The sequence below is a fragment of the Podarcis liolepis genome, assembly GCF_965112155.1.
Source record: "Podarcis liolepis genome assembly, chromosome: 4".
In the NCBI taxonomy this organism is placed as follows: domain Eukaryota; kingdom Metazoa; phylum Chordata; class Lepidosauria; order Squamata; family Lacertidae; genus Podarcis; species Podarcis liolepis.
The window spans coordinates 84612602-84900959 of NC_139558.1; the positions used below are offsets into that span (position 1 = coordinate 84612602).

The 288358-nt window shown below is 43.9% G+C and overlaps 7 protein-coding genes, 1 long non-coding RNA gene and 1 pseudogene across 20 annotated transcripts; 6 read left to right on the plus strand and 3 right to left on the minus strand.

Annotated features, from left to right (window-relative positions):
• Positions 1-28073: 28073 nt before the first annotated feature.
• On the plus strand, positions 28074-30914 carry SLN (sarcolipin). The gene is made up of 2 exons (XM_083500095.1): positions 28074-28256; positions 30304-30914. The coding sequence occupies exon 2, from the start codon at positions 30401-30403 to the stop codon at positions 30494-30496; it is 96 nt and encodes a 31-aa protein (XP_083356221.1). The 5' UTR covers positions 28074-28256; positions 30304-30400; the 3' UTR covers positions 30497-30914.
• A 3174-nt stretch (positions 30915-34088) lies between these two features.
• LOC310705502 lies at positions 34089-105487 on the minus strand. Its single transcript, XR_014525350.1, has 2 exons — positions 105023-105487; positions 34089-34747 (listed from the first exon to the last, which is right to left on the minus strand). It is a non-coding gene; the product is annotated as an uncharacterized lncRNA (long non-coding RNA).
• ELMOD1 (ELMO domain containing 1) lies at positions 38503-86054 on the minus strand. Of its 8 annotated transcripts, none has more exons than XM_083499904.1 (13): positions 85816-86054; positions 70739-70842; positions 62347-62398; positions 60389-60534; positions 59948-59976; positions 58417-58514; positions 56699-56828; positions 53561-53694; positions 51786-51854; positions 51498-51521; positions 46003-46053; positions 44718-44851; positions 38503-40210 (listed from the first exon to the last, which is right to left on the minus strand). In XM_083499904.1, exons 4-13 carry the CDS (start codon positions 60531-60533, stop codon positions 40038-40040), a joined length of 987 nt encoding a protein of 328 aa, XP_083356030.1. In that variant the 5' UTR covers position 60534; positions 62347-62398; positions 70739-70842; positions 85816-86054; the 3' UTR covers positions 38503-40037. The 8 variants fall into 8 exon arrangements, with proteins under 8 accessions (XP_083356030.1, XP_083356029.1, XP_083356032.1 ...); XM_083499903.1 differs by having other exon boundaries at positions 62347-62479; positions 85816-86016; XM_083499906.1 differs by lacking the exon at positions 51498-51521 and having other exon boundaries at positions 62347-62479; positions 85816-86023.
• ALKBH8 (alkB homolog 8, tRNA methyltransferase) lies at positions 85518-146850 on the plus strand. 5 transcript variants are annotated; one of them, XM_083499609.1, is made up of 12 exons: positions 85518-85577; positions 101598-101755; positions 103115-103355; positions 107005-107136; positions 110049-110144; positions 112647-112751; positions 113231-113301; positions 131857-131963; positions 133602-133753; positions 136764-137020; positions 144124-144273; positions 146173-146850. In XM_083499609.1, exons 1-12 carry the CDS (start codon positions 85562-85564, stop codon positions 146704-146706), a joined length of 2019 nt encoding a protein of 672 aa, XP_083355735.1. In that variant the 5' UTR covers positions 85518-85561; the 3' UTR covers positions 146707-146850. The 5 variants fall into 5 exon arrangements, with proteins under 5 accessions (XP_083355735.1, XP_083355734.1, XP_083355736.1 ...); XM_083499608.1 differs by lacking the exon at positions 85518-85577 and adding an exon at positions 86078-86157; XM_083499610.1 differs by lacking the exon at positions 85518-85577 and adding an exon at positions 98178-98228.
• Positions 146851-164727: 17877 nt separating this feature from the next.
• Positions 164728-236778, plus strand: CWF19L2 (CWF19 like cell cycle control factor 2). Its single transcript, XM_083499376.1, has 18 exons — positions 164728-164970; positions 174186-174296; positions 175779-175895; positions 179038-179151; positions 183429-183548; positions 184998-185082; positions 188301-188416; positions 189613-190415; positions 194877-194973; positions 195337-195429; positions 211084-211206; positions 211976-212113; positions 217005-217217; positions 221375-221491; positions 227305-227460; positions 229404-229484; positions 234265-234366; positions 234990-236778. Exons 1-18 carry the CDS (start codon positions 164887-164889, stop codon positions 235128-235130), a joined length of 2811 nt encoding a protein of 936 aa, XP_083355502.1. The 5' UTR covers positions 164728-164886; the 3' UTR covers positions 235131-236778.
• A 19155-nt stretch (positions 236779-255933) lies between these two features.
• LOC310705398 (vitelline membrane outer layer protein 1-like) lies at positions 255934-260227 on the plus strand (the record flags this gene model as incomplete). Its single annotated transcript, XM_083500098.1, has 3 exons — positions 255934-256104; positions 257851-257954; positions 259139-260227. 3 exons carry the CDS (start codon positions 255934-255936, stop codon positions 259431-259433), a joined length of 570 nt encoding a protein of 189 aa, XP_083356224.1. The 3' UTR covers positions 259434-260227.
• A 3891-nt stretch (positions 260228-264118) lies between these two features.
• Positions 264119-266701, minus strand: LOC310705506 (vitelline membrane outer layer protein 1-like; the record flags this gene model as incomplete). The annotated part of the gene is given in 4 exon segments (XM_083500112.1): positions 264119-264478; positions 265449-265543; positions 266491-266685; positions 266687-266701. Coding segments are annotated over 4 exon segments (600 nt in total). The 3' UTR covers positions 264119-264183.
• A 3929-nt stretch (positions 266702-270630) lies between these two features.
• On the plus strand, positions 270631-273996 carry LOC310705366 (vitelline membrane outer layer protein 1-like). The gene is made up of 3 exons (XM_083500061.1): positions 270631-270804; positions 272715-272818; positions 273546-273996. Exons 1-3 carry the CDS (start codon positions 270634-270636, stop codon positions 273838-273840), a joined length of 570 nt encoding a protein of 189 aa, XP_083356187.1. The 5' UTR covers positions 270631-270633; the 3' UTR covers positions 273841-273996.
• Positions 273997-282919: 8923 nt separating this feature from the next.
• On the plus strand, positions 282920-285964 carry LOC310705358 (vitelline membrane outer layer protein 1-like; annotated as a pseudogene). Its single transcript, XR_014530084.1, has 3 exons — positions 282920-283145; positions 284735-284829; positions 285632-285964. The product of XR_014530084.1 is annotated as a vitelline membrane outer layer protein 1-like (transcript).
• The last annotated feature ends 2394 nt before the right edge of the window (positions 285965-288358 follow it).

The following is a 288358-nucleotide window of genomic DNA, read 5'->3' on the forward strand; positions in this document are numbered from 1 at the left end:
TCCTGCTTCCAATATTGTTTGGGCCTGCAAAAGCTTTGGTCGTGCTTCAACTCCAGTTCACATCCTGGTTCATATCCAATTGGTGCTTGTCCCATAAGCCTCTTGGTGAAATCCTGTCACACTGGATACCACAAACGTTCTTGTTTATCTTTCGCCCATTTTTTGTTACACTGTAGTGCAAGAGTGACTCTCCACATGGCAGTAACACAGTAAAGCATACTTACCTGGGAGTAAGCACCATTGTTTTTGTTTTTTTTTAATAATTTTTTTATTGCTTTTTTTCCAAGGTCAAAATACATCGTCAATAAGACAACAAAAGCGGTTTTACAGGAAAAAGAAGAAATTATAAAAGAAAATTCACTTTTTCAGATCTATTTTCATAATCAACTGGACTTCCCCACGTCCTCCATCCCCTGCTTTCTTTACAATGAAAATAAACAGCAAATTGAAACCTTATTTTATGTGTTTTTGTACTTTCATTTAGTTATATAGTCTGTAATTTATACTTTTCAAAGTCATAACTTAATTTCCATCATTTACAAATCTCAATACCGAAGCATGTTTTTCCCGAAAACTTAGCAAATTCTCAACATTCATATAACTTATAGTATTTTTGTAAATAGTCCTTAAATTTTTTCCAATCCTCTTCCACTGCCTCTTCTCCCAGATCTCGGATTCTGCCGGTCATTTCGGCTAATTCCATGTAGTCCATCAGCTGCGAATGCCATTCTTCCAGTGTGGGTAACTCCTGTGCCTTCCAGTATTTAGCTATAAGGATTCTTGCTGCTGTAGTTGCATATAAAAAGAAAGTTCTATCTTTTTTTGGCACTCTCTGGCCTACAATGCCCAAGAGGAAGGCCTCTGGTTTCTTATGAAAGGTGTACTTAAACACCTTTTTCAACTCATTATAAATCATTTCCCAGAAAGCCTTCACCCTCGGGCATGTCCACCAGAGGTGAAAGAATGTTCCGTCAGCCTCCCTACATTTCCAACATTTATTGTCAGACAGATGATATATCTTTGCAAGTTTGACTGGGGTCATGTACCACCTGTATACCATTTTCATAATGTTTTCTTTTAAGGCACTACATGCCGTGAATTTCATACCGGTGGTCCATAACCTTTCCCAGTCTTCAGACATAATGTTGTACCCAATGTCTTGTGCCCATTTTATCATAGCTGATTTTACTGTCTCATCTTGAGTATTCCATTTAAGCAACAAGTTATACATCCTTGAAAGCACTTTCGTCTTGGGTTCAAGTAGTTCTGTCTCTAATTTTGATTTTTCCACCTGGAAACCAATTTTTTTATCCTTTTTAAAGATCTCTGAAATTTGGGCATAGTGAAACCAATCTCGCACCTTTCCTTTCAGTTTCTCGAAACTCTGCAACCTCCAGGTATCACCAACTCTTTCTATTATCTCGCAGTATTTTACCCAGCCACTCTCCATGTTACGTAGTTTTATGGCCTTAGCCTCCGTCGGTGATAACCACCTCGGGGTCTTACTTTCGAGTAAATCCTTATATTTAGTCCAGACAATAAATAGAGCTTTCCTGACAATATGGTTCTTAAATAATTTATGAAACTTTATCTTGTCGTACCACAGGTATGCATGCCACCCAAAAGCATTGTTAAACCCTTCCAGATCTAGGACATCAGTGTTTTCTAACAAGAACCAATCCTTCATCCAGCAGAAGGATGCAGCTTCATAATACAATCTTAAGTCCGGCAGGGCAAACCCCCCTCTTTCCTTTGCATCTGTTAATATTTTAAATTTTATTCGGGGCTTTTTGCCCTGCCAGACAAACTTCGCAATGTCCCTCTGCCACTTTCCAAAACATTCCACTCTGTCCACGATCTGAAGGGTTTGAAACAGAAACAACATTCTTGGCAATACATTCATCTTGACTGCTGCAATTCTTCCCAACAAGGAAAGTTTCAATCTTGACCAAATTTCTAAGTCCTTTTTAATTTCCGACCAACATTTTTCATAATTATCTGGGGAGTAAGCACCATTGGACCAAGTGGGACTTGTTTCTAAGTAAATGTGCACAGGACTGCGCTGCCTAGTATTTAAAAATCCACTGTAATAATGGAGTTCACTAAGGTTCTTAAATTAACCAGTCTTGGCAGGCCATCTTCTCAGATAAAATCATGGGACGGAAGTACCGCAGATGCATTGTGTCAACATAAACATGCCACAGACCTGTGACTGTCCTGGCTGACAATTCTGCTTTACCTAACAATGACAAATCATTCTAGAGCTAGTAAGATGATATTTTTATGGTGTCGGCTAATGCTTCACTTACACTCTGTTTTTCTTCTGACCTTCACAAATAAAAAGAAAAATTACAAGTCTATGCTCCCTGAAGTCCAGTGCCATTCTTTGTAAAGAAGGCCCCTTGTCCCTGCAGAGGTGTGCATACTTTCCTCCCGTGGTGTGATCCCCAGCTGGGGTGTATGGGATGTTAGGGGAGTAGTAGTACCTCTGGTGGGGGACGCATTGTACTCTTGGGTAGTTTGTCCCCCTTTGGTTCCAGAAGCTGTTGACATGCGACAGTGGCGTAGCGTGGGTTGTCAGCACCCGGGGCAAGGCAAGTAATTTGCGCCCCCTAACCTGTGGATTTTCGCCCCCTAACCCGTGGATTTGCGCCCCCTAACCCTAACCCCCAGATGTTGCGCCTGGTGCGGCCGGCCCCCCTGCACCCCCCACGCTACGCCACTGACATGCGATAGTAGCCACATACTGGGAACAGCATTGACTGGCTGCCTAAACAGGTGAGGGTAGCTGATGGGGCCCAAACCCTTGGTGAATTAGGGACTTCCCCTGCAAGTGAAGACAAGTTCTGGCAAATTGAGCAGATGAGACCAATAGTGGGTCCAACAGCCAAGAAGGTGGTTTCTGCACATGCTATAGAGGGAAGTGAGGGGCAGATGGGGCTCGTCCACCTGGGAAGGTAGCCCATCTAGGAGAAGGAAAACTCTGACCCTAAACCTCCATTGCCTTGTGGGTTATCTTTGAGAGAAGAAAAGGCGAAGAAGCAACAAATCACACTAATCTGAACTGGTTGGGCGACACCTTGTACGCTGCCTCCTGGCAACTGCTGCAGCCAAGCTGGGACCAAGCGTATTGCGTTGCTCTCCTTTGGACCACATCAGTGAAGCCAAGGAGGACGTCTTGTCATCTGGGCAGCCCAGAACCTCCATACACACTGCCCAGGCTTGTCCCCAACCCCCAGGGTGGTCACTTTGGTGCTGCTAACACAGCGGTTTGACTTCACGCCTGGAGGCACACTCCATTCTCTCTATCTCGACAAATGGATGCCAACAAGATCCCATCCTGCTAGGGTGCAAGTGTGGCTCTTTTCCATTTGATCACAGTCCTTTCCCCAAGCAAGATGCCCACTGGGTGGGGAAGACCCACATTACTTCCAAAACAATAGGAGGGACAGCACCAGATTCCAAAAGGGACGGGAAGGGGCAGCCGAGTAAGTGGGCTTTAAGCAAGGAACTACAGGACCCTTATAAATATTCAACAGGTTTAGTGGTGGGTGAAACTAAATGCCACTGCTAAGAAACCTGATGTTAAGAGGAGTCCCAGAACTCCTAAATTAAGGAATTCTTAAGCCTGGTAGCGCAGTTGGCTCTGGCTGGCTTCAGGAGCTGCTCGCTGCCGTGGTGCCCGCCATTTTTCCTCCCCAGAAGTCCCCATATGATGTGTTGCACACAAGACACATCATATGGGGACTTCCAGTCAGGAAAAATGGCGGGCACCACAGCAGCGGGCAGCGGGCAGCGGGCAGCGAGCAGCTCCTGAAGCCAGCCAGAGCCAATTGCACTACCAGGCTGGCTCTGGGATGCTGAGGCTGCTGCTGCCACATTTCCAAGGGACAGATTTGCAAATCTGGGGACATTCCGGGGAACAAGGGACATCTGGTAACCCTAAGTTACATGACATCTGACAGACAGGCATAAGGAGCAGGGTCTTCCCTGCTCAGAATATTACAATATAATTGACTTGACAAAATTCCCTGGGGAGGAAATTTTCTAATGTGGGTGCCACTTGCAAGAAGGCACTATGTGCTGTGTGGAGAAGTACTTTATATTTTCGGTTCCGAATCTTCCAACATTCAGTTTCCTTGGAAGTAACATTCCCTAGTAATCAGCATCATTCTAAACCAAAATAATTGTGTCTTCTGCTATGCACTTCTCTGCACTTCAAAAGAGCTAGCATCTACTCTTTCCCATCTCTCCTGCCTCCAGTAGATGATTTAAAATTCAAATCTTATCCTTCAAAGTATCTGCGGCCTCTCTTAGATTTATATCATGTGTAAATAAAAGGCCATCAAAATAAGTGAATGCTGATAAACCCGATAGGCCCTGAGGGATGGGGTCCTTGGCAGTTTCTTGGCAAGCCTTTTAGATTAATCCGATTTATGTTTTCCAGCTCAGAGATGGGTTTATTAAACAGGGTGCCTTGTCTCGCTCTAACGCAAAGCTGCACATATTAAAATATGAATTTCTCGTATGTGGCTGGAATGAATTTAAAAGATTGCATCTCTCTGTGTTTGCATTGCTCCTGGAATTTGAAGAAGGAAACAAGTTAATGGCTATTTTAATGCTGACCTTTACTCATATTACACATGTTAGTTCTACGTGGCATGAAGTTCAGGACAAACGCCTCCATTCTCATCAGGCGTGCGGCAGAGTTCGCAATGTTCTCTTCTGCCTGGCAAATATACAAACACAATCAATTCAAAGCACTTGACAAAGTTATTATGGTAACCCTACATTGCTGATCTACAATCAGTCAGAAATACATTTGTTTTGTATTTAAAAATACTAAGAATCTAAACTAGGCATTCTACAATATTATCAGAATATCAGTCATTTTATTCAATCATTTCCAGTGTGGCTGAAATGCCTTTTTTATATAAAAAAGTAACAGATGCTAGGAACAAATGTCAAAGGATCACTACTGGGTCTCTCCTTGCAAGTTTCCCAACGATTCTGGATGGTCACTTTTGGAAATGGGCATAAGTGTGAGTCACCAAAGTGAATCTTACAAGGTTGCCACCAGCTGAGGTGGCTCACTCTCTCCGTCTTCCCCCTCTCCTCCTCCTCCTCCTCCTATGTAACCCCACAGCTCTACCCCATCATCCTTTTTCTCATCGTCCGCCCGTCCGCCCCCGCCTCCTACTCCCTGTCTGTTGACTTGGCACATGCGTTCATCTCACTATATTACCTCCACACCAGTGAGCGTCACATGGCTCTTGTAGATTTGAGAGCAAAAGGCCCAATTCACCTGAGAGGTCTTTTTAAAAAATCTTCTCCCCCCTCCCCCGAGTTATTTTTAAAGTTATATATTTATCTTTTAAGTAGGGTTAAAGTACCTATTTATTTAAGTGTGGTTAAGTGTAATTATGCCTATGAAATGAAAACAAAAAAAAGTAACACGTGTGTAGATTTGAAGTGTTTAATCACTAAAACAACCATGTTGCTGGAAATGGCAGTGACTGAAAAGGTGGCAATGCTTTTCTTTTTAATATAATAAATTATTAGTGCGATTACACCTTTTCATCTAAGCACTAATGCGATATACATACAGTGCTTTTTTATCTAAAGAAATGTTTAGGGGTACTCTCATTTTCCTACTCATATTGAAATACTGCCCTTCAATGAGAAGAAGAAGAAGATTTTGGATTTGATATTCCACTTTATCACTACCCGAAGGAGTTTCAAAGCAGCTAACATTTTCCTTTCCCTTCCTCCCCCACAACAAACACTCTGTGAGGTGAGTGGGGCTGAGAGACTTCAGAGAAGTGTGACTGGCCCAAGGTCACCCAGCAGCTGCATGTGGAGGAGCGGAGACGTGAACCCGGTTCCCCAGATTACGAGTCTACTGCTCTTAACCACTACACCACACTGGCTCTCAATGAGGCCAAACTTAGATTCACAAAATGTTTAGGGGTATGTGTACCCCTGCGTCCCCCCAGAAAAAAACAGTGTGTGTGTGTGTGTGTGTGTGTGTGTGTGTGTGTGTGTAAATGTAATGTAATGTAATGGTGTAATGTAAAAAAAGCCAGAAAAGTTTTTCTCACTAAACAAAATACTGATTTAAAGATAAATGGGGTGATAAAGGGATACCTACCAAAAGCTTGTAGTGAAGCTATGTACAGTAATGATAGGCTTACTTTACTGGCTTGAGACACCACTGTGCATGTTGAAACCACCCTTCCTAGGAAGATGGGAGAGGAGCATTGAGAACGTTCTACACCTGTAGAGATTGCACCATCCTTTCAAATAAAGCCACCTTTTCTGCTATCTGAGAAAAGATGGAAGAAGTATCTGTAAAATTCAGCAAGACATTGGCTTTATTATGCCTTGGCGTGCATGCCCCGTGACAAAAATGAGTGAACCAAGTGTAGTATTTCAACTCTATGCTTCTAGTTTTGCAGCGCTCCAAGCAAGCCTGCCTTATCTGTGTGTGCGTGTTTGAGAAAGCTGCTGTGCTACAAACAATTAAATATATAGATAGAGTCTTCTGCCCGATTAACCAAGGGCACCTTTTAAAATTTATCAAATTACTCTCGCAGCTCTGCTAAAAATATAGCTACACACACAAGCCCACTGCAAAGAAAGCTGAACTGTCAGCGCTGCTGTGCAGCTGTATTCTGTTGACAGTGGACAGGGCTGCAGTATGACAGTACTTTCAACACAGAGAATCTCTAGACCCTGCCAGATTCCCTCTGTCTTAAAGGGGCTTCCTGAAGCCATGTTGAGGCATATGATCAAGGCCTGTATTTTAAAATGAGCTTAAAAATATATTTGCAAATGTTTGTATGTTTCATGCCAGGCAGAAAAGCAGCTGGCTAAGTACTCTGGCAGTTGTTTATCTTCCTGCTCTCCTGGACAAGGGCCCCACTGATTTATAGCAGTAACAGGAGACAAGTTTCTCAAAGTTGTAAAAGGGAATTACAGGCTGGGAGCAAAGGTTATACTGACCCTACATATTACAGAATACAATCAAGCTGCAAAAACACTAATTAAGAGTTGGTAAATAGTAAGATCTCTGTTTAGATAGAATTTAATACCATGAGCCATCTGTTTTAGCCATTTGTTTTGGAATGCAGGGGCAGCAGGGGCAAAAGGTGATCTGGTAATTAAGGTGCCTTTTCGAGGCAAATGTAAGATATATGGCTACTTGTCTGCCATTTATGGATAGAAGGAAATATAGCTCTTTGTCTCCCATAAAAGGTAATAGGAAATGGGTGTATCTTTTATGATTGGTTCTAGCAAAGAGCCAATAGGAATTTCCACCAGGCTGATTGGACAGAGGCAGCCAAAGGAGGAGCAAGGGGGCTGGGCTGAGGAAATATAAGTGCTGGCCATCAGGGCTGGAGTGGGCAGAGCTTTGGTAACCATATACCACTGTGTCTCTCATTTATTTGTCTGACAAATAAATTATTATTTTAATTTCTCTATTGCTGCGTTGAATATTTCATTCCAGCTAAGCGTTAACCACAAGCAGGGTGCTACAATGTGAACATTATTTCTAAATTAGGAAGACCTGACAAAGAGGATATGGACATTAGCGAGTCATGAACAGCTGTGTCACGTGCTGAGAATATATAGCACGTTAAATTCCAGTGAAGCAAAGAAGTAAAAATGACTAGTTTAAGGTTTAAAAGTAAAATGTGGAATGAGTTCCAAGTCTTTGTGAGCTGATGCTGTATGTTTTGATCTTTCGTTGTTAAGGCTGCAGTCCTGCAAAGTAGTAGGCCTGCAACTTATGAGTGATTTACTTACATGGTCGCAGTTTTGGGTAGGATGGTGGGATATTGTATAAATGAATGGAAAGCCAGAGGGGGTGAGGAACAGTCAGAAAGGGCTGCCTGAGATCTGGTGTGATCTTCCCAGAGCCTGGTAAGGTAAATATAAGCACATGGAAGTGGTTTGGAGGGGGGTGTCTTCCTTATTTTGCATTATTTTGCCTTTGTGCACAGACCTCCCCAGATCATAGCCCCTGCATATGTTGCGAGCCCACTGGACACAGCTACCTGGGAGTAGGCTCCCCTGAACAAGTACTGGAAGATGGGCTTCCAAACGTTTGGGAAACTTTCAGTTTTAGACCTACCCTTCCCCTCTCCACATCTTTGCTGCGTTGCTTATATGTGAACCAAGAGCAGCCATTATCCGCAGTCAAGAGCTTTGGAAGACGATAAACAAACCAGAAACTATAAACAAACCACATGAATATTTAACTGTGCTGCGCTTCAATTATTTACGACCCTGCTTAAGGGCATCCTTTTCAACGCAACGTAAGACTTAACAAGAAATCCCAGGATGTTTTCTTCATATGGACTGGTACTGGGGACAGTTTTTACTTATCAAAGATCGCCCACAACATTTCACTTCCCAAACAACTGCTGTCAATAATTCTTGAAATGTCATGAGCTACACAATGGGAAGGCAAACTAAGGCCCAGGGGCCGGATCTGGCCGAATTGCCTTCTAAATCCGGCCCACAGACGGTCCGGGAATCAGCATGTTTTTACATGAGTAGAATGTGTCTTTTTATTTAAAATGCATCTCTGGGTTATTTGTGGGGTCTGCCTGGTGTTTGTACATGAGTAGAATATGTGCTTTTATTTAAAATGCATCTCTGGGTTATTTGTGGGGCATAGGAATTCGTCCCCCCAATATAGTCCGGCCCCCCACAAGGTCTGAGGGACAGTGGCACGGCCCCCTTCTGAAAAAGTTTGCTGACCCCTGCTATACCATAATTTTACTTGATGCCTGCTCAAATTTTCCTTCTGCAAACTTCCAAAAGCTAGTTTAGGATTGAAGCTTGATATCAGGCAATTCCCACACACCCCCAGCAGCAGCACCCTCCCATCTCACATTGTTTAGGAGGCATGGACGGCCCTACCATTAGGTAGGTGGTGGTGGTCATGGATGGGCAGCGAGGTGCTGGAGGACAGAGCTGCATGTGCCACATGACCAACCCAGCACCCCATATGCTAGCCTGTTACCCTCAGGTGCAGTGAAGGACGGGTGCTGAGGTAAGTTTCAAATGCCTGAATCAAGAGCTCCCCAGCCTTGTTGGGATGAGACTTGTCTTGGCAACTCCTGACCCAGGAGAAGGAGGAAGAAACAGAGGAGGACATTGGATGGTGGGAAGCCAAGTGGGAGGAGGGAGGAAATCTCCCCTTTCCACTTTGACTTTAGTCACTTTGGAAGGGGGAGCAATGATGCCAGTTCCACCCTCTGACCTTCCTGCAGAATGAAAAATCTCAGCAAAGGCAGGGATACACCTAGCTCAACAGTAGCCAAAATTATACTCAAGAAACTTCATTATTTAGAAGGCTTTTGACCTTCTGGGGCCTCCATTGTCAGAACTAAGTTGGAACGTCTTGACTCTAAGTGACAAAAGCTGCAAAATAAGACAACGAACTGTAGACGAGCTGCACGCCAATGAAAATTGCAACCAGTTTACTTTGTTCTTTAAAAATGGTTTTGAAGGGCAATCTTTCCTGCTTTGATGCCTCAAAGAATGACTGCTGTAACTGGAGTATAAAGACAGAAGACATGTTTTGATTGCACATGGCTGGGGTTTATTGCTCCGAGTTAATCGCTTTATTAACATCAAGTCAATACTGGCAGAATCATCTGTGGAGATCAAGCAGATCATCTTAAGCTCACGGACTTTATTTAATCCTATCCAGCAGGTGCTGCATGAGAGTCTAGTTAAATTTTGCCTAATCTGTGGACTCCAGGCTAAACCAAACTACTTGCATAGTTGCTTTCTTGCTCAGGCTGGGAAATAGATGGGTTTGCTGTGCAAGTCTCTCAGTGTAATACATGTCATTAGCTTAAATATCAGATTTGAGAACCAACTTTTGCAAATGGCTAAAAGAAAAACACCCTGCAGGTGTGAAAACAGGTTTTAGAAGTACTGTATGTTATGAAGCTGCCCAGAGTGGCTGGGGAAACCCAGTTAGTTGGGTGGGGTATAAGAAATAAATAATAATAATAATAATAATAATAATAATAATAATAATAATAATATAATTTATTTGTACCCCACCCATCTGGCTGGGTTTCCCCAGCCACTCTGGGTGGCTTCCACAGAGACCAAAAAATACACTAAAATGTCACACATTAAAAACTTCCCTGAACAGGTTGCCTTAAGATGTCTTCTGTATGTCAGGTAGCTGTTTATCTCTTTGACATCTGATGGGAGGACTTTCCACAGGGAGGGCGCCACTACCAAGAAGGCCCTCTGCCTGGTTCCCTGTAGCTTTGCTTCTCGCAATGAGGGAACCGGCAGAAGGCCCTCGGCACTGGACCTCAGCGTCCGGGCAGAACGTTGGGAGTGGAGACGCTCCTTCAGGTATAGTAGGAGTAGTAGTATGTAGTAGTAGTATGATTGCCAATTTCTTTTCCCCTGGACTGTTCCTCTGCTCTTAATACTGTGTGTGTGTGTGTGTGTGTGTGTGTGTGTGTGTGTGTGTGTACCTCTGACCTATGCGCTTAAGGGTTTAAGAAGTGCCTCAAATATGCTCCTAGTTATGCATTGGCAAGAGAAAGCAGACTTTGATTAAGTTGATGGTCGGTTGAGCTGCAGCCTCCTGGATTGACTGTGCTAGTGAGTTCTCAGGGGCTTCAGAGAACCACGACACGCAGAAACACAATGAAGCTTTCCCTGTCATAGAAGTAAGTGATGGCAAAAGCGTTGCCTCCTGAATTTACACTACTAACCCAGGCATATTGAAAGCTTCTCCCAGAACTCAGCCTAAAAAGGCATCTTCTTGCTTTATGGTTGGGGAAATCTCGGTGGGTTATTCTCTTCTCATGGGTGCTATTTCATAGAATCATAGAATCATAGAATCATAGAGTTGGAAGAGACCACAAGGGCCATCGAGTCCAACCCCCTGCCAAGCAGGAAACACCATCAGAGCACTCCTGACATATGGTTGTCAAGCCTCTGCTTAAAGACCTCCAAAGTAGGAGACTCCACCACACTCCTTGGCAGCAAATTCCACTGTCGAACAGCTCTCACTGTCAGGAAGTTCTTCCTAATGTTTAGGTGGAATCTTCTTTCTTGTAGTTTGGATCCATTGCTCCTTGTCCGCTTCTCCGGAGCAGCAGAAAACAACCTTTCTCCCTCCTCCCTGTGACATCCTTTTATATATTTGAACATGGCTATCATATCACCCCTTAACCTCCTCTTCTCCAGGCTAAACATGCCCAGCTCCCTTAGCCGTTCCTCATAAGGCATCGTTTCCAGGCCTTTGACCATTTTGGTTGCCCTCCTCTGGACACGTTCCAGTTTGTCAGTGTCCTTCTTCAATTGTGGTGCTCAGAGAGCAGGCATTGCATCTGCCAAACTTATTCCTGCCACACAGCTCTGAAAAACAATAAGGAGCCCTAAAGATTTACAAGAAGCTAAGGTTAGCAAGTCTTAAAGGTACAGCCTAAATTTTTTGGCTTGGGAATTTGCATGCTCTGGACGGGGACAGGGAGAGGCTATAAAGAAAACATGACAAATTAAAGTTTGCCCGATTCTCTGACAAGTTATGGCAGGGATGGCTGCCTTGTGGTCTGCTGGCTACTTCTGGTCCCCCAATAGATTTTTTTGTGACCTCAAAAACCCCACTCATTTGTCTTTTTAAGAAAAACATTGGAAAGGAACTTTTTAAGGGACATTTTGGAACTCACTTTGAAGGGCACACATTTTAAAGGTATAACAGCCTTTATTTCCACATACTGTCACATACTATTTTGTGGAAATGTAGTCACATATTTTGTGACTTTCAACCTCTGCTGAGATTCTCTCAGCAAAGAGTACTTAGCATCCAGGAATTCTCATATATATATAATCTCCAGGTATTATTTATTTATTTATTTAAAAAAATGGTGAAACCAACTTTTACACTTCAGCCAATCTGACACACACACATGACCCCAGACAGTTGCCTATGGGTCAATGTGACCCTCAGCCTGAAAAAGGTTACCCCCCCCCCCCCAGTTCCACGTTACAACAGTTTGGGAATTGGCCTGTCTTATTCAGCTGCTAAAACTCTCCTAGAACTCAGTTATCAGCTATGTAAGGTAACTTTGCCAAAAAAAAGAGGAAACCTGTCACCATCAAGAGAGTAAAGGAGGACAGAGATCTGCATACAATCTGCCTAGAAATAATGGCTGTAATTTAAACAGAAACCAAGGACATCTCACCATAGTGAGGAATAGTGTGACCAGGTAGGTGATCTGAGTGCCTCACCCAATCTGATGTCCAGGTTTTCAGTGTTGATGGGCAACCTCAAGACCCCAGCTCCCCGTTATTATGGTTTAAACAAGTCTAACCCAACAGACCTTTGGATAGAAAACACCTCCAACTAGAGCTTCAACTAGAATAGGGTTTCTCAAACTTGGCCCTCCAGCTGTTGTTGGACTACAACTCCCATCATCCCTAGCTAGCAGGACCAGGGGTCAGGGATGATGGGGATTGTAGTCCCAAAACAGGTGGAGACCCAAGTTTGGGACACCCTGAACTAGAAGATTGCCCTCTGTAAAGTCAGACTCATGGCCACCAGACTCATGGCAAAAGCAAACCTGGCCTGGATGTGATGTAGCCCTTCTGTCCCTCTGTGATTGACCTCTGTGGCATGGGCTGGTGGCATCCCCAGGCTCTTGTTGATGAATGTAGCAATGCTTAGCAGAGCCTGCTTTTTACTCCTTGCTGAAAGGCAGAACAAGGCTGCCGAGTGTCACAAGACAACACTTGATCATTTGAAGCCAAAGAACCAAAATAATCCTAAAGGTGATATGTATGTCAGGGGAAGCAGCCATGGAAAACATGGACTCCTTCTCATGTTACCATTGCAAGATAGGAGCATCTGCCAGGTGGCTGCACTTGCCTGTGCACTGCCAGAAGTGTGCGTACAATGCCCTGTACGCAGGAGAACTGCGACATACATCCAGTGGAGCTGTGTGCACGCTTAGCAGAGATATGCAGGAAGCGAGGCTGTGTAGGCATGTGGCATCACGAAATTTATTAATCTGCAGCAAATCAAAACAACAAAACATGGCTGGTGTGAACAGTGTCTCACACACGTCTTCTCTGGCCGAGAGCACAGAACAAAGAGCAGGAAAACAAAAGCACAAAGAATGGAAGTTCTCTTGTCTGAGTTTCTGTTCCCCAACTCCAGCAGTATGGAATGTAAATAAGGATCACATGATCCAGCAATGAGAGAATGAATTACTGACAAGAAGTCCCAGGCCTTGTGGGAGAAGCCTACCCAGAAGCTCCTTCCCATCCCAGAAGGACTGGCACTGGTGTGGGGGAAACGCCATAGCACAGGACTTTCTCCTTTGGCTGGGTCTTCTGATGTGATCCAAAGTAGTGCAGGGAGAAGGGACGCGGGTGGCGCTGTGGGTTAAACCACAGAGCCTAGGACTTGCCAATCAGAAGGTCAGCAGTTCGAATCCCCGCGACGGGGTGAGCTCCCGTTGCTCGGTCCCTGCTCCTGCCCACCTAGCAGTTCGAAAGCATGTCAGAGTGCAAGTAGATAAATAGGTACCACTCCAGCAGGAAGGTAAACGGCGTTTCCATGCGCTGTTCTGGTTTGCCAGAAGCGGCTTAGTCCTGCTGGCCACATGACCCGGAAGCTGTACGCAGGCTCCCTCGGCCAATAAAGCGAGATGAGCGCTGCCACCCCAGAGTCGGCCATGACTGGACCTAATGGTCAGGGGTCCCTGTACCTTTACCTTTAGTGCAGGGAGAAGCCGTGATGCAGCAGCTTTCATGCACAAACATGCGATGGGGTATTGTGATATAGCCATTCCACCTGCGAGAACTGTTAAGCACAGTGATTTAATTTACTGGGAATGCTTAAATGCATTATTGTGGCAGACACAATTGTGCTGGCAATGGATATTGGTCATAATATCGAGACAGAGGTGTGGGAACGATTGTGTAATAATGATATAAAGTTTACAGCCTGTTACAACCTGAGGGAAAATTATATGAAAATGATGTATAGATGGTATTTGACACCTAATAGTTGCGATCCTATGATGCTACTTGTGTGAACGATGCGTTTGAATGGCTGGAGTCAACCTGTGTGGTTCTTTAGCATTGGATCAGCACCTGGTCTAATGGTGGATGGAAAAGAGCCGCACGGTTAACCTTGCCCACGCAGCGGCGCAGTTCCCATGCGGCATGCAGCTGCTTGGGAATTGCACCGGGCGGGAAAGCGGCTCCCACACTGGGGCTTTTGTCAGTCTGTTTCTAGACAGCAGATACCACTTTTAATTAATTATTTTTCCGTGCCAAGATCTGAAACCCAAAACAGGAGAAAGGGAGATTCACTCACAGATCCCTGTAAATAGCACCACTGTTTCCCTCCACCTTGGAAAGTGCATGGGATTTTGCTCTCTTAAACTGTTGGAAATCCTGGAACATGGCAAGAAGCCTGGAATGCTCTATTCTTAGAGCGAGAAAATATAAGTAGGTCAAGTTAAAATAGTTCCTGTAAACATTGCCTCTCTGTTCAGAATCGTCTCTGTTCTGTCTTAAGACCAAAGTGCCTCTTATCATTCTTTCCTTCCCAGATTTGGTTTTTTGTCACTTTCTAAACCCCTGTCGGATTTGTGCTGATGATGCAAAGTACAAGTAACACTGCAGATCCATACAAGGAAACCGCAATGGCCACTGCTCAGTGTCTTCAGGAGGGGATATGTGATGAAATGGGAACAGTTGGCTATTTCTTTAACTTCCCAGTTCTTTTCTGGAGAGTTGCAGATTTCTCAAACTTATGAAAACCTCAGCAAGATACCACCATCTCAGTTATCTGAACCAATAACTGGTTTGAGGATGGCTGTATATGCCCGTAGAAAAGAGCAGAAAATGTTTGTGGATGTAGCATCAACGAGCCAAGAGACTGGATCCAGACTAAGTTAGCTGAAGTTGGGTAAATCAACAGGGTAAGTCAGTCATTGCTTAAGTCCTATTGATTTCAAGGTGTACCAAGTCAAACTAATTTAGGTTGCAGTCCTAATCCCACTCACCTGGGAGTTAGGCCCATTGAATTTAACAGTACTTACAGTGTTTCTGAGTAGACATGGCTAGGATGGTGCTGCTGACCTGGATCCAACCCATGCCCTTTTTGTGATGCTGGGGAAACAATTGTCAGCAAGCTGATTTATCCAGCAGGACTAACAGAAACTCTGGTGGTGAGGGCATTTAGATCAGAAAACGGGTTTCTGACAGCCCCCGGCGCTACTGCTCTGACCCAATTAGCTCTCACATCCCTAGGGCTGCTTTTAAGTGATAATAAATATATCACGAGATACAGCCACAGCTCTGCCACTTAACATATGGCTTGGCCCTTATTTGCCTTCTATTCCTAAATTAGAAAGCCCCCAACACTTTAGCCTTTGTTCCAGCAAAAAGTTACTTGGATCCCTTCATCATGTTGGTTGTCCTTTCTTACACTATGCCCAGCTATACTGACACTGGCTCAGGATTAATTTCTCCCTATGTCACTATTGGAAGAGTAGTAGATCGTTATGGGTCTGCAATCAACGCAGCACAAACATTATGTCTCTGCAAGCAACACAAAAAATTCCAGCACTGCAAATAAAGAAGATTGATGCTTTTGATCAGTTCTTCTGTTACTATCACAGCTCAGAGTGTCAGCCAGAGGCACCAACTTCCGGGAAAGATAGTGGGGGCCCGACACAAAGTTCTGACACCACAAGCACAATGCTGCACGTTGTTTTGATGTCACATGTGTGATGTTGCGAGGAGCCAGGGGCAGAGACAAATGCAGTGGCAGCACAGGCTTAGCAGTTGGCAGCCGCCATCTTCCACCTCCCCCTGGGAAGACGGGGAAAGCCACCCTTGGCTCGTGGCAGCAGCAGCAGGAGGAGGATGAGGAGGAGCCACCAACCACAGAGTCATGCCACGCTTGACTCCAGTATCGTCCTCGTCCTGCGCCACCGACTGTGGGCTGCTTCCCTGTCCCTCCTCCATGTGGCAGAAGAAAGAGGAGCTGCTGGCCACTGAAGTTGTGCTGTGCCTGGTCTGCATGCAGCCTCCTCCACCCTCTGAATATTGGGGGAACCCCAAAGTGACTTGGCGCCTATATGGAGTCGGCTCCAGTTTTGCCGGGGGGGGGGTAGGCACTTGGGCTTGAGTGCACCTCCTCACAGAGGCGTAGGAAGGTCAGGTGGTAGCCAGTGAGGAAAATTTATTGCCACCCTCCCACACACATTGATTTTTTTATTTTTATTTTTGCCTGCAAAAATAGTTTTACGTTATTTCATATTTTCTTACAAAGGAATGTGGATTCTGGGCTTCTGATAACAATTAGGCGACTGTGGACAGATTCATAAATCCACAGGATGGATTGTGTTTTGGCTTGTGTCATTTTATTTATATTTATTGTTTGTTTATTTAATAAAATTTATTTTAAAAAAACCTGCAAAGTGGTTTACCAAAACAAAAAAACAAAGCACCACAGCAGTAAAATCAAGAAAAATTAACAATCCTACTTTAAAACACACAAAAGCTAAAATATTAAGATAAAAATTACTTCGACTTCCTAAGCATCTAGGTATGCTTGGCTAAAGAAGAATGCTTTTAGCAGGTGCCTGAAAGAGTCTAGCAAAGTGTAGGTGCTGTCACAGTAAATGCAGTACAGATATTATGTGGAACCTGTAGTAGTGCTTGAAACTACTAAAGGGGAGGTTTTATTTACTGTGATTTCACCATGCTCTGTACTATCCGAAAAGGAAAACATTTATTTAAAAAACAGGACTGTACAGCAGCAATCTAGTCTCACCATGATCAGTGGGACTTATTGTCATGGTGTGGTTTATGGGCGGTTGAGGTCCTGGTGGAGGACGTCGGGACCTGAAATTTCATATACAATGGTACCTCGGGTTACATACGCTTCAGGTTACAGACTCCGCTAACCCAGAAATAGTGCTTCAGGTTAAGAACTTTGCTTCAGGATGAGAACAGAAATCGTGCTCCGGCGGCGCGGCAGCAGCAGGAGGCCCCATTAGCTAAAGTGGTGCTTCAGGTTAAGAACAGTTTCAGGTTAAGTACAGACCTCCGGAACTAATTAAGTACTTAAACCGAGGTACCACTGTATAGCTATATAATCCCTAGTGTAGTAAGATAAGACCTTTGGAGCAGGCTTTTTTAAAAAAAAGTTTTTTATGAACCGCCCTAGTAGGGCAGTAATTGTTCCCTGTTAATTTTTCACCCCCCTCCATGATGGCAACTGGGGTGGCCTGCTCCCGCCCCCCTTCCTACGCCCCTGCCTCCTCACAGCCATCACCTCAGCTGATTTGTTTGCTCTCTTCTTCTGGTCCCAGTCCACACAAGCGCCCCCACCAGTGATTGTCCAAGGACAAATGGCGCTCCATCTGCTCAAGCTTGTCATTAAATAACTGCGTTGTTGGAGAGGGCAAGTGAACAGCCAGAGCAGCTGGGCCAGGAAGCTCTGCACATCAACGGTGGGACACCTGCAGGGGTGCGAGGCTTGGCAGAGGCCTGGCAGTGCCAACTCCTGACGCCAGTCTTGTCAGCTTTCCTAGAGATTCTGCTGCCTTATCGTCAGGGTATCGCTTCTTTTTCCCTCCCTCCCTCTGTATACACTGGACATTTAAGCACATTTCCCACCTCAGAGCATCCTGGAAACTGCAGTTTGTTAAGGGTTCTGGGAGATGTAACTCTGTGAGGAGCAAACTACAGTTCCCATGATCCTTTGGGGGCAAAGCGTGCTTTGAATGTCTGCTGCATACACAGCCCAACTCGCTCCATGACTTTTATTTTCCACTATGGTGGGGACAGCTGCTTTGGGAAGGTGGACTTTCATCTGCTTGATGCTGCTTGAGGGGAAACATCCCTCAGGTAGAAGCTGCATGAATGCTGAGATGAAGGGAATTTATTGTGTCGCCATTTGGGGCTTGCTTCTTACAGCATTGATGTCATATTAGAACAGCTGCAAACACTAATTCTGGCCTAGACAGGGACTTTGGTTCTGATGCAACAAGGCTATTCTTGTGTTATTTTGATACTGAACGAGGGGCACTCAAGCTTGTGTCTGGACTTTCCGTCTAAGCAAGGGCAAGGCATCTATGATTTTGTTACATTTTATGTACTTAACATAAAGCCTGAGGAAGAGTTCTGAACAATTTGTAAGAGTGTTCACTTACATTGTACCTATGGTAGTCACTCTGATGGGAGCTGAGATATGAGATTGATCATATGAACTGTTGATTACACAAAGGCGTGGGTGGCTGGGGTTTGCTATGTCTACACTTTAACGGCAAATAGGGGTATTTGCCCACTTGCTACAAGCCCACTGTTATTATTTTTTATTCATTTCTATACCACAAACTCCTTAAGAACATATATATGTGGTGTACAAGATCCCAGTTAAAACAACCACCACATGAATGAAAATCAGAGCAAACTAGATTAAAGGACCAGAAGTGCAGAATGAGTCACCTGACAAAAAGGTTGTTAAAACAGGGAATTGTTTTCATAGGAAGCATTTTGGAAATAGCCAAGTCTTAATTGGGTGCCTAAAACTCATTACAGCTGGTGCTAGCTGGATTTCATTAGGTAGTGTTCCATAGAACTCAAAATGAAGTCCTATTCATGCATTCTCTGAACACGTGCAAACATAACATCGGCTGGCCAACATTCCCATCCCAAACTGCTTGACTCCCCAGCCTTCCTGCACTGGGTGGGAAGATCTGAAGGAGGGTTCAAAGCACGTTCAGATGAATACTAGACCACGTCACTTTTGCACATAGAAAGGTTTCCTTTTGGAGTGTGAAAAAGCAGTACTGTAATTGCTCACCATTGGAGGAGCCCTGTGGCTTTCAGTGTAACTGAGTTCCCCCTGTGTGGAAAGAGGCAAGCCCAGCAAAGCCATTCATGCTGCGATGCAATTATATTTTTGAACCAGACACCTGGAATCAACTCTCTAGCACTTACACATGGATTAAATGGCTCTGCTGTCCCATTGTCAAGTTCGTGTTCAGTATCCTTGCATTGGGGGGGAGAGTCTGCTTTGGTTGCATTGACAGGTTTGCCACTAAAACAGCCAGAGAGAGTTACGGTAAGTTCCACTCCAGAAATACTCAACTTCTGAATAGCAGTTTATTTTCAGAACCAAGGGCAGCACCTACTAATTTACGCCTAATAATAATAATAATAATAATAATAATAATAATAATTTATTATTTCTACCCCGCCCATCTGGCTAGGTTTCCCCAAAATTAATCTAGGCAAGAGTTCCAAAAGCAACAGCAGCAAAGCCAAATTCTGCATACCTAAAGGGACTTGGGACTTGAGTTCTGAAAATAGCAGCTTTTCCATGCCACATGGAAACAAGTTTTCGAAAATGAACTTGCAATTTGTGATATGGCACAGGGGTCTGCTGTTCAAAAGGGGAAGAAGAGCATTTTAAAAACCCTCAAAAACCACAGATCATGCATGAATTCAGTGGATGTATGTAGCAGCTGCTTGCATTCTGCCCCTAGTTTTTTGGGTACAAAACATTAAGTTAAGGAGAGCATCCATAATAGCAAGAAACACAAGTTGCTGCAAAGAGGAAGGTCACTGTAGCAAGCTCTAGTGAAGTGAGGGGCATTTTACCTGTTCTCTAATGTTAACCGAAATGTGCTGGGGGTCTCCTGATAAATGTATAGTTTGGCCCTTACATACCTTATGTGGAAGAAATCAGCAGCAGCAGCAGTATCTATTACATTTATACCACCACTTTTATCTTCCAAAGAGCTCAAGGATTCTCCTCCTCCCCATCTCATCCTCACAACATCCCTGTGAGGTAGGTTAGGCTTCAAGATGGTGACTGACCCAAGGGGTCACCCAGGGAGCTTCATGGCTCAGGGAGGATTCGAACCCTGGTCTCCCAGGTCGTAGCCCAACACTCTAACCATTGCACCCCACAGGCTCTCATGGCATTGGTGAATGAGTGGAAGCCATTCAACCGAGTGACTCGAACAGAAAAATACGATAATGCAGAGAAGAAAGGGCTGGGGAACTGTCACCCAGAGCTGTGCTCTGAATCTTAGTTCCTTCTCTGCAATAAGGAGGTTCAGTTTGCCTCCTTTTACCCTCTGACTTTGCTGCTGTCACTATTTCCAGTGTGGCCTGCAGTTGCCTAGCAACCGGGGTATGCTTGACTATATGGCTCCTGTATACAAGAAAGTATGCCATCTGCTCACAGGCCTCTCGTTTCAACTGCGGCAACACGATCCGATGATCGACGCGCAGTAGTGGAGAAGTGAGAAACACAGCTGCGACATTTGGCAGAGATGCTCTTGGCATCTCCCTGTCCTGTGCCCAACAGTGAATCAGATTAGGAAAATGTCCACTGTAGATTAAAGATATGTATACACTGTGTAATGCAAGATCACTGTCCCGTTAGCATCGTCAAGATGCTGGTCTGAAACTGCAAGCTCCCTTGTCTTGGAGGACAAAGATGGCAGCTTCGTGCGTCTATCCCAAACGCCAACAATTCTGTGAGGGGGGGAATGTGGGGCTCAGACAGCATAACAGCAGTCAAGGAGACAAAAAAAGAAAGAAAGAAGAAAGCGGAAAGTTATTACAAATTAAAATGCTCTGGAAAATAAACAGGCCAATATCCTGAACAGCTCTCTTTACTTAACACTGTGTGCAGGCTTGCCAGAGGGGGTAGATATTAGGGTGAGGCTTGGGGTTCAATCCTGCTCCTCTTCTCAGGTGAAAGCTTGTTGTATGTGAAGTATGCATTGCGTGGCAAAGTCCCGAACCCCCCCCCCCGAGGTTGAATAAAGACACTTGACAACAGTATTTTAGGTTAATGGGCTAAAAAAAGCCACAACTTTATTGGTTACAGATTGTGAGCGGTATTGGCTTTGGCATTGGACCTAACTGACAATATCTGACTCCCGCCTGTCTGCGCGGAGTCCAGGAAGGGTTAACCACCAGTAGGGGGAGTCCTGCTGATGCACATCAACTAGGTGCTCCCCCGGGGCCACAGATAGGGGTCGTGCCTTAACCCCCCTAGCCTCCCCAGGCTTCGGACTGGGCCATGCCCCCGGAGTCCTCTAACGGAATACCCTTCAATGTATGGGGGAGGTGATGGCGCTACCTCTCCTCTCTTCTCCAGCAATATTCCAATGCATAACCACCAAACCTGTAGGGTAGGGTCAGGGATATAATCCTGTTCCTCTTCTTACTTGTTAAGTAACATATGAAGGGAGGTTGCATGTAAAGCCCCAATGCGTTCGCAGCTAAGGATTTCCAGGCTCACAGCTCATCTTCTCATCTGCTCTGGATTTCGCTTAATTCTCACATTTCACTTCTGGCACAGGCTCATGAAGTGGCTTGCACAATAATTTGTGAAGATAAGCTTCTAGAAATTACATCTGTGCTGCACTGCCTCTGTAATAATTAGGGTCTCGCCTGCAGGCTTCCCCACCCCCCACCCTTTTCTCCCACATACAGGAAGCAATACTTCTTTTTAAGATGGCATCTGCTTGTAATAATAAAAATAAGAAGTTTTTCAAAAATTAAAAATACCCAATGAATCAGGGGACCTCTTAGCCAACCACATTGTTTGCAATTAATTGATCCAACCAATATACAGTGGTACCTCGGGTTACAGATGCTTCAGGTTACAGGCGCTTCAGGTTACAGACTCCGCTAACCCAGAAATATTACCTCCGGTTAAGAACTTTGCTTCAGGATGAGAACAGAAATCGTGCAGCGGTGGCAGCGGGAGGCCCCATTAGCTAAAGTGGTACCTCAGGTTAAGAACAGTTTCAGATAACAATAGACCTCCAGAATGAATTAAGTACTTAACCCAAGGTACCACTGTATTGACTAAATGTTGCAGCCTTAGGAACAATCAACACATTCAGGGTAGCAGGCAAAATATAAGCCAGTTTGGGGAATCTTCCTGTGGGGCTTACCAGGAACAAGTACTTATAGTTGGACTTTATTTTTTATCAAATGAATGACAGTAAGAGTATTTACACGGTGGGGCCAATGACCTATAGGGATGGAAGGCTCTTCTACACTGGAGGCCTTCAGACAGGAGCTGCACAGCCACCTTTGGGAATACTCTGGTGGCAGATACCTTGCATCAGGCACGACTAGATGCTTCAGGTAGGTCTACATGGCCCAAATCTGCTACCTCCTTGGCAGCCCCCCAATGCCGCCTCTACAGTGGCCTCTTGGTGAATAGGAGGTGCTGGTGGTCTCCTTCCACCCTTGTAGATCTTTATTCTCTCATTGTTCCTGTAGATTTTTACTCACTCCTTCTTCGCTGGTGGGGGGCATAACATTTTGAGATTCACCTCAGGTGCCAAAATGTCTTGTGCCACTTTAAGAGTTTGTAGAAAATGGAAGGTCTCCAACAGGTGCCAGAACATCAGGAGAGATGGTGCCTGTCTGATGTGTAAAGGGAGGGAGTTTCAAAGTGAAGATGTCCCCATACTAAATGCCTGAATCCTATTTCATATGGAACAGACCTCCTGATAAGACGGTATCTGTATAAGACCCTCTCTTGCAGACCCTCTGTTGCAGTTCTCGATCTGGAATATAAAGGGTGAGACAATCTATTCTGGAATAAATCAGCCCCATATAACTTGCATGCTGATTTATCCCAGAATAGATTGTCTCACCCCTTTATATTCCACATTGAGAATTCTATAGTTAAGACCATAGAGTAAGCTGTCCTGCCAGGCTTTCCTCACTTTGGAAGGAAGGGTTGCCAAACTCTCTCTTCCACCATGGAATCCTACCTCTCAAAGGAGCTGGTTCAAAGGAACCAGAATGTTAAAAGAGTTCAATTGAACCAAATAAAAACATATTTTTTAAAAAAATCAAAAGCAATAAAATGCCTCCCAAAAGCACATAGAACATCTAAAAACATTTTTAAAAAAACAATCACATACCCTCACAGTTCTTAATTTTACAGTTGCCATGGTCAGTATATTTCAGTCATCGAATGGCTGGGTAAACAGGAATGTCAGCACCAGAAGCTAGTTGTGCAGAGGGGTGATTGGCTAGCACTTGTGTCATCACAGGTCGACTTCTAGTCCCTCATCACCCCCTGCAACGTTTGAAAATTCATGCCTTAAAATATATATGCAACAACATGTGAATGTTAAATTCAATATATGTACATTGGGTGCTTTATAATTTCTTTTAAAAAAATGAACAGGCCACTTAGCGCAAGAGGGGTGGGAGTGGTGCAAGACTGAGAACTGAGTCACAATTTGAATTGCTGGCATATGTCCCTGTCAATTACACTGCAAATATCTTAATAAATTATGAAGGAGGGAGGGTGCTGACTCACCCAATGGGAGAAAAGTTCATGGCTACTCCTAAAACCAGCTGATGTTTCTGTTGACTAAGATGTCTGTTAATATTAGGCCTTTGCTTCCTCCAGTGTTTAACCTTGTAAATGCTATCCATGAGCTTGATTTCCCTCAAGGCAGCTGAGTCAGCTCCTTCTCCCCAAGGATCAAGCAGTGTGCATGCCTTTCCCATTCCTGTTAAATAGGAAGCGGTCTGCTGAAGTGTGCCAGAAAATACCACAGAGGTTGCACCTCACAGGCGAATCACTTCACTGATGTTGCTACTAGGCCTGGGGAGAAATCCAGCTTAAAACGCAGACCTGCCTAAGTCACGGTCCCTGAAACAATATTCAAACTGAAACACAGCTCTTTGAAATTTGCACTTCTCCAAATTTTGCAGTTCACATCTCCAAAAGAAAAATGTGTACACAAAATGCATGCATTAGGGGAAAGTGTGCATAGAAGTCAGTGTGTAAGTGAAAATAACATACAAAAATGCATACAGTGGCACCTCGGGTTAAGTACTTAATTCGTTCCAGGGGTCCGTTCTTAACCTGAACCTGTTCTTAACCTGAAGCACCACTTTAGCTAATGGGGCCTCCTGTTGCCGCTGCGCCGCTGGAGCACGATTTCTGTTCTCATCCTGAAGCAAAGTTCTTAACCTGAAGCACTATTTCTGGGTTAGCGGAGTCTGTAACCTGAAGTGTATGTAACCTGAAGCATATGTAACCCGAGGTACCACTGTCTTGGGAAAGATGTGTATATGCTCCCAAGTTGTGGAATTTCCTCCCCAACAGAGGTGCTTCTGAATTCTTCGCTATTATGCAGCTTTTGATGAATGCTGAAGACACTTCTTTTCCCTGGCCTTTGACATCTGAGATGTGTGTTTTCAGGGCAGACCCTATTCCTGTGATTGCAATCTGTTGTAACTGTTTTTTTAAATGCTGAATGGCTGTAACCTGCCATGGGACTTGTTTGTGAAGGGTGGATAATAAATTTAATGATGATGGTGGTGGTGGTGATGATATATTAGGCAAAATTGCCACCTTGTGCTCCTTTGGGAGAAAGGACAGGATATAATTTTTCATCATCGATATCAGTAGTGCACACTAAAATACCGATGAATTTTTGTGATGGCTTTCTTTTTCTCTTTCTCTTTAAAACGTAAACTGATACAGAAATGTAGAGAACTGAAATAAAGATCTGAGAGTTGAACTATTGTGAGAAACCAAAACAGACAGATTTGTTTGTCCTTCGTTGCTATCTGGAATATGCATGTGTTCACTTTTGCCTCAAGAAATTTAACTGCTGGAGTCATCTTTGCTCTTATCCTAAAGCTCTTCCAACTATGCATCACCAAAGAAGATAACAAAAGTGGAACAATAGAATCTTAGAATTGGAAGGGATGCTGAGGATCATCTAGTCTGGGGTGGTCCAACGTCCAACCCAAGGTGGGGTTTGCTGAAGGAGGTGCAAGTCTCTGACAGGGTCCTAGAGTCTTCATGCCTCCTTTCCAAATCCTAGTTGGTTCTTTCCCAACTTTGAAGAAGGAGTTACTCCCTTCTCTTGGAGCATTTCTGACCATGGGAGTATTTCTGACCCAGCAGTTCCTTAAGCTTTTTGAAATCAGCCATCTTGGATTGAGTCTCCTCTGCGGAACAGCATTATGAGAAATTGCAGTCCTGTTATGTAAAGTTATATGGGGAGGACTACATGCTGCTTGGTGCATTACTGAAGAGGAATTTGTCACGAACACGGGGACGTTAAATATAGACCAGGGCCTCACGTCTGAATATGTAAGGGATGAAGAAGGAACTTGGGACGGGCATTTTTTTTTTTAAAAGGTTAAAGGATATGGATTTGTTTAGAAATGGGAAGCAAAGATCCACAAAGAGTAGAATAATGTAGGATCAGACCAAAGGCCCCTCTAGTTCAGTATCTAGTTCTCACAGTGGCCAATCAGATGCCCAGGGCAAATATACAGGTAGGACATGAGTACAACAGCCTTCTCCTGTTTGTGCTTCCCAACACCTAATACTCAGAGATGTACCGCCTCTGACACTGGGGGTTGTAGTATCTAGCCATCATGGCTAGGAGCCAGTGATAGCCTTATCTGAGAGAAGTATATAAGGTGGAATCAAAGAAAGCAGATGCAGGCACCAGTGATGGGCTGTTGCACCTGCCCAACATGAAGGCTGCCATTTTATGTTGGAGACTCGGCAAAACTCACTTCTATGCAGACATGCATGGGGTATGTTGGAGGAATCTGAACGTGGTCATTGCATTTCAAATGGACTGAGATCAAAGCCTACTTTGTTGACTTCCTCAATCACCTTCTTGTTTAATCGACTGGCCTCCTCTCTCCATAGCATGCCTGCACCCTCTGCTATTTCAATTCCCCTCAGCTCCCTCTCATGACCCCCAACTCCTTCCCTGAACATGGCTCTTCCTCTCCAGGCTGAGAAAGCCTCTTGAGCTGTGTGTACACATGACCAGCTCTAGCGCACTCCCACCGCTGGTGTTTGAAGCCAAGTACACAAGACGCCAGCCACAATCCATCAGTATCCTGCAGCTGCTTGAGAAATACACCTGATGATGCACTTTCTCTCGAACCAGCTTCCATCCGATTTGAAAACTAAAAGCTGCACTTAAGCTGAGGTGTGCTTATTTCAGACAACCGTTGCCCTCTCTCTGGTCTGTACAGCGGTGTGACTCAAAATGCTGCGTAGGGGAGAGGTGGGAAACAACCACACCAGGTTTCAAGCTGATGATGTGTGTGTATGTGCATAGCCTTGGGTCGTCCCCCCCCAGACAGATGGAGGCAAAGGAAGAGTGAATTGTCCCTTGACACAATGTGGGGCTTTCAGTTTGCGATTAGAAATCTGAATGTGCTGCCTTTTAGGATCTCCTTGCTGCCTTTATGTCGCATGACGACTCCTCAGCTACATCAGGCTGACATGCTAGGCTGACAGGTCATACTGCCTAAGGATTTTTCAATTGCCCTATCTCGGTCACACTTTGGCTCATTTAACCAATGCATCCAGTGGTAGATAGGTAGCCGTGTTGGTCTGCCATCTGAAGAAGTGTGCATGCACACGAAAGCTCATACCAAGAACTAACTTAGTTGGTCTTTAAGGTGCTACTGGAAGGAATTTTTTTATTTTAACCAATGCATGACATTCTTTATGGATAGCTTAGATGGTTTGAGTGTGGTGCTGGTAACACCAAGGTTGCAGGTTCCATCCCTGTATGAGACAGCTGCATATTCCTGTATTGCTGGGAGTTGGATGAAATGATTGTCGGAGTCACTTCCAATTATAAAATTCTATGATTCCGTGACCCGGCATTTATGTACATGTTGGTGTCCCAACTGGTCCTGTGCTAGGCGTTCTTCTCTATGCTTCAAGGTGAAGTTAAGTATGGAAGCACCTTCCGTTTTAAGAAGTGAAAAAACATTTCCCACATTTAATGCAAACCGGGTTTTCTCACTGAAATAAAATAAAATGGGCTAACATAAGCTCCAGGCATTTCACCCCAGTATGGCTCCCCTTTATCACATACACAGCCCAACAAGACAATGACTTAAATCCACCAACAGGATGATTCAAATCAGTATGGCTAACCCAAAACACCCACCCACCCCACTCACACATGAAAACAAAGACTACCCCAGCCATCCACAAATGAACAACCACACCCTAGGCCAACCCCAACCTCTCTCACCACCAAAGGAACACAAGTGAACAGCAGAAAACCTGCACAAGCAACGCTGACACCAAACCCTACATATATTAAGTAAAATAGAAACATCGCAACCCGACCCCACCCTCACCCATCTTTCCCCTCCACCCCTTTCCCCACTTTCTTCCTAATGTCTCAACAAATGAAACTGATTTGTAAAAATGTTACATGGAAAAAATACAAGAGAGAGACATTGCACATACTTTTGTAAATCAAGAAAATCTTTAATAAAAATACATTTTTTTAAAAAAAAGCTCCAGGCATTAGAGACCAGTCCTCTTGGTCTCTTCAAAACATTAGGCACCAACAACACTATAAAAACATATAAAGAAATAAACTAACTAGCTAGCAAGCAAGCATGCAGTTAGGGGGAGAGCATCAAAACACTATTAACTAATACACTAAATAATACACATAGCAATCAAGATACACATGTTCAGAATACTTTAAATCTGAACTCCTTTCTCTGCATTTGACATCAGTACTTTGTTACTTAAGACTTGGCACACAAGAGTTATTTTGCTCCCACTGTTCTATCTTTGGTTAAACGTATAGGAACACGATAAGTCAAAGAGGCTGCTATAATCAGGATTTAAGACAGCAACAGGTGGCCGCGCTTATCGAGTAAACTAAGGAGAATCTGGAATCCACTCAAAAGGCTGAGTAAAGTCTTGCCTTGATCAAGAAGAACACAGAACATTCCTGGCAATTGTGGTCCCCTCTCTCTTTGTAGATGATCCTTTGGCTTTGAAGCAGAATTGCCTTTTAAAAAAATCTATAAGTTCCCTCCTCTGTTAAGTATTCCTGGGCATTCTTACAATCAACCGCAGGAAAGAATCCAAAGGTAATATGTAAATCAATACATACCCCTCCTCTCTCACTCCATGCATAAATAGCCTGAGCAAAATTCCGCTCATCAGCCCAACCTCTCTTAAATATGCAGCTGGCGACGTCATTGTTTTTGTTGCCAATTCCCTTGCTGGTCTCCTTCCTCTGGCTACTTTAGTCCCAGCTGAGGAACTGGGAATCCAGACTGCACTGGGAGATGAAGAGAAGCTGAGGAAGCCCTGGGTACCACAGGCTGAAGCTCTCTGCTCCATCAATCCCCTTCAGGTAGACTAAGAGATGTTCTGTTTTATATGCATAGATCTTCCTTCTATCTTCAAAGGTGATAGAAAACTTAAACACCCAAAGTTTGAGAACAGTCTGACATTTAAAGCATCTTGTGTTTATGCTGAAAATGTCTCATTAGTCCTTCCTGGTTCTAACTGTGTGTAACATTGAAGTTTCCCTAGTTTTTATTTATTTATAAAAAATATTATATTATATAATGCTTGCTGGTTGCAATCATTAACATTTATTTTGTCAGGGTACACCTGTTCCTTTTCTATGGGCGGGACAACGATTTTACTGCACCAACAGCTTTAGATTATTTGTCTCATTTATTCTCTTTCTACACTTGTGAGACAAATTGCTATTATCCCCAGGAACTGAGACCAATGAGAAATGAATTGATCAGAGCCGCTTATTAGGACTGAACCCAATAGTCATGGCAGATTTGACCTAAGGGCTGTTAGAACTGAAGGCAATTTAGCATTTGCAATATCATTTACGAAGATAGGCAAAGTCAAGTATGGTTTCAAATTGGACAGGGCGGCACATGCTGAGATTCTTACATTCCTCAGGTTCCTTCCAACTCTACAATTCTACAATTCTTTGATTTGATGATTCTATGCTGATCTGACATTGCACAAGGCTGTTTCAACATAATGGTTGAGAAATAAGCTGTGGGCTGCAAGTCTGAACTAAATCTCAGCTCAGCGGTGAACCACAGCTTTAAGCCACTATTTCTCAGCCGGAGCTTTTCATCTGCAAAACAGAGGAAACAGCATGATGACATACCTTACAGGGGTGTTTGTAAGAATTACTGAGAAAATCTACATGAAGCACTCTTAAAAATGCACTATTTAAATGTTTATTATTGTTAATGTATTTTAAAGATAATACTATGAGGTTTTATGAAACTCAGCCAGATGGGCAGGGTATAAATTATTAATAGGAGTTTATAATGCCAACACTACCAAAGTAATGTTTGATGGTATTATTGCTTTCAGTTTTCAATTCTATACACACACGGTTGGTATTAAGTCCGCTTCTACTCAGTGGAATTAAGGATGTAATCAGTGGGACTTACTTTTGAATAAAAAAATCATAGGATTGCACCATTACGTTCACTAATTAAGGCACAGGATTGATGGTAAATTTCTTTATCCATGACTTACCTAGAGAACTTGAAAAATTAAATAAAAGACATGAAGACCCAGACTAGCTGCAGTTAACTAAATGGAAATCTTTGCTGCTTATAATTTCTTTTTTGGAAACTGGTAGTGCAGCCTCTTAAGCAAAATTCAGCATTTTGTAACTACGTACAGAAGAAGAATAGTACTTTTCAAAGATGTATGGACCAAAGCATTGCCAAAGATGTAGAAAAGCTAATGGGAACTGTGGTTTGTACCAGTCATTGTGAAGACTTATGCTCTTAGAAGACAACTAACCTCCATGCGGGTTAGTCGCTTTGCTAAGAAAAATGACAGAGAGATGAAAAAGAATGGGCAACCAGATGTTCCCATCACCCCTGACCACTGGCCCTGCTAGCTGGAGAGGATGAGAACTGGAGCCTAGTAAAATCTGACCACCCCCAGCTATCCCATTCCCTCAAAGGAATTAAATCATGGTTTTTCTTTTTAAAATAATACATATTAAGATTTTAATCATTACATTCCCCTTCAAGTGTGGTTGCCAATGTCATTCCCCTTTACAAAACCATAAATAAAGGTATTGTTATTTATCATTATTAAGAAAAAGGATCGCAAATCCAAATGAGATCCTCAGGATTCCAGTGTGTGGGTGTGCGTGTGTGCGCTTGTGTATATATATATATTTGGCGACATGGAGAATAGAGACCGTTTCACAGCAGAAATTGAAGAAGGCGCTAAGCTGTTAGAGATACCTCCTGCTATTTTATTTTTTTTATATCTCTTACTCGCTCTAAAGGTTAGCAGTTGAAATAACATTTACTTACAGTGGTATAAATAGTGTTGGAGCAGCTTTCCGATTTCCACACGTCTTGTTTTGTTGGGCTTTTCTCCTTGTTCTTTAGGAGAGGACAAGGTTGATCTCAAGGACAACGCGAAACGAAAGGTGGCCCTTGGCGTTTCCCCCCACGGCCTCAGATCTCCCCTCGTCTCTTCGTAGCCATGGAACGGTCCACACAAGAGCTCTTCCTCAACTTCATGATTGTACTGATCACGGTTCTCCTCATGTGGCTTCTGGTGAAGTCATACCAAGACTGAAAGACTCCCTCCTACCCCTTGGGAGTGAGTGAGGGATCTACGTTCAGAAAAAGAATGCAAATTCTACTATATAGGAGCAGTCCTATGCTTGCTCTTTGTCTGTGTGTCAATTTTTTTAAAAAAGAAAACAATACTCTAAAATACCTCTTGCCTATATCTGCCCACAAATTCAAATTGACCTAGGATGATGCAAATATGTAAGCTAGCTACAAAGCAATGAAAGCACTGAAGTATCCTTGTCCTTCACAATCAACACATGGAGCCATTATGGTGACTACGAGCACCTTTCAAGTCTATGTCTGTCTGTTTTCTGACTCCCTCTTGTTTGTGTAGTCAGATTTACATACCTGAAATGTGACCACGTAGCTTCATTCATCCTCTGTTGCTGTCATTTGAATAAAGAACTAAGTAGGATGCATTTTTTTCCCTTCTCATTAATTTTCTTCAAAAGATAAATATGTTGGCTCATAAGGGCAGGGTGGTGGTGGATTCAAAGCCACATTAGGGCAATACCTTTATTAGGTCCACCAAATTGTCACAAAATAGCATGCAAGGTGCCACTCTGAAGAAGACCCTGCTCCTACGCTTTGTAGATGCTCTGTGGAATTTGGGAAATGGAAGCTAGAGAAGGGCCCTTCCTGAAGACACCAGAAGTACACTAGGAGAGAGAACTTTTCTTGAGATACACCAGTCCCAGGTCACGTCAGTCTAAATATATATATTTAATGAAACAATAACAGCGCAATTCTATAGCTGTCGGCCCCATTAAGTTCAATGGCAGATGAGTGGGTATATAATTATGGGGGGAAACTGTAGCTTAGTGATAGAGCATCTGTCTTGTACACAAAAGGTCATAGTTTCAATCTCTGGTTTCTCCAGGTAAAGCTGGGGGAAGCTTCTGCCTGAAACTCTGAAGAGTCACTGCAAGTTGGTGTAGACATTACAATGATCCACAGATGGACCAATGGTCTGACTCAGCATAAGGCAGCTTATTATGTTCCTCCTAAGCTCTCCTATGTTCTTATGATTGCAACCTGAGCTAGCCAACAATAGCCCTCTCTGCAATGACATCCTGTAATTGGAATGGCACTTGGTTTATAACAACCCTTCTCTTATTCCGTACTGAATACCTTTTCAGATAGCTATTTGGAAAGGGCTTTAAGTTCAAGGGTTGAGGCTGAGTGATTGAGCCCATGCTTAACATGGGAAAGGTCCTAGGGTCAATCACCAGCATCTCCTAGTAGGGTTGGGAGAGACCCCCACTGCAACCCTGGAGAGCCACTGCCTATCATAGAATCGTAGAGTTCGAAGGGATCCTAAGGGTCATCTACTGGTCTAACCTCTTGCAATGCAGGAATTTCAGCTAGAGTATACATAACCTTTGCTTAAAAACCTCCCATGAAGGAGAACCCACCACCTCTGTTCCACTGTCAAACAGTTCTGTCAGAAAGTTCTTCCTGGTGTTTGGTCGGGATCTCATTTCTTGTAGTTTGAATGGCCAATGGTAGAAGGCAGCTTCTTATGCACGCCTCATCCATAATCTCTTCTCATCTGAAGCATTAAGATTTAAGACAGGCTTCCTCAATCTTACAACCTCCAGAAGTTGTTTAGCTACAGCTCTCATCAGCTCCAGCCAACATGGCAAAAGGTCAGGATTGATGAAAAGGGCAGCCCGGCAGCAAATGGAGGGCACCTTGTTGGATACCCTCACCTTATTGGCCCTGCATCTTTCTTGGATTACTGTGGAAATGCAAGGCCACAGTTTGGAACCACCTCTGCAGCCCTTCCAGATACTACCCCTTCTCTTCAGTAGAGAAGGCACAGTGTTAGTCTTTACTTCACTTGCATGCTCCCAAGCGTCTCATGTTGCCCTACCAGTGTTGGAAGGAGCAGAGTTGTGAGGTAACCTAAGAACCCTGTCCCAGAAGAGAACTTGGCCTGTGCTAAGTGAGAGGTCATAACCTTGGCACTGGACTCGCCTATCAGGAGAAGCTGCCCACACTTTCACTAATTCTCACAATTCGGTTGCGTGCCATCAGTGGCCTCTGAATCATGCAGCCGCCTCCCGAGAATGGCTAATCATCTGTTTCCATAGGCCGTGAATCCCCTGCAGTTTAATTTGGAAGAGTCTTGTAGTTCACATGCCGTGCCTCTGTCTCACATCAGTGTGCGTGTGTGTCTTCATCTGATATTATGAAGCCTTCCCCTGGCATTAAAATGTTTCCAAGGAACTGCTTGGGAGCCTCCACAGCTATTCCCTTCACAGAGCGACAGTTTCCAGAGGGGTTTAGCAATCAATCCCTCCTCCCAGAGAAATCTGGGAGTTGTTGCTCTGCGAGGGGAATAAGGGTCTCCTAACAACTCTCAGTAAGGGATGCGGGTGGCACTGTGGGTTAAACCACAGAGCCTAGGACTTGCTGATCAGAAGGTTGGCGGTTCGAATCCCCACGACAGGGTGAGCTCCCGTTGCTCGGTCCCTGTTCCTGCCAACCTAGCTGTTCGAAAGCACGTCAAAGTGCAAGTAGATAAATAGGTACCGCTCCGGGGGGAAGGTAAACGGCGTTTCCGTGTGCTGCTCTGGTTCGGCAGAAGCGGCTTAGTCATGTGGCCACATGACCCAGAAGCTGTACGCTGGTTCCCTCGGCCAATAAAGCGAGATGAGCGCCGCAACCCCAGAGTCGGTCACGACTGGACCTAATGGTCCCTTTACCTTTACCTTAACAACTCTCAGCACCCTTCACAAATTACAGCTCCCAGAATGCTTTGTGGGAAGCCATGGCTGTTAATAGTGCTTTAAATATATGATGCAGATGTGGCCTTAATTGACTGACATTCCCTCAGGCCTTATCTATATCACACACCTCCATCATGACGGGCCTTTTAGCAACCAAGTTAGATTTCTTTTCAGGACCAAGAATGAAATAACATTCACAAAGGGCATGTCATCAACAACAGCAACAACAGCATGCCAATCTACATTCCTTAGGACAACAAAGGCAGCATTAAAAGAACCATGGAGATCAAGGGGAAATAGGTCTGTATAGCTTTGTTTGGTGATGCCCCAAAGGCCACAGAATTTTTCTAAAATGCTAAATAAGGAAAAGGTCAGAAGGACCTTTATAAAGCCTTAGTTCTCGCCCAGATGTAGCACCAAATAGGAGTTGAAGTCTGATAAATGTTGACACTTTCAGAATGTCGCCCTCAAAAGCTCACTAAATCATTCCTCACTTCTACAGCCGAGATGGGTCGTCTTCTTTGCCCAGGGCTTATTTTCAGTTTAGCTTGTAGGAATGGGGGCAGAAGTCAGGGGCAGAGGCGTAGCGTGGGTTGTCAGCACCCGGGGCAAGGCAAGTAATTTGCGCCCCCTAACCCGTGGATTTTAGCACTCGAGTGTTGAGTGCCCCCCCAGATGTTGCGCCTGGTGCGGCCGGCCCCCCCTGCACCCCCCACGCTACGCCACTGGGCAGGGGTGGAATTGTATGCTTTCCAAAGTCATTTAGCACAGTTGTACTAGCTAGTCAGCTCTTATCCTTGTTACCGGAAAAATCCGAGGGCTCCCTTGGACAAAAACAAAGACACCAACAAGGATAACTTGGAGCAAAACAGCAGCCTGTAGGCTTGGCCTTTATTGAACTGTTGCAACAGGGTGTTCCCCTCACTTGCAGGAGAGAGGAAAGACAAAGAAAAATGGTGTGCAAGGTCTTATAAAGACTTTTGAAATTCCCATCCTGTAGGTCAAGCCCACCCCCAGAAACATCATGCATACATTACAGAAAGGAGGGGTTGAGGGAGGAGTTGTGGTGGTAACCTGAGTGTCCTGTCACCTGGCTGGTTCCCTTCTCCCCCTCCCCATGAGTCATTTTCAGAAGACAAAAGGTAGTCGCAGTTTCCTGCCCCCTGAGGGAAGATCTGATCATTGCCCTTTGTTCCAGTCCATGCTGAATCCACTCCCATATGGAAGTTCTTTGTGATCTTGATTGTCTTCTGTCTAGGACCATCAGGGTTGGCATAGCAACTGGGCAGGGCTCCTGTGGATGTGCTGGGATGTTCAAGGGATTATGGCTGGCCTGTATCAAACCTTCCCCATTTTGTAGTCCTTCTTTCATGGAGTAAAATAAAAGTGGAACAGTGCAAATCCGATGTATGGTTGATTTTCTATGAATTTATAACAGAAGCGTAGCGTATGTAGTGTGTGAGTGTGAGTGTGTGTGAAGTTTGTACAAACTGAATGATTGGGGGGGTGGTTTCCTGCTACATCCTGAAGCTTAAATATTCAAGCTTTTTTTTTTTAATCTTTAGAACTTCCAAGCTACAAATATTTTGCATGGCGGGGGTATGCTTATTCAAAAGGCATTCATTTTCACTGGGCTGACGTAGAAGCACAGGAATCTGCCTATACTAAGATGAACCACTAGTCCATTTACCTCAGTACTCTAAATGGCAGTGGCTCTCCAAGATTTTCTGACAAGAGTCTTTCCTAGTTCTTCAGAGATTGAACCCGAGACCCACATGCAAAGCAGATGCTGTACCACTGAGCTGCATTTCGCTGTGGCAGTTGCAAAGACGTGTACTTCTTGTATGGGAAGAAAAGGAACAGGTCACACATGAATACACATTTCAAAGTTTGTGCTTCAGTTCTCATAGTTTCAGAAAGTGTGGATTTGATAGATTCACCTTTAAATGTAAACCAAATGAAATTTCTCCCTCATCCTTACAGGTCACATTTATATGCTCCTCTAAGAAGCTCAGGGCAGCATACATGTTTTTCTCTTCAACTTTTTCCTCACAAACTTGTGAGGAAATAAGAACTGTGGTCCATAGTCATCCAGTTCTGCTCACAAGGCATTGAATGGTAAAACAATACTTTTGTCTACATCTACACTGACTTTGAGTATTAATATCCATCATCCCACTTCAGCCAAAGTCTCTTTCATGCCCTCTTTTGGAAAAACCCCCACAGCTTTTCAGAGTGGAACATAATCACTACACCCATCGGTTGAAAAGTTGTATATAATATTCATTCCCTGGGATCAAATTTACAGAGCATCCCATTTTCCATTCTCTCATGCCTGTTGGTCCTGCCTATTTTAAAAGAACTTGAAACGGGGAGCTCAAAAACAGCCTGAAAGTTCAGGCATGTCAAGAGGACTCATGATTGACCCAGATAGCCAGGATCTTTCACACTTCCTTAAAAGGACTTTTACTCAAGTCTACCAAGCTATTGCCTCAGGCTACATACTCTTCAAGTGTTTTCCCACAGCAGATCCATTGAGGCCTGTGCATTCTGCCTGTCAGCCTTAGTAAAGGGGCGTTCTTTTAGTTGTTGGTTTTTTGCAAAGAGCTGTCAAACACATTAGCATCCTTGGCTCGACAATGGCCTGCTTTAACACCAATTCAAATATTACAGAATCTCAGAGCAAGTGGCACCTTGATGCTTGAGATGACCTTACGGTTCAAGCTGAATTATGGAAACAGCCAGCATTTTTGAAATTGGACAAAGCTGCAGGAGGATTGAGCGGGGAAAGTGTAAGAGAATAAAATTATATTCACTAGGTTGGTGCACAGGTCTCCTGATTTGCCCCACCTGCTTTAGGATTAGGGTTAAGAATTTTTGAAACCTTATTTTCAACATAAGCTTGAGAGCAGAGGAGGGGAAGGAGGCAATGCAGGTCCTTTTACCAACCCCCCAAACCAAAGAGGCAGGCTTGATCCTGCAGAGTGCTGATTCTTCGTATCTTCTCTGCACATAAGGAAGCAATTTGTGAAGCACAAAGCACACAGCTTTGAAACTTCTGCTTACCAGTTGGTAAGCAGCAGGATTCGATCCTGTGTGGTGCTGGGAAAGGAAGAGGTCTGGCAGGAAGGGCAGGTTAGGCAGTAAAAGCTTCTACCCACAGCCTGTCTTCTCTCGCAGCAATGCACTTGTTGAGCGCATCCTCCCTTTTCCGTTTCTCCTTCTTCCCCCTCTCATGCTTTTCTCCTTCCTAAAGATTTTTGCCTGGCATCAAAGAGACATGTATAGTTATATAGAACTTCCCTGGTGTGCACACTCCATGGGCAGGATGCCAGAAACAAAATGGCCTCTCTCTCGTCATCATTTGCCTCACAGCAGAATGTGCGGGCAGACAAGCCTGGTCCTACCTTTAGCCAAAGTGGGTTGTCTGCCTCAGATCGTGGATGCTAAGGGATAGGGCGTGGAAGGCAGAGTGGTGGGCCTTCTTCACAGTCTGCCCTCACCCCTTAAATTAGGACACTGCCTTCAAGCATGGTGGGTGCTGTCTCATCACTGACGTTGTGGTAAGACTCAAAATGGCAGCCCAGGTCAGCTTGTATACATGGAATGGTGGAAGGGCCACCAACTTATCCTTTACCTCAGGTAGCAAAATGCCTTAAGCCAGCCCTGAGGGCATGGACAGATGGGGCTTTGATGAGGATGATGAGCGTATGTTTGGTTCCTCAAACCACATGTAGGTAACTAAAGGCTGCGTTCAGCCCATGAACAGATGGAAATTCCCAGTCCTAAATGATAGTGGTACAGCATGTCAGCTGGGATAGCCATTAGGGCATGAGACTCAATCTCATGGCTGTGGGTTTGAGCCCCACATTGTACAAAAGTTTCCTGCATTGCAGGAGGTTGGAATAACGATCCTAGCGGTCCCTTCCAACCTTACAATTCTATGCTGCAGCAAAGTCTACGATTCTACGTTGCAGCATGGCAATGTAGAATTATTGTAACAGTGGACTACAACAGTATTCTATTGTTGGAATAACACTGCATTTTGCAGACCTTCTGTGAAATCTAAGCTGTCACATACCTGTTGGGAGAAGGGTGAAAGGAAAATGAATAATTCATTGACGTCGGGACTGTTTCCAACAAAACAGTGTCTGTTTTTAAATAATTCATGCTATTTTATTAGGCACAAGTGGCAAAGAGATAGTCAAAAGCCTCAGCAAGCATTACGAATAATAGCCCCTGGGCCTCATTAGTACAAATTCCCACTGAACATTCTGACCCAAATCTAGTTCCAAATTACATTTTGGGATGGTTAGTCAGAAGGCAGCTTGTTAAAAAAAAGTGGGAGGGGGAACTGGGGCAGTTTACACACATTTGATGTTGCAGCTGCAATGCTTCTGCTAGTGAACAGAAAAAGCCAAACAGCTATGCGAGGCACTGACGTCCCTTCTCCCTGAAAAACTTAAACCAAGCATTGTCAACACATTTTCGAGCTTGGCATTTTACACGATTCTGTGGCAAATGGTGTTTATTGCAATAGGGAGCATCAGTCGACCCAGACACTCAGATGTGCACCTTTATAATCACAGGTGCTTTCAACCTCACTATTTGTCACGTTCCCACCCTACTTTTAGGTGGATAGCGAAAACCTGGAAAGAGTGAGAATCCAGAGACTTTACAAAAGCTCTTGAGCAAAGCCAATTAAAGTAGTTACCCAAGATGTGATGGGTGGTTCAATCCGAGATGCTACCTCACTATTAGGGGAAATATACCTATTGCTGGACGCGGATGGCGCTGTGGGTTAAACCACAGAGCCTAGGACTTGCTGAACAGAAGGTTGGCGGTTCGAATCCCTGCAACGGGGTGAGTTCCCATTGCTCAGTCCCTGCTCCTGCCAACCTATCAGTTTGAAAGCACGTCAAAGTGCAAGTAGATAAATAGGTACCACTCTGGCAGGAAGGTAAACGGCATTTCCATGCGCTGCTCTGGATTGCCAGAAGCGGCTTAGTCATGCTGGCCACATGACCTGGAAGCTGTACGCCGGCTCCCTTGGCCAATAGAGTGAGATGAGCGTCACAACCCCAGAGTCGGTCACGACTGGACCTAATGGTCAGGGGTCCCTTTACCTTTATACCTATTGCTTCTTCAGAGAAAGCATAGCTGAATTACTGTGCTTCATCCTGCCCCCCACCCCCACCTTTCATGAATGCACCTGGGCAATAAAAACGTATAACTGAAGTACTTGAAGAATAAACCACATACACAAGACAGCTTCCTGTTTGGAGTGACGCAATTTATTCATATAATCCACAAATAATTAGGCAAACCTCAAATTTAATCTTGCTAGGCAAGCAACTTCACAAACTACCCGGAATACTAAACTTCAGAAGGTAAAAAGCTACCATGGGTATGAAGTGCCATGGTAAATACGATTTGATACAGGCTACACATGGTGTCAGAGGTGCTGGTCACAATCCGACAGGGAATGCTCCTCTGCAGGCCCCGCTCCCCACCCAAACCAAATGTGCGCATGAGCACTATTGTATACATATGTACATTAACTAACCATTCCAACAGGGTTGACATGAGAATGTTCCGTAGAGAAAGTGCATGTTTGCTTTTTTTTAAAAAAAGCCGCATTGTCCAATGCTTAACTGCCAGTTACTTTGTTTTCTTCGATGCCTCTTTGTTAATTTATTCCTCTTGGCCTAAAATTCAATACTTCAAAAATGAAGAAAATATAGATTTGTGTGTGTGTGTTTTTGGTCCCCCCTAAAGCAATCAAGCACACACATGATCAATTTGTGTCACATTCTGCCACCTAGAAATGCATGTTATTAGCTCTGCGTTTTCAAAGCAGTGCTATTTCAATTTGGCCATGATAACAGGAGTAGGCTGAACTGTAGGCTAATGCAAACTTGTGAGAAAACAAACCCTCCTTGGATACTCATATAATAACTGGTGTATTTATTTATTTTTTGGTCTTTGCTATCACAATGTGGTCAGTGTTCTCAAACTTGCTCAACACACAGTTTCCCAGAATTCATCCCATGTCCTACGTATGCCAACTGTATCTCCACATTTTAATCATAAACTTTATTTTTAAAAAACTGCATGAAATATGCATGGTTGCTTGGAGAGAGAGAGAAAAAGTATTCGCCTTCAATGTACTATGTTGGCATGAGGTGCAAGTCACATACACTGCCTTCTAAATATTGTACAAAAACAGGACACAATTCAGCTGAAATTCAGTGCTTTTCAGCCTCACTGATTTCACTGGGAATGGGACCGTTAAAAGTACTCCCCTTTAGCTGTATCATAATGTGTGTTTTTTTAATTAAAAAACCAAAAAACATTCTTAGCTATCATAGAACAAAAGCAGTCCACAAATACAAATTTTCAACTCAAATATTCCACATATACAAAACACCCCCAACAGCTAGAGAAATGCCGTTCCTTAATTAAATGCTGAATTATGGGGTGGCACAAGGAGAGTGGTGGGGAAAGTCTAAAAAAACCAGGGGGGAAAACCAAACTTCTTCATACAGGACATCAATTCATAATGTCTTAACACTGCAAAATGCCGCAATATGAGCTCTCATAACTTTATTACAAAACCACCCCCCTCAGAAGCAGTATGAGGAGCTGGCTGGAAAAAGAGAGAGCGCGCGAGAGAGATGAATACTGCACCAAGAAGCATGCATACCATCGCTATGGTCATTCAATACATTAGCGATTTATCTCTAGGATGGTGGCATAACACAAGAATGAGGCAGTGTTTTCAAAAAAGCAAACCAAGTTTCACGGCTACAGGTTGATCAGGCTTTCTGAGGCAGCGAAGTGAGGGCAGAGGGCCATATTCGGATTCTGGAGCTGTTTGAGAATGCGCTTGTGGAACTTCTCTCGCACGCGGTTGAACTCCATGATGTCCAGGGGGTCCTCCTCAATCCAGAATTTATGGAATTCGTGCATCAGATAGCCTGAGAGAGCAAAGGATACCCGAGTCAAATGGTTAGAAATCAGAGCAAACCCAGCCTCCCTTCTCCTAGCTTCTCCTACCACAGGCCTCACTCCTCTCCTCTTGGTTTCACAGCCCCATTCATCTCACAGGGTCCCCATTCATTTTCTGCCCACTATCAGTTGATACTATCTGCCTTTGAAGCCTTCTTCAGTCCCAATTTCTAGGCCAGCCTATGGTTGGTCCTCTCCTGTCTTCCTTAACTTTTGGCACCTGCTTCCTTATTTATTTCATAAAAATTTATAAGCCGCTCGAGCGCAGTTTACAAAGTGCGAGCGGTTTACAAAAAAGCTGAAAACTATAAAAATTATTGCTAATAAAAATTAACAATAATTTAAGACATTTAGAAACTTAAATAACATTGCTCGGCGAGGGGCGCACAAAGCACAATTCAGCTCCATCATCCCTTACAGCTTGGCTAAAATACCTCCAGCGAAAGAAGAGCATATCTCCTCTCAAGGCTGGTCTCTTCTACCTTCCACCAGATCCCAATGTTTAGTCAAAATACACTTCCTTGCGATTTTCAGAATAAATTCCCAAGTATAGAGCTTGCAATCAAAAGCTGTCCTCAAACAGTGCCCTCTCAAATAGCACAAGAGACGCTTAAAAGAAAACCCAATTGGCAAAATCCACAGCAGTATCCTAAACTGCTTTTCTTGCAATCCCCACCGTGCTTTTTGAAGATGTGGAGTTTAAAATACAGTGTGGAAGAGCATCTTTTCAAAAAGTGGGACAAAACCTGGGGGTGCAGCCTCTTATTTTACTTCTACATCGGCTACCATTCTCCATATAACTAAAATGTCCGAAGGATGAATTGGGGGGGAGGGAAATACAATTAATCTGCCAATACATTTTCCAGTGGATCCGGAACATGATATTCCAAACTGCAAACAAACATCCAGGTATAGGCAAGAAGGAAACTGATGTTTCCGGAAATTGGTGAATATATTTCTGACTCTCGTAAAGCTTGTGCGTATTCCATTTTGGAGTTGTGCACCAGCCTTGCATATCAATTAGTTTCAGATAAATAGGGAAGAGCAGTCTACATTGCCTGGAGTGTCAGAAATGCTGCTTCTGTACAGAGGAGGGTGGCTGAGTTCCACACGATCAGGCACAATAAAAGCCAAGGGGAAACGGGCAAGTGCAAAGACAGCCTGAATTTGACCTAATAATTGCAAGGCCAAATGAGTCCAGCTATCATTGCCACACAAACAAGAGCTCGCTGCAATTCTGACACGTTGCCTGGGGAAGTCTTTTTTTAAAAAAAATGTAAAATCTGTGGCTTATCTCCTCAGCTGAACTCAGCGAGTGGAAACTGAGGAACAAGTACACAGCAGTGTTCAAGTAATGTAGGAACACCGTGAATAAATTAATGGATAAAGGACCCCTGGATGGTTAAGTCCAGTCAAAGGTGACTAAGGGGTTGCAGCGCTCATCTTGCTTTCAGGCCGAGGGAGCCGGCGTTTGTCCGCAGACAGCTTTCCAGGTCATGTGGCCAGCATGACTAAGCCGCTTCTGGTGCAACGGAACATTGTGACGGAAGCCAGAGCGCACAGAAATTCCGTTTACTTTCCTGCCACAGTGGTACCTATTTATCTACTTGCACTGGTGTGCTTCTGAACTGCTATGCTGCCAGGAGATGGGACAGAGCCACGGGAGCTCAACCTGTCACAGGAATCCGAACCTCCGACCTTCTGATCGGCAAGCCCAAGAGGCTCAGTTTAGACCACAGAGCCACCTGTGTTTGGTTGGCAAAGTGGGTATTTTATTGCTTGTTTTTAAAAAAACATTCCCCACTTTCCCTCTTGACTAAGAAGTTGCGGAAAGCAGCTTACAGATATAAAATAAAAAATAAACACAAAAATCCAACCGTTGCAAAACAAATCACGCAATTGGAAACAGCAGCATATCACACAACGGGCAGCACTAATAATCAGTATACATTAAGCAGCAACAGAACTGCTGTATTGAGCAATGGCCTCAATAAGACTATTTCCTGGCTTAAAGTTCCTGCTCATTCACAACCTCAAGAGATTGCCTGGGGTATCTTTTAACCCTAACAATGAACTTGCCTTCTGAAGAATTTAGAGAATGACTGGGAGGATATATCACACATATGGCTACGAAGTGCTTTGTCGTGCTAGGATATAATTTTTGAGAACACCCTAAAAAATAATGTTGGATCCCTCTGTGCTGCTTGCCCCTTCTGAGCCCAGGTGCTCTGCAACTAATAAGGGTCATGTCACTGCAAGAAGGAGCAGGGAACAGAATAGGGGAACATACAGTGTATGAAGACTCAAATCAAACAGCATTTATTGGCTGTGCAAATAGAGCAGCACCACCTCGTGGGTGAGATGTGTCACTGGCCAGTCAAAACTCAAGTGTTCCAATGCCACAAACGAGTTTTGAATTCTCTAAGGTTCAGAAATGATTCGTTCTGATAAGAAACAAACAGAAAACTTGTCCGCCGGTGTGCATACACACCATTTCTTCACTATTGGTGCTGATCTCCATGTTAGAGGAAGCTGTGATGAACGGAAATTGCTTCATTGCCCCAGTTGAAATGGTGCTCAGCAATCTGGGAGGGGGGAATTGGGGGAGAGGGGGCTTCCAAGGTTCAATAGTGCCGAAAGAGCACCTCTCTCTACTTCTGGTGGGGACACCTGGGGGGCGGGGGAAAGTCTGGTGCTCCTTTCACCGCTGGCTGCTGTTGCCAAAACACAAGCTGCAAGTCCTCACTTGGCTCAGCACGAGAATCACAGTGAAGGAAGGGCGTATGGGATGGAGCAGCTGTGATGGCTGTAGTAGGCAATGCGTTTTTTCTATAAAAAACTGTTTAGGGGGACTCTCGTTTTCCTACTCATATTGAGTAGGAATATTAAGATTCACAAAAAGTTTAAGGGGTATTGCGTACCCCTGCGTCCCCCCAGAAAAAAAGCACCGGTTGTAGGGGTGCAACTTTTTTCTTTTTCATGCAGCATGATTTATTTATTTATTTGCTTTTATACCCATACTGTAGCACCTGGGAAATTTAGGTCTGCTGTAATTAAAGTGGATTAAAGCACTCCGCTGCCCCAACACAACAAATCCACTTTAATAAAGAAGTAACATTTCTGCAGTTGGGAGGAAAATGTATTGAAAAGTAGGGAATGAACAAGATGTATAAACACAGGACAGGGAAAACACAATGAATGCTCGTTTTCATATAACCGCCCCACAAATAATTCAGAGCAAATGCTCAATGAAGACTGGATATAATCTAACCTCCATGTAAGCTATATGCAAGCAAATCAAGACAAATGCTCAATAAATAAATAGGTCCTCTGAAGGACACTACATTTTATAAACATTAATTAGACAATGCAGACATTATTTTGGATTCATTAATTTCCCCCCTTTATCTTAAATATGCCTTCATGCCTTTATATTGTAGTGTTCTTGAAAAATAACAAATGTGTTCATTAAACTTTGAAATAAATAAGAAAGAGTTTTCTATGGTGCCTTTGGATGTTTCCATCCTGCTTCTTTAATAAATAATTTTTAATCTGGGGCTGCATTTTAAGTTGAACACAGGCTCCTTTAATCTCTACCGGGGAGGGTTCTGCAAAATCCATGTTGCTCTTCAGGGACTGGGGCCCCCAGACAGTTCTCTCTCTGTCTCAAAGTCACATAGAGATTCATAGTGGAAGAGAGTCCTTGGGATTGGGGATTATGCCGGCATTCAAGTAGGGAAAATATACTGTAATTGTTAAAAGTGAATTTCTGTTTACTTATTATTTGCTGATATTTTGAGAGTTAGTTTTATTGTCCATTATATTCTGATGGATTATTGAATATTACTTAATTTGATATAAGCCATTTATTTTAATGTTATGTTTTTACTGTGACTTTTTTGTATTGGACCAGATTGTTATAAGGTGTACAATCTTTGTTGTATATTTTGTTTTTTCCTTCAGCTTACAAAACGCCTTGTGTACAGTAATAATAATAATAATAGGAAGAAGAAGAAGAAGTTAAATTTGCATACCACCCTTTATCCACAGATCTCAAGCATGGTAATATAGAAAGGCGGTATACAAACGAGAAAAATGAAATGAAATAACTTCAAAAGGAAAACAAATCAATAAGACAAGATAAATGACAGTATCAGGAAGGAAGAGAAACAGATTATGACACGGTACAGTAATTTTGTTGAAAGGAATTTTGTTTCCAATTACTTTGTGGTTGTTAGGACACAGTCAAAGCTTGCAACGGAAACATGGAAAAAGTTTCTTTGGTTTGAGATTACCAGTTGTCCTACAAAATGGATCATTCCCCAAACAAATGTCATTCTTATTGTAAGGACATAATCTAACCAAAGGAACGCCAGCGATGCTTTGTATAATTGATCACATGAAGCAATTAAGGAAGGCCGCTACCAACACAACAAACACAATTATTCTCTCTCTCTCTCTTACACACACACTTACAGAACGTCTGTTGGAAATGGGATAACGTTGGAGCCTCTGGAGCAACATTGTAAAAGTGTGTTTTCAGAGCACCGCTCACAAGCAGGTTGTACGCAAGGTCTGTGATATTAATGCCAACAATAGCAAAAGAGTAGCTGCAAGAAAAACAGGGCGAAGATTAAAAGATTTGGCGGTAACCAAACAGTCACATCCAGGAAAATGGCGGCACGGAAATACCAACTACAGGCGGTCCTGACTGACAGTCCCCAACACACGAAGTTGCCTTACACAGAGTCACCTAGTTCAGTAATATCTACACTAGTGGTAGATATTAGAAGGCTGATGGATTGATTGATGGACTGATGTACCACCCTTTGGGGGGAGGGTCACAGGGCAGTTTACAGCATAAACACACAAAAATACGCAACATAATTAACAAAAAAAACCCTCCCCAATGATCCCAATTTGGACTGCGAGGCTGCTCCTCACAAACCACACCCACCTGCCCTATGCCTGATGCTATAGGCTGGCCTACCAGCCAGATCTAGTTCCCCCACCCATAGAGCCTGCAGTGGTTTCAGGAATAGGTTCTTCTCAGCCCTGAGGATGTTGGGGGTTTGACCAGGGACCTTCTGCCCACAAAGCTCTATGGTCCTTTGAACTTTCCAGATGTTTGGGCTCAAAGTCTTCTTGAGGAGAGACGGAGCAAAGTGATTCACCACCAGTGTGCTGCTGCTGTTTTAGGGATTCTCCTAACGCCCTCTCCCAAACCAATTTCAGGGGGGGGCTTGAAGGAGGAGAGGAGGGGGAAGCCCTGCTACACAAGTGGAAGCTCTTCTGCAGAGCTTCCCTTGACAGGGTTCGTTAGGTGAATCCCAGCCATTAAGCTTAACCAAGAGTTGCTTGACTGTAATACCCCCAATCCCTTATTCCTCCACTTCAATGATAAGCATGGGGTGAGGAATGTGTGGCCCTCTAGATGTTGCTCATCGTCAGGGATGGTGGGAGATGCTTTACAGAAATATCTGGAGGGCCACAGGTTGTCCATCCCTGTAGTTAAGAATAACTGATGCCAGCGAGCATGAAGGTTGGGCATATGGAAAGGGGGGGGGGAGGTCAAATAAGAACTTCAGAACAGCCTGCTGGAACAGGCCAATGGTCCATCAAGTCCAGCATCTCACCAGGGCCAACCAAATGCCTCTGGGAAGCACATGAATGAAATGAAAGTACCGTAAGTAAAACAAAATAATCAACATGGTAACAACAGCATAATCATGATTTTTTGACCTTGGAATTACATACTTACCCAATGGCCTTATCAAACTTTTTCTTCTCCCATTCAGCCTTGCTGAATTTGCTGAAAAATAAAAAACGGAAGTTGCTGTTCAAATCAGAAATGGTTTTCTCTCTCTGCATGGCAATCGTGAAAAGGTCTATCAACTTGGTATCATAGATTTTTGTATTCTTTTAAGCTCCACAAGATGTAAACTTCTATAGCCAATCTGACCTGCTTGCCTTGTGCCCCAATCCCATGCTCACCAGTGCAGTCTAAAAGAGCTCTATGCCTTGGATATTCCCTGTCTGGTGGTGGACACGAATCAGAGGTCACCTACTATGCTTCACTGCTAAGGTGTTTTTAATGTTAGGGATGTATGTGAGCTGGCCCTCAGTAGGCTCAGTTTAAACCATTCAACACATCTGTGATATGCAGAGGCATCGCTGCATTCCTGAACTGCCCCCAAAGGTCCATTCCTCTTCCAAGAGGGCAGTCAGTGATCAAAGTTTCATAACAAAGTTTTCTCTCACGTTCTTAAGTTACAGTGGTGCCTCGCAAGACGAAAAGAATCCGTTCTGTGATTCTCTTCGTTTAGCGTTTTTTTTCGTCTTGCGAAGCAAGCCCATTGGAGGATTAGCGCTATTAGCGGCTTTTAGCTGCTTATCTGCTGATCGGATCAGCTGATAAGCGGCTTAGAAAAAGGGGGGGGGGAGAAAAAAACCCCAGCAGGAACTCGCAAGGCATTGTCGTCTTGCGAAGCAAGCCCATAGGAGATTCATTTTGCGAAGCACCTCCAAAACGGAAAACTCTTTCGTCTAGCGAGTTTTCCGTCTTGCGAGGCATTCGTCTTGCGGGGCACCAATGTACGTTATTACACTATTGCACATTTCAACGCTCATCATGTTTTCAGTGATATTTAAAGCTACTACTACTACTACTACTACTACTACTATTATTATTATTATTATTATTATTATTATTATTATTATATTTAAATAGCTGATGAAGGTTTTGAAAATCCACATGACAAGACTCAGGACGTATAAGACCTAGGATGATGGTTGCACACCCAACCCAAGTGCGTTGTCTGAATGTCACCCAATGCCTTTCTGCACAATGAGAAAGTGTGTGTCTAGCTGGCTTTTTATTCTGCTCTAGTAGTTTATTTTTTAAGGTGGTGCTGGTGTGGAAGGAAAAACTTGGTAAGTTATAAAGCGAGGTGACCTGATGTATTTCAGATGCTTCTAGTTGATGCAAGACATGTTGGAAATTTCAGCCTCTCAGACTTCCAAATTCAGGGTGGTACATTAAGCTAGTTTCCCCACGCCAACATTTGGGGAAATGATCAAAAATGGTTATATTTATGTTTTTGGGGAGAGCAATGATCTACAGAGGCTTCTTCTAAATTTTGTTGCCGGCTTTAACAGAGATTTTGTTAGCCTCATTTCCCCCCCCCCCTTTTAACTTAAAACCAGGATGAAAGCAAACACACATTTTTAAACATACATGTTGGCTTCCACAGACTTGAGTACATCACACAAGAGATAGCATACAGGAAAAGTCAATAGGGTTCAGCACACCACACAGTTGCAAAAGCGTGTATTTAATATCCAAAATGATGGTTGAAATAACACACACTGTGTAAATATAAAATGTAACTGTATTTGGTATTTCCCACAAGACCTTCAGAGCGGCTTAAGATGGGGCTAACTCATTTCATCCTCGCAATTTTGTGGGGTTGGGGAGAATCTCCACACTCCCTCTCAGTTTGTGTCTGAATGGGGCAGAAACATGGCTGCCCCTGCCACATCTATCTGGGTACCTGTTGGTTTCTGCTTAGTGGTTTTTCAAATTGCTTATATTATTCTCATTGTATTTCAACTGTATTCTAAGCAGGGATTTGCCACTGAATCTAGTGGGCCCTCTGCACACTCGGACCTTATCAAACTATTTCTGGAAGGTTTGTTTTAATCCCTTCTACTAACTTACAAATATGTTTCTGCATCCCTGGGGAGTCTGCTGAGTAACCAGAAACTAATAAACTAATACTAAACCTTGGGTTACAAACACCTCAGGTTACAGACTCCGCTAACCCGGAAGTAGTACCTCGGGGTAAGAACTTTACCTCAGGATGAGAACAGAAATTGCGCACCGGCGGTGTAGCAGCAGCAGGAGGAGGCCCCATTAGCTAAAGTGGTACCTCCGATTAAGAACGGTTTCAGTTTAAGAACGGACCTCCGGAGCAAATTAAGTTGATAACCAGAGGTACCACTGTACCTGTTTCACTTGCCCACCCAGTGAGCTTTATGGCAGAGCAGGATTTGAACCCAAGCCCAATACTCTATGAGCAACAACAGACTGATTCCGCCTCCTGCTCTTCATCAAGAGTGTGATCAGTTCATCAAAAGGCACTACACATACTACTTCTTAATACAGGTTGTCTCCTAGAAAGTCTAAGGTCAGGCATAATATTTTAATTAAATACATGCATAGATATGGTTTATAAGTGTAAATATGATATACCTGGCACACTTGCAAAGGCTAGATAGGGCATTACCATCATTTTGGCTAATACACTGCCTTGGAGTTTTCCTCTTTCTTTGGTGCTTTTGCTATTACAGCTGCTACAGCAGGGGCTGTGTATATTTTTTTCAGACACACTAGAAAGCACCAAACAGTACAAAACACACCTGACAGCAATAATTAAAGCCCCACCCCACCCCAAAGCACGAATCCCACTTCACAGATTAATAAAATATCGACACATTATATTTTTCATTACCACCAACAATATCTCAACAGCAACAAAAAGGCACTCTAGAAGATACGCGTCTCTAAAATTATTTCTGGGTCTGGTAGATGCATTTTATTGGAAAACTGCATGCACAGACATGCACACAAAGAACGACGGGGGATTTGCTGCACCACAACTTTGCCACACAGAAAATGGAATATGGTTTTATCTAACAGTGCAGAAACACAGTAATACACGCAGTCCTGAATTCTAAATCTATTTTGTCATCAAAGCCTATGCCTTTAGCCACCATTTCCTCCCCCCCCCCCCTGCTGAATTTATTTATTTAGTTTAATCCAGGTTTGGACTTCTGTGTGATTTTTGAGGCTTGCCTTTCTACTTTGGCCTATTTGAAGAACTAAGAAGTGAAAAAGAGGGTTGCATTCTTCAAGGAAAAACATATACAACCCTCACTTCTCTCTTTCCTTCTCCTCCCCCAGATTATATAAAACGAATGAATCTTCAAGGAAACGGTGTTTAAACTAGACTGGAAGAAATGGCACTTAAAAAGAAAAGAAAAAAAGAGCACATTGCAAACACCAATAGCTTGTGGTGTATTTGTTGTTGCTTGGCATTACTAGGTGAAAATTCTAAAAATAAAGATGCTTCTGTACTGACTCAGCTTCATGGAGTGCAGTGTTGTCTTAAGCATCTGTTAATAGAGGTAATCTATTAATCTTCCACACAGCGACAGACAGTATGGCATAATGGTCAGAGCGCTGCACTTTGGGCACCTGGATCAGTGTCATTTATCTTATCGAATAACCCCTGGGGGGGGGGAGGGAATACCCTGTGTCATAAATTCTCCTGCTGCTATCAGACATGTCTAGAAGCTGCAGTGTAGAAATTATCACTGCACTGAAAAATATCACATCTGGAACTGCCCTCAGCCACTGTCTGTTTGAAGGCATAAGCCCTTCAGGAGGCTGTCGACATTCTCTCCAGCTCTCCAGAATATTCTAACTGGTTCTATGCCATCTGCCTATTCTTGTGACCTTGGTACGAACATAGTGCTGCTCAAACGTTTCGGTGGTACTCTTGGAACAAAGACAATGTGCACTTCTTCTGGCTGGGTGTGTGGCTGATGAAATTGCACATGAGGGATTCACGTATAATTACTGTGCCCTTGGATTCCCTATTCCACAGAAAATAACAGAGGCGCTATCTGGCATTAGATAATATAACAATTTTCTGTACTTTTTCCTGGTGCTTGCTGCTGGTTTTTAAGCAACTTTTTTTTCCCTTTCAAATTTAAGATAGCAACATTTGGTTTTGTTGCTTTAAGACAGACTACTCAATTACACTGAAAACAGTAACATAAAAAGAACCTTGCAGAATCAGGCCAGACTGATGTAGTTCAGTTCTGTATTTCCAAAAGCGACCAACTAGACGCTTTTGGGAAGCTCAGAAGCAAGGCATAGTAGTGATATATACAGAGAGACCCTCCACACATCCTTTTTACTGTGCATTCTTGATTATTTATGCTCATGCTAGCTATACGCAACTCAACTTTCAATACTGTTTGACCTGCAAAGATTACAGGGTGGGCAACCTGCTCTGTTTCCAATCAGTGCATAAAACCTTTTATGTCATAGTATTTCCAGGGTTGTTGCTTTGTCCTGCTTCTGTTGTGCTATAGTGCGCAGGACAGCAATAATGCTGTAACGTTTGGAAAGCACTGCAGAACAACTGATAAAGCAGAACTGTGTGTGGATGACTCAGTATAAATACACCACTAATGTGTTATTATTGTATCAGTGACACGCTATAGAATGCACACACCTCAGCCTACTGCATGGCCCTTATAGTCCTTTCTCGCTATTGTTCACCAGCAACTGGAAAAGAAAGGCCAACCTGAAGGTTCTATTGGGCCACTGTGACTACTAGTAGCTCTTGCTAGCTTTATCCTCCATGATGTTACCTTACCCTATTTTGAAACCATCTAAGCACGTGGCCATTGCAGCACGAGATTCAATTATGCTTTGATCATGTGTTCTCCCTTTTTCATAGTAAGGTCAGCCGGTCGGAAAGGTACTTTGAAGTGTCCCATGTGTGAAAAATATATCACGGTCCTATAAGGAGGAGGCCAACCTATTGGTTGCTAGTAGAGATGGAGGTGGTCCAGGAGGTCAACTGGTTCAACCCTCTGCCTGATGCAGGAATTCCACAGATACATCCTTAAGAGGTGGCTGTCCTTGCCTCTGCTTCAAGACCCCCAGGAAGGAAAAGTCCACCACCCTTCTGCCTCATTGGTCCAGTTGTCATATTGCTCTTAATGTCCAAAGGTTTCACCCAGTGCTCAGACGAGATCTACTCTCCTGTAACCTAATCCTGATACATCTAGTCCAGGCATAGGCAAACTCTGGCCCTCCAGATGTTTGGGACTACAGTTCCCATAATCCCCAGCTAACAGGACCAGTGGTCAGGGATGATGGGAATTGTAGTCCCAAACATCTGGAGGGCTGGAGTTTGCCTATGCCTGACCTAGTCTTCGGGTGGAAAGCAGAGAGAAAGTCTTTGCCCTTTCTCACTTTGCCTTGTCTTCCCACTAAGACATTATTATATTCTGGAATCAATGGGGCCTTTTTTCTACATCAGCATGCTCTGGCTAGGGCTGATGGAAGCCTGAAACATCTGGAGGGCACCAGGCTGGCAAAGGCTGTCCTAGAATATATATTTTTCTGCTTTAAGTTTTGAAAGGATTATAAAAGGCAAAAGGAAAAAAAAATACCTGAGCTCCTCTTTAGTGACTTCCCTTCATTGTGAAAGATGGGGGCGAAAGGGAAAGGAAAAATAAATAGCTTAAAAATCAATATAAACTTGGATTAAATTTTATGTATTTAACAGTAAAATCAGACTGTAGAACACATGGAAATGAGGCATTTTATCTCTCTAATCTTAAGTAACAGTTCGAGAAACACAGACAATCTTTTATGTTAACAGTAAAAGAGATGCTGAATTATTACAAATAGGATTTATTCATTCGAGCTGGCTGCTATTTCCAGCTTCAAAATGTTACCTGTATTTTGGTTGAAGGGAGTCAGAGAGGATTTGCTGAGCTGCAGCAGCATCACATTCAGCAAAATATCTGGAGGAGAAAAACACATTTCGGAGTTTTACAACATCGCTCCAAACATCTATGGGTACATTTCCTCAAACTATACGCAGATACAGTGGTGCCTCGCAAGACGAAATTAATTCGTTCCGCGAGTTTTTTCGTTTAGCGAATTTTTCATCTTGCGAAGCACGGTGTCGGAAAAGTTTTGGAAAAGCTTCAAAAATCGCCAAAAACCTCAAAAAAGGCTACCACACTGCGTTCTATGAGTTGCTCCTCAAAGTCAAGTCGCAACTGTATTAATGGTGTTAAGAAAAAGGAAACAAACTTGCAAAAAACGCAAGATGTTTTCGTCTTGCGAAGAAAGCCCATAGGGAAATTCGTCTTGCGAAGCAGCTCAAAAACCGCAAAACCCTTTCGTCTAGCGAGTTTTTCGTCTTGCAAGGCATTCATCTTGCAGGGCACCACTGTACCTGGTTTGTACATTTAAAATGTACCGTATGAACCAGGTTTGGCAAACATGTTTTTTTGGGGGGTGAGCTTTTCAACTGACTCTTAACTTCTATCTTTTAAGTCATCATATTGTACATCTTACTTTAAACATGTTTCAGATATTCCTGATATTTTATATCATTTATGTTTTACAACTCACTTTCAGGTCTTTTGCATGGTATGAAATTCTACCTGTACAAATGTTGGTTTTGTTCTGTGTGGGTCCATGACCAATAATAAAGAATATGTAATCTGTACACTTAAGCAAGACAGCCAGTCTTCTTTCCGTGGCTGTGAAGCTGCCATGTGCTGCTACACTCTTTATCTTACATACTGCAGTGTGTGCAATAGACTCCTATTAAAAATGATCTAAATAAATGCATTCACGCATGCTAGGGACAAAGAAAAGCTCCATCAGTGAGCGCATTTGTTTGAGAAATTATGGGGTGGGTTGGGGTGTCACAGATCAATGGCAAAATTAACCAGCTGTGCGAGAGAGAGAGAAAACGAGAGTGATGAGAGACGGAAATTGAATTGCTTTCTTAAAAACTGGATGCCTTAATGAATATTGTTTTTAAATATACAGGATTGGGGGAACCTCTGGAACAGATTCTGAGATGGGTGAGGAGAAAGGTAAAGGGACCCCTGACTGTTAGGTCCAGTCGCAGATGACTCTGGGGTTGTGGCGCTCATCTCGCTTTATTGGCCGAGGGAGCCGGCGTACAGCTTCCGGGTCATGTGGCCAGCATGACTAAGCCGCTTCTGGAGAACCAGAGCAGCGCACGGAAATGCCGTTTACCTTCCTGCTGGAGCGGTACTTATTTATCTACTTGCACTTTGATGTGCTTTCGAACTGCTAGGTTGGCAGGAGCAGGGACCGAGCAACGGAAGCTCACCCAGTAGCGGGGATTCGAACTGCCGACCTTCTGATCGGCAAGCCCTAGGTTCTGTGATTTAGACCACAGTGCCACCCATGAGGAGAAGGAAAGCCCAATTGCTGGGCATGCAGAATGTCTGCTCATGAAGCACTGGATATAACTGGGATGTGGAGAATGTGAAATAAATTGTTCCTAGAAAAGAAAAAGAAATTACTTCTCATCAAGAGGGATGAAAAATTGCAGCAACTGTGGTAGGAACCTACAAGCTATCTAGAATGACAATTGCCTTAATAAAGCCTGAAACATATAAGCAGGAGGATAATTTATACCTTTAGGTTCAACCTTTAAGAGAAACAGAAATATACTTACAATAAGTTATACAGCCCCAGGAGGCCCATTCCTCTGAAATCTGTTTTAGGATCATCGCCTTGGAAACCAATTTCACACCACTGCTTGGAAATCCGGGCTTCCAATGGGAAATCAGGTTTCAAGCATTTCCATAGCTACAGGAGGGGGAGGGGGAGGGGAAAATCACAGGTATGTTACAACTCAGACCTTCAATGGATTGACATTTCTGAAACTAGTGGTTCTCCATGGGATTTTGCCTTCATTGTTATGCACAGCATTCGGAAGAGCCTGGAGCAAATACAGATTGAGGAAGAAGTATTCCTTAGACCAGTGTTTCCCAAACGTTTTTGGGCAACGGCACACCTGTTAGCCGGAAAAAAATCTCGCGGCACACCACCATTAAAGCCCCGCCCCGTGACGTCAGCGCGCAGCGTCACGCCGGGAGGGACGCACAAAAGCGAAAGTTTTTTCCCTCCCCCTTGCCGGGGTGGGAGGAGGCAGCAGAGCGAGGGCAGCTGAGGCGGCGGCGGCTGTTGTGGTGGTGGCGGTGATAGCGGGCGGAGGAGGGGGCGGCGGCGGGAGTTGCTGCTGCTGTTGTTGCTGCTGCTGCCCGGACATGCCGGCCTCCTCCTCCTCCGCTGTCTCGCGATCCTCCCTTTTGCGCGCGCTGCCCCGCCGCTCGGCACCACCACCGCGGAGCCGCCCCCGGCTCGACGCGGATCCTCGCCGCCGCCGCCGCCTCTCACCGCCCGACTCGCCCGCCTTCCTCCCACGGCACACCAGCCGATGTCTCACGGCACACTAGTGTGCCGCGGAACACCGGTTGGGAAACACTGCCTTAGACATAGCAGACATTTGAAATACTGCCTCCTGGAAAACCCCCCCCCCCCTTTTGGCCTAATGTAGAAATGGTGTAAAAACATTGACAAGGGCTCACTGGGCATATTCACTGCCTCTGCATAAATTGGGGGCGGGGACCCTCAAGTTTATTTGGTTGCAAATCTCAGTGCAGTTTCAAAGCACTAAGGCGATTAGCCTTCTTGATTCTCCAAGGCTTGAGAGATCCCCCCCCCTTAAGCCAATTTCACAAGGGCACAAACAAACAAGAAAATAAAAGTGACATATACAAGGAGAGCAGATTCAGGGCCCCTCAGCTTCACAGCCCTACTCCCAAGTAAAAATTCATACTGCCCTAAGAGATGCACAGCAAGAAATGAAGGGGTATTACCTTAGTAATACCCCTTAGTAATACCCCTTAGTAATACCCCTTAGTAATACCTTAGTAATATTTAGTATTAGTAATATTAGTAATATTCAAACCTTGTTCTTTACTATTATTCTTTACTATGGGCTGTGCCCCTGCTTGTGTTGCTTGTCACCTCCGTCTACCTACTACTGTCCCCCACTAACTGCCCCCCTTACCACCTCTGGCCAAACACTCTCTGCTGACAGGACACCCAAACCCCAATACTTTCCCCTCTCCTTTGGCCCACCGCTGTGGCTTTTCACTCCTGTCATTCCCTCATTCTGAGGAAAAGAAAAATTAACACCTTCATCCTCCAACACTCCTCTTCCCTATGGCTGTTTTAAAAGTAAACAGTGTCAGAAAACCTGATCGCAGGTCTCAAACAGACTGCATCATTTTACCCAAACATCCCCTATAGGAGATGTAGGGAACCTGGGACAAGGGAACCAAATCCGGCCCTCCGAAGTCTGTCTCCAGGCCGCATCCTCATTGGCCCTGCTTCACACCCACTATGTTTTTGCATGGGTGGAAAGTGTCCTTGATAAGGCCTTTGCTTGTCTGGATAGAGCATAGAAGAGTTTGGATTTGATATCCCGCTTTATCACTACCCGAAGGAGTCTCAAAGCGGCTAACATTCTCCTTTCCCTTCCCCCCCCCCACAACAAATACTCTGTGAAGTGAGTGGGGCTGAGAGACTTCAGAGACTAGCCCAAGGTCACCCAGCAGCTGCATGTGGAGGAGCGGGGAAGCGAACCCGGTTCCCCAGATTACGAGACTACCGCTCTTAACCACTACACCACACTGGCTCCCTCTGGTGTGAGGGGTGTGCCAAATGTGTCAAGGTAAAATATTATATTTGTTGCTCTGCCCTGTTTTGCCTTCCCAACACTGGCATGTGGGCTCATCAGGAGAAGCCTTGTTGGTGACGCCACCCCTGGAGGCTGCACAGATGGCAGGGCCATCTTGGTGGTAGCTCCCCATTTATGAAACACCTGCCTTGGGTGAGGTGCATCTGTATCATGGACTGGTTGGATGCAGAGGAGGGGGGAGGAGGAAACAACTGGGGAACCCCCAAGGGAAGAAGGCTCAGGGCCAGGGGATTGGTGGTGGTGTGATGGTAAGTGGTCAGAGGGAGGAGACCAGGAGGAGATATCAGAAGCTGAAGAGGTAATAGGGCTTAGTGAGTAGGGGGAGTCTGTGGCAGAGAGAAGTGCAGAATCAGAAGCAGGAGAGAGGTAAACACAGAAATGAGCCGATATTCTGAACAGGAGAATCTTTATTCTGAGTTAGCTTCTCCAGAACATTTTTGTCTCGGAACCTACGTAAGGGCATGTGTCCCCTGGCAGATTAATTCAGAGGGAATGTGGCCCTTGACAAAAGAAAAGGTTACCCACGCTTAGCCTAAAAGGTAAAGGGACCCCTGACCATTAGGTCTAGTCATGACCGACTCTGGGGTTGCGGCGTTCATCTCGCTTTGCTGGCTGAGGGAGCCGGCGTACAGCTTCTGGGTCACGTGGCCAGGATGATTAAGCCGCTTCTGGCAAACCAGAGCAGCGCACGGAAACGCCGTTTACCTTCCCACCAGAGCGGTACCTATTTATCTACTTGCACTTTGACGTGCTTTCGAACTGCTAGGTTGGCAGGAGCAGGGACCGAGCAACAGGAGCTCACCCCATCACGGGGATTCGAACTGCCAACCTTCTGATTGGCAAGTCCTAGGCTCTGTGGTTTAACCCACAGCGCCATCCGCGTCCCTCTATGCTTAGCCTAGATCATGCTAATAAATAAATTGGAGGTAACAAGCTGTTCTCAGTACAGACAATTGTGCGGTCAAGCCTTTTGCGGAGACTGGTTTCAGTTAACAGTCTCTCGGAATGTAAAGAGCTCTTTGGAAGTGCACCTCCACGGCTTACCTTCAGAAGCATTTCTTCATGCTGGGGATCCTCAGAATCATAGGGCTCTCTACGCAGTTTTTCCACCTCTGCAATCAAATTCCTGTACCCTACAATCTGTAGGAGGCAGGCCTGCAGAGAGACCCCTAGCCTAGAGTGAAAAGATGACAAACGGTAAGAACACTACGCTCAGTAATTTAGCTTTGCATGATTGACATTACCTCAGCGTGGAGCTACACTTTTATCCTTTCCGCCATTCATGAATGCGAAAAGGCATGCTCACTGAGGCAACGGAACAGCAACTCTGAACCTATGTTGCGCTGCCTGCACTGATAGCCGAGAAGCTTTGCCACAGGTGATGCCCAGGGCAGGGAGAAAAGCGAAAGAGACTAATGACATTGCTTCCCCCAAGGTCACATCATTTTCAAAGCTCCCTTTGACAACTATGCTCTTTGCTGCTCTCCCATAAGCCTTCACTTCCAGCAGACCTGATTTGCTCTCTGCCAAGTGGCAATGGAAAACCTGGTGTGGATTTTTGTGTGTGGAAGGGGGACATGCTGCCCCACAGTTGTGGCTCAGGTCTACATGGGGGAAAAAACCCACACCATATGGTCTAGAAGCATGGATCCTTAATTCTGGGGAAGATGAACAGTAATAGTTTAATGATGAGGAAAATGCTTCTGAGCATGTGCAGAGCTCACTTTTCTTCAAATAATCTAGGAGCCAGGCCTGGTATTGGAAACAGATACCAATCATCTTTATAATAAGTGAAGCCCTGAGTAGGGCACTATTTTGGGGTGGGTGGGTCTGGGTTGAGATTGTAAATACAAAAAATACGCATGTTTACCATCCCTGTGCACATGAAGAAATGACACAGGCAACATAAAGGTGGCTGGTGAGAACGTAGGCTGAAGGAGAACTTCACACACAACCTAGGAACAGGAGTAGTTCTGTAGCAAGGTAAAAAGGTAAAGGACCCCTCGACGGTTAAGTCCAGTCAAAGCAACTATGGGGTTGCGGTGCTCATCTTGCTTTCAGGCCGAGGGAGTCGGTGTTTGTCCACAGACAGTTTTCTGGGTCATGTGGCCAGCATGACTAAACCGCTACTGGCGCACGGAGGACCGTGATGAGTGCCAGAGTGCATGGAAATATCATTTACCTTCCTGCCACAGCGGTACCTATTTATCTACTTGCACTGGCATGCTTTCAAACTGTTAGGTTGGCAGGAGCTGGGACAGAGCAACAGGAGCTCACCTGGTTGTGGGGATTCGAACCACTGACCTTCTGATCAGCAAGCCCAAGAACTTCAGTGGTTTAGACCACAGCATCACATCATGGATATATGCTGGAAACTTGGGATGATGTGGGTCAGGTAACTAAAGCATGGTCAGAAATCTGGGTGTCGGTGTCTGTGTTTGGCCTGTGTGTATATATACTGGCTCATTTCCACGATTACAAGCCATGGTTCAAGAAGTTGCAATGTCTTGATTAATAATGTGGTTGTTACAGGTGGTGCTTTGCCTCCAGATCTAGTTGTACCATAGACATGAAAGGGCTGAACAGACAGAAAATGAAACCAGACCAAGTCACCTGTGATCATCAGCGGGCACAACTAAAGAATCAAAGCAGACAATACTGTGAACTTATGTGGGAAGACAGACCCCCAAAGAGATGAAGCACACAATAATTTAAGCACACAAAATAACTTTTGCCATCCCACTCCATTCACACGAACTTACTGCGGGTTTACATCTGGATTAATCCTCTTCAGTTCCATGATGGCATCTATAGTTTTTTCAATAGCATCTGGATGAACACTGACTGAATTCTGGAGCAACTGGAAAAAATGTTTTTTAAGGCACATTGGTCACTGCCACAGGAAGTGAAGCACTACAGGAACAACAGAATGCAACTTTGTGAGAAGTATCCCAGCCAATGTGGTGCCCTTCAGCAGTGGTGATGCCACAGATCTAGGCTTCTTTTTATGCATGCGCCATACTGAACATGGTCAACTGTATCAATATGCACACCTCATCCCTCCACCACCAAGTCTACTTTTCCGCAAACTGCATTGAGGTTTGTTTGTTTTTGCAATGGAGGGGTGTATAAATCTCATGAAATAAACCAAGTTAACAAGTAAATTGGCACCAGCTCAATCAGTGCCTTGGACAAGTCACGGTTCCTCTGTCTTTCCTTCCATCTGCTAAATGAGGTAAGTAGAGAGTTGTAGAGGAAAGTCAATCTTTCCATTTCTGTTTCCTTCCAATTCTTATTTCTGCAGTCTTAAGTAGGTTTACTCGTGTTTGTAAATTTTTTACAAAATGAAAGTCTGTTTGGAAATTGGCATGCAATATTGCATACATCTCTCTCCCAATACAAGAACCATTGCATTCCCACAATTTTCCCATGAAAGAATGCATTTTTGTAGATTGCTTTAACTACTCAAAGCATTTTTGGGCCTGCACTGCAAATTTGGAGAAGTATGAGTTTTGAAGGACAGTTGTGTTTGATTCAAATATTGGTTCGGGAAACGCAAATTTTATATGTCTGCATTAAAATACGAAAGATACAAAATTGTCTCCTGGCCTGAGCAGTGTCCTAACTCAAAAGGGTGTTGGGAGGAAAAATGTGGAAAGTTGCAAAATGCCTGGCATCTTAGAAACTGAGGTACAAAACTTAGCAATATTCCTTGATGGTCTTGAAATCTGCGTAGATTATTCTGTATGATATCTCGCTAACATATGCTTGGATAAAGACTGACTAATGTTCTCCTGAATTTTATACCACTTTTCAGCGTACAAAACATTCTGCCAATTACTCGCTCAATTACGCTCACAGACAGTGCTTTGAATAGGGCTTAGCAAGACCCAACAATCAGTTGGCGGTCGAGTGTTGTTTAGTCGCTTTCAGAGTGCTGTGCATGATAAGAGTTCTTAAAGGGGCTTCTCAAGACCTGACAACCAGCTGACTTTGGGTCTTGTTGAGCACTCTGCAGCCCACATGAAAGCCAAGCAGGTTGCCAGAGGAGGGAACAATACAAATATCAGCTCCTCCTCCCACAGCCTGCTTACTTGCCTAGATGGAATTCAATGCACTCACCTGCAAGGTACTCCTAGCTGCCTCTGGCAACCAGGCAAGTAGTTAAATGCAAGGCTGCATGAATGGCCTAATGTGGCCTCATATGTTGGCAAGGAGGTTTTCTTGCTTGTAAGCCTGTGTAAGCTGCTAATACAATCGGCCAAACATGGAGACTAAAACACATTTACTTACCTTGTTTTTTGAACTTCTCAGTGACGATTCTGTCAAGAAAACATTTTTAAAACTTTAACTTCTATTAGACTTTTTGCATCTTCAACAACACAGCCAACAATGAAAATACTATCACAAACCTTTGTAATTCTCTCCTTCCCAACTTTCCTCTTTTCTTATGCAGTTATAAAAATGTGTAGCCAAATCCCCACAAACAGTGAAGAAGCTTCTCATACTGATACCAACGAAAAGGCAAGCTATATTGGTTCAGTAACGTAAAATGCGTTTGCAATTGACTGGGTATGTTGACATTCTGCTCGAGGCTACAGTTTAAAATGCAAGTTGAGACCTAAGCTAATTTTAAAGCTATATACTGCAGTGTAATCTCTCTCTCTCATACACACAGCAATTATGGCACAGAACAACATTAACTACCAGAGCAATGCTTTCAAAACCACTTACCGATTTTCATAGTTCTGCCAGCGCCAGGCTTTGTGCTGTAGCAGATCCTTTGCAACTCGCAGCGTCCCGTCAGTTTCCTCGCCACGAATTTCAGGCAGCGCCATAAGCATTTGCAATAGAAGTACAGGCAAACCTGGACAAGCATTCTGTCAAAAGAATCCTTAGAGTGAGAACTCAAGGAAAGCTCCTGAGGGTGAAGCAAAGTCCCCCTGAAAGAGTTCCATTATTCAAAGTTATCTTTAAGAAGATTTCTAACACACACCATACTACTGGGGCCTACTGTCAGGAGTAAGAATGTTCAAAAACAAAATAATTAAGGTTCCGTTTAGTAAATGAGAGCCTGGCAGCCATTCTCGGACAAAAGGCATGCTGCTGCAGTTGTACATCTAGGGTGATTCACACCCCACTGCTATAAGAAATTGGGGTGGGGGCAGGAGGAGGAACTACAGTTTATAGTTAGAAAATGGTTCAATGGGCCGATTTGAAATTTGGCACTGCATGAGAGGTAAGTTTGAGGGTGATCAATCCTGAACTTAGGGTCGAAAGGATAAGAAATGACTTATTCTAAACAACTGTTTGATGAGAGACTTCTGCAGATGGACAGGAAGTGTGTGTTTGGGGTGGCTTTTGCCGGAAACATTTCTCCAACAGGAACACCTGGAACGTGCTTTCCTCTAACAAAGCGTAAACGTTTCGCAGCTTTTATTAAAAAGCCGTTGCCGAGGCTAATGATAGTCAGCGGGATTTCATAAGAGCGTGGCCCGCACATGCTCAGTATAAACCTGTTCTGAGAGAAGGTTAAGTGGAGGGAGTGGAATGTTGAGAAATGAGAATGGATGATGAGAGACGGACTGCGCTGGAAAATGGCAAGAATGTGTGAGGTTCTGAAAAGGACTAGTCTATGTGAAAAGGGCTGAAGGGCAGGAATGCTAAGTTGGTTTGGATGCAAGTTCATTAGAGCTTCTAATCAAGAGCTTCAGTCTGTAGGGTCTGGAATGAATTTTGGCCTCTTAGGTTGGCAGAAGAAAATGGTGCCCCTCAGGGAATGTCAAGGACCTTGTCCAAACTGCACACTTGATGTAGTTTCAGCTGAAGCCAAGAGAGCCACCAAACAGGAACTGTTCTTAAACCAACAAGTAACAGCATAGTACACAATACACACAACCACCCTATGTCGATTCTACTCCCGATGGCCTACAACTTGGCTGACACAGCACCCAGTCCTGCCTGCAGATGGTGGTGTGTCATAGATACCAGCACAATGAAGATTGCACTAATCAGAGGTACACTGGACATCTGGTCCAGGGCTGGGTAACCTCTGGCCTGCAGTCCATATATGGCCCGTCAAGACTTCCCATTCGGCACCAGGCATGGGGCAGGTAGAGATGTGGCTGCTTCTCCTGTAGATAGCAGGACTGAACCACCGGCACATGAGCTGATGTGTGAGTTCAATCCTGCTTGGTTCAGTTGCCTGACAGAGTTCCTCATATGGAACTCTCTCATGCACCCGAACCCTAAAAGGAGCAGGTCTGAACCCCTGCTTTGTTGCTTTGAACTGAGCCATGGTGTAGCATATTCAAACTCAGGTTCATGGTCTGTCTTGCTTCACACAAACCACGAGCTGTAGCCAAAGTCTGTTCTGTGGCTTAACACTCATAGTTTGTCAAGAGGAGATAAACCACGGGCCCAGGTTCAGATAATATGCTAAGCCAACCCATGGCAGAGCAGAAGTGGAGAAGAAGAACAGCGGCCCAGATGACATCTCTGGGAGCCTGCATTGTCCGATCAGCTTATCTTAAGTACCAACATCAGTCAAAGTGGAGCCAGTAAGATATATCACATTGTTTCTGCAGCACAAAAAAAGCTATTACAGAACACAGCTCACAGTGGATACTACTTAGAAAGCACTATATTATAGCCAGATATCTAAAGTAAGATAATATTCATTTGGTGGGTACCTTTAAATGACACACTACTCGTCCATCTTAAACTTATGACATTGGAGATCTTCTTTAGGAACAAGAATGGAGAGTTAAAAGTATGGAATCTTTTGTTTTGTTTTACAAAAAATAATTCTTGCTTGTAGAAATCCTGCAATGAAAGCACACTATTCATGAAATGGATTACACTTTAAGATGAGCTGACTTTCCTAATTCCACTAAGATCACAAATTAATGCCTTTTTAAAAAGAAAATAAAAGAAGAAGAAGCGTTTTAACATGGCATGGCGTTTTCAGAAAGAGAACTTAATATTTTTAAGAAATTAGAAAGTGGGTCAGCCCTTGACCCAGCACTTTCCCTCTTCAGCACAAACTCAGCTTGGCTGCAGGAGTTGCTGGAAGGAGGTGTACAAGACACCATCCAACCATCTTAGGGACTCCACTTAGGGACCATTTCTGTAGGGTTTTAACGATAGGCTTTTCTTTCCCCCACGATATCCCATAAGGCAGCAGAGATTTAGGATCAGAGTTTTCTTTCTCCTAGATGAGCTACTTTCCCAGGCTGATGAGCCCCATCTGCCCCTCAGTTCCCTCTACAGCATGTGCACAAACCGCCTTCTTTACCATTGGACCCACTATTGATCTTAAGCTGCCAGAGCCTGCCTTTGCATGCAGGGGAAGTCCTTAACTCACATTTGAGACCCACATGCTACCCGCACCAAGTTTGGCCAGCCAGTTGAAGCTGTTCCTGGGGTGTGGCTGCTGTCACATGCTGACAGCTTCTAGGACAGGCATAGGCAAACTCCAGCCCTCCAGATGTTTGGGACTACAATTCCCATCATCCCTGACCACTGGGCCTGTTAGCTAGGGATGATGGGAACTGTAGTCCCAAACATCTGGAGGACTGGAGTTTGTCTATGCCTGTTCTAGGAGCCACAGGTGAGAGCTGAGGGCAGGGTGGGGACCAAAGGTGGACAAACAACCCCGGAAGGATGTGTCCCCTACCAGAGGTACTACCCCTCCGCTAACACTCCCGTACACCCCTTTCACACAAATCGGTAGTATAGCTTCTTCTTGCCCCAAGAGAGTGAGCCACTACTCCTCCAAGCGATGGCAGCTGTGTGAGCAAAGTCCACAGTTAGTTGGGTCCCTTGCTGCTGGCTCTCGCACAGATTTGGGCTGTCAAAATATAGAGGTGAAGGAATGGCTCACAACATATAATATGCCTTGACACAACTCTTTCATCCACCCAAAGACATTATGAACACAGCTCTAGGAAAGCCAAGCTTTAGGCTTAAACAGGACGTGACAGAGAAGGCAATCATTTTCGCTGCTAAGGACTGGTGTAATAAAGTTTGCTGAACCGCACACATTCATTATGACACTCCGATTAGCTTCATTTATGCTTCAGATAGAAAGCAGGAGCTTCCCTGCTTTCAGAAACCTCTTATAAATTTCAGAGTAAATGAATATGCAGATATGACCAGATCCAATGGCTTTTACAGGCTTTATATAAGATTGTCAGTGAAGGAGTCTGCTAAAAACCTGCACTGGGTATTATGAAGAACGGGCTACCTTTCTCAAATGACCTCCTTCTGCATGTTTCTTTGTTTCCCTCAATATTGTACTAAGTAGTAGCCAGATTCTCAGATACAGAGATGAGTGATTTTTCTGTTTATCCATCTGTTTAGATATGGAAAGGCACTATGGCAACCGGAGTTCATAGCAGAGCAAAGTCGTTCAAAAACATTACATACTCTGCGGATTGTCCTCATGATGCAGCTGCCTCAATGATTTCTCTAGATGTGAGCAGACTACATATGAGAGCTGCTACATACATCAAGAGATCAGCCGGCACCAAAAAAACTGCTTGGCAACGTGCAACACAGGTTTTCAGAAATGCCACAACCAACAGTCACAGCAGATTCTAAGAGAAGAAACCTGTTTTGGGCACTCTGAAATCATGTATGTTAACAAAAGCCACAGGATGACTAACAGAACAACCTGCACGCCAAGTCCATTCCCACAATCCTTCTGTCTAAGAAAAAACACATTCAAATGAGCATATCTGAGTATGCCAGATTCATGTGTGAGGCTGTATATGTGGGTAGAAGGCAGGAATGCAAACCTGGACCCACCTGCGGACATACCTTTGTGAAAGGAAAGGCCCCATCAGCTGAGGTAAACATTACTAGAAAAAGAGGCTTGCTTGACTTTTCTCTTTATAGAGCAGCGGTGAGGAACTTCTGTCCCTCCAAATGTTGCTGAACTACAACGCCCATCATCCATGCCCATTGGCAATACTTGCTGGGGTTGGTGAGAGTTGTACTTCAGCGACATCTGGAGGCTCAAAGACTTCCTTCCCATACCTGCTTTACCTGAACATCACTGACTGGCTTGTCTCTCAGCCTCTCTCACTTTCCTACTTTATTGGCCTTGGGCCCAGCATACTTGAAGGAGCCTCTCCACCCCCACCATTCTGCCCGGACACTGAGGTTACAGGGAACCAAGGAGAGGGCCTTCTCAGTACAGTGGTACCTCAGGTTACATACACTTCAGGTTACATACACTTCAGGCTACAGACTCCGCTAACCCAGAAATAGTGCTTCAGGTTAAGAACTTTGCTTCAGGATGAAAACAGAAATCGTGCTCTGGCAGCGCGGCAGCAGCAGGAGGCCCCATTAGCTAAAGTGGTGCTTCAGGTTAAGAACAGTTTCAGGTTAAGAACGGACCTCCGGAACAAATTAAGTACTTGACCCGAGGTACCACTGTAGTGGCGCTCACCCTCCCATCAGATATCAAGGAAATACGTAGACAACTACCTGACTTTTAGAAGACATCTGAAGGCAGCCCTGTTCAGGGAAGTTTTTAATCTTTTATTGTGTTTTTAATATCCTGTTGGAAGCTGCCCAGAGTGGCTGGGGAGGCCTGGCCAGATGGGCGGGGTATAAGTAATAAATATACATATAAATATAAATATAATAATAATAATAATAATAATAATAATAATAATAATAATAAAAATAAAAATAAATAAATCTCTTCCTCTTTATCTGTATTTCCTTACCTCATGTTTTCCTATCTTAGTGTCCTGAGACAAGGAGGAGGATAAAAATGTGTTTGGCAAACAAAATTGAAGGTGGCTGCCTTATTTCCACCATAGAGCAAGACTCCATGATCCTATAGCAGAGGAGGGAAGAAAAGGGATGCTGAAGCTTCTCACTCTGCTGAGAAGCCAGACTCCTCCTTCCATCAACTGGTCACAGCCATTCCACCAGATTGGAGGAAGAGATCCATACCACCAAGAGACCAGCAATTTTTGGCATCTCCTCCCCTCAAATTGCTTCCACCTCAAGCTGGCCATTGGAAGAACGTGTAACTAAGAGCTGCTTCATAGTTCTACTTGTCCCGGGTGCTCTAGTTTTCCCTTGCTCCTTTCCCATGGAAAACCCGCTCTTTAGTTCTAAACCAGAGCAAATGTCAATCTGGGGAAAACCTGAATGGCTGTTTGCTCCGACTCAGCTCTGAAGAGTGGAGACAAAGTGTGGAAAAGCCCTAAGACTTGGCTTATTCTCATTTTTCCTCCCAATCCATTTTACTTTTGTGTGGTGTCTTTTTAAGCTAGTAAGCCTATGGGCACAGACTGCCTTAAAAAAAAAGTGATCTGTAAGTTACTCTGGGAGCCTTTTTTTAGCTGAACAGCAAAGAAGGAAATGTTGAAATGAATAATGAATAAAAGAAGCCTCCAGAGTCCCTCTTGCAGGCTGTAGTAAAATACAACAGAGGGAGGGGAATGGAGATAGCAGAAGCTAGTCAAGCCTAGATCTGCGGCAGAGTCCTAACTAGACCTCTGCATGAACCAGGAAGGCCAGTGAAAGCACTGTTGCCAGGACAACAACCAAGGCCAGTCGGACAACAGCAGCAGCCAGGAACTCCAACTCCAAGATGGCTTTATCCCATGGCTCTGTCTATCATGCAGAGATGGAGACTATCCTCATCTTCTTTCCAAGAGCAAGGAAAATAAAGTCTAAAAACAGCAGCAAAACACACACCAAATAGTGGTTGTGTAACTAGTTCTGCATGATCAGCCATATGGAGTTCTGGGTCATCACTCGTTCAGAACAGATTTATTGGAAGGAAGCTATACCTGAATATACAGTGGTACCTCGGAAGTCGAAAAGAATCCATTCCGGAAGTCTGCTCGACTTTCAAAACATTCGAAAACCAACACACAGCTTTTGATTGGCTGCAGGAAACTCCTGCAGCCAGTCGGAAGCCGCAGAAGCCCCGTTGGACATTTGGGTTCCAAAGAATGTTCACAAACTGGAGCACTCACTTCCGGGTTTGCAAAACGTTCGACTCGCAAGGTGTTCAGGATCCAAGGTACGACTGTAGTCATAATAAGTTCTTCTGTCTCTCTCACACACAGTTGGTGGGGATGGAGTAGAGCCAGCACATAACTCAGTTGGCCTAAAAGCGTGTACTAATTTCCCATAGGCTACTTGGCCAGGTTCACAGTTCTTGGATTAATTTGGTTCAGGACACCTTAATCCACATATCCCCACATGATCATGGAGGTCTTCAGGGGAGTCAGGGGTCCTCTGTGGCTTGGTGCCTGGTTCATATCCACCAGGAGCAGTGTGTTCAGTATTGTGGGCCTAATTCTATGGAACTCCCTCCGGGCTGAAATCAGAATAGCTCCCTCTCTGCTGAACTTCCAGTGCCTGGTGAAGTCATTAAAAATAAATAAATCAGCAGCCCTTTTAATTAAGTTTTCTGATCTCGCAGTTATTTTTAACTGTTTTCACTTTCCACTGTTTTTATCTTTATTGCATCTTCTTAACCTCACCCTGCACTGTTTAGAGACTTGAGATGCTAAACAGTATATAAACTGTTTAACTAAACAAATAAGGCACAGATACATACACAGAGTGAGAACTATAAATTACCTCAGTCTGTTCTTTTAAAAAATGTCGCTGATAAAATCCTGTTCTGTCATACTTGTTTCCAAGAGTTGCCCCCATAGCGCAAATGCTGTTACACACAATATTTTATGTTCCTTTTAAAAAAAGTTACCAATTATGGGTTTTATTTATGGCTTTTAGTTGTAATCCTCTCTGAATGCTTCTGGGCCAAAAAGTAGGGCAAATATACTTTTTGCATACACATAAACAGTCAGGCAACAACCACAAACAATTTTGGCTGAAGTCAGTGCAACTCACCTTTCCCATTACCTGTGTGAAGGATTTAACCCCATTTAAATGCAATCTGCTTGTTTATGTATTATCACTCATTAACCACACAACATGTGCTGATTGGTTTACCAGTTACCGGGATGTCTGTGCTATCAACATTTTATCAACGACTTTTCATGTCATAACCATCACCACCTTTGCTTTTCTGCATCCCTTTTCCTACTAACCTCACAGTTTACAATGTCATCTCCCTGCCTCTCAAACCAAGAAACTGCAACTCAGTTGCAACCTCATGCATCTGCTGAAGTGGACTGTAATCCATGGAAGCTTGTGCCAAAATCAATTTGTGTGTCTTTAATGTGCCAAATGACCCTTTGATGTTTTTATACTCTGCTGCCATCCCCAAATTCTCTTTACTTTGGTCTACCCAAGTAAAGAGGTCATATCCACACTTGGAAACTCACAAAGCTACAACCCCCAGCATCCTTAACCAACTACGGTTCCTAGGATTCTTTGGGGGAAACGATGTACTTTAAATGTATGGTGTGGATGAGACTGTAATCAAGAACATGTGCAGTCAGACCCTCTTCTCATCATGGAAGTGGAGCTGGCTAGGCCTGGAGCCGGGTTTCTCCCCTCCAGTTCCTGCAGCCAGCGAGGCCTGGCCTAATAATAATAATAATAATAATAATAATAATAATAATAATAATTACTTATACCCCACCCACCTGGCTCCCAACAGAATATTAAAAGCATGATAAAACATCAAACATTAAAAACTTTCCTAAACAGCGCTGCCTTCAGATATCTTCTAAAAGCCAGATAGTTGTTTATTTCCTTGACATCTAACGGGAGGGCGTTCCACAGGGCAGGCGCCACTACCAAGAAGGCCCTCAGCCTGATTCCCTGTAACCTTACTTCTCGCAGTGAGGGAACTGCCAGAAGGCCCTTGGACCTGGACTTCGGCGTCTGGGTTGAACGATGGGGGTGGAAACACTCCTTTAGGTAATAAGACTACGGTATAGTGTAAACAAAACTTTTATATGCACTGGGAAACAAACAAACAAGAAGCGGGACTTGCTGTATTGTGATATTCATTTGATTGAGATGGTCTGGTGCCGAACCAGCAATATCTCCTATGTATGCCTGCGTAACAGTTTATAACTCAGGCAGATGAACAGCCAAGCAGCACCATGGAGAGCGCCTGGGAGACTGGTCCATAGAGATCTACAAGCTGCTGCATGCCGTACTGAGATTTAGCTTAGGAACTCCTCAGATCTTTCTATACGGCTCGAAACCAACTGCTTACTGTTTCAAATTAGCTCCTAAAAATACTGATAACTAAAAAACCCCGCCATTACCCTGGTCAAAGACAAAAACTGTGCACAAGGTGTTATCAAACAAACATTCAAAAATTATATAAGAACTGCTAGAGCGTGATCAGACGCCTGCTTAGGAAGAACAAAGGAGGCTGTCTCATGCAGAATCAGACCACTGATCCATGTACATCAGGATTATTTACACCAGCAAAGTGGGCAACTCTCTCAGTCTGCTATTAACGTAGGCGCTTAATTCTTGCAGAACAAAGCTTATGAAGGGTACTATCTGGAGGAGGTCCACAAATGATGACTTGGCTTACCCGCCAGCCATTATCTGTGGTTGCCACCGCCAACTGCAAGTGCCAAGAGACTTGGGACTGGGAGAGAGGAAGATCTGCTCTCATCCCTATTGCAGCTTGGAGAAGATAAGCAATGACTAGCGTCTCCTGCTATTTCTTTTCTTCAAGGAGTGGTGCAAAGCAGGTCTCACCCTGTGTACTTCTCGGTACCCTGCTTGCAAGGTGGCCAGGGAGACCTGCTTCCGGACAGCTGGGTGAATGGACACCTGTCAACATGTTTCCATCAAACATCCAGAGAAACCTTCCTTTCAGAGTTTTTCTGTTTTCTGTAGTGCTTTTAAAGGAATGGGCAGAAATATGTCCCCAATTGCCTTTTAAATGTGTGAAAGTTCAGTGCCATTATTTTCCCAGCTGCTGCATCAACACCACTTTCAAAACCTGGTTGGGGCTTCCTTCTAGAGCTAGCCACAGGCAATCAGTGATAATCTAATTTATTAATTTATAAAATGGTTCATAGATCTTTTTATGTTTTTATTTAAAGATTTTTCATGAGCAACAGAAGTACTTTCAGCATGCCTGTTTTCAAATCGTAGAGTACTTCATACTGTTCAGGTTCATACATTTTAATTTAATAAAAAATCTCTAAGAGGTTTATACGAAAACAACAATGCAACAGCATTCAAGAAAGTTTCCTAAAAAATAGATAAAAACAAAACACAAGTGCAAAAAAACCCACAACCCACCTCAGAGCAGTACGAAACAAAACAAAAATTAAAAATTAAGAGTCAAGAGTTCGGGGAAGCTTGGATATGCACACAAATTTTAAAGAGGCATATAGAAGTCATTATTCTCTTCAACTCACAAATTACCCAAGGGAGGCCATTTCAGATGGTGGGTGCTATAACCAAGAAGGCCTGTTTTTGCATTGTCAGCAAGTGACAATCTGCTGGCCATGGAATAACCAGTAGACACCCATCCCTCAGAAGCTCTTAAAGACCATCTTGCTCTGTAACGGGGGAGGTGGTCGTTATGATGTCATGTTGCATAGCCAATTGAATTTGGCTACATGATGGTATCACCAATGGTAAACAAAACCAGTTTAGAATGAGAGCAATACTTCCTGGGCTGTTCACATCCATCCTGTCTGTCATGAATCACAAACTGCATGAGATGATGTCTCCAAGGTCAAACAAAAAACTATCCAGGGCAATGTTTTTTCAACGGCTGCACGTTTTCATCCCAATTAGCAACAGTCCCTAAAACACATACACAAAATGGCACCCTCTCCATTTGACACGTAAATTTAGCACTTCAGAGACTTGTGGCTTCTGTTCTGAGCTTTCATGCTCCCAGTCCTTAAGGCTGCCAATCAGGTTTGAAAGGCTGAACAACCAATGCCTACTGAGGGCAGTTAATGAAGGTGCTAGGCAGGACATCCGGTGAAATTGGTGTGTCAGTACCCTGCACAGACAATGAGACCATTTATACTTTCAACCGATCACAAGATGGGAGCTATTCTCGACGCAGAAATATTACCTTGGCTCTATAATAGACAGAGTAAGATAATTACTATGCAAGCAAAAATATAGGAGTGTTACCTCAGAAAGTGCTTCATTTTGGTGTTTTTGTTCTTCAGTTCTTTCACTTTCGGGAACTATCCTCAGCTGATCAGAAGCAATGTTTTCTCCAGAAGTTAAATATGCTGCAAAAGCAAGTTGAACACATTTGGTGAAAGAGAAGTAAACAGGGCGCAAGTATAGTTATAGAAGTAAATAGGGCGCAAGTAAAAGAACTGGCAGATGTGATCTCAGAACCACTGGCAGTCATCTTTGAGAATTCCTGGAGAACAGGCGAAGTCCCGGCAGACTGGAGGAGGGCAAATGTTGTCCCTATTTTCAAAAAGGGGGAAAGAGAGGACCCAAATAATTATCTCCCAGTCAGTCTGACATCAATACCAGGGAAGATTCTGGAGCAGATCATTAAGCAAACAGTCTGTGAGCACCTAGAAAGGAATGCTGTGATCACCAATAGTCAGCATGGATTTCTGAAAAATAAGTCATGTCAGACTAACCTGATCTCGTTTTTTGACAGAATTACAAGCCTGGTAGATGAAGGGAACGCAGTGGATGTAGCCTACCTTGATTTCAGCAAGGCATTTGACAAGGTGCCCCATGATATTCTTGTAAAGCAGCTGGTAAAATGCGGTCTTGACTATGCTACCACTCAGTGAATTTGTAACTGGCTGACTGACCGAACCCAAAGGGTGCTCATCAATGGTTCCTCTTCATCCTGGAGAAGAGTGACTAGTGGGGTGCCACAGGGTTCTGTCTTGGGCCCGGTCTTATTCAACATCTTTATCAACGACTTGGATGATGGACTCAAGGGCATCCTGATCAAATTTGCAGATGACACCAAACTGGGAGGGGTGGCTAACACCCCAGAGGACAGGATCACACTTCAAAACGACCTTGACAGATTAGAGAACTGGGCCAAAACAAACAAGATGAACTTTAACAGGGAGAAATGTAAAGTATTGCACTTGGGCAAAAAAAATGAGAGGCACAAATACAAGATGGGTGACACCTGGCTTGAGAGTAGTACATGTGAAAAGGATCTAGGAGTCTTGGTTGACCACAAACTTGACATGAGCCAACAGTGTGACGCGGCAGCTAAAAAAGCCAATGCAATTCTGGGCTGCATCAATAGGAGTATAGCATCTAGACAAGGGAAGTAATAGTGCCACTGTATTCTGCTCTGGTCAGACCTCACCTGGAGTACTGTGTCCAGTTCTGGGCACCACAGTTCAAGAAGGACACTGACAAACTGGAACGTGTCCAGAGGAGGGCAACCAAAATGGTCAAAGGCCTGGAAACGATGCCTTATGAGGAACGGCTAAGGGAGCTGGGCATGTTTAGCCTGGAGAAGAGGAGGTTAAGGGGTGATATTATAGCCATGTTCAAATATATAAAAGGATGTCACATAGAGGAGGGAGAAAGGTTGTTTTCTGCTGCTCCAGAGAAGCGGACACGGAGCAATGGATCCAAACTACAAGAAAGAAGATTCCACCTAAACATTAGGAAGAACTTCCTGACAGTAAGAGCTGTTCGACAGTGGAATTTGCTGCCAAGGAGTGTGGTGGAGTCTCCTTCTTTGGAGGTCTTTAAGCAGAGGCTTGACAACCATATGTCAGGAGTGCTCTGATGGTGTTTCCTGCTTGGCAGGGGGTTGGACTCGATGGCCCTTGTGGTCTATTCCAACTCTATGATTCTATTCTAGTTGGGTGGTCTTTACAAATGTCTTTAACGTGTGTGTGTGGTGGGATATAATCAAAGCCAAAAGATGCATCTAAGCACTTGAGGTCAGATTCAGCATTTGCAGAGTAGAATGGGTGACCCTCAACACATTCATGTTAAATGAATCCCTTTCTCGTTCAGGAGAAGGTAAAAACAAACTGTAAAATGGCTTTGTTTTCCTGAGTGTTACAGTTTAAATGAGAAAAAGTTGGCTAGTTCTTGTGACACTGCTACACAGATCCGATCCAAGCAAGCAAATATACACCTATTTTTAAAAGTTGTTTTTTTAAAAAAATTACAATGGGTCAACTAAGCATTGAATTACATATTGCTTCAAATAAAATAAAATAAAGTACCGGTAAGTAGGCAGCCAGGTGAAAGGTGACAAAATGTTTGCTTGCTGCCGCCACTGAATTAACCTGTTGTTCGTTTTATCTATTTAAAGTTTATTGTGGGTGCTTCAGACAAACTCATTTACTGAGCATTCATCCTGATCTGTTCGTAAGGAGGTTAGACAATGGCCACACCCGTACCCTACATTTAAAGCAGTATTTTACTAAACAGTCATGGCTTCCCTCAAAGAATCCTGTGAACTACAGCAGTGTTTCCCAACCGGTGTTCCGCGGCACACTAGTGTGCCGTGAGACACCGGCTGGTGTGCCGTGGGAGGGAGGCGTGCGAGTCGGGCGGCGAGAGGCGGGGCGGCGGCGAGGATCCGCGTCGAGCCGGGGGCGGCTCCGCGGTGCTGGTGCCGAGCGGCGGGGCAGCGCGCGCAAAAGGGAGGCGCGCGAGACAGCGGAGGAGGAGGAGGCCGGCATGTCCGGGCAGCAGCAGCAGCAGCAGCAGCAGCAGCAGCAGCAGCAACTCCCGGCGACGGCTCCTCCTCCGCCCGCTATCGCCGCCACCACCACAACAGCCGCTGCCGCCGTCCCTCAATCCCTCGCTCTGCTGCCTCCTCCCACCCCGGCAAGGGGAAGGGAAAAAACTTTAACTTTTGTGCGTCCCTCCCGGCGTGACGCTGCGCGCTGACGTCACGGGGCGGGGCTTTAATGGTGGTGTGCCGCGAGATTTTTTCCCGGTAAACAGGTGTGCCGTTGCCCAAAAACGTTTGGGAAACACTGAACTACAGTTTGTTAAGGGCGCTAATATTAGGAGATGCCTAGTCCCCTCACAGAGTTAAAATTCCCAGAGTTCTCAAGGAAGCGGGCTGACTGCTAAACCAGCCTGGGAATTGTAGCCTTGTGAGGGGACTATCTTTGATAGCGTGCATGTAACTAACGTCTGTAAATAATTCAGAGATACTTGAATAAAAGGTGCAACTTTTATCCAAAACTATACCATCATTATGAGGTTCTGATTTGAGATTATCTGGGTCCCTACTATGGAGTTCCTGAGGGCAGGACTTGTAGTGCACATCTTGTAAGTCAGAGAACTTCTGTTATAAGGAAGCCTGCTAATGAGGGAAAGGTGAATCTGTTCGTGTCGTGAAATAAATGACATTGAACAGCTTCACCATTTCCTCTCTGTAATGGAGCAAGAAGTCTCCTTCAGGCTTTCTTGATGTTATAATTTTTGTTGCTAGCAGAAAACCGTTGCACAAGAGATTGTCCAATCTGTGGTGCAACGGAATTGCACCAGTTTATCCATTCTGCCACACGATGCGCCGCTGGTGCAAAACATTTCATCACAACAGAACAAAGTATACCGTTAAATGACTTGTGACTTAGCACTACTTTGGATGCAACCCAAAGTGTGCGACTTACATGCAAAGACTATCTGAGTAACATCCTGGTGAACATTGTCAGTGATTTAAGAGCAATAGGGGTTTCACCTTCTTTGTTACACCCCACAGTTGTGGAACTCCCTGCTGCTATTTGGAAGAAGTTTTTTGGAAGAAGTTTTTGGAAGTTTTTCTTCACGACTGCTTTCAGAGAGGGCGTGTACATATGTTACAGTGGCATAGGCACTAAACCAAATAACTAGAAATCCAAACAGAACTTCAAATCGATGCATTGCAAATCTTCGTTAGAAAAAAGAAGCAGGTAGACTTTCCTCCCAGACACAGTTTTCATTTAGGGGAACAGAAAGTTTTTGTGCTGGGCTAAACCCCCAGATCCAATGGGGCTCCATTTCCTGGCCTAACTCCAAAAGCACTTGTGATGGATTGATTTGGGGCTCTTCCAAACCAGCAGAATCAAGAAGTTCTGCCTCTCCCTAACTGTGAAGCAGCTGGGAATAGCATGAATGTGGTTCCAACCAAATCCAGTAAAGTGGTACCTTGGGTTAAGTACTTAATTCATTCCGGAGGTCTGTTCTTAACCTGAAACTGTTCTTAACCTGAAGCACCACTTTAGCTAGTGGGGCCTCTTGCTGATACCGCGCCTCTGGAGCACGATTTCTGTTCTCATCCTGAAGCAAAGTTCTTATCCCGAGGTACTATTTCTGGGTTAGTGGAATCTGTAACCTGAAGCGTATGTAAGCTGAAGCGTATATAACCCGAGGTACCACTGTATTTTTAGCACAGGCGGACATTTCATCATGCTACTGCAAAGGCGTTTTGGAGCCATCAGGAAAGTATTAAAATTTCAGTTCACCTGTTGGAGAGGGACGCCTGGGTTCACTGTTATGTGACCACATCATGGTATGACACTCAATCACTAAGGATTCTGCACATGAAAAGACTGTAAAAGGGCAGACATGCACCCATGTCTACTGACCCTCCTTCCCAACATTTTGAGCACACTTGGGATAAAAACATGGCCAATTGTACCATACAACCCAGAGAGGCAGTGAGGTTTTTGTTTTCGTTTGAATGCAATCCTTTTATCCTGCCTACTGATCTCTCCCCTTTCTTCTTCTTTCAGAAAGATCTGTGAATAAATTATAATGTCACCTGCTAAAAGGGAAAGCACTCTAAAGCAACTTTCCTGTTGGATATCATGTGAGTGCTCGCTGCAAAACTACGCGAGCCCCAGCCGGCAAAAGCCTCTTTCATCAAGATTGCTTCTGACTGCCTGGTTCCTGCTGCTGTCCCTGAATTTAGCTGCAATTACTACTGACAGCAGTGGCACCTGCTTGAGGACAACGAGGAGGAGAAGAGAAAGAATGGCTAACAGCAAACTGATTTCATTAATGCCTCGGCAGGCAAGCTTGGCTTCTAACACTCCCTGAAGATGCCTTTGATGTTCCTTATGTTGTACCAAGACGGGAGGTGGGGAGAGGAGTAGAAAAGCAAAAAAGGAAAGGTAAAAACAAGAGGGAAAGCTGCCTGCCCCTCTTCCCTAATTTGACAGCGACCTTAAGTTGAAAACAACCATGCACATCAGTGCTCACTTTTTCTCTCTTGGGACACGCAGTCTAATTAACAGCTGCTTCCATAGATTTACTCAGCATCTGCAGACATTCCTGATTGAGCCAGCCATCCAATTCTTTAAGTGCCCGGAATGTGATTTGCAGTTACTTGGCAGGGTGAAAGGTTAAATAGGTTTGGCCTTTGGTCTGAAGCAGCCTTCCCCAACCTGATGCCCTCCAGAGGCTGCTGTGTTATCTCATCCTGCATGGCCAATTGTTAAGAGTCAGGGGGTGAGATTCAATTTAGTTTGCCAAATGGATCAAATTCGCAATTTCTGGAACGATACGAGAACCAAAACAAGGCAATGCTCCGAAATTCACAGCCGTTCGAAACTTGCTGTGCGTTTCTCCAACCAAAGAACTGAAAAGTCAACAGGTGCAAAATGCCATCACCTTGACGCTTGTAGGGGTGAGGCAGTAGGAACAGCTTACCCAAATATCAAACCAGTTGCCCTGGTTGCTGGTGCATTTTCAGGGGCCCAATTTATAGTACTTATGTCTTTACCTTTACATCCTTAAATTGGGGTGGGGAATGCTTGGCCCGAATTTGGTCCACCAGCCTCCCCATTTGGCCTGCAAGACTGTTCCAGTCCAGCCATGCCCACCTGCCCCAGATCCCAGCATCATATATGACATCAGGTGAGGGGCAGGTAAAGCTGGGGGTGTGGATGAAAGGGGCTTTGCAGGAACCACCAGCAAAGGCACATTCCTCAGGACCAACTCTTAGGATGAACACACATGACCAGGAGCCAGACAGAAGCTGTTTCAAAAGCTTGTTATGCTGCATGGACTGGTGGCTTCACCTGTGGCCTAGTCTAGCATTACCATCCTGACCATGGGTAGGCAAACTAAGGTAAAAACCTTCTAAATCTGGCCCATGGACAGTCCGGAAATCAGCCTGTTTTTACATGAGTAGAATGTGTGCTTTTATTTAAAATGCATCTCTGGGTTATTTTTGGGACATAGGAATTCATTCATCCCCCCCCCCAAAAAAAAATACAGTCCGGCCCCCCACAAGGTCTGAGGGACAGTGGACTGGCCCCCTGCTGAAAAAGTTTGTTGACCCCTGATTCTGACACTTCTAGATTATGTTTAAGACAAGGAAAAGCAGCTCTGGAAGGTGAGAATTAAAAGTGGCAGTGGAAGGTATGTTTAAGTGTTTTACCTCATGTGTTGGAGACCTCCAGGTGCTGCTAACCTAAAACTCCCATCATCCCAGATCATCAGCCATGTTTGTTAAGGCTGATGGGAGTTGCAGTTCAGAAAAACCTGGGGGACCAAAGGTGTCCTGACTCTTTATTTTACCTCAGCATAAGAATGTAAGAAGAGCCTGCTGGATCAGGCCAATGACCCATCTAGTCTGGCATTCTGTTCTCACAGTGGCTGACCAGCAGGATTCGAACACAAGAGCACTCTCCCCCCTCCTGTGGTTTCCAGCAACTTAGTATTCCAAACATCACTTTTCCAGTGATGCCCCTCAAAGCTCCTTAAGTGCCTCCCCCCACCCAAAATAGTTTCAAAATGGCACCTGATGTCAGAGAAGGAGAGATGAAGGCATTGGGTTTATTGTGTGGCTGGAAGCCGAGGAGGTGACTCTGGCAGAAATCAGGATGAAGATGGATGTGGCAGGCAGTGGGTTAAGGCACCATTCACTGGCAGCACACCGTAGGTCCAGATGTATTTTTAAAATACAAAATGTGCCTCCAATGTACACTCACACAACCGCTTCAGAGATGGACCCTGCCTCTGTTGCATCATGGTAGGACAATTCAACCTCTGCCAAAGCACAAGGAGGAAGCTAAAAGAGGTCCTTTTGGCGCAATCAAGAAAAGAGCAGATCCTTCATCCTGGCAAGATGCTTAACTAGGAGGGGGCGTGTTTTTTAAAAAATGCAAGGTTAAAAAATATGCTAAAGAGGGGGAGATCTAGAGGAAGATAAAAGATGAAAACAGAGAAAAAAAACAGCAAGGAAAGGTAAGGTGTAAATTGAGTCATTCCGCTTCCTGATGTGCATTTTCAAGAGTGTTTGTCAACAGAAGTAATGGGATTTTATTTTATTGCTGCTTATTTTAAAAAATTAATTTGCAGCTGAATTCCTTGGCTTTATTTGCAATTAAATCAACAGAATTCAGAGCCAACAAACAGAGACATCTGTCTTCCTGTTTTCTGATCAAAGAGATGTCAGAAGAAAATTAATAGCAGCTCCTGGAATGAGTTGTAGGCATTATTGACCTGATCACATTTTATTCTGCCCGTTCCTAAGAGACAAGAAAAGCCCTGCTTGGGCCTCCTGGGTTGAACAAAACAGGAGCAAGTGATGAGCTGTGGCAAGGAGTCACCAACCCTCTTCCTCATAAAGTCCATGTATACAAATGTTTGTACCGTGATGCCTTTACACATATACAGGTAGATCTCCTCAGACACAGGGGTTGAGTTCCCGGCTATCGCATGTAGAAGCAAAATCATACAAGGCCAGAACGGCCACACACAACCATCTTCACCTGTCCGAAGCTGGTGCAGAGTGGTCCCTGCCCCCGCCACACAAGGAGGTGGTCTTTTTAAGCCCCCCCCCCATGAGAGATGTCAGATGGCCCTTCCGGGGTTTGTTTTTTCCTGCTCTCCCACCCCTTTGTATTTATTTTCTGAGTTTTCAGACACAATATTTTCCCAGCCCAACTTGGAGTGGCCAGGACTTGAACTCAAGATTTCCAGCTCTATCACTGAGCCACAGTTCTCCCCGACCTCAATATTATTTATTAACTGCCTTCCACACATGTCTCAAGGTACAAAATCAAGCAAAACAGCTAAAACACGGTTTAAACCAATACGAAAAAAATGTAATTTAAAAACAATATGAAGCGAACACACATGACAGAGAGACCTATTCATCCAATGACTGCCATTACAGTATCTAGTTTGTTACAGAGCAGAGGGGCATGAAAGATTAAGCTCAAAGGCCTTATCAAACCCTTTCCGAAATTTCAGTGCAGCTCACAGCACTTCTTCCACACGAATGACTGAACTATCTTCAGGGCTAGCTGTAATTATTTTCTCAGTGTCAATATCCTTCCAATTACTTGATAAACCAGAAACAATACAAAGCAGAATGAATTGCTGTGCAAGTGAAAAAAATAGATAAATAAGCACACCCCCCCCGGCCCTTTAAAACTCGTGGACAACTTGTGGGCGAGAAATTTGGCCATCCCAGTTGATTCGAGTTTGGCACCCGTACTACCTATTCCCCTCACAGAGCCATAATTCACACAATTTCATGAAAGGGATTGGCTGTTAGCGCCCTCTGCAAACCATAGCTCTCTGAGGGGAATAGGAGTCTCCCAATATCTGTCAGCACTCTCAACGAACTGTAGTTCCCAGGACCCTTTCACCATGGTTTTTTAAAGAGACATGGTGCTACTTTTAATGTAGATCCAGACTTCATAAGGTAAAGGTAAATGGACCCCCGACCATTAGGTCCATTCGCAGATGACTCTAGGTCTGCGGCGCTCATCTCACTTTATTGGCCAAGGGAGCCAGCATACAGCTTCCGGGTCATGTGGCCAGCATGACTAAGCCGCTTCTGGTGAACCAGAGCAGCACACGGAAACGCCGTTTACCTTCCCGCCAGAGTGGCACCTATTTATCTACTTGCACTTTGACGTGCTTTCGAACTGCTAGGTGGGCAGGAGCAGGGACTGAGCAACGGGAGCTCACCCCGTTGCGGGGATTCGAACCACCGACCTTCTGATCGGCGAGCCCTAGGCTCTGTGGTTTAACCCACATCGCCACCCGCTGTGCATGTATCATGCTGTGTATTAAAGAGCATTCCAAGGGCCCCCAAAGCACAGCACCAAGCCAGAGATGAGACCCTTCCCCAAGTTCTCCATCAGCACTCAGGGAAGGAACAAGGCTAACGAGGGAAACTTTTAATGGTTAATAGATTATTGTATTTTAATATTCTGCTGGAAGCCGCCCAGAGTGGCTGGGGAAACCCAGCCAGATAGGCGGGGTATAAATAATAAATGGTTATTATTATTATTATAACGACAACAAATAGTGGCTACCCAAAACCTGTGAACTTCTCATGGAAGTTCTTCCTATACAGCTGTTAAATGGCAACGCTCCTCAACACATACTCCAAAAAGAAGAGGAAATGGCAGAAGCAGCAGAGTCCAAGAAAACCCTCCTTCAGTGCTTGTGTTGATGTTCTGCAAAATCTGGCGCGCGGTGTCCAGGCTACAGTAAGTTGGTAAAGTGAGCCACAATGATGGTATCTCAACTCAAGGGGTGACGTCTCTCGTCCATTGCTGAGCTCCTTTGGCAGAAAGCACTAATTATTTAGCAGCGTCTGTTTCACTACAGACTGCTGGCGTCCGAAAGACAGCCAGTGGAAAACTTACAAAGCTTTTATTTTGTCATGGTGTTTATACCACACCTTTCCTCCAAGATGCTCAAGGAGGCATAGATGTTTTTCCCTTCTCACAATGACCCTGAGAGGTAGGTGAGGCAGAGCTGAGAGAGAGCACGCAGATTGAGGGTGGAATTTGAACCCTGGTCTCCCACATCCCGGCCCAGCCATCTACCCTTACAATGACTCTTCTGTTACGACAGCTAATTTTTAAGAAACCAGAGTGAGTGCTGTGGGCTTTGCAGATAAGGAGCTAGCACTGGGATACGGAACAGGTAGCACCACAAATCACTGGGAATACAGGAACAGGGATGGCACAGCTTTTGGCTGGTCTTTGTATCTGGCCAAAATTTGCAACCACCACTAACGCCGCCTCAGGGAAGGCTCTGGGCCTTGCCTCTGATGTTGGCCTGAATTTCAGAGGCAATCAGAAGCAGCCAGCCTACAAAGACTCACACTGAACATGTCTCACTTCAATCTGGGGCAGGCGCATTCCAGAATGAAATAAATATTACCCTTGACATTTGGGGATTCCTCTAACAAAGACACACAATTTATTTGTATCTATGTTACAGGCCCACTTTTCCCTCCAGGGAGTTCTAGACAGTATGTACAGAGTGGGCCGCAGGTGGCCCTCTATTTAATTTTGTGAAAGGGGGGGTGGGGAGATGCCGGGTGTGTAAAAAAAGAGATGGAGAGAGAAAAGGAGGTGGCAACAAGACGGAAAAAGGGGGATAGTCTCCACTCATTCTGGGCTCCATCAGTTATCTGGTCCTGGGCAGATTCTGCCTGATGGAATGTGGCCCTTCACCAAAACAGCACGTCCACCTCTGGCACCTCTGGTTTGCCCCATTTTATTTTCACAACCCTTTGATGTAGGTTAGGCTGAGAGATAGCAACTGGCACTGCAACCCAAACCCTCGCTGGGTAGCAGTGCATCTTAAGGGAGTGGCAGAACCACTGCTTCCTCCACAGTGCAGCCACACATGACAGGTAAAAGGTAAAGGACCCCTGGACGGTTAAGTCCAGTCAAAGTCGACTATGGAGTTGCGCCGCTCATCTCGCTTTCAGGCCAAGGGAGCCAGCGTTTGTCCACAGACAGCTTTCTGGGTCATGTGGTCAGAATGACTAACCCACTTCTGGTGCAACGGAACACCGTGACGAAAACCAGAGTGCACAGAAACACTGTTTACCTTCCCGCCGCAGCGGTACTTATTTATCTACTTGCGCTGGTATGCTTTCAAACTGCTAGGTTGGCAGGAGCTGGGACAGAGCAACAGGAGCTCACCCCGTCGCGGGGATTAGAACTGCCGACCTTCTGATCAGCAAGCCCAAGAGGCTCAGTGGTTTAGACCACAGCGCCACCTGCATCCAACCACAGCGCAAGGGTGGGAGTAGGCAAACCGCTGTGCCAGCCTGGCACAGTGATAGGGCCCAATGCTGTGACATGATGGTAGCAGGGCCAGCGCCCCCAACTTGACTCAATCCCTCCCAAGAATGCCTTCTCCTCCCAGGCCTTGCTGCAAGCTACTGCTGGCAGGAATGCTGCAAGCAGCAACTGCACTCACCTGCACCTTTGGCAGGTGGAATGACGAGCTGTGCCAGTGGAGGCCCAGCAGGGCTGGGCAGAGGGACACCTCTGCCCGATCTAAACCTACCACCAGAGGAACAACCGCAGCTTAATCCAGGGTCTGCTAGTGATCTTGATGGTTGAGTGGGGGTTTGAATCTGGATTTCGCCACTATGCCACACTTGCTCTTAAATCACTTCCGATATCCCCTTTATATCACCTGAGGGAGGTGGACCCTGTTCTGGCGAAACAAATCTCTGGAACTCCAGTTCGGGGCTGAGCTTCCCTCCCACTGCTTCCCCCCGGAAAATCATTCCCCACCGCCAATCCATCACCAACCTTTTGACAAGAGACCCAGATTCCACCACCAAAAATGCAGTTCCGGCCTCAAATCTACAGGCTTACTTGAGCACTTGGCAAGCTAAGTGTGCTGCAGGGTCTATATATTATATACACAGCAAGCAAAGCTACTTGCTATGCTCACTAACAACTCATGGCTCTGCAAATAGCAGGAACGACGCCAAGAAGCAGATTTTAGATTACCTGTTTTAAGACATCAGCTACCATCTGGAGCTATGTGTATATTCACACTCCCACTGCTGGGACTATCACCAGCAATATGTGTGTGTGTGTGTGTGTGTAAAAATGAAAAGGAAAGTATAATCAGCCTATGTAGCACCACCTTGGCGTTTTGTAACAGGAATGTGGCTTAGCTGCCTAGTTCTATTAGATCTGCCAGCCCCAATAGGTTAGGATCCCCAGGCAAAGGTAACATAGAAAATATATTTTGTCATTCAACAGACACTACAGCTCAGAGGAATACTTTAGTTGGGTGCATCATTATTTAATGCATCTTTTATCCTATAGAGCCTGATGACTGCCTAAGCTAAATTAAACACACATTAAAGTGTCAAAATCCTTTGATGACATTCTAGATTGTGTGGCTAGCAATCTAGCCCATCAACGCAACCCTCACAGCATGCTTCCAGAATATTTTCTGCAAAAGGGTACGTTTGCAGTTATTACCATCAAGTGGGCAACCAAACAAATGCAGGTTTTTGAAAGACGATTACAAACAAACACAAAAGGTTTACAACCAATCTGGATGCAGAGTTTTATAGAAACGAAGTAAAATAGGAAACCACAGGTCAAAGAAGTTGCAGAATGTGTTTCGATTTAAAAACGTGCAAAGTTGTATTTTCAGCACCATGTAAGTATACAAAGCTATAACATGAGGGGAAAAACACCATGTAGTTTGGAGATTTAAGCTGATCACAGCTTCAGAAATTTACTCTCGAAATATTAAAAGGTTATCAGGCTAGGAGATTTCATCTTCCTGTAGTGTTGCTTACACGACATGAGTTATTTATCACTGCGTAGTAGAATGAGAAGGAGGCAGGAGACGCTGCTCATATATTTATTGCAAGCAGCAGATTTTTGCTTCTGATGGAATCAGGCCATAGCTAAGTGACACTGCAGCCACTCTGAATATATTTTCCATTTAGCTGTATCATAAACTAACAAAAGACAAGTGAAATGTCCCGTGCATGCAAATCTATTTGGGGGAGGGGAAGAAGGACTGTGCACACACACACACACATACACGCAACAAGCAAAGCAAAGTCTTTGAGGCCATAAACTTATATGATTCAATAATTTTGCAAATACCAATTACAAAAACAAGCAGCAAACAGGGTTATATTTAAGCGTGCAGGTGAATTTTTTCAACCCCCTTTTATAAAAGAAAGTCTCCCTTTGTTGTGAGAAATGGAGATGGGTGACCTACAATAAAAAAGGATCCAGCAACTATCATGGTGTCAGTCTTTGTAGGTTCCCCCATCTTCACTAACCTATTTTAAAGGGACAATACAGGCTGGCAGGACTGTTATCTAGAGCTGCAACAAGCTTTGGCACCCTAATGATTCCCCACTGCAAAACCTAATTCCTAACAGGTTGGAGGCGCTGCCTGTGAAAACAGAAATTTCTGTATCCTGCTCATACAGGTCCCCTTCTCCCTCTCAGGACCAAAACCTCTTCCTAGATCACCTCATATCGTATGTTGCTATAATCCAAATTAGAAGCAATCAGGTGTTGCTTCCTCCTTGCAGTAGCTTTTGTTACCTGCTTCCCACCATATTGGCTGCTCCACTTGTGCTGAGAGCTTGTCAAGCCATCAGCACGACACACAAACACACACTGCAGAGCAAGGCACCTGGGATACCAGCCCAGATCCTAATTTTTGTTTTTCAACCCTTTGCTGAGCAAATGTGGTGGGCTTTATTTACCTCATTGTTCAATTACTGCCTTGGGAGCAAGGATGCTACACAGCATCTCTGTGGTCCTGAGTCAAAGATATCCCTGACCACGCAAACCAAAGGAATCACTGAGTGATCTACGAACTACTGTAAAACTACAGGTTTCCATACCAACTTAAGCCACATTAACTTTAGGGATGGAGGGGTCTCAGATCCAGGCCGCAATCCTGCGCACACTTGCAGGGAAGTAAGTCACATGAGCAAAGGGGGACTTGCTTCTGAGTAGACATGCCCAGGACTGGGCTGCAGTATCAGGCAACCTTATGAAGGAGGAGGCTGCACTGGACATAGCGGGACTTACTTCCGAGAAAGTGTGTGGATGAGATTGGGGGCTGCACCACCACTTACTTCCAAGGAGACCTCTTCTGAAGTCACTTTTAAGCTGAGACCACACACCATTCCCAAGTTAGATTTTGCTCAAGAGACTATACCTGTGGGTGGGGGCTGAGCAGGAAAGTGGAGGGGGGGGGAAGGGAAAAACATAAATCCTCTGGAGCCAGCCATGAATTATTGGGGGTCTCCCCTGCTGAAGCTAAAACCAGCCACCATTCCTGCACCACTTGAAATTGTCCTCCCTTACTGCTTTGCTATTTTGCTGCTCTTTGGTGTTCTGCAGTTTTTTTAAAGATAGGCAGGTTAAAACTCCTACCTCTCCCCCCCGCCCCATTATTTCATTCGGGTTTTAAGGCGATTTTTAAAATCATACTGTTAATTGTTCAGCAAGTCACTTGGAGGCCCATTGGAACCAAGCGGCAAAGGCCCCCAAAGCGATGCTACACAACCCTACATCCAAGCAAGGCCCACGGATCTCAAGCGGGCTTACTCGCATGTAAGCTTGCATAGGACTGTAGCCTGAGGCCGAATGAATGGGCTGAGGTGAATCCAAGCCACACCAAAGGCACGCTCTTGCACGCGCCAACTCAGAAGGCAAAAAAGGCGTTTTAATTCCACCCCCAGCAAAGAAGACATTGCACAGCACCTCTTTAATGCCCTGTTAACCGGCCAATGATAAAATAAAAGCATGCAAAGAAAGCAAACCCCCCTCCCCCCCACTAATGCTTACCTTCTTCGCCCGCCCACCCTCAACTGAAAGGAAACGCCAGGAGTATTTTGCAGCTTGCCAGAAAGTAACACCCAAAGCGCCTCGCCGGCAAATGAACCAGGAACCATCAATGAAAACAGACCCCACCACCAGCCCGGATGCCAGAAGCCACGATCAATAGCCGCGACTCGGCCACGCCAACTGCTCCCTCCTCTCCGCCCATCTGCTCGGCTCGGCTGGTGCAGATGGCGGACCTGGGTGCAGGGCGAGCGCGGCGCCCCGGGAGCTCGCGCCGCTCGCCATGATTAATTGATTGCTGGTCGCTAGGCGACCCCGCGCCGGGCTCGAGGCTTTTGCAAGGAGCAGCACCACCAGCAGCCGCCGCTGCCCCCGCCAACCCCAAAGCAAAGGATGCAGGGGTCAAATCGCGCCGCCCAGGCAACGCATGCATGCATGCAAGGGTATCTATGCAGCACTGGGAGCAATGCAAAAAAATAAATAAATGCAAGCAAGCGTATTTATGCAGCACTGGGAGCAATGCAAAAAATTTGCAAGGGGTTGCAGTGGGCGAGGAAGCGGGATGGCGGCGAGGCTCTAGATTTTGCAGAGAGTTGCACTGAGGAACGGAGGTGGGGTGCTGTGGTTAGGAAAGCCTGCCCTGCCCTGCCCTGCCCACCCCTGGCTGGCTGGCTGGCTTACCTCCTCGCCGCGGGCTTTCTCACAGTCCCATCGCGCCGCCAGGCAAGCTGGCGAAGCTTCCCTCCCTGGAGCAAGCTGCGGCGGAGCTCCGGCAATGTGGGTCGCCGGAGGGATCAAAGGAGAAGGGAGCGCGCAAGAGGCAGAGCCGCCGCCGCCGCCGCCGAGCCCCGGGAAGGTGAGGCGCAGCAGCCTCGGCGAGCTTGAATGGAGGGAAAGGGACACTGCGCTCGTGGCGCATCCTACTGGCGAGGACTGCGAAGTGCGAGGCGAGGGGGCCGTGGGGGGAGATGCGCGCTGCCGCCCGTCGTGCCAGGGTCAGGCCCCGCTCTATTGAGGCCTGTTGTTCGCCCCCCCCCCACTTATAGGTGACTACTAAGGCACTTTAAAACACATACCCCCCAAAGGACGTAAAATATGCATGTGCTGAGTTATATATATAGATGTGAATTTAGAAATAATCACTACTTCTTAAAAAATTGCAATGCATCTCACAGATCCTCCCATAGCTGTCAACTTTCAGATTTGAAAATAAGGGATCAGCAGCCTCGAAAATAAGGGATCAGCAGCCTCACCTGTCCCAGGGACAGTCTACGGGATATCTAACAATCCGGGATAGCAGCGGGAAGCAGCGGGAAACGGTGCTGGAATAAGGGAATTTCCCACAAAAAAAGGGAAGGTTGACAGCTATGGATCCTCCAAGTGTCCCTATTTTCCAGGGAGGTCCCTGATTTATAGAAGCCATCCCGGTTTCTGATTTGATCCAGGAATGTCCCACTTTTCCTTAGGATGTCCCTATTTTCATCAGTGAAATGTTGGAGGGTATGGAGTTATCCGAGCCGCCTGAAGGCAATCATGTACAGTGGTACCTTGGTTCTCAAAATTAATCCGTTTCGGAAGTCCGTTCCAAAACCAAAGCGTTCCAAAACCGAGGTGCGCTTTCCCATAGAAAGTAATGCAAAATGGATTAATCTGTTCCAGACTTTTAAGCACAACCCCTAAAACAGCAATTTAACAAGAATTTTACTATCTAACGAGACCATTGATCCATAAAATGAAAGCAATAAACAATGTAGTGCAGTCACGCAATCAATCAATCAGTAGCTGAACTGGGTTCCACACAGTCACAAAAAAGAAAGAAAAAGAGCCACAAAAACGCAAAATAAATAGAAAAAACAGACAGATCTCAGCGTAATACTCAAAACAGAAGCGTGGCACTCAAATAAGAAGCATAACACTCAAAACGGAGCATGTTCGCCTTCCGAAAAAAGTTCGCAAACCGGAACACTTACTTCTGGGTTTGCAGTGTTTCGGTTCCAAGTTGTTTGAGTGCCAAGGCATTTGAGAATCAAGGTACCACTGTATAGGGAAGTTTTAAAAAAATGTTTAATGTTTTATTATGTTTTTATATACGTTGGAAGCTGCCCAGAGTGGCTGAGGCAACCCGGTCAGATGTGTGGCGTATAAGTAGTAAAATTATAATTATGGAATGTGACATCCTTGTTTTGATCGGACAAATGCTGGAGGGTATGATCTCACCATATTAAGGGATTCTGTGCTGTGGCCTGTATTCCTGCTTATTCGGCTGACTAGGGGTTGATCAGCAACTTCAAAGCTCCTGCCCTTTATTATTTTATGGTCCTTTATCTTTAAACTGGACTTGGACCAGACAGCCACTCAAATAGAGGAGTGCCCTCTGTGAAGTAGGACACACAGACCCCTTGCAATTTGTGCAATGGTTAATTCCTTTTTCTTTTTTTGCTTGGTGTGTAATTCCTGCCTATTTCCTACTGAGGTGGTCAACCTGTATTTGACCTGGCATAGTTGGATGTTCCTCATACCTCCCCCCCCCCCAAAAAAATCCCTGCACGTGGACAGGTAGTTTGTCAGGGTGCTAGCCTAGCCTTCTTCCTGACTTGCTAGTTTTCTATGCACAGGGAATTTTTACCAAGTTGCTAGTACAGTACAGAGGAGCATTGTTTGTTCTCTTCCACACACAACCCCCCTCATTAGTCTGAAGTAGTGCAAGTCCTGGGGAGACCTAGGCCTTGATGATTGGCAGCTGAATGTCAACCCCTGCGCCTAATGAAATGCCTTTGGGTTTGAAGTGATGTGAGGAGATGCAACAGTTCTCACTACCATGTGTGTATCTGTGATAGCCCATATACAAATCATCACACAGGGCTGCTGTGAGGCTGACTTCAGATTTCCCCAACAGCCGGGAGATTCTCCCAACTCCAACAGCCTTTGTGGCCAAGAAGATAACTAGAGCTTAAGCCTCAAAATTTGTTCTCACCCTTGGGATAGTGGAGGCGATTCATCCAGTTATATGCAGAGTGTTTTTTTCCCCATGGTTCACCACAAAGGAAATAAAAACAGAACATTAGGGATCCTCTGACGGGGGCACTTCTGATGATTCCCCCATGCGTCTGTGGCTCTTTCAGCTTTGGCTAGAGCCTTTAAAGCCTGTTGTGGAAGGGGAGATTGTTGGGTTGTCTTTGCTTTTGCTTTTATTATGCATTTTCTGTTTTTTATACAGTGGTGCCCCGCAAGACGAATGCCTCGCAAGACGAAAAACCCGCTAGACGAAAGGGTTTTCCGTTTTTCGATGCGCTTCGCAAGACGAATTTCCCTATGGGCTTGCTTCGCAAAATGAAAAAGTCTTGCGAGTCTTGCGATTTCCCCCCCTTCCCCCCTTTTTCTAAGCCGCTAAGCCGCTAATAGCCTTTTAGCCGCTAAGCCGCTAAGCCTTTAATAGCCGCTAAACCGCTAATAGTGCTAAGCCGCTAATAGGGTTGCTTCGCAAGACGAAAAAACCGCTAGACGAAGAGACTCGCGGAACGGACTAATTTCGTCTTGCGAGGCACCACTGTATTGTGATTTTATGCTGTGAACTGCCTTGAGATCTATAGGGCAGAATAATAATAATAATAATAATAATAATAATAATAATAATAATAATAATAATATGGACCTAGCCCTGTGGGACTCCCTGCCAGTAGAAGTTTGGCAGGAATCATCCCCACTTTCTTTGACATGCTTTCTGAAAACTGTGTTATTCAGGCATTCCTTTGCCATGTGAATCTCTTTTTACCAACCAGCATTTACTAGTGCTTTTATTGATGTTGAGATGTTGGTTTTTTATGTTCCACCATTTCATGAAGCTGCAGCCTATACATATTTAAACAAATAAACCATCCTTGGGAAAGACGCCTCAGCTCCATGGCGGGCAGAGCAACTTCCAAGCTGCTTCCCAGCCTCACTCCATGGCCTCAAGAGGACATCCATGGGACCTGTTCCCTGCCAACTGTCAGAAAGGGAAGACCTGCCTCCGAGTTCCGAGATGATGCTCCACACCACTGCTTTATCTCTGAGGACCCTGGTGAGAGCTTTTGCTGAGAAGTGGGAGGCTAAAGGGCAACCCTGGGCCTGGGGAATACAGTGGTACCTTGGTTCTCAAACACCTTGGTACTCAAACAACTTGGAACCCAAACACTGCAAACCCGGAAGTAAGTGTTCTGGTTTGCAAACTTTCTTCAGAAGCCAAACGTGCTCCGTTTTGAGTGTTACGCTTCTGATTTGAGTGTTATGCTTCCAATTTGGGTGCCACACTTCCTTTTTGAGTGTTATGCTGAGGTCTGTCTGTTTTTGCTATTTATTTTGCGTTTTTGTTTTTGCGGCTCTTTTTGTTTTTGTTCTTGCGACTGTGTGGAACCCAGTTCAGCTACTGATTGATTGTGTGACTGCAGTACCGTATTTTTCGCCCCATAGGACGCACTTTTTCCCCTCCAAAAATGAAGGGGAAATCTGGGTGCGTCCTATGGGGCGAATGCAGGCTTTCGCTGAAGCCTGGAGAGCGAGAGGGGTCGGTGCACACCGACCCCTCTCGCTCTCCAGGCTTCAGGAAGCTCTGCGCAACCCTCGAGAGACCGGCTCCGAGGGTTGCGCAGAGCTGCCTGCAGTCCCCGGCTTAGTGCCCCGCTCCAGATGGCGGCGCAGAGCTGCCTGCAGTCCCGGGACAGTAGGCAGATCTGCGCCGCCATCCGGAGCAGGGCGCTAAGTCCCGCCCCGCTCCAGACGGCGGGGCAGAGCTGCCTGCCATCCGGGGACTGCAGACAGATCTGCGCCGCCATCCGGAGCGGGGTGCTAAGTCCCGCCCCGTTCCAGATGGCGGCGCAGAGCTGCCTGCCGTCCCGGGATCAGCGCACTTCTCCCCATCGCCAGCCCCACAAGTTCGGGGGACAGCGGGGAGGCAGAGCGTGCCTTCCCACTGTTCCCCGACCTGGTTCTTCCAGCCCCGCACCTGGGGGGGAAATAAATTTTTTTTTCTTTATTTCGCCCCCAAAAAACTAGGTGCGTCCTATGGGCCGGAGCATCCTGTGGGGCGCAAAATACGGTATATTATTTATTGCTTTCATTTTATAGATCAATGCTCTCGTTAGATAGTAAGGTAAAGGTAAAGGTAAAGGTAAAGGAACCCTGACAGTTAAGTCCAGTCGCAGACGACTCTGGGGTTGCGGCGCTCATCTTGCTTTACAGGCAGAGGGAGCCGGCCTTTGTCCGCAGACAGTTTTTCTGGATCATGTGGCCAGCATGACTGAGCCACTTCTGGTGAAAGCAGCGCAGCGCACGGAAACACCGTTTAAATTGCTGTTTTAGGGGTTGTTTTTAAAAGTCTGGAACAGATTAATCCATTTTGCATTACTTTCTATGGGAAAGCGTGCCTTGGTTTTGGAACGCTTTGGTTTTGGAACGGACTTCTGGAATGGATTAAGGTACCATTGTACCAAGGATTTTGGTAGAAAGTGCCTAGGCAGTATACGGGCACCAGTGGGCAGAATGAGGCCTCAGGTGGCAGGTGAAGTGGGCTGTGAGGAGCAGTCCCCCGGTCATTCCGCCTGAGCCTTGCAGATGTTTCCTTCTGCCGAATGACAGAGCTTTGTGTGGCGCAGCAGTGTGGGCCCCCTAAGCTAGCCTGCTTCCTCAGCAGCGGATGACGCTGGCCTGTCACCGGTGCCAAAGTAATAAAATAATGCACAAGTTATAAAAACAAAACTGAAATATACTTGGAGTCGAGAGTGGATTTCATGCTCTTTATTAAGCTTATAGTGGTGAGGAGGAATAGAAGTTCCCCCAGAATGTCTGCTTTATATACATTATTTACACAATGGGCCCCATGTGATTGGCTAATTCCAAGATTCTCCTGTAGGCCAATCAGGTCGCGGATTCATTTCCACCTGGAGCTGGATTGGGGGGCTCCTGTGGACCAATCAGACTGCTGCATTCTGGAGCCTATTGTTCTAGGACCAATCAGGCTGCTGCATTTTGGATCCTATTCAACTCAGTAGGATCCAAACTGCAGCAGTCTGATTGGTCCTAGAACAATAGGATCCAAAACGCAGCAGTCTGATTGGTCCTAGAACAATAGGATTCAGAATGCAGCAGTCTGATTGGTCCTAGAACAATGCAGCAGTATGATTGGTTGGCAGGAACCACCCAATCATTCTCCAGATAGAAGCGAATCCACAACCTGATTGGCTTACAGTAGAATTCCGGAATTAGCCAATCATGTGCAGCCCATTGTGTAAATAATGTATATAATACTTTGAGGGGACATTCATTCATTCCTCCTCACCACTATGAGCTGAATAAAGAGCATGAAATCACTTTGCGACTCTGAGTATATTTCAATAACAAAAACCATGAAACAGAAACAGTTCCTTAGAGAAAACAATGAAAAACAATCCATATTTGAAAATATAAAAACAAAGCCATGCATGTAAACGGTTAAAACTAGTTCTGGTACAGATAAATGGGATAAATATCTCCGCTTAAAAGGCTTGTCGAAAGTGGAAAAGACAACAGAGACAGCACCTGCCTAGTAGGAGGAAAAGCCAGAGGATAGGTGCCACCTCTCTCAAGTCCCGATTCCTTTGCAAGCTGGCAGCATCATGTGTCCTCACAGCAGGTCAAGGTGCTGCTGCTTCCCATACATTTAAAAACATTTCCAGTTTTTTAATTTCTCTTGAAAGTAAGTAATGAGGAAGGCTGACACACCTCACGACGGAGGGCATTCCACAAATTGAAACCACCACCGAGAAGGCCCTGTTACAGGTCGTTGCAAATGTCCCCAGTGGATCAGGGAGTCTTTCTTAACCAACTGCCTTACTTCGCTGAATGCTGTGGCTCCAATTTACCCAATGCAAGGATTACCCTTTATTCAGTCTGGAAAGTTCCCCACTAGCATTTGCCTTCTGAATCAACAAGGTGTGTGGCTTTTTTTCTACAGCGTTGAAGTGGGGATGTCCTGGTCCTTTTAAGAGCTCCAAGAATGCAAACCTTGCTCAGTTTTGCCAGGCTCGTGCCAAGGAAGAATTCAAGGATGAGACAACCAGGTTACCACCCCAGTGGAGTGAGTAATCCAGGATAAGTTACATTCTTAAGCTTACAAGGAGGGCCTTGAATCCTTTACTGGACTGAAGCCAGTAATCCTGCGACCCTGACTCTCCTTAAACCAATGCGAGCTACACCATAGACATAAGCATCAATTCGGATTTCGGCGTGTTCGGTACATCACAGGACCGTTACAAGAGTCACACAACAAGCCAGTATAGACAGCAAAATATGCACCTCTCCCCACACCCCCTCCTGCCTTCCTGCTCATTCTGGGCATCTTTCTGAATGTCTGTTCTGATAGAACCACTGCTTATGTGTAAGCTCCTGCTCACAGCCTCCTTGACAAGGGATGGGATTGTGCCCTAAAGAGAGAGAAAATGCCAAAAAGATAGCTTCTTTAGCACAGCTAGCATGAGAATAACCAGCGAAAGTTGCACAGCCTTCCAGCTGCCCACCGAATCCTAATTGTTTGTGACAGAACTGGGTTTTTTCTCAGGTTAATGTCACAATTTTCCTTAGGGGTGGAAGAGTATTCTGTGATATTAACTTAAACCAGAGAAGTTTTGCAAAATATTGGCCTCGTCTCTCCCCGCTGAAAGGAGAGACTATTTTCGTAACTGCAAAAAGCTTTTAAGTTATTCTTTTCTTTTAACCTGTAGGATCATTCTCTTTGAAGAACTGGCAACAATTTGCAGACTTTGATGTGCCAGCAAAAGGGTTTTTGAAAAATAATTTTGACATATAAATGCAGTATGTTTACATCCCAACTCAACGTGAATAGGACTGAGCTGCACATGTACTGATTCTGCCTAAAGATAAAAGCTTATCCAGCCAAAGAGGAATATTGGACTAGGAAACAAAAAGCCACTGAAAATTTCAAAAAAGCATTTCTGTTCTACCATAGCCAGCCTTAGGCTAACAGCCAGATACTTATTTTTATTTGGGCTGGCCTTTTAACCACCTTCTTCAATTCTAGCATGACAATGCAAAGTCATACAACGGGTTCTTGGTTATGGGGCCAAACAGCAATTTAGTAAGCCATGCCAAACTGGAATAATGTGTGTTCACCATCTCCACACTATTTATAATTGTATAAATGTCTACCATGTGGGTCATTGGTTGTCTGCGGGCCCAGCAGGGGTCCTAATTTGGCCCATGAGACTGTTCTATAAGGGAACCTGACACCTGATTCCATAACTTCTAAGCTTTATTAGGTGAGAGATTTGGGGCTCATCTGTACTGTCATTTAATATACCTCCATTAATTATCCCTTGCTCTATGACAGGGGTCAGCAAACTTTTTCAGCAGGGGGCCGGTCCACTGTCCCTCAGACCTTGTGGGGTGCTGGACTATATTTTGAAGAAGAAGAAAAAGAACGAATTCCTATGCCCCACAAATAACCCAGAGATGCATTTTAAATAAAAGCACACATTCTACTCATGCAAAAAACACACTGATTCCCGGACTGTCCGCGGGCTGGATTTAGAAGGCAATTGGGTGGATCTGGCCCCCGGGCCTTAGTTTGCCTACCCATACTCTATGACATTCTCCTCTAAATCACTGTCTTCCCACACTTTCCCTTCCCTCCATAGGCGCCAACTCCTAGGGGCCCAGGTCCCTTTGCCCCCCACAAGCCCCCCATAAAATATCTGAGGAGGCCAGGGGCCCCCAAAGTTGATTGCCATTGCTGCCTCCCCTCCTTTTTTTCCACATTTGGCCTTCATTTCCCATCGAGCCCTGTAAAAGAACTTGTAAAAGGGTTGCTGGATGCAAGAGAGCTGGGATCGGGGGGGGGGAACCTCATTTCTTACAGCCCTTGCAATTGGAGACAGACAGGAAGAGAAAATGAAACTGTGCGCTCCATGGGACAGATTCATGGAGCTCTGCTAGGACAAAAGAGGAAGCAGCTCCCTGGTTGCTTGTCATTTTTAAAAATTAAATTCAAGACATGCTTTAAGAGCCAAGGGAGGAGGACATTGTCAAGAGCTTTGCCATTTACTTTCAAACTTCTTTTCTGCCATCCCTCCTATGTCCTTTTCCCCCTACCTCCAATATCACTGTCCTTGTCCGCACCCCCCCCCCCATATTTTATTCAAGTTGGTATCTCTGCTTCCCTCAATCTGGATTTCCACATACCCTCTCCTTTCTCAGAGTATCCCTGGTATAAGAAAATCTGGATCAATGGAGGGGAAATTGTGGGAAGGCAGTAATTTGGAGAAGCTTACCATCCACATTAAAAGACAGAATGAATGAGCCCTTTCTTAAAATCTTGCACTTGCACCACCTTGAAAGTTGAAATGTAGGAAGAGCAAATATAGATAAGCATGGACTTTCAGAACCAGCAGTTTTATCAGGACTGGAGATAATAGTGATTTTAATATTGCTTTTGTCATACATTCTGTCCCATTGACATCTCAAGTCAAAGATGGTTGAAGCAATACTGAAACAAAATGAAGGATCCATTTCAAAATCTGGTTGTGGCATTACACAACCAAATTTCTAGCTCTCATGGCTACGGACTGAAATCTGAGGAGTTCTGAGAAATCAGAAAGGGCAACAAGCACCTGAACAATTAGTTATTAATATAAGGTAAATGCAATGCCAAATGTTTTTAATACAATTTGGCTTTCTCCTTGCAAAACGGGGGATGTTTTTATATAGAAAATCTAGCCCTCCCTGCAGGCGTTAGATAATACCAGTCACAATATGAAAACCTGACTGAAATGCTCAGATGTAAAATCGACCTGACACACAGTGCAAGGCTTCTCTGGGTAACTTTCTAAAGAGGGATAGCTCAAGCCTCAGCGGAGTTACAATAGAGAATTGGTCTTCCCTGCCTGGAAGCGGGACTCTGATTTGAATTTAGGTCAATGTGTATTTTGTCAGATCTCTTTCCTGCCATGCACTTAAATGTGGCTACGAAACATTCTGCTGCCGTCCCATTATTTACATACAATAGGGAACAATCCGGCCCAACGTAATGGCAGAGTCCCAGTGATTTCAGTGAGGGAGAACAGAACATATGCTTAACTTAGCTCAGGTGTTGCCAACTTCCCCGCCCCACAGGCCAATTTGCACACTGGAGAAACTGTCATGTTATAATTCCTGCTCCATGATTGCAGTCATGGGATTGTTGTCTTTCACATGACGGTGTATGTTTTGACTCCACAGAGTGGGAAGTGACGGAGACAGGATGTTTGTGTTACTGTGTTCTGTGAAGTGGGACTATTGTCCTTTGTTCTTTTCCTCTTTGCTCTCTGATGCTAGAGAGAGAGGGAGCCATGTTGCAGTGCCCCGTGTGTGTTTATATGTAAATAAAGTAATTAGCCAAAATGTTGCTGAGGTCTGTCATGCAAAGCTGTGAAGACTCTGCAGCTCTCTAAGTGTGCCGGTGTCGGTTGGCATCAGTTGCTGTGATGTTTGGGCAGAAGAAAGCTTTTGAAGCCCCTGAACAATTGACCAGGAGGGAGAGAACATGCCAGTCGGGCATGTGTCTCTGCCAGGGTCCTACTCGAGTGTAAGCTGAACTCCTGACACAACACACGCACATGCGCGCGCGTACACACACACACACACACAGAGTACACACCACAACCGATCCATTAGCTACAACAGAATGTCTCTTTCAAGCCAAATTTCAGTGGGGGGAGGGGACCCTGTAGGTGCCAGGAAAGGGCCTCTATAGGTACAGATGTGGTCACAGATGCTGGGCTGGCAACCCCTGGCCTCAGAATTATTTGCGGAGCAGCAAGCAGAAAAAAGATGGAGAGAATCTCCAATAAGCCAGTGGGCAAGCAGACGTGCTCTTGGAGTTGTGTCTTGAATCCACAGGGACTGTTTTGAGACAGGGGAGAAAGAGTGGAGAACAAAAGAGAAATTGAAGGGCTCCACCAAAAGGCAATATATGGTTTGAATCTGAGAGCAGCTGCCAATTAACTTTGACTGAGAACCCACCTGAAACCCCAGAAAAATGATGGTGATGATAATCAGGGTTTTTCCCCAGCCAGAACTTGGTTCTGGCACGTCTTATAATGCCATTGCCATTATAAGAGAACAAGAGAGGCACTCGTAGTGATTTCTGGCACCTCTATTTCTAGAAAAATACCACTGATAATAAATAAATGAGAAAATAAATCAGATTTTTTTTTTGTTGGGGGGGGGGGCGGGAATCGTATGTTTATTGTATTGGCCAGGATGCGACGTGATCTCGTTTATATTTTTACTTTTTTCTTATATTATTTTTTAAAAAAAGCATTTACAAAAGAATTACTCGTTAAGGTTTTGCTTTAAAGCAGGAATATAGGAAGTTGCCTTATGCCAAGTCAGACTGTTGGTTCATCTAGCTCAGGGTTTCCCAAACTTGGGCCTCCACTTCTTTTTGGACTACAACTCCCATCATCCTTAGCTAGCAAGACCAGTGGATGATGGGGATTGTAGTCTAAAAACAGAAAAGGAAGAAAAAGTGGTATATACAGTGGTACCTCAGGTTACAGACGCTTCAGGTTACAGACGCTTCAGGTTACAGACTCAGCTAACCCAGAAATAGTACCTCGGGTTAAGAACTTTACTTCAGGATGAAAACAGAAATTGCGTGGCGGCGGCAGCGGGAGGCCCCATTAGCTAAAGTGGTACCTCAGCTTAAGAACAGTTTTGGCTTAAGAACGGACCTCCAGAACGAATTAAGTTCTTAACCCCGGTACCGCTGTAAATGTAATAATAATAAAATGAAGCATGGCCTCCAATAGTTCACAACGATGATAGGAACATGCTCGACGATAGGAACATGCTCGTCACATGAAGGGGAACCAGGGGAGAGGGAAGTACCACTTGCAAACTGCAGAAACAAAAGAGGCGACTCTCAGAAGGGGCTTGGTGATAATGACATGCTCTCTCAAGCAGCCTCCATCCACGACATCAACCAGGTCTCATGTTTGGGCCCTGAAATCTCAGGGTCTGGGGTGCTCCTGGCAACCCTAGTTTAGCATGGCAGCACCTACCCCTTTGGAACTCCCTGCATATTGAGATCAAGGCACCTTTACTGTACTCTTTTCGCACCTGCTAAAAGCATTCCTGTTTATAGACAATCCTTTAGCCAGATGCTTAGAAAGTTGAGGTAATTTTAATCTGCTTTAGTATTTTAACTTTTGCATGTTTTAAAGCAGGGCTGTATTTTTTAATTATTATTTTTTTGTAAATCGCTTTGAGGTTTTTCTTACAATCAAGTGGCCAATACATTTTATGAAATAATGAAACACTTATGGGGGTTTTTTATTGGTATGAGCTTAGGTATCTGAAGAAGTGTGCATGTACACGAAAGCTCATACCAATAACAAACTTAGTTGGTGCTACTGGAAGGATTTTTTTTATTTTGTTTTGACTACAGCAGACCAACACGGCTACCTACCTGTAACTAGACTTCTGGGGGTGATCATGAGGAAAGCTTGCACTCCAGAATTCACCACTACAAAACTGCATGTATACATGTCTGTTTAAGTAATTGCTCATCCATTCCCATTACCCTTTTGCTGATTTAAAAATAAAATGCAAGAGTTATCTTCTAAGTTTAATGTTGAAGCCAGTTGCACATTTTTGCCTGGAGGAAAGCATCATTGAACTCAGTGGAACTTATTACACATTAAGCCTATAACGAAATTGCAGTCCCCCCCCCATTTTTTTAAAGCCACACATATTGGCTGCAAACACTTAGAAACTTAAAATGCAGAGAAGGGTGCGGAATAATGCTGCATGATTTCCACCAAAACCTAACCTTCCTTCCCCTCCATCACGCTCAGGGCTCTGAAAAACAAAGCAGTGTTAGCTTTACTTAATCTTTATCCCATCGAGACACAACGTAGTTTGGAGAAATGAAAAAAGAACTCTGCAACGTGACACCGCATGCGTGTAATGAAGGGGTTAAAAGAAAGCCGGGAGTTTGCAAGGCATGACGGGAGTTGTAGGCGAAGAGCTTCATGGGAATTGTAGTTGGGCTGTTTCCTTCAGCATGGCTGCCCTCCTGTAAGGTAAGCCAGTTTCTTTTCTCTGATTTGCTCTGCTTTGCAGAAAGGCAAATGGCAACATCTTTTAACCAGGCTGCAAATTCGAACCCAAGACAGGACGGATTCCTCTCCTGATTTCAGACTTGCGTGGCGTCTCCTGCTCCCGAGACACTGAATCAGCACTTTATTAACAGGATGTGGTCATACTAACTCAGTTTTGGAAAGAGTGTTGTAAGGATCGTAGCCTAAAATTCCTGTCCAGACATAACAGCTGCTGTTTGCAGTGCACTCCTTTTTTTGAGGCTTTGGGGGTGGGGGTGGTGGAGCAAAGGCAGCAAAAATAGACACCACAGTCGTGGCTTTGATCCCGTGTAAAATGAAGTTGAGATTCCTGCACTGCAATGGGGTTGTAGTAGATGACCCTTCCAGCTCTCCAATTCTGTAATTCCATAATTCTATGAAAACAACAGCAACCTTGAGCATGTTTATTTATCCATCAGTACCGCTTCCATGAAGGGATGCGGGTGGCGCTGTGGGTTAAACCGCAGAGCCTAGGACTTGCCGATCAGAAGGTTGGCGGTTTGAATCCCTGCGATGGGGTGAGCTCCCGTTGCTCGGTCCCTGCTCCTGCGAACCTAGCAGTTTGAAAGCACGTCAAAGTGCAAGTAGATAAATAGGTACCGCTCTGGCGGGAAGATAAACGGTGTTTCCGTGCGCTGCTCTGGTTCGCCAGAAGCAGCTTAGCCATGCTGGCCACATGACCCGGAAGCTGTACGCCGGCTCCCTCGGCCAGTAAAGCAAGATGAGTGCCGCAACCCCAGAGTCGGTCACGACTGGACCTAATGGTCAGGGTCCCTTTACCTTTATCTTACTGCTTCTATGCTACGTTTAGCCACGTGTGAGAGCAGTTGGAGTAATTCTGTTCAAAGATCGAGAGAAGCAAAGGGCCTCCCATTTCATGCCAACTCACTCAAAGTAACTTCCATTGAGCTGAATGGGGCTTATTACTGAGTCAGTGGTTTGTGTCATTTCAATGGGTTGCTTCATTTGTGGTCAGATCCTATGCTTTATAGAATGGTCTGCTGAATTCAAGGAACTCGACCTTGTTAATGATGATAATTTTTTTTGTTTTTTTTTAATATCCCGCTCTTCTACTTAAATGCACACACAGTAGCATACAACAAAACCAGAAATACGGCCCTAAAAATTCTCTCTCTCTCTCTGCAATAAAAATGTCTCTATGTGCATTTAGGGACCTGCAGGTAGGGAGACAGCTGTTTTCCTTGTGTTCTCTTGCATGCTTTCTATACACATCTGGCTGGCCACTATGAGAACTGAATCTGATCCAGCAAGACTCTTACTATGGTCTTATATTTTTAAATTTCTAAAAGCAATAGCTATACGAGTGTGAGAGATGTGAGCATATATATCAAGAAGACTTGGAAGCACAGTTTTCTGTATGCCTTCCCAGAAGTAAGCTCCATTGAGTTCAGAGGAACTTACTCCCAAGTAAGTGTGTGCAGGGTTGCAGTATTGTTCTCAAGTAAGTGTGCAAAGGATTGCAGCCCTAGGGTGACCAGGTGGGCGTAAGAACAGGTCTTATGTGCTTTCAACATCTAGGTAGAAGAAAAAATTGCTGCAGATACAGCTTCTCGTGCAGATTTAAGAAAAGTTGCATCAGTTGAAGTTCCCACTTCTGTACAATTTCTCTTTGCATCTGGTTGTGCTAACCACGCTCATTGACCAAGGAGCTGTTCTTATACTGAATCCAACAACTGATCCAGGAGATAATGACTGTCTACTGTGTCAAATGCTTTTCCATGCTGGCATCTTCCTCAGCTTGGGGGATCTTTATGGGTACCAGTGAACATGCCACAGGTTCATACTAGGACCTTTCAGATTTGTTTATGTTTATTTATAAAATAAATTTCTGTCCAGCTTTTCCTTTCCACAATAGGGGTACCCAAATGGCTTACTAGATGCAGGACACGTCTTCTGCCACTGAGTCAGTAGAGGCCACTTCTAAAGCCCTGTTTTTGTTTATTTAAAAACCTGCTTTAGAACAGCTTGCTATAATAGCTTAAAGGTAAAGGGACCCCTGACTGTTAGGTCCAGTCGCGGACGACTCTGGGGTTGCGGCGCTCATCTCACTTTATTAACCGAGGGAGCTGGTGTACAGCTTCCGGGTCATGTGGCCAGCATGACTAAGCTGCTTTTGGCGAACCAGAGCAGCGCATGGGAAATGCCTTTTACCTTCCCGCCGGAGCGGTACCTATTTATCTACTTGCACTTCGTGCTTTCAAACTGCTAGGCTGGCAGGAGCAGGGACCGAGCAACGGGAGCTCACCCCATCATTGGGATTCAAACCACCAACCTTCTGATCAGCAAGCCCTAGGCTCTGTGGTTTAACCCACAGGTTGCTGCTAAATGCTCTGCTACTTTACCTCTTTGCTTTGTTTTAATGGCAACTCCAGGGCATTTGCTAGCTAATACCAACCTTTTCAGAAGGCCTCAAGTTTTTCACTTGCGTTAAGATTACAGCAAAGTCAATTTTTTACTCCTGTGATTCTGTAAGCTAGGAATGACCAGAAATAAAAGGAGAATAACGTTCAAGAGCGTGGGGAATTATAAATGGGCAGAGTGCACCATCTACTGGTGCAAAGGAGACTCTCTCTTTTGTCAGTACAGTGAGAAATAGTCCCAAAGGGGCTGAATCAGCTTGTTCCATCTCTAATTGTGGAGCTCAACCCAAATTTTTTTTGCTGAGGAAAGAAATTGTGTTCACTGGAAATTACTTCCCAGTAAGTATTTGCAGGAGGGCAGTCAGTGTTGGACTGTGTTGCAGTTTCAGCAGCCTTATTTTGGTTTTAGGTGCTGTGTTTATATCCTGCTCCCACAACCAGAGGGCTCCTACAGTGGATTGCAAATAAGCTACAACAATAAAACAGAAAAGCAAACAAACATAAAGGGCTCAGGGGAAATCTCATGGTGCTCATCTCTAACTTCATGAGACATATGAGAATAATATCAGCCAATTTCACAGGGTTGTTATAAGGATTAGGGAGCAGTCCTATGCGCAAGAAGCTGGTGTAAAGTCACACCAGATCAAAACCCTGGTCAGCAGTGGGGCTGCTGTTCTGCCTAACCCTGGCAGAGGGAAAACAAGCCATTAAAACTGGGTTCTATGCAGGGTTGCCAGGTCACGTGACCGAGCTGAATGCTCCCACCATGCCCCTGGGATGAGCAAGTTACACTGGTTTGTATCTTCAGACTGAGGATTTAATGCCATATTGGGTGTTCTATAAAGAGCTTTATAGGTCAAAACCAGGATTTGTTGCTGACTGTTTTTGTTCCGTTCAAGGGATTTAAAACCTGGTCCTTTCTTTCCCCCAGATGGCATCTTCTCCGTTGACCTTTTCATCATGGAAACAGACGGCATCGGTCAACAGAGACTCAGTAAAGCAGAGAAAAAGCTGCGGCAAAAACAGATGAAGGCCAGGCATACCCTGCTAAGGCACGAGGGGATTGAGTGCGTGTCGTACCCCACCAAGGTGATTTGGGAGTTGAAGTTGCTCCTAGTTGAATGTGAATTGTGTTTTAAGTAGGTTTACTAAGAGATCGGTCCCACTGATCTTAATGGGGCTCATTGGCCAGGCTTGCTGTGGCTAATGGGATTTGGAGTTCAGCAACCTCTGGAGGGCAGCAGGTTGGAGATGGGGAAGGCTGGTGTGGAACAGATCACATGGCAGAAATCCAAGCTGTTGGTGAAATGGACAACTACCCATCCTGGATTAATATGTCTTGAGTAGATTTTCCATAAATGAAAGCTGCTATCAATAATTATATATGGTGCAAAATTCAGTGGCCAGGTTGCTCACCAGAACAAGATGGTTTGAGCATATAATGCCAATTGTGACCCAACCCAACTGCACTGGCTGCTAATTATTTTCTGGGCCCAATTCAAAGTGCTGGTGTTGACCTATAAAGCCTTACACAGCTCAGGATCTCAGTACCTTAAGGACCGCCTCTTCCCATACGAACTGACCCAGACCCTGTGCTTGTCATCTGAGGCCCATCTCTATGTCCCCCCGCCTTGAGAGGTTTGGAGGGTGGCAAAACAAGAGGGGGCCTTTTCTGTGGTGGCTCCCTGTCTGTGGAATGCTCTCTCCAGTGAGGCTCGCCTAGCACTATCATTAAATGTATTTAGGCGCCAGGTGAAAACATTCCTTTTTAGCCAGGTTTTTGACCATTAAATAATCTATGGCCTGTTAAAGGTGTGTGCATGTGTGTGGATGACTGTTATTATGATAGTTTTTATGGCTATGCTGTCTATTACCATGCTTTCTTTTATGTTTTTATTATTATGCACTGTAAAATATATTTTTTATGTTGTCCACCGCCCTGAGATCTTTTTATAAAGGGCAGTACAGTGGTACCTCAGGTTACATACACTTCAGGTTACATACGCTTCAGGTTACAGTCTCCGCTAACCCAGAAATAGTGCTTCAGGTTAAGAACTTTGCTTCAGGATGAGAACAGAAATTGGGCTCCGGTGGCGCGGCAGCAGGAGGAGGCCCCATTAGCTAAAGTGGTGCTTCAGGTTAAGAACAGTTTCAGGTTAAGTACGGACCTCTGGAATGAATTAAGTACTTAACCTGAGGTACCACTGTATATGAATCAAAATCATAACAAAAAAAAAAATCTAGCTATTTCAAATCTAAACATTTCATTTTGTTTTTCAAACAGAGCAATTCTGGGATAAGAGCCTAATTTCCTCTTTTATTTCTCCTATGTGTTTATGGAATGTTGCTTTCAGATGAATAAATTAGTGTTGATTACTCATGTCTGTGTCTCACTTGTCCTCCCCCCCCCCCCTTCCACCGCCCTCCTCTTTATCTCCCGATAATTAGAGCCTGGTGGTTGCCAACGGAGGTCTGGGTAATGGTGTAAGCAGATGCCAACTGCTCGGCGTGGTGCAGGATTGTGGGCTGGTGAAAGCTCTCCTAATGCCTCCCGGTAAACCATATTCATTTGTGAAATACGGAAGGACAGAAGACTCCAAAAAAGCCTATGACTCCCTCAACGGGAAGGAGATAACGGTGGAGGACTCTGGCCAAACTGTCGTTCTCTATTTCAACTTTGTGGGAAAAGGTATTGCTGCTGTATTTAGCTAATAATAATAATAATAATAATAATAATAATAATAATAATAATAATAATAATAATTTATTATTTATACCCCGCCCATCTGGCTCAGTTTCCCCAGCCACTCTGGGCGGCTCCCAATCGAGTGTTAAAAACAACGCAGTGTTAAATATTAAAAACTTCCCTAAACAGGGCTGCCTTCAGGTGTCTTTTAAAAATAGGATAGCTGCTTATTTCCTTGACATTTGATGGGAGGGCATTCCACAGGGTGGGTGCCGCTACCGAGAAGGCCCTCTGCCTGGTTCCCTGTAACCTCATTTCTCGCAATGAGGGAACCGCCAGAAGGCCCTCGGAACTGGACCTCAGTGTCTGGCCTGAACGATGGGGGTGGAGACACTCCTTCAGGTATACAGGATGGATAGATGATAGATAGATAGGTAGATAGATAAATAAATGCAGGTTTAATAAATAAATAGAGCCAGCCCACCCACCTAGGGCTTCCACCATTAAATGCATCATACTTCCAGTGGAGGCTGCTCCATTAGGGCAAATGGGGCACAGCCCCATAAACCTCAGACTGCCCTCAGCCAGCTGTCCCCCCCCATCTTTGCCTGCCTTCTTAAGCACAACCACTCTAAGAAGTTGATCTGCCTGTCTGTTTCCTCCTCTTTGGTCTCAGTGTTGCTCTTGTAGAGCTCAGGAGGGAGGAGAATGGCACTGCCTGTCTGGCACCATTTTCTGCTGGTCTTCCCACCTTCTTCCCCACCTGTCATCATTGCATACCTCTGTAAACCCTGGGGTTCATCCGCGCTGGCTGATGCCTCCCTCTTGTGCGTGGGTGGTGCTGTTTTGGCTGCATAAGCGATGGTATTGAAAGCCCAAACATCAGAAATCGAGGGAATGCTATCTTATTTTAAGATCAGCTTTTAGGAATATAGCAATGCCACAGGTGAAATGTGTGCAGGTACTTATTATTTCTGGATTATTATTTGAGTTACTGATCAACATTAAAGGTGAAGGTAAAGGGACCCTTGACCATTAGGTCCAGTTGTGACCGACTCTGGGGTTGCGGCGCTCATCTCGCTTTATTGGCCGAGGGAGCCAGCGTACAGCTTCCAGGTCATGTGGCCAGCATGACTAAGCCGCTTCTGAGCATGACTAAGCCGCTTCAGAGCAGCGCACGGAAACGCTGTTTACCTTCCTGCCTATTTATCTACTTGCACTTTGACGTGCTTTCGAACTGCTAGGTTGGCGGGAGCAGGGACCGAGCAACGGGAGCTCACCCCATCATGGGGATTCGAACCGCCGAACTTCTGAATATATTCTTTTGATTGTTTCCATAATCTTGTGGGCTTGCATTCTTTTTGCACGGCTGACAATCTGTGGCAGGCAGATAGGGGAAAGGGGGCTTACTGGAAGGGTCAGGTGCACTGCTTAGGGGGTTTGGGGCCATAGGCTGCATGCATTTAAAGCACCCCCAAAGAATATGAGGAAGTGTAGTTTGTTAAGGATGCTGGGAGCGGTAAACTACACTTCTCTGGTTTCTATGGGGAGCAAAATGTGCTCTAAACATATCTTCTTCTTCTTTGGCGATCACTTGTAAGATTGTCTTCCATAAACATTGTTTTAACAGTAAGTCCATAGGTGACTGTGGAGGCCAATTCTGGATCCACATGTCCTTCCACAGTGGGGACATTGGTTTCCGGGCGGGAGTTGATCATGGTGAGGATTTGCCAAGCGTCCCTTCCTCTTAGCGCGTTTCTCCCTTTCGTCTTGAGTTTGAGCGTCTTCAAAACCCATGATACCTTTGGTAAAGGCTCTTCTTCAAATGGAGCGCTCGCACACTAGTGTTTCCCAGTTGTTGGTGTTTATACTACTTTTTTAAAAAAAGATTTGCCTTGAGAGAGCCTTTGAACTTTTTTTGTTGACCACCGGCATTACGATTGCCATTTTTAAGTTCGGAATAGAGTACAGTGGTACCTTGGAAGTTGAACAGAATCCGTTCCAGAATTCTGTTCGACTTCCAAAACATTCGGAAACCAAAGTGCGGCTTCTGATTGGCTGCAGAAAGTTCCTGCAGCCAATCAGAAGCCCCGTTGGACATAAGGCTTCCAAAAATAGTTCACAAACTGAAACACTCAGTTTGCAGTGTTCGGGAGCCAAAACGTTTGAGAACTAAGCTGTTTGAAAACAAAGGTTTGACTGTAGTTGCTTTGGAAGATGATAATCAGGCATCCACACAACAATGACCAGTCCAGCGAAGTTGATTTTGAATAATCATTGCTTCGACACTGGTGATCTTTGCTTCTTCCAGTACACTGGCATTAGTTTGCCTGTCTTCCCAGGTGATGTAGGAAATTTTTCAGAGACACTGTTGATGGAATTTTTTGAGGAGTTGGAGATGGCATTTATAAACATACGGTGTATATGCAACCCTAGTCCAAGATCCAAAGGAAGTAAATTTTGTGACTTTGAGCAACTGACCCTGTTCCCGTAGCGTTAAATGGCTTTTGAAACTCCCTTCAGCTGGGGAGGGGGCTGCTAAAAATGTCTAACTCGCTTCCACGCACCTTTGGGCTCAAAGATTTGTCATTCTTTTGATCCTGGACGTAGCATTTAGACATGTCTTCTTTCCCCGCTCTGTATTCATCGCCTGTTGGCCACAAACAAACTCTCAATCCTCATGAGAAGTCCTGGGAAGAGACAATCGAAGGCAGCTGACATCTCACCTGGAACAGCCGGGGGAAATGGTGACCTTTTCCTTTGACAAAGCAGTCAGGCGTTTGAATCTGAAAAGCAGCCGGGTTCTCTGGTCCTAAACAGAAGGGGGTTTGCGTGGCACAGTGTGTGGGGGACCAAGCCTGTGGCGCATGACTAGAAGGATTACGGTCTCCGATTAAGCTTGCTTTTGGCTTTATCGCTTAATTCACTAATGCGCTTTCCATAAGAGGTTTTCCAAGATCTTTCTAGTCAGGCAGGGGCTTGAGATGAGTAGGTTTCCCCCTACATCTACTTCTTACAGCACCTTTCTGTCAATATATTATATGCAATTCTTAACCATAGTTTGTTATTACAAGAAGAAGCCTAGTCTTTCTTCTGGGCTTGTGCAGCCCCTCTCACTGTTCCTGCTGCAAGGATGAGATTGGAAGCTTTACCCTTGACCTTATAGAGGACACACCGGTTAGCATATTATTCAGACCCTAAACTGTGGTTAATCATAACTGTGTTTGGTGAAAGTAAGCCAGCTTTATAAACTGTGGTTTGAAGTTGCCCTGTTTCCACTTACCAAAATTAAGATTAACCACAGTTGTCTGAGTGAGGATAATAAGGCAAGCTTCAGTTAACTAAAAATGGAAGTAAAGGCTTAGAAACTACACCTGCTGGCTGCTTCAGAGGGGAATGAGGCAGCATGGAGGGGTAGGAGTGGGTAGCTAGGCTCTTTCTGGTAATATAAACAACGGTTTAGTGTTGCTTCCAGCCAAGCCCTAGATTTAACTGCTTGGTCATTTTTGATGTTGCTACCTGCCTAGAGAGCATTTAAAAATTGGCAAATTTGAACATCTAGATAATTAGAGAACTTGTTTGTTCGAGAACTGTATGTTTATGCAGCTTGAAAGAACAGCATGGGGAGTTCTTCAATTTTTTATACTCCTAGTTCCTTGGGAGAACATGACACCTACAGCCTTGCCTCCTGGCCTGAAGATAATTGAGGAGTTGGTTTTGCCTGAGGAAGAAAAGGAACTTTTAGAAAGCATTGATTGGGCAGAGGATGAAGTCACCTCAACTGGTAAGTAATGCTTCATAAGAATGGCTGTTATTTTGGATGACTGCCAATCACATATTTGCTCATTCTTTGAGGGGATTTTGTTGTTGTTATGGTAACGGGTTCAGCTCCCCAATTTTGGGGAATGAGGCCAGGGATTTGGAGCAAGAGAAGTAACTTTCCTCAGAGCTAGTCCCAGGTACTCCGCTTATGCCAGAAACACTGGTGCAAATGGGGCCTGTTGTGGCAGGACTTTCCTGGCCTGAGGAAATGCTGTTTCCCACATGAGATTCAGCCTCGGAAGTCCTAGTGGATCCACAGGTTCCTCCTGTCCCCATTGGAGCTAAGATCGTGAAAGTAGGCTTGGCCCTTTTAAATGAGGAGGCTCCTCATGCTAAAGGCAGAAGTACGGTAGTTACTCAGATAAAGCAGGTCCTCTTTGAGGCTGGCTGGTGATGAGCCAACATTTGAGGTTCTGCTATAATGGCAGTTCCAGCCTGAGTGCTGCATAGAGCTATCTTTCAGCATTTGGAGTGAAAGCACTCTGCAGAAGTAGAAAATAATAAAGCTTTGTTTCTTTCTGCTGGTTCCCTCACTGCGCGAAGCAAAGTTACAGGGAACTAAGCAGAGGGCCTTCTTGGTAGTGGCACCCTCCTTGTGGAACGCCCTCCCTTCAGATGTCAAGGAGATAAAGAACTACACAACTTTTAGAAGATATCTGAAGGCAGCCCTGTATCGGGAAGTTTTTAATGTTTGATGTTTATTATGTTTTTATATATGCTGTAAGCTGCCCAGATGGGTGGGGTATAAATAAAATAATAATAATCAATTAATGGAAATACTGTCTTGATAGGAAAGATTCTAATTCTATCCAACCAAGGTAAAGGTGTTTTGAGCAATGCTTGTTCTTAATCCATGGAATTTTGACAGTTGTAGGTTTCCATCTTGCTAACTTTTTAGTTGACAGGTTGGGAATCCTCATCATTCCTAGGCATGATGGCCGGTTATCAGATATAATGGGGATATAGTCGAACAGCATCAGAGTGTCAAATGCTTCCTTTTCCTGCTGTCATGGTTTTGGACTGAACAGTGCTGAAATTTGGGCTGGACAATGAATTATTTGCCTAAATACTTGCAAGTGCTGTGAGACAGGAACTGTGAAAATAAAGATGATTAATTGTTTTAAGGATTTGCATTTCCGTTCCAAGAAAATTCTGCTTGAGGTGTTTTACAGCAAAAGATAAATGTGCATATTCATCTTATCTGTGTAAGCTTCCTTAGTTATGGGTGGGTAACTTGAGTTTCCGTGGTGCAAAATCTGGAATCATTTTGGCAAAGCATTTCAACCTCTGTGGTTTTGATCAGTTTAGTTGTTTGCTCATGGTACTGGTTTATAACAGGCACCCTTGCCATCATCTACATAGACAACAGTGACTTAAGAGCTGGTTTGGAGGTTTAACTGCAGTACAATAGACAGCAGATGTGAAGTTCACTGGTGCCACCTGCAACCTTTTTATAAAGCAATGTGCAAATCTCTGGCACACACCTGAGACCAGACACACAGGCTTGAGGATTCATGAATTTGACCAAGTGACTCATTCTGTGCAGTGGAAGCAAATCTTTCACCTGTTGTTTGTGTATTCATTGCGGCAATTGCAGCATCCAAGTTGTCTTGAAGGCTATTTATTTCCAATGCCTCTTTATGTTATTTAACCATAGTAAGAACAAAAACCGTAGTAAGAACAAAAAAGCTTTTTGTGGGAAAGAATATATATATATATATATATATATATATATATATGTATGTATGTATATGTGTATATATGTGTGTATATACATACACACACACACACACACACACACACACACACACACACATATGTATGTGTATATTTATAAATGTGTGTGTGTGTGTCTGTATCTCTCTCTCTCTCTCTCTCTCTCTCTGTGTGTGTGTGTGTGTGTGTGTGTATATATATATATATATATATGCAGGTTTTGGTGTCTTCGGGTGTCTTCCCGTGTAAGAGTTGGGGTGTCTAGGCGACGTTTCGACGAGGTCTCACTCGTCATCTTCAGGCTGGTGCTTTCGGCTTCTTGTTACTGGAACAGAGCTCTGTTCCAGTAACAAGAAGCCGAAAGCACCAGCCTGAAGATGACGAGTGAGACCTCGTCGAAACGTCGCCTAGACACCCCAACTCTTACACGGGAAGACACCCGAAGACACCAAAACCTGCATTCCTGTACCCGTGAAAATCTACGAAAGCATATATATATATATATATATATATATATATATATATATATATTATATAATGTTTTGTTTAGATTGTTGTAAGATGTGTGATTCCTGTTGTATATTTTGTTGCTTGTAAACTGCCTAGAAAGGCAGTGTGCAAATTAAAAGTGAAATGAAATGAAAATGACTCTAGTTGAAAAACAGGATTACTCAATAAAGTATAGCACTTCAGCTTACATAGCCCTCTGGTTATGTAAACTTCATGTTACGAAAGCAGCAAACCCGGAAGTATAAGACTGGGTTTCTCCACACACGCATGCACAGAACAGTGATCCTCAGGCTGCAAAAACCTTGGGATCCGGCCGGACCTCCGGAATGGATCCCGTTTGCAACCGGAGGTACCACTCTACTTCACAAGCATTATCTAGCAATCTGTACAACAACCCTATAAAGTAGGCTATTATTATTATCCCCTGATCTTGAAGGTGGGAGGGACTGAGGCTGAGAGAAAATGTGGATCATCAGAAACCACAGAGTGAGTTGAGGGCACAGGGAACCTTCAAACTCAGAACTTCCTGAATTCTGGCTTGGTCCTTAAGCCACTATGCAACAGCAGCTCAAAATATATATTGTGGTTTTTTAATTTTTTCTCCCCTTCCAAACATGGTTCTGTTTTTCTTCCTTTCCATTTTCGCAGCTCAGAAGTCTCTGAAACACAGGAGGGTAAAACATTTTGGATACGAGTTTCGATATGATAACAACAATGTTGATAGAGACAGACCGTTACCTGGAGGTGAGCATCCCGATGGAATGCCTGTTATGTGTGTCTTCCGTTGAATAATCAATACAGTTTTCTTCACTGATTAGTAGTGGTTGCAATTCTATATATGCTTACTGGGGGGTAACTGTTGTTGAAATCTGTGAAACTTGCTTCCAAGTATACAATAGAAATGGGCTTGCAGCGCAAGGCTTCCATTCACCTAGGTTGTAATCTTAAACATGCGGTTGACTCCCAGGTAAGTGGGTCTTAAAGGACTTTGGCCTAGATATGTGTTTGAATCAATTTCCTTTTAACGTGTTTAGGGAAGAGTCCAGAAAATGCTTGACAACGAGTAGCTTTGAAAATCTGACATGCATATGAGATGCACAAAACCTGAAGAAGGTAGCAGGAGTCTTGGAAGACCAAAATATTTTGGAAGATCCAACATTATAGATAGTGTGGGAGTGTGGAGTATATGGGATGTTAGGGGAGGGGTAGTACCTCTGGTGCCGGGGATACATTGTGCTCCTTCTGGGGTAGTTTGTCCACCTTTGGTCTCCACCCCATTCTCACCTGTGGCTCCTAGAAGCTGTCAGCATGCGACAGCAGCCACACCCTGGGAATGGCTTTGACTGGCTGAGGGTAGCTGATGTGTCTCAAATCCTCAGTGAGTTAGGGACTTCCCCTGCATGCGAAGACAGGATTGAGCGGATGAGACCAATGGTGGGTCCAGGGGTCAAGAAAGCGGTTTCTGCATGTGCTGTAGAGGGAAGTGAGGGGCTGATGGGGCTGATCAACCTGGGAAGGTAGCCCATCTAGGAAAGAGAAAACTCTGATCCTAAACCTCCACTGCCTTGCGATATATCTTCAGGAGAAGAAAGGGCTAAGGAGTAAAACCTACACTATCCAGAGTGGAGTGAGAGCTGGCCCATAAAGAAGGCTGATCGCCGAAGAATTGATGCTTTTGAATTATGGTGCTGGAGGAGACTCTTGAGAGTCTCATGAACTGCAAGAAGATCAAACCTCTCCATTCTTAAGGAAATCAGCCCTGAGTGCTCACTAGAAGGACAGATTGTGAAGCTGAGGCTCCAATACTTTGGCCACCTCATGAGAAGAGAAGACTCCCTGGAAAAGACCCTGATATTGGGAAAGATGGAGGGCACAAGGAGAAGGGGATGACAGAGGACGAGATGGTTGGATAGTGTTCTCGAAGCTACCAGCATGAGTTTGACCAAACTGCGGGAGGCAGTGGAAGACAGGAGTGCCTGGCGTGTTCTGGTCCATGGGGTCATGAAGAGTCGAACACGACTAAACAACAACAACATCCAGAGTGGAATCCCTAAGGCAGTTGGATGGCACCTTTCATGCCTCCATCTGGCAACTCCTGCAGCCAAGCTGGTGCCAAACGTATTGCTCTGATTTTCTTTGGACCACAACAGTGAGGCTGAGAGCGGGGTCTTGTCGTATGGGCAGCCCAAGACCTCCATGCACACTGCCCACGCTTGCGCCCCAGAGAGGTCACTTCGGTGCTGCTAATGCAGTAGTGTAACTTCACCCTCAGAGGCGCATTCCATTCCCTCTTGAGGCAGACGGATGCGAACAACTGCGGGAGGATGGAGTTGTAAGCGACTCCTAAGCACTTTCCCCTCACATTCTATTAGGAGACGAAAATTTTGCTCACAGCAAGAAGTAGCCGTGCGAAGCCTGATCGTTTGCACATTAAGACAGTATACATTACAGTTCGCTTCATCCCTTTCCCTGCGCATCAGAATTAGCTCACTCCAAGCGAGAGGCACAGTAGGATAATCTCAAATTCATTAATTTGGCAAATAAATTCAAAGTTGCCTTCTCCAACGGGCACGCCAGTAAGCAAACTCGTGCTGTGATCCAGGGAACACCGCCCCCCCTCCCACCCCAACTCACGCTTATAAAGATGCCGAGACCATTTAGTTGCAATTAGCCTGTTTCTAATTGCTTTATGCTGCTAGCGCATTTAAGAAACATGAAAACAGTCCCTGTGAAAATCCCAAGCTGCTTCCTTCTACAATAGCATCGAGTGTAATGTTTTCAGCTATGGAGCAGAAATGTGCAAGGTGAATAGCCATGGCTACATTTGTTTGATTATTACATTTATACCCTACTTTTCCTCCCAGGAGCTCAAAGCCACAGGCTTGTCATTCTCCCTCCTCCTCTTAACAGCACAACAGCCCTGTGAGGTAGAATTAGGCTGACAAATCGTGAGAGGCTTAAGGTCACTCAATGAGCTTCATAGTTGTGCAGATTTAAACCTCTGTAGTCCTTGTCCAACGTTCTAGCTACAACGGCATAATGGCAAAAACCCCCAACACAACCCCATATAAATGTAACTGACATGTTTTCCTTTTTGTGGTGTATTCTGTATGAAGAATTTAAGAGTTGAAACTTCGCAGCTTTCCTAATTGTATGCTTTATTTGTTTTCTGATGTGGGAATGTTTTGTTGTGGATGAGGGAAAAGAGAGAACACCTTCTGCTTTCATATTTTCTCACCGCCTCAGGTCTCCCAGATATCTGTAACAAGCTTCTTGCAAAATGGTTGAAGATGGGGCACATTAAGGAGAAACCTGATCAACTGACTATAAACCAGTATGAACCTGGACAGGGTATGTACACGTGTTGCACTAACATCTTTAACCTGACACAAACACCCCTTAATCAAAATGCCTTGGCAAATGCAGGAGTATTATTGGACATATGGGAGGTGTCAGTTCCTTGGGTATATGGGGCAAGCCCTCCAAGGTCTCCAGTTGATACCCAGTTGAAACTGAAGACCTCTTGTTAGGAACATTGAAAGCTGTCTTATATTATCAAGTCCATTGGTTCATTTGGTTGGGCATCGTTGACAAAGTTGATTGGTAACAGCTTTTCAGAGTTTTAGGTAGGAGTCTTTTCCCAGCCCTTCTTAAAGATGGGGGAAGAAATTGATCTTTGTGTGTGTTTTGTTTAGGCAAACCTATCTAGACATGTTACTGTTAGTGCAAATAAAAATATATACAGTGGTACCTCGGGTTACTGATGGTGAGGAAAAGTTGAAAAATAGATTCTCACATGTACTGAACCACAGCTTTGTTTTATGTTGCAGGAATCCCTCCTCACATAGATACGCATTCTGCTTTTGAGGATGAAATCATAGCTCTAAGTTTAGGAGCTGAGGTAATTTGTATATCTTTTTCTGAGTTTTTTGAGTAGAGGCAAGTTGGGTTCCTCCCAGCCATTAGGGAGAATGAGGGGACTGCCTCCCGCAGCAGATGCCGAGGGACGGGGAGATGAAAAAAGTATGTGTTTACTGTAGTTTTGCACCACATCTGAACTGAGCCCAGTATGCAGTCTCCTTTGACAATACTGCCAACCTTCCTTGTAGTGCACTCATGCCTCAACTTGCTTGGGGTGAGGAACTAAGCTCTGTGCCCTATCCAAATTTTCAGTGTTGCTTTCCGGACAACAAAAGTATTTCTATGCTCTGAACGCTTGTAATTTTGTGTTATGGGGGGAAAAACCCTCCTGGTCTTAAAAATAAGGACTGAGACAGACTTGGCCATCTCTTTTCTTCACCCTGAAGCTATTTAGCTACACCTGTTGAATTTTTAAAAAATATGAGATGAGGATTTCTTAGAGGTAGCTGTGCCGCTGGTGGAATTCTTGCAGGGAGCTTTGCCTGAAAATCCTTTGTGAATAAAAAATAATAACATTTAATCCCTCTGTTTCATAGGTTATTTTTGAGATGTACTGGCCTTGAAGTACTTTTGTCTGTCTTGGTCCGTCCTGATCCAGGAACTAATGGATGCTTCTTATCTTCCATTGTCAGTTATGAAAGCTGACATTGGTGTACAGAAGCCTTTTCTTAAGAAGAGACAACAAAAGCAGAGGCGGGGGGTTGAGCAGGAAGGACACCTGTGCGTTTTCGAGATTGTGTTGTTCATATGCTGCAGCTAAGCTTTTTAAAGCAGAGTGCTCTAAATGAAGTGGGTCTGTCGGCTGATTGCGTTTTGCTGAAACCTTTAACAGGGGGTTCAAAACATGGGAAGCAGCGATTCTTCGTTCATCTAGCCCATTTATTATCTACACTGATCCTGTCGGCACTCTACAATACATTTTAAACAGTCACGGATTCTATCAAAAGAATCCTGGGATGTGTAGTTTGTTAAGGGTGCTGAGAGTTGTTGGGAGGCTAATAATAATAATAATAATAATTTATTATTTGTACCCTGCCCATCTGGCTGGGTTTCCCCAGCCACTCTGGGCGGCTTCCAACAAAGATTAAAAATACATTAAAATGTCACACATTAAAAACTTCCCTAAACAGGGCTGCCTTCAGATGTCTTCTAAATGTCAGGTAGTTGTTTATCTCTTTGACATCTGATGGGAGGGTGTTCCACAGGGTGGGCGCCACTACCGAGAAGGCCCTCTGCCTGGTTCACTGTAGCTTTGCTTCTCGCAATGAGGGAACCTAGAGCCTTCACTGAGCTAGAATTTCCAGAATTCTCAGGGAAGAGGGATTGATTGTTAAAACTCACTCAGCATTGTAGCTCCTAACAACTTTCAAGACCCTCAATAAACTGAAGTTCCCAGGGTTCTTTGGGGGGTAGCCATGACTCCTTAAAGGGTTATGATACAGCTTTAGAGGTATATTACAGATGAGGCCTAGGTTCTCAGGCAGAGGCCTTTGCCATCACCTGACCCTTTTAACTGAAGATGCCAGGGATTAAGCCTGATGCACAAGCACAGTTTGAGACTGCTTGGGAAACATCCGGGAGAGGATGAGCATTAGAGAGGGTGGAAGGCAGAGGCCTTTAGTCCTGGCAAGTGTTCCATAGGGCCAAGGCCTGCTGGGAACTGTTGCTGAGTTGCATGCTGTTTCCTTGAATACAGAGTCAACTTCACTGACACCCGAGCCCTGTGTCTTTCATGTTGACCCATGTCTGACTCCAAGCCCTGACAGGAGTGTTTCCTGCCTGAAACCCCAGAGAGTGGCTTCCAGTCAGTGTAGACAATGCCAGTGGTCAGACTTTCTATGTTCCTATAACCAGACTTATTTCACAGCAGTTTTGATCACTTAAGAAAGGCAAAAGTTGGGAGTTGGGCTCTGTAAACAGGGCTTGATGGGGGTGGTCTGCTTCTTCTGCCCAGTTCACATAGCAAGAATTTGGGGAAGTGGCAGAGACACATGCCAGCTGCTAAACTGAGGACGGCAGGACGGGTCTTCGTTTCACTGCTGAGATACCCTTGTAAGTTCCACCCAAACGCAGCCATGTGTCCGGCAGAATTCATGGTTGGTTGTTTTTTTTTAAAGAGAGAGCCAGCATCCACATTCTTTGCCTTGAAAAGTAACTGTGAGAGATGAATCTCGTCAACAAAATGCCCTAAAGCTCCTTCTCCGTCCAGGTCTTTCATGCCATTTTGTAACAGAATATTAATACCCTGCTTTGGTGAAGGCAGCTGCAACAGCCCAGTCATTGCCTGATGGATCAGTTGCTGCTGTGGCAGCCTTTGCCTCTGGCAACATCCTTGTTCCTGGTGATTCTGTAATATGTTTTGTACATTGGTGCATTCATTGTAAAACATCCGGCATAGAGTGTTGTGTGGTTGTAAAAGTCTTTACAGATTAAAAAGCTGTGTAACTGGTGATTAGTAGCAGCCAGAGTAGTGAGCTAGTGAGGGTTGTGTGTGTTTACATCTTGGTCTCCTAGGTGCCAGAGGTGGAGTGGGTGCTGGCTTGGCATCAGATTTGCTCCAGCCACCTTCCCTGAAGAAGGAGGTCCCTGTGCGATGGGGCAGGGGCCAGAGGAGGATCTGAGGCGGAGGGGCATGCTTGGAAGGGAGGTTATGGGAGGCAGTCCTGAGAGTTTGCCTGAGCCTCCTTTGGAGGGTAGAATCCCACCCCCCTAAACTGCTGCAGTCCTCCTGGGATCAGACATTGCTAAGAGTTTATAATCTGTAACCTCTAACATGGTGGGTCCTCCAGGTCTAACTCTCTGAGCTCCTTCTCCTCCGAGTCTGACCACTCACATGACATTTCAGTGGGAACTCATGACAATCGCCTTCATTTGGGGTTCCCTTACTTCCTGTTTCCATAATAGGAGTCCTGTGTATATCAAAATTACACCAAGTTGCTGATACCACTCCCTTGTACATGGGTGGTTCCAGGGAGCGGGTGGCGCTGTGGTCTAAACTACTGATCCTCTTGGACTTGCTGATCAGGTCAGCAGTTTGAATCTGTGCAACGGGGTGAGCTCCCGTTGCTCGGTCCCAGCTCCTAACAACCTAGCAGTTTGAAAGCATACCAGTGCAAGTAGATAAATAGGTAGCCAGTGTGGTGTAGTGTAGTGGTTAAGAGCGATAGACTCACAATCTGGGGAACCGGGTTCGAGTCTCCACTCCTCCACCTGCAGCTGCTGGGTGACCTTGGGCCAGTCACACTTCTTTGAAGTCTCTCAGCCCCACTCACCTCACAGAGTGTTTGTTGTGGGGAGGAAGGGAAAGGAGAATGTCAGCCGCTTTGAGACTCCTTCGGGTAGTGATAAAGCGGGATATCAAATCCAAACTCCTCCTCCTACTGCTGCGGCGGAAAGGTAAATGGCGTTTCCATGCACTCTGGTTTCTGTCACGGTGTCCCATTGCGCCAGAAGTGGTTTCGTCATGACCCAGGAAGCTGTCTACGGACAAAAGCCAGCACCCTTGGCCTGAAAGCAAGATGAGCGTTGCACCCCATAGTCACCTTTGACTGGACTTAACCGTCCAGGGGTCCTTTACCTTTTTTATTTTTATTTTTACATGGGTGGTTCTGTTTTGGCTGCATAAGCAACAAACCTAAATATTTGAAGAAGAGGAAATGAGATAACAGTAATTATTATTAATCGGAACGTCACCGAACAATTGGATACATCCTTTGATTCACATTGTGATGTGCACATCCTCATCTGAAATTATGTGTGACTGTAAGTCAACTGTAAGCAGATACTCTGTAGGAAACCATCTTAGCCCATCCTTTAAAATGTATTTGCTCTGCTTGAAAAATAATAATCCTAGGCCTTCTTCATTTTGCAAGTAATTTATTACCCTTTTTTATATCCTTCTGTTGCATCTTGCATTGAATTTGCACTCATAATTAAGAAAATCACATAATAAAAACTGGGGAATGGATTGTACTTCCCAAAAGGTTAAAAAACACACCATGTACATAATGTCTAAAATTCCACTTGATTTTTCTGCAGTTCAGGTTTTTAACCAGACCTCCAACCATGAAGGCAAATGAGCACTTTGAAAGTTTATTGCAGTTTATTGCATTACTGTGAAGTGGAGAAGTGCAATTATTCTCCTGTCGCAGACAGAAAACACAGTGGCTAAACAGCTTTCGAGAACTCTGTAGAAAGGTAGGGTATTATAGCTAGGGTTGTGTGGGTGGTGATTATGATACAACCAGAAAACATAATAAAAAGGGAGAATGCAGCATTAAGAAAAACCCGCTTTAAACCAGTGGACTTAAAGCTTCCTTTCTCAAAGAAAACCTTTGCACATTGATTTATCTGCTGAGGAATCTGTCTGCCTGTGGGTGTTTTGTGTAAGAACCTTCCTGGGGCTTGTCCAAGGGGTGTAGAGTTCAGGGGGCTACTTACACATCACACACACACGAAATGCACCAGCAAAAACAGGTCAAAATATATGGCAAATATTAGCATATAATTTGCATATGCAACTTTATGTGTTTAGATGCGAGTTCAGAAATAATTTCTAGAGTTTAAATAGAAATGCAGCACATTTCATCATAGTGGGAAAGATAACCTGTGGTCTGATGCTCGATGGGAAATTCCAAGACCTCTGTTTTCCTTTGTTATGGTTCTTTATCCCTGTACTGGACTGGGACCAGGCAACCCTTTAGATAAGAGAACTGTCCTCTGTAAAGAAGGATACATGGCCACTCTGGGCACAGTCCGTTTAAATGGGGTGCTGGCCATGCCTGTTCAGGTTGATCACTGCTCTGTGATCAACCAGACTATGCTGGCTCTAGGATTTTGGGAACCCTCAGCCAAGATACACTCGGTCTATCCCCTTACCTGAGACAGGTGTGGCATTTCTCTCAGGCTGCCTTCGACGTTCTTGGTGCTCCATGAAAAGGAACAATGGTGGAACTATTTGGTCAGGGGGGCATTTTTCAGTCTTGGGTAATGACTAAAATAGTGGGATTTCTGGTCACAGAATACAGGGATCTCTTAAGTTCCAAATTCAGATTCCTACCTAGAAATACTCAAATGATTGTAGCTATTCCTACATGGAGCTAACACAATAAGTTGGTCATGATAAATACAATTGTAATCCTCATTTTCTTTCTGCACATCAGAGACTTGGGATTCCCCTGCTCCCAGGACGCTATAGTAATTTCTTTGCCTAGGATAGCTCAGTTGGTAGAGCATGAGACTCTTAATTTCAGGGTTGTGGGCTTGAGCCCCACATTGGGCATTGCCAGGGGTTAGGCTAGATGGCCTTTGTAGTTCCTTCCAACTCTACATTTCTATGATTCTACTGTCAAATTGTTCTGTCTTAAAGGTAAAGGTAAAGGGACCCCTGACCATTAGGTCCAGTCATGGCCGACTCTGGGGTTGCGGCACTCATCTTGCTTTATTGGCCGAGGGAGCCGGCGTACAGCTTCCGGGTCATGTGGCCAGCATGACTAAGCCGCTTCTGGCAAACCAGAGCAGCGCACGGAAACGCCGTTTACCTTCCCACCAGAGCGGTACCTATTTATCTACTTGCACTTTGACGTGCTTTCGAACTGCTAGGTTGGCAGGAGCAGGGACCGAGCAACGGGAGCTCACCCCATCACGGGGATTTGAACCGCTGACCTTCTGTTCGGCAAGTCCTAGACTCTGTGGTTTAACTCACAGCGCCACCCGCGCCCCTTGTTCTGTCTTACTGTCAGTTAAATAAGCAGTAGCCTCCTGATTTATGTGTTCCTGATAAAACAAATGCTTGTGTTGCAGCTCACTAGCAATTGCGTACATGCTGCTTCCCCCAAGGAAATAACCTATTTGCTTGGAAAATGCAAAGAGGCAGACCTGCAAAATGGCCTTTTCTTAAGCTGCCTGGTTAGGTGTGACTGTTGTATTCATGGCTTCCGGATGGTGTCTCTAGAGATGCACAAACTGCCTGCATGTCTGCTTTGTTGCGGGAGCATTGCTTCAACTCAGGCTCAGCTTCTGTCAAGCTCTAAACAGATTTCAGTGACGTGAGCCTACGGAAAGAGTCGGGGTCCCATTTTGCAAACTGCCAAAGTAGATGTGACAGATGAAGCTACGTTTTGTAGAGCTAAGCATCCTTAGGGACGGGGCTCTAATTTTTTGTTTGTAAAAAGGTGTTTTCGAGAGGAATTGAACCCTGATCCCTCCTTGCCTCCACTCCGTACCATCACAGGTACTCCCGCCCCCAAACCCTTCTTGCAACCAAGCAAAATCCCCTTCCCAGACAGGATCCCCCTAGATAAGTATCTGCCTTGTATTCACAGCCACTAGATCACTTAGGAGCATGGGAAGCTGTCTCACAGCAAACCAAACTGTTTGTCTGTCTAGCCTAGTTTTGTCTGTTCTTGCAAGAAGTGCCTCTCCAGGGTCCACGGCAGAGAAAGGTCTTTTTCATCCTCTGTTCCCTGCTTGAGACAAAAGCTTCCAACTTTGTGATTTTGTAATTCTGTACCAGTCTATCCCAGGGGGCTTCTCAAGGCTCCTAACAGGGCTTTTCAGCAACTAGTTTCCACTGATGCAAAAGGCTCAGCGAGTGGCGAATGTGGCCTCACAATGAGAGCACACTTCAGCCCAGCATGTGGGTCCCTGTATTCTCTCTCCCCTTTTAAAAAATAAAAATTAAACAGGCTGTTCTGTTAAGACACTTGCCCTAGTTTATTTCTTTTGTCTCTGGCTTCTTTATATTCCCACATTTCTCTCAAAGACTCATCCCGCAAATCTTGCATCCTGCTGTTGGTTCTTCCATATATATATATATACCGTATATATTTATATATGTATGTATATGTATGTATGTATTGCAAGGCTCCTGGAAAGGTATGGTTTCAGCTTTCATTCTGATCCCGCAAATCTTGCATCCTGCTGTTGGTTCTTCCATATATATATATATATACCGTATATATTTATATATGTATGTATATGTATGTATGTATTGCAAGGCTCCTGGAAAGGTATGGTTTCAGCTTTCATTCTGATTCTTCAAAAGGAACCCCACGCTGTAAAATTCCTCAGCTCATCAGCCTCACACACAAAAACATACCTGCCTTCATCTTCCTATGGCGATGCTTGTTTCTAAGTGAGCTTCTCTTTTAAAGCCAGAGTTAAAACTACAGGCAGCCAGTGAGAAGGGTGCACAGACTAGAATCTGTGTAATGAAAGAGTCGGGTATCTTCACTCAAAGAGACAAAAATATAATGTGCCTATTTATATATTTCATAAAATGTTGATTGTAAACCCCCCCTCAAAGAACCATAATTTTTAAAGCAGTTACTTTTGAAGGGCTCTGTTTTGATGGATACCTGCATGTTCAATGAGACACAGATACTTGTTCTTTGTAGGAAGCATACAAAGAACCAACTCATAGGGGCTGAGGTCTCTTTGTCCTCCCATAAAATATTTGAGGGGGCCACCCCCGCCCCCCGTTAATGGACTTTGTCATTCAAATGATGTGAGGGTCATGTGACCGATTATGCAGGGTGGGGCTTATCTGTCCCCCCCCCAATATTTTATTCAAGTTGGCACTCTGGTAGAAGGATCCTCATTGGGTGTTTTGTACTATAATTTAAAAAATATCCTGAAAATTGCAGAGTGAGTTAAGCGCTCTCTCTTTTTTAATGCAAAGTTGCAGAATTACATTTCTGTTGACTTTGCCACATCATTTTTCATTTTTTGCCGCAGGGTAATCGCAGCCACAGCAAAATCCAGAAAATGCTACTTCTGCTTAAATTGTGTCTCCATGGGGGAATCACTGTCCATCTTTCAGACACCTTCAATTGTCCATTTACTGCAAGGCGAGAATGATTGGGAGCAGTATGCTTCTGAATTCCAGCTGCTGGAAACGTCAGGAGGAGAGAGTGTTGCTGCAAATTTAAGGTCTTGCTTGCGTGTTCCTCCCCGTAGGCATCTAGTTGGTTACTGTGATAACAGGATGCCAGGATGGGCTGATGCAGCAGGGCCCTTATGTTCTTACTGTCTGTTATCAGGCTCAGCCCTTCTGTACTTCACTAATCAATACAAGTACTTGTCAGATTGTAGTGAAATCCTATACACTTCCACCAGAAGTAAACCCCATTGAAGTCAGTGAATCAGATGGATGTCTCCTTCCCAAGGTACATAACCAGAGCAACTATTTCCAGATTAATTGGTCAGCGTTTTCTCGACTTTCTGTCTTGTTTTTGTCGTGTATCTCCTTTTTTAATCTCATCATTACTACAAGACAGTGGATCGTGCTGTGGAATTGCTTTAGCACAGCAGTGGCTAATCTGTTGCCCTCCTGGTGTTGTGGGACTCCCAACTCCCAACATCCCAAACTGCCCTGGCCATAATAATCAGGGATGTTGGGAGTTGTGGTCCACCAACACCTGATGTCATTCACTGGCATTCACAATGCAGAGGAGTGGTGGGAGGCATCAAACTGGGGATGGAATGACAATGAATGGTCCGATGAAGAAGAGGGAGCAGACTGGGAGGAAGGAGGTGTTGGAAGCTGAAGAGGTGACAGGGTTTAGTGAGCAGGGAGAGTCTATGGCAGAGAGAAGCCCAGAAGCAGAGGCAGAAGAGGAGAGGGAACAGGAGACAGTGATGAGTCAGGCTGCTGAAGAATCCAGGGAGTCTCCCCCTCCTCCTGCAACCAGCCCCTGTCTCCCCTGTTATTCCAGAACACACAGAGAAATTACGAGGGTGGAGCAGGGCAAAGACAAAGAGGCAAGATGAAGGAGCCTCAGATTGCCTGGGAAGGAACTGGGAGAGGAGCCTTAGGCAGCAGTGGGAAGGCAAGGTCCCTCAGTCCTTGCAACTGCCTCATTGGGGCAAGACCTACTGAGAAAAGTTGTTGTGATCACAAGGCCTGCGCTGTTTTGTTTCTTTGAATAAAGAGCTAAGTCCACTGACACCAGGTGTTTTACCGCTGACCTATGCCTGTCACCTGGAGGGCCAAAGGTTAGCCACCACTGTTTTGACAGAGAGCTTTTTGTAATATTAGGCGGTGAGATAACAATCTTCTTATTAAATACCGCCCACTATGTGTAATGCACATATGCTGCAAGGATCTTGGAGCAAGCTCCATCCTCCGGAGAAGGCCGGGAGTGAGGAGGAAGGGGAAATCCCACAGATATTGAGGAGCGTGCTCTTGTGCTCAAGTCCTGCTTTCAAGTTTCACACAGGAACCTGGTTGGCCATTGTGAGACTAGGATGCTGGACGGAATGGGCCATTGGCCTTATCCAATGGCTCTTCTTATGTTCTTATTTATATTGAGATAATTTTCCTCACACACATTAATACTCTGCCTCCCCTTCCCCCTGTTTTGCCATTGCCTCTGTTGGAGCAGGTTTACAAAAAGACTCCAGGCTCTTTTTGACCAAGGCCTCTACTGAGGTAGGAGAATGCAGGTCTCAGTTGCTAGGCAACCACTGTTGTTTCTAGAGGATAGGAGGGTGGCAGAAGTTGCCTGGCAACCGCCATGCAGTTTTTCTCCCTTTCATCCTAGGCTTGTGTCTTAGTGCTCCATTTTGTGCCTTCAGGGCTGGGACTGAGGGGCAGTTTCCTAGGTTACCTGGCCTCTAAATTGAACAGTTGGGCTGTTGGCATGCTTCTGCCCATCCATCCGTCCCCATTTGCCTTTCCTTTATTATATTATATTTGACATTTTAAGCCTGTGTTATCCTCATCCCTATTCTTACTGTTCCCTTTTTGCTACATTCTTATTATGAATTATAAAGGGTTTCAGTATCTGTTATCCTTAATTATGCAGGTCAGCATTTATATCTCTTTCTCCCTCCCTTAATTCCTCAAGGAGTTGCAAGCGCACTAGGACTTAAACCCCCCAACCCACTCAATAATAGTTTTAATTTCTGCAAGAGCTCTACCAGTGGTGGCTACTTAGAACAACAACAAACAAACAAACTTTCAGAGCTATTTTTGGAAGATCAGAGCATGAAATGAACCTGGCTGCAACTGATGCCTGTCAGAATTGAGCAGCAGCTGAGCTGAACTGTGGAGCATTAGAAAGTAGCTGTTGCATTTCAGCAGTATTCAGCTCAGGGATTGACTAAGAAGGGCTAATTTCATCGAGCCTGTGACGTCATTCCCCCTTTGTTTCGAGAGTCTATTTTAAGGCTGTGGCAAATTTTGTCGGAAAAGTTTTCTGCATACAGATGGAGGCTGTGGAATGATAAAACCAGAAGGAGGCACAATTGGTCTTTTGAGCAGCGAAGCGAACTTAAATTGGCAATCACTAGTTTGGCGGTATTGTCCCTCCGGGATGTAAAATGGACTTGGATAATATCTTCAACACAAAAGCCGTAGCCCCGGGGATTTATACTTCCATTACTATGCCGGGATAAAATGTCCTATATACAGCAGTGTCCTTTTGAGCCCTGAGGGGAGGTTTTAGAACAATATGTCGAATATTTGTATAACTAGCAAAACCACATTTATGAATCTGTATACCAGCGCTATAGTTTGTCAGATGGAAATTCCAGCCAAAGTATATTCTCGTTGCTTTTGCTTTTGATGCGGTGTAATATCTGTTTATATCTGCCCAAGAAAGGAATGTTGAGCCCACAGGGTGACATAGGCACTATCTTACAACGTCTAGGGCATCTCCCCTGTGGGATGTGCAAGTTATTCTTCGGCATGGGCAGTGCTGAGTGCGAATGCTGTTTTGCCAAGCACTAACTACAAGTGTGTACATGTGTACCCACAGAGAGGTGGGGGAGCAAGGTGCACAATTCAAAGCACTGATTTGAATATTTAAACGCCCTTAACAAGCTTGGGTTGGACATGCCTCCAGAGACCTCTTAGTAACACTGCAGCTGCTAAAAAGCAACTGGAGACATCATTTGGATCGTACCACCTGTTGCAACAAACGTGAAGAGCAGCGATAACACAACTGTGAACTTCCTTTCCTTAGAGGTCTGTTAACAATCAAAGAACGAATTCCTTCTGTAGGATGTTCTTCTTTGTAGTGGCAGCTCCAGGAATTTCAAGTGCGGGGCTTGTTAGGAAGTCATTCTGCAAAGAAACAGAAAAAGGTGTTTGTAGCTTTAAAGAAGTTTTCATTAATCGTTAGGAGTGACAATCTAGGTTGATTGGTTACAGCTGGGTATAAAAATACAAAAGGATGTTGCAGGTTGCACTTGCCTGCAGGAGGAAAGAGTACCCACATGCAAAGATGTATGTAAATAGTTTTGCATATAATCGCTTGTGAACCAGCCAAGAAATAAAGTAACTCATGACTATTTTGCACAAGTCTTATAGTCTCTTGTCATCTGCCACCAGGAAGAAACTCTGCTACAAGCTGTTTAAAGCAGTTTTCTAGAGGAGCCACCACACCAGCAGCAAGGCGCAGTACAGTGGTATCTCTGGTTGCGAACGGGATCTGTTCCGGAGGCCCGTTCGCAACATGAAAGGAATGCAACCCGAAGCAGTGCGTCTGCGCATGTGTGGGTTGCGATTCGCCGCTTCTGTGTGTGCCTGTGACGTCATTTTGCGCGTCTGCACATGCGTGAGTGGCGAAACCCAGAAGCAACCCTTTCCAGTACTTCCGGGTCACCGCGGGACGCAACCTGAAAAAACGTAACATGAAGCAAATGTAACGTGAGGTATGACTGTAGAAGTGTGTGGGCAGCAACCTCCAATAGGGCTTGGGCAAGGTGCAGTCTAGGCCGCAGCCTGAATGGGCTTCTTTGCTGTCTCTGCAATCTGTTCACTCGACCAGTCCACCATGCAAATGGAGGGTGTTGCTGCATCTCCTTTCTCTTGTCACTGCTTGCATGTTTAAAGAGGCCTGGTGAGCAAGGGCCAGAGAGAGGCCCTTTCTCATGAATGAGCCTAGCCATATGCTCAATAATGCCTACCATTGATGCCAGCTTTGCTTCAAGGCCCAGGATTGAGCAGGTGTGGCACAGCTTATTAACCTGAGGAGTTCTGTGCGTTGTTTTGACTGCTGCTACCTGTCCCCAACCTGCTGAGGAGGGATACGAAAGGTTTCATCTACCTATTTCAAGTTAAATATATTTCTTTTATTTTGCATATAAAATAAGAATGTATGTCTTTGAGAATGCGGTATTTCATATGTTTCTGCGAATCCCCATTTTTCTTCATTAGGAGTTAAGCACAACTGTAAGAGTGTTGCAATCTCAGAGAGCAGTTTCCCCAAATGGGTTTTTACAAATCCATTTCAAAAGCAAGCCATGCTGCGTTGAAATTAAATCCACATGTTTCCTATACGATAACGTTGACCGAAGTGATGGCTTTCATTAAGTTTGTGGGTCTTCTTGCTAAAGAGTAGTTTTTCTTTAAACATATTCTTGTATTTCAGGCCTGGAGAATCCTCCATGATACTTTCAAACAGGAATTTCAGGGACCCTTATCAGTCTAGGTTTTTCCCCCCAAGCCATGGAAATTCCTGCTTGGAATCATCTTTCCCCTCATGCTACACCCAAATTCCACCCATAAGGAAAGAAGGAAGGAAAAGAGGGAACATAGCAATTGTGACTTTGTGTGGTTGTTTGGGGGCCCTACAATAATAGACGTAAGAAAGTGTTTGCTCTTAGGTGGAAGGAAGCCCTCACTGGGACTTAACTCCAGAGCGTATGTGCTGAGCTGAAAGGGACATAAAAGTGTGTGTGTGTGGGGGGGGGGAATTAAGAAATTGGTCCCCAAATGTATGTTGGGATTAAAGTGAATTCCAGGTCTGAAAAGGTTGAAGTCTGTGATTCTGCATTGACTAGCAATAGCTCTCTGGGCTTTGAACCTGAGCTGCAGCCCCTGTGAGCCTCAGAAGGGAAATGTACCTGGGATGGAGCTGCAGGTATAGCAAGGAGTGGTACCCAAAGGAGGAGGGGGATTAGGTGTGCATATGGTAGATTTGGAGGAGTAGATACCCGCTGCTGGGACAAAGAGAAGCAGAAGGACATAATTGTCATGCTCCGCTCGTAAGCACACTGTTCTGACATTCAGAAGAGAATAGTGGACTAGACAGACCTTGCTCTGGATCCGGCAAGGCAGCCCTTATGTTCTGATTCATCCAGAGGGTCTGATCACGTCAGAGGTGGCGGCACTTGCCTGCATCAGTGCTAAATTTATGGGTTCCGGGCATATTCCAATGTAGTGAAATCCTCTCAAAGAGGCAAACAATACAGAGACTAAACAGCATTAAATGCTTCTTGTTTGTAGAAGGAAGGCGGCTGAGGAAACAGTGGGAGCCTTTTGTAAGAAGCTGAGCGTGGGCAGTTGGTGAAATTTAATAAACCAGGCTATGCTGGGAGCCTGGCTTGAATCCTTGGCTTTGTAATCGCACAAGGTGCCCAAGGCCTGCATTACTTTTCCTGGGGGGGATTAAGTTCTCGCTACACCAGTCAGCGTGAGAGAGATCAAGAGGCAATGAAAACTGTTAAACTCTTGGCCTCAGGAGCCAAAAGTTCCCGGCAGCAAACTTTCAGCAGCAAATACTTTGTGGCTTAGGGCAGGCAGACTCTAATTCCAAATAAGCAAATCGATAGGAAGGAGAAGTAGGGGGGCCTTGTGGCCTGGTGTTATCGGACAAGCAATAAGATGGCAAGTTGTGTATTGAAGACATGTGAGGTCAAGTCATTTGTATGTCATCAGGTGGGATTTGCCTGCCTTCCAAATTGGCTGGCCACCAGCTCCTCATCTGTTTTGAAAATTAGGGCAAGGTCTAAATTTGTTTTTAGAGAACCAAAGAGCATGTAGTGGTAGTTGCATCTGTCATGTTGGACTCGAGTTTGGGCCATAGTTTATCCTCATCCTCCACAAGTTTTACTAATTTCAATGAGCCTGCTTCGAGTAGGACTTAGTTGGATACAACCCAAACACTTTCCCTCTCCTGGTATCTGAAGAAGAAAGACATCAGCACGTCAGCCGATTTAGATCCCGTTTCCTCTTTCTTGCTCTAATCTACACCGGCTACTGACCCATCTCTTGCTTCGCTCCCATCTGATGGGTGGATGATACACCGGTTTCGATTTGAAAGTTCATTCATACTGCTGCAGTTCTTACTGCAGAGAAAGGTAGCCAGGCAACGGTGTCCCATGTCCTGGTTACCTCCGTATTGCATTATTGCAATGCACTGCACATGAGACTTCCCTCGAGGAGGACTTGGAAGCTCTAACAAGTGCAGAATGCAGCAGAATGCAGCAGCAGGCACTAAGTGTGCTCTCACACTTGCTTGTTCACACTTAGTCATGGTTTAGCTTAGTGTAGTGTACAAATCATGCCAGTATAAGACAGCTTTCTGTGTTCAAGAAGTGTAAGAGCAGAGACATCTATCTATCTCTATATCATCTATCTATCTATCTATCTATCTATCTATCTATCTATCTATCTATCTTCTATCGTTGTTGTTGTTGTTTAGTCGTTTAGTTGTGTCCGACTCTTCGTGACCCCATGGACCAGAGCACGCCAGGCACTCCTGTCTTCCACTGCCTCCCGCAGTTTGGTTAAACTCATGCTGGTAGCTTTGAGAACACTGTCCAACCATCTCGATATCCTGTCGTCCCCTTCACCTTGTGCCCTCCGTCTTTCCCAACATCAGGGTCTTTTCCAGGGAGTCTTCTCTTCTCATGAGGTGGCCACGGTATTGGACCCTCAGCTTCCATCTTCTATCTTCAGCATCTATCTATCATAGGAGATGTAATAGATAAGCAGGTTCCATTTCAATAAAGGTTTAAAATAGGTGAGCTGCTGCTCAACCCCCGTGGTAGGAGTTTGCAAGCTGTTGAGTCCCTCAGATCTGCCGAATGAAGAGTTAAGTGTAATCTGGAAGTTGGCCTACAGCTGCAGAATTTGATCCAAATAAAGGTATCACTTTGCAGGGCTTTTGTTCCTCTTTCTTTCTTTCTTTGTTAAAAAAATCACATTGCATCCCTTATTCTCCATGCCAATGTTATAGCTATCATTATCAAACAATGACTCACTTACTATATAGCCTCTTTAACAATGATTTCCCCCTCCTTCTCTCTCTCTCTCTTTTTTGTCTACATGGCCTGCCAAATGCAATTTCACCTCTGTGCAAGCAGCCTTGTGGTACTTTCCTAGCTCTAAGAAATGCCCCTGTCTCTCCCAGCTGCTCTTCTCTTTGAATTCTCTCCCCCCACCCCACCTCCCCTGCTCCCCCCCTTTGCATTATTTTGCCCATGCCTTTAGCAGTGGGAGCAGCCTTCAGAATGCAAGCGCCTGCTCTGAAGTCTATCTAGGCATCTTTGCATGCTCTGCCACGCATTCCCTCGTCACGAACGCTTGCTCCAGCGTCATGTTTACACTGCAGAGTGGTATTCTTAGCTTCATGCGTATCGCTCACGCTTTTGAGGGAAGGGCTGGGTGTGAAGACACGCTATTCCGACCCCTCCCCCCTTTGAAAGAAACATTGGAAAGCATTGTGCGAGATCAAATATCCAGCATTGCCTCCCATAATATAGACACATATAAAAATTTGTATATATAACACGTATTATTGACTGCAGTCCTTAGCGGTGCACAATGGGCAAGCTGGAAATTTGATCTTCATTGGTTTTGCCACCTCCGAGAATAAAGAAAATGGGTAGAAGCGAAAATAGTAATTGGAAATCGCTCCTGTGGAGGAAAGCTGTCATGAGAGGCGGATTGATTTGGCAGTGGCAGAAGTAGCGCTATTGATTGCTAGTCCTTAGTGAATTAAAAAGAAGACCAGGAGCCTTAATGCACCTCCCTCCCTTTCCTTTTGTGCCTGTGGGTGTGGGGGGGACGAGACAAAGAAGTGGCGACTTAGATTGCACTCCTGGGATAAAGACTTACAAAGAGGCAGGGAGATGCTGTCTGGCTCCTTCAGTGAGTGGCCTCGGCAAGGCGGAGTCAGAACAGAAGCCTTCGAGACTGCAAAAGGATTATTATCATAATTATTATTGCTATTATTATTAAAAGTGGGATAGAAATTACTTTCTGGAAGGCTTCTACGATGGCATTTGAGGAGGCGGAACTAGGGCAAAACCCTCTTGCAAAATGTGGATGTATACTTGATACTCTTTATTTTAAATTATTTCATTCCATGACATCTTCATAACACACTTTACAGTACATTTCGAATTACAGCTATTTTCAATTCTATGTGTATGTATCTAAATAGCTTTTCCTTATTCCTCACCCTGTGACTTCCCTCCACCACCTAACAGCTTCTTCTGTTTAACACTCTGTTTCTATTGTGTTGTGAATATTGGTTTTAATTTTCCCCCATAAGCCATCTAGCCATATTTTGCCTTTACAAAGTTTGGTTGATGCATATCAATAAATTTGTTTTGGAACAATGTTTTTCCATGTATTCTTCTACACATATTGCCACTATAATATCCACTGTTGGAGGCAGCAATGCTTCTAAATACCAGTTGCTACTACGCACAGTTCCTACTTGCAGGTTTCCCATAGGCATCTGGTTGGCTGCTGTGAGAAGAAAATGCTGGATTTAGATGGGCCACTGGCCTGATCCAGCAGCTTCCTGTGTACAGTGGTACCTCGGGTTACAGATGCTTCAGGTTACAGACTCCACTAACCCAGAAATAGTACCTTGGGTTAAGAACTTTGCTTCAGGGTGAGAACAGAAATCGCATGGCGGCAGCAGGAGGCCCCATTAGCTAAAGTGGTATCTCAGGTTAAGAATAGTTTCAGGTTAAGAACGGACCTCCAGAACAAATTAAGTACTTAACCCGAGGTACCACTGTATTTTAAACATTCCATGTATAAAATGACCCCCAACTTTAAATTTAAAAAATTTGGGGGGAAATATAGTCTTATACACGGAAAAATACAGTAATTTCATTTTCTATTTTGCTCCATGTGTTGTCCATACAACCTGCAACCCACCAGGTTTTGCACAGCCCCACCAGCCAGATATGGCAGTCCTTTACTAAGTCCTTAAAGTCCCCCCCCCCCCGCCTACCTTGGACTGCAAAACCAGGGTTGATGTCTAGGCCCTGGCAGGCCACCCTAAACGTCAATGAATGGCCAACTAGATGTCTTTGGGAAGCCCACAAGCAGGACACGAGGGCAATAGCTCTGTCATGGTGTACCCCAGCTACTGGTATTCAGAATCATACTGGCTTTGATCCTGGAGGTAGTATGTCATTGTCTTGGCTAATAGCCATGGATAGCCTTGTTCTGTTGTATGAATTTGTCCAAACCTGACAGAAGCACATCAGCAATAGCTCACACGGCTTCAGTTAACTCTTTATTCAAAGAAGCAAGACAGCTCAGGAGGCCAGGCCTAGTGAGCAAAGCAACTCATACCGATAAAACTTGCTCCTATGAGGCAGTTGTGGGGACTGAAGGTCCCTGCCTTCCCACTACTCCCTAAGTCTCCTCCTCCCCGATTCCTTCCCAAGCAATCTGAGGCTCCTTCGTCTTACCAGTCTTTGTTCCACCATCATCATACCTCTTTGGATTCTGGGAAAACGGAGGGGAGGGGAGCTGGTCGCAGCAGAAGTGGGGGACAGCCCGGCCTCCTCATGAGCCTGACACGTTGCTGCCTCTTGGCTCCACTCCTCTCCAGCCTCTGGTTCTGGAGTGCTCTCTGTCACAGAGTCTTCCTGCTCACTAAACCCTGTTGCTTCTTCAGCTTCTGCCAGCCTCCTCCTTCCAGTCTGCTCCCTCTTCTCCCAACTGGTGCCTCCAGCCAGTCCATCACAAAACCCCTTGTAAAATTGTAGGGCAGTAGCTTAGTGGCAGAGCTTTTGCTTTGCAGTCAGAAGGTTCCCAGGTTCAATCTCCAACATCTCCAGGTACACCTTGGAATGTCCCATTCCTGAATACCTGGAGAGCCACTGCCAGTCAGTATAGGCAGTACTGAACTTGGTGGACCAATGGCCTGACTCTGTACAAGGCAGCTTCTGTGTTCCCAAAGACTGTGTGATTCTGAGTGCAAATGCCTACTGTGTCCGTACACACACAATCAAAATGCTGATTTCTGCGGCAAATCTTGCCTGTTGTTGTTGTTGTTGTTGTTGTTGTTGTTGTTTAGTCGTGTCCGACTCTTTGTGACCCCATGGACCAGAGCACACCAGGCACACCTGTCTTCCACTACCTCCCACAGTTTGGTCAAACTCATGCTGGTAGCTTCAAGAACACTGTCCAACCATCTCCTCCTCCGTCGTCCCCTTCTTCTTGTGCCCTCAATCTTTCCCAACATCAGGGTCTTTTCCAGGGAGTCTTTTCTTCTCATGAAGTGGCCAGGTATTGGAGCCTCAACTTCAGGATCTGTCCTTCCAGTGAGCACTCAGGGCTGATTTCCGTAAGAATTGATCGGTTTGATCTTCTTGCAGCCCATGGGACTCTCAAGAGTCTCCTCCAGCACCATAATTCAAAAGCATCAGTTCTTCGGCGATCAGCCTTCTTTATGGTCCAGCTCTCACTTCCATACATCACTACAAATCTTGCCTACTTACAGTTAATTCTCAGAAATAACAGATGATTTCCCCCTCTTTTCCACAGATTGTTATGGATTTCAAACATCCGGATGGACATGCCGCAGCAGTTATGCTGCCTCAGCGTAGCTTGCTGGTAATGTCTGGAGAATCTAGATACCTCTGGACCCATGGGTAGGTGTTGACAGTCACAAGTTAATGATATTACATGCATAAAAGTGGCAGAGCAGACTGGCGGCAGACTTCCCTTCTTGTTTCTTTAGCAGTCACCAGTTAATGATGATAATCCATTTGCCGTTTTTTGTTTATTTACAGCAGGTCTAGGGAGTCTGTGGTCTTCCAAATGATCCTGGACTCCAACTCCCATCCTCCCTGATCATTGGCCATGCTGGCAGGGGCTGATGGGAGTCGGAGTCCAACAACAGCTGGAATACCACAAGTTCTCCACTCATGAGGAATAGAGGTGATAGGCAGGGGTGTGGGCCCTTTGAAGATATGCCCATTTATGTTGGCTTTAGAAACCAGGCTAGATGTTATAGGATAACTAAAAATGGTGAGGTAGTGTGCACGGGTATGTGGTTTTTAGGTCTGCTTTGTTCAAACTCGCAAAGCAATGATTTGATTTGCTGCAGTTTATTCTGCCACGGCTGAACTTGGCTCAGCAGCATAGAAGTCAATAACAGGCTGAGCGCTTGTCTTGCTGGGAGTCAAGTGCTGATGACTTTTCAAGTCAGCAATTCTGAGGGGCTCTCAACTGGTCCCCTGGACAGATATATCGCCTCTCCATGGCAAATTCTGCATTAATGAAGCTTGTTTATCAAGTTGAGGGGGGAAAGGCTGGACATGAGAAAGATTTGGAGTTTTCCCTGAGGAAGCTCAAACAGACTGTACAGAGGGATACTTGGGCAACATAGTTCCCAAGATTCCTTTTCCTGTACCAGACAGATTTATTCATTATGTTACGATCTCACCAATCCTCCCGGGTGCTCGAGAATGGTATTTATGGGTCTTTCCTCCCACTTTCATTCTCTCAGCCACCGTGTGAGGTAGATTAAATAGAGAGGCAGCCTCTTGCCCAAAGAGAACAGCATGGCTGATCAGGGATTTGAACCCAGGCTCCTTTGAGGCACTATCCAGGGCATTGCCCTTGCCCTGAAAGGTCTGCATTGTGGGCAGTTCTTTTGTCAATATCAAGGTCCGTAAATAATGTCAGCAAATGAGGTATGCAGATCCAAGAAGGACCTGCAGCAATATGTTGTAGTGCACAGTAATTCAATTTAGCCCGGCAATGTCATAGTCTCGAACTCTGAAGAGCAGGAGGAACCAGCTGTCTCTGGGGGGCTGTTGTACCCCCAACTGGGCAAGCTTCTGATGCTGGTGTTTCAAGAGCTGGTGGCCCGAAACCTGCAGAGCCTGAGATGGGTCGTCCCCCCAGGTACATAGACGTTTAGACCCTTGTCTCATTATTTCACAGGTTTCCATGAACCATGTCACCTAATATGTTTGTCATGTGTGGTGAGCCAGTGTGGTGTAGTGGTTAAGAGCGGTAGTCTCGTAATCTGGGGAACCGGGTCCGCGTCTCCGCTCCTTCACATGCGGCTGCTGGGTGACCTTGGACCAGTCACACTTCTCTGAAGTCTCTCAGCTCCACTCACCTCACAGTGTGTTTGTTGTGGGGGAGGAAGGGAAAGGAGAATATTAGCCACTTTGAGACTCCTTCGGGTAGTGATAAAGCGGGATATCAAATCCAAACTCTTCTTCTTCCTCATGTTAGATAATAATAATAATCCTAGCTTCTGTTTTGTTTTAAAGCATCACACCTAGGAAGTTTGACATTGTTCAAGCATCTGAAGGACAGAAAATTGGAGCCGTCACTGCTGACATTGGAGATTTAACCTTGAACAAGAGAGGGGAAAGGACATCTTTCACTTTCAGAAAAGTGAGGAGAAGCCCTTGCAATTGCTGTAAGTTCTAGTTATTCAGATGTAAACAATGGAGCTCGTTGGGTCCTACTCCTTTAAGGCTATGGTTCCCCCCACTTAGCCCTCAGCTCTTAAAGGCATGGCTGGATTAACTGCTCCTCATTAAACCTTGTGCCATGTTCATTCTACACTTGTACGGAATCAAATGCTCATGGCAGTTCTGACTCTGTGGAACTCCCTGCCCATTGATACCAGACCAGCACCTTAACCATACTGTTTTTGGCACCTGCTAAACAATTTCTTTTTCTTCAGGCAAGTCTGGCCAGCTATGTAAAGTCAACATATATTTTAATGAGTGATTTACTTTAGAGTGAGTATTTTAACTGCAGATCTTATTTATAATTTTTAAATTATTTGGGGTCAATTTGTTTTCAACTTCTGACTTTTATCAATAATATTAATGTATATTTTATGCAAACCGTTTTTACAGTTAAGCAGCATGTGAATTCTGTAGAAGAAATGCATTTTTAAAAAGCAACCTTCAACATGCCTTGCTTAGGCTACAGCATCTTGGGACGCTTACCAAGTATTGCAGCAGTAGCCACGTGGTACCCTGCAGATATTGCGGACTGCAACTCTGGCCTTCCTCGCCATTGACCATGCTGCTGTCCGGGCTGATGGGTGTTGTAGTACGGCAACATTGGAGGGCACCATATAATCTATCCCTCCTGTATCCCAGGAGGGTCAGGCACTCATCTCTGGGCTCTCCTGGCCTCCGGTTGTGGAACAAGCTGTCTTGGCAATATGGGAGCCCCAAAGGAATAAACTAGGGCTGAGTGGAAGGTCTATGAGAGCTAACATCCTGCAGTAGGGGCACTTCTTCCCTCTACTCTGGATATTCTTTCCAACCATGCCCTAGGGCGTGACCAGTGGTGACCACTACATTCCTACTGGTCCCATCCTCCTCCCCACTCCCAGGACTCTCCTGGGGCTCTTTCAACTTGTCATGGATCACCCAGTGCTGATCCATTTCCTCTGCAAACCTTAATGCTGTCCCTTCCAAAGCCCACCCTCTCTGATTGGATGGGTGGAGCAGCAACAGTAGGTGAGCAGTTAGATTCCTGCCCTTTTGACTGGGTCTGGGCTTTTATTCCTTGGTTGGTCTGCTGCTGCTACACAATATTGATTTCACCCGGAAATAACCTTTTTTCTTTGTTGTCTCCTTTTAAAAACAAACCACTACCCCTTCTTCTCGGCTAGCGACAAATTTGTCTTTGAAAGTGCAGCAGGAGTAAGCAATATTTCCCACCTTTTAGCCTCCAGAAAGCATTCCTGTGGCCAAAGAACACCCTTTAGAACAGGATGAGCACCTTAATCAAAGTAAGGCTTTTGAGTCGAGCATAGCTCTAGTAGTTCAGACAGTTTTGCAAAAACCATCTGATCGATGTGTTCTGAGGAAAAAAAAGATTTTTGATTTGCTTCTTATGGTGTAAACTTTGGGAATTGCTGTTAAGGTTTGTTGCCACATCGGCACAGCTAGGTAGGGTGGTTCTATGTAGTCACCCAATACAAGTTTGGGCTTTTTGTTGCTGGTGCTACACCACACCCTGAAGCATCCTGTCTTCGCTCTTATTTAAACTTGTACGATGCAGTTGTACCATTTATGCATGCAACGTGGTGCAGATATAGCATGGAAACCATGGTTTGCAAATTGAGATCCAGCCTAGGGGCACACTCTCACACTCCTCCCCTGCTCCTCTCCCCAAAGAGAAGTCTTCCTTCCCATCCTATCTCAACATGAAAAGTTTTGAAGAGTTATTTGTACACTGGTGCTAACTACGCAACAGTTTCTTCTAACCATGGTTCTCTTTTGAGCCAGAATTTGGTATTATGGTTTCATTTGAACCATTAACTTCGGTGCAATGTAACTTTAAACCATGGTTAATGTTGACAGTTACGTGCAGACATGCAAAGTGGGTCTTTGTAATCAGGCTTATAGGGTTGCTAATCTTCCCTTCCAGTAGAAGCCCCTTACGCCTTGAGAGATGGCACTCCAAAAGATCCCCAGAATTTTGGAGGGTGCACAGGGGGCTCAAAGTACAAGGGGTAGGATCTGGAAAGCCCCTATGCATGGGTAGAAGACTTCTAGTGTTTTGGATCCTAGCCATAGTGTTTTTCAGATACAGTTCCTAGGTTGTAAACCTAGGTCTAGTAACTACTCTGCCCATACCATACTCTTGTACCCTGATCCTCTTAGAGTATCTCAGTTTAAACTGTTTAAACAGTTTAAACAAAGAGATATACCTTTTAGTTCAGTGTTTCCCAGACTTGAGTCTCCAGCTAGCTAGCAGGACCAGTGGATGATGGGCATTGTAGTCCAAAAAGAGCTGGAGACCCAAGTTTGAGAAACACTGATTTAGTTCATCAAATGTATACAGTGGTGCCCCGCAAGACGAAATTAATTCGTTCCGCAATTTTTGTCATCTAGCGAATTTTTCGTCTTGCGAAGCACGAAATCCCATAGGAATGCATTGAAAATCAATTAATGCGTTCCTATGGTCAAAAAAAGTCCAAACAAAGCCAAATTTGGTACAACAACAGTTCATTAACTGCTCTTTAAAGTCACACATACTGTAAAGAGCAGTTCAAAAATTGAAGGGAAAATAAATTAACTTTATAAACAAAACATGTCTTTGTTTTTAGACAAAGAAAACAAAGTCGCGAGACGTTTTCGTCTTGCGAAGCAAGCCCATAGGGGAAATTCGTCTTGCGAGGCAAATCGAAAACGGAAAAACCTTTCGTCTAGCGAGTTTTTTGTCTTGCGAGGCATTCGTCTTGCGAGGTACCACTGTAGATTACTGTAGATCACTAACTAGGTAATAGATGTGCCATTATAAATTCAATTCAATTCAATTTTAAAACTGAAACCCAGAATGTGCAATTTGGTTTGTGGTTTTCAGAATTCTCTGTTAATCCAAAATGGACCGCTCTGGTTCGGAGCACTGTGTTCTGTTTACGGACAAATAAATCGTTATCCTTTCCTACCCTGTAGCTTATCCTTCTGTGTGTGACAGTCAGCGTAAGGACACGGAGCCCTCCTTCCCGGATAATGAGAGTGAGGCCTCGAAGCTAGAAGAAAAGTATGTCCACGAGGTGTATGAAGGGATTGCCACGCACTTCAGTAGCACAAGACACAGCCCATGGCCGCGAGTCGTTGAATTCCTGAGGACTTTGCCGTGTGGGGCTGTTGTGGCTGATGTCGGCTGTGGCAATGGAAAGTATTTAGGAGTCCGCAAAGACTTACATATGGTAAGGAACTATGTGGTTTCAGTCCTCCTTGCTTTGAAGGGGATAGTTAACCTATCAGAATTGCATCTCCTGTGACATTTTTCCTGCGTGGAAAGCTTTCTCTCCCTTTTTCTTTTTCTTTCTCCTCCTTTCCCTTCCCTCCCAAAAAGGTCCCACAAAGTGACTTACAACACAGTAGTTCAGTTTCGAATACATAGGCTGGAATCAGGGGGAGGAGCCTGTGACTAATGTTTCCAATCCCTCAGATGGCGATTCTGACTTTTATTTGGCTTTGGAAGGTCACCTGAGTTGAGCCAATATTCAAACAGGCCATTCAAAATGATAAAGAGTTCCTAAAGCCCAATAAAGCCGTTGTAACAACTGTGGCATGTGTCAGAACCAGGCCAGGGTTGTGGGTGGCTGAATCTGAAACCTGGAGCATGTGCTTGCCATCACGATGGGATCCTGGCTGTCAGTTCCTGGCACTGGCTGTAATGCACTCGGGTGCAAATTATGGATGTGGAGAGGCAAATTGGCACTCGCTTTTGAGATGAATAAAAATGAACAGTATCCCTTTATCTTTGAGTGAACTCGTTCCTTCCTCCTCCTTTGAATTGCAGGGCTGCTTTCCATGGTGCTGAAACTCCTGGCTTCTCTTTCTTGTCCAGAGTCCACCAGCACAAAGCCAGCAGGGGCAGCTGTAGCATCTTGCCTCCTGGTGGGGACAGAGATATGGATCAGGACACTTATACTGCCTGCTGTTACCACCAGTGTTTCACATCGCTGCTCTCCGTAGAAGCCCATCAAGCCTGTGCAGAAACAATTGTTGTAGCTTCTTAGGCTTGGCCATAGACCTAGACTTCTGCAGTTCTTGGTTCCAGCTGGGGATCCCCCTGAAATTGTGCCCCCAAGTCCCATCTTGGCTTTTCCACTGCCTTGAAGTTTTTCCTCTCCAGTGTGTCCTGAAACTGCTGCATCTGTATTTTGACAACTAAATTTTGCCATTACGAGCCTAACCGGTTTGGTCGACTGTGCCTGGATTCATGCTATATTACCATATAATGATACCTGAGGTTATATGTAATATTCCCAAGAAAAGTCAAGAAAATGTGATACCACAGAGAGCAAAGTTCCATCCCCCCCCACTTTCAGGCAGCGCTTGAAGATTAAAACCCCAGGAGAGCTGCTTCAGCTGTAGAGTACTTTTCACAGTTGCTGTTCAAAGTACAAAGCCAGAGGGGGGAAAAGACAAAGTAGAGCAAGGGTAGGCAATCTGTGGCCTTTCACATTTTGATGGACTTCAACCCCCATAATCCCTGGCCGCTGGTTGAGGTCCCCTGAAGGGCACAGGTTCCCTACCCCTGCTCCCAGAGCAAAGGTGACCAATTTCTGTTGAGAAAAACAGAAATTGGTCACCTTTGCTCTGGGAGCAGGGGTAGGGAACCTGTGCCCTTCAGGGGACCTCAACCAGAGGAACCACATTGCCTTCCAAACCATTGTCAAGTCAATAACAACAACAACAACAACAACAATAATAATAATAATAATATTTGTACCCCGCCACTCTGGGCGGCTTCCAACAAAGATTAAAAATACATCAAAATGTCACACATTAAAAACTTCCCTGAACAGGGCTGCCTTCAGTTGTTTTCTAAATGTCAGGTAGTTGTTTATCTCTTTGACATCTGATGGATGGATTCCACAGGGTATAGCTTTGCTTCTCGCAGTGAGGAAACTGCCAGAAGGCCCTCGGCGCTGGACCTCAGGCAGAATGATGGGGTGGGTGGGGGTGGAGACGCTCCTTCAGGTATACTGGGCCAAGGCCGTTTAGAGCTTTAAAGGTCAACACCAACACTTTGAATTGTGCTTGGAAATGTACTGGGAACCAATGTAGGTCTTTCAAGACCGGTGTTATGTGGTCTCGGCTGCTGCCCCCAGTCACCAGTCTAGCTGCCATATTCTGGATTAATTGCAGTTTCCGGGTCACCTTCAAAGGTAGCCCCACGTAGAGCACATTGCAGTAGTCCAAGTGGGAGATAACTAGAGCATACACCACTCTGGCGAGACAGTCTGTGGTCAGGTAAGAGCTTCATAGCTCTAATAAAAAGGAGCTTAGACATTGCCAAGGAATTACATGCACAGTTCAGAGACGTGAAACATGACATTGTGGAAGAAAGTCCCTCACTTTCATTACTGCACTGGGGGCGAAACGTTAACCCCACACTGATTGAAAGTAGGTAGATTGCCAGGGGCCAATTAAAATTGCTTTGTAGGGCAGATAAGGCCCCATGGGTTGTGAGCTGGCCACCGCTGCTTTAGAGCACAAACCCTACATGCACAAATGTGTTTCTGTGGTCTTCTTTCGGGTGTCCTTAGTTTGGAATATTCCAGGAACTTTAATCAGCTCAGCACATAGTGAAACTATGGAACTTGCTCCCACAGGAAACAGTGATGACCACTAACCTAGATGGCTTTAAAGGACAGATGCATGAAGGGAAGGGTAATCAATGGGCTACTTGCCATTTTGACTGTGTTCTGCCTCCACAGTTAGAGGCAGCAATGCTTCTGAATGCTTCTTGCTGGAAACCACAGGAGTAGAGAGTAGAGAGTCTTGTGCTTGAAGAGGTCTTGTGCTTGAATCCTGCTTTTGGGTTTCTCATAGGTATCTGGTCAGCCACTATCAGAATACAGTTCTGGACTGGACGGGCCGTTGGCCTGATCCATCAGACTCTTCTGAAGTTCAGTCGACATATCTGAAGTCTTCCACTGGCCTACCTCTTATGATGGTGGCATATTTGGCTTCTGCCAGTGTAGCTGATCTTCTACCAAATCCTATGACATCTCAGCTGATAGACCCTAGCCTTAAGATTGCTCCCTATGAGTAATAAAATGTTAACTGGCACACAATTTGAAAGCCACTTTTAGACAGTAAGCAGACCCCAAGCTGACTTGCTCCTGAAGAGGCCAAGAGAAGCTTTATTGTTGCTTAACTTTCTCCTTCTTCGCAGCAATCCGCCATTAAGATTTGTCTCTCCAGCAAGCTCTCTCATTCAGGAACTGGCGTCTGCAATGTAGTTAATATCCCAAATCAACTAATAATTATTTTCAGGCTACAACATTCAGGCATAAACACGCCCACTTATAAAGCAGTAGATTCCTTCTGGTTAAAAATAAATTGCCTGAAGCAGATGCATTATAATTCCAGACAGGGAATTATAATAGGAATTTTTATTTTATCAGTGAGCAGAAAGAAGGGAGATAAACATGCCTGCCAGTTATAACGATGATAATAATAAACATACATCAGGTTGCTCCACTATTATTGCAGCATCCCCGGCAACATCACAATGGCTCACTTCATAATTTTGGTGTGGTTTTAGCTTGGGTCTGAATTGTTTGACAGAGTGTGTGAGAAATAGCCAAAGGAGTATTGAAATTACCAAGAGATTTTTGAGAGAGACTCTTGGGGATTGGAAGTGAGTGATAGATTTGCTACACTGGCCAAAAGGCAAATGTGGATTTGGGATGATGGGAACCTCGCACATCCTTTCAATCAAAGTATTGCTTTATTAGCTAATGAAAAGGGAACATATCTTGCAGGTGAAGGACTCAAAACAGCAGACAGGTGAAAAGAAAGCCAAAAATAAAAATAGGGAGCCCACTGGGTATATGACACAATTCTCCTTTTCGTGGCGGCGAGAGATGGCCTTCTCGTTTTTAGACGCAGCCCCTTCTCTCTGAAAGGTGACGCAGCAGCTCTCTGTGCGGGAAAACAAAACACTACGTGAAAGAAATGTTAAAGGTCTGACTCAGAACAAGTGAAGCAAGGGAATTTCTCTCTCCTTTCTCTGTCTCGCACTGTGGCTGCATGCTGTCATCTTTCTTGCTGTGTTTGTATGAATTTGCCCGAATTTAATTTGCTTCCTCGAGACTCTCATGCTATTAGTTATAGCTGAGATGTTTCTCTAGGGAGCCACATAATTTCATTTGGTGGCTGGATTTCAAAATTAGATGTAGTTCTCTCTCCATCAGCTTTCTGATGAGTCGCATCAATCAGGTTTCAAATGGACTTAAATGATCTAATTCCACCAGGAGGAGTTAGTTATTGTGAGGTAAAACTAAAATGACCACAGTATCCTGTGGTTCTTTTTGTTCCCTGAGCTTGGGGAGATAATCAGCATCTTGTGGATGGCAGGCTCCCTAATAATTATTATATTTTGCATCTTCCTATCTCTGTCGCTAACCTGGTAATAGAAATAAGTGTGGCCACTGCAAAAAATAAGGCTCTGTTCTAGGGTGAAACCATGGCACTTTGGTTTCTTTCCTTCACAGCCTCAAGAAATGTGGACAGGAAGAACAGAACAGCTCCTAAGATTCTTTGGGGAAAGCCATGGGGGACCATGTGTTGAGATTCCTGCATCTCAGGGGGTTGGACTAGATTGGGCCCGTTCAGCTCCCAAGAGACTGTGATCTACTCCCAGTATGAATAAACTGGCAGTGATCAACCCATTGTCATTGAGGATTGACCAGAGTTGTTGAGCTTTTTTGGGGGAGGATTGACCAGAGTTTTTTGGGAGAGACAATAGTTGTTGAGCTTTTGGGGGAGAGGATTGCAGTTTACTTAAGCCCGTGATCAACCAGGATCACCAGGGGATCTACCTATTGATCGTGGTTAGCCGGTTGGACATGTCTGGATCCCTTCCAATTCTATGATTCTATGACTGTTTAAAGTGGTATAATACTGCTTCAGCATCTTAAAAAGTAGAGACATCACCTTGCCAACAAAGGTCCATATAGTAAAAGCTATGGTTTTCCCAGTAGTGATGTATGGAAGTGAGACCATAAAGCAGGCTGATCGCTGAAGAATTGATACTTTTGAATTATGGTGCTGGAGGAGACTCTTGAGAGTCCCATGGACTGCAAGAAGATCAAACCTATCCATTCTGAAGGAAATCAGCCCTGAGTGCTCACTGAGAGATCCTGAAGCTGAGGCCCCAATATTTTGGTCACCTCATGAGAAGAGAAGACTCCCTGGAAAAGTCCCTGATGTTGGGAAAGATGGAGGGCAAAAGGAGAAGGGGATGACAGAGGAGGAGATGGTTGGATAGTGTTCTCGAAGCTACCAGCATGAGTTTGACCAAACTGTGGGAGGCAGTGGAAGACAGAAGTGCCTGGCGTGCTCTGGTCCATGGGGTCACAAAGAGTCGGACATGACTAAACAACAACAAAATACTGCTTCAAATGTATGGTTATGGATGTGCAGCAAAGGCACTCTGCAGATGCTCAGGAGTGTTCATCTTTGTTACTTCACCCGCTGCAAGGCTAAACGTTGGGATTTCAGACGGGATGATGGGCTGAGCCAGATGAAACCTTGGTTCACATAAGCATGGGGGGAAAGAGAGAATGAATTAATTAAAATAATATGAAAGTGCCTCTGATAATCCAGTAAGATCATTACACCTTCTTAGCAACTCGTAATTATCTGTGTCCAGTCATTATGGGCATGCCTGCAGCTCCCATCGTATTATTTATATCAAATGCAAATTTAATCTGAAGCCTGTGTAGCCTTTGCAGTTTCTTCTCTGCATCTCAATTGAGGTAAGCAATGCTCCTGGGTCTTCCCCCCTCTCCCAGTGCAAGATCTAATCTTTTGTTTTGGGCAGTAGTGGATTCGCTTTAATACATAGGACGTTACAAGTAAGCCCGACTTCACAATTATTTGATATAATTTAGATGCAAATTAGGAACCTCATATTCTGCCGGTCGTAGGCTTTCTTCCTCTTGGTTAGCTTAGCTGCAGCTCATTACATTTCATCAGAGTACAGTGTTGCCTCTTTTCAAGGTCACTCCAGTATTGTCTTTTTGATTGAATTCCTGCTTCCCAGTCAATTTATACTGTACATATTTAGGACAGAGTGTGATTGAAATCAGAAGAATTGTGCCTCTTTTTTTAATCGATACAGTCGATGAAGCACTCACTTTCTCCTCTTTTCAGCTGCTTGTTTGTACGTGGAACCCTTTCATAGAATTGTTCAGAGACTTCTAGAGGTGGAAGGGACCCTGAACATCATTTAGTCCAAGCCCTTGCAATGCAGGAATAGGCAGCTGTCCCATACAGGGATCAAACCTGCAGCCTTGGTGTTATCAGCACCGTGCTTTAACCAGCTGAGCTATAAGGCTACTTAAACCTTTGAACCTCATTGGACTCTTAATTGCTTCGGCTTTATTGGCCAAAATGCCTGTTTGAAGTTGAGTGGTGCCTTAAATTTCTTTAATCTTTCTCAAGATTTCAGGGAGGGAGTCCTAGCTCATTGGTAGAGCATCTAGCGTCCATGCAGAAGGTACCAGCTTCAATCCACAGCAACTCCAGTTGGGCCTGGGATGGAATATCCCTGTCTGAAATCCTGGAGAGCAGCTGGCAATCAACACAGACAGTTCTGAGCTAAATAGACTATATAAGGCAGCTTCCTGGTAGAAATGGCTGCTGGTCAAAATTTGCCTTGTTTGCAATGCTTTTTAAATTCTTTTTATTAAATTGGATTTTAAAAAAATAAAAAATAGGTGTTAGCTTCTACCAAAGGCCAACCACATTTTGAGGAAAGGAAACCAAATTATTTTATTCTGGGAGTAAGTAGCACTTAGCTTTTGACACCCTCTGCAAAATCCAAATAATAATGAACTACTTTACTGGGACATTGTGGGACAGAGGAGGCTCAGAAGACAAGACAGCCATCGCAGTGTAGCATTTCAAAGGAGATGGCATTTCTACCACACATGCTGGAGAAATGCAGAGGTGCCATTTGAGCGTGTCACATCTCGACAGTCCTCTTTTATTCCTCCTTTCCTATGCAATTCCTTTTATTCCTCCTTTCCTACGCAATTCCTACGCAAGTATGCAGTTAAAATTTTGAAGAAGTGAGATCCAACCTTGAGATACTCAATTATTTCTTCCGCAGAGGAAAAAAATGTGCCATAAATTCAAAATACTTGCAGGCTTTGTTGGGGGGGGGGAATGCCTGAAGGAAAGTAGATCTCCTGCCTGTAGGTGACTTTTGCAAAATCCGCATGAAACTTTTGTATGTATCTTGTTAAGAGTGCAAAATCCTTCCCATTTTCTCTTGCAGTTTGGCTGTGACCGTAGCATGACTCTTGTTGACATTTGTGGAGAGAAGGGATTTCAAGCCTTCGTGTGCGATGCGCTCAGAGTACCAGTACGAAGCGGCTCATGCGATGCCTGTATCTCCATTGCTGTCATCCACCATTTTTCAACAGTGGTAAGTTAAAACTCTTCCCTATGATTTGTTGCCATATCCTTTACACAGCAGCACTGGATGTCTTATACAGTTGTAACTTGGTTCGTGAACGCCTTGGTACTCGTACATTTTGGCTCTCGAATGCTGAAAACCTGGAAGTGTGTGTTCCGGTTTGCAAATGTTTTTTGGAAACCAAATGTCTGACATGGCTTCTGATTGGGTGCAGGAGGCTCCTGCAGCCAATCGGAAGCTGTGCCTTGGTTTTCAAACGTTTTCGGAAGCCGAATGGACTTCCGGAACGGATTACGTTCGAGAACCAAGGTACGACTGTACTGGGTCAGATTGCTTGTCCATCTAGTCCAGCATTGTTTCTTCCAAAGGACAGCAGCTTCCCAGGGGTCTCGGGCCAAATCCCATCATCCACTTTGGCTTTCAGTGGCTAAGACTGAGCCGATATGAGCTGGTTTCTGTTGCACTTTCATTTCCAATGATGGGTGGGGCTAGGCCATCAGGACACCCATGTTTAACTTCTCAGCAATTAGCTGGCTAAGAGAGCCATCCTAAAGCCAGATGAACCAGGGTGGGCAGGGTTAGGATCCATCCAGTGGGTCTCTGGTTGAGCTGGGAGGTTTCTGGTGCAGCCAGGCTACATTGGCATAACACCCCATTCTTTGCTCAGCCAGAGTACCTTCCCCATCCAGGCTTAGCTAGGGCCCAGCTGGCTGAGTTGAGCCTGCTGGATCTTAAGCCATTGTAAGCCCTAAAAAGGATGTCTGGAGGGGGCGACTCAGGCTGGATCTTAAGTAGGGCTGGGCGATATCTGGTTTTCAACATCACAATATATCACCAGCTAAACATTGTGATATACTGATATATTACAACGTCTGAAATAAGGATGGAACTATGTAGAGGCACTAGGCTGGCTTCAAGGTTTTTTCCACATTGTGATTTTTGCATAGCACACACACACACACACACACACACACACGCCACAATTTGCGATATATTGCCAGGTCAAAAACTATGAAGCCGATATGGACTTCAAACCAGTTTTGGATTGCCCAGCCCTAACTCCTAAGCCTGTTCAGAATGGTCATGTGACCCGGCCACCTAGCATAAATTAAACCAGCAGAAAAGGTGGTGTCACTCAAATACTGTCTTAAGTACTTGTTTTCCCTCTGCCAGGCTTAGGCTGGCTCATTCAGCAGTAGTCCCACTCCTAAGCAGGAATTTGAATCTGGCATACGTCACAGCTGCTTAATTTATGCCAGCTTGCTTTACTCCAGCGTCTTGTGTCTAGGGTTGCTCCTATATGCAACAGACACACGTTTCAGTGTACGAAAAGCTATGGTGCCCAAGGCTTGGTGCTGGATACCCGAAGGGCTACTTCTGCCCATATGAACCTGTGCACACACTCCAGTTCTTAGCAGAGGAGGCCCTGTTCTGTATCCTACCACCATCTGAGATGCCATTGGTAGGTGGAAGGAACAAACCCTTCTTGCATAGAAGAGCCAGGGCCCAGATCATGGATTGTCTTGTTATGAAACATCCAGATTTAGGCACCAATTGTTATCTTTTTTTTCTTACTTGGGCACACCTTACAACAATGTGCTTACATCTGTGACGTTGGTTGCTCCTTTTTCATTTGAGCAAGCAATCATAAAAATGGCAAGCATAAGCAGTCTTTTAAGAGAAAAGCAACAACGTTTAAATGGAGCTTGATAATTGCCGTGGGTATTACAGAGCAGGAAAAAAATTATTTTACCAAATAAACAGATAAAGAGCAGTACAGGTGTTCCTGATTATATAAACCACTAGAGCACATCAGTTTTCCTTTGCTGTACTCGAGGCGTTGCTCTCACTTGCAGTCCTGCTGCTGTTAACCTTCGGACTGACTTGTTCTGCTTTCCCCTTGACCAGGAGAGAAGGCTGGCTGCTCTCTGCGAATTAGTCCGGCTGCTGAGGCCAGGTGGAAGAGCCCTCATTTATGTCTGGGCTATGGAACAGGAATATAAGAACCAGAAGTCTAAATACCTGAAAGAAAAAAGAGCCAGTGGTGGTGTGTCTGAAGAGCTCGGCAGTGACCCAGTAGAGGAAACGGGCGACAGTGACTGCCAAAGTTCAGCGCACCCCAAGAGCAGGTGTTGCAATGCAAACCAGGCCGTTCATGCTAAACTGCCTGTTCATACCAACAGAACATCCTTTGGCTCCCAAGACTTGCTGGTCCCTTGGCACCTGAAAGATGGCATGAAGAAGAAATCCAGGCATGTCCAGGCTCACCGACCTGTGGGATGCTCTGCAGACTCGCAGGAACTTAGTCCCATATTTCACCGTTATTACCATGTCTTCTCCAAAGGAGAACTGGAAGCGCTCTGCAAGAGGCTAGATTGCGTAGAGGTGCAAGAGAGTTACTATGACCAAGGGAACTGGTGTGTAGTTCTTGGAAAGCTGTAACTTATCAACAAAACCTTGCAGGCTGCCAAAGTGGAAAGGGAACGTATTTGACATAAATATTTGGTTGCAAAATGGTATTTGGGCGGCATCTGGCTTTTAGCCGTGGCTTTATGTTTATAAAATAAATATTGTTTTTACAGTGTTGCTGGGATTATTTTACTTACCAGCTCTGGCTTTACCAACCAAGTATATTTCATTTCTCTTGTTAAATTTGGTATTCTGCCTTTCTACACTGAGGGACTCAAGGCAGTTTACACCCCTTAACAAGGACAGCCCCAGCGGCTGCATGAACACACAGTTGAATCAGGACTTGTCACTAAATGCAGCACCTGCAACTTGAGTCAACCAGCGGAGTAAGACAAGATGCCGAATAACAGTAAACGGGCCTAAAGTGAAGGATTGTCTAGGACAGTAAAAATAAAATAAAATAAAGTAAAATGGTGGTTTTGGAACGGCATAAATAAATGAATGGGTGCTCAAGAAATCAGAGGAGGTTGAAGAGAATGGATCGTGAAGTTACATGGAAAGAACAATTAAGAGCATAAGAGCAAATATTTGTCCTGAACGTAAAAGTTTATTATATAAAGTTAAGTAGCGTTGGCAAGTAGAAAACAAACAAACAGAAGAACCCATTAAAAAAGGCAATATAAGCAGAGACTTATAAACTTTAAACTAATCCAGAATCACAAGAGACCATAATGTTCAGCACAGTCATTGGCTCATTTCCCCAGTTTCCTTATGTACAAATGTTCCCCAACTCTTTACAGTGATTTAATTTTCATCTCTGGTTCTCAGCAATGTTCCCATTACCTTCCACAATCTTTGTAAGCCTGACATTTTATTTTTTAGATGGAATGCAATGGATTGAGGGCTGGGTTAAAAGAGGCAGGGCTCCAAGGTTTCTGTAAGGCACCAAGTAGGTCTCGAACCATGATTTCCAGCCCCTGCTCTCCAGCTCCTTACTTCTTGCACCACCCGTCCTCCTGAGGCCAGGCAGAGTAGGCTGTGTGTGCACGCGCCCTCTAAAGGTAAAGGTTAAAGGGACCCCTGACCATTAGGTCCAGTCGTGACTGACTCTGGGGTTGCGGCGCTCATCTCGCTTTATTGGCTTCCGGGTCATGTGGCCAGCATGACTAAGCCGCTTCTGGCGCACCAGAGCAGCACATGGAAATGCCGTTTACCTTCCCGCCGGAGCGGTACCTATTTATCTACTTGCACTTTGATGTGCTTTCGAACTGCTAGGTTGGCAGGAGCTGGGACCGAACAAGGGGAGCTCACCCCGTCGTGGGGATTTGAACCGCCGACCTTCTGATCAGCAAGTCCTAGGCTCTGTGGTTTAACCCACAGCGCCACCCGCGTCCCCGTGCACCCTCTAGGCTGCAGTTTTAGCCCAGATGCTGTCAGCTGATCCTCCCAAGTCCACTTAGACACATCTGTTGCTATAAAGCCAGCTCATCAGCCTAAGCATCTTGACTGTAAAGATGTTGCCGCTTCCTCTTCCCGACAGTTCGCTGAGACTGTGACGAATGCCTGCCTGAGGCCTCACATCCACTTCTGGTCCCTTTAGTGCTGTCATCCTTCCTTGAAACTCAGCCTTTTGCATGTCTCTGTCCTTGACTCTGACCCTTCAGTCTTGGTCTACCTCTTCTGGCATCTGACCTCTAGCTGTTCTACAAACACATCTCTTGTCTCCGATCCCTTTGCTCCTCGCGTCTGCCTGACCTCTACCCCAGCTGCTGGCTTTCTAGTCTTCCTTTACATGGAGCTAACTGGACCCCCAGCTGCAGCCCATCTCAAAAGTAGGTCAACACCTAACAGCTTCTTAGACTACTTGACAAGGCTCATCTGAGGTATGTGTGGTGCTCTTGGGTATCTCTTTGCCATGATTCTCACAGGCTCTTGCCAATTAAAGTGGACGAACAGATGCTTTATTGCTGACATTAACACGGGAATAAACTGCTAAGGTTTGTAAGTGTAGGTGTAAACACATCTGTGTGCCAAAGTAAGAGAAACTGATGTCTTGGAGATGTCCAGCGCTTGGCAGGAAATATGTGATAGCTTGAACTACCTTGAGAATCCTCAGCTCAGCTCTTTGATGCTGTCTCATGTTGGGGTGAGGAGAATATTTTTCTCTCTCTTAACCCTGAGAATGTGTGGGCGGATAGGAATTCTCATTGGCTTTAAGACTGCGCGCTTATAGCCCTGAGGGTAAATCAATAACCAATTACTTTCCTTTGCATTTGCTTTCATTATTGCAAATGCATTTGCAAGGCCCAGCGAGACTGCCAGAATGACATAGCAGACAACTCAACCACAACACAATGCAAATGACAATATAAAGCACACTGCTCAAGCAATGCTGTAGGCACACTGGAGATACTCAGCTGCTACACCAGTGGAATGGCCTGCCTATCCAATATCCACTCTGGGAGGGGAGGGGAAAAACACACAACTGGAAAATCCTCAATCAGTGGGGGAACTTTCACAGAAACACCACCAAAGTCCACCAATCAGGTGCCATGTTGGTGGTGACACCCACATGGTGCCCCCCCAAGCAGCCAACGAAGTTGTATCAATGGATAACACAATCCCAATACATAATATCGTGTGTCATTTTACGGGGTGAAACTTAATTTTTGCAAATTTCTTCAGCGAGCGGTCTTAAGAATACGTTTTTTGGATGCTGTGGAAACTTAAACCAGAAGACGTGATTTCACAGGTCGAAGGATCATAATCTATGTGGGTCTTTTTGGTCGCAGGTGCCGAAACAATGGCTTTATAGGCAGGATGAAAGGGGAAGGGAGAAAGGGTGAAACTGGCGGCGCCAACCATGCCTTTCAGAAATATATGTCTCCTGCTAGAATTCCTATGATGCTTTCCCCCTAATTATCTACAGATTATGCTTGCATGTTTTGTCTCTCTGAGAAAACAGAAATAAATTAGGGCCCTGCTGCTGACACTGCATAGTTTGAATTTCAAATGTAGCCACACAGAATCCTCATTAAGTTTGCCTGTAATGTGGAATTGTGTAGATACACACACACAAATATATATGACTAATAAAATACCTTTCGGCCTTCTCAGCACCTTGAAAGTTTCCACTCTCGTGAGCCACCAAAAATGAAAGAATTCAAGGAGGCATGTGCCGGGGGGCAGGGGTAGAAGGGACACACCCAGTCAGTCAAACAAACAAACAAACAAACAAACAAACAAACACAAATGGCCTAGAATTGTGAGGCATTGCCTTATCTCAGGAAATACTGATTTCACCCACGAGGATGAACAGCCTCAGGACTTGCCATCAGGGGTCAGCTTTATGAGGCATCTGCTAAGGCCCACAGGGCACCCCCACAATCTCCTGCCCCCACTGCTGTTTCTCCTATTGTCACATCTGAGGAATCAGGCGGAAGTGGGGAGCCTCAGTTTTGAGGCCCAAATGCAGCCTCCCAGGTCTTTCCATCAGACCCTTGGGGGTCTCTGCAGGTCAGATGCATCCAATCAACCCTCGTGCCAGTCCTAATTTAGTATTGGGGTTGGTTGTTGTTATTAGATTTATATTGAGATTTATAAAAATATAAGGTAAAACCACAAGTAAACAGGGCTTTTTTTCCGGCTGGAACTTGCCGAAACTCAATTCTGCCACCTCTCAGGTGGGCGCCATTGCCATTCTAAGAGAACATGGGAGGCTTTCATAGCGAGTTACGACTGTAGAGTATTGGTTTTTGACTGGGTGAATATTGTCCTTGAACTCCGATAATGCCACTTGCTTGTCTGCATTGGGGAATAAGAGAGTTGTGTAAGGGTGTGCAGGAACTAAGCAGCTGTGAAAAGGTAAAATTTACCATGATCCCTCTGCCCCTGGCCCCTTTTGGGTCCCTTGCCCAAAAAGGTAAGATGCCCTAGGGATGAAAAGTATTTCCTACCCTGCAATGTCAGTGGACTTATGTTGTGGGGGTTCTCCCAAAGAAAGTGCAGTTGATAACTAAGGAGGAACAAAGGGGAAGAGATAGATCAGTTAGGTACCTCCAGGAAGAAAGCAATGATAAAACAGCAATAAAGCTGCATTGTTTATAATATTTTTTCTGTGGTTTCTCTTCTTTAATTGCATTTTTTTAGCTTTTTGAACAAACTATATGTGTTTTTTAACAGACAAGAAATGAAAATAAAAGTAATGCATGAAATATGTTCCTTGATCATTGCACATCATTTAAGGAGTTCAAACAGAGGATAGTGACTATTGTAATTTATAATATTTACAAAGCTTTGCAATAACAGTTTTTAAAATGCAGACATTGATTTCCATTGGGCAGCTTTCCCCTGATGTGAAGCAAACGATGGGCTAATGTGAATTAACCAAACTGTTTGCTTGATTGTCTTCAGCTTTTCTTAAGCACTCGAAGAGAACCCGAAGAGTTTGGGAGTGGAGGCTGTGAGCTCTTATAAGCTTATTTCACTTGGCTGAAAATGAAACTTCTTCACCCAGATGCTAAACATGTACTGGGAATCTGAGTCATATGCCAGATTCCTCCAAATTTTTAGGTCAGCTTCTCCCAACCTGGTATCCTCCAGAAGTTTTGGACTACAAGTCCCAGCAGCCCCAGCTAGCATAGCCAACACTCAGGGGTGATGGGAGTTGAGACACCTCATTGGAGTAGTCAGGCTCCCCGACTTACTGGCTTAGCTCAGGAGAAACTGGGTTGATGGTCTAAAGTCATGGGTCACCATTCTTGCTTTTAACAGGGACAAAGCTGGCTTTTGATGACCAGGGATAGGGTACAAGATCATTCATACATTGCTGCCAGGTCTGAGTTATTGGGGTGCCCCTTAAAAAGGTAAAGGGACCCCTGACCATTAGGACCAGTCGTGGCTGACTCTGGGATTGCGGCGCTCATCTTGCTTTATTGGCCGAGGGAGCCGGCATACAGCTTCCGGGTCATGTGGCCAGCATGACTAAGTCACTTCTGGCAAACCAGAGCAGCGCACGGAAACGCTGTTTACCTTCCTGCCAGAGTAGATACTATGTATCTACTTGCACTTTGACATGCTTTTGAACTGCTAGGTTGGCAGGAGGAGGGACCGAACAACGGGAGCTCACCCCATCGCGGGGATTCGAACCGCCGACCTTCTGATCAGCAAGCCCTAGGCTCTGTGGTTTAACCCACAGCACCACCTGCGTCCCGGGGTGCCCCTTAATATATCAATAAATGAAATAGATAGAACAATCCCTCTGGATAGCCTTTCCTTTTTTCCCTTGGGAAAGGCCCTACACTGCCCTCTTAGACTGAGTGGTGTGTATAAATTTATGAGAATAAAAAGTTGTCAATGGAGGAGAATGGGAAAATTCACTACCTGGTGGAGAAAGGGGAAGTGGGGAGGATGGGTAGACCTTTGGTGAAGGTCAAAGAGAGAGCTGCACGTTATAAGGTGAGGCACTAGCCAGCAGAAGAGCTGGGAGGCTAGGAGAAGGTGCAAAGTGAGAGAACTGGGTTAATGCAGCCGCTGCAGCCGCTGTGGGTTAATGGCACCAGATAAATGAGCATGACAGTGGGAAGCTGAGACAAATGGCAGCCAATTAAATGGAGTCAGCCCAGTGGAATGGGAACAGAGATGGGAACAATTAAAATAAATGACCATGGTAGATATTAAATATAGCACAGAAGCACAGCCATCACTCTGCATGGCAGCGGGAAACCGAGAGGCTGCTCAAGTAGGTTAGAAGCAGACAGTTGCAAATGTCCATGGAAGTTCTAGCTAGAGGCTGAAAAGGGACATCGGGGGCTGATTCTGAAAACCCTTGCACACCTTTGTGCAAAACCCGGTGTCACTCTGAAAATCAACGATTTAGTTTGGCCCTGCCTGGGAAAGATGCAGAATTGCCCACTAGTTTGTGATGGCAATTGGAACTCTATGGGTAAACTGGGTTTTAGATTACGTACATCACCATTCTCCAAACTAGGGTTGCCCATCAACCATTAAAAAAACCCTCATGCTGTCTGATGTTGTGCTTCAAACAGAAGCTTGATATGCAGAAGAAAGCAGGTGCAACTTAAAAAAAAAAGTTAGATATATAAAGGTAAAGGTAAAGGGACCCCTGACCATTAGGTCCAGTTGTGATCGACTCTGGGGTTGCTGGGCTCATCTTGCTTTACTGGCCGAGGGAGCCAGTGTACAGCTTCCGGGTCATGTGGCCAGCATGACTAAGCCGCTTCTGGCAAACCAGAGCAGTGCACGGAAACGCCGTTTACCTTCCCGCCGGAGCGGTACCTATTTATCTACTTGCACTTTGATGTGCTTTCAAACTGCTAGGTTCGCAGGAGCAGGGACCGAGCAATGGGAGCTCACCCCGTTATGGGGATTCGAACCGCCGACCTTCTGATCGGCAAGCCCTAGGCTCTGTGGTTTAGACCACAACGCCACCCGTGTCCTTACAGAGATATAAGTTACCTTTATTTACGATGTTTTGGCATGAGTAGCGAAAACAAAGCCCTGGCTGTGCACAAGAGAGATTAAGTTGAACGTCGGAAGATTCAGAGGAGACAAAGCCCTTATTTACACAGTGGCAAAGTTAAACTATGTAATTCGCTTTCGCGAGAGGCAGCAATGGCCACCAACTTGGATGGCTGTTAAATTCAGATCAGAAAATTCATGGCAGATGAGGCTACCAATGACTACTAACCACAATGGCTATGTTCTGCCTCCATTGTCAGAAGTTTCTGAATGCTAGTGGCTGGAGACCATAGGAGGGCAAAGGTCGGTTGCTCTCAGGTTCTGCTTGTGGGTATCCAATAGGCACCTGATTGGCCACTGTGAGAACAGGATGCTGGACTAGACGGGCCATTGGCCAGACCCATTGAGCTCTCGTAGGTTCATCTGAGGATGGAGTGACCCCCCCCCCATGTCTTTGCTGAAAGGAGATTTACTTGGGGCTCCTGACTGCAAGACTGTTTTTTGTATTATGCATCAGTAGACTTGGGAGATCTTCAAGATTAGCAGAAGTCTGAAAGATCTTAAGGGGGAAAACTCCTAAGGGTGCATAGGTGTGGCAGGGACAGCGAAAGTGGCTCAATGGCTGATCTGATGTGTCGGTGTATAGGAGCACCCCGCACAGCAGGAATTTATTGGAGATCCCGCTTGTTGCTATCTACATTTACTGTTGTTGGCCTCTGTCTGCCTCGAGAGACAATGGCATGCACCTCTGGGGGTGAAGTCAAACCACTGGAGAATCACAGCTCCTGCTGTGGCTGCAGAGACCAGAAACTTGCAACTGCTGCCTCCCATATTGCTTTTGCTGTGTTAGCAGCACAAAAGTGACCTCCCCAGGGCTCAAGCCTTGGGCAGTGTGCATGGAAGTCCTGGGCTGCCTTGACGACAAGACCTACCCACCCCCCTTTTGGCCTCATTGATCTGGTCCAAAGGAAAGGAAAGCAATACATTTGGCACCAGCTTGGCTACAGGGGTTGCTAGATTAAAGGCACAACAGTAGAAGTCAGCTGAGAAGTAAGGTAAAGGTAAAGGGACCCCTGACCATTAGGTCCAGTTGCGGCCGACTCTGGGTTTGCAGCGCTCATCTCGCTTTACTGGCCGACAAAGCCGGCGTATAGCTTCTGGGTCATGTGGCCAGCATGACTAAGCCGCTTCTGGTGAACCAGAGCAGCGCACGGAAATGCCATTTACCTTCCCGCTGGAGTGGTACCTATTTATCTACTTGTACTTTGATGTGCTTTCAAACTGCTAGGTTGGCAGGAGCAGGGACTGAGCTCACCCCGTTGTGGGGATTCGAACCACCGACCTTCTGATTGGCAAGTCCTAGGCTCTGTGGTTTAACCCACAGCGCCACCCACGTCCCACCAGCTGAGAAGTAGTCAGCCCCATATAACAGCCAGACAAGATAACAGAAGTAAGAAATAAAGCATAAGAACCTAAGAACCACCTGCTGGATCAGCCCAATGGCCCATCTAGTCTGGCATCCTGTTCTCACAGTGGCCTATGGAAAACGCTCAGGCAGAACCCAAAGACAAGAGCACTCTGCCCTCCTGTGATTTCCAGCAACTAGTATTCAGGAGCATTGCTGCCTCTGACTGTGGATCCCATTAAAAGGCTCAGGTTGGCATGAATAAGGCCTAAGCAGTCAAAAATTTAGATAAAGTACTCTGCCAAGCAAACTCTGAAATATGAAGTAAGAAGGGCAACATTTGAATTAGCCGAAATTCAGATAAATGGTGCAGCTTGTTTATGAATTCTGGGATGACCTTTCTAATGTAACAAAAGCAAAATGATAGTGGTGGTTCATTATGACAGTATTGCTTGCAAAGTTCATTGTCACACATGCAGCGAAATGAGGTGGTGGAGAGACACTTCAGGCTGCAGGGGGAAACCACACATCTAATTCTCCTGTATAAGCTAAAGTTTCCTGCAACAAGAGAGCTGGCACACCCTGCTGTACTCATTTTCTTTCTTGTCTCCTCCTCCTCCTCTTTTAATATTATTAACAAAGAGGAGCATTCAGAAAGACAGTTCTAATCACCTGCAGTCTAGAGTGGTACAGTCTTTTTCACAGCCAGGCAGGATTGGTGGGGAGGATCTGTAGAACATCAAGACCCCTATTGGTGGTAGGTTCCAGAGGAATCCAGCCAGCTTCTGTGGGGAGGGGAGGGTCTGTATATTGTCAAACACACCTCCTGGAAATCTTCCAAAACTGAGAAAGTTGCAGAAAGGAGCAGCCAAAATGAACAGAAAGGTTGCAACATTCGTGACATTTTAGTTTAGAAGAAAGGCAAGGTGGGGAAGGGGAAGGGGAAGGGGAAGGGGAAGGGGAAGGGGAAGGGGAAGGGGAAGGGGAAGGGGAAGGGGAAGGGGAAGGGGAAGGGGAAGGGGAAGGGCATGCAATAGAAGGGTGCAAAGCAATGCATGGTTTGGAGAAAATGAACAGAAATACATTTTGCTCCCTCTTTTATAATACTAGAACCTGGGACCATCCAGTGAAGCTGGATATTGGAACATTCAGGACAAAGACAAATACATCTTCACTGCTGGAAACCCCAGGAGGTGAAAGTGTACTGTTGGGTTCAGATCCTGCTTGAGAGCTTCTCACAGGCATCTGGTTGGCCAATTTTAGAACAGGATGCTGGACTAGATGGACCATTGACCTGGTCCGGCAGGATGCTCTTATGCTGTAATCACCTATAAAGAGGGCATTTATCCCCAGTTTTAGGTCAGGTCTATCTTTTCCCTTGCTGGTGTTCTTGCTTGAAAAGCAGTCAGTGGTACAGTGGTACAGTATTGCTTTTGAATGTGTTCTATTGCAAGTTGCTGTGAGATTGTTGTTGTGTTGTTGTTGTTTAGTCGTTTAGTCGTGTCCGACGCTTCGTGACCCCATGGACCAGAGCACGCCAGGCACTTCTGTCCTCCACTGCCTCCCGCAGTTTGGTCAAACTCATGCTGGTAGCTTTGAGAACACTATCCAACCATCTCCTCCTCGATCATGCCCTTCTCCTTGTGCCCTCAATATTTCCCAACATCAGGGTCTTTTCCAGCGAGTCTTCTCTTCTCATGAGGTGGCCAAAGTATTGGAGCCTCATCTTTAGGATCTGTCCTTCCAGTGAGCACTCAGGGCTGCTTTCCTTCAGAATGGATAGGTTTGATATTCTTGCAGTCCATGGGACTCTCAAGAGTCTCCTCCAGCACCATAATTCAAAAGCATCAATTCTTCAGCGATCAGCCTTCTTTATGGTCCAGCTCTCACTTCCATACATCACTACTGGGAAAACCATAGCTTTTACTATATGGACTTTTGTTGGCAAGGTGATATTTCTGCTTTTTAAGATGCTGTCTAGGTTTGTCATTGCTTTTCTCCCAAGAAGCAGGCATCTTTTAATTTTGTGGCTGCTGTCACCATCTGCAGTGATCATGGAGCCTAAGAAAGTAAAATATCTCACTGCCTCCATTTCTTCCCCTTCTATTTGCCAGGATTGTAAAAGAAAAAATAATATGTAGAATCAATCAATCAATCAAATCAATCAACAAACCTTGCAGGGTTGCCCTGGAACCTCTCACCGCTAGGGGAACTGAGGTGAGCAGGTATTGTTGTTAATTGGTGTTGCAATAGGGGGGGCTATTGGGCTTTTTTGTTTTTATTATAGATTTTGTGGTTTTATATCTTGATTTTATTCTGTGAACTGCCCCGAGACCCCCGGGTATAGGGCGGTATGTAAATTTGAATAATAATAATAATAATAATAATAATAATAATAATAATAATAATTCATTCTATTCCTTGCCACTTTGTAGGCCAGTGCTATGTTTCACAACATGCTGTGGGAAAGGACAGGTCGTCCATCACTGCGTTAATTTGATGAGCATACTGATTCACTTATCTGGAATTATCCCATTAGCAAGAGCCTTATGTCATTAACAAGAGCCATAATTTCATTCTGTTGCACAGATAATCAAATTGCACTGTTAATTAATATACAGCTTCTAGGCCTAGTTCTGCATATACAGCTTCTCATTTATTGTACTGTATCTTCTTGTTTAAAAAAGGAAAAACTTTAAACATATTATCGTCGCTAAATCCAAGCAAGGACCCCCCTCCCCAACTGCTGACTTTCACAGGGGTGGGGGGAAGAGCTTCTTGCAAGATCTCAGGTTGACTTAGGTGGCCTCCAAGAACCACTCCAACTCTTATTATTCTATGTGTGGAACTCCATCTGTCATAGCTGGCAGTAGAAGCCAGATCCATAGTTTCATGGTGTAAGACCCTGACCACTCTTGGTCAGAGGAGAGCTCCAAAGACTCCCTAGGTGGACTTGATTGGATCCCTGAAACTCCCCAGTAGGGAGGCTTCAAAATGATGACCCCAATAGAGGCTTCAATGGAGGTAAAGGCCTAGCAGTCGGGAAGAACTCCTTCCCTGGCTCCCAATAATGTAGCTCTGTCCTTGGACCCAGAACCACCTCCTACAGCAGAATGGCTTCCTCCTTTACCTTGCCATGTACAAGCTGCAGAAGGCACTTCAGCACTGTCAGAGTACTCACCTATTGTGCTGGTCCCGTGGGTTAACCGTGAGGCAAGGTCCGAGTCCAGTCCAAGGTCGAGGGTGCAGTATGGAGGCAGTCCATCAAAGCTGAAGCTGGGTCCAAGGCAGGGAGTCGGGTGAGGTCAGGAGCTCCGGCAGAAAGGCAGAACAGGGTGCAAGCAGGAACTGGCTACCAACAATGTTGCTCCCACAACTTGGGACTGGGGCTGGCTGGCTTTTATCTGCCCCGAGGCATAGGGCGGCCCCAGTCCACAGGTGATTCGCCTCTCCTGGCCTGGAGACGAGCACTCCTCCTGCGGGAACTTAGTTCCCTCCACTTCTCTGCCCTGAGTCTCTGCAGCTCAGGAAAGGCTGGACCCAGAGGCAACCTCAGCTTCCTCTGACGGGGCTTGGAGGAGCACCTGCAGGCAATGGGTCCTCCATCACCTCAGGAGCCAGAGCAGACTCAGCTGGTGCCTGCACCTGAGGATCCAGCACAGGTGAGGACCCTTCAGGTTCATGCCCCAGCCCTGGCTCAGCTGGTTCTGGAGGCGGGGAATCCTGTGCAGGCTGGGATTCCTCAGGTTCAGCCTCCGAGTCCGAATCCCAGGCTATAACACCTATAATCCGGCTCTCTCTAGGGAAATAGTGCTTGGAACCCATGTAGCTGAAAGATTGCCTGCTTCCTTATATGTCTGCCCAGGCTTTGAGGTCATTGGGGGATGCCATTCCCACAGTTCTGGAGTTCTCTGAGATGTAGCATGTAGTGACTAGCCAGAGGGCATTCTCAACAGTGGCCCCTCAACTCCTTTCTCAGCTGTGACCAGCACCAGTACTAATAGGGTTCTGATGCCAGATTAAAAACATGGCTGTTCACCCAAGTATTTGGCCTAAGGGGTGTCCCTCACATGGCTTATGTTGTTAGCGCAATGTTTGATTTTGTATGAAGTTGCATTACATTAAATTTTGTTTTGTTTTATTTTTTATGTTGTTTCTTGCTCTGGGATTGTGTGAACAATAAGAGCGGGTTATAATTTACATCCATCAAGGTCTGCAGGACTTCATGAAGTTGGGTCAGCTCCTGACTAGTGCTGGAGCAACATTCCTAGTTACCATCTGATGAATCTACATTCAGCCAAATTCAGAACCTTATTCTACAAGGGAGCTTTCCATGGTCCTGACACTGTGCTTTCTGACTGCACCTTGACTTAGTCTGCATGAATACCATTCCCAGTAGTTCTAGCCTTTACAGGGGACACATTTTACACTCCATGAATTAAAATGTCAGATGATCCTACTTAAATCGGTCCCTGTGCATACAGCAGGGATGACTCCACGGCCCAGAACCTTATCAGAATTGGCCTTGTGGGCCAAATTTGAGAGGTGGGCAGGGCTGCTCACCTGTCAATCACCTGGCAGCTCAATGACACCAGATGATATGATGCTTTGAAGTCCCCAAGTCCTGCACACCAGCTGTCACTAGCCCATTGTAGTAATGCCATCTGATTGATAGGCGAGTATGGTTTGCAAAAAAAAAAAAAAAAAAAAAGTGATTAGAACACTATGAACCCATACTCAGGGTGCATCCTCTGCTGGTATAATTAATGTGTAATGCATCATATTAAGACATTATATTTAATGCTGCATGTGTGGGAACTAGGACATGACACCCATTTAACAGGTAACCCTACACAGGTAAGTTTCTTTTTAGATAGGCTGCTGATCCCAATAAACAAAGGAAGATGGGGTACTCATGTATAGGGTTGCTTTTCAACAAGCAATACAAAAATTAATAGCAATTCCTCATATTCTTGTATCCTCACATAGAAAACTACAAGAACTGAAGTTGGAACTGCATTGCTCAATCTAACACACGTCTGTTCAAAAGTAAGCTCCCTTAAGTTCAATGGGAGTTACTCCCAGGTAAGTGGATCCTTAAGGGATGATTAGAGCAAAACTAAAACCAGTTAAATAAGAGGAAATTCTGCTTGCTGGGTAAATGTTCTAGGGTATATTTTTTTCTGGTGTGAACTTTGTAGATTTCTTTATGGCTAAATATCTATCCTAGCACAGAGATTACGTTAAAAACCTGATACAGGGCTGTTAGCGTTATTCCCTAACAATGACTATCTGAAACCATCTGGTGTGTGAAATTTTAATCCATCTGTTTAAATGTTACAGTGGAGGCATTTACGTATGAGGTCCTGCCCTCTGGATTGTGAAGATGTTGGCCTCGCGCTCTTGTGTGCATAGCAGCGCCTGAGACTCACACACATTTCTCACGATCGGTGACGCATAAAATGAAGCTGTGTGTATTTCAAAAATGTTTTTGCTGCTGAAGGCTTTAAACAATTCAGCCACTTCAATCTATGGTCTCTCCCGCAATAGTGCGTTTCCCTGCAGCTGACCACAAACAACCTAAAAATTACAAAGTTGAAGGACCTGAACTTGCTTTTCTTAAAGCTCCTGGCACAATAGTGTCTGGATGTCAACATGTGAGGTTCCTTGCTCTGGACCCAAAGTTGATTTGTGTGTCTTTTAAAGTTTTGCACAGAAAGGAAAAATTTCACCAGGTGTAGCTTTTGCAATGATAGGATAAGCCATATTAGGCAGGGTTTTTTTCTTTGATTCAACTCTTACTGGTGCAGAAGGTCTGTCTAGCTGGGACCATAATGGGGCACTAATATGTATGTACACAGATCCATTTTTTCCTGTAGACTCTTCTGCACTTTTGTCCACCCACATTAACATTCAATTTTATATCCATCTTGATGTTTTGTGTCTATACTAGGGGATAGGGCTTGGTGGGATGTATTCACATGGTATAATCTTGTCCTGTCCCATCAATTATTACTTCCCCACCTTCCAATTCCTTTTCTGCACACCTTCATTCATTCATTCATTTAAAAATGAGTATCCAGCAATTCTAGAAACCCAAACTCCATTGTGGGGATGTAGGCAGGTATCTGCTTACCTGTGCATGCACACCATAAAAAAATAAATAAAAGTTTTGCCATTGGAATTGTGTAATAACAAACTTCCGCCAAAGCAAATGCCTCAAGCGTGCTTCACAGTGGGCAAAATGGAGGGTTAGGTGCTTATAGGGAGGAAGGAAGGAAGGAAGGATTTTAAGGATAATGGGTTGTGTTCAACATAGCATTAAGCAGATTGTTCCATCGGTGCAAGGATTTTTCCTTGTGCAATGGAATGATCTGCCTCTCTCCTCCCCTGTGCACACCTCCTAAACCTATTCTGGGTTCGCCCCCCGCCCCCAGCCTCAAATGGAAATTTTGTGGCTGGGTTGAGGGTATGCACAAGGGGTAAGGGAAGGAGGAAAATCCCATTGCATTAGTGCCAATCCTTTCACTAGGACAACAATTTAGTTGACTATCACCCAATGGTAATAAAAAAGTGTGCACCACTTCACCTCCTCCTCCTCCTGCTGCTTTGTACATCTTCAACACAAGCACCAACACAGGAAAAAATGGGAAAGAGCCATCCACCAGTTCCGTTCATTTCTTTGGGCTTGCTAGCACAGATTCCCCACACATAGGAACATAGGGAGCTGCCTTATGCAAGTTAGATCATTGGGCCACCCAGCTAAGTATTGTCTACACTGACTGACAGTGGCTCTCTAGGGTTTCAAGCAGGGATCTCTCCCTGCCCTACCTGGAGATGCTGAGAACTGAGCCAGGGGCTTTCTGCATGCAATGCTGTTGCTTTACCATGGAACTAGAGCTCACGTGTCCAGCAATGTGCAAAGCAGGGGAGCTGGGTGGTTTTTGGTTGTTCGTATGATTTCTCAATAGACTAACTCTATTTTTTGTTTTTATTTTGGTCAAGACATAAAATAACCCCAGTTCAATCCAAGGGATCATATTCAAAAGCAAAGAGACTGATCTGAGAAATGGAGCATTCTCAGAAACAAACAGAATGAGATGGAGCCCATTTTTGGTCTTCAGAGCTGCCATTTCCCATATCACCCTGTCCTACCACTTTCTGTCTCATGGGTTATGGCGTTTTTGCTCTCTGAATTATGTCTGGAGTTCAGATTGAGAGCTCATACAGCAACATCCAGGCTTTACCCATTAAATTTCAGCTTTCGTCGTCATTGTCTCAAACAAAGCACAAGCTCCCCGAGCAAAAAGAGGGAGAAGCATTTCCCTCCCGCCTTTGACACCCTGGTGAAACCTTCCATTTTGCAGGAGCTGCTCCCCACAATGCCCCCACTCACAGACACTGAACAATATTTCTTCCTCCTGGCCTTTTATATATATATATTTAAAGAGAATGATTGCCTTTTCTGTGAATAACGTTGCGCATGGCACTGAAGGAGGCATGTGCAATCACTCATTGTGGAAATCGCCAGTGGTTCATGCTGAGAGCACATAAAACTCTCAGCTAAATGGGAAATGGTGACTCACACTGCAAAGGTTAATGCCTCCCTGTTGGAGTTCAGTTATGGGGAGCAATGCCACCGGAGACCATTGTCTTTTATTAACATGGCTGTTCCTCCCAGTAGGAAGGATTATAGAGCAAAGGTGAGCAAAACGTCACCCTCTTGTAAACATGAATCTATACTTAGGCAAGATTTTTAAAGCAGGCAGTTGAAATAATGCCCTCTCCCTCCCCTTTATCTTTTTTATTATTAAAAATGTTTTTCCTATGGTTATTAGAGAGCCTGAGGGAGGACTTGCAGGACATTTTTCCCCTTCAAAAATGACATAAGTAGGATTAACCACCTCACACTTTGACAATGCCCTTTATATTGTTTTAGAAACGCAATAGGTGGGATAAATATTTGAGTGAGAGCAATCCTATTACAAGCCTGGGCCAGCTCCTCTTAAACCTTCATCATGTTGCTGATTATTGAGGCAACTACAGTATTTGTAATTACAAGAGGGCACTGCAACAAAATATGCTTCTGTTTTGGGCTCCTACCAGCCAGCTCTGCAGCCTTCATGTTGTTTTCTTTTCTATTCCCTGCCTCCATTTTGTTTTGTCCCCCACTCCAACAGTTAGCTGGCATTCCATGACACTGAGCATGCTCAGTCCTCATTGGGCTATTTGGGGGCTACCCGCTCCCTTTAGGATTTCCTCCATGTTGGAAATAAAGCATTATCCTGGAAAAAAGTGACAAGTGGGGTGCTACAGGGTTCTGTCCTGGGCCCATTGTTGTTCAAGATCTTTGTAAATGACTTGGATGAAGGAATTGAGGGGATGGTCATCAAATCTGCAGATGACACTGTTATACTGTCCAATTCTGGGCACCACAATTTATGAAGGATATTGACAAGCTGGAATGTATCCAAGCCTTATGAGGAACGACTAAAAGAGCTGGGTATGTTAAGCCTGGAAAAGGAGAGACTGAGGGGAGATATGATAGCCATCTTCAAATATCTGAAGGGCTGTCACAAGGAACATGGAACAAGCTTGTTTTCTCCTCCTCTGGAGGGTAGGACTCAAACCAGTGGCTTCAAGTTAAAAGAAAGGAGATTCCGACTAAAGATCAGGAAGAACTTTCTAGTAATAAGAGCTGTTCCACGTTGGACTGGTCTCCCTCGGGAGGTTGTGGACTCTCCTTCATTGGATGTTTTTAAGCAGAGGTTGAGTAGCCATCTGTCATGTATGATCTATTTGAGATTCCTAGCATTGCAAGACGTTGGACTAGATGACTCTTGAGGTCCCTTCCAACTCTACAATTCAATGATTCCATGATCAATGCTTGCAATAAGTTACCTGAATCAGTGGAGGGCGATAGAAAGAAAACCTGGCCAACTCAGAACCACACCTCTAAGGAACAACTTGGATTTGAAAGTAAAGTATGTGTGGCTGCGATGGAATGGTATATAATTAGCCCTGTTACATTATCTGGGTCTCAGATGCCTAATCCAACTTCTGTGCCCACCCCCTTGTGATTAGGTGTCTAAGAGGAAATCATTTTTAAAATATGCAGTGGGAAGCAACTTCAACGTGTAATGTTACGTGTCTAAGGGTGTTTGAAGAGAAGACAAGTATCACAAGAAAATGTCAAGGGGGAAATCTAGCTTAAATATCTTGAAAGTTAACCTTTAAGGACACACACTGTAGAAACTGCTACCCTTTCAGGGGGCGCTCAAGGGCACACAGTACCGACACCTCTCTTTTGTTGTTGTTAAAAAGTTTGGCACTTACTGCAACAACTTCACGGTGAGTACCGGCACCTATTTTTCTAGAAAAACTTTCAAAATATTTAAGCTAGATTCCACCCCCCCCCGACATTTTCTTGTGAAGCTTGTCTTCTCTTCAAACATCCTTATGTTAACAACAGCCCTGCAAGTTAGGTGAAGAGGGAGTAACAGGTCCAGTATCCCCTAGTGAGCTTCATGGTTTTGAATCTACATCGCCTCAGTCTTGGTCCAACATTGGGTGGGATGTTTTCAATACATTTCACCTCTCCTTGGCTTTATTGTACAGTGGTACCTCGGGTACTTAATTCGTTCAGGAGGTCCGTTCTTAACCTGAAACTGTTCTTAACCTGAAGCACCACTTTAGCTAATGAGGCCTCCTGCTACCGCTGCGCCCCCGGAACACGATTTCTGTTCTCATCCTGAAGCAAAGTTCTTAACCTGAAGCACTATTTCTGGATTAGTGGAGTCTGTAACCTGAAGCGTATGTAACCCGAGGTACCACTGTATTTATGTGAGGTTGGGTTTTTTTGGTTGCAAGTCGCTTTGGGTTTTGCCTTGTGCAAGAAAAAAAAGCGACTAACAAATGTAACAAATAGTAATGAATAAAGAATGCCGCTGAGATGATCTCCCTCTCTTTCTTTTTAAAGAGAAAGGAAAACAGTAACTCCCTAATGAAGCCTTGGGCTGTTTCCTTCATTTGACCAAGGCTGGTGGCGCCTCTCCATCCAGCTGCTGGACGTCATCAGTTCGAACGCTGCCCTTCAGGCAACCAGGAAAAAGGGGTTCCATGGCAACGCCTAGGAACACTGAGCACGCGCGAGGAGCAGGAGGCGGAGACCATTGACGTAACCTTTCGCTCCTCCCTCCGTCCCTCGCAGTTTTTTTTTTACGTCGGTTTTTTACATGCTTGCGCACGCGTACTAGCGCGGGGTGCAGGACCCGGAAAGAGGGGCCGGTTTGCTTTACGGCGGCGCTCGGCGTTTTCCCTTAACAAGCATGGCGTCCGGGTTTGAAAGCGAGAGGACTCTGGCGGCGCGTAAGGAAGAGAGGCGCCGCCACCGCGAGGCGCTGCTACAGCAGGTGACGGACCGGCTCGGCTTGTCAGCCCGTTGCTGGGCCCTGTTCTCACCCAACTTCCGAAGGAACCCTCCTTCTCCTCCTCTCTTTCTCGCTTCCCTCCGCCCCCATTCAAGCGTCGACGGGACGTTTTTCACCCCTTTTTTGTCTTTATTGTGTAAATAACATGAGGTTCTCGCTCCCCCACCCCCCTTTAGCCCTTGTTTTGAATCGCCGCCCCCCCCCCCAGGTAATAGGGCCATTTCCCTATTTCGGAACAGCAGTTCTCTGCAACGGCAGGACATGTTTAAATTCCTCTGTGATTGCAGGAAGTATCCCCGAGAACTCTGGGAAATGTAGTTCTCGGAGTTGGGCTAAGGACCTCTGCGCGGTAGTTCTGAGCACCCTTCCCAAACCGCAGGAATCTTTGGGTGAGGAGGTGGGAGAGGAGCAATTGCAGTTAAAACTAGTGACAAGCCAATGCGGGTTTATCTTTTTGGGGGGCTGTCCTCTTACCTTTAGGACATCTTCATGAGGACGTTTGTCTCCATCTATGAATCCTTAGATTTTTTTAAGTTGAATTCAGGAAGCACCCTTCATCCGAAGACCACAGGGCCGGGATATACGTTTATCGCCTGCGCATTTATCGGCTGAACTTCTGTGGTTTCTGTGTATGCATTTCCACCTAAAGTCATACCTCAGGTTGAAGTAGCTTCGGGATAAGTATTTTCGGGTTGCGCGCTGCGGCGACCCGGAAGTAACGGAGCATGTTACTTCAGGGTTTCGCTGCTCACGCATGCGCAGACGGTCAAAATGACGTCATGCGCATGCGTGGAAGCAGCAAATCACGACCTGCGGACGCAAGTTGCGTTCGGTGCTGCATGCGAACAGGGCTCCGGAACGTACTACTGTACTAGAGGTCAACCGGTCCTAAGAGTTGCTTTGTACATCACAAAGCTTTCCTACACAAAAGTTGTGTGAAAGAAATTGTTTGTAAATCCCCCCCCTCATAATTTTGTCCAGTGTGGTGAATGCATGTGCACCAAATAGATGAATTGTGTGTTAAGGATTGTTAGGAAAGGGATTAAAAACAAAGCCACCGATGTCATAATGCCACCATGCACATCTATGTTGTGACTGAACTTGAAGTGCTGTGTACAGTACTAGTTTCCACACCTTAAAAAGGAAGCTGGAGGGCTGGAAAATGTTTAGAAAAGCACAAGTAATATGAGGATAGTTTTGGTTGATTGTTGGTTGGTTCTGTGGGATTTATCCTTTGGGGGAGATATTCAGTAGAGATTGATCTTGTCATACATTCTGTTTCACATCTATATGAAGCTGTTGGGAGGCGAATCTGGGGGTGATGACATCCAACTTCATTATAATTATTTATATTTATTACTTGCTTTACTCTTAAAAGTGACTCAAAATGACTTACAGCACAGTATTACTGCTAGAACCATTTAAAAGAAGCAAGCCAATGAAAAGGCTTTAAAAAATCTATTCCAATAAAAGAGAGGTCTTATGGAACCTGCCCCATTAAAAGAGGTCACAAGTTCTTGAAACCCTTCAAATAAGGGTGAAAAGCCCAGGTAAAAAGAAAAAGTTTTGCCAGGTGCCTAAAAATTAATCAAAATGGTGCTAGGTGATCCTCCCTGGGTGGAGCACTCCCCATAAGTGGGGAGCTACCACTGAAAAGGACCATTCTTGTGTTTCCAGCTTCTGACCTCTTGTTGATGGGGACCATGGTGATAGGTCTCAGATGATAGTTGCAGATGACCTTTGTGGGGCACAAGCCTGGACTGCCCATATGACAAGTCCCCACCCTTTCGGCCTTGGTGATGTGGTGCAAAGGAAAGCAGAGCAATACATTTGGCTCTAGCTTGACTGCAGGAATTGTTGGAAGGAGGCATACAAGGCGCCATCCAACCATCTTAGGGACTCCACTCTGGAATTGTGTAGGGTTTACTTTCTTAGCTTTTTCTTCTCCTGAAGATGTCCTGAAAGGCAGCAGCTACAGATTTTTCCTCAGGGTTTGCTCCCGAAGTCTTTCTCATGAATCGAGTATAGCCTCAAAGTAGTGGAGTGTATAGGATTACAGTGGTAGAAAAGGCACTCCCAAGTTGAGTTCTCCTTCTCTTCCACAACATATTGGATTATTTACTCCATGTTGTGATAGCACATGTTTTCCCCCATTCCTGCTAGTGGCAGCCCATGGCGTGAAGGGAAATAGAATATCATGATTTGGGATAAGTGATGCTACATGTTAGTGGGAAAACACGGTGCAAGGATGCTGTCTTCAGAAAAGGTCCCCTGACTGCTGTAACCCATAGTTGTGCTCTTAAAAGCAACAGTTTTCTTGGTTTGTTTTTTCTTGTGTAAATGATGGCAGTATGCAAAACACATGATCCAAACAGCTTTGAACAAATGGCCTTCATACCTGATAAATGCAAGGTGGCATGGGGCTGAATACTGAGGAAGTTTGCTAGGGATGTTGCAACATGGCAGATTAAAAAATCCTTTAGTGCAGATTGCCTTTCTGCCTTGGGGAAAGGCTATTTAGAACAGAGTTTCTACCCTGGAGAAGATCAGAATGTGTGAAAGAGAAAGTGACAATGCTTGGTTGTGTTTAGCTCATTGGTTTGGATTGGGGCATCAAAATAGAGACTGGTTTAGTAGAATTGCAGTTACCAGAGTATTTTTTGAAAACAGTTGTGATGCCTGAGGGATGTCATCATGGGTGCATCAGCTGGCGCTGTCAGACATTTTCAGCACCTGTACTAGTATTTCTGAAGGTATCTGATTACTGTGGAAACAAATGCAATGACCAGGTTTAATTTTGAATTGACATTTCATACAAAAACAAAAAAAGCTGTGTATGATCTGCTTTAGCCTGTTAGAAAGGAAATCATGAGATTAATCTAGTACTTGTGTGTATTTTCTTGGAGGTAATCTCCATAGAGCTCAGTCAACCTGACTCTCATGTATTGTGCATAATATTGTAGAATTTAACAAATAATTAAGTTATTAGTATTAAAGATATAAGTAACAAAACAGACTTAAAGCACCTGGGGTTTATTTATTAGAACTGAATTCCAATTATCCAGTAATTAAAAGGTTCATGTTTGACAGTCCAAGTCACTATGTTTTCTCCTTCTGCCTATCCTTTGTAGATTTGCTTATGAATTCTATATATGATCTGTGTTTGAGAAGATGTGATGTATTTGCACTTAATTTTTATTTATATTGTAACTGAACTATGGTGTGAGCAGGCAATGGCTTTGATCTCAAGATCTATTAGTTATTTGTGGCTGAGAGGGATTTGACTTCTGTTTTGGCTTAAACGTTTCCCCCCACCTGCCATGGCCTTACAGGATATACCATTTTTAAAAGCGAGAGGAGTTTTAAAAGCAGTTTGTTTGATATGGTGTGGCATCACAATAACCCTGTAAATCATTGTTTTTAAATGCTACTGGTCCTCTCGGAGCCCTTTGTATCTCAGCCAGTGTTGCAGCAGACAGAAATTGTAGTGCATTTTACTGTTCCTTCAAGTGCATTAGAAATTCTTTTTCTATCCTGCTTGTGAAAAATGTGAGATTTAGCAATGCTTCTGAGAACATTGAAGAGGGCCTCCTGGAAACTATGTCAACTCTCTCAGGAATATAGCTATAATTTTATGAAAAATGCCTCTCACTCCATAGAGATATTGGAGCTTTTGTGCAGGATTTAATAGACCATAATATTCCTTTGCCAAATGGTGGTAAAATGGTGATTTTCACTGAAATTTCACAGAGAAGGGGTTTTGAAAGCATTTTTAAAAGTGTCCTTTTGTCTCCATCTTTGTTACATTTGTTCTGTTTACGCAAGAACTTTCTAGAGTGGCTTCTATATTCATTTGCAGAGGTGAACATAGTCAAATAGTTAACATTTTGTCCTCCAAATAATTGAATATAATGGTGTTCCGTTTTCTGGGTTTTTTTGCTTTTAAAATGTACTAGTTTTTCCACCTGCCTGCACAGTGGGGTTTCTAGAGTCTCTTCTTCCTCCAGGAGAGGAGGACAGTGATTTATGGGCTTTGGCGCTGCCTGCAAGGCAGGGAGGGGGAAAAAGTATGGTCAGAGCCATCAGAGATGGAGATGAGCACACAGGACATGTCGGAGGAAAAGGCTGTTCAGGTGAGTGACAGGCTAGTCAAATCCCTGCCATCCCTCTCACCTCTCTGTCTCCTAGAGCCAAGAGGGGCCTGAAGAGGGAAGAGCAGCGAGGGCTTCCATTTAGGAGAATCATAGAATCATAGAATCATAGAGTTGGAAGAGACCACAAGGGCCATCGAGTCCAACCCCCTGCCAAGCAGGAAACACCATCAGAGCACTCCTGACATATGGTTGTCAAGCCTTTGCTTAAAGACCTCCAAAGAAGGAGACTCCCCCACACTCCTTGGCAGCACTCCTTGGCACTCCTTGGAAGTCTCAGGTTGCTTGTGTGCACCCCGCCAGATGAGAGTGCAGAAGTTGGAGGGGGAGTGTGGTCCCACTGCTGCAGCAACTGCTCTGCAGTTTCCACTCACTATACTGAGAAGACATCTTATTCCCAACCCACCAATTATTACAAAGCAAACTTTGGGTGTACAAAAATGTAGAGGGTGAAATACAACATTGTACTCTTCTCATTGTTCTGTCTGCGCAAGTATTGCAGCTTGCCAGATGGAATGAGTCCTCTCTCTCTCCCTGCTTACGTGCTATTCTAGGGTTTCTCCAAGCCCCCACAAGCCAATTTTGGTGTGTGAGGGGAGGAAAGCCCCATTGCGCAAGTGGAAGTCCTTGCACAGAGCTTCCACTGATGTGGCTGGTTAGGTGAATCTCGCTCATGGCAGCAATGAAGCATAATTTATAGGCAGCCTATTTATCCACTTCCACCTAGGGCAATTTAGTATTAAACAAGTGTTAGCAATTTCACTCCTTCGATGCTGCAGATGAGGTTGTTGTAAATCACATGCCTGTCTGGGACAAGTGTGGGAAACAGAAGACAGTCTTATGTCTTCCTCTGTAATGTACTTTCACTTTTATTTGTTCTGTTTGTTCTCTCGGAGCTGGAGAGAACGGACACTATTATGCTTTTGTCTGTACATAGTGTGTAAATAAACAGTAGATTAGCTCTATGATGTCTCACTCTTCTTGCTGAGGAAGTGCCAGAAGCATCATTCTGATGTATGTTGCTAGAAGCACACTGGAAGAGAAGGGAGATGCCTTTTCCAGAGCTGCGTGTACCGGAGGACCACTCTCTTTCCATCTCTCACCCAGATAGGACTGCACAGAAAGCCCACAATTTACACACATTTAACTTGTGTACATTCAGCTTTACGTGCGTGGTAAAAGATAAAATTAAAAAGGGGGTGGAAAATGGGATGTTCTGAGGAAAATGGCTTTGGCAGTCCCAGCCACCATTGAACCCAGTGTGTTTTGACTATACTGTACACGATTTTGACTTTAGGCGCAATCCTTGGAATGTAACCCCTACGTAAACTGCTGGCTTCCTGTGATCTATACCTGTTCAGTTTCTCATGGAGTGGCATTCAGCATTATTGAAATACATTTTTTTTAAAGCTAGTAGTTGATCTTTTATCAGCATAAGTGACTAGATAGGTACTGAAATATACACTTTCATAGCCAAAGCACGAAATATGGTTGGTTTATGCCAAAGGTTATATAGCTGATCATGGTTCTTGCAATGTGAGGTTGTGTTGTCATGAACTTTGAAGATTATGTTGTGAAAATAGTGAGTCAGGAGCTGGAATTCATTGACACATTCCAAACATGACCTTCTGTTATCTTGGTATGTCCTCTCAGAATGTGTTTAAGAATCTCTAGAGGCCATTCCACTTATGCAACAGCAAACCTAGCTACTAGAAGTTCCTGTTGATACATTTGTGCATTTGTGTGCGCACATCTGTGAGGTGCATTTAAAGCTTTAGACTTCCTATTGTGCCTGGAACAATAGAAGTTAAATGCAGCCAGGCTCATGACATGAGGCAAAATTACTGGAAGGTATAAATTAATCTGTAAGGGCAAAAGGAAAATTGGCAGGTATTTCTGCGGTATTGGACAGCACTAATGAGCTCTGGCTCAGAATGAAAAACTTGCACCGGGTGAGAGTTGAAAAATGTGAAGTAATTAGGCTTGGCTTTTGTACCACAGGAAAGAAACCAGCAACTAGCAGGGGGATTTAATTATAAAATACAGAAGGGAAGAAAGAGATTGATGTCAGTAAGCTTTGTGTGATTGTATTAGGCTAATGGAACAAGAGGTCACTGCCTGATTTTTGTTTCTGCTTTAGTCTGGACGAAAAAAGTTTTCAAGGGGCTAGTTTAAATGAAAGTGTAACAGACCTGGATATGGGAGTGATGGAATACTGTAATTTAGGAATGAAACATGTATAATGCAGCCATAAAAGGTAAAGGGACCCCTGACCATTAGGTCCAGTCGTGACCGACTCTGGGGTTGTGGCGCTCATATTGCTTTATTGGCCGAGGGAGCTGGCGTACAGCTTCCGGGTCATGTGGCCAGCAGGACTAAGCCGCTTCTGGTGAACCAGAGCAGCACACGGAAACGCCGTTTACCTTCCCGCCGGAGCGTTACCTATTTATCTACTTGCACTTTGACGTGCTTTCGAACTGCTAGGTGGGCAGGAGCTGGGACCGAGCAACGGGAGCTCACCCCGTTGCGGGGATTCGAACCGCCGACCTTCTGATCGGCAAGTCCTAGGCTCTGTGGTTTAACCCACAATGCAGCCATAGTGGCCTCCAAATGTTGTTGGACTACTGCTGTCATCCTCCTTGACCATTGACCTTCTCGACTGGGCTGATGGGAGTAGGAGACTAATATCATCTAGAGCAGTGTTTTTCAACCACTGTTCCGTGGCACACTAGTGTGCCGCGAGATGTTGCCTGGTGTGCCATGGGAAAAATTGAAAAATTTGAAAGATTAAAAAAAAAAGTCAAATTTTCGCCCACTAGGCGGGCGCCGGACTGTGTCCACCCTATTTTCCATCCGTCCTGGGTGGGGATCAGATCAGATGGGATCGGATGAGAGCGGACAGATGGTCCGCTCTCATCCGATTCCCCATAGAGAGCAAAGGGGCTCTGACATCTCCCTCTCCGCACACAGTAGTGGTGTGCCTCATGATTTTTTTCATGAAACAAGTGTGCCTTTGCCCAAAAAAGGTTGAAAAACACTGATCTAGAGGACACTAGGTAGACAACATCAACATCCATCAACTACACCCACACTCACTTACGGACTCACTGTTAAGACCGTGTTCATGGAAGACAATCTTACTTGGCTACGAGTGATCGCCAAAGAAGAATAAAGAAGAGTAGGTAGAGAAAGCGCTGTAGTACACAGTTCTGCGATTAACACCTGAACTATGTTTTTGGCCTGGCATTAATTTCAATGAAATATCCCTGAGTGACCAAGCTTGTAATTGGACATCAAAGAGTAGTTCCCACATATCCCCCCCCCCCATCCCGGTTACTTCTAGTAATATAAACCACTTGGTCACACCATTGCTTTTTCCAGCTAATTTAATGAGGCAGGGAGATTTGTAGTACAGTGATGTCGCATCACATACTTTGCATTACTGGATATCTTTTGTGGGGTGGGGAGAGGAGACCGCAGCATAGGGCTGTTTGTTGGAGGAGGAGGAGCTATACATCACCAGTATCATCTAGTCTGGCCTGAAACCTGGTGACCAAATCTTTGCTAGCAAATCCTCCTGAGTCCTGAGGGTGTGTGTATTTGTGATGGGCACAGAGTTACTTGAGGTACAAGATTAGTTGGTGGCTTTAAGGATGGCACCTGATTTGATCAGGATGTCTGGTGTGATTTCCTTGTTGCCATTGTCCCACCACTGCCTTTCCTTACCCTTCTTCAGGAAGTCAGCCTGAAGACGTGAGGACAAAAATTGGGCAGGGCATGCCTCCATCCTCCTTGGGCGTGTCTGCTTCTAACCTTACCTTTCTGCTTTGGGTGAGAAAGTATGGGAGCGCTTCTAAATGCATCCTACTGATCATGCCTAGAAGTCCCTTTCCAACCTTTGTGCTAAAGATGTGAAGGTAGCATACACTGAGATGTTGTAGGTTTAGCCTGCCCTGAGCCCCCAACACACGCCTAGCCCTTGTGCGTTCAGACTGAATCTCTAAAGAGGGCACTTGTATTGCGGCATGTATAACCCCTGTTATCCATTTGGTAAAGGTTTTGTAGATAGCAATAGTGCTGATTTACATTGCTGTACTAGTTAGAAAGACCTAGATCAGCCTACAGCCCTAGTGCAGCACTGCAGGTTGTAATGTTGCACTGGTACAGTGGTACCTCGGTTTACAAACACCTCGGGTTACAAACACTTTGGGTTACAGACTCCGCTAACCTGGAAGTAGTACCTTGGGTTAAGAACTTTGTCCCAGGATGAGAACAGAAATCGTGCGGTGGCGGCACAGTGGCAGCGGGAGGCCCCATTAGCTAAAGTGGTACCTCAGGTTAAGAATGGTTTCAAGTTAAGAACGGACCTCCGGAACGAATTAAGTTCGTAACCAGAGGTACCACTGTACGTATAGTACCCCAGAGGTACTATAGCAGTGTCTGTACTCTATTGTAGGCATTTATTTTTCAGTGCAGTAGCTCACAGGACCAGATAGCGAACTTTTGTGAAAGCTTTTGTAAAATGAGTGAGGAGGTAACGTGGTGGAAGTTAGTGCCATTTTATCATTCCTTGGTTGAGTGAGTGAAGTGATGACCCAATAAATCATTGTGCTTTGGCTGATAAGCCACCAGGTGCTCAGCTTGTTCCACTGCATCCACTCTCTAACACTTTGCTTATGTTGCAAAAAAAGAAAATGGGGAAATTTATACATATTTTGCACTTATGCTCAAACTCTGCTTTTAATATGGGCCCGGAATCTTTAAAGTGTTGCAGGATGACTTAATTATGTTTTTGTTATAATAGACTAGATTGGGAATTCAGTTTTTGCTTGTGTGGTCAGATATAACGTTACTTTTCAGATCTTAGTCCAGCTTTCAGTGAAGAAGCAATGACTGTAATTCTTCTATTTTTAAAAAGCCCTTATCGCTATTCTGATGCACCAGTGGTCTGACAAATTAAAGTAACAAAGTTGCATACTTGCCCAGAATTAGAGTACTGTATTTCACCAAAGTGAAGTTGATTTTTCTCCTTTTCTCTTAATTAAGGCAAAAGTAGATTATGAAAAAGAAGAGCGACGCAAAGAACTGAAGCGACTGCGAGGGGAGGATACATGGATGCTGTCTGATGTGAATGAACGTTTAGAGGAATTGGGAAAGGTGATGTTTGTCACACCAACTAATAAATACTTGTGATTTATGTGTAATGACTATGCTAAAGCAGCATCACATAAAATGATGCTGTTTTTGGCATTGCGGTTGTATTCATTTGTTCTGTAAAAAGGCTTTCACTTGTTCCTGTTGCAAAGGTATGCAGATAGGTAACAATGGTTTAAAGGCAAATATCAAACGTGCTTAACTGTCTGTTTCCTGATAGGTAACCAACTAAAACTAAAATATACCACCTGCTGAAATTCTCAGTGACTTCAGGATGAAAAAGAAAGTTTCACTAGATTTCAAATTAAAACACCAACAGTATAATAATAGTAAAAACAATGGATTAAAAAGTTCTTGGCTAATGCCAAAACAAGCATCACTTACATAAGAGGCTCTCTATTCATTATTGTCTATTATATCTCTGAAGCCAGAGGCATCTGGGGAAGGCCATCTGAAGAAGATATTAAGGACCATGTGATTCATATAGGAGAAGATGGAGGCTTCTTTAAACAGTAGATTAATATTTCAAACAAATCTTCTGCAAGATCCTTTTCTGTGATGGCCCCATCTTTGGGTATTTCCATTTACAGGATGTATGTGACTGTTTTTAACTGTTTTTAAATGGGTTGCTTGTATATACCTGCATGAGCTTTAAGACTGACACCTGAACCCCCAAGATCTCCTGGATTGAAGTTTCCCGCTTCATCGGAACATGTGTACAATTTCTCACAGAAGGCAGCTGTGGACCCTCGTATAGCTTCTCGTTCAACTTTTCCAAACTGTGTTAATCTCTGCTAATCTAATCTGGGATACGATTCAGGAAATCTCATCATAACAGTTTGAAGCTTCTGGAAAAATGGTTGCACAGCACTGGCTACAACTTATATCAACATACAGTGGAACCTTGGTTCTCAAACTTACTCTGTTCCGGAAGTCCGTTCCAAAACCAGAGCGTTCCAAAACCCAAGGCGCGCTTTCCCATAGAAGATAATGCTAAATGGATTAATCCATTCCAGATTTTTAAGAACAACCCCTAAAACAGCAATTTAACATGAATTTTACTATCTAATGAGACCGTTGATCCATAAAATGAAAGCAATAAAGAATGTACTGCAGTCACACAGTCAGTCAATCAGTAGCTGAACTGGGTTCCACACAGTCACAAAAACAAAAAGAGCCGCAGAAATAAAAACGCAAAATAAATAGCAAAAACAGACAGATCTCAGTGTAACACTCAAAACGGAAGTGTGTAACTCAAAACGGAGCACATTCGGCTTCTGAAAAAAGTTCGCAAACCGGAACACTTACTTCCAGGTTTGCAGCGTTCAGGTTCCAAGTTATTTGAGTACCAAGGCGTTTGAGAACCAAGGTACCAGTGTGTATGTTTATTTCACATGTAGATTCATATTGCTGTTTCATAAAATAAGGTGTGCCTTATTCTTTCAAGTCTTGTAGCCTGACGTGTTGATATCGGTGTTTCTTTAGGAACATTCTGTTACCAAAAAGAAGAAAAAGGAGAAGCGTTCAAAAAAACATAAAAAAGAAAAGAAGAGCAAGAAGCATAAAGTTGAAAAAAACAATGATTCATCGGATAGCACCTCTGTAAGTTTTAATAATCGGAGTCACCAGTTGGTCGAAAGCTATTGCCACCAGTATTTGACATTGTCGCTCATAGGACCCTCGTACCTACGGGACCGCCTCTCCTGGTATGTCCCACAGAGAAATTTACGGTCTGCAAATAAAAACACCCTAAAGATCCCAGGCCTCAGAGAGGTTAGGCTGGCCTCAACTAGAGCCAGGGCCTTCTCGGCCGCGGCTCCAATCTGGTGGAACGCTCTGTCACAAGAGACTAGGGCCCTGCAGGACCTGACATCCTTCCGCAGGGCCTGCAAGACAGAGCTGTTCCACCAGGCCTTTTGTCAGGGCGCAGCCTGACCCCCTCCTCTGGCAATCTGCACAAAATTTTGCTTGATGGTTGCCATTAATTTGATTTCAATTTGATTTAATTAATTTTATAATGAATGTTTTAGAATGTTGAACTATTTTGATTGTTGTTAGCCGCCCTGAGCCCAGCTTCGGCTGGGGAGGGCGGGATATAAATAAAATTTATTATTATTATTATTATTATTATTATTATTATTATTATTATTATATATTTTTATGTACTTCTAAAGGACAAATATGTTGTACGTTTAAAGTACTATTGCCAGTACAATACAACATAAATCCCTTTTAAAACAAAGAGTGTCGATTCAGTCTCTGCAGTAACTGGATAGCATCTGAATTAAGGCTGGTAGCATTTTGGTGTCTCCTAAAAATCTTAATCTCTTGGGCCTTTGCTGGGCATTGATACCAATTGGGTGCAATAAGCATATCTGTTTGGGCTTAAAGTTGGCTGCAATTTTTTATTTTGTAAGAAAGTTTTAATGCGATCTTAATGTATTTTTCTACACCAAGAGAGCACTTTCTCTGTTGTCATTATAAATCCTCTCAAACTCAACACCAGTGGCAGATACAATTTGTTCAGCGAATTGACAGAAAGTTGAGTTCACAGCAGTACATCATCAAGTTAGCACTCATTCCTGCTCACATTTGCGGGTGTTTCTGGAAGAAGCAGAAATAAGAGGCAAATTCCTCACTGTGTCTCTCATCACATCTCTGTAGTAGCCTCAGCACAGATGTCAGTTAGCCATTAGATATGTTGTCCTGCCAGGCAGAATGATGATGGTGGTGCTTTTAGTGGGATGCTTGGGGAAGGAAAATATTTTTTCAAATTTATTGCTTCTACCGATGCATTTTCAGTGGCTGTGATCTGTGCCATAGTGCTGCTCAGGGGAAACATCATACAAAATTAAAGCATGTGTTTTGCATGTGCAAGGTTCTAGGTTCAGTTCTTGGTATCTCTAGTTAATGGACCTCAAGTAAGCAGAACACTATTGAAGAACTACTGCCAGTCAGACTCCATTATGCTTGGCTAGTTTCACCACTGGTTTGACTTTGTGTAAGGCAACTCCTTATATCTGATGGCCAGGATGTTTTCTCTTAGTCTGTGAATTTACTTCGACCTGGTCTTATTTCAGTGTTTAGGTTCTTCTCATATAAAATCAGGGGTTGAATCAACAATGCGGTTATATTTGTAGTGTTTTAATTCAGTACTTCTGAATTAAATTTTCAGTGGTTTTTTTTTAAGCCCATTAAATATAAAATGTAACATGAATCAGGAACTATGGAGAGACCTGGTCTTATTAGAGATATTGGATTCCTAGAATCATAGAATCATAGAGTTGGAAGAGACCACAAGGGCCATCGAGTCCAACCCCCTGCCAAGCAGGAAACACCATCAGAGCACTCCTGACATATGGTTGTCAAGCCTCTGCTTAAATACCTCCAAAGAAGGAGACTCCACCACACTCCTTGGCAGCAAATTCCACTGTCGAACAGCTCTTACTGTCAGGAAGTTCTTCCTAATGTTTAGGTGGAATCTTCTTTCTTGTAGTTTGGATCCATTGCTCCGTGTCCGCTTCTCTGGAGCAGCAGAAAACAACTGTCTCATTACATATGCTAATCATCTGCATACTATCCCTTGCTTTTTCCTGTAGGACTAATTTCAGTCGTCAGCAGGTTTACCATACCCATTGAGTCCATCACCAATCTTCTACTACCCTCCTGAGAAAAACCCCACCCCACCCTCCCACTATATATAAGGGTCTGGTGACTTCTGTTTCAGTGTATCTGAAGAAGTGTGCATGCACACAAAAGCTCATACCAAGAACAAACTTAGTTGGTCTCTAAGGTGCTACTGGACATTTTTTTTCATTTCAATGTATTTCGACATTTCAATGTATTTCGACATTTAAAAAAACATCAGTATAAAACTGTAGCATCAAAGATATGCAAAGCACAAAAACATGTTCTTAAAACTCGAAAGGCTGGGAAAATTAAAAGGGCTTCACATGATAGCAAAAAGACTGCAGTGTAGGCACCAGGTGAGTCTCTCTAGGGAGGCTATTCAATAATTGTGCTACCCTTGAAAACATTATTTCCTCCCATCTTGCCTCTTTTGGCAGAGACACAGAGAGGGCCTCAGACGATGGTCTTATGGTCTGCAGGCATAAATGGAAAGACAAGAGTCTTCAAGTGACCTGGCCCCAAACGGTTTGATTAGGTTTCTCTCCTGAATGCCTTCTTAATTCTGCCCCCATCTCATTTAAAAGAAAAGAATTGAAATGCAGTATTAATGTTGCCATTTCTCTCCTCACCCCCATTCTATAGTGCTATAAACCCAGTTTTGTAAGAATCAAATGATACTGGGAAAACCTGCCTCATTTTTAAGAGGTCATTTTAATACAGGGATTATTACATACATCATTATTCTTTGAAGCAGTGGGTCCAAGGTTCAACAGTCTGCAATCTTATTTAGTGTTGTATCAATGGTGATGGCATCCAAGCTAATAAATTGGTCCTGCTTTTCTTTTTGAAAAAAATTGCTTTAATGCATCTCAGCCATTCCTGACTCAGACCCCTTTTATCTGCATGTCTCCTGCTCGGGAATGCATGTAATGCCACCCCAATTCTATTAATTTGAAATTTCTTTCTACTTCCCTTTTTCTTCATGACATAAGGTAGCTCTCTGAAAGTCTGTCACTATTTATTTTTTTTAAACTGGACTGATTTTAAAGGCATAAGACCTTTCAGTCCTCTACAAATTTTCGATTTACACCCCGCCTCCCCAATTTGTCTTTAGGATTCATCAGAGGAATGGGTGGAGGCTTCAGTTTCACAGTCTTCGAACACAGAAAAGGCCTGGAACGTGAGCAAGAAAGAATCAGATGATGCAGGAAGTCCCAAGGCAGTTCAGGTAAGCACCTGTGGTTAACTGTTCTGAAGTATTTAGGATTTCTTTTAAGAGTTAAGGCCGAAACAGGTGGTGGTTTTCTTAACTTTCAGGAAACTTTCAGGAGAGTGGAGAGTTGTTTTGGATTGGAGAGTAGGGATTTTAATGCTTTTCTTCATGGCACTCATCCAGCTTATATTATCCATCCAGCAGCTGCACTCAAGGAATAAGGCAGGGAACCCACATACTTTTCTCTGCAGCTATGAGCAGGTTAGAAAGGTTTAAATCAAGAAAACGTCACGGGAGAGCAGACGGCTCAGTCCCTCCCTTTGGACTACCCCTGAGTTTCTTTCTTTATTAATTAAATTTCTATCCTGCCCTTTCTCTCAAAGCAGCCTATGGTCGGTATAATTAAAAATAAAATACAGACGTGTTTAAAGCATTTACAAACAGTTGCACATTGTCTCAGCTAGCTAGTACAGTGGTGCCTCGCAAGACGAAATTAATCCGTTCCGCGAGTATCTTCGTCTAGCGGTTTTTTCGTCTTGCGAAGCAACCCTATTAGCGGCTTAGCGGATTAGCGCTATTAGCGGCTTAGCGGCTTTTAAAGGCTTAGCGGCTATTAAAGGCTTAGCGGATTAGCGGCTAAAAGGCTATTAGCGGCTTAGCGGCTTAGAAAAAGGGGGGGAAGTGAAAAAAAATCGGAACACTCGCAAGACGTTTTCGTCTTGCAAAGCAAGCCCATAGGGAAAATCGTCTTGCGAAGCAGCTCAAAAACGGAAAACCCTTTCGTCTAGCGGGTTTTCCGTCTTGCGAGGCATTCTTCTTGCGGGGCACCACTGTAATTTCAAGCTAGCCGCCAAATGCCTGGTTAAACAGGAATCATAGAATTGTTGATTGGAAGGGATCCTGAATTAATAATGTAGGGGACAGGTGTACCTTACCAGGGTGGGTGTTCCACAAAGGGGGGGCTGCCATGCAAGTGTAAACTTTTTATTAGCTGAATAATTTTCTGACCAGTTATATAATTATTAGAGTTATTTCTATGCAGTAGAAAAAAATCTTGTAGACCGGCCTAATTGACTCAAATGAATTTACCGTATTTTTCGCCGTACTTTTTCCCCTCCAAAAATGAAGGGGAAATGTGTATGCGTCCTATGGGGCGAATGCAGGCTTTTGCTGAAAGTTCCCACCGGGCGCCGCAGGCTTGCGGATAGCTGCCCTAAGCCCGGGGTGCACAGTGGGCTACAGCGTCGCGCTCCCCGGGCTTCAGATAGCAGCAAGCTCCAGGAGCGATGGCGAGGTTGAGCGGACTCGTTCTGGGGGCTGGGGTCGGGGGAAGCTCGGGCTTCCCCCGCCCCCACCCCGGCAAGCTCTGGGAGCGATGACGAGGTGGAGCGCAACCTCGCCTTCGCTCCCGGACCCCCAGCCCCGAGGCTAAAAACGAAGCCAAGACAGCGAGCGGGATCCATCCCGCTCGCTGTCATGGCTTCTTTGCTCTTTGAGGCTTGGGGGGGGGATAATTTTTTTTCTTTATTGCCCCCCCAATAACTGCGCCCTATGGGCCGGTGCACCCTATAGGGCAAAAAATACGGTAATATTTCTGAAACAAAAATGTGTATCCTGTGCAAGTGTTCTTGTTTATAGATTAATACTGATTGCATGGAAGTTTCATGGACACTATGATAATGCTTTATTTTTAATCTGCAAGCTGCTCTGGGTGCATTTAGGGTGAAGAGGAGGGCAAAAATGCTTCAAATCTACCATATTTGAGCCTGTGTGGGTTTCCTAACTGTTGACTCCTATTCTAGCCCTCCTAATCATACTACGAATTAGGTATTCCATTTTGCTGACGTACCCTTGAGGAATTGAATATGAGATATGTCAAGAAATCAGTGAGACAGGAAGAGAACAGCTGAAAAATTCTGTGTGCTGGTCTAATTTAAAAAAGAATTTGGCTGGTTATAAATCTACTTGAATGCTAATATGTGCTTTCTGGAATTCATATACACACACAAACTTTATTTTTATGAAGTGAACATTCTGTTTTCCTAAACCTGTATTACAGTTTTTTAGGTTGCTTGTTCATCTATTTGTCCACATTATAATAATTAGAACATGTTTTAAAGAAGTCAGTTTATTTATTACTTCATGGCGAGAGGAAAAAGATGTTGGGGAGAAACAAGTGGGCCTTATTCACTTATGCATTGGGATCGTGATAGCACCCGAGGCAGTACAACATTCTGCTCAGGCAGCCATGTGCTTCACCAAAGTTTAGAAAGAGGTGGATCTGTTTTCAAACGCTTTATTTCTGGTTGATTCAACAGAAGTGTGGCAGCATTTCTCCAGTGATTAGGACTGTGAATGCACTGTGGTTAAATGTCCACATGCTGTCTTGGTTTTCTTTCATGTCACATGCCTTTGCATGTGACATGGATTATATGCAATCCTTCATGGATCCAGTCACATGGATCCTTCATGGATCATTGCCTTGTCGTGGTGAAGGGGCTTGAATAACTCAAGAGAAGCTCTGAGGTATACTGTGCAGGGCCACCCATGACGGACAGGTCATAGTGGAGAGTTTTGACTAAACGTGAATCACCTAGATCAGGAACCGGCAAGCCACTCCAGTATCCCTGCCAAGAAAACTCCATGGACAAAAACAGTAAGGAAATCAGCCCTGAGTGCTCACTGGAAGGACAGATCCTGAAGCTGAGACTCCAGTACTTTGGCCACCTCATGAGAAGAGAAGAGTCCCTGGAAAAGACCCTGATGTTGGGAAAGATGGAGGGCACAAGGAGAAGGGAACGACAGAGAACGAGATGGTTGGACAGTGTTCTTGAAGCTACCAGCATGAGTTTGACCAAACTGCGGGAGGCAGTGGAAGACAGGAGTGCCTGGCGTGCTCTGGTCCATGGGAACATGAAGAGTCGGACACAACTAAACGACTAAACAACTAGCAACAACTATCTACTGTCCATTCTTGTTCCAGGGTCTTTGGGGGACATAATTGCTCTCTAGGTTTCTCTGCTGCTTTATCATGTGAAGTTTTCACTCAAGGTTTGCTAATTTATATGAATTTTTATTCCCCTAGGCACTTGTGGCTAGTGGTTGATGATTCCATAGGCCACTGTGAGAACAGGATGCCAGACTAGATGGGCCATTGGCCTGATCCAGCAGGTAGTTCTTAGGTTCGAGAGCCAGTGTGGTGTAGTGGTTAAGAGCGGTAGTCTCGTAATCTGGGGAACCGGGTTCGCTTCCCCGCTCCTCCACACGCAGCTGCTGGGTGACCTTGGGCCAGTCACACTTCTTTGAAGTCTCTCAGCCCCACTCACCTCACAGAGTGTTTGTTGTGGGGGAGGAAGGGAAAGGAGAATGTTAGCCGCTTTGAGACTCCTTCGGGTAGTGATAAAGCGGGATATCAAATCCAAACTCTTCTTCTTCTCTTCTATTGCCGTAATGTGGATTTACATTTTATTGTAAATCCCAATGCATTCTTGCTGCACCTTCCCTGTTCTGCCTTCTTGCTGCCCCCCTCTGTGTCAGGAGTGCATCATCTTGTCTGTCTGGTGTGGCAGGTGCTACTGTACAGCTGCCAGTATCATCCCATTCATTTTATTTTTGTCCTAGGCTTCTGAAATTGCTTTTCTTGAAAGGCCTTCAACCCGGCCCTTGACACTGTAGATACAATTTTGTGCTTCCAAATGAAGGCGCAGATAAACATGTACACTAATTGGAACCACTTAATGGTCCATCTGATGTCTGGGCACAGTTTTGAGTAGCTACGTGTCATGAGAGCTATGTAGTGCACCTGTGACCCATGATGGATGATGCATCTGCCAAATTGGCCTGGACACATACTGAAGCTGCGTGCAAAGAGAGCCATCTATTTTTCAGCACTCTTGGGTTTAGGGGTATGCAAATTCTCCTGGAGGAATGAGTCACAAAATATAAGACCCAAATGGAGGAAATGAAAAATCCATATTATTAATCTTGATAGGAATTTGCATATGTTCTCACTCCCACATGTACCACCACACAGAAACACACACACACACAATATGTTAAAAAGTATGAAAACAAAGAATATTAGAGGAATCTTGTCTATGAATTCTCATAAAACCTTTTAATGAAATTCCTATTTTATGTGTACCAAAAAAAAGTATTCAAAGTATCGACCGAGCATTCTGATTTCAACATCACTAAGTTTGGCTTTGACTCCCAAAAAAAGTCTCAGACTAGGTCATTACTGAATTTGAGTTGGTCATAATGTGCAAGAAATTATCTTGTTTTATTTACAGAGGGATGAGTGGATGTCCTTGGATTTTATGTCTGTGAAAACATTGTCTTCAGCAGCATTGAAGGCTGAAAAGCAAATGGAAAAATTACTGGAGAAACAGAAAGCACAAGAAGATCAACAGGTATGTTAGGTTCTTAACTAGTGTAGTGCTATGAGAAATTAGTAATTGTTGTAAGCTTACGGTTCTTATTAGCTGCCTTAAACAAAAATTGGATTTCTTCAAGTAGCAGCCTTCCGTTTTGGGACTTTGGCTGTTTTTTATTGAACATTAGCATCAGGCATTGCTCTGCAAAATAAGTCATTGGTTCTTTGATTAACTTTCAGTAGACAATTTTGGTTGGCAACCTTTATACTTCTTAAAATGTTTAAAACAGCTCCCCACGGGCCCTAAACAAACTTGTCCAACAATCCTGATTTGTTCTATATTGGGTTTCCATTTTGGTGTCTAAAACATATCAGTCATGTGGTAAGAATATTAGCAAAGCACTCTATCATTTATATCAAGATAGTTTAAGTAAACCAATTCTTCATTTACCTTTTATTTGAATCTTCGATACTGCAAAGAAGTGATTGGATCACCCCCACCCTTATTTAATGCATTACAAGTTTGATGAAGCTAAAGCACTCTCCATTTTCAGTTCAGTTAGGGAATTTTATATTTTTTAAATGCTATTGATATTTTTGAATAAATTAAGAATCTTTATTGTTTAAAGTCACAGGCTATCACAATATAAGTACAGCAAACAATCATTTCAACTCATTAAAAGAAAAAGCAATAAATAAAGGAAACAAAACACACACACACAAAGGAAAAATAGAAAACAGAAAAATAGTATTCTCTCCAATATAGATCATATGCAGAGTAAGGTCTATAGGTATTTAAAAATGCCATCAAACAAAAGGACACCCCAGCTACCCACTTCCAGGGTTTTTGAATCCTGGTTCATATTTTTTTAGCTGCAAGAGCAAATTTTGTTTTTTTTGGGTGGTAGTGAACACATATGTGCAGGCAAGCAAAATACATATCTGGTCCAGGAGGGCTCAATATGACAGGCACCAAAGGACACAATTAAGGAATTTGTGCCTATGGTGCTCATATAAAAGACCACTTAGTAGCAGTAGTGGCTGGCAGGGTGGTGGGGGTGGGGGTCTCACAACTTCCAAACATGGTTTCCGCTTACTGGGAGTGTGAGGGGCAAGAGACCAGGAAGCTTGACACAGTGTGGGTGTGGCAATGGAGCCTATCTTCAGTTCCTTCTTACCACACATGCACCCCCTAACTTCTCCCCCTCTCCCTCCTGGGAAGCATCAGTGGTGCGTGGTGTTGAGAAGCCGGGAAGGCAACTGGTAGCTGCTGCTTAGTAAGTAATGGGAGACATCCTCAACCTCGCTAGACTTCATATTTTTGCAGCCACATATTTTTAAAAGCCAAAGCACAACATTTATTGAAAAAATCTGATGCTCCATACAGAATTATTTAAGATGCAGCTAGTATCGAAGTGTGCTTGGTATGGGGGTGAAGGGGGCTTCCACAAAGCTGCCGTTGATCTTGTTTCTGTTTTGTAAAAAGGCCATTCTTTCTGAAAGAGAGCTCAACCCCTACTGGAAAGATGGAGGCACAGGCTTGCCAACGCAAGAGAGCACATCAACAAAAGGTAACATCTTTTTATGCAAGTTATAGGGCAGCTCTGTTTCTCTTCTCTGCAACCCCTTATTCATGCTAAAAGAAAACTAAATATTTGCATGCAGATTCTACTACTACGATCTCTGGATTAAAATCTTAGCACATAGCCTTTCAGAATATATTTTTAAAACCTTGAGTGGCTTGACCTTCAGTTTGTACAGCAGAATTCTTCCTTGTGAACTAATTAAAACAGAAAACCTGATTGCGTTAGGACATGATGAACTGTTGTCATCTCATTTGGTCTCTTTCATTCCATTACACACATTGTAGCTTTAAAATATTCAGCCGCTGAACTCTGTGAGTCCCATTTTCAGTGAAGTGAAATTGGGATGCAGTTGGTGAAGAATATTATTTATGTAACCTTTCCCCCCACTGCACTTCTTCCTCAAGGGTTATTTTGTCTGTTTGTGGTAAGAGCAGATGAGGGGAAAAATGTACTTTTCAACACATTGTATCCACTTTATAAAATTGTACAAACAGTTGTGTTTTGAATGGTAGAGATTGTCGTATGAAAGTTATTCCTCTGCCCTTTTAGAAAGACTTAAGAGGAACAAATCCCATCTACCTATTATACCATCAAGAGAAATGTTTCGATATTTCGGTTCTGTGTATGTGCTATGAAAGAGCCTTCTTTGCTTGGAGGTGAAGAGAGGTGGAATAAACTACCAAGGTATCCTTCTGGGGTGGCGGTCTGAGTTAGGGGAGGGTGGTTCCAGTCCTTTGCAGTGGTTCCAGTCCTACTTGGATAGTCGTTTCCAGAGGGTGATGCTTGGGGAGTGCTCTTCGACCTCATGGAATCCTGAATGTGGAGTTCTTCCAGGTTCTATTTATCCCCCATGCTGTTTAACATCTACATGAAACCGCTGGGTGGGGTAACCTGGAGTTTTGGAGTGCATTGTCAGCAATATGCCAATGACACACAGCTCTGCTTCTCCTTTACATCTGCAGGTGAGGCAGTGGATGTGCTGGACCGTTGGTAACGGACTAGATGAGAGGCACTAAACTCAAGCTCAATCTAGATAAGATTGAGGCACTGTTGGTGGGTGGTTCCCTAGACTGAATGAATAGGCGGTTGCCTGCTTTTGACGGGGTTACACTCCCTCTGAAGGAGTGGGTACGTAATTTGGGGGTGCTTCTGGATCCTTGGCTGTTGCTTGAGGCTCAGGTGGTCTCAGGAGTGTAGAGTGCCTTCCATCAGCTTCGGCTGGTGGCCCAGCGGTGCCCCTATCTGGACAGGGATAGCTTAACTTCTGTTGTCAATGATCTGGTAACCTCTAGGTTAGATTACCACAACATATTATACGTAGGGCTGCCTCTGAAGGTGGTTCAGAAATTTCAACTGGTGCATAATTTGGTGGCTGCAGTGTCTGACAGTTAGATTCTGGTCTGAATTCAAAGTGCTGGTTTTGACCTATAAAGCCTTACGCAGTTCAGGACCGAAGTATCTCAAGGGCCACCTCTCTCCATATGAACTGATCTGGACTCTGCAATCATCATCAGAGATCGTTCCTTTTGTGCCTCCTCTATAAGAGGCCCGGAGGGTGGCAACACAAGAGGGGGCCTTTTCTGTGGTGGCTCCCCGTTTGTGTAGTCCAAAACATTTGGAGGGCACCGGGTTGGCAAAGGCTGTGATAGAGCCAAATACTTCAGACTAAGAACTGCATTTGGGAAAGTAAGTAAGCAAGGGACATATTTTGGCCATTCAAGTTTAAATGGTTTAGATGTACATCTATAGAAAGAGGAATGTATGAAATAACCCTCATGCTTCCGAACCCAAAGGGTGCTCATCAATGGTTCCTCTTCATCCTGGAGAAGAGTGACTAGTGGGGTGCCACAGGGTTCTGTCTTGGGCCCGGTCTTATTCAACATCTTTATCAACGACTTGGATGATGGACTCAAGGGCATCCTGATCAAATTTGCAGATGACACCAAACTGGGAGGGGTGGCTAACACCCCAGAGGACAGGATCACACTTCAAAATGACCTTGACAGATTAGAGAACTGGGCCAAAACAAACAAGATGAATTTTAACAGGGAGAAATGTAAAGTATTGCACTTGGGCAAAAAAAATGAGAGGCACAAATACAAGATGGGTGACACCTGGCTTGAGAGCAGTACATGTGAAAAAGATCTAGGAGTCTTGGTTGACCACAAACTTGACATGAGCCAACAGTGTGACGCGGCAGCTAAAAAAGCCAATGCAATTCTGGGCTACATCAATAGGAGTATAGCATCTAGATCAAGGGAAGTAATAGTGCCACTGTATTCTGCTCTGGTCAGACCTCACCTGGAGTACTGTGTCCAGTTCTGGGCACCACAGTTCAAGAAGGACACTGACAAACTGGAACGTGTCCAGAGGAGGGCAACCAAAATGGTCAAAGGCCTGGAAACGATGCCTTATGAGGAACGGCTAAGGAAGCTGGGCATGTTTAGCCTGGAGAAGAGGAGGTTAAGGGGTGATATGATAGCCATGTTCAAATATATAAAAGGATGTCACATAGAGGAGGGAGAAAGGTTGTTTTCTGCTGCTCCAGAGAAGCGGACACGGAGCGATGGATCCAAACTACAAGAAAGAAGATTCCACCTAAACATTAGGAAGAACTTCCTGACAGTAAGAGCTGTTTGACAGTGGAATTTGCTGCCAAGGAGTGTGGTGGAGTCTCCTTCTTTGGAGGTCTTTAAGCAGAGGCTTGACAGCCATATGTCAGGAGTGCTCTGATGGTGTTTCCTGCTTGGCAGGGGGTTGGACTCGATGGCCCTTGTGGTCTCTTCCAACTCTATGATTCTATGATTCCTTTATGAATGCTGTTTTTATCTGTGATAATGAGTTTGCTTTCTATAGATTCCCTTTCCACATTCCCAGTTTCTCAAGCAGAAACTGAATAACAATCTTCTTTCGGAGCCTGTTCTCTGAATTTGCTAGAATAATGATTGGCAAGAAGATGGGGAGCCTGTTAATTCTGCTCTCGACACATTTGAAATAGGACTAATATTAAAGCGAGTTGGGCTGTGTTTCCAAATAAGTGTAAGAACATGAGCTCAGAATGGAGAGCCGTGCCAGTGTGAAGTATATTTCTGGCAGAGCTAGCATATGTTACGTCTATGACGCACGACATATGTAGTTAGTGATAAGGTTATGATGTTAACTTGTAGTATGCAAATATCTCAATTAATTGCTTTCTTTTGTAGTGACAGCAGTCGAAGATGGTGGGTTAAGTTGGCTGAAGAAATCCTACCAAAGAATGAAGGAGCAGTCTGAGAGAGAGAAACGGGATTTGGAAGATATTGTGGCTGAAAGATATGGTGTAAGTTCTGGAAGCGTACTATTTCCCCCTACCATAAAATATTAGTGCAGTGGAAAAACGCTGTTCCCTCGTAAAGCAGCAATAAGTAAATCTACCTTGTCTCAAGCAAAAAAGAAGGAAAGAAAGAAAGGACCAATGCAATCCAATCTTAATTCATATGGTTTCAGTAGATATTGATGTAGATATAAAATTATAATTTATAATTGGACTCACGGGTATAGGTCCAGTTCTATAAAAGTAAGTAAACACTTGGTTTGTGATAACATATAGTTTATGTTTGGTAGTGTTCACTTCATGGCTGCCGTCCAGCTGTGTGTGCATTAGTCAGAGCTGTGCAAGTGTAATCCTGTGCACAGAGTAGTCTATCTGTATTGGGCCACACATTTCCTCCAGTATCTCTAAATGGTTTCTAGTGTATCAAGATCAGTACATTGAAAACCAACACTTAGGATTGAATCCAGTGCGGCACTAAGTAACCATCCCATTAGTGCAAGGATTTGTGCTTGTGCAATGAGACCCTACCCCGCTCCCCAACACTCAGCCAGCTCGCCTGTGTCTGCCCAAATCTGCTTCCGAGGATTAGGCAAACGCTCATATTAGAGAAACAACCACATCTGGTGCTGGTGGGTGGAATAGAGGGAGTGGAAGTCCTATTGTGCAAATGTACATCCTTTCAGTGATGGGACAATTACTTAGTGCTGCCTTGGCAAGTCTTAGCATTGTAGAGGCAGCTCACAGATATGGCTAGGAGTGATAGAGAGACCAAGACGTGAATCCAGACTTAGAATGGACCCATTGAAATTGATGGGGTGTAAGTTAGTCATGACCTAGTTCTATTGATTTCAGCTGGGTTTTTTGTAAGCATAACAGAGTCTGGATTCAGCCCCATGGAGTTAGCTTTGGAATATCTCCTGTTAAAACCAGTGGGGGGATTGTTAGCAGACTTATATAGCTTGTGTGTCCATTTCAAACATAGTTTGTTTAAGAATGGACCACGCTGTTTTCATCATGCACTTACGTTCTCAATTGCTGCTTTATGCTTTTTTTTAAATAGATATTTATTGAGAATTTTCCAAAAACAAAAAAAGAAAAAAAGAAAATTAAAAAAAAACATATACAGTTTACAATCCTTATTTTTCTATAACATATTGCTGCTTTATGCTAAAATGTCATATGCTTTCCCTTCTTTCTTGCAGTCAATGGAGCTATTTCAGTCAAGACTTGAAGAAGCCGAAAAAGCAGTAGCCCCCCAGAAAGCTTATTATAGGAGAGGATGGCAGAAATGTAAATATTCTAGAAACGAATGTAGTACAAGACAGGAGGAGGAAAAAGGGGAGCAAGAGCAAAGCAGTGTAGAAAAACGTGCAGTGAAAGAACAACTGGAGGAGAGATTTAATAAAGAATATTCTCCAGAACAGAGAAGTTACAAGAGAGACAGACCAACAGAAGATAGAGAATCGAGGCATAGCAATAAAGCCTTTCCCTATAGAACTGCAAAGGAGTCTTATCAGATAAGAAATTATGATAAACCTTTTTCAAGCCCTTTCAAAGCTGCATTCTTGAAACCTAATGATGATGGGGACCAAGGCAGCAGGCTGCAGAGTCCTGCATCCCAATTACTTACTCCTAGTTTGATGAGTCGTGGTTTCAGAAAGCCTGGCTATAGCGATGATGCTACCCCAAGATGGCGCAAAGCACAGCCCAAGGAAGAGGATGCAAGAGCCACCCTGGATGAAAACCCACTAAAAACTGAAATGGCTGTTACCCATAGAGAGAAAGATTCAAGAAATAAACAAGAAGAGATACCAAAAGGTGCCGTTCCAAGATGGCGCAAAGCACAACCCAAGGAAGAAGAAGCAAGACCCACCCTTGATGAAAACTTGTTAAATACTGAAATGGCTGTTACCAGTAGGGAGAAAGATTCAAGAGAGAAACAGGAGGAGATCCCCAGAGGTGCTGTACCAAAAAAGGAGCCATTGGACAGCAAATCGTCTATAGGGTATTTTATTTTATTTTATTTTGTGGGAAGGTATTGGCTATTTTTGCTTGAGGTTTACTTTTTAGGATTGTAACCTTTTCGTTGCTGTTGATCATCACTTTCCTGCCTACATCCTGGTTAAGTACATGCCACGAGGCTTGTGTAATTTTAAAGAAAATAAACATTTTTTTAAAAAAAGCTGGTGCTCAAATCAGCCTGAAAACAACTTCCCGTTTATCTGGAAGTCCTTCCCTCTAATTCATGGAGCTCTGTAGTTACTCAGTGGCAAGAGAAACATGCACTGCATTTGCTCAGGGGAACTTTAATCTATTTTTCAAATTCTGTAAGTTGAGAGCTGGCCTCGAAAGCAAATGAAGCCTTGCAATTAAACAAAAGGGTATCTTAAATTATGCTCTGTGTGCCTGGTGGGATTAGGCTTCCATCTCGGCCCACCCACCATCCACACATATGTCAATATTTGTTGCAGAGACTATCACTGTTATATACCACCCTTCATCCGATGACCACAGGGTATCTTACAGTATAAAGCCTAAACTCATAAAGGTGCCTGGTTACTTGAATAGAAAGGATGGGGGAGAGGAAACGTCAAAGGGGGCACCGGAAATAATTCATTTAGTCCAACGTGTCCCTGAAGAATCACTTGACTTAATCTGAATATGTGTTGCAAGACTTGAAACACATTGGACTAAATCCTGTTCGGTGCTCTTTGGAGGTCTTTTCTGTCTCCTGCCCCCTGGTCCTTGGATAAAACATAAGAGATGTAAAAAGTTGTAGGAGGCACAAAACAAATACCGAGGGTATGATGCTAGTGGGTGCTGTTTAGCTCTGAACTTTTTCTTTGGGAAAAATCCACAGAACCTTTTAAGTTAAAAAGCTATTAGCCTTGGTATAAACTTTATCTCTTAGTAGTATGTTGATTTCATTTGTATGCAGACAACATGCTTTTCTTTTCAACTTGGATGGCAATTGAGTGTGTCTGTACATTGCGAAATAGTTTTTGGTTTTTTTAGTATTCTGCCCAAGAGAAGGGATGTGGAGCAAAGTGTTTCTGATTCTTCAGGGTGAATGGCACTACCTAGATGCGAAGTTGATGATACCACTTACTTGAAATACTTGGAAGACTGAAACACTTTGTGCTACATTTACGATGCACATTTAGACAAACCTGAGTTGAGTGGATTCACTTTCTAACCTCTTTCTCCCAAGCATTTGCATTTCCTGTACAAAGAACTTTTAAGTCTGGAGAAACACAAACTTCCTAGAATCATAGAATCTTAGAGTTGGAAGGGACCACAAGGGTCATCTAGTCCAACCCCCTGCAATGCAGGAATCTCAGCTAAAGCATCCATGACAGAGGGTCATCCAACCTCTGTTTAAAAACCTCCAAGGAAGGAGAGTCCACCACTTCTTATGGGCGTCTCTTCCACTGCTGAACAGCTCTTACTCTCAGAAAGTTTTGCAACTTGAAGCCATTGGTTCAAGTCCTACCCTCCAGAGCAGAGGAAAACAAGCATGCTCCCTCTTCCATGTGGCAGCCCTTAAGATATTTGAAGACAGCTATCATACCTCCTCTCAGTCTCTTTTTCCCCAGGCTAAACATACATAGCTCCTTCAACTGCTCCTCATAAGGCTTAGTTTCCAGACTCTTGATCATCTTGGTTGCCCTCCTCTGCACATGTTCCAGCTTGTCAACATCCTTCTTAAATTGTGGTGCCCAGCATTGGACACAGTATTCCAAGTGTGGTTTGACCAAAGCAGAATAGATCTGGGCACTATACTTCTGTTGATGCAGCTTAGAATTGCTGCTGCATCACACTGTTGACTCATCTTAAGCTTGTGGTCCACCAAAACCCCTAGATCCTTTTCACATGTACTGCTAGTAACCCAGATGTCCTCCACTCTATATTTGTGCATCTGGTTCTTCCTGCCTAGGTGCAAAACCTTACATTTGTTCCTATTGAAATTCATTTTGTTAGTTTGCGCCCAGTTCTCCAGTCTGTTAAGGTCATTTTGAATTCTGATTCTGCCTTCTGTAGCATTAGCTACCCCTCCCAGTTTGGTGTCATCTGCAAATTTGATGAGCATCCCCTCAATTCCTTCATCCAATTTATTTATAAAGATATTGAACAACAATGGGCCTAGGACAACCCTGCGGCACCCCACTTGTCACTTTTTTCTGGGATGATGAGGGACCATTTATGACTACTCTTTGGGTTTGGTCAGTCAACCAGCTACAAATCCACCTAACAGTCCACCTAACCTCACGAGAATATCATGGGGGACTTTGTCAAAAGCCTTACTGAAATCAAGATACACTATGGCCACAGCATTTCTCTGATCTACCAAGTTTGTAATTCCATCAAAAAAATAAATCAGATTGGTCTGGCATGACTTATTTTTGAGAGACTCATGCTGGATCTTAGTAATCACAGCATCCTTTTCTAAATGCTCACAGACCAACTGTTGGATTATCTATTTTAGGACCTTCCCTGGTATCAATGTCAAGCTCACCGGTCACTAGTTACCTGGGTTTTCCTTGAAGATGGGGACAACATTTGCCTGCCTCCAGTCTATAGGGACCTCACCTGTTCTCCAAGAATTCTCAAAGATAATAGACAAAGGCTCTGAAATTACATCTGCAAGCTCCTTTATTACCCTTGGATTCAGCTCATCAGGCCCTGGAGATTTCAATTCATTTAAAGTAGCTAGATGTTCCCTTACTACCTCTTCTATCTTGGGCTGCAGCTCCCTCTTTACATCATTTATTCTTTTGTCCTAGCTCCTCTGGTCTACTTCTCCTCCCAGAATCAGTGTCTAAAGTTGAGAGCATGGAAGCAGTTTTGCAACTCTAATGACAAAGTGTGTTTTGTGACTGTCTTACTTCTGTGGATCACATTCCTCCAGGGTTAGACTCTTGCAATGGGCAATCTTTATCCGCCCGGGGGGGGGGGGGGCACCCAAACTATCTTGGTGCTCAGTCTCAGCCAACTCAGCTCTCTATCAAGTAACTCTGCATGTTGTCCTGGTGCTTGAGATGTGGCTAGGCAGGACTCAAGTTGCTGCACCCTCACTTCCAGCAAGACAACCAGCTTCTACTTGCTGCAATTGTATTGTTGCTTGTTCTCTGGCAGAAGGACAAACATGGCACAAGGGTTACAGGTCACTGCAGCAGCTCCCTCACCCTCCATGTTTCTGGTCCTATGCACACCAAGAGACAGAACTCTGGGCCTCCCCCGCTAAACGCCCTTGCAAACACCTCAGATTGCGAGGTCTGTTTGCCAGCTCCCAGGATCTGCACTGAGCAAAGTTTGCTGCTGGTTGCTAACTCCTCCCTCAGCCTGGGAGTTAGGAGTACAACTTGCGATGTATTGGGTAGCCCACTAGAAATGCATTGGACTTGGCCTCGAGGCATTGGCAAAAATGATGTGTCCTTGCTTAAATTTAATTACAGAATTAAGTTTAAGGTGCTACCCAGTAGACTTTTTCATGTGCTATTTTGAGGCTAGGGCAAGGAGAAGGTTATAATACAGTGGAAATAAAAGGCATGGTTAAAAAAATAACAAGCCACCATGGAGCCATTAACTAGAGCCAGTTAGCAATTCTTCTAAAGAAAGAATTTCTTTAGTCTCATATAGCTGTGGAATTGTAATTGAAGGGGTCGGATTTGGAAGACAACCCCTAAAGATGTTTCTCCCATGACTTGGAGCTACTAAAATGTGCATTAAATGTGCTCATTAAGTTCATCTTTGAACAAAGTAGCCTCTCTTTATAACGGGGAGGAGAGACAAATATTGATTCAGTTGTCTTTAAGTTTCAATTAAATATTTAGAAGCCTTAATTAGCTGCCCATTAATTTTCTTCTTAAAGCTGCTTTCATCTTTATGAAGTCCTGCAGCCAAAAACATTAAGAAAAGGGGAGTGGCGTGGGGGGAATGGGAAGAAAAAGTCATGAGCTTGGTGCTCTAATGTGTGCAGATATCAACCACACTTGTTTCTGTAATACTGCAAGAGTATAAAAATCTGATACAGTAACACATCGTGCAATGATTACTTTATTAATGAATTGTGATAAGGGGGTGGCTTACATTGTTAAGGGCTTATAAAATCCACTTCTTTTACATCTGGAGAAGCAGTTCTTTCTAAACTTGAATAAAATACCAAGTCAGAATTGCTTTACTAGGGGATGACTCATTTGTGATTCTTCACTGCTGTCATGGGTCTAACAGATATTTAGCAGATACTTTCTTATCAATTAATTTACAGAATTTTACGATAGCATTGTAAACAAATAAATATCAACTATGTAGGTATAGTAATAGAAGAAAAGAAAAGAAAGGTACTTTGTCTATAACAACATTCTCAACTTTGCATTGGCCTTAGTGAATGGGGGTGCATGTGTTGATTATGTTTTCTCTATTTCTCCTCTTCTGTATGCTGAATGGCTTATGTGGGTTTGACCAGGTCTGTTTCAGAGGATGAAAAGCCCCAAATTCTTAGTGATGAGGAGATGAACAAATTGGGAGCCAAGATTGTAAAAGCAGAATTGATGGGAAACAAGGTATGTAGAACAAGAGTATTGAGTGTGCTTAATGTATTGCTATATGTTCAGACTGAAGCACTGAGAGTTGAAACGTATACTAATAAAGAGAGATCTTTGTTCAAAGCATCTGGGAGCCCTGAAGCCTTCAGATAATTAAGCCCATTTACCAAAATGTACATTTAATTCCTTCAGTGGGTTTCACTGATTTGCCTTTGGTACACATAGCAGCCAGAAGTGAAAGCTCTTGATGCTTGTAGTAAGGATTGTTGACTGCTGCAAGGTGTTTCTTGAAAAGTGGCATATATAAAAATGAAAATCTGTATATGATGCATTTGGTATTGCTAGTGAAACAAAATTCAACAATATTTGTTCTCTTTAAAGGATTTAGCAGGAAAGCTTCAGACCCAGCTTGACAATGCACGCAGGTTGAAAGAAAGCGGAGCACAGACTCAAGCTAGAAAGTTTGAGAAGGAGGTAAGGAAACCATGTCCTGTATGTTTTTTGGAGTCTGGAACAAAAGCAGCAGTGACAGAATTGCAGCACCTAGAGCTGTGGTGTCGTCGAATATGGTTTTTTAGCATCGGGAGAGAGTACCTACAAAACAATCAGTAACCAATGTTGTGTGCTAACATATTATCTTCTGGCGTGAAGCTGTGAAAATCTTTAAGACACAGTTGAGCACAGCAAATGCCATGTTCAACTAAGTTTATACATTCAGTGGAGAAGGGATGTGGCTCAGCGGTAGAGCCTCTGCTTTGCATACCAAAGGTCCCAGGTTCAATCCCTGGCGTCTCCAGGTAGGGCTGGGAAAGGCTTCCTCTCTGAAACCCTGGGGAGCCACTGCCAGTCAGTGTAGACAACTCTGAGATGGACCCAAGAATCTGAATTGGTATACTATCCTCCTAATCTGCATGAGTGTTTGCATATCTTGTACATTGGGGGATAAATGTTGCTGCTGCAACTATGCCATTAGTGTATATGGAGCTCCACAGAGTAGCATAAGCCAAAGTCAAGTTCCTGTCTGAGGAGTTTACAGTCTAAATGTAGGCAGTGGTGGGAAGGAAGAGGTAGGATAATGAAGCGAAGGATGAATGTGAGCAAGTACGGTTTCACATACAGTACTTAGGCTTCATGCCAGCTGATGAGGAGGACTAAAGAGGTTAAGCCAAAAGGCCTTAGCTAAATAAGTGGCTTTTATGCTGAAGTCTGAAGGAGGAGAGATAGAGAGGTAGCACCACCTTAGTATTATGAGTTCAAGGTTTGGGAATATCCAGCTGCAAGAAGATTGGATGGAGTCTTCTAAAAGATCAAGAGACCAATTTCTCTCTGAGAATCTGAGAGATTTGTGGCTTACGGCTTGGATACAAAGAGCTACACTAGTAACACAGTCGTTGACTCCTCCACTCTCTGACGCCTTGCTTTGCAGCCGCATTTTAAAAATTTTACTTTTGTCTTCTATAATTGCTGTGTGTCAAATTTTCTTTAGAACAAGATTTGTAACTATCTGAAGTTGATTTGAGGATTCTAATGTTAAGTCAGGGAGCGTAATTCAACCTCTTTGGTATCGCTGGATATTTGTGCAACATTGTGATTCGTAATTAACAGTTCACAAACTTGGGCATTTATAATTCGCAAAAATCTTTCTTTGTCCCAGTTCTGTTACACGAATGCTTAACTAACGCCAGTGTTAAGTAAATTAGGGACAATCTTAGGGAAAATGCATTTTTCTCCTTCTTCTGTAAGCATTAAGGCCTGGAGATTGCATCTTGCTGGCAGGTTGCTTATCTCAGTATCCAGAGCTTAATCTGATGACTCCTGGATGCATCCCCAGGGAATGGTGATATTCTGCAACAGCCCTGGCCTACTGGCTCTCTGTTTAATAGCAAACATTCATCCCACGTCCCATTTAAAACCACCGCTATCTTGATTTTTTTCGATTGTGGCATATTGGGGTCTTTGGTTAGGAAGAGCTGTAGGCTGATGATACATGTAGTGGAATTAATAATATTCTACAGTGCCTTTGCTTCCATTATTTCAGTAGTCATAGAGATGGATCAAGTCTTGCGTTGGAGAGGAGTGATTGTATCAGGCTTGATTAATTTGTTTATATGCTCAGCTATGATATGTTTGTTTTAATAAATATACTTGATAGAGGAGTGTGATCCACGGTTTGTAATAGCTCTTTCTCATTCTTTGTCCCCAACATGGACCAGAGCACGCCAGGCACTCCTGTCTTCCACTGCCTCTCAGTTTGGTCAAACTCATGCTGGTAGCTTCGAGGACACTGTCCACCCATCTCGTCCTCTGTCGTCCCCTTCTCCTTGTGCCCTCAATCTTTCGCAACATCAGGGTCTTTTCCAGGGAGTCTTCTCTTCTCATGAGGTGGCCAAAGTATTGGAGCCTCAGCTTCAGGATCTGTCCTTCCAGTGAGCACTCAGGGCTGATTTCCTTCAGAATGGAGAGGTTTGATCTTCTTGCAGTCCATGGGACTCTCAAGAGTCTCCTCCAGCACCATAATTCAAAAGCATCAATTCTTTGGCGATCAGCCTTCTTTATGGTCCTGCTCTCACTTCCATACATCACTACTGGGAAAACCATAGCTTTAACTATATGGACCTTTGTTGGCAAGGTGGTGTCTCTGCTTTTTAAGATGCTGTCTAGGTTCCAAACATGATCCACCTGGAGCAGGAACCGGCAAGCCACTCCAGTATCCCTGCCAAGAACACTCCATGGACAAAGACAACATGCTTCTTAGAAGTGCACTATTTGGTTGACATAATTTTTTTCAAAGGAGTTTTAACCTTCCCACCTCCAAAGATTTCATGTAGTTTTATGGTAGATTAAGCTTTTAAATACTTTTCTGTATTGGTAAGGTGCCTAAGCTTTTCCTTGTTATGATGTTCCCTGTCAAAAGTAAGCATTTTAAAATTGTTGAATCTTCAAAGAAGCATTAGGAAGCAAACTGAACTAAATAAATGAACATGCGTAAGCTAGAAGGAAAAACTAATTGGCAATCTAGGACACCTTGATCAAATTTCCTGCATTCACACCTCTAAAGTATGTCAGTATCTGACATCAACCTAAACTTCACATTGTAGACCTGTAATCATAAATCAACATCCTGGTTTCAGTGTTGTTAGCTCAAGAGCTTTAAGGCAAGAAATACTAATTTTGCTTTCAAGACTGCTGGATCGACTGGAATTCGTTTGTTATGCAAAAGTTCTCCTTAGGATGACACATAAATGCACACATGCAAAAAAATCAAATTAGTTAAATAAAAGTCCAAAAGTAGCTTTTGACCTCCCAAGTCTACACAGTTATAATACAGAAATTCCTGTGACAATTCTTCTGTAGTTTTTTTAAAGCTGGCTACTTCAGTGATGTATAGTTTTAAACAGCCAGCCTTTCCTTTTATTTTTGGCATTCAAATAACAAAAGCAAATCTCTTTACTCCAATGTGATTGTTTCAGATAGTTCTTTAATAATGATGCATGAGCCGTAAGAAGGAAATTAACTGAATGCAAGCCAAAAACAGAATTTCCGGTAAAGTTTCCTTCAATCCTTAAGAGAATATTTATTTATTTTCCCCATTTTTGTTTAAAAATATATGCTTATTTGCAAGTAAGAACACTCAGAGCTTGCAGTAGCTGTTTCAGAGTGTATATGCTCTGAGATCTTAACAGGATTAGTAATTCGACTATGGCATTGACAGTTTTGTAAAATTCTGGGTATGTTTTGAAAGTTGATTGTACACAAGAAGTATTTGAAATTTACCTTCAAGACTGAAATCATCTGCTGCCCCTTGAGCATGGTACCAAATTGAAAAATCAACTTAATGCAGATTTGTGGTGTCCCAAGGCTGAATTACAGTTTCAAAATTTCTGTTGATTGTTCTCTCTGAATCTGTGCAGTTCTCCTCTTCTTTAGGGACCACTGTAGATGTAATGATTTGAGCATTACCTCCCTGGAATGAATTCACTTCCTCCCACGTTAAGAGAAGCTAAGGGACAGGCTGCCACACACATTAATCACAGTTAATTAAAATGCAGTTCTATGCATGCTTTCAATAATAGTTCTTATTGAATCCAGTAGGGCTTACTTGGTAAATATGCATAGGCTTGACTAGTTAACCGACTTCAAATGCTGGTTAATTGGGGGACTTGGTTAGATTTAACCAGTACTATTTTTCTAGAAAAAGAGGTGCTGGAACTCACCATGAACACCTCCCTTGTTCTCTTCGAATGGCAATGGGGTCTACCTGAGAGGTGCCGGAACTGAGTTCCTGTGAGTTGCTTCTGAAAAGCCCTGGATTTAACACTGGTTAATATAACCCTTCCATTGTTTAACGGGGGGCGGGGGAGTTGGCAGTCCTGCAGCACACTCCTAATTTCTTAAATATGCTGATAAGATCCTTCCTACTTATGTCTGCAACAGCCCTAAATGTCCTTTGTGCCTCCCTGAGCAGTTAAACTTCTGCCTCTTCTACTTTTAGAAGCTACTAATGCAGCAAAAATAATAATGAGCATGTCCCGTCCCCCCCACCGCCGCCCCAATTCATGCTCATGTTGCCAAGGACAATGTCACCTTGTGAAACGTGGACATTTAATTTCAAGACACAATAAATGACTTCCTCCAGGCTAAGGCCGGAATCAACAACAGGAGATGCAACTATTATAGCTAAATGGGGCGCAGGTTCTGATCCAAATAATGTTGTAATTAGTGTGGTTTTATATTCAATATCCTGTTGACGTTGGAAGGAAATGACAGGAGCAATTACAAAATTAAACATCCTAGAAGGTGCACAAAGTTGATACAGGCACTGTAATAGAGGCTCGGGTTAAATACACAGCACAAACTGAAAAAGTCAAGCTGTCGAGTAGAGGCAAAGGGGAAGAAAGCTTGCTTAAAATGGAAGAAGCAAAAGCAGGTGAGCTGTGCCTGCAAGCATGACAAAATGCATAATAAGGCAGGCAAACTCTGCAATTTGACAAGTGACATGTCAGAGATATACTAGTAAGAATACAGTTCGTTTTATGAATCTGCCAGAGACTTCTGGGGACTAAGCCATCTTAGGAAAAGATAAAATACATCATATATATTTGTACCACGGCAGTGAATACGCTGTTCAGGTTCTTCATAGCAACAATGTGTTCTTATTGCAGACATTAACAAGAAAAATTTATGCCAGGGATTTTATTACAGGTGATTAAATCTTGAATGTTTTTCAAAAATTGCACCACAAATATAAGAAACGACATTGTGAACAGTTTGTCAGTAGTACTGGTAGTTAATGACAGAGGCAGAATTGGTCAGATTCTCTTTCTTTCCATGTCTCTAAATTTGGGGTTGCTTTTAGACAATCCCTTCTTGTAGTTGTGCCTGCTTTCAGTCAGTCCCTAATATTCATTGAAGAGTCCTGGGTCCTAGGAGAGCCTCTAGAATTGCAGGTTCTGTGCCAAATGGACTGCCAGCCAGATCTTTTATGAACTTACCCAGTCAAGATTATTGTCCGAACCTATGCTCAGAATAATGCCAGCACCTTCACAGGTGAGATGAATAGAGACAAGACAGGGGCTTTCAGGACCTAAAGCACCATCATGGAACTTTCTGCCAGATTACTAGACTCAGTTGGCATAGACAACCAATAACATTGTTCGTTTTAATGGGGCTTGCTGCAGCTGTTTCGTTGACACGTTGGTTGAGTTTAATCTGCTTAATTTTGTTGCATTTTCATATTTGTGTTTTTTATGTTGGGAATCTTTGAAGCAGAGAGGAAGGATGCCAATATTTTACATAGATAATATGGTTGAAAGGAGAGATTATTATAATGCCATTTTTACTCCTCTGGAGGCACTTCTTGAAACTATGGGTTGTATGCAAAACAATGTCAGTGGAGTTCCCCTGGGAACTTACGTTTCCTCTTCTCCCCCTGCTTGCCCACCAAACTTTCTCCAGTGGGTTCCCCATCCCCTCATCTGATTTTAAGCGTATGCGAGGGACTGCAATGGAGAGGAGAAGAGGGGAAAGTTCTGTTCCATTAGTGAAAGTCTCTTCCCTTTGAGGTTGTTCTCAGCCCTCCTGGTCTTCCAGTGCTGTGTGTAAACTTCTCTTTTTATTTGTCTCAAATGGATTTTGTTTGTTTTGCTTGCTGCTGTCGGTTTTCCTGATACGTTTGCCTCTCTGCTGTTTTAGCCATTTTTTAACACCATCTTTAATTGCCCACCCCCCCAGCTGTTTTGGATATTTGTTTTGAACACGAACGTAAGACATAAGGATTTTGAAATAAAGATAGTTTGGATGTGCTCAAGAGCTTAAGCATACCCAGTGGAATTGAATTGTATTGTATTGTATTGTATTGTATTGTATTGTATTGTATTGTATTGTATTGTATTGTACAGTATTGTATTGTATTTTTCCTGGTAGATCTCTTCCTTCTACACTGCCCCTGTTGTATGGCATACTCCTTTTAAGACTATCCTAAAAGAGGTTTGATGTACACCATGGGGCATTGCTGGGAGAATAATAGCCCAAAGTTCCCTTGGGCATGTGAAACAAGTCAGAGGGTTCTTTGGATCCTGACTACACTTGAAATATAACAGCATGATGTGCTAAGCCATGACACTCTGCCCTTAACATTTCTTGAGAAGTAGGAGCGGGATTCGCCCAATAACCCCACCAGTAGAAGGCCTTTGCAAAGACTTCTGCTTGGGCAGTGGGCATTTATTGCTGTCCTGTCCCTGCATCCTCCCAAATTGGCTCTGGACAGGGTCAGGGGAACCCCCAGAACAGCATTGGGGGAGAAGAGGGGTTCTCATTCTATCTGTCAGGCCGCAAGGCTTGTGAAGACAGAACATTCATTGAAGCGCAAAGTTCGATCCCCCCCTAGGTTTTTTAACCACTTTAATCAAAGATAAATTGGAAACATTTCTAAATATTATACCCAGGAAAATAGTATTGTTTGTCAGAACTAATGAGATTTTGCATCCTTGGGGTTTAGTAATGAGATAAGTGCATGTAATGCAGGCAGCCTCCTACAGAAACTTGGATGATAGCATGCATTTAGTAACAGATGGGTTGTGGCCTGAATACCCAGTTGCAAATGTTTTCCAGCTCTTCATAATTTTTAATACCTGCCAGTTCTTTTGCTTGAATTTTTCAACTGAAAAACGCATTTCTCCCCAAAAGTCCTTTAGCCTTTGCTTTCCACACTGCTATTTCGTTCTCTTATTTATGCAGAGTGAGCTTAAAGAATGTGCATTTACGAAAACCAGAAATAATTGTCAGCTACAACGCGAGTTGCTCAGCTAAGTGATCTGTACCAAGGACAAGATAAGAAAGTTAAAACTCGCCTCTGGAAAATACACCAGCCAGCCATTCAACAAGAACAGTCTTGTTTCTTAGTTAAGCAACACATTTGGTGAATTACCACTGTGTTTGTGCACATACAGATTTTTCACTAACGTTTATTTGGTTTTTTTTAAGGGCAGTATTAGGGGAAGAACAATACTTTTCTTTTAGAAAATGAGAAGAGAGGGGGAGTAGACACAGCATCAGTTTCTGTCTTATGCTGCCACCATTAGAAGCAGATGGCTTGTAATGTTTGGCTTCTGATAGCTGTATTTTTTGTTTATTTGGCACCTCTCTGCGTTGGGGGCATTGCTTCCCTCTGATCTGCAGGCAGCCCAATTTGCCTAGCATTGGCTGCGGCCAATACTACCATTTATTTAAAAAGCTCATTTACCTCTGAGTAAGCCCCGCTCAGCTTAGTGACACTTATGTAGGAGTAAACATATACATGGACTTGATCAGTTAGATTATAAGCCTGCTATCTTTCAAAAAGTGAGAGCAGGCTAAGTATGAAATAAAAAATTACCGACAACACACAGTTCATGGATATTATAGAGTGGTAGAACTAGAAACTCACTGTTAGGTGCCCTTTAAGGTTTTAGTTTTCTGTAGCTCAGCGGTTCCCTCCATTGAGTTGCAAGTTAAGCTATGGAATAAGTCAGCTGCTGGTATCTAGAAATGGGTTGCTTCGCTAATCATTCTCAAAACTGATCTTGACTACAACAGTAAGTTTGGGGTTTTTTTTGGGGGGGGGGCTGAACTTCTCCAAGGAGCCTGAGTTGCTCCCAGCCAATATTGGAGGGCTCCAACCCACTCTGCCTTTCTCTTCTGGGGTCCTAAAAAGATTAAGGGCTGCCCTAGACATTACATTAAATGCAATGAAAGGCTTAATACTCCCATTCGTCACAGTCCTCACCACCTCTTGGCTGTTACTTAGAAGGACAAAACTAGACACGTTAAATTAAATCACATGTTAAATATCACGCCAGCTTTAGACCTAAGAACTGCCTACCTTCAGAGTATATATATTTCACAGTTACTGCATGAGTCACTGTTCTGAGCATGCTTCCTAAGGGGAAGGTGTTAAGTTCAGAGTTCATGTAGAAAAGCAAAGAGCATCATCTGCCCTTGTGTCCTGCAAATCTGTATTGGGAATGATTCTGCCATTTAAATCTTACTTGATGCACAGAGGCTGCTGAATTACCTGATCCCAGTGGAGGTTGATTGGAACGAGGGCAAGGCCAGGGCAGTGAGTCATGCAGGAATGTAGTAGGCAATCTTCTCTGGGTGTGTGGTTCTTCAGTTTTACAGGCTTACAGCCTTATTTAACCATATGACAGGTTGGCTGTGTTTCAGTGAACAAAAGCAAAATATTGTAGAACACGATTACATTTTATGAACCACAGGAAGGGCTTGTTCAAGAGTGTGGTTCCTAGACAATAATATCATACTACTCTTGAAAATAATTGTAAAGTCTTAAAAAGTTATTAAAGTAGATGATTTCCACAGTATTACTTTTTGGTTTTGTACAGAAGCTCTGAGCAAAACTTTAGTGTGTTCATCCTGTCTAAATGAGCACCATTAAATGTGGCAGGTTGAACGCTCATAACCCAAAATTAGATTATTTCATAAAAGGCATCAGTTTTTCACTGCTTGTTTCCCACATTTCAGAGACTGCAAATATTTGAGGGCTACAAAACCATGTGTGGCCCATTTTCAAAATCTAAACTATATGTTAACTAAACATTAATTTGGTACATCCCTGTTTCTGTGTTGATAAAATTGAAGATGCTTGAGTTTTGAAAATCCATTAAGAAGGAAGCTCATCAGTATAACAGTATGTGTAATTGGTGTTCTAAGGTTCATTAGTCAGTAGTCTCCAAAACGTAAGGAAAACACTTTCATGAAACTAATTACACAGTTTAAGATGAGTAATTAAGCTATATTCCTTAGATGAAGATGTTTGGCTTTTAGCCAATGCATCTGGGGTGTGTGGAAGTTCTTTCAATTAACTGCACAGTTTGTAATATGTGCATATTTAAGTACATTTAGCTGATGGGAGCCTGACAGCTGAGGTTGCCTATCTGGGTAGCAACTACTCCTGTTCTCTTTCACCATTCAGACATTTGGTCTTGATGCTGTTGCTATTACTATTATTACTGAACTGGTGGGTTTACATCTTTGGCCATTAATGTTTTATGTTCTTTCGTATGGCGATTACTATTGACTTCCCCTCTACTTCTTTAACTGACGGCTAGATTGTTAATTGTGCTATTTCAGATTTTGTAAGTTTCTCGAAGGCTGTAGAATCTTTTCTACAAAATGTCTGGCCTAAGGAAAGACTTCAGTGCCTAGTGGTAATTCCTACTCACCAAATGAACCCAGACCAGCAACTATTTCTAAGGCTGCTTTTGAAGTAGGATGGTGTCCCACAATGCAGAGTTTTGGTCACGTGGTTCAGACACCATAGATTTGGTTGAGCAAAAGAGAGAAGGGCTTAAACTAAACCAACAAAAGTGAAAAGTAGCTTAAATTTGTGGAATTGCTGTAGCTGCAATTCCAACCAGAGGTTGTAAAGCTAGTACTGAGATCCTAGACTATTTTTGCCACAACCTGACTGACTGCAGATATCATTGATAAAGACTGGTTGTTACCCATTTGTAGGCATGAAACTGTCTAATTTATTTATTTATAAATTTTATCTGTAAGCCTCCATGAGTCCCTGTCTGGTTAAAAAGGGTATATAAATAAGTATATAATAATAAATGTATTTATATATGCTAAATCACACAACATATCGAAGTGGCTCACAACATTATAATGATAACCGTAGGCCTGCAGAGGCCTGGCAGAATAAAAAAGATTTTGAACAGGCATTTAGATGTTGGCACAGAAGGTGCCAACTGATCAGCAAAAGTTGCCCTGTAGTCTCAGCCCATAGCAGGAATGGTCCAGCTAGTCAGGATCAGGCTCTTTGTAGGGATCGTAGAGGGGAGAGACTTTTCAGGAGGGAGGGAAGAGAAAAGAAACTACCTTTTCACCTCCCTGCAATATTCCACAAGTATTCTACATAGTGCAAAAGTGAATGTGTTTATATTTTGCTCCTCTCTGAAATGTTTTATTGCTGTATAGCTTGGAGGGGAGTATTCTGGAGAGTGGGAAAAGGAAAAGGTACCCCTTCCCCATCTCGTCCATTATATATCTTCCACTTAAAGTACAGGTAGGAGAAGCTTTTTTTAAAATAAAAAAAAAACTCTCAGTGGCACATATTCCTCTCACTCCTCTGTGAATCTCATCCCTGTCTCCAGCACTCAGTGAGTTTCAGGGGGCTCAGAGCAGGCCCCCTCTTTTTCCAGCAAACAGTTGGCATTCATATTTTCTGGAAATAAGTGACTATAGATCTTCCTGGTACCCTATGTTTGGGTGTCCCTGTTTTGCCTACAAATTGAGAGACACGGGATTACTCAAGTTAGATATTAATGGGAGTGAATCTTTGAAGAGAAGTTGTGCATTTTGTTTTAAGATTTAGTCTCTATCTAAACATTATATAGCATCTATAATGCCTTTGTGATATCATGCCTGGATTAATTTTGTTTAACACTTGGTGTAGAACCGCAGTTATCCTTGCATCGTCTTGAGCTCATGCAATATGCATCTGCTCATTAACACACACACACACACACACACACACACACACACACACACACACACACACTCTTTTTGAGCAGTGGTCTTTTCCTTCCTGTCCCTGTGATATAGGGACTCCTGAAATTTTTATCATTTTCTTTAGCTGCTAAACATTGAGAAGCAGTTCCAGTTTAATAGTTGGTGACTTCAAGTTATCAGTCCTCTGTCAACTTCCTTTGCTCGGCTGCTCAGAGTCAACTGGCTGTTCTGCAAATTAAACTGTGTGCATTGTGAGCCTTTTTCATTTTCTGCTGTTAAATTATGGAACAGTCTCCCTCTCAAGAGGCCACACAAATAAGTCCCTAAGATTGTATTTCACTTAAGACGCCATCCTTTGAGATTTTTGTTTTGGCCTTCCTGGATTGTAATGCATTAATTGGTGAGAGTCTCTTCCACACAGTCTCAATAATTCAACTGACCTGGGGGGGATATGCACAACACTTGAATAAACAGCTATCTGAGTAATCAAATACTCTATTTACATAAGTTTACATTGATGTGGGCAATGCTCAATGAATGTAGATAACCTAAACTTGAATGTAGGTAACCTAAACTTAAATAATTTATTCTAGTGCCCCAGAAAGCAGGACTAGATCAGAAATTACTGTTTTGAATCCTTGCAATCCTTATTTAAAAATGTAAATATATTTAAACTGTCCACTATTATGGATCATTTACTTTGGACAAGTTTAGACTGAATGCTAAATCTCTGTAGGTCATGATTTACAAATCAGAAGCTGTCCTTAGGGGATGAGTTCTGTTCTTCCATACAATTCTTGCCTTGCTAGCTTCCATTCCTGGTGCTAATTATAGTTTCATATTCAGTGTATACCATTGCAAACCACAGTGCAATCCAAACCAAGATACATAAATTCAGTCCCCATTTTATGAGGGGAAACTTGTTTGCATTGGTGCACATGTAACATGAAGCCCTGGTTAACACTAGGAAAGCAGGAAAATTGCTGGCTTCAAATTTACAAACCATGGTTTAGGGAAGTTTTTAATGTTTGAAGTTTTTAATGTTTTTAATGTTCGGTTGAAAGCTGCCCAGAGTGGCTGGGGAAACCCAGCCAGATGGGTGGGATGGAAGTAGTAGTACAGTGGTACCTCGGATTACATACGCTTCAGGTTACAGACTCCTCTAACCCAGAAATATTGCTTCAGGTTAAGAACTTTGCTTCAGGATGAGACCAGAAATTGTGCTCCGGCGGCACAGCAGCAACAGGAGGCCCCATTAGCTAAAGTGGTGCTTCAGGTTAAGAACAATTTCAGGTTAGGAATGGACCTCCGGAACGAATTAAGTACGTAATCAGAGGTACCACTGTAGTAGTAGTAGTAGTAACAACAACAACAACAACAACAACAACAACAACAACAACAATATGCTTCATGATTACTTTCCTTATAATTGCTTTAAGGATAGTTCAGTACCACTCTTAACAATCAATCATTAGTGTAGAAAGGTTTTGTGACATTCATTCACGCTCCCTCACACACTCTCACTTCTGTTTCAGGCCAAATCTTGAGATCGCTTATGGCCATATGGGCCATTCCTCTTTTAGTCCCTCCTGTTTCCTGAGATCTTCATTGTGTTCAGGTCTCGGGTGTTCTTTCTGGTATGGAGACTGGAAGCAGTCAATTTTCTGGCCATTGACTGGGACCAGAATATGCCTCTCTTTGCCACTGGATACTTCCATGTAGTACATCCTCCTAGTGGTCTTTGTTCCCCTAGCTCAGCCTTTCCTAACCTTGAATTCCCAGATGTTGTTGAACCCCCATCATTCCTGACTGCTGCTCCTGCTGGCTATGGATAATGGGGAGTAAAGGTTGGCAGAGGCAGAGGCCAGGGTGTTGTTCTCCTTACTTCTGCAGCCCCCAGGGCAGCTAACTGTAATTATACCCCAACTATGATTCTGTAGGTGGTGTGGGTAGCATGGCAGGTAGATTATGCTTCTAGGTTTTCTAACGGCTCTATCTCATTGAAAACCAAATGTTTCCATGGCTATTTTAAGAATGAGTATGAATTCTTGTTCCTTTTCAATAGCTTTCTTCCTGGTCTAAATCACGGGTACCCTGATGGTTAAAGGTAAAGGGACCCCTGACTGTTAGGTCCAGTCGCGAATGACTCTCGGGTTGTGGCGCTCATCTCACTTTACTGGCTGAGGGAACCAGTATACAGCTTCTGGGTCATGTGGCCGGCATGACTAAGCCGCTTCTGGCGAACCAGAGCAGCGCACGGAAATGCCGTTTTACCTTCCTGCCAGAGCGGTACCTATTTATCTACTTGCACTTTGACGTACTTTTGAACTGCTAGGTTGGCAGGAGCAGGGACAAGCAACGGGAGCGCACCCTGTCGCAGGGATTTGAACCGCCGACCTTCTGATCGGCAAGCCCTAGGCTCTGTGGTTTAGACCACAGCGCCACCCGCATCCCATACCCTGATGGTGGTGCTTTCCAAATGTTGTTGAACTCCAACTGCCTCTATGACTAGTGGTTGTAGCCCAACAACACCTGGCAGCCACTTGGTTAGCTACCCCTGGTCTAAATACTTTTGATTTAAAACCAGTTCACTTAAATTATTCAATCATTGTACAGTAGACAGGTCAGTATCAATCCTGCATTTCAGAGAAAAGTCTGAGTGTGGTTGTAGAAGGTGGGTCTTGACTTCTTAAAATCGCTTCTATACCCTTGCCTCTTTTGGTATCGATAATGCTTTTTTCTTATAGTTTTCTTCATGTATTTGTGCCCTAATTGTAAGCCACCCTAGGTTATTTTATAGAATTTCCGGATATGTATCCAGCTGAAGAAGGTATAGGTGACTTACAGTGGGTCTTTGTGGAGAAAAAGTTTAACAGGGCTATAGGAAGCATGTCTTTAGAACCTGTATGCATAGAGGTTTGGATCTGAAGTTTTTTAAAACACTGGGAAATAAATCAAAACTACTACAGTATATGACATATAAAACATCTGGTGAGCATGAGAGGTCTGTTGCATTGCACTCTTCAAATGTTCCAGTGAATTCTGTTACATGCCAATGTGTGACTGATGAAAAATACTGACCTTTCCTCAGACAGATACATGAACGGTCTTGACATGACTTATTATTTCTTCTTCTGTGTTAAACAATTTGCAGAATTTTTATTTGAGGTTGTTTAGTAACTGGAGGTTGCCCAGGAGCTGGGAATAGCCCAGAGTATTGCTTTGGACCCTTGTGAGCAGAGGTTTAATGTATAAATAAATCTTATTAAGTTAAAATCTATGCTTATTTTTCTGGATAAAGAAGGAGCAAGATCATTTGCTGATGAAAATGTAGTAAAGGGCAGTTGCGTTTCTCTTTCCCACCTTTTTGCAGCCTTTATCCAGTATTTCTGTGTAGGTTCACCTGAAGTCTATAATTAAGCCCTTAGAGCCCTGGTGCTTTCATAACCACAGAACTTTCTTACTCTCACAGAGCTGTCAGGGATAAGCTGTCATTATTGGTAAGGAGAACAGATGTGAGGTAGACACATAGTTGATTTGTCTGAAAATGACTTGGATAGAGATTTATATAGGCATTTATTAAACTTGACAAAGCTGGATTTTAATGAGCCCAATTTTGATGACATCCCCCTTATTAGAGCTAATTTAATCAATTAACATACAATGAGCTGCTGCTTTCTAATTACTGAGCGAGAAGCTTATATTCTGTCCTCTAATTTCCCCCTCTTTAAATTTAAAAATACTTTCCCAACTCTTTGACATCAGACTAAGATCTGATACAGATATAATGCTTTTGTTGTTGTTTAGTCGTTTGGTCGTGTCGTTTGTCCATGGACAAAGACAACAGATATAATGCTAGATACTTGCAAATCATGGTTTGCAAATCCAGAATCCAGTCTCGAGAACTATGCCTCTTACCTTCTCTAGATCAAATTTGCTCTTGCCTTCCCTTGTTGGTATTAATGATGGTTTAGAGCAGGGTTTCCCATTGGGCCTCCAGCTGTTTTAGACTACAGTTCCTACTATCTCTGACCACTAGCCCTGCTAGGTAGGGAGTGTGGCATTCATACGGAGCCCCTGGTCGTCTCACGGACTATTGACCCGTACACCACTAATCCGCTGCCACCAACCAGGTCCTCCCTGGTAAAATCACTTCAGTCTCAGTCAGATTTTCAATTAATAAAGAAGAGTGTATTTTATTTCAGACATAAAACAAAACTGCTTGGCAGGGGGTTGGACTCGATGGCCCTTGTGGTCTCTTCCAACTCTATGATTCTATGAAAACTTTTACAGCATTCCAAACGGTGTTCCTCTTTACTTTCTTAATCATATGTTCCTCTCACTGTCTCTGCTACCTCCCCACACTCAAGGACCAACTGCCCTAACTGTCTCTGTATTACCAACTGCCTTTCCCAACCAGCCAACCCATGAAACCCAACCAACAGCCCACCAACAACTCCCAACGAACTACTCCCAGAACTCCTCTCAGAACTAGTTTTATAGACCCGCTGACTCCACCCCCCTGGGTCAGGTCTGAGCATCCTATTTAACTATTTCCCCTCCAGCACTCTCTCATATATGTTAACGTCACAGGGAGTTGTAGTCCAAAAACAGCTGGAGACCCAAGTTTGGGAAACTCTGGTTTAGAGTATAGAGTGCTTGTTCCTTTTATCTGTGTTTGCCAACCACTTGAAACCAGGGTTACAAGTTCTCGTGTAAGTGGAGGTCACAGTATCACTTTGCTTCCTTTGTTGCTTTCATGAAAGACCAAAGCAGGCATCCTAAAGGATGCTTTTCTGTAGGATAGCTGTGTATTATGCATGTAATTATTTAAAATATTTCATACCTCCAACTGAAAGTTTTTGAGGGCTGTTTACAGCTCAGGTTGTTCTGAAGTGGATAATTCCAGGCAAACTGTTTATATACATCTGAAAGTGGCTAAACCATGTTTAATGAAACACTCTCAGTTATAAGGTTCTTACACTGAAAAATTGCATTTTGGATAGCTTCTTTTCTTTGGTTTTGTTATAAGTGCCATTTTTAGGCATAATATGACAACTGTTTTAAATGACCCCCATTTCAATTTATGTCCTCTATTTTTGCACCTTTGTACAGACAGCAGGCTTCAAAGAAGATAATGAAGTGGTTCTTGTCAGAACTGATCAGTCTGGTAGAGCATGGCCTGTTAACACTCCAGGAGAACTGCTGGAACCAAGTGGCAGAAAAAGGAAGCAGAAGGTATGTGTAATAAAGATGCTTATTTCACATCTTTTGTTATAATAAATATTACTACTACTATTATTACTTTCTTAAATGTAGTGTATAGGACAAGGGTTTGGGCGGGAGGATGTGAGGAAACTCCAAATACCATATAAGAAAGCTACCAGACTATTGACAGAATTTACTTGTATAAATTTGGGGCATTTGTATCCTGCCCAGTCAACAATGTCCTCTGGGCTGTTCACAACAATAAAATACAAGTACAGGTCCAAAACTAGAATGGTCAGTGCATAAGCAGATCAACACAGAAAACTAGCATAAAACCATGACGATATTGCCAAAAGTCAAAAGTCAATAACTTCCCCATCTCCACATCCTTCTCTCATGGGCACTGTGAAAGACATGAAGCCACAGACATGAAGTTGGTATCTGTTTTCCTCCCATCTGGAGTGGCAATAATAAATCTTATGTAGTCCTATTTGTAATAAATGTTTATCAGTGCTTTCCCCACAAGTGTAAGAGCACCTGCCTTTGATGTACATCTTCCAATAATTTGAATAGCCTTTTTCCGAACATTGTTGTGTTGACAGCGTCTAATGAGAAATCCTACGAATTCCCTGTTGTATCAGTTTGGGCATACTTTGCTGAGATTAGGTATGCTTTGTAAAATTTAAGTGCTGAATTGCATTCAATTACTTTTATAAAGTTGTTTGTAGATTGGATTTGTTTTAGCATAACCAGACAGTGGCACCAAATGACTATCTGTGTACTTGTTATTCATTTTCAGGTCACTACTCACGTGGAGAAGGAAAGGGTCCGCTATTTTCAGGATGATGATAATCTGAGCCTGAATGATTTGGTCAGAAATGAAAAGATGAGGACAGCAGAGGATCAGAATAAGCTGTTCATGAGAATGGCATCAAAGGTAAGGCCCAATGTGTCTGAACTTATATTGAAACCTAATGAGCGCTTCCAATATATTAAAAACCCTTACTTTCAACTTTTTTTTTTTAATTCTGTTTGGAATAACATACTCTAAGATGTATCAAGATCTTCATATGAGTGCTTCAAGTTTGAGGAAACAATGTGATTTGTTCCAGTACTTTATATTTGTTTTATGAATGTAATTTTACTGTTTGTATGCTGTTCATAAGATCATGGTATCATTTTCTTAATGTTGGTGGCTTAGACATTTTTGCAAATAATAAATAAATAACGATAACTGGGGTTCTGGGGCAGGAGAAGAGAGAGAAAAGGAAGCATTTGCAGTTACTTCACAGGCAGCGGCATCTGGGCTGCCCTCCAACTTATATCTGAGCCCTGATTTTCCTGGACTGGCCCCAGTACACCATGTTCGCTACCATACTGACTTTCATAATACCTTGGTGCAAAACCTCATATAAAAATCTCATGTATATGAACTCTGTAGATAAACTTAAACTGAAAGGTAGCAATTTTAATTTTTTGCTATAAGAGCACCATCTGAAGCCATTTTGTCATCTGTATTAATGAAGTGCACAAAACTGACACCCATATAATGACTTTCTCTTTCATGCTTTCATTTGTGAGGAAAACGGGAGGGGGGGGGTACAGTTGAAATGGATGCCATCTTCTTGATATTGCTGAAAGTCTAAAAATGATATTGTGACTGGTGTGTGAGAAAGTGGCCTTTCAATACTGCAGAGGATTTTCATTCATCTTTTTGACTGAGATATTGGCTTTGGTGTGTCTGCATTATTTTAAATCAACGGCTGTTCCTCAGTTCTGTTGCAACTAGCAAAATAAAGAAATGTGATTTCTAATGTGCAGTAAGGAAGCAAGGGTATCTTCTATTTTTCAGTTTGCCTTGATATATCCTTTAAACAAACTTTTTGAACTTGAAAACTTGATGGTAAAATCACATTGAGATCAGTCTCAGTGCCTTTGCTGTCAACATGAAAGTCGACTAGATTTCACTTGTGTGTAAAGCTGTCCAACTAGATGGTTTTAAAGCAGCATTATGTTCAGTAGAAATTACTGGTAGAAATAGAGATTTGTGAAGGAGGAAGGCACCTTGGAGTAAATAAAATAATCGATTCCAAGAAACGGAAAGAGTAAGAGTAGCAAAACAAGAAGTGTTAAATTTTAGGGAAGAGACATTTTTTTGACACCTTTGAAAATTAAGAACCAGGTACTGTTGGGAAGAGTTACTGAATAGGGATTCAGAAGGGGATGGAGTTGGATGAATTTAAAATTGTTTGCAAGTAGCTCAGTAGTTGACTACATGCTTTGCAAGTAGAAGGTCCCCTGTGTCAGTTCCTGGCATCTCTAGCTAAAAAGGCCAGGAAGCACGTGATGGAAAAGGTACCCCTCTGTTTGAGGTCATGGAGAAATGCTGCCAATCAGAAAACATAAACCTAAGGCAGATTCCTAGGTTCCAAATGTAAGGACTTACAAATTTCACAAGTTGGACAGGGAAATAGACGTCTGCCTTGAGTGTGAGAGGGGAAGTACAGAGCCCTACCACCACCAGCTCCTCTCCCTTATTCTTCCAGCCACTGAATATATCTCTTGCCTGCCCATACCACCTCTTGGCTCCGGAAAGCTGCTTTGAATTGTAGACAAGGGCAATCCAGACACAGTGGGAGACATTGTCTGGAGCAGGGGTAGGAAATTGGATTATCCAGCAGGCAGGGTCCGGATGTCCCACAACCTCCACAAGCCACTTAGGTTGCTGGGGCTGCCCACCTGTCAAGCATCCGACATCACCAAGATGCAGGATAACATGCTTCCTTTGCTGGCATGTTTTGATTTCCAACTCTGTGGCGAAAGGACATGCGTCTCTGTGGGGCTTGCTGTAAGCACCAGCCAGCCTTGTGCAAGAAAAGTAAAAATAATTTTGCAGGTGTGTAAGAGAAGACATCTTAAGTTCTATGGAACTCGCCTAATCATAGTACCATGTCAACTATTGCACGAACGCTTGTCAAACAAGTAGTGGCTGTTTTCCACTATTGTTTATGGGGAGCCAGACCTGTGTAGTTGATAGACAATTGTGCAAGACAAGTATCATTGTTTTGTTTCAGTAGGAAGAAGCTGTTGGCAGACATTCTAGTAATGTTCGGATTAGTTGGCAAACCTAGGCTTCAGCAGTCATAGTAGGACTTAAACTAGTAATAAGGAAAATTTGCATAATGAATCCTCATCAATGCAATATTTAATTAACACCTGGATAAAAGCTCTCTTCGTTTTACTGCGTTAGAGCTGAGCCCTAAATACATTTACAGTATATATATATATATATATATATATATATATATATATATATATTTAATTCACAGCCCTTTCGGCTGAAACCTATTGTTTTTCCTAACACCAGCAGGGTTCTGTCCCCCCCCCCCAGCTTCCTGTCATGTATTTGGAGTATAACATTCCTGAAATCTAAATGCTTCCATTTAAAATGGGTGATGTCAGTGTTACCATGGCAATTGAAAATCGCACGGATCCAATTTATACAATCTATACACCTTTTCCCTTTCTGGCAGATTTTTAGAGCAGCAGTAACGCTTCTTGCATTCATGTAGAAGGTGTATCTTGAATTGCGATTGCGTTAGTGTTATTATGGGAGAAACGAATGTTCAGTGGGTGAAGGCAAGGGAGAAGCGTATCAGCTTACGAAAGACGGTGAATGGAAAACTAGTTGCACAACCGTAGTAATAAATAGAGCCCAAATACGCAAGCATGTGTTAACAGGACTTTATATAACAGAAGGTGGGATTTTTTAAAATTTAATTATTATTTTTTTGCTTTTCTCCACTATACTTTGAGATGGCATTCTTAGGCAAAGTATACATTTTTATGTTGGTTTTTGTGTTTGGCCCTGCTGCCATTTTCCTAAAAGCCACCCCTATAACTGTGGAAACTGAAGAAAGAGAGAAAATTAGTCAACTTCATGTCTCAGCGTCCTAGCCAGCAGTGCACATTCTGGGGCAAGCCAGAAAGGACTCCACTTGAACCGGGATGGAAACCGACTGTTGGCGCTGAAAACAGAAAAGGTGGCAGAGCAGCTGTTAAACTGAAGGGAGGGGGTAAAACTGGCAAGAGCTGAGGAGGTGCCATTCGGAATGAATCTCTCCCCCGGGGATGAATTTTAAATGCGGGTGGCATAGAACTAGGCTTGTGAGTGCAGGACCACAGCACAGCAATTCAGAGAGGCCAAAGCACCGCACTTGAAGAGAGAGGATGGTCTTCAAGGGTTTATATGCTAATGCCTCTGAGCCGGGGTGAGTGAACTGGACTGCTTGGTATTAGAGGCTGGCATTGATAGAATCGAGATGATGGATACTTGGTGGAACAGAGAGAACCAATGGGACATATCGTAGTTATCTCTGGATATAAATTCTGTAGAAAAAATAGAGACGGACTTGCCAGAGCTGGTGTCGTTCTGGATGTCCAAGAGAGCGTTGAATCCAGCAAGCAAGGAAACCCCAAAGGGGCAGAATTCTGATAATCAAAAGATAGCTGAGAGATAGCAGTCCTGCTGCTTAAGAGGCAGAGATTTCTGCTTCAGCATTGTAGATGGGGATCACATCGTTCAAATAACATGCCTTTCTTAAAAGACCCCCTTTGGCCTGTGGTTGTAGCGTACGTACTAATACACTTAAGTGCTCTATGCGGCTGCCATCTTGTTTAATAAAAATGGCTTCAATTAGTCATATATGTCCGACCAGGGTAGTTTGGATGCCAGGAATATCTGACTGGCATGTATGGTTACACTTCCATGGGAAGCTTATGTAAGTTCCTTGCCTATGGTCATCTTCACCATCATGTTTTAATGGGGCCTCACAGTGTTATGGATCAGTTTTACCAGTTTCATAAGAAGTTGCTAAAAAATGGCGCATTGCTGGGGCAGGATCATTTTGCTTTTGTTCACTTTCTCACATGCCTTTTGATTTTAAACAAGATTAGATGAGCTCTCCTATAGTGGTGTACTGCAAGAGAGTGCAGAACTGGGGATGGTAACAATACCTTTTATTTTTGAATTTTATTTCAAAATTGAGAATAGTAGAGCATATATATTAATAATCACTTGTTATAATGAATTGGAATGAGGAAGTGATACTGGATTGTGGGAAACTTTATGGCCACACTTCTGTATGTCAAAAATTATGGGAGGAATTCAACGTCACACTGTTAGAACCAGCTACCCTATCCCTCCTCATTTGCTGTTCAGAATGTTCTCTTGCAACCCCCACTCCAACCAATTTAATGCAGAATTGAAGTACTCCAGTTGCGTATGGACCTTGCATATTCCATACGGATGTTGCCTAAAACAGCATGAAAACATAATAAGAATACAGTGGTACTTTGGAAGTCAAATGGAGTCCGTTGTGGACGTCTGTTCGACTTCCAAAACGTTTGGGAACCAAGGTGCGACTTCTGATTGGCTGCAGGAAGCTCCTGCAGCCAATTGGAAGCTGTGGAAGTCGCATCGGTCGTTCGTGTTCCAAAGAACGTTTGCAAACCGGAACACTCACTTCCAGTTTTTGAGCATTCAGGAGCCAAAGCGTTCGACTCCCAAGGCGTTTGAAAACCAAGATAAGGCTGTAATGTGCCTCATCTTTATGCATTTTTTGTTCTTGTCAACTTTTTTCATATGTGTACCCTGCCCTTCCACCCAGCAAGGCAGTGTTACCTGTGATCACCCACAACAACCCTGAGAGATTGGGCTGAGAGTTGGTGATTTGCTGAAGGTCATCAAGGAAACGTCATAGCCAAGGAGGAATCCCTGATCAAAGTCCATCTTTGTCCACATTGACTAAATCTTCCTTTTGCTTCAGTTTTCAGAAAAAACGGATAGAGAGTACTACACTCTGGATGATATGTTTGTTTCCAAAGCGGCAAAAGGCGAGCGAAGCGGTGAGGAAGAGGGAAGGCAAAGGAAACAAGCAATCCGTGAGCATCAGCATCTTGCTGCACGCATGGAGAAGTGCCCTTACTGCTTTGGTAGCCCTGAACTTCCAAAACACCTGATTATTGCAATTGGTAACAAGGTAAGGAAGCAGCACAGCCTGTTCTGCGATGCAAATGGGAAGAAATGAAAGAGGGCTGTTTTCCATTCCATGGTTTTATGCGATTAAAAGTGAGATTGCTTCTTGTGACATGAGTTATTGCCTTTGAATGTTCCCGGCCCTTCCAATTAGGAAGAAAGAGCCACTTCCTCAAGGGTGCGACTAAAATGATACGACTCTTGTCTTGAATGATCAAGTTAATCTTCTTCAGTACTTCAGATTTGCAGGTGACCTTGCTGCAATGATATGCAAGAGCTGAATATTTAGGTTGCATAAGGTGGGTAAATAATTTGGAGGCCAAATCATGGTAAGAGAAAAAGGGTCATAGAGGGGATGTTGAAATTAGAAGCCAGAAAACATAATAAGGTCCACAAAGGCAAAGCAAAGTCATCCAGATTTCAGCAGCACTACAGACAGCAGTCACTGCCTTTTAAAATAAATTTTGGGTTAGTTCAAAGAGCATATGGAAGTTTTTACTTGAGACCAACTTGCTGCAGTCCAGATGACACTGAACTACAGCTCCTATCATCATGACATTTGGCTGTGATGACTGAGGCTGATGGGAGTTAGGAGGACACTCTGTGCGGTGTAGTGGTTAAGAGCGGTAGATTCATAATCTGGGGAACTGGGTTTGAGTCTCCACTCCTCCACATGCAGCTGCTGGGTGACCTTGGGCCAGTCACACTTCTTTGAAGTCTCTCAGCCCCACTCACCTCACAGAGTGTTTGTTGTGGGGGAGGAAGGGAAAGGAGAATGTTAGCCGCTTTGAGACTCCTTCAGGTAGTGATAAAGTGGGATATCAAATCCAAACTCCTCCTCCTCCTCCTCTTCTTCTGTTTTAGACTTTGCCCCACCCACCTCAAAAAACGTGCTAGAAGTATGTGTTTACTTCAACATCGTCATAGTTCAACAAGAATCCTATTTCCTCAAGTTTATTGCCCCCCAAAAGTATTCTGACTTTCACCCATCTAGACTCTCTGGATGACCAAACATTACGCTAAAATACATGCACAATTCAACAAAATGTAGATAAAAATAACCAGAAACAGACCACAGGATGAATGCTTAGCTCTGACCTCAGTAATGACTGGGCTAAAACTTAAAACACAAGAAAAGAACAGTCTATATTCTGCTAATTTGGGCTCTTTAGCTTCCTCTCAGGTATCTGAAGAAGTGTGCATGCACACGAAAGCTCATACCAAGAACTAACTTAGTTGGTCTTTAAGGTGCTACTGGAAGGAATTTTTTTATTTTGACTATGGCAGACCAACATGGCCAGCTATCTGTAACTAGCTTCCTCTCAGATATTCACATAGCCATTATCCTTCACCATGTATCCCACAATATTCCCTTACTCATCTTCCTCTCCCCATCACTCCTGTTTTTAAATAGGTTACATAATTTGATGTCCATGTTTCATAATGTTGTAAAACTGTTTTTTTTAAGTCAGCCAAATGCCTCCTTAAGCAGATGGCCATATGATCACTTTAGACCGAGTTTATTTCAGCAGGAACAGCCATCAGCCTTACCTCTAAATGCAGAGGTTTTAGAGCCTTGAGGATCTCAAAACCTAGGAGGGAACATATGAGAGAAGACACATCTTGTACAGAAACCCCTTTATTTGTTAGGTGTACTGGCTGTTGTTATTGTGCCTGGTTTCTGACTCAGGGTTTTAAAGAGTAAAGGGGAACTAATCTGTACCCAATGTTGGGATGTATGTGGCTGACTAAGGGTGCATTCCTGGCCACTGCTCTGCAAGGCTTCCTGGGGTGGCAGGGCCACCATCACACCTGCAACCTTGCTGAGCAAGTGGGCTGGGTGGAAGGGGGCAGGCAGATTTCTGCACCAGCCTGAGGGCAGCATAGCGACTGGGACTGAATTGGGCTGACTCAGCCCCACCTGCTCCTGTCTGGGGGCTTTCTGGTGGCTTCTGTCAGCAGGGAACCTGCACATTCGGTGGGTTGAAGGGATAGCTCTGCCTGTGGAGTGATACTGGATTCACTCTGCAGGTGGAGGTCAGCAGGGCTACCCTGTTCCAAACCTGTTCTCCCCTGCCCCACAGAGGGAGTTTGGATTGTTCCATAGGTCTTTTCATGGAAACAAACACGCAGAGACAGGCAAGCAGACAGGCAAGGAACTTTCGGATGCAGTGCATGGCCTAGAAGGGCAAGATTTTGGAGTTGGTAGACTCAGCGGAGGAACTGAAATGTGTAAAATACAATTAGTGTTCTGCATTGCTCTGTGCAGTGTATGTCAGAAAGAGATTCATCTTCACAGGCATATCTCTGTTCAGCAAAGAGATCTGGGCATTCTCCCAGTGACTTAAGATGAGGATGATTAACCTTTTTGGCTCCAAGGGCCACATTGCATTGCCACAAAACCTCTGAGGGGTGCATGTCATGCTCAGAACACAACATAGGAAATTTCCCTATGCTTATTAATTTTATGTGCTTGGAACTACCTACAGTAACTATTTACTTTGTACTGGTTCAGAGTATATAGTTACATAATGACCTCATGCTCTCCCCCCCCCCCCCAATTCTCTACTTCTCTAATATAGTTGTGTGGAGGAGATAAGAACCTTAAATATTTCAATTAGTCACAGAAACTGGGTTAATCTTAACCAGGCATAGGCAAACTCTGGCCTTTCAGAGGTTTGGGACTACAATTCCCACCATCCCTGACCACTGGTCCTGTTAGCTAGGGATGATGGGAATTGTAGTCCCAAACCTCTGGAGGGCCAGAGTTTGCCTATGTCTGATGAACTATGGGTTAGTTGAACCAATCCTGCTTCATAAACTTTGCTTTGAAGTTGACTTTCCCCCCAAATCAACTATAGTTAAGACTAAATACAGTTTGTCCTGGTTCAGATATAATACTTGGCTGCAGTTAGTCTAAAACAAAAGTGCACATTTCTGACCTCTTCCCTGCTATGCCGGAGGACAAGGGAAGGGAGGATCACGCAGAGGCAAGGCTCATTGCACTCCTTCCTAAGATGTGGTTTATTGTTTTGTCCAAATGAGGAAAAAGAGAAGTATAACCACTCATAGGAGAAGCATACACTGACTCAGGGTTGCATGAAATCGTGTTTGCGATTTTCTGTATGTGGTATAACGTCTTAGGTGGCATCTCTTTGATAATATCTGACATAGCATTTACTTTTTTAAAATTCCCTGCATCATAGAATAAAAGTGTTTCTACAGTATGTGTTAGCATATAATTGCCGTAACAAAAGATTATTATTTTTTGTACAGCAGAATAGACTAAGACCAAATACTGTCAGTGAGGATAAAGGCTTAAGCATTGAAGTGAGCTGTCTTAACAAATTGAGTTGCCTTGAATTTCTTGTATGAAATGCTGCTGGAGAATGATTATTTCGAGAGGCTTGCGTTGATTATGATGATTTTTTCAGTAACAAACTTACTGAGAATAAAAGGCTTGCTCTGGAGGGCTTGCGATCTGTAAAGAGACCAGAGCAGCAGGGAGCATAAAAGAGAGTAATTAATGTGATTATTTCAGTTATGTATACTGAGGTTTATAAATAGCATTGTTGGATCCGTGAGAGAATATTCCAGAATCTACCATGGGCAATACATTTATGAGGACCAACCAAAACGTCACCCCAAAGTGGCGTGCCCTTCAGGTCACTGTAGTTCTTAACCGTGGAAATTGTTAAACAAGGGTGGGGCTGGGGAGGCAAGGGAAGGAGAGTACAAAAATTAGGCTGAATTTGTAGCCATGAATTTGTTAGGTTGTAGACTCTGTTCCAAAGTGGAAATTGCAGGAATAAGTCTCTACTAGGTGTTACAGGCATCAGGTTGCACACTGATTCTGCAATAAAGAAGAAATGGCTGCTGTTTTTTAAGAGCACAAAATCTAACAACTTGTAACCCAGATCTGGCTTCGGTAGTGCAGGGTGTGGGACTAGGGGATTTTTGCCATAGGCTTTGTGGGGAAAAAATGGGGTTTAAAGTAAAAATCTTCCCCATTCTGCATCTGTACTGGAATTATTTTCAGGTGTTTCACTTGTTGTATCTTACACACATTTGCCTCTCTGGGCTCCTTCAGGAGGGCTGGCAGAACATAAAATAAATAAATAGAAGCTTCAACCATCTTGTATTCCACCCCCCTCTCTCTAGGTCTACCTGTCATTGCCAAATTACCAATCTCTTACTGAAGGCCATTGCTTGATAGTTCCTATGCAGCACCACATTGCAGCCACTCTTCTAGATGAAGACATCTGGGAAGAAATCCAGGTGAGCAAAGTCTTAGGCTTGATGTGATCTGTTGTGCGGATTCATATCTAAACACTGTCGATATGAACCAGCCAACCTGGCACTTGTAGTCCTCTTAATTTCAATGGGAAACATTTAAGCATCTGTTTGCTCCTTCATTGTGACTGGTGGGAATTAGTGTTTTCTTTTTGGTGGCATTGTCCCTTTTGCTGTGAGAAGGGCAGGCTGCCGCTTGGGGGTGAGTGGAGAGGGGACCGTTATATGCAGCATGCTCCTTGCAGCCGTGATACAGTAGATGTATTCAGAGATGAGTCGCCTTCTCCATCATCTGTTGGAATAATACACAAAGGGCTTCTGAGTGCTTTGTTTGAAGACTGTGAATAGATGGGTTTTTTTAAAAAAACCAACCTGAGATCATTAAGAGAGTTATGGGAAGTTCATAGCCAACACTTAACTTTCTACAACTGAGACTTTTTCTTCTGTCTACAAATCAGCATTCTGAATAAATGTTGTTAAGTATAAAAATAACACAAAGTGGGTGTATAAAGGTTAGCGACATTTAACATGTCAGTTTATCCAACCCAAATAACCTGATTTGAAAGTAGAGAAACTTCAATACAGTTGTACCTCGGGTTAAGTACTTAATTCGTTCTGGAGGTCCATACTCAACCTGAAACTGTTCTTAACCTGAAGCACCGCTTTAGCTAATGGGGCCTCCTGCTGCCGCCGTGCCTCCGGAGCCCGATTTCTGTTCTTATCCTGAAGCAAATTTCTTAACCTGAAGCACTATTTCTGGGTTAGCGGAGTCTGTAACCCGAAGCGTATGTAACCTGAAGCATATGTAACCCGAGGTACCACTGTACTGTTTGTTTGAATGAGTGTAGTACTTGCACATCTTTGCCAAGCACCGGCCACATTAAATGTCTAGTAAATCTGCAAATTGGCATAAAAGAATATGGGGCCAGTTTATATTGAACAAGCTTGTGTACTTCGGACATAGAACAATCTCGAAGTGGGTCAAGTTGGGATGTGTCTGTGATGGTTTGGTCAGGTTAGACACCAAGCAAAGAAGAAAGAGGTTTGCATTTTCCAGAGTTCTCATGCTGGTTCGCATACCTGGTGCGAGTCTCTCTCACTGATCAGTCTGAAGTTGAGGTTAGTAAATTCAGACTACAACTTTGCCCTTGGTGCATCAAGAGTCTCCTTAATATACTACATGGAGATTTCTGGAGTCAAGCATACTTAAAACAACAGTAAGATGAGCTCCTTGGTAACAATTTATTCTCAAACCAGACATTAATGTTATTAAACTGAAAGCACATGGACAGTTTACATTTGAGGATAATGTTTATTTGGGAGGATTAATTGAGTGAGCAAGAGGTCATTCAAGTTTCTAGGATTTGGTCTCATGTAGGAGGCAAATGAAATTCAACCAAGAACTAAATATAAACTCTTGGAATATCAATATAATGGGAAAGTGTAATTAAATATGCCTGGGAAATTCTGCAAAAATGCTTAGAAGATACCTTTATTCCACAAAGAGCATGTCTCCAGAGTAGCTTGGCTAATTATGGACCCACTAAATAAATAAAAGTCTTAATAGAGCTTTTATAATCACTGAGAAGATTCAGAGCTCTTTTAAATTTGTTTTCTGTTAACAAAATCTCTTTCATGCTCCCTTTCCCTTGCAACATGTTGAGGCATTTGTCATATCACATCTGTTTCTGCTCTCTATCCTTAAGACTGGTAGTGCATGGCTTAATTATTCCAGTTCAGGCTCAAAACGTATAGGAATAAGCATGAAAAACAAGCAAACAAAAATCATGCACTAAGTTTCAGTCACCCTCAATATTCCAGTAATACTCTGTAAATACCAAGTTAACAGTGTTGATAGCAAGCCTAGACTGGCAAGGACCTCTTAAAACAAGCATAGTAAGTTTTGTTTTGTTTCTGAATTGCGTGAACATTATCTACCATGCCCATTCTAAGGAACTATAGGGAGCCATTATGTTGTCTAATAGATTTAAATTAGTCTGGTTACATCAGAAGTGTACGTGGGATTTTTTTTTTTTACCTTATATTATACAATTTTTGCATTTCTTACAGCCAGCCAGCCAAAAATACAAAATGCAGAATCACACCCTCAATAAAAACCAGTCAAAATAAAACAAAACAAAACGATATGCTAAGAACTGACAACCATAAGAAGTCTTAAAGATAGGTTTTCAAATTTTCACCATCTGTGAAGATGTTTGTTCTGCCAAAAATACTAAAGAGGCTCTCTAAAGACAAAGCTGGAAACAGTCTCATAAGAGGATGATTTATATATTATTTGATCCCCCTGATAAAAAAAACTTAAGGTAAAATAACACATGAAGGTGATTGATTACAGGGGCAACACCTGTTTTTAAAAGGAACACTGGCAAATCTGCCATTCAAATGCTGATCAGTAAGATAGCTCTTCTTTGCTTAGGTATTGATTTTATAAAAAGCAAACAGAGTTTAGGGGCAGACAGATGCAGACCCTGAGGCCATGGGCCCTGTAATCCCCCAGGCTAGCACATGTAGCTCTCATACATCTTAAATGGCTTTAAAAGGTTGTTAGATAAATTGATGGGGAAGAAGTCTACCAATGGTTGGTAGCCATTGCATCCAGTATTAGAGGCAATATGAACGCCAAATGCTGGTGGTCATAAGCAGGAGAGTGATGGCTCATGTCCTCCTTGCTGGCTTTCCATGGTCATCTAGTTGGTGACTGCATGGACATAATACTGATCTAGTGGATGGGCCTTTGGTCTGGTCCAGCAGGGCTGTTCTTACGTTCTTAAGTCTGTATATTTTGTTTTCTGTTGTCTTATAAATTGAAAAGTAACATCACAGTTTCCCCACCATTAACTCTTTCTTACATGAGTCTTTCTTGCTCTGTGCATGTATGTATGAAATGATTCCCTTGAAACACCAAGGCTTATTGACTCGCTTAACACCAAACTACTATGGCCAGATAGAGGTCCAGATTTGATGAAGTGAGCATGCGTAAGGGCCGACCAGAGTTGTTGAGCTTTTTAACCCCAGGACATAACATATACTGCTACAGGGGCTGGATTAAATTGACCGGCGGGCTGGATTAGGCCCCCAAAATGGCTTTTGGACACGCCTGTACTATGGGATATAAAAACTCATGTTAATATCTTGACGTAAGCTCAGTTGATTGCTTAAAATGAGAGGGCATTTTGCTTAGGATCAAGTGTATCTCCATAGGCCATGCTTGGCACAAGCGTGCTGATCTCAAGGGAAATGGGAGGAATAAAGGAAAATGGAAGATTGCAGCACCAATCCTGCTTGAGGACCTCTTACCTAGTTGTGAAAATGCACAGGTGTCTCTCAGCATCTTCCGGCTATAAAATTTTGTCAAGATACGGCACTTCTATTTAAAAAGATATATGTAGCAAGTTAATTATGTATTGCACAGGGAAGGGGAGATGTTGTTTAGACCAACTAGAATTTGAAAAGCAAATTTTGGTTGTTTATCAAAAGCTTACAAGTTTAGAGACAACCACCTAGTAAGTTGCCTTATTTTTTTAGTAAGACTGTTGGTCCATTTAGTTCAGTGCTGACTGGCAGTAGCTCTCCAGAGCTTCAGATGCCAGGTATTGAATCTAGAGCCTTGTGCACTCAAAGCAAGTGCTCTACCACTGATTTACTGCCTTCTTGAAGCTTTTTAAATTACCTTAGTAGCTGCAGTGGCGGCAGCGGCAAAAGAGCATTTCCGCATTTAATTTGCTTTGAAAATCTCCAAAATATCATTGGTAGAATGGGTGCTAGTGGAAGTGACAGGCAGTAATGTGTCAGCTGTTGAATTAATTCTTAGTTTCCGCAACTAGAACAGGATAATGAACAGTTCTGCTTACTGAAGTGTGATTCTTGAAAATGCTGGCCAGGGGGTTGTTTCAATTTAATTTGCATTTAAATGTCATGGCTTCTCGGACATCCTGGTGCCAATATTTTTGCTTGACAGCCGTTAGCCTGCCTTCACGGCCTTTGCTTGGCTGCTTCATAGCAATCTTGAGGCAGATGTGCTTTTTCGGGGAGAAATGTAAACTGTAAAGCAAAGTCAGAGATGGGAACTTCATGTGCCCTTCCTTCAGATATTCTCTAAATAAATTTTGCAGAGAACTTCCTTTGACCTCACAAGTGCTATGAACTTTGTCCCCACCCCAGCTATTGTTTTAAACGTGCACCACTGCATGACAGAACCAAGTGCTATTTGGCAAGAGAGTTGGGAAATACCATTCTAGTTTGGGAAATGTTTCCATAACTTGACCCTGTGGCTCTGAAAGACCTAGTATCTCTAAAGTCTCATTTTTAAAATGATGCAAAAGCTCGACCCTGACAATAAATGTCTATGCTATTCTACTGGAGTACCAAGGGTCAGAAGCACAGGATTCCTAGCATGCCAGAAGATGACCACAAGCTAGTATTTCTGTGCCATTGAGGACCCCATTCTCCCATGTGCCATGGTGGTTTCTGGTGCTGCATGAATGTGCTGGATAACTCATTTGGTTGCCCATCCCCACTGAAGCAGGTGAAATGAAAGATTTTTCTTGGCGACCCTGGAGGACTCTTACCAGTCAGAGTCACTTAGTATAAAGCACCATAATGTGTTCATTATAGTTTTTAGGGGAGAGGGCTGTGCAACCATCTTCAATTGTCAAATGTGTGAATTAGGCAACAACTTTGATTTCTCCGGGAAAGAAGAGCATATTTCTTTTGATTTATGGATGTGTGCATTGGTGTGCATCATTTGGTCTTGTGATAAACGAATGCCATTGCTTTCACGTCTTTTCCACGAATGTTTAGAATGACAAAACATCAAAAGCAAATATGCAGTTTTGTTTGGAAATGTAGCACAAGGGAGTTTATTTCCAGTGTGGCCCATGAAGATAATGAGGTTGTAAAATGAAATGTGAATTCTGTGATTTATGGCCCTGGCACATTTCAAATGCTCAGTCAGCTTAAGTTACGTCAGGCTTGTGGTTTCCAACTTGTTATAATTTCATATGAGCTCAATTTGAAACAAGTTCTTGGCACCTGCCTCCTCTTGCCGGATGCCGTCACACCATTTCAGGTTTGGGTACCAAAATCATCTCTCATTTATTGGAAATCTAGACTGTGATTTCTACCTTATCTGTTTGTTTTAAAACATGCCAGCTTCTAGGCACCACTCAAGATAGAAACTGATCTACTCCATGATCAGCTGTGACATTCTATCCTATAGAGGAAAATGAGTGAGTATACACACAGGTCAAGTCTGTTACAGTAACAGGTTGGGTAAGCTTCTGCACAATGGAGATGAGAGACCCAAGATTGCTTTTCTTTAAGGAAATATTAGTATCTGGCTTAAAGGTCAATCATCCCTGATGAAAATGTCACTTTTTGATGAATTGTGTAATTGGAAGGAAGAGTGGAAGGATGGTGGCATTTGGAGTCTATGCAAGTCAAGGTATTAACTTTTGAGGAAATGAAACTCTCAAGCCTCCCATGGTTTCTGCCTCCATTTATGATGCCCTCCAATTTTTTGAACTTCAGTGCGCCTTTCATTTGACAGAAAACAACACCTACAGTTGCCATTATGCATGTAGTATAAATATTTAAAATTACTCATCATGTTCCAGTGTTGAGCTCATTTTATTTTGAATGCAATGTGACATTAACCTATGAAAGTTTGACTTCTCAATAATGCCAGATACTTAACCGCAGCTGTTGCCTAACATTTCTGTGATTGAAAACTATATGTATTTTGACTCCTCTTACTCCACACCCTCTCTTTTTTACAGATATTCAGGAAAGCTTTGGTGAAGATGTTTGAAGCTCAAGAGTTGGATTGTGTCTTCCTTGAGACAAACTTAAATTTAAAGAAGCGATACCACATGGTATATGAATGCATCCCCCTCCCAAAGGAAGTGGGTGATATGGCTCCCATCTACTTCAAGGTATCTACAAACTCTCCAGTTTCCTCAGTTTTGCGTTTTGATCATACCACTTTTGTTTTTTTAAACTGAACTAAATTGGCAGTTTTGTTTTTTTTAACTGAACTAAAGTTGGCTGTGTGAAGCTGAAGAAAGTAAATAGATTCCCTAAAATACATCAGATTATCTTAACTCCCCTTCTTCAAGTGAAATTTATTTCACCTCTTCAGGTTTCCCAAACTATTTGTTTGAGCAAAACTGGAAGTACAGAAAATAGGCTTCTGAAGGAAACAGGTATTGTTGTATCAAATTAATCCTGCTGTGCAGATTGGATAGCTCACTATGGCCCCTGAGTTGGCAGCATGAACAGGCCAGGGTTTTTTAAAAACCAGATTTTCCAACTGCACAAACTCCCTACCGAACACCCCACACTAAAAATATCGGAGCTGAGGGAGCCGAACGAACACAAAGCATGCTTTGCTCCTTACTTACGCCCTGTCTCAGTGGCAGTTCCTCCATGGGAGCCAGGAGCTAATTCTTTCATGAATCTGCCTGAATTCAGTAACTGACAGGTGCAAAACCAGGCATACTTTTGAGGGCATTTATATGGATGCGATAAAGCATCTCCTGCCCAAAGATGAACATGAAGGAAAAGAAGTTCTGGTCAAAAAGACAAAGGTATTTTCAGATGGTTTGGGCAGTTTGCTTTAAGTAACGGGGGCTGAGCACATTCTGCCCTTAGATCATTTGTGAACTTCAAGTGAAGGGTAGTTTATAAATTACATTAATAATAACCATCTGTGTACATGCTGTCTCTGACACCGTCTGCCATTTTAAGTGCTTAATAAACACAGGCACTAAATGTGTCTAATTCGCCGCTGCTCCAGAGGCAAGGATAGAAGTTGCCAATGTAAGTGATCTGTATGTGCTGGATGTGTAGTTACACTCTCTCTCTCTCTCTCTCTCTCTCTCTCTCTCTCTCTGTGTGTGTGTTTTATTTTTTCCCCCTTCAAATGGCTGAGGAGCTGTGCTGTTAACCTGACAAGATTGTTTTCAACAGGGCTGTTTTGGATGCAGCTTCTGCTCACAGCTCTATATGGGTATAATGAGGCTGGGCCTCAGTCTAATAGGTTTTCTCCTCAACAATTAAAGTGAGCAGTCAACATGGGATCTCCTTTGCTCTTCCGCTTGCAGCAGAACAAGGCAGGCAGAAAAGAGGGAAGAGGGAAGGGCCATGTCCGAGTGGTAGAACAGGTGTTTTGCATCCAGAAGATCCCATGCTCAATCTTGGCATCTCCTGGGAATTGATCCTGCCTGGAATCCTGGAGAGCTGATACCAGTCAGTGTAGACCGTTTTGAGCTGGATATAGCAATAAGCTGACTCAATACAAGGCAGCTTCCATTATTTCACTGCATCTAGAGGAGTATAGGGCAGCACTCTTAACATACAAGCTCTGCTGAGTATCTGAACATGGTTTAGACTTGGAACTATTTAAGATAGCGTTTTGTGGCAGTAGCAACTTAAAATATATGTATGCTAGATTTTAATTAACATTGGCAACAAAATCATGACCTTTACCTTTGGTTTTTCTTATGTACAAAAAAGAGCCAATATAACTTAATTAATTCCTGTGGCCTTTTTAATTTGGCAAACTGAAAATTCTCATTTCAAGGTAATTGTATCAGGCCCAAGTTAGACCGCAGTTGTGAAGCTATAAAAAGTGAAAGGCACTGAATAACATTAGTATAAAATCAGTCTTCATTGTGCATTAATGCATGTAAATTGAATTCTACAAATTGGAGAAATGTCACGAAGTTAGTTTCTGGCATTATAAAATTAATATTCGTTCTTGAAATTATGCAGTATTCTAACTGCTTTTTATTTATTTATTACAAATCAAGTTCTACTTTATGGCATATGGTGTCATTCTGAAAGTGTTTCATATGTTGTTGCAATATTTTTTCAGAAAGCCATAATGGAGTCTGATGAAGAATGGTCCATGAATAAAAAGCTGATTGATCTATCTTCAAAAGATGTTCGCAAGTCGGTATGTATTGAAGCTTGTCCCTTATAACATGTGGCCAGTTGTTATTTTTTGTTCTCATTTAAAAAAAAAAAAGTTTTAAAAGATGCAGGTTTTAAAAGACACAGAACAGTTAAAGTACAGTTTATGTAAGACGTGAGGTTTTAGTTCACGAGTCAAATACTGTTGCAGTGGTGTTAATACAAAGATCTTCTGCTGGAGTTCTGAAAGTTAAAATGGATAAATTGACGCCAGTAACGCAAACCTTTTAAATATTACTCCTGGTTTTTCAAGGCACTAGCTGTCATGGCTGAGGGTTTCGTATTAATGTTTCGACTCAAGTATCAGAATGTCTAGGGCAGCAATCCTAAACACACTTGCTAGGGTATAAGCCCCGCTGTCTCAGCAGGAATTACTTTGGAATAAGCGTGTATAGGATCACACTGCATAGCCTGCCCTTATGTAACAATGGCTTACGGAAATGGTTGTCTTTGCTTGGCGTCAATGCAGCCTCCTTTCCAATCAACAAGATGGTTTATATCCTTCTCAAGGGCTGGGGCAAGAGGCAAAGCTCTGAAATCTGTAGACTTCTTTTCACAAGGACGGCTGCTGAATATAGTTTGTCGTGCAGAAAGGCTGCTGGAAGTTGTAGTTCAGGCATAGGCAAACTCCTGCCCTCCAGATGTTTGGGACTACAATTCCCATCATCCTTAGCTAACAGGACCAGTGGTCAGGGATGATGGGAATCGTACTGTTTATCTTGTTGCTCCCGGTTTTCTGCCTATTTCCTGGTCCTTATTCAGGGCATCTGATGGTTCATTGCCTCCCAAAATTAGTCTCCACGTGTCCTTTTCAGTGACAGTGTGGACCGTATTCACATTTTCAGAGTAAGAAGGGTCATAATCACTTGATGCTTCCCCAGAGGGAATTCTAGTGTATAGAGTTCTCTTAATTTTCACCTTTTAAACGGAGCTCTCAGTTCTGATTACCCTGCCGAATTTACTTTCTGGTCAGGCTCCCGAGCCTCTACCATAGACTTTATTTGGACATCAGCAGACCTAATTCCCAAAATTTCCAACTTTAGGGTGGTAACAAGGCTGGAAAGTGACCATTTGCCATTAGAACTTTCTCTGACCTTGGATGGAGAATTGGCTACCTATTCCTGTGTGCCTATTACAAATAACCAGCTTCAGATGAGGCCCACTGCCTTAAAATGGACCGACAATATGGCTCAACGGATAAATGAACTCCTTTGGTCTGACCAACTGCAAGAGACAAGGGACTCCCTTATCCAGGCAGTTGAGCCACTGCCAATATATGACAATTTAGTAGAACTCCTAAAACCTTCGTTGGCTAAGACCCCGGTAATGAATAGTAACCATTTCTCTCATAAAAAGTGGTTTGATGAGGAATGTAGGCACTTCAAGAACAACCTATATAATGAATTCTTGGCATATAGGGCATCAAATGATTCTGCACCTAGCAGTCACCTTATGAACCTCAAGAGAAGGCATAAAGCACTATTAAAGGAAAAGAAGCTTGCGGCAGAAAGAAATGATTGGAAGAACCTTCTAAAAGCTGCAGAAAATAGAAATCCCTCCTCCTTTTGGCACCAAATTTCCAGATACCTGGGTAGACCGTTGTCAAGGATAGAACCCCAAATTTCAGCTGACACCTGGGAAAGCTTCTTCTCCGTTTTATATGCAGCTCACGCAGCCAGCGGAGTAAGGTTAGATTTGGCCCCCTTGCCAGAGTGGGATCCTGTTACCTGCTCTGAAGTGGAAACACTTATAGGCCAATTTGAGGCGGGCAAGGCACCCGGAGACGATCTTATTTCCATAGATGTTATTAAAGCCAATAAGGATTGGTGGTGTCCACCCCTAGCAGCTCTTTTTACTTATATAAACAAAACAGCACAATTTCCTCCAAGCTGGAACTCTGCACTGATTGTGTTAATTCATAAGAAAGGGCCGCGCACAGACCCGGCCAATTTTAGACCAATTAGCCTGCTAAATGTTATTGGGAAGATCTATTCAAGATTTCTACTTAACAAATTAACGACCTGGATGGAAAGCAACAATATCATCGCAGAGGAGCAGGCGGGTTTCCGCCCCGGAAGATCAACAACAGACCAAATCTTAATCCTAAATCACTTGGCCACCAAGTACGCTGGCAATGGCCTAAAAGCCCTCCACGTCGCCTTTATAGACTTTAAGCAGGCCTTTGATCTAATTCCCAGGAACCAGCTATGGACAAAATTGGCAGCGACATCTATCGACCGCCGCCTTCTCTTGCTGATTATTAATTTGCATACAAATACCCTCTTGAGGATTAGGATAGATAGTAAGGGGCTAGTCTCCAATCCGGTTGCCACCACTAGGGGGGTAAGACAGGGCTGTTTGCTTGCCCCTGCTCTGTTTAACTTCTATATTAATTCGCTAGTGGAGCATATGGCAAATGCTGATTTCCATCCACCAAAACTGGCAGGACGAGCCTTAAATGTCCTACTGTATGCGGACGATGCCGCCCTATTAGCTACCTCCCCCATCGGATTAAGGAGGATGCTTCGAGCTCTTCATGAATATGAGACCCAACACGAGCTCCAATTAAATTATGCCAAGACCAAAATAATGGTCTTTGCTGCTCGACCAAAACCTAATTTATGGTCAATTAATGGTATTCCTTTAGAGCAGGTCAGTTGCTTCAAGTACCTGGGTCAGGTTGTAAGATCAAATAGGTCCTTCCTGGCGCACAGAGAATACATAGCCTCAAACGCATCCAAAGCAGCCCTGGTGATTAGAACCCTGTACTCCAAGAAACAGGCACAAACTGTCAATGTTGCCTTACGTCTCTTTAAAATGAAAGTCCTCCCTCTTCTGCTGGTGGGCATTGCCTTGGGCTCACGTAGGGATTTTGAAAAATTGGAATCTATCCAAACCCAATTCCTCAGGGCCATACTCAGGATCCCCCCCTCCGTGGCAGGCGCGATCATGAGATTGGAAACCGGTTGCCAAGCCTTTAGGTATGTGGCCCTGAAAGCGAAGCTATGGCTATGGCTCAAGCTCTGTTTCCGACCGGTGGGTTTGGCCCCCTTGATTCTGAGGGATAACTTTAAATCTCCATGGGAAGGGGAGATAGTGGAGGAAGTGCAGAAGTGTGGGTTGTCCTCCCTTTATATAGAGTCCATGACGTATAGCCACGCAAAGGCGGTGATCGCGCAAAGATTAAGGGATATTGCCAGACAGGAGGACATAGCCCGTGTGAAACCTGGGTTGTTTCTGGGGGAGCAGTTGTATCGGGCTGCTCCAGCTCGCTACCTGGCGGATATCCACTACGTGGAATACCGCAGACTATTTACTGCGGCTAGGCTGAATGTTCTTGACTCGGCGGTCCTGAAGGGAAGATATGGAGGAGTTCCATATGACCAGAGATTATGCCACTGTGCATTGGGTGAGGTAGAATCCACAGAGCACATTTTATTGAGCTGTCCCTTCTACAACGATTTAAGACAGTATCTTATAACTCCATACTTACCCCAGCTCAGTTCCCGACAAAGAGGAAAGCAGACAGCATATCTGCTAAATAAGTCTTCTGGGAAAACAACCTTGTCAGTGGCTAAATTTCTTTTCCTGGCACTCAAGTGTCGGAAACGTATAACTGAATGCTTTGATGTGGGTTATCTGTGAGAGGTCTATTTCTGTGGCCCTACCTTACTTATGTATCTCCTATGATGTTATAGTTTATAATTATTGTGCAATGTTTTAATTCTGACTATCGGTCGAATAAAGAAATTGATTGATTGAGTGTATAGAGTTTTATTTACTGCTACTCTTTTGTTTACATTTATCCTTTTTTAAATTGGACCTTTTCTCAGCAGAAGAAAACTGTGTGCGCTACGACGGCATATTTAAAATCCATAAAAATGCATGAGGAATTGTTAGTAAATTATTATTATTCCTGTTCAGGGAAGTTTTTAATGTTTGATGTTTTATTTTATCTTTAATATTTTGTTGGAAGCTGCCCAGAGTGGCTGGGGAAACCCAGCCAGATGGGCGGGGTATAAATAATAAAGTACAGTGGAACCTCTACCTGCGACCATAATCCATTCCGGAGGTCCGTCCGGAGGTAGAAATGGGTTGCTGGGAGAGGCGCCGTTGTGCGCAGGCACGGTTGGTGATTGCTCGCTTCTGCGCATGTGCAAACGGCGATCGCCACTCCTATGCATGCACGAATGGTGACAAACCCACCAGTTACTTCCGGGTTTGCTGCGGATATTGGGCGAAATGGACGCAAGCGGAGGTGGACGTAAGAAGAGGTCCGACTGTATTATTATTAGTAGTAAAGGGACATTGTTTTTGTGTCCAGTTTGCACATCGTGGTAAGCCAAACTATGGCTTATTGGGACAGCAAGACAAACTTGCTGTCTCCTGGGGGAAGATCATGCAGCCGTTTTGCTCCTTCTTACTCCTTCTTACTCCAACGCTCTGTGGCTCTGACCTAAGCCAAAGTGTGCCTTGGTGTGTTTTCCAAACGCGAGCTGTAGCCAAGGTTTGTAGTTAGTGAGGAGGGAACTTAACCATGAGTTCCTGACCCTGACATCTTATTGACATGTTTCTGCCCTTCATAGTTCAGTTCCTTGCAGTTCAGGGTTTAAGAATTGTGTGTGTATGTGTTGATTTTTGCTTCATCAGCCTCCAAGATATGTCTAAATGAGCTGGTTGTCAGTTTTTTAAGCTTCAAAAGACAGCCCCATGAACTGTCTTTCCTTTGCATGAAATAATGAATGGCCTCTCTGTCTTTTTAGGTTCCGAAAGGTTTGCCTTTTTTCTCCGTAGACTTCGGCCTACAAGGGGGCTTTGCTCACGTCGTTGAAGATCAACGCAAGTTCCCCCTTTATTTTGGAAAGGTATTTATTATGCCACCTGTTCAAAGGGGCTGATGTGGGAGACCCTCCTGCACGCTCCATTCTGAGAAGCTCACTGCGTACATTAGCAAAGTTGAATATACATGGCAGTTTTATTACTGTGTGCTAGTTTAGAACATCCCAGGGAGATGAAGAACATTTGTTATCTCAGGGTTTGAGTTGTGTAATTAGCCATTCTATATGATGTTGAGATCTTACCATTCAAAGCGAGAGTTGTAATAAATGTTTGCCTGGAGGTAAAGGACTAATTTTTTTTAGCAGGATCAATATTGTGAGCAGAGAGAGAGAGAGAGACTCAATAATGGATTTAGGGAATAACTTAATCTTCTTTCCCCCCACAAACAGAATCTCTAATGCTGTGGGTAGATTTGCAGGGGATGTGGCTGTCAGTTTAAATCTCCTGTTCCCACTCCACCCCCGTAGTCCTTAAAGGAAGTAGTTTGCATAGAGCACATGTGGGTGAGTCACTTGTTAAAATGCAGAGCTGGAATGACCCCCCCCCAACCAATCCAATTGTACTTTGTAGTCCTTGTTTTGAACAGGTGTGAGTTTCCAAGGTTAATTAAGAGCAGTAATATTCTTCTCTGTCTGTCCTGCTTTAAAAGGAAATAATTGGTGGCATGCTGGATTTGGAGCCCAGGCTGTGGAGAAAGGGACTGCGAGAAAACTTTGAGGACCAGAGGAAGAAGGTGTTGCATTTTGCTCAGAGGTGGAAACCGTACGATTTCACCAAAAGCAAAGAGTGAAGCTTTGACAATGCAGTACCTGCCAACAGACCATCAAGATCCATAAAATCAATCCATTTTATAGAAAGGCATGTGTTAAGGATGACAGGATGTTTTCTACATTCCTAGTAAACACTTTTAGGGGGGGAATATATTTTAAAATAACGCAGTCCACACATTTAATTTGAGTTATTTACAAGGCAAATTGATTTCAACACAATGTCATTTATTTATATTTAATGCCTCATATTTTCTGCTGTGTGCTCTTTTTATTAAAGCCCTTTTCATAATACCTTGTTTAAATCATGGCCTCTGGGAGGTGCTGTCAGATGCACACTGTGCACTTAAAAAGAAAATTGATTTATTGACATTTAAACGTCAAAGAGAGAAAATATCTCTAAAACTGGCTAAACAGCATTAAAGACTACTTAGGCAAATACCTTTCTCAACAGCCTTGTGAAAATGGAAATGCCAGTATTCTCCCAAAGAGAGAGTGACTAGGTAGAGAGAGAATTGAGCTTGGCAGGAATCTTGAGACAAGATGATTCACTCTCCTGTTAAAGTCCAGTAACTAACAGTTTTTCAGTGAAGCAACAAAATAAAGGTTTGCAACAAAGTAAACTGGAAAGGGTAAAGCATGACTTAGGTCATTTCTGCAGGAAGGGAATTTTTGCCTCGCAACTGGATTAATATTTCAAATGGCACAGTGGCATGGAGGAATCCCAGGAAAGGTGCATAGATGGTCCAGAAATCTGTGTATTCAGTATTCAGATAGTGGAAATTGAATAGAGGACGTGGGTTGCGCTGTGGTCTAAACCACTGAGCCTCTTGGGCTTGCTGATCGGAAGGTGGGCAGTTCGAATCTGCGCGATGGGATAAGCTCCCGCTGCTCTGTCCCAGCTTCTGCCAACCTAACAGTTTGAAAGCACACCAGTGCAAGTAGATAAATAGGTACCGCTGTGGCGGAAAGGTAAACGGTGTAGGGTACTTTTGTTACATGGGCACACAGTATATTAGCTCTGCTCTCATGATGGAAATGCATTTGCAGGTCATGTCAAAACAAGAATCTGAACCTGTTTTGTTTATGGTTTTGGCTGTAACACATTCCCTTCCCTGTGCAGTAGAATGGCTTGTTCAGATTTGGGTGGTTAAAGGAAAGTACTTGTAAAGTTTACAGGAATGTAAGCTGGGTTGGGGAAACTCCTTGGGGAAGTCACAACACTGCCAAAAACTGAATTACACTTGTGCTTAGAATACCTTGGTTATTCTTCTGCAAACCACGGTGGACTATAGCTATAGTTCACATGTGCACTGCACACAAGTTACTACTTCAAGATTCTTGGGATCCCAGAAAACTGGATCAGCTACTTTGAAAGTGCCCAGTCTCTAAATTCATGCCATGGACTGGTTGGGCATAGCGGAATGGTGGGAGGAACCAGCTGGGAAACCACCAAGGGAGAGGTTGGCTGCACACAGGCAAAGTCTCCTCTGCTTGGAAAAAGCCCTGGAGAGGGGGGAACTTAGATGGCTGTGGGGAGGTGGGGACTTTCAGTCTTGGCAACTGATTCATGGGTCCAGACCTACCAGGGATGAGCTGCTGTGCTCATTGGGCCTGGCACTGCATCAAGTCTGTGAAGATGGTGATTTTGCTAATAAAGAGTTAACTCAAGCTTTGAATGGTGTGATTTACTTCTGGCTCGCTCTTTGACAATGACACATCCATGTGATGATTTCTTTTTTTCATGGAGAATAGTGCATGGAGCCAAGTACTGTATTCTAAATTGATGACTTGACGTTAGCCAACATGATGCCTTTGAGATGTTGTGAGCTACAACATCCATCATCCCTGACCATGGTGGCTGAGGCTGATGGGAATTCTAGTCCACCTGGAGGGCACCATGTGGACTATCCCTGTATTATATGGAAGTCCCCATTACTTTGGGAGCTACAGCAGCAGGAGACCCAGCAGACAACATCCCTATTCAGGAATCTGAACCTATGAAGAGTGGTCCTCTCCTGTCTTAAGCAGAGATAACCAATGCCTGCAGGTCTAACAGATTAATTACTAGACATTCCTTCTCGGTCTGCCAGGGGAAAGTGAAGTTCAAAGGACAAGAAAGGAGATTTCAGCCTTTGGAGAAACTTCCTGATAGTGCAAGCTGCTCAACAGTGGAATATACTGGGGTGGGTTTGCCATAATAGATAAGGAGAAAGAAAAAGAAGGCACCTTTTATCATATGTGGTGGATGTGTCCTAAGGTTAAGGACTTCTGGGAAAAGATTTCTAATGAGTTGGAAAAAATGTTGAAAAATACATTTGTTAAGAAACCAGAAGCCTTTTTACTTGGAATAATAGGATTGGAATTGCCCTAAAAGATGTTAGATTATTTTTGTATGCCACAACTGCGGCAAGACTGCTATTAGCAAAAAATTGGAAATCCCAAGAAATACCAACGGTAGAAGAATGGCAGATGAAGATGTTGGAGTTTTTGGAGTTGTATTAGAAAGAGGATTTTGGAGAACTGTTACGAAGGTGTTACAATGAAATTCAGTTAGGGGGGAATCAAGGAAGTCAGACTACAATGAAAGTTAACTTGGATTCTAGAAGTAATGACTTTTCTTTTAGTGTTGTAAGATGTTTTGTTTTGTGTTTTTTACATGTTATATTTGTTATAAATGTGGAAAATCAATAAAAAAAATTGAAAGATGAAAACATAATAGATAAGGAGAAGTTGTGTGACCATCTGTCAGAGATGTCATAGTGCAGGATTTCTTGCATCAACAGGGTTGTACAAGATTACCTTTGAGGTTCCTTCCCATTCTAAGCCTAAACTTTCATCACAGCACTCCATCATGCACACCATAAGTGCTCTCTCCTTGGCTGTATCTGCATCAAACGATCATCTGGGCTCAAATACAGTTCAACACCCACTTGCATTAAGTTTGCCAACTATCTGACTTCCGTCTTCCTGGTGGCTTACTGGGTGGCTCCAGAGGTTAAAGGAGAAAGGCATCTCCTTTTGTTTGCTTTGTTAGACAATGCAAAATACATTTCATTTATATGGTGAGAATGTTAAAGTATGCACTTGACTAGGAGAGCCTTGGCTGCTGTTAAGGGGCGAGAGTCCAGCCAAAGCAAATATAAACTTTCCAAGTCATGCTATACTGGGAGTCACTTGGCCTGGTCATTTAAAAACCCTGGAATTTCCAGCTGAAATGAAAAGCTGAAACTAGAGCATTGCCCCCGAGGGAGAAACTCTGGGATGATTTTTTTTTTTTAAGTGACCAAGATAAGTATCAGAAACTGGTCAGACCAAATATCCTTGGATATTTGCAATGTTAGTTGTCCTATGCAAGGGAAAAGAACTGCAGCTGTTATCCCCATGATAGTCTTTGTGGCTCCTTCTGCAGTACTGAAGGAGGCAAGCAGTATTGTTAGTTCGCTTCCCTTAACAATTGGGCTTTTAAGAGGCTCCTGCACATAGCATGCTTGGTACCTTGGGAGATGGCATGGAATTTATTTCAAGGTTTTCAAAGAACACATTAAGCTGACTTGCCTGAAGCAGACCTGTGCTTGTATACTCCAGCAGCAGTTCTCTGGCAAAGATGCTTTCCCCAGTCCTGCAGCTGGATTCGCACCCCACCCCCCTTAGCTGGAGAAGCTGATGTTTGAACCCTGCACTTGCTTGCAAAATCTGCTCTCCCACTGTGCTGTGGCCTCCACTTTCGGAGGCTTTGCGTCTTGGATAGGCTTCTCATTCTTAATTGCACAGACTCTATTAAATTAGTCTTTTGTGGGGCATATAACTGCATCTTGTCATACATGATCTGTACATATACGCAGCACATATTGATTCTCGTATCATTTCTCTCGTCAGACCCAGACAACATCACGTTGTGGCAACCTAGTAGAGAATGCATTACCGAGGAGTAAATGGGCATTTCTGGAAAACTGCCTGGTGGTTACAACTCGCACAGGATGTGGCAGCCAAGGCACTAGCAGGTGCTCCTCCTACTCACTTGCAAATATGGCCAGCATGACTAAGCCACTTCTGGTGAAACCACAGCAGTGCACGGAAACGCCATTTACCTTCCCGCCGGAGCGGTACCTATTTATCTACTTGCACTTTGACGTGCTTTCGAACTGCTAGGTTGGCAGGAACTGGGACCGAGCAATGGGAGCTCACCCTGTTGCAGGGATTTGAACCGCCGACCTTCCGATTGGCAAGCCCAAGGCTCAGTGATTTATACCACAGTGCCACCCGCGTCCCTAGCAGTAAACACACCTACAATTTGAAAACCCACTCTTATGTAAAACTAAACAGTAAATATACAATCTGCATTCTTCTTTCGGAATATTGGAATCCTCCTGTTTTTTCCAGGAAGTATGGGAGATTTACAAGAATAAAATAATGAGATGTTGGCTATACTTTTTATTTTGTTCCTTCAAGAAGCTTTCTGTTTTCTCAACTGTTCTTTCAAGAGCTTTCTGATCTTTTCTTCGTATCTTTTATTTCTCAAGGGAGCCATGTTTTGTACAGTACAGAAGCAACAGATTGTTTAACTTGTCATCTGACACCTGTATGAATAAATATATCTTGACCCTGGATACAACTGGATGCTGAGTTGTGTGTGAAAAGCAAATGTTCTCCCTTCCCATTCAAAAAAGGAAAAGAAAAGAAAAGCTAAAAGTAGAAGTTAATACTTAGGGGGGTTATGAATGAACGAGTGAGTGTGTTTAAACCCTTACAACATAAGTCACCAGTATTTTTGTAGGTATTAAAGTGATGAGCATGCCTTGCTCACGTTTACTCAGATCACTTTTCTCTATCAATGGTGGGAAATCTGTGGCCTGCCAAATGCTGTGGACTACAACTCCCATCAGCATCAGCTAGCATGGTCCAATGGGAAGAGATGATAGGAATTGTAGTCCAAAACATTGGAGGGTGCAAAGTTGGGAAAGACTGGTCTGGAGAGTTCTGGTGTTTGAACCTGAATTATCTTCCTCCTGCTCTGTGCCTCCTTTGTTCTGAGAAGGATGTGGTGTTTTCCTCTTTTACGAAATGTAAACAAGGGATTATTTACTGAGCCAAGTACTTGAGGACTTCCTGGTCAAATAATGTCACAGGGCAGGTATTGCAAAAAGCTGACATTGTTCTTGCATTTCCCATTCTGCTGCAAACTTCATTTTCCTCCTGCAATTCTGAAGGCCATATAAATTCCCTCTTCCTTCAGTTGAACATTAACACTTATAAACTCTATGCCTGAGATTTCCCCCCCTCTTCTCAGTCCTACTTTTGTCTGAACTTTGATAATGGTAATGCATGAAAAAGCTGTGGCAGAAGCTTTCCAAATCTTCGTTAACACTCAAGCAGCTGTTCCTACCTGGTCATATGGCTCATTTCTACCTCTTAACCCGAAGTGGTCAGAACATCAGTGAGGCAAGAGGGGTGTTTGCCTCCCCCTCTCATAATGCCTGAGGGAAAAAAGAAGAAGCGCCACGGTGCATCTGCAACAGCACAACCAGACGCCTTCATCTGCCCCAGCTGCAACAAAACATGTCTCACTTGTATTGGTCTCCACACCCACAGGCACTGCAGCTCTCAAACGGTTTGACTTCACCCCTGAAGGCACACTCTTCCATTGTCTCCCAGCCCTCCTAACCCTATTCCTCTTGAACAGAAGGGTGGAAGATTTGGGACAGACAAAATAAAATACTTCTTCACACTGCACACAGTTAAACCATGGTGCTTGCTATTCAAAGATGTGGTAACTTGAGCAGCTTTAAAACAGGGCTTTTCAATGGCTACTAGTCCTTCGAATATCACATACTGGGGGACAGCAGCAGGAGAGGACTATTGCCTTTATCTCCAGCTTGAAGGCTTCCCATAGGCACCTGGTTGGGATGATGGGCTAGAAAATGGGATGATGGGCTAGATAAACCAGGTGCGGAGAACCTCCAGCCCTCCAGCTATTGTTGAACTACACCTCCCTGTGGGATGTAAGAATCAGGTGCAGTCAAACACAACATTGCTAGAGAAGATATGAAGGTTGTCTCAGTCCTCCAGCCGGAACTTCCCGCTTTCCAGGATTGAGACGAAACTTCCTATGTGTAACTTGAGATGGGCATGGCCTCTCCTGAAGTAGAAAGAACCAGAACCATAGGCTGGAGACCATCTTGTCTCTCTTGTCTCTATTGATGCCATCTTAATAACAGCACATAAAAATGCACCCTTGGCTCCAGGCCAAGAGAAGAAAAGGGGGGCTTTCTCATAAGGAGATAGTCACCACATTTAAACTATGTTCTAACCTTTTAAGTCTGCCTTCTGGGAACCTTTATGTGAACAGATGATTACTTGTGAGTAAACGTTTTATACTTTACAGAAGACTGCATAGCGTCTTATTTTAGGAGGGATTAAAAGGGGGAAATACCAGGAAATATTTACAGAGACTCTAACGAGTCTGAGCAAGCTATCTGCTGTGTGTGTGTTTAAAAAAAAGGGGGGAATGTTAACTCTGCTGATTTTGTTGAACTTGTAACAACAAGTTGGGATAGGATATCTTAGACAATATATCCTCCCCTGCATCCCTAAACATTCCCACACTCCCATCGTTCCTAGTCATTGGCCATGCTTGCTGGGGTTGATGGGAGTTGTAGCTCAGCAACAGATTGAGGGCCAAAGGTTCCCCACACCTGAGATAAACCTTTGGTCTGAACCAGCAGGATTTATCCTCTAATTTTAATTGTTACCCCAAGTCAGGTCAGCCAGGGAGTAAGGCCTCCCCTAGAGAAGGGCTGGGGACCCATTTTCAGGTTGGACTACATTCAGGGGGCCAGTAGTGACATACCAGTAGTGCCAGAGGTCAGGGGCAAAAGTGGGTGGAACAACTGGTGTGAATTTTACATTAATGTAATAGGTGAATCTACGGCTGGATCTATACACATAAAAAAACCACGTTTCAGGAAAACACTTTGTAAAGCTCATAATGCAAAATCGCATTGCCGAAGGATCGAACACTACAGCACTATCTGGTGTCATAGTGTTATAACACATTTATAGTGCTTTTTTCTAATGTAGCTGAGTCGTACGTATGCTCATACATCCTTCTCAATCCTCAATCCAGGCAAACAAGAAGCAAGATCAGTATTCAAAGGCACATTCCAGGCAAGTGAAAATACTCATGGAGCAGAAAAGGCAGGGACAGTGAGGAATGGGGGCCTGCAGGGAGCGTGTGGGGAGAGCCCTGAGGGTCAGATAGAGATGGCTGGGGCCCCCACATTTAGTCCCCTGAGGTTCCCCATCTCTGCACCAGAGATTTGGCCATGTCCAAGCATGATAAACAAAATGAAAGAAATCATGATTGTGCAGACAGATATTGGGATGCATCTTTGCAGCGCCAGAATGCTCCACGAAGGACATACAGCGCCACAATCTGTATCTATAATTACACCGTGTATTTTTTTAAAAACATGGCACGAGGCTGGTCCATTAACCTCTTTTCAGAAAATGGCAGCAGCGAGAACTTAGTCATGAGAATACAATTCTTGGTTATATATCTCAGCTGCCGATCATGGAGGAAAATGTGTTATGGCTTGAATAAGTGCTAAATTCCATTTTGGCTGATAATTCTAAAATCTTGATTTGATTTTTCTAGCTGCTGGAAAATGTTCACAGCAAAACTTAAATCAGAGGAGTTTCTTATTGAGTCTTTGCAAGTTCTTTTAATTTGGACAGGCTTTATAGATTCAGGGTTTTTGGTTTTTTTTTGCTGCCAATGGACTGAAAATGTTAGCACTCATTGTGTCATACTTATTTTAACTGTGGTTTTATGTCTTTTTAATTTTTTTAAATCAGTTTCTTAATCTGATATTATCCACTCAGTCTTCAGGCTGGATTGTTTTATGAATCTAAATGTTCAAATACCCATGTTAAAGTATAGGAGACAAAAAACAATGGAAATTTTCTCCATGTCAACAGAGTGCCCAAATATGACGACCTCCTCCCCCTCCTCCTCCTCCTCCTCCTCCTCCTCCTCCTCCTCCTTCTTCCTTCTTCTTCTTCTTCTTCTTCTTCTTCTTCTTCTTCTTCTTCTTCTTCTTCTTCTTCTTCCTCCTCCTCCTCCTCCTCCTCCTCCTCCTCCTCCTCCTCCTCCTCCTCCTCCTCCTCCTCCTTCTTCTTCTTCTTCTTCTTCTTCTTCTTCTTCTTCTTCTTCTTCTTCTTCTTCTTCTTCTTCTTCTTCCTGTTTAGACTCTCCATGACCCCATGAACCAGAGCATGCCTTGGAAATTCTCACTTTCTTCTCAAAGCTTCTCCTTTTTATGTCCATGGAGTTTTCTTGGCAAAATACTAGAGTGGTCTGCCAGTTCCTTCTCCAGGTGGATCACATTTAGTCTAAACTCTCGGCTATGACCTGTCGGTCTTGGGTGGCCCTGCACGGCATAGCTAAGAGCTTCTTGGAGTTATTCAAGCCCCTTCGCCACGACAAGGCAGTAATCCACGAAGGGGCCAAATATGATTTAGGAAGGTCCTTAACTGGCTTGTTTCATGGATACGCTGTTGGTACCACTGGGACTTCTTTAGTCTTGCTGGGAAGTTGCTAGACTAGAAATAGAAGAACCACAAACAGGTCGTTGGACTGGCTACTTCAAAAGTCCCCCCTGTCTGTAGGGAAAGCAGACGGGAGCTCCATCCTACTGGTTACTTTTGTCTTGAGTGCAAAAGCTTCACCAAGGAAATAATCTGACTGAGAAGTAATTTTCAGAGGAGGCGCTGGACGGTGCAGAGTCTAACTTCATCTTGGTCATGCTGCCAAAATAATTGCTTGCCCTTGATGCCCGTCACATCAGGAATACCTGATGTAAAGTGTCCCACACATCCTAGAATATCTCACTTTTCCTTAGGATGTCCCTATCTTCATCGGAGAAATATTGGAGGGCATGGAGTTATGCAACCCCCCAGCCAAGGAGATAAGTAACTATACAACCTCTAGAAGACATCTGAAGGCAGCCATGTATAGGGAAGTTTGTTGATGTTTTATTTTATGGTTTTATATATGTTGGAAGCCACTCAGAGTGGCTGGGACAACCAAGTCAGATTAGTGGAGTATAAACAATAAAATTGTTGTTGTTGAATAGGACGTCCCCATTTTCATCAGAGAAATGTTGGAGAGTATGGATAGTTAATAGGACGGTGAATATTTCTACATTGTGAGATTACTAAGTCTCAGCACCTTTGTGATCTTATCAGCGAAGGCTCTATAGCAGTGGGGGCTAACCTACAACTTGTAGGCCATATTTGACTCCTAAGAGTCCACCACCCCCACCAGAAGTTGAGTGCTGAAGACTGGAACCATCCCAAACTCATTTTAAACTCCCACCTGCCACCTCAGGAATTACCTTGTAAATATTCTGGGAAACTGATTTCTATACAGAATAGGCTCTAACAGAAAGAATGCTGCGATAATGGCAGCAATTTAGGTAGAGGATCAGATGTAGAAGCAATGAGATGACACACAAGTAATTTTAAGGCCTATTACCTCATTACAAATGACAGAACCGTATTTAGGCAATTCTGTTCAAAGCAGACAAGCAACATTTAGAAAAGTTAGCACGTCAGGCATCCAGACAGGAGTTGTTTTGTGACAGGCTTTCATGAAAAGTTGCGCGTGAGGCAATAGTAGTTGTGATTAGGGGTATGGCTCATGCATGAATTCAGCCTGATTTCAGGTTTCTGAAGGCCGCTGGGCCTTTAACACACTGGGCAGTGACTCTGAAGCTACCCTGTGCTTTTCTATGCTATGCATTTTTGTATTTCTATATTGTAAACCACCTTGTGATCCTCGGATAACGGGCAGTATAGAAATTTTATAAATAATAATAATAATTGAGAAATAATGATATAAGCTTACTAAGGTGATGCTTCAACAGACCTGAGAATCTCATGCAAGATTGCTCAGACTCGATATAGAGCCCGAAACTGACAACAATATCTCCAAGATGGCAGTTGAGGGGAAGCTGTCAAAATGGTGCATGGCACTCCTATGGTATTGTGAGGCATGAAATTGAGTAATGCTCTGACCGAGAACAAGTACGTTGATAAAATGAGGGAAGCTCTTCAGGGTGACTGGATGGCTGAACTCCAGATACTCATCACTCAGTTGGCAGGCATTACAAAAACTGGTAGTGAGGGTATGACCTTAGTGATAGGTAATCAGACTGAGCTTGCGCTATTAAAAATGGTGACCGCTGTTACTGAAGCTTGAGGAATATTCAAACCATGAGATTAGGAAGATTTTTTGAGTGGCACTGGGGGGGGCGGCACATCACAGAGGAAAAGTAAAGGCAGACATGGCCATCTTTTTACAGGTTTAATGGCTTGGATCTGAACATTTCTCTCTCCTTTGACGATTTCGAAAGGGCACATAGAGCCCTGGGCCAGCGATCTCACTCTGATGACCTCCCCTGCAGTACCACCATCCATTTTGAATGTTACTGCTTGAAGGACTCAGTTTTTAGGACACTTCACAACTTCAGGGAGCTCAAATACGAGGAGCTAACCATGGTTGTCTTCCAAGATACCTGATTGGGGTCTTGCAGCAGAGACAAGTGTTCCATCCCTACACAGTGACTTTGAAGGATGTTGGGATCTCTACTGTTGAGCTTTCCCATTTAAACTTAGTGTCTAGCACAGGGGCAATTTCTAAACTGCTAGTGATGAGTCAAACAGCTCCTGAAATAACTAAAAATCTCCTACTTTACCGCAGATCCCTTTGCAAAGGAAGATTCCCTCCAGAACAGCAACAACCACTATTTGCTTGCTTAAGCTGAAAAAACTGCCCAGTTACTGAGTGCACAGTTACATTTTATGCTGATGTCCCATGTGGGGAGAGAGTGTGGGGTCTCAAATGAAGTCTTTGTCTACATCCCATTCTCTGGTGATCCGAGACAGACCCCTAACAGACTCTCTCTCTCTCTCTCTCTCTCTCTCTCTCTCTCTCTCTCTCTCTCTGCAAAAGGAAGCACCTAGGTACAGTTACATTGACGTTGGCTATTTGTGCCCTGTGTGATCTCAGTTTGGATTGTGGAGCAGGGGCACTTTGTCGCATTGCTGGGGTAGGATTGGGCATTGACATGCATGAGAAGGCTTACAGAGCTCCCTAGAACGGCAGATTTCTTTCAAAATGGCAAACCTTTAACTAAAGAACAACTGTGGCGAGCTAGTCATGATTTAAGTATGTCTGGTTTCAACTGTATCTAATTCTACGTTCAGTGAAGGACCCCTCTACGTGTGCCAAAGCTACTCAACTTCTCAGTCAAATAGAGGATATACAATTTATATATAAAACATTCAAAAATAATTAAAATCAACAATAAGCTAAAATGCCTGTTAAAAATACATGGGTGCTGCCACACTAAAAAATTAATTTGCAGTCAATAGAATAGGTTGGGGGCCCAAGGAGCTTGGCAATCCTTATCCTATGAGAAAGTTGCGCCCCCCCCCAAGTCTGCCACTCTTAGGACCTTCTTTGGCAATGATTACTCCTAACCCTCCTGAAGTGACTGGTCTTCTGCAAAGGGCATTGCCACAGCCCAATCCCAAGCTCCTTGACTGAATAAGTTTGAAAGCCTTTAATATTATAAAAGTAAATTTTTCACATTTCACTCATGTTGTCACTCAAACTATAATCAGGTGTATTTCCATCTAGATTGCCTTGAAAATGAATATTAACATCTATATTTCACGTTAATATTCATTTCCAAGGCAATCTACATGGAAATATGCCTGATTTTGGCTTGAGTGACAACTAGACGAATCTATTAATTCCACTTAGGTTTTTATATATGCATGTGTGGACTGCTCTCACTAGTAGCAATTATTAAAGTTTCTGTTATGAGGAACCAATACGAGGAGTGAGACCTAGACATTTTTGCTGTTATCCTGCAATTTGACTTTTCCTTATGGATTCCTGAAAAACTGTTTTTTGTATTTTTTTTTTAAAGAGGGCGCTTTGCATAATCCAGATCTAAGCATGCTGTGCTGAAGGAGATGGACAAGATTAGAACCTTCAAGCGCCAGCGATTTTCTAATGCATTTCTTTGGCACATTTATCAGTTTCAGTTGGCATATTATTAATTTTCCCCCTGGCATGGTTCACATAGAAATTGCTAATGTTAAATGTACTAGACCTTAATCTGTGGTTATTTCTTATGAGTTTTTTTTTAAGACAGCGTTCTATGCTGATTTGAAAAGTTTACATTTTTATCCATTACCGTTGTCTAGTTGGCTTCTATTTTTTTTAACCTATGATGTGCCATGTATTAGTGTTTCATGTGCTGGTAGGAAGAGCCTAATAGTTTCTGTGTTTGTTCTAGAATATCTGAGGACGAGATGAGTGCAGGGATTGAGAACTTTTGCCCCTCATATGTTGTGGAACTACAGCTCCCATGCTGTTGACCATGCTGGCTGAGGCTGATGGGAGTTGGAGTCTAGCAACATCTGGAGGGCCGCAGATTCCCCACTGCTAGGTAAAGGTAAAGGGACCCCTGACCATTAGGTCCAGTCATGACTGACTCTGGTGAACCAGAGAAGCACACAGAAACACTGTTTACCGTCCCGCCAGAGTGGTACCTATTTATCTACTTGCACTTTGATGTGCTTTCAAACTGCTAGGTTGGCAGGAGCAGGGACCGAGCAACAGGAGCTCACCTCGTCGTGGGGATTCGACCGGTGACCTTCTGATCGGCAAGTCCTAGACTCTGTGGTTTAACCCACAGCGCCACCCGCATCCCCTCCCCACTGCTACTTGGTCTCAAATTCTCCTCCCTCGTATCATCCTTCTCATCACACATTGCACCAATGCTGTCAGCAATGCACCAAGACATATGTGGAAGCCCCCATATGAAGGACTATGCTGCAGAACAGCAACAAAGTGTGCAGAATGTTCTTCTGCATGCAGAATTAAGCATCTCAAGGGTCTTGGGTCTTTCTTTCCAAGCAAGGCTGCAAAGATTTCACCTCTAGCCTGGTGAAATCGCCAAAGCTTACTGTGTCTAGCCGAAGAGGGTTTGCAGGATTTTGAAGCACTGTGCAAAATTGTGAACAGTGACAATAATGGAATGCCTATGAACATTAATTAATTAAAGTTGCAGAGGAACTTTGCTCAATGGGAACTTGCATCTCAGTAAAAAATCTTCGTCATGAAGCTAGCAGAGCATCATACAAAATCCTTTGTTGAGCCGGCATTTAGCTCTGCTTCCAGCCGATTGCAGAAAGCGATGCTTCCGCAGCACCGAAGAGACCTAGCATTTCACAGTGTAATCTGCATATCACTGAAATTAAGTTAACATCTGTATTTTCAAAGCAGCCAATATGTGGCTTATCAAAGATGCTGCAGAATCAGATTTAAATCTCCTATTTAGCTTTCCTTGAAAGAGATGTCTTTCAGCTTACACACAGGAAACAGTTCCTCTAAGTTCCTGGAACAAAATGGGGGAGAGAGGTCCAGTTTTTTATTTTGCTAGGGTGTGATGTGCGTGTAAAATAAGAGCTCTCCCTGCCCCTTCACAACAGAAAACAAAGGAGGAAGCAGGTGGCAGCAAAACAGCTGGCAGCTGGTGCTCTAATGCGATACATGACTTTCTAATGCCATTACCATTTACATTCCTAATGGCATAGCAGAGCGAGTGTTAAATGTGACATTTAATTGCAACGCTGATATCATTTGCTGTCAGGTTAGTTTTAGCAAATAGCAGGACAGGCAGCACTGGATGGCGCAGGCCCCTTCTCACATTACGTTTACAATTCAGAAGATGTTTCAGTGCAGGTATCCCACACAGGTAATGTGAGAAGCCCGAGGTCGTGCAGAAAGTGTTCAGGCTGCAGGTGTTCCCTTCAGAGGGAGGTGAATCTGTCAATTTTACTTTCCTTTCCTTTTTCCAATGTTAAGTTCAGATCTCCACATTCGCATATCACTTTCAGAATTTTTTTTTAATGTCCCCAAGAAAATTTATCAACAGTTTAGTGTGAATTTCTCCTAAAAGGCATGTTTTTATACAGCCACTTCTCTAAATATAAGACATTTCTGCATGCTATTTCCACCCATATATGCATTTTCGTGCTCATCCCTTGACACATTGCATTAATTGCAAAATTCTGAGAACTGCGTATTTTGAATGGTGGTTGTACTGCGGTTCTTGGAGTGCTTTGGAAAATGCAATTCAGGTAGGTTCACCTGTTGAATGTGAGCAGAATTGATTTTCTCCCGGTCTCTAGTTCCCTATGCTGCCACCACCACCACTCTCAGGATTTATTTATTTGATTTAAAATTTTGATGGAGAATTTACAAGGCAGCTTGCGCAGCAAAGGGTCCTCAATAAAACACCAGGAATCCAGTAGAAATAGGTTGCCAGGCTAGACAAACCTGATCTCTGGCTCAGCAAGACAATTCCTAAATATGTATGTACATATAAAGCTGCCTTAACATAATAAGAAATTGAAGGAGGAATGGCTTATGGACTATGTGGAAATGGCAAAGCTGACAGAAATAATAAGAGGTCAAAATAATGAACTTTTTTTTGGACTATTTGAAAAAGCCCTACAGTCAAATGAAATCGCGGGCAGGATTCGAGACAGGAGTAGTGGTAGAAAAATGACAAGTATTAGATGGATTTCTGCAATAGATAATAGTTTAATATATAATGCAGTAGAAAACAGTATGGGCAAAAACACTGTGGGTGGAAAGTCAATATATGAAATAATGTAACTATTCAATTTGAAGTCAATTCGTAAAAAATAAAAAATGAAATAAAAAATTGCATTATAAAAAAGCACATGCACAAGAAATTGGTGCCTTCCAGTAAAAGATGAAAAAGTGACATTTATCATAGAAGGCTGATTTCCAAAACACATATTAGTGAGAAGCAATCTAGATTAACAGGACCAGGTAAACCCTTTCTATTTTTTGTTTTGCATGCTTGGAGGAATTTAGGTGGTCAGCTATACAGATACCAAAAGGAATGGATGCTGGCTAAGGCAATTTGTTAGTTCGTGATGAATGACATAGTAGGTGACTTTAACTCTTCCTGTGAAGAATTGGCCTTTGCTCACTCCGCTCCCTAATCCCGCCAAATGCTCTTTTAACTACTCTTTCCCCCTTCTTTATAATGTGTGTGTTATTCCCCACAAAAAAAAAATAACGAAATCTAAAGGTTACTGGGGAGGACCTTTGGGGGACGCGGGTGGCGCTGTGGGTTAAACCACAGAGCCTAGGACTTGCCGATCAGAAGGTCGGCGGTTCGAATCCCCGCAACGGGGAGAGCTCCTGTTGCTCGGTCCCTGCTCCTGCCAACCTAGTAGTTCGAAAGCACGTCAAAGTGCAAGTAGATAAATAGGTACCGCCCTGGCGGAACGTAAACGGCGTTTCCATGTGCTGCTCTGGTTCGCCAGAAGCGGTTTAGTCATGCTGGCCACATGACCCGGAAGCTGTACGCCGGCTTCCTTGGCAAATAAAGCGAGATGAGCGCCGCAACCCCAGAGTTGGTCACGACTGGACCTAATGGTCAGGGGTCCCTTTACCTTTACCTTAAAGGTCACTGAGTGGTGCAGTGGAAGCGGCAGCGATCTCATGCACTGCCTACCATTCCCGGTGTAGATCATCCACCAAGGCCATTTCAGTCTGTTTGTGGGACTAAAAACCAGGATAATTCAGAGATCGTTGGAGTTGAGTCTTCACCTCTTGCTTGAACGCCTTCTTCCAAAGTGATACATTGCAGACTGGCCCTTCATCAGCCATGGCAGCAGTTCTAGCAGTAGAAGAACAAATGGCATGATAATGGTCAATTCTGGGGTCAGTTTGGGTGTACCATGGATTCTGTAAAAAGAGCATCTACTTTCTCTCCTCCACACCCTTCCCTCTGGTTGCCAGGAGCTGCAGAGCAGATGTCATTAGATGTGTCATGCCGGCTGAATTTACAGGTTTCTGCTTGGTGTGCTAGCAGAGATCCCGCTGAAGCAGGAAGGATCAGGGAACTGAGGTTACTGGGAAGAGACGCCAAGAGCAAAATCTATGTGCTGTGCAGCCAACCTGGGAATGAATGAGTGATGGTGACACAGAACAAGATGATGTGAGATATATATATATATATATATATATATATATATATATATATATATATATATATATTTGTTTTCGTAGATTTTCACGGGTACAGGAATGCAGGTTTTGGTGTCCTCGGGTGTCTTCCCGTGTAAAAGTTGGGGTGTCTAGGCGACGTTTCGACGAGGTCTCACTCGTCATCTTCAGGCTGGTGCTTTCGGCTTCTTGTTACTGGAACAGAGCGGGATCTCAGTGTTTGAGTTCCTATAAATACTGTAGAGGGGTGTGGTGTATTGCCTCAAAAGTTCTGGGCAGAGGGGAAGTTCCCAGGCTAGTGTTCTTTTCTTCTTTTGTTCCTTAATTACTTGAGGGATATCTTGAGTGATTTCTTGAGTGATATTCTGAGTACCACTTAGGTGGGTCATTAGGTGTGGATTAGTTGCTAAAGCCTTCGTGTCTTGACCTCTTGAATTTGTGAAGAGTTTTTCTGGGAAGATGGCTGTACTGCACTTAGTTGTGCTTTGGCTTGGCTTCGTGTATAGGGGCGAGCTGTGGTTTTGTGCCCTGTGCCAGCCAGATCTGTGTAGGGATTGCAGGGGGGTGCAGCATCCGGAGGTGCCACTATGGTTTGGTTACTGGATGGTGTCTGTAATTTATCTGTGGAGAGGGTCTGGGTTTGGGTCTGGTGTGGTTGATTGGTGGTGGCGTTCTGTGTGCCTCTGGATCGTCAAAAAAGAAGAAAAATCTTCCTCTCTTTTCCAACACATGAAAGAAACAGGACACGAAATTAATTTTGCAGATTCCAAATTGCTCTTTAACATGGAACATCACCACAAGAGAATAATCATGGAAGCCATCGAGATAGAGAAACACCCTCACAACATGAACAAGCGTGACGACACGTCCCGCCTGCCAGACATCTGGAAATTAGCCCTCCCCACAAAAACCGACACCAGATCCAGAGGCACACAGAACGCCACCACCAATCAACCACACCAGACCCAAACCCAGACCCTCTCCACAGATAAATTACAGACACCATCCAGTAACCAAACCATAGTGGCACCTCCGGATGCTGCACCCCCCTGCAATCCCTACACAGATCTGGCTGGCACAGGGCACAAAACCACAGCTCGCCCCTATACACGAAGCCAAGCCAAAGCACAACTAAGTGCAGTACAGCCATCTTCCCAGAAAAACTCTTCACAAATTCAAGAGGTCAAGACACGAAGGCTTTAGCAACTAATCCACACCTAATGACCCACCTAAGTGGTACTCAGAATATCACTCAAGAAATCACTCAAGATATCCCTCAAGTAATTAAGGAACAAAAGAAGAAAAGAACACTAGCCTGGGAACTTCCCCTCTGCCCAGAACTTTTGAGGCAATACACCACGCCCCTCTACAGTATTTATAGGAACTCAAACACTGAGATCCCGCTCTGTTCCAGTAACAAGAAGCCGAAAGCACCAGCCTGAAGATGACGAGTGAGACCTCGTCGAAACGTCGCCTAGACACCCCAACTTTTACACGGGAAGACACCCGAGGACACCAAAACCTGCATATATATATATATATATACGCACTACTGAAATACAAGAAAAAGAAGGGGAAAGATCAGGAATTAGAAGATTAGAATAGGCCTGGCAAGTGCAACATAGCACCCATTTTTAAACCCATTTCAGGGATGTAATCATTGCAAAACAGACTGCTGCTAGATAAAAGATTCTAGAGTATGGTTCCATCTTTGGAAGGTTCCACACTGAAGTAGAGCTGAGAAGGGCTAGACCAGGAATGGAGAATCTGTAGCCCTCCACATGTTGTTGGTCTCCAGTGCCTATCACCTCTGACCACTGACCATGCCAGCTGTGGCTGTTGGGAGTTGTAATCCACAATATCTGGAAGGCCACATAACCTATCCATGGTTTAGAACTTGAATTTATTTTCAGTGCCAGGACCGGGCCCTAGAAAAGATGAAACCAAGAAGAGAAGGGTGCCTCTGGTCACTGTGATAATTCTGTGTACTTGAATTGTCACAGATGGTGCTTTTTCCATTTCATTGCCATTAACCCCAATGATTACACCAGCAGCCTTTATTATTGCATGTTTATAGATCTGATAAATGAGACTAACACTTCATGAACGGAACAAAGTAGACTCTGGTACGTGAAAGCTTATGCCAAAATAAATTGGGTAGTCTTTGAGAGAACACTGTGTGCTTTAAGTATATCGCGCAGATGTAACCATAGTGAATTTTCCTCCCATTGTAACTAATGAGAGGGTGGTGGCAATATCACCCCACCGACACGGCTCTTAAAACTGGTTGTGTTCACAGTTGTTATTGCAGAAGATGCAACTTACTTTGTATATCCTATATCAGACACCTGACCCCAAGGAGCTATTTGCTCCAGTGATATCTCTGCAGGGTCTTACTGGATCTCCTGCAGAGGATGGTTTACTGCTTACTGTGGCATCTAAGGCAGGAACTGGTTTGGGGAATCAATAAAGATAAGTAGATTTATAGAGGGTGGATGTGCAATTTCTTAACCGAAAAACAGGCTATGTTTGCTTTTACTACAAATACTACAAATAGTCCAAATTTGCTTAAGAAACTATTTACTATCCACCTTTGCCCCCTTTTCTCTGGGTCCTGGGAGCAAAACCACATGCAGTGTATAACTGTAGGCTGATAACCAATTTATTACAAGTTTTTTTTAAAAATCACCCAGCTTTCGAAATATACAGTGGTACCTTGGGTTACAGACGCTTCAGGTTACAGATGCTTCAGGTTACAGACTCCGCTAACCCAGAAATAGTACCTCGGGTTAAGAACTTTGCTTCAGGATGAGAACAGAAATCGTGCGGTGGCACAGTGGCAGCAGGAGGCCCCATTAGCTAAAGTGGTACCTCAGGTTAAGAACAGTTTCAGGTTAAGAACGGACCTCCAGAACGAATTGAGTTCTTAACCCGAGGTACCACTGTAAATGCTTCCAGGCAGGGCAACTAGGTCAGGCACTGGTTGTAAGGCCCAGTGACTCAGAAAGACCTGTTACTGGTCTGACCCAACTGTGCCACCTTACTGTCCTCTCAGAATCATGCCCCATTCCCTGCCACCACTTAGAAATATAAGAATAGTATGTTGGATCAGGCGATTGGCCTATCTAGTCCAGCATTTGCTTCTCACAGTGGCCAACCAGATACCTGTGGGAAACAAGGGAGCAGAACATGAGCTTTCCAGCAACTGGTATTTGGAAACATGGCTGCCTCCAGCTGTTGGAAGAAATTTAGTGAGATGGAGGTGATGGTGTGGAAGAAATTCTACATGCTATTAGGCTTCCAATTCTTATACCAAGAAGCTCTTATACCAAGAATCCCAGCTTTCCCATAAAGCTCGCATGGCCAGCTTGAGCAAATTACAACTGCTCATCCTAACCTACCCTACTGAACTGAGTGGGACTTACTTCTGAGTAGACATGTAGACAGTATAAGGCACAATTTACAATAAAGGAATAAACACTCCACATGTTCCCTACAAAACCACCAGCTGCTGAACCATTGCAATTAAATAATTTAAAGTGATTGGTTATTTCTCCCTTCAAAATTAAAGGGAAGAGTAAATACAAAGTGCTTCGTACATCAGATTCACAATTTCCCTTCATTTGGTGCAAGTATTTTGTTTTCAGTATAAACAGGACTCCATTTTTGTAGCTGATTGTATGCAGCAATGCCCTCTTTGTGTACTCACATTGTGTAAACATTTCTGTTGTTTGTTAGATCCCAGCTTTAGGCACGTGCATGCATGCAAACAGACACACACACACACACACACCTACACATACAAACACAACACACCTAAGCATCAGGGAGAAAGTGGGGAGCATCTCCCGACATTGCGCAGGCCCGTGTGGCCTACTGGAAGACTGCACTAGCCTGCGTGGTGTTGGGAGATGCGTGTGACATCACAAAACCTGCAGTGTCTCCTGACACTGAGGGGGCCAGGCACCCTTCAAGCAAAGAAACCTCAGCCCCCTAGAGTCAGTGAGCCTGCTGTGCAGCCACATTGCAGGCAGCAGATTCCAAAGGCACACTGGCCAGCAACAGTCTTTGTAGTCGTACAGCAGCTTAGTCAGTCAGGGCCATGGCAGTGGTGATGGTACAGGGTGGCCCTGAGAGCAGCAGATGGGGTGTGGGTTGGGGTGGCACATGATTCACATGACTCACCCTAACCCTCACCATCTTCCATCTAATAATTGTAGGTCAATATGGTTCACGAGGGGATGCGGGTGGCACTGTGGGTTAAACCACAGAGCCTAGGACTTGCTGATCAGAAGGTTGGCGGTTCGAATCCCCGTGACGGGGTGAGTTCCCGTTGCTCGGTCCCTGCCCCTGCCAACCTAGCAGTTTGAAAGCACATCAAAGTGCAAGTAGATAAATAGGTACCGCTCCGGCGGGAAGGTAAATGGCATTTCCGTGCACTGCTCTGGTTCGCCAGAAGCGGCTTAGTCATGCTGGCCGCATGACCCGGAAGCTGTACGCCAGCTCCCCTTAACGCCGTAGTTGCTATTGACACGTATTGCACATTCAATGCAAATAAACCTACTAGTGGTCTTCCTTTACCTTTTACAAGTTTGGAAAATATTTCCTTGTCTCAGGATATGACCTGGCTCAGACCTCTGGGCTATAAATTCCCAAGGCTGCTTTCCTTCAGCTAGCTTCAGAGCAGAGATACCATGGATCTCACTGCCTCACCTGCGTTCTTCTTGATCCTCTGCTGCTGCCTTGGGTCTGTGGAAGCCCGAGACTTTAATTCTGTCCTTTCTGTGACAAATGGAGGACCTTGGGGTACCTGGGGGCTAATCCAGTTTTGCCCTCAGGGATATGCTTTTGGTTTCTCACTGAAGGTAAGGTTTCCTCCAGGGTTGCTGTCACCATTGGCTCACTTTGAAGTTTCTTTCTTTCTTTCTGAACACCTTCTGAAGATGGGGAAACAATAGGGAACTGATGGACTCTTAAGTCTATTAGTCCAGAGGACTAATATGGGCAATAAGGGCCTCTTATTGCCCTAATATGGGCAATAAGAGGTTGAGTAGCCAGATGGTAATTTGGGCCACCAAGTGAAATATATTAGCAACTTATGCAGCAGTGCTATTTTTCTAGAAAAAGAGGTGTCTTGTTCTCTTAGAATGGCAATAGTGGCCACTTGAGAGCTGCCGGAACTGAGTTCTGGCGAGTTCTGGCTGGGAAAAAAAGCCCTGGTATGCGTGCAGATTATTTGGTGGTGGGGCAGTGCACCCTGTTTCACTGCTTGAGGCAAAAGGGGAAGATCCACTTCGTCCAACTGCTGCTGTCACTACCACCATGACTTAACTACTCCAGCCGACACCACCTGCTCTGCTTCCACTGTGCTCCCAGCCATTGGGCTATGGGGGCAAGATTATGCCAATTTGGGGTGAGATCTTGCCCCAAATGTATGTGGTCTTGCTCAAAATCAGTGCCAATGGTGCTTCTCTGCCAATAGTGGAGACAGCAAGGGATGTGGGGACCCTTGGGCATGCTACATTGGTGGTTTCTGGCACCTGAAGCAGCAGCCTCACCCTGCATAATGACTGGGCCGGCTCTGTTTGGTGGGACTGCTTACATGTAGGATGTTTTCCAACATATCTCCAGATATGTTGGACTCCATCTCCCATCAACTCCAGCCAGCAAGACAAATGATCTGGAATGATGGGTGTTATCATCCAAAACATCTGAGAGGGATCAAAGTTGGGAAGCCTGCAGTATTGGAAGTGATTGCCAGTCTTTAAAAAAAAATCACTCAAGGTTTATAATTACGGCTGAATGCAGTGTGTCTCATCACTCACCCACAAAGAATTGGATTGTGCAATTCAAAAATAAACAACAAAAATACATACACTCACACTCATACAAAACAATTGTTTTGCAGCAATGTCATGTTTTGGTTTGCATGGTACGCTTATCTTTTAGATCTACTAGCATGATTCTCGTCCAAGGTGAAGGAGATCCCGATTGAATTCCCTGGCAAGCAGTGAAAAAGCTGTAAAGAAGAGCACAGGACCTTTAACTAATTTTGGCTGTGGGGGAAAGGCAGTGCTTGGAATGAACTAATTTGGTTTAACGAAGCTGATTGAGTTAATGCAAAAATCTGCACATGAAAGTGATCCCCATAATTGCCAGGAGAACGAAACATGAATTAAACTATTTACATCCCAGTGTGTGTTTTTTAAATGTCTTCAAAGTGTTTTATACTTCAGGACAGCAGCTTGCAACATTCTGAATGCTTATTTTTTTTTCTTTTCTGACGATCATTTCAAGGAATGAGTTTCACATGGGCTGTATGGCTGGTGTGATACCTCAGTTGGTTGGGCATGAGACTCTTAATCTTAGGGTTGTGGGTTAAAGCACCATGTTGGGCAAATAATTGCTGCATCGCAGGGGGTTGGACTAGATGACCCTTGTGTCTTAAGAGACCTAAGAGAATGGATAATTCTAGCTGAAAACTTTGCATCCATGTCACGTTAATTGAACTTAGATCTCATTGAATTCATGATTTACTTTTGACTTTGATTTTTGCAATCCTTGGTTTATCCTCAGATTTAACCCAGTCTCTTCGTCTCTCTTCCCACTAGGTAGAGCCACACCAAGGTAGTGGTTTCAGGGAGGATGATACAGCCCTAAATGGAATTCGCCTGCACTGCACTGACAGTTCAGTAATTGAGTCTGCAACTGGACCGTGAGCATCTCTCTGGATTTCATTTCTTTTTGGTTGCAATTTTTGGGAAGGTGTTGGTGGGAGGGGCTGAACTGAAATTTGTTATGCTAGGTTAGACCAGCACAAAGAAACCATAGGGTTCACCTTGCTTTTTCTGACCTCTCAAAGGGCACCAACTCTAGCTTTTTGCTGGCTTCCAACTCAACTTTGCAGGACCCCAAAATTGATAGCAGGCCTGGTTTTAGAGGTTGGCACTGTTCGTCACTTGCCAACCCCTGTATCCCACCTTGAGCTTCCTTTCTTAGTTGCAACTCTTGCTCTCTTTACAAGTTCACTGAATCTCTTTGAGCGAGGGACAGGAGGAAGGACAGGGAGCAGCAGCTTCTGGTTATCTTGCCCTCTCCCTCTTGGTCTGCCATAGGTGTTGGACTCAGAGAAGCAGCTAAGTGAGAGGGCAGTGATGGGAATTAAGGAGGCAAACATTTTACCCAAGACTAAACCTGGATCTGTCTCTGCCTCATGGAAGCCAAGAAACAAATAGAGATAAATGGAAACTCCAAGTCTGTTCAAGAGAACAAGGATTTTATTCAGAAAACACCATATTCCAGTCGGGAGAGATCAGATATTTGTTTATTTAATATTTACAATCCCCAACATTTCAAAAAGTTGTATGCAGTATACAGTCTAAAACGCAAAACAATATATCCTTAAAACATAAAACAAACCTAAAACCAAAAACCAATAAAAGAGGAAGGCACTATGCCTCAGAAGAGTTCTCTAGCTCAAAAGAATTTGAGCCCCAATAAATGGATAATTGTGTGCTTTTTGAGACTCTCTCCTCTTTTACAGTAAACAAATAATTGTTCTGGACCATTTCAGGCCCAGAAGATCTTAGGCTGTGTTGAGCAATACTTATTGGAAATGATACATTAAAGTGACAATTAACTGTTTCACAGACTCAGACAGCAACAATACCTGCTTCTGGGTTCCTGGAGAATTGCTTCTGCCCTCACCAGGAGCAGGGAGTGTTGGGGCAGAAAGGAGGGGCAGAGGCAATTGCTTTGTGATACTTTGGATGCAACAATGCAGAGCCCTTGAGACATTGGGGGCATCCTCTCGGAATATTCACATGGAGCTGATCCATTTAGATGTAAGCAGAAGGCTCCCCATGTTTTAATAATTAACACCAGTGTCTTCTCTGACAGGTGGGGAACCTGGACAGGGATTCAGTATTGCCCTCAAAGCAATCTGATCTCTTACTCTCTGAGAGTGGAAGAAAACCAGGGTAATGGTGACGATACGGCTGCCAACAACATCCAGTTCACCTGTCAAGACGGAACTGGGCTGATGGGCCAGGGACATGACTGGGGTAGTTTTGGCCCATGGAGCAATCGCTGCTCCTCTGGTTATATCTGTGGGATCCAGACAAAGGTGGAGTCTCACCAAGGCGATGGCGATGACACAGCACTTAATGATGTGAAGTTCTTCTGCTGTGATTGAACCCAATGTACCTCCGCCCCTTACGGCATATCTCTGGTACTATTCGGTATTTGTGAAGGTTAACAACAATTAAATATTGTCTTCAGAATTGTGTGTGATTCTTTTGAACAGAATTCTGCACCTATCACTTCTGGATGAGAAGCAATGAAAAAGATTAAAGAAGGGGCACAACTATGCAGGTGTTGATTAACAAACAAAGACACAGTGTGCCGAATCACAGTCTGAATCCTTTCTGTTGGCCCCGAGACTTGACTCAAAAAGAGGCCACAGACATAACTGGTTATCCTCCAAATCAAGAGCCAAAACCTGGGTCAATAAAAATGCTTTTGCCTAGCACCAAGAGGGCTTCCTTAGCCCCACATTGACATTTTGGGGTTTCTTTTTTTTGGCCTAGAACTGAGCTTGTTTTTTTGTGGGAGGGGAAAGCAGTGTCATGGCTCTGCCAAGGCTTCGGGAAAGCTATTCCTCCCCTGGTTGCAACAAGAGCAGAGGAAACAGGGTAGAGTCCTTTTTAAATGAGTTTTAGTCCATCCTAATAGCGAGAGACAAAAGAAAGCAACAAGCCTCAATATGGCATTACTCCAAACTGGGCTCCTCCTTCCACCTCCCTTACTGTGGCCACTCGTGGTCAAATGTCTCTGATTCCATTGTTCCTGCACTTTTAACAAACATCGTGTTCTGGGAGAAGGGGGATCAGAAATACTCTCCAGTGACAGCATGTCATCTGGCTGCCCTGCTACAGTCGTCCCCCCTTCTTCTAACACTGCCCAACTCTTTTGTTTGTCTGAGCTGTGATTTCCCTCAAAATCCCCAAAGCCCTGCTGTAATTCAGTGCTGCCTCCCCCTTCTCCTGACTCTGCAGGAGAAAGGTGCGTGTCTGATCTCCACCACTCCTCCCTCTTGCCCTCTTGAGTCCAATCCCTGACAAGCAGGGAATCACAATGCCTCTGTTTCAGATTTGAAAATGACCTGTTAGAGGATGCTTTTAAAGATGGCTTAGAAATGTCAGCTGGCAGAATGCAGCCGCCTGCTGGGAGCCAAGATGTTGGCACACGTAATATCAGTGCTGTATTTGCTGTGTTGGCATGCCCTCCAACATTCCTCAGATGAAAATAGAGACATTTTTTTCTACATCAGTGTGCCCCCCTCTCCCGATGGAATACGGGGAAAGAGCAGGGATGGCTGAGCTGCCCAAACGGCTGTTACCAAGAGGTGTATGTCACAATACCGTACTGGCAAATGTCTTGGTTATATGATATATGGTAAAACAACATGGTAAAATCACCCAGCTTTGGGTGTCAGAAGAGGCTTCTGCACCAGCAGCAATTTCTGCGCCAGCAACATAGTCTCTATGGTCAGCAGCTATGACCCCTGCGCACCTGCGTGAGCCAGGCACACTTAGGCCTGTTGGCTAATTGCAGATTAGTTGCACTGCAGAAGGCATGCTGGGGAGCCCACGCATTCAAGAAACGCAAAATAACTTTTGCTAGGTTTTAATAGCAAAAACAAAAACTCCTTTTACACTAAATTAAGATATAAAAATAAGCATGACCCATCCACTAGGGTACTGGGAGAGCTCCATACTGCTCTTTATATACCATACCCAACAGCTTAATTACCAAAACTTAACAGCACCTGCTATACTGCTTCACAGCTGTAAAACTAGGTCACGTGATTTGCTCTGGCCTTAAAAGAAATACACATCTTGTGAAACAATAAGGAACCCTCAAGTTTAAAGAGATCATTCAACAAGGCCGCTCCTGCCACTACCATCACCCTGATCAGATGCGTTGAGCGGTACCAACTGGTGGAGCTGAGAAGTGGAGCAGCAACAACAACAGCTGGTGCCCAACCCCCTCTCCTTCCTGCAGGTCCCAGTGCATCACTGTGAGGGGTTGAGCCATCTCCTTCCCACACACTCACCCTTCCCCACTCCCTTTCCCTGGTTGTAGAATTTGGGACTCTGCACAAGGCTGGATTAAGCTTTAGGCAAGAAAAGGGGGGCACCACAGAAATTTTTCATTGCTATGGACCATATATTGCAGCCGAGGGCAAAAGGCTCCCACAATAAATGGAAGAATTACAGGGATATATACTACCACAATAGCAGTAAATAATAATAAACAATAATAAAATAGTTATAATACAACAAAATTAGACTCTGGTAACTGGTAAAATGCCACTCGTTCCACCGAGGCTCACATGTTTATATTTTGAATGAGATATGTATGGGGGCACTCAAATCTTTTAAGTGTTTAGGGCAGAGCTTTCCAAACTTTTCATGTGGGTGACAAACTTTTGAGACATGCATCGTTTCACAACACAATAATTCAGTTTTACTAGCAAACTAGCCCCTTTCCAGCCCTGGGAGGAGCGCGGGGAGCATTTGCGTGACACACCTACTGTTATGCGTCCAGGTTCCTGGCTTGATAGCACAGTAAGCGTTGTTAATTAAAAAGGAGGAAATATTGCAAAAACAAACAGATAGCTCCGGACGCCTGTAACATAGCCTCTGGCATCATCAATCAAGATGACCCTTCTGAAGTCTGTTTCTGGGTTTTACAGAAGATATTGAATCTTTGGACCTTGCATCGTTTGTTTTGTTTCCTGTGTAATAGCCTGCCCCTTAGGAGAGATTGGGTCAGCTCTAACCTCTTCCCGGTTGACAGACTACTTCCTTCTCTGTTCCTGCCTGATTGACTTTGGCTGGGTTCCAGCACTCTCGCAATCGTCCCCTTATCAACCGGCATTCCAAGGCGCACAGGAGATAGTTCTTCCTCCTGCATGAGAGTTAACCCTCTCTGTTCCTGGCTGCTTTCCTCAGCTGGCTGCAAATCTTCACTGGGAGCTGGCTCGTTCCTGACACCTACACACTGCGGCTGACAAACAAACGCATCACAACACAAAATTTGGAAAGCTCTTGTTTAGGGCTTCTAAAGGTCTTAATCTGCTCTGACCCTGCATGACATAATGAAAAGCTGTGATGGCTTAAGGGTTTTTGTGGTGGTCTCGGCATTTTCAGGGCAGTTGGTGTCAGGGAATTGGAGACAGAGAAGGGGGAGAGAATGGGGACTTACAGAGATAAGCCTCCATTAATTAGCAGCTGTTCTTCCTCGGACGAGGAAGGTGAAGAAGAGCTGTCAGGAGGCAATGAATCTGAGAGGGGAGAGCCACTTCCGGGGCCCAGCCATTCTCGTAACAGAGGAAGGAAGGGGGTTGGGCTCAGAAAGTGGATATGCTGGGGGAAACCGAAAGCTTTTTCAGTCGAGGCAACTGACGCACCATGATGGAGGCTGACTTTTCAGAGGTCTTGTAAATAGCGTCAAGAAACCAACAAATCTTGTAAATATGGCTGTATTCCCGGACTCTTATCTCTGCTAGCACTCACCAATCATTCCTGACAGTTGGAGACTGTGCATTGGTGACCTATTCATTTCTAGACCCCATTTAAAGAGCAGGACATTGGTTTAAAGCTTAGTAGGTTTGGGACCAGGTTACCTGAAGGACTGCCTGTAGCCATTTGAATGTGTCTAGCCCTAGAGATAGGTTTCTCCCATTGAGATATATTGCATCCATGGGCCCATGCCTGTGGGATTCTCTCACTAGGCACCTAACTAGTGGCCCTAGACAAATTATTTATAATCCGGGGGGAGGGGGAGAATTATACAGTGTCAGCTAAATTCTACATATCTTGAAAGAATGTATGGCGAATTGTATTGAATAGACTTGTCTTTGATTTGTATTTCTTTTCTTTTTTCAAAATACCATATATAATAATGTAATGTTGTCAAGCAAATTTAATAAAATAAATAAACAAACAAAAAACAAAACAAAAAGCAAAACAAAAAATGGCCTCCTAAGACTATTGCCAGGCAATAAAATCTAAGACATAAGAGAAGTCAAAACCTCATAGAAGGCTCATGAGGCTCTTTAAGGGAAGCACTCTTTTTGCATTTAGAAATGGAAAACAAATGAATCAGTAAATGTCATTCATTGAGGCCCGTTTCAGGACAAAATGGCTTCAAATAAACAAATAAAATCTGCCCATGAGTACTGAAAACTGATCCAGCTTCCCCTTAGTTTTTATTGTTAGAGGGTATGCTACAATAGTTTCATAATCTGTATTATATTATACACAATATTCACATGCAAGCAGGAAGTATCTTCTGCAGACAATTTGTGTGTTCCTCCATCATTTATTGTCTCTGTGGCTTGCTCATCCAAACGCCAATCTGTGACTTTACTCACTGGCTAAAAATGCTGAAAATTGGAAGCAGGCTTATTTCTCACTAAGTAGTTGGACAGAATAGTGCCTCCACTTCCCCCCTCATATCTTGTCTTCTGGAGATGCTAGATATGCTAGATCGGAATCCGGACTAGCTAATGGTCCAGAAAGGAAGTCAGTATGGCAATTGTATCAGATCTTCCCACTTAGCCATGATGCTCACACCATGACCTTTGGCCAGTCACTCCCTCTCAGCCTAACTTACCTCACAGGGTTGTTGTGAGGATAAAATGGGAGGAGAGAAAAATGTCTGTGCCCCCTTGAGGTACATGGAGGAAAGCTTAGAATTGGAGATATTGTGTGTGTGTGTGTGTGTGTGTGTGTGTGTGTTTCATTGCTTCCCACCCAGAAGTGATAGGTGCAAAATTAAGTAATTAAAATGAAAAGAATCACACACTACTTTCATGCCAATATTTAATTGTGGTTAACATTCACGACTGCTGAAAAGCAGCAGAGATACTTGGTTCAGCCACTGCAAAAGAACTTCACATCACTGAGTGCTGTGTCGTCGCCCTTGCCTTGGGGAGACTCCACCCTTGTCTGAATGCCATCAATGAATCCGGAGTAGCAGCGACTGCTCCATGGACCAAAATTACCCCAGGCAAGTCCGTGGCCCATCAGCCCAGTACCATCTTGGCAGGTGAACTGGATGTTGTTGGCTGCAGTATCGTCACCTTTGCCCTGAGGTTTTTCCACCCTCAGAGAGAAAGAGACTAGATTGCCACGGGGGCAATACTGAATCCCTGTCCAGGATCCCCACCTGCCAAAGAAGACACTGACCGTTAATTAGAAATGGGACAGGAATCTGCTTGCTCCAAAAGGGATCAGGCCATTACTAGCATTACAGGAGGATGCTCATAGTGTCTCAAAGGCTTTGCATCGTATTCAGAAAGTACCTGCTGCTCCTTCCTTCCCCTCTTACCCTCCACTCCTGGTGAAGGCAGAGAAACCCATGATCACAGAATCAGGTATTATCAGTGTGTGAGTCTATGAAACTGTTAAATTACACATTGATATCTGCAATAAATATTGCTTGACACAACCTAAGATCTTCTGGGTCTGAGATGACCCAGAATAATTATCTGTTTCCTGGAAAAGAGGTGGGAAACCTTAAATGGGGAGAAGTATCAGTTTATTGGGGCTCAACTTGTTTTGAGCCAGGTAGTTCTTCTGAGGAAGCAGAACCCTCAGAGGATAATGATAATAATAATATTTTTTTTATTTTATTTATATCCTGCCCTCCCCAGCAGAAGCCGGACTCAGGGCGGCTAACAACAATAAAACAGTACAAAAGTACAGCACAAACAACACTCTAAAATCATTCATTATAAAATTAATTAATGTTAATAGGATGTTAATAGGACATCAGAAGATGTAATATGGGGCATTACTTTGGCTGTCTACTTTTTCAAGAAGAATCAGAAACCAGCAACTAGGGGCTGGGCCAGAGAGAGCAGTTAGTCAAATTCAGGGATCTCCTATGAACAGGATCTTGGAGCAGTATGGAATAGTGGGTAAGCGATACTATCTTAGGAAGAGAGGTGGTAGACACTTGACGTTGGTTGCCACTGCTCAACAACCCCCCAAAAGAGAACTGGGTAGCCATGTTGACTTGCCCTCCTATCAGGTGCTGATCTAACCCAGCCTAACAAATTTTGGTTCAGCCCCTTCAACCATTATCTTCCAAAGAAATGAACCAAAGCGGAGAAGAAAGCAAGAAAGCCACTCACGGTCCAACTGAAGACTCAATAACTGAACCATCCGTGCAGTGCAGGCGGATTCCGTTGAGGGCTGTATCATCACCACGGCCTTGAACTGGCTCTACCTAGAGGGAAAAGAGATGCAGAGAGTGTGATAAATTTGAACTGCTGAACTACTGACATTAATCTAGTATATATTTTGGGAAATGGTTTTTCCATGTGTATGCTCTCTATGAGTATAGCCACCTCTTGAGATATTGTCACTAAACCTGGTTCCTGAGGTGAGGGTCTTTGTGGAATTTTGGGTACCAGGCGCCATTTTGAATCTAAATGGCAGACCAAAACATGACTTGGCAATACCGCATTACATTTTTTCTGTGTTCCAAAATTTTAATAATTTCCATTCCATTCCATTCCATTCCATTGAGTTAAAATAACTCCTTATATAACAGCTACAATCTTGTGATTTCAATTAGTGTTGATATAATAGGTAATTTATAAAGTTTCAAGTGAGGAACTTTAGCTGTAATCCTTATTCTTTCCTGTCTGTGACAATTTTTCCCCATGATGCTTTCCCATCCATATATGGTGTTGTATCCTTTATTCCTGCAACTGTTGGTTGTTCCTGTCATGTCTCGGGAGAAGCTGTTATCTTACAGTTTCCAAAACTGACTGCATCGCTTTGTCCCGTGATTCAGCTTCCAATAAACAAGCCGTCTTTGCTGTTTTTCCAGCCTTGGAAGAACAGTCTGAATCCAGACTGCAGATAGTTAATCCAAAAACTTCTATTCTTGCAGCTGGCAGACTCCTTTCCTCTCTGCCGCTTATTTATGGCCATTTATCCTTATCTCCTTAACACATTCCTTTGTGAATAATCGAGGTTGGGAACATTTGATAGCAATTCTGGCCATTTGGCCTAGCATCTCCTTAGTTAAGAGTCCATCCCTGTCCTCTTGCTTCCCCACATTTCTTGTTGAGTTAAAAAACTGTGTTCTGGGGAGTGTTCAGAAAAAAAAAACAAAGGAAGGAGAGAGAGATCTGATTGTGAAAGCAGCCCAACAGCAAACCTTACCTTCAGTGAGAAGCCATGAGCATATCCCCGTGGACAAAATTGGATAGTTCCCCAAGTGCCCCATGGTCCTCCATTTGGCACTGTGAGGATAGAGTTATAGTTCTTTTCTTCTGCATGGGCAAGGCAGCTGAAGAGGATCAAGAAGAGCATAGTAGTGATGGTGAAGTCCATGGAAAGCAATCTATTCTGAATCAAGGTAGAAAGAGTCCATCGAAGCATAACAGCCTTGAGAATTTATAGCCCAGAGACTTGGGCTGGGTCACATCTGGAAAATATCTCAGAAATAATAAAGAACAAGGCGGCACCACCTGTAGATAGATTTGCATGAAATACCTATTGTGTGTCAATATTGGCTACAGAGTTAAGGAAATAGTTTGATTCTGATAAGCTTCTCAGAGTAGCAGGGTATTTGAGTTGGAACCTCTTCAAGCCAAAATAAACCTGCAAAAAGGAAACTATTCTGTCTTGATGACGTCCTGCAACTCGCTTGGGTACTATATCCATTCCCTTAGAACAGCTACAATGAGAATTCAGGACAGAGGAACTGTCACTAAATGCTGAAGTTAGGAGGTGTGAACGTTCAGTGGAGACAACCAGGAGTGGCACCATATTCAGTCACTTAGATGGTGGCAGACTGAATGGCCAGCCAGCCAACGGATCATGGGGCCACTGTTGTTGCTGGCCAGTGTGCCTTCTCAGTCTGCTGCTTGCAAAGTGGCAGTGCAGGTCTCCTTCAGGTCCTTCCACCCCATAATTACATTGAGAAATCAGGTAGGGGAGCAGTAGGATGTCCAAGGCTAGCAACCTTTCTTAACTTCTTACATGCTTATATAGTGCAGCCATTTCGAGCCATTGTATATAAACACTTACATAAAGTGGTGACAAAGGCATTCTTCAGGGCGCCCTCACCCACAATGTCAGGAAGGACCTGACAGAAACCTGTGCTGCCATTTTGCAGGCAGCAGATTGAGAAGGCACACTGGCCTACTCTTTCCCCCTTCTTTATAATATGTGTGTTATTCCCCACAAAAACAACAACAACAACAACAACAATGAAATCTAAAGGTCACTGAGTGGTGCAGCAGAAGCATCAGGGATCTCATGCACTGCTTACCATTCCCGGTGTAGATCATCCACCAAGGCCATTTCAGTCTGTTTGCGGGACTGAAAACCAGTATAATTCAGGAATCCCTGGAGTTGAGTCTTCACTTCTTGCTTGAATACCTTCTCCCAAAGGGATATATTGAAGACTGGCCCTTCATCAGCCATGGCAGCAGTTCTAGCAGTAGCAGAACAAATGGCATGAAAATGGTCAATTCTGGAGTCAGTTTGGGTGTACCATGGATTCTGTAAAAAGAGCATCTACTTTCTCTCCTCCACACCCTTCCCTCTGGTTGCCAGGAGCAGCAGAGCAGATGTCATTAGATGTGTCGTGCCAGCTGAATTTACAGGTTTCTGCTTGGTGTGCTAGCAGAGATCCCGCTGAAGCACAAAGGATCGGGGAACCAGGGAGCAGAACATGAACACAAGAGCATGCTCCTCTTCCGTGGTTTCCAGCAACTGGTATTTGGAAACATGGCTGCTTCCAGCTGTGGATCAAATTTAGTGAGATGGAGGTGAAGGTGTGGAAGCAATTTTGCTTTATCTGAAAAAAGAAAACCAGACTTCTTCTACTTCTTCTTTTAAACATTTTATTGGTTTTTACAAATACCATGTACAAATAAACACAAATTAGTAAAAACATATCTGTATGAGGAGATTCTCCGAATCTCGAGACTTCCCCCCATCCCATCCATGGAGTCTTATTTTAAGCATTTACAACTGCATATTCATCCGCCATGAATCCTAAAGACTAACTGACATAAAACAACTTTTACAGTGGATAGTACTAGTTTAATATTTGAACAACATCCTCAACAGGAGAGAGGGAGAAATATTATCAATTTCTGGTAAGATTAAAGTATTGCACCATTTTCAGCTGTTGTGAAATATATTTGCAGAACTTCCTTCCCCATTGAAGGGGAAAAATAATCTTATCAGCAGGATTGCTAAATATTTTTATTACTTTTTGAGTTTTGTAAGCTATAGTGACTTTTCATTTTGGAGCAAGCCTCTTAAAATGGGAAACCATGAGCATGATCAGGCAAATAGGGTAAAGTTAAAAGGTAAAGGGACCCCTGACCATTAGGTCCAGTAGTGGCCGACTCTGGGGTTGCAGCGCTCATCTCACTTTATTGGCCAATGGAGCCGGCGTACAGCTTCCGGGTCATGAGGCCAGCATGACTAAGCCGCTTTTGGCGAACCAGAGCAGCGCATGGAAACGTCGTTTACCTTCCCACCGGAGCGGGACCTATTTATCTACTTGCACTTTGACGTGCTTTCAAACTGCTAGGTTGGCAGGAGCAGGGACTGAGCAACGCTCGCTCACCCCGTCACGGGGATTAGAACCACCGACCTCCTGATCAGCAAGTCCTAGGCTCTGTGGTTTTTAACCCACAGCGCCACCTGTGTCCCTTGATCAGGCACATAGGTAAAGGTAAAGGTACCCCTGCCCGTACGGGCCAGTCTTGACAGACTCTAGGGTTGTGTGCCCATCTCACGCAAGAGGCCGGGGGCCAGCGCTGTCCGCAGACACTTCCGGGTCACGTGGCCAGTGTGACAAGCTGCATCTGGCGAGCCAGCGCAGCACACGGAAACGCCGTTTACCTTCCCGCCAGTAAGCGGTCCCTATTTATCTACTTGCACCCGGGGGTGCTTTCAAACTGCTAGGTTGGCAGGCGCTGGGACCGAGCAACGGGAGCGCACCCCGCCGCGGGGATTCAAACCGCCGACCTTTCGATCGGCAAGCCCTAGGCGCTGAGGCTTTTACCCACAGTGCCACCCGCGTCCCGATGATCAGGCACATACCAGAGAGTAAATGCTATCAAACTCAGTGGGACCTACTTCTGAGTAGGCATGAAGACAGTATAAGGCACAATTTAAAATAAAGGAATAAACACTCCACATATTCCCTACATAACCACTAGCTGCCGAACCATTGCAATTAAATAATTTAAATAATTTGCCCTTCAAAGTGATAGGGAAGGGTAAATACAAAGTGTTTGTATGTCAGCTTCACCATTTTCCTTCGTTTGGTGTAGGCATTTTATTTTCAGTATAAAACAGGACTCTGTTTTCATAGCTGATTGCATGCAGCAATGCCTTCTTTGTGTACTTACATTGTGTAAACATCTCTGTTGTTCACTAGATCCTAGCTTTAGGCAGGTGTGTGTGTGCAAACACACACACACATCCCTACACATACAAACACATCAGGGAGAAGCTGGGGAATGAAGGGTTGCGTGACGTCATGTGCGTCTCTCGACACTGCACAGGCCAGTGCACCTAGTGGAAGGCTGCACTGGCCTGCGTGGTGTTGGGAGATGCGTGTGACACCACAAAACCTGCGGTGTCTCCTGAAAAAAAATATTGAGAGGGCCAAAGAAACCTCAGCCCCCTAGAATCAGTGAGCCTGATGTGCAGACATACTGCGGGCAGCAGATTCTGAAGGCACACTGGGCCAGGAACAGTCTATGTGGTCATATGGCTGCTTAGTCCATCAGGGTCATGGCAGTGGAGATGGAACAGGGCGGCTCTAAGAGCAGCAGATGGGGTGGTGGCCGTGTGAGATTCACCATCCCTCACCATCTGCCATCGAAGAAGTGTAGGTCAGTATGGTTCACGACAGGGCCAGGCCCAGCAGTCACTACTTGAGGTTCACCCATCGTGTACTCAGCTTTTAGTGACAGTTTCTTCCTCCTTTCACTTATTATAGCCGTCCTAAGGAATAATAATGCCCAAGTGAGCAACACAATGTCACCAAGAGGTCATTTTCTTCTGGTTTACTTTGCCTCAGACCAGTTCCAGCCAAAAAACCCCCTTCCAGCTCCAAGAGGTTTAGCAGAATCAAACTGCTTCCTTAATGCCGTAGTCACTACTGACACGTAATGCACATTCAATGCAAATACACCTACTGGTGGTCTTCTTTTACCTTTTGCAAGTTTCGAAAGTATTTCCTTGTCTCAGGGTATGATCCGGCTCAGACCTCTGGGCTATAAATTCCCAAGGCTGCTTTCCTTCAGCTAGCTTCAGAGCAGAGATACCATGGATCTCACTGCCTCACCTGCGTTCTTCTTGATCCTCTGCTGCTGCCTTGGGTCTGTGGAAGCCCGAAACTTTAATTCTATCCTTTCTGTGACAAATGGAGGACCTTGGGGTAGCTGGGGGGTAATCCAGTTTTGCCCTCAGGGATACGCTCATGGCTTCTCACTGAAGGTAAGGTTTCCTCCAGGGCTGCTGTCACTTTGAAGTTCCTCCCTCCCTTTCTTTCTGAACACCTTCTGAAGATGGGGAAACAATAGAGAACTGATGGACTCTTAAGTTTTTTAGTCCTCTGCTTTATCTAAATTATGGACAATAAAAGGTTGAGTAGCCAGATGGTAATTTGGGCCACCGAGTGAAATATATTAGCAACTTATGCAGTGGTGCTATTTTCCTAGAAAAAGAGGTGTCTTGTTCTCTTAGAATGGCAATAGTGCCCACTTGAGAGCTGCCGGAACTGAGTTCTGGCGAGTTCTGGCTGAAAAAAAAAGCCCTGGTATGCGGGCAGATTATTTGGTGGTGGGGCAGTGCACCCTGTTTCACTGCTTGAGGCAAAAGGGGAAGATCCACTTTGCCCTACTGCTGCCGCCACTACCTCAACCACCTACCTTGCCCAAAATCAGTGCCAGTGGTGGAGGTGCTTCTCTGCTGACGGTGGAGGCGGCCAGGCAGATGGGGCACCCATGGGCATGCCACCTGGGGGGGCTTCTGGTGCCCGAAGCAGCAGCCTCACCCTGCCTAATGAGTGGACTGACTCTGGTTGGTGGGACTGCTTACATGTAGGATATATAGGACATCTCCAGATAAGTTGGACTCCAGTTCCCATCAACCCCAGCCAGCATGACAAATGGTCTGGGATGATGGGTGTTATCATCTAAAAGATCTGAGAGGGATCAAAGTTGGGAAGTCTGCAGTATAGGAAGTGATTGCCAGACTCTATTTTTATTAATCACTCAAGGTTGATAATTATGGCTGAATGCACTGTGTTCCATCACCCACCCACAAAGAATGGCTGGTGTGATAGCTCAGTGGGTTGGGCATGAGACTCTTAATCTCAGGGTCATGGGTTCAAGCCCTATGTTGGGCAAATTCCTGCATCGTATGGACTAGATGACCCTTGTTTTCCCTTCCAATTCTGATTCTTTAAAAAAACTATGAACGGAACACAGTAATCAGGTTTTACTTGGTGTAGAATTCTTGAAATTAACACACATGAGTCATGTTATTACTATCAACGGGACTGCTCTGTACAAATTTTAATGGAATACTACCCTTATTTTAAGCCTACGCCCTCCCTCTTAGTCATCTGCCCAGGGAAAGAGCTTTATCTCTATTGCTGCATGGTTAGAAAGGGGCTGCATTCCTATCTCAGGCATGGAAAATCTACCCTGGCCATGGTAATAGTATCCAGGTGAGGCTGCAGACTTAAGGGCATGCATAATTCCAGCTGAAAACTGTTGCATCCATGCCAAGTTAATTGAACTTCGATCTTATTGAACTCATGATTTTGTCAGGCTTTCGGGAATCGGATCCCTCCCCTGGTGGCAGTAAATAAGCAGATCAAACGAAAGGCGCGTTCTTACCAGATAAGTTCTTTAATAATCACAGTGAGAAGCAAAGTGCTGTATATCCCTCTAAATATTGGCGTTGCTCCCAGTAAAGGTTCACCCCCTCTGTCCCCATTAATCTACGCCACTCCTACGTTGAGTAATCTGAGCTTGTTGCTGTTGCACTTTCCTTTTTATCACTTTCCAAGCCTTTCTAGTCTTAGGCGAAGTGAGGTCAGGAATGCTGTCCAAGGACACTGAATCTGCCAGCTGTCTCTTTCCTGGTGTTTCCTATTCTGGCTGTTCCTCACCCAGTATTTCCAAGCTTTTCCCCTCTGGGCTATGCCCCTCTGCAAACCACTGTTCTAAATCAATACTGCCCTCCTGCCCTTGGGGGCGGACAGATAAATGGGGGGGGGGGGGCTCCCACCATTCCTCCTCAGTCCAGTCCCTGACAGATTTACTTTGACTTTGATTTTTGCAGTCCTTGGTTTATCTTCAGATTTATCTCAGTCTCTTTGTCTCTTCTCCCACCAGGTAGAGCCAAACCAAGGTGGTGGTGTCAAGGATGATGATACAGCCCTAAATGGAATTCGCCTGCACTGCACTGACAGTTCAGTAATTGAGTCTGCAACTGGACCGTGAGCATCTCTCTTGATTTCCTTTCCTTTTGGTTGCAATTTTTGGGAAGGTGTTGGTGGGAGGTGCTGAACTGAAATTTGCTATGCTAGGTTAGACCAGCACGAAGAAACCATAGGGTTCACCTTGCTTTTTCTGACCTCTCAAAGGGAACCAACTCTAGCCTTTTGCTGGCTTCCAACTCAACTTTGCAGGACCCCAAAAAATTGATAGCAGGCCTGGTTTTAGAGGTTGGCACTGTTAGGACTTGCCAATCCCTGTATCCCATAGGTGACCCAGTATGGACACCTTGAGCTTACTTTCTTAGCTGCAACTCTTGCTGTCTTTACAAGTTCACTGAATCTCTTTGAGCAAGGGACAGGAGGAAGGACAGGGAGCAGCAGCCTCTGGTTATCTTGCCCTCTCCCTCTTGGTTTGCCATAGATGTTGGCCTCAGAGAAGGAGCTAAGTGAGAAGGCAGTGATGAGACTTAAGGAGGCAAACATCTCAGGCCCAGATGATCTTAGGTTGTGTTAAGCAATAATGATACATTAAAGTGATAATTAGGGAGTGTTGGGGCAGAAAGGAGGGGCAGAGGCAGCTGCTTTGTGAAATTTTGGGCACAACAATACAGAGCCCTTGAGACTTTGGGTGCATCCTCTTGGAATATTCACATGGACCTGATCTGTTTAGGTGTGAGCAGAAGGCTTCCCATGTGTGACTAATTAACACCAGTGTCTTCTTTGGCAGGTGGGGAACCTGGACAGGGATTCACTATTGCCCCCAAAGCAATCTGATCTCTTTCTCTCTGAGAGTGGAAGCACCCCGGGGCAAAGGTGATGATACGGCTGCCAACAACATCCAGTTCACTTGTCAAGATGGAACTGGGCTGATGGGCCAGGGACTTACCTGGGGTAATTTTGGCGCATGGAGCAATCGCTGCTCCTCTGGTTATATCTGTGGGATCCAGACAAAGGTGGAGGGTCTCCAAGGCAAGGACGATGATACAACACTTAATGATGTGAAGTTCTTCTGCTGTGACTGAACTCTATGTGCCTGCGCCCTTTACAGCGTATCTCTGCTACTTTTCGGTATTTGTGAAGGTTAACAACAATTAAACATTGTCCTGAGAATTGTGTGTGATTCTTTTGAACAGAATTCTGCACCTATCACTTCTGGATGAGAAGCAATGAAAAATATTAAAGAACTGTTCTTAACCTGAAGCACCACTTTAGCTAATGGTGCCTCCTGCTGCTGCTGCGCCCCCGGAGCATGATTTCTGTTCTTATCCTGAAGCAAAGTTCCTAACCTGAGGTACTATTTCTGGGTTAGTAGAGTCTGTAACCTGAAGCGTTGTAGCCTGAAGCATATGTAACCTGAGGTACCAATGTATTGATTGATATTATCCTTCCTAACTCACACTAGCAAATTTCTTCATATAGCAGAGTACTGTACATTCCCATATCACACAGCAGAAAGTTGGCTGCAGACTCGTTAGAATCTCTTAAAATAATAAGCAATTCAATCTGGCTTGCCCAGATTGGGATATGTTCCTGGTAAGACCCCTTTAATCCCCCCTAAAAGAATAAAGACACAACAGTCTTATTCATAAGTAACAAAAAGAAGTTTACTCATGATCGGACAGAGCACTGTGTGATTCCTGAAGGAAGACTTTAGGCTTAAAGTTACAGATACATAGAAATAGGTTTACCCCATATGGGAGATAACCCAGGGACTGCTGGCTGAGAGCCAGCAGTGCAGTCCAGGTGAAGCAGGAAGCAGGCAGGACGAAAAAGAAGGGAGGTGGCTACATGACTTGGCGTTTTACCAGGTCTGGAAAGGTCATGCCCACCTACTGGTCATATGCAAAGGAAAGGATGCTCCAGCCAGGTGTAACAGGATGTTTAAACTGGCCGGACCAACATTCCCTTGCATGTCCACTCTAGCCAAACAGGTAATGTTGTACTTGACTGCTCCAGTGGATTACATCCCCCTCCACCCCGCATTGGAATATGGGGAAAGAGCAGGGCTGGCGGAGTTGCCCAAACGGCTGTTACCAAGAGGTGTATGTCACAATACTGTACTGGTAAATGTCTTGGTTATATGCAGCAGCCTTTTATGATATATGGTAAAACCACATGGTAAAATCAACCAGCCTTGAGTGTCAGAAGAGGCTCCCACACCAGAAGTTTCAAGGCAGCCCTTCTGCACCAGTAACATAGTCTCTATGGTCAGTGGCTATGACCTCTGTTCACCTGCGTGAGCCCGGCACCCTTAGGCCGCTCCTGCTACTACCATCACCCAGGTCGGATGCATTGAGCGGTACCAACTGGTGGAGCTGAGAAGTGGAGCAGCAACAACAACAGCTGGTGCCCAACCCCCTCTCCTCCCTGCAGGTTCCAGTGCATCACTGTGAGGGGTTGAGCCATCTCCTTCCACACACTCGCCCTTCCCCACTCCCTTTCCCTGCTTGTAGAATTTGGGACTCTGCACAAGGCTGGATTAAGCTTTAGGCAAAATAAACACACACTTATCAAGAGAAGGGGGGCACCACAGAAATTTTCCTTTGCCAGATTTACCATGGACCATATATTGCAGCTGAGGGGAAAAGGCTCCCACAATAAATGGAAGAATTACAGGCATATATACTACCACAAGAGCAGTAAATAACAGTAAACTAGTAATAATAGAGATTAATGATATACATCAATAGAACAAAATTAGATTCTGGTAATTGGTAAAATGCTACTCGGTCCACCAAGGAAGCATTTGCATGACACACCTACACACTGCAGCTGACAAACTAATGCATCATGACACAAAGTTTGGAAAGCTCTCGTTTAGGGCTTCTAACGGTCTTAATCCGGCCCTGACCCTGCATGACATGATGAAAAGCGGTGATGGCTTAAGGGTTTTTGTGGTGGTCCCGGTATTTTCTGGGCAGACTATGCATAATAATAATAATAATAATAATAATAATAATAATAATAATAATTTATACCCCGCCCATCTGGCTGGGTTTCCCCAGCCACTCTGGGCAGCTTCCAACAAAATACTAAAATACAATAACCTATTAAACATTAAAAGCTTCCCTAAACAGGGCTGCCTTCAGATGTCTTCTAAAAGTTTGGTAGTTATTTTTCTCTGGTGGGAGGGCGTACCACAGGGTGGGTGGTGGGACATCTGGTGGGAGGGCGTACCACAGGGCGGGTGGTGGGACATCTGGTGGGAGGGCGTACCACAGGGCGGGTGTCACTACCAAGAAGGCCCTCTGCCTGGTTCCCTGTAACTTGTCTTCTTGCAGCGAGGGAACTGCCAGAAGGCCCTTGGCACTGGACCTTAGTGTCCAGGCAGAATGATAGAGGCAGAGACGCTCCTTCAGGTATACTGGACCAAGGCCATTTAGGGCTTTAAAGGTCAGCACCAACACTTTGAATTGTGCTTGGAAACATACTGGAAGCCAATGTAGGTCTTTCATTGGTTACCTATTCATTTCTAGACCCCATTTAAAGAGCAGGGCATTAGGTTTAAAGCTCTAGTAGGTTTGGGACCAGGTTATCTGAAGGATTGCCTGTAGCCATTTGAATGTGTCTAGCCCTAGAGATAGGTTTCTCCCATTGAGATATATTGTATCTGTGGGCCCATGCCTGTGGGATTCTCTCATTAGGCACTGAACTAGCGGCCCTAGATAACTTGGGGGTGGGGTGGGGTGGGGAATTATACAGTGAGTCAGTCCCGGACTAGCAACCTTTCTTAACTTCTTACATGCTTATATAATGCAGCCATTTCGAGCCATTGTATATAAACACTTACATAAAGTGGTGACACAGGCATTCTTCAGGGTGCCCTCACCCACAATGCCTCACTCTGAAGAAGGACCTGAAGGAGACCTGCACTGCCGCTTTGCAGGCAGCAGATTGAGAAGGCACACTGGCCAGCAACAACAATGGCCCCATGATCCGCTGGCTGGCTGGCCATTCAGTCAACAACCATCCAAGTGACTGAAGATGGGGCCACTCCTGGCTGTCTCCACTGAACATTCACACCTCCTTTTTAAAAAAATATAATTTTTATTAACAGGCCAATCAAATCACATTAATTCCAAATCACATTAGTTCCAAATTACACAGCCAGATTTTTAAAATTTTGTTGGGGGTACCCATACTTCAAGCTCCGAAAGGGATCCAAACTTCACTCTTGCTGCTGCTTTAATTAAACAGTTCTATCCAGTTCTGTCCAGATAGTCTCTTTGTTATTTTCCTCATCTTCTTGTTGTTATCATATATTCCTTTCTTTGTGATCTCTGATAATCTTCACAAGTGGGTTGAAAACAAACATATCCTGTGTGGGTTTTGCACTCTCCAAGAGTCATATCACATAAAGGACAGATGCCATTTCCACACCTCCGTAAAGAACATTCCCACAGTCTGTCCGCTGATTTCCACAGGCTTGCCAATCTATATCTCAGGGGGCCCTGCCAGGTCAAGATCACATTCTGATAACCATACATTCACATTCCGATGACCCTGGTCCTCCTCCCCCTCGTCCTCCTATGGGCAAGCCTGTCTTAACGAAACTCCATTTATAACAACGTCATAAAACTTTCTTTCCATTCCCTGATGTTTCCACCAGTCCTCTCTTTGATCAGTAATTCATTTCCACACAGTTCTTAACTCCTGCTTGTGATTAGTAATTTGCAACGATTCTTCTCTCTGGAGGGGACGGTTATTAGTACTCACATAAGACAAAAAAAAAAAAAAAAGTTTTTTCCTCCCCCCCTTTCCGTTTCACTCCAACATACCAATCTTTTAATGATGATTCTTCACTTGATTTATTTGTCCAGCCCGTCGCTCCGCTCACAGAGATCCCATTAATCAGCAGTCTTTACTCCCGATCTTCACATGATGTATGTGCATTAGCTTCTTTCCAATTATATATTTCCAATTATATATTTCGAGCTAATGCGAGCCAGTGCACGATTAGAGACAGCGTCAGGGAGAGCCGACCTCACCCAAGGGCTTCGTGCCAAGTGTCCTCACCCCCTTCTTTCAAATCCGGGGGTGAATTATGGACACAGCTGGCAAGGCAGTCCCCCCCATTCCCTTGGGGGGGGCAAGGGAGGCTGCATACTCCCATATCAGCCTCTTAATTACCATAAATACGCATGCCAACCAAATATGTTATCATGTCCCTCCAAATCTAATAAATCAGTATTTTCTAACTTAACCCAATCCCGAATTCAAGTAATGCGGCTTGCCTCATAATACAATTTTAAATCTGGAAGAGAGAAATCTCCTCTGTCCTTAACACCTGTTAATATTTTATATTTTATTCTCGGCTTCTTTCCTTTCCAGATAAATTTGGATATATCTTTTTGCCACTTCTTAAAGAAAACTGCATCACTTATTACCGGTGTTGTTTGTATTTGGAAAACATTCATTTTGATTGCTGCAATTCTTCCTAATAAGGAAAGATTTGTCCCCCCTCCATATTTCTTGATTCCTTTTTACCTCATTCCAGCATTTTTCATAATTGTCTTTATAGATATTAATATTCCTGGTTGTGAGACAAATTCCCAAATATTTAACTTTTTAATGAGTTTCTATTCCTATGATTTGAGACAATTCTTTTTTATCTGCTTCTTTTAAATTTTTAACTAATAATTTGGTCTTGTTTTTATTTAATTTAAATCCTGCTACTTGGCCAGACTCCTGATTTTTTTCTATAACTTTTGGGAGAGAGTCTTTAGGTTCTTCTACCATAATTACAAGATATTCTGCATAGGCTTTTAATATATATGATTTTTTGCTTATTTTAATTCCTTTAATATTTTCATCTGCTCTGATATTTCTAGCAAGTACCCCCAACACTAATATAAATAATAAAGGTGATAATGGACATCCTTGTCTTGTGTCTTTTTGAATTTTGCATTCCTCTGTTATCACCTAATTTACAATTAATTTTGCTTTTTGGTCTGAATATATGGCTTGAATTCCTTTCCTAAATTTATCTCCAAATTTCATTTCTTGAAAATTTTCCCCATGAATTCCCAAGAGACATTGTCGAAGGATTTTTCCGCATCTATGAACATTAGTGCTGCTTCCTTTTCATTTCTCAATTCCAGGTATTCTATGATGTCAATAATATTCCTAATATTATCCTTCATTTGTCTTCCTGGAAGGAATCCGGCCTGATCTTGATGTATATAATCTTTCAGTACTAATTTCATCCTATAGGCCATTATGTTAGCAAATAGTTTATAATCATTATTTAATAATGAAATCAGTCTATAATTATTAACTGCTAACACATCAGCCTCTTGTTTTGGAGTTAAAGTTATATATGCCTCTTTCTATGTCTCTGGGGCTTTCCCTGAAGTTAAAATTTCATTCATTATCTCCTGTAATGGTTTCAACAATTGATTGTTCAATTTCTTATATTATTTTGCTTTTAATCCGTCTGGTCCTGTCGATTCCTCTATTTTTGCTAAGTTGATTGCATCTAGTATTTCCTGTATTGTTATGTTGGCATTTAAAATTGTTAATTTCTCTTCTGCTATCCTTGGCAGAGTACTACCCTTCAGGTATCGATCTATATCTTTACTTTTTTCTCTTCCTTTTCTATATAGTTCTGTAAAATATTTAATAAAAGCCTTCCTAATTAGGGGTTGTCTATAATTTTGTCATTTAATTTTATTTTCTTTATAAATTTTTTTGCTCATTTTTGTTTAACTGCCATGCTAATAATTTCCCTGGTTTGTTTGCATACTCAAAATATTTCTAGTTACAGATAGGTAGCCGTGTTGGTCTGCCATAGTCAAAATAAAAAAATTCCTTCCAGTAGCACCTTAAAGACCAACTAAGTTAGTTCTTGGTATGAGCTTTCGTGTGCATGCACACTTCTTCAGATACCAATCTGAAGAAGTGTGCATGCACACGAAAGCTCATACCAAGAACTAACTTAGTTGGTCTTTAAGGTGCTACTGGAAGGAATTTTTTTATTTTCAAAATATTTCTGTTTCATTCTTTTTATCTTCCACTCTATTTCTTGGTTAATAATCATTGAATATTGTGTTTGTAACAATTTTATTGCTTGTTTTATGGACTCTTTATTTGGTCTGTTTATTAGCTATCTTTCATTTTTCATTAATGCCTCTAAAATCTCCCTTTTCTTTTTCTCTCCCTGTTTTCTTCTGTACGTGTTTTGCTGAATAAATAGACCATTCACGATCGCTTTACTGGCATCCCATACTACTTGATTTTTTTATATATAATAATATTTATTCCTTTTACAACAATTTAAACACTTACAAAAGAAAAAAGAAAAAAACAGTACATCACAATACAAAAACACTACATAAAAATTAACAAAACAAGACAAAAACAATTTAAAAACACATCAAAAACAAAAAAGGAGAAAAAACTTCCAATAACTTATCTTTCTTTCACATATTTCCACGGTCTCCTCACACCTCCCTTTTTGTATTCCACTTCTATTAATTATTTCAGCAATTCCTTTCCATCTCCCCCTGTTTTCTATCCTATAATTATCTTAACACATTTTAACCTTATTTTCCTTTAATACTCTATTAATCTATTTATACTTAATTCCTTATAACATTTCTACTGAAGCCATATAACTTCATTCCAACATTCTTCTAACATTCTTTAATTTTACAATATTTCTATAAATAATCTTAAAACTTTTCCCAGTCTTCTTCCACCGACTCTTCTCCCTGGTCTCAGATCTTGCCAGTCTTTCCCGCCAATTCCATCTAGTCCATCAACTTCATCTGCCATTATCCAACACTTCAGTGCTTCCAAGAGACAACCATTCTCTCAGCCAGCAAGAAGCAGATGGTTCACAACAAAGTTTAGGGGTGTGGCAGGGCAGGTCCACCTCCTTCTTTGGCATCCGTCAATATCTTAAATTTTACTCAAGGCTTCCTGCCCTGCCAAACCAATCCAGAAACATCCCTCTGCCACCTCCTGAAACAATCCATCCCATCCAAAACTTGCACTGTTTGGAACAAAAGCAACATCCCCGGCAACACAGCAACCCTCATCCCCACCCCAACAGCTCGGCCCAACAATAGCAACTTCAGATTTGTCCATATTTCCCAATCCCCCTTCTCTTCAATCCAACGTCCTTCACAGTTACCCTTAAATAAATTCACATTTTTGGCGGTCATACTGACCCCCAAAAGCCTCTCTTTCTCAACCGATGTTAGTCCTATCTCCTCCTGAAGCTCTGTCAAGCTTTCCTTTCCCAATTCAGGTAGGGTTTCTTTAAGTTCCATCATATCAGATGTCAACTTATGTTCATCGAGTTGCCTTTGAATGGATGGGGCTCTCTCACACTCCAGTTGTATTGTTTTACATTCAGCAGCAGGGGTTTTCTCCCTGACTTCATCCGCAGTTTGCCATATCAAGGTAAATTCCTGTATCAATATCTGGATGGTTTCTGTGTTGGTGTTCACCTCTTGTGCCAAATTGTCTGTTTTCCTGTGAAGCTGTTCCAGCGAATCGTTTATTTTCACTAATACGACCATTAAGGCCTCTTCTGTCGACATTTCGTCTGTTTTTTCCTTTCCATCTGCCATAACACTTGAAAGATTCAAGGTCAATCCCAGAGTCTCACAATTCTTATCTTGCAGCTGGAAATCCCCCTAGCCCAGCTCTTATAAAGTAACCAATTTCAGAGACTTCCACTAGGAGGAAACAGTTTCTATTTATAATAGTCAACAATGTCCCCTTTAAACGCAACTCATACAATCCAAAGTTAGTTTCAGTTTTCAGTTACTTTTTACTCCTTTTTAGAAGCAGCCGGAGACAATAGAAACAATGTATTTCTCTTACTTTGCTAGCTGTCAAGGAACATTCTAAGTGCTGTCAATGAACATTCCAAAACGTCAGTCCTACTGGCAGCCTGTTTCCAGGGTCAGAGCGGTGGTATTTTAATTCCCTTCACTCTCTCCTGCAGGCATACTCAGTCCACAACTCCCCCCTCTTCTCCTGCCTCCAAGGGGGTTTTTATGCTCTTTACCGATGAAAATTTAGTCTTTTACAAAAGGCTTTCCAAGACTTCAGCCTACAGCCTCCTTGCCTCAGTCTGTTTACAAATAGGGAAGGCGGACTTCCTGTTTCGAACCTCCCCGTTTCGATGCCAAATTAAACATTTAAAATCCGATTCTCCCGTTTCAGCTCTACTCACTGGTAATTACTTTGGAGTCAAATTGTCCACAGGAAAAAGTCAATGCTCTCCGGCAACAGCTATGCGGCTTTGCTCCGTGGAAGAAGCAGACGATTCGAAGCACCGTGCCGCTCACCCCACGTCGCTCCGGATCACCGAAACCGGGTTTCCCCGTGAATAGAGGAGGCACAAAAGGTGCCCGCCGAATCCCATGTTCACAGGCTTCTCCCGCCTGTGATTTTTACGGGTCTCTGCCTTCGCCGTGGCAGCCAGACCCAAATTTCCACGGAGCAGATTCCTCCCGATCAGAGGAAATCCGCCATTGCCGGAGGCACCAACCCGGAAGTCTCCCCCATACTACTTGAATTTTGGTGTCTTTGTTAAGATTTAGATCAAAATAATCTTCTAAGGTTTTTTGTGCTTTTAAAAAAAATTAGATCCTCTAACAAGTCCTCATTTTATCTCCAACTAAAAGTGGATTGAATTTCATCTTGCATTTCCAAAAATTCAGGGCTATGATCTGATATTGTTCTTGGGATAATCTGTATTTTCCTTACCCTCAACTCTTTAGACACCCATATCACAGTGATTCTTGCACTTTCCCCATGTACATTAAAGTGAAATGTGAATTCTCATTGTAGCTGTTCTAAGGGTGTGGATATAGCACCCAAGTGAGTTGCAGGACTTAATCAAGACAGAATAGTTTACTTTTTGCAGGTTTATTTTGGCTTGAAGAGGTTCCAACTCAAATACCCTGCTACTCTGAGAAGCTTATCAGAATCAAACTATTTCCTTAACTCTGTAGCCAATATTGACACACAATAGGTATTTCATGCAAATCTATCTACAGGTGGTGCCGCCTTGTTCTTTATTATTTCTGAGATATTTTCCAGATGTGACCCAGCCCAAGTCTCTGGGCTATAAATTCTCAAGGCTGTTATTCTTCGATGGACTCTTTCTACCTTGATTCAGAATAGATTGCTTTCCATGGACTTCACCATCACTACTATGCTCTTCTTGATCCTCTTCAGCTGCCTTGCCCATGCAGAAGACGAGAACTATAATTCTGTCCTCACAGTGAAAAATGGAGGACCATGGGGCACTTGGGGGACGATCCAATTTTGTCCACGGGGATATGCTCATGGCTTCTCACTGAAGGTAAGGTTTGCTGTTGGGTTGCTGTCACAATCAGATCTCTCTCTCCTTCCTTTGTTTTTTTCTGAACACTCCCCAGAACACAGTTTTTGAACTCAACAAGAAATGTGGGGAAGCAAGAGGACAGGGATGGACTCTTAACTAAGGAGATGCTAGGCCAAATGGCCAGAATTGCTATCAAATGCTCCCTAACCTCCATTATCCACAAAGGAATGTGTTAAGGAGATAAGGATAAATGGCCATAAATAAGTGGCAGGGAGGAAAGGAGTCTGCCAGCTGCAAGAAGAGAAGTTTTTGGATTAACTATCTGCAGTCTGGATTCAGACTGTTCTTCCGAGGCTGGAAAAACAGCAAAGACAGCTTGTTTACTGAAAGCTGAATCACGGGACAAAGCGATGCAGTGAGTTTTGGAAACTGTAAGAGAATAGCTTCTCCCAACCAACCAGCTTCCCCTGCAACCAACACTTGCAGGAATAAAGGATACAACACCATATAGTGTTGTATCATTGTATATAACACCATATTGTATACAACACCATATAGTGAGAAGTGAGGTTACAGGGAACCAGGCAGAGGGCCTTCTTGGTAGTGGTGCCTGCCCTGTGGAACACCCTCCCATCAGATGGCAAGGCAATAAGCAACTACCTTACTCTTAAAATACATCTGAAGGAAGCCCTGTTTAGGTAAGTTTTTAATGTTTAATGCTGTATTATGTTTTAATATTCAGTTGGGAGCCGCCCAGAGTGACTGGGAAACCCAGCCAGGGGGGCAGGCAGTGCCGGATTTACGTATAAGCTAAACAAGCTATAGCTTAGGGCCCCCACTCTCTTGGGGGCCCCTCAAAAAATTAAATGGAAAAAACCTGGATGTACATTTCCAAAATTTAAGTTTAACAATTACTTTGATAAAATACATATTTTGTTATGTGCAAATGGCTTTAGCTATGTTTAAGTTCCTTAAATGACCATATAGCAGATATTCAACACAAAAAACAGCGGCAATTTGTTGTTGACAAAGGACAGCAGGACATATAAAGGGCCCCATTACCTTCAGTAGCTTACGGCGTCATCAAACCTAAATCCGGCCCTGTAGGCGGGGTATAAATTATAAATTATTATTGCATTATTATATGGATGGGAAAGCATCATGGAAAAAAAGTATCACAGGCAGGAAAGAATAAGGATTACAGCTAAAGTTCCTCACTTGAAACTTTATAAATTACCTATTATATCAACACTAATTGAAATCACAAGATTGTAGCTGTTATATAAGAGATTATTTTTACTCAGTGGAATGGAATGGAATGGAAATTATTAAAATTTTGGAACTCGGAAAAAAATGTAATGCAGTATTGCCAAGTAATCTTTTGGTCTGCCATTTAGATTCAAAATGGCGCCTGGTACCCGAAATTCCACAAAGATCCTCACCTCAGGAACCATTAGGGCCAGGTTTAGTGACAATATCTCAAGAGGCGGCCATACTCATAGAGAGCATACAAATGGAAAAACCATTTCCCAAAATATATACTAGATTGATGTCAGTAGTTCAGCAGTTCAAATTTATCACATTCTCTGCATCTCTTTTCCCTCTAGGTAGAGCCAGTTCAAGGTCGTGGTGATGACACAGCCCTCAACGGAATCCGCCTGCACTGCACGGATGGTTCAGTTATTGAGTCTTCAGTTGGACCGTGAGTGGCTTTCTTGCTTTCTTCTCCACTTTGGTTCAATTCTTTGGAAGATAATGGTTGAAGGGGCTGAACTGAAATTTGTTAGATCAGCACCCGATAGGAGGGCAAGTCAACATGGCTACCCAGTTCTCTTTTGGGGGGTGATTGAGCAGTGGCAACCAAAGTCAAGTGTCTACCACCTCTCTTCCTAAGATAGTATCGCTTACCCATCATTCCATACCTCTTCAAGATCCTGTTGATAGGAGATCCCTGAATTTGACCAACTGCTCCTTCTGGCCCAGTCCCTAGTTGCTGGTTTCTCATTCTTCTTGAGGAAGAAGTGGAGGGCCAAAGTCTCATGCCCCACATTACATCTTCTGATGTCCTATTAACATCCTCTCAGGGTTCTGTTTCCTCAGAAGAGCTACGTGGCTCAAAACAAGTTGAGCCCCAATAAACTGATACTTCTCCCCATTTAAGGTTTCCCGACTCTTTTCCAGTAAACACATAATTATTCTGGGTCATCTCAGACCCAGAAGATCTTAGGCTGTGTCAAACAATATTTATTGCAGACTGCGAAATTTAACAGTTTCATAGACTCACACACCGATAATACCTGATTCTGTGATCATGGGTTTCTCTGCCTTCACTAGGAGTGGAAGGTAGAAGGGAAGGAAGGAGCAGCAGGTACCTTTTGAAAACAATGCAAAGCCGTTGAGACACTAAGAGCCTCCTCTTGCAATGCTAGTAATGGCCTGATCCCTTTTGGAGCAAGCAGATTCCTGTCCCATTTCTAATTAACGGTCAGTGTCTTCTTTGGCAGGTGGGGATTCTGGACAGAGATTCAGTATTGCCCCCGTGGCAATCTAGTCTCTTTCTCTCTGAAGGTGGAAAAACCTCAGGGCAGTGGTGACGATACTGCAGCCAACAACATCCAGTTCACCTGCCAAGATGGAACTGGGCTGATGGGCCATGGACTTTCCTGGGGTAATTTTGGTCCATGGAGCAGTCGCTGCTACTCCGGATTCATTGATGGCATTCAGACAAGGGTGGAGTCTCCCCAAGGCAAGGGTGATGACACAGCACTCAATGATGTGAAGTTCTTTTGCAGTGGCTGAACCAAGTATCTCTGCCTGCTTTTCAGCAGTCGTGAATGTTAACCACAATTAAATATTGGCATGAAAGTAGTGTGTGATTCTTTTCATTTTAATTACTTAATTTTGCACCTATCTCTTCTGAAGGAGAAGCATATCTCTATCTCTATCATCTCTATCTCTCATCTATCTATCTATCTATCTATCTATCTATCTATCATCATCTATCTATCTATCTATCTATCTATCTATCTATCTATCTAATCTAAAGAAGGAGTGACTGGCCAAAGGCCATGCTGTGAGCATCATGGCTAAGTGGGAAGATCTGATACAATGGCCATACTGACTTCCTGTAAGATCATTAGCTAGGCTGGATTCCGATCTAGCATATCTAGCATATCCAGAAGACAAGATATGAGGGGGAAAGTGGAGGCACTATTCTGTCCATTTCCATCCTGCTTGCTTTGAACACACATGCACCCCAATGCATCCCAAATGCACCAGAAACATGAATACTAATCCAAGACCGGTCCTCCCAGATGTGCAGCACTGAGGTGGGAGAGGGGGTGGAAAGAAGAAGGGCAAGAACCCCCCCCAAAGGAGTTAATGCCCCACTTGCCCCTCCAACTCCTGGTCTCCATGTGGCTTTTGTAGTCTGCCCCCCGCCCTACTGGAATGTCCTTTTTTCTGGTAATCAATGGAACCAAAAGGGATCAACTTTTGCAGGTTTACCTTGCTTTGGACTAATTGCAGTACAGATTCACAGAAACTGAGTGGTTTATCTGAATCAAGCTATTTCTTAAAGTGTTGACACACAATGTTTACTGCAACTCGTTTCTACTGGTGCTGGGGCTGCACAGGGCCTGGAGAGAGAAAAGGGCTCAGTCTCTTAGATTACTTTAATAATAATAATAATAATAATAATAATAATAATAATAATAATAATAAAAGAGAGGTGTAGGAATAACGAGGACGACAGGAGGTTGGATGCAGGTGAGCTGTGCAGAAACACACTGGCAAGCATGCTCCAAACAAGCTGCATGGCTAGCTCTGCCAAGGCTCCTTTTATTAGCAGAAGTCAACAATTGGAAGCAGTAGTGAAACCACTCTGAACATGACGTATTTTCATCTAAGCACATTTCCATTATTATCAAATACACATGTCAGCAGGTGTTTCCCTAAAATGTTCCCCAATACTTGATTACATCTGCGTCCCTGGTTATGCTCCAGCCAAGCATTATGTCTAGTAACCAAATCTGAGAGAGGACAAACGGTCAGGGGGAAAACCCTGTTTGCTAGACAAGAGGCAGAAGCTCAGGGAGCGTGCCGGGTGCGAGGTGTGCCTCAGCACAAGCGGAGCGTTACTTCCACAGAGAGGGAAGAAAGGGTGCCTCTAGGCCCATTAGAATGAAGGTTTTGAAGCAAGATGTGCAGGCAGCTTTCAAAAAATTAAAAAAATCATTTTTTGCTGTGTTACAACAACCACAATCCCTGAGAAGGCCATTATGGGCTAACATGTCTTCCTCAACTTCTATAAAGCAGACATTGCAAGCCGCGATAGAGAAGTTTAAATAAAGTTTATATAAGATCTCAGGACAGGTGTTCTCCAGGCTGACATAATCCGCAATGCCTCGATCTGAAGGAGGGTCCTGGGCTCCCACCACAGCTATCCATAGAAGTGGCTGCATGATCAACTGGCATGGTGTTGGTGATGGTAGTGCGTGGTCCTAGCAGCACTGGAGTGGGGCTGCATGATCCACTAGCGCATGCAAGCTGCTTCCTGAGAAACATAGGTCAGAATGGCTCAGGATGGGGCCAGTCTTGGCCGTCCCTATGTGAGATTCACAATCCCATCCTCGGCATGTGGTGGCACTTTCTCTTGTCTTTCACCTTTCCTGAATTCTCAATGTATCTGTTAGGGTGCTCACTGGAAGGACAGTGAGCTCTGGCATGCTCTGGCATGCTCTGGTCACAAAGCATGCTCTGGCATGCTCTGGTCCATGGGGTCACAAAGAGTTGGACACAACCAGATGACTAAATGACAACAACAGGTTCCTCTTCATCCTGGAGAAGAGTGACTAGTGGGGTGCCACAGGGTTCTGTCTTGGGCCCGGTCTTATTCAACATCTTTATCAACGACTTGGATGATGGACTCAAGGGCATCCTGATCAAATTTGCAGATGACACCAAACTGGGAGGGGTGGCTAACACCCCAGAGGACAGGATCACACTTCAAAGCGACCTTGACAGATTAGAGAACTGGGCAAAAACAAACAAGATGAATTTTAACAGGGAGAAATGTAAAGTATTGCACTTGGGCAAAAAAAATGAGAGGCACAAATACAAGATGGGTGACACCTGGCTTGAGAGCAGTACATGTGAAAAGGATCTAGGAGTCTTGGTTGACCACAAACTTGACATGAGCCAACAGTGTGACGCGGCAGCTAAAAAAGCCA

Coding starts and splice junctions, on each gene's coding strand:
- SLN (XM_083500095.1), top strand. CDS start 30,401: ATGGAACGGTCCACACAAGAGCTCTTCCTCAACTTCATGATTGTACTG.
- ALKBH8 (XM_083499608.1), top strand. CDS start 86,103: ATGCGCGCTGCCGCCCGTCGTGCCAGGGTCAGGCCCCGCTCTATTGAG. Junction 103,356..107,004: donor TTTCAACTTTGTGGGAAAAG/GTATTGCTGCTG, acceptor TTATACTCCTAG/TTCCTTGGGAGAACATGACA. Junction 133,754..136,763: donor GAGAAGCCCTTGCAATTGCT/GTAAGTTCTAGT, acceptor CCTACCCTGTAG/CTTATCCTTCTGTGTGTGAC.
- LOC310705366 (XM_083500061.1), top strand. CDS start 270,634: ATGGATCTCACTGCCTCACCTGCGTTCTTCTTGATCCTCTGCTGCTGC. Junction 270,805..272,714: donor CTCATGGCTTCTCACTGAAG/GTAAGGTTTCCT, acceptor TTCTCCCACCAG/GTAGAGCCAAACCAAGGTGG. Junction 272,819..273,545: donor ATTGAGTCTGCAACTGGACC/GTGAGCATCTCT, acceptor CTTCTTTGGCAG/GTGGGGAACCTGGACAGGGA.
- CWF19L2 (XM_083499376.1), top strand. CDS start 164,887: ATGGCGTCCGGGTTTGAAAGCGAGAGGACTCTGGCGGCGCGTAAGGAA. Junction 179,152..183,428: donor GAAGTCCCAAGGCAGTTCAG/GTAAGCACCTGT, acceptor TTTTATTTACAG/AGGGATGAGTGGATGTCCTT. Junction 188,417..189,612: donor TTGTGGCTGAAAGATATGGT/GTAAGTTCTGGA, acceptor TCTTTCTTGCAG/TCAATGGAGCTATTTCAGTC.
- ELMOD1 (XM_083499900.1), bottom strand. Junction 44,852..46,002: donor AAGTTTGATAAGGCCATTGG/GTAAGTATGTAA, acceptor TTTTTCTTGCAG/CTACTCTTTTGCTATTGTTG. Junction 40,211..44,717: donor CCATTTCCAACAGACGTTCT/GTAAGTGTGTGT, acceptor TTGCTCTCTCAG/GCTATCTGATGCACGAATTC.